General features: G+C 41.3%; 7 protein-coding genes and 1 long non-coding RNA gene across 13 annotated transcripts; 3 read left to right on the top strand and 5 right to left on the bottom strand.

Moving 5' to 3' along the window:
• Window positions 1–7,326: 7,326 nt before the first annotated feature.
• gnrhr4 (gonadotropin releasing hormone receptor 4) lies at window positions 7,327–14,960 on the bottom strand. The gene is made up of 3 exons (XM_006628982.3): window positions 14,382–14,960; window positions 10,787–10,991; window positions 7,327–10,477 (listed from the first exon to the last, which is right to left on the bottom strand). Exons 1-3 carry the CDS (start codon window positions 14,958–14,960, stop codon window positions 9,960–9,962), a joined length of 1,302 nt encoding a protein of 433 aa, XP_006629045.3. The 3' UTR covers window positions 7,327–9,959.
• Window positions 10,265–15,159, top strand: LOC138239238 (uncharacterized). Its single transcript, XR_011189717.1, has 2 exons — window positions 10,265–10,355; window positions 14,466–15,159. It is a non-coding gene; the product is annotated as an uncharacterized lncRNA (long non-coding RNA).
• A 40,789-nt stretch (window positions 15,160–55,948) lies between these two features.
• On the bottom strand, window positions 55,949–106,647 carry LOC102687623 (RNA polymerase II elongation factor ELL2). Its single transcript, XM_006628981.3, has 12 exons — window positions 106,392–106,647; window positions 99,305–99,352; window positions 80,074–80,201; window positions 77,359–77,522; window positions 71,761–72,017; window positions 69,121–69,245; window positions 66,788–66,902; window positions 65,547–66,012; window positions 63,826–63,880; window positions 62,198–62,369; window positions 61,766–61,810; window positions 55,949–61,088 (listed from the first exon to the last, which is right to left on the bottom strand). The coding sequence occupies exons 1-12, from the start codon at window positions 106,527–106,529 to the stop codon at window positions 60,978–60,980; spliced, it is 1,824 nt and encodes a 607-aa protein (XP_006629044.2). The 5' UTR covers window positions 106,530–106,647; the 3' UTR covers window positions 55,949–60,977.
• Window positions 106,648–112,573: 5,926 nt separating this feature from the next.
• On the top strand, window positions 112,574–165,984 carry fkbp16 (FKBP prolyl isomerase 16). The gene is made up of 8 exons (XM_006628980.3): window positions 112,574–113,462; window positions 114,494–114,663; window positions 115,688–115,776; window positions 151,743–151,954; window positions 154,584–154,759; window positions 155,320–155,397; window positions 163,525–163,662; window positions 164,260–165,984. Exons 1-8 carry the CDS (start codon window positions 113,060–113,062, stop codon window positions 164,344–164,346), a joined length of 1,353 nt encoding a protein of 450 aa, XP_006629043.2. The 5' UTR covers window positions 112,574–113,059; the 3' UTR covers window positions 164,347–165,984.
• A 2,448-nt stretch (window positions 165,985–168,432) lies between these two features.
• serf2a (small EDRK-rich factor 2a) lies at window positions 168,433–172,192 on the top strand. The gene is made up of 3 exons (XM_006628862.2): window positions 168,433–168,534; window positions 170,308–170,416; window positions 171,729–172,192. Exons 1-3 carry the CDS (start codon window positions 168,528–168,530, stop codon window positions 171,793–171,795), a joined length of 183 nt encoding a protein of 60 aa, XP_006628925.1. The 5' UTR covers window positions 168,433–168,527; the 3' UTR covers window positions 171,796–172,192.
• A 975-nt stretch (window positions 172,193–173,167) lies between these two features.
• rasef2 (RAS and EF-hand domain containing 2) lies at window positions 173,168–187,736 on the bottom strand. 2 transcript variants are annotated; one of them, XM_015343775.2, is made up of 17 exons: window positions 187,073–187,736; window positions 183,984–184,136; window positions 181,681–181,771; window positions 181,258–181,353; window positions 180,490–180,567; window positions 180,022–180,137; window positions 179,404–179,472; window positions 179,036–179,117; window positions 178,495–178,568; window positions 177,908–178,127; window positions 177,514–177,615; window positions 176,914–177,052; window positions 175,899–175,980; window positions 175,448–175,562; window positions 175,045–175,158; window positions 174,459–174,535; window positions 173,168–174,291 (listed from the first exon to the last, which is right to left on the bottom strand). In XM_015343775.2, the coding sequence occupies exons 1-17, from the start codon at window positions 187,414–187,416 to the stop codon at window positions 174,189–174,191; spliced, it is 2,055 nt and encodes a 684-aa protein (XP_015199261.1). In that variant the 5' UTR covers window positions 187,417–187,736; the 3' UTR covers window positions 173,168–174,188. The 2 variants fall into 2 exon arrangements, with proteins under 2 accessions (XP_015199261.1, XP_015199262.1); XM_015343776.2 differs by having other exon boundaries at window positions 180,490–180,564.
• Window positions 187,737–192,895: 5,159 nt separating this feature from the next.
• On the bottom strand, window positions 192,896–208,209 carry LOC102687009 (endoplasmic reticulum aminopeptidase 1-like). Its single transcript, XM_015343430.2, has 18 exons — window positions 208,126–208,209; window positions 206,579–207,182; window positions 206,245–206,383; window positions 205,409–205,543; window positions 204,693–204,813; window positions 204,373–204,527; window positions 203,667–203,780; window positions 203,073–203,207; window positions 202,314–202,445; window positions 201,653–201,807; window positions 201,190–201,269; window positions 198,753–198,936; window positions 198,167–198,323; window positions 197,381–197,565; window positions 196,497–196,664; window positions 195,942–196,082; window positions 194,074–194,155; window positions 192,896–193,600 (listed from the first exon to the last, which is right to left on the bottom strand). The coding sequence occupies exons 2-18, from the start codon at window positions 207,076–207,078 to the stop codon at window positions 193,376–193,378; spliced, it is 2,808 nt and encodes a 935-aa protein (XP_015198916.2). The 5' UTR covers window positions 207,079–207,182; window positions 208,126–208,209; the 3' UTR covers window positions 192,896–193,375.
• Window positions 208,210–208,920: 711 nt separating this feature from the next.
• Window positions 208,921–285,319, bottom strand: sema4ba (sema domain, immunoglobulin domain (Ig), transmembrane domain (TM) and short cytoplasmic domain, (semaphorin) 4Ba). Of its 5 annotated transcripts, none has more exons than XM_015343691.2 (15): window positions 285,129–285,319; window positions 248,316–248,634; window positions 230,852–231,012; window positions 229,588–229,650; window positions 228,290–228,388; window positions 227,298–227,409; window positions 227,027–227,143; window positions 226,151–226,308; window positions 220,033–220,214; window positions 217,666–217,816; window positions 216,660–216,870; window positions 216,072–216,187; window positions 215,288–215,445; window positions 214,400–214,491; window positions 208,921–214,267 (listed from the first exon to the last, which is right to left on the bottom strand). In XM_015343691.2, exons 2-15 carry the CDS (start codon window positions 248,428–248,430, stop codon window positions 213,486–213,488), a joined length of 2,517 nt encoding a protein of 838 aa, XP_015199177.2. In that variant the 5' UTR covers window positions 248,431–248,634; window positions 285,129–285,319; the 3' UTR covers window positions 208,921–213,485. The 5 variants fall into 5 exon arrangements, with proteins under 5 accessions (XP_015199177.2, XP_015199176.2, XP_015199180.2 ...); XM_015343690.2 differs by lacking the exon at window positions 285,129–285,319 and adding an exon at window positions 272,297–272,498; XM_015343694.2 differs by lacking the exon at window positions 285,129–285,319 and adding an exon at window positions 272,297–272,498 and having other exon boundaries at window positions 208,921–214,264.
• Window positions 285,320–288,358: the final 3,039 nt, after the last annotated feature.

The following is a 288,358-nucleotide window of genomic DNA, read 5'->3' as shown; positions in this document are numbered from 1 at the left end:
TTATTAAGTTTAGTAGCAGGGTGAATCTTAAATTTCATCAAGTCATTTCTTAAAGGAACCCAGCCAGCAATTGGGGAGCCTGTTTCAGACACTCACAGCTGTATATGGAAGAAGTGTTTCATATCCTCTGTTCTAAATGAAATACACTTTTCGTTTCTAGTTGTGGCCCCATGTCCCTGTTTCCACACTGAGTTTGAAGTACTCTCCTGGGTTGACCTAGTCGATACACTTTGAATTTTATACACATTTCCTTTTAAACTCCCTTGTGCTTGACGAAGTGATATACTGTCTTTAACTAATCTCTAAATGATCTTGCTCTTCTTTGAACTCTTTCTAAGGATACAATATTTTTTTTGTGGAAGGGTGACTACAATTGAACACACTGACTGCGTTCATGCTGCTATTTTCCCAGCTAGATTGCAGACTTCAGTCTGTGCATGAGGTCATGCTTTGTGCAGAAGCAGCGTGGACATGTTCATAGAGGTGCTCTCATTCACTGCCAAACCAAACATGAAGGCAGAGTTGATAGAGATGCAAAGGAACAGGTAACGGGTTTATTCCAGGCTGAAAAGAAAAGAAAAGAAACACAACATTTCGGCTGTGAAGCCTTCTTCAGGTGTGTTGATAGAGATTATGATCACAGAAGATGTGAACAGAATTTAACACTTTTTATTTTTAAAAAAATATATACAATATCATGACTAGGCATAGTGAGAATAGTACATAGTCTTTGCTGCAAATAAATTAGTTTATTAGGGTCTTTAACTTCGCATTCCACGGGAGTCAGAATCAGCTCTCGTGACATTATGTGTACAATGTAACAAATGTCACACAAAGTATCTTAAACGAAATGGAAGGGAAAAATAATTCCAAAGAAGGAGAGATGTGTGTTTTTATGAACAATGCATACATCCCTGGAGATGCAAAAAATTTGTTCAGTCCTGGTCCTGCGGGCCCAATGCGTCTGCAGGTTTTCACCTGCATTTGAAAAGCTGGGATAAGCTGTTAAAGTAGTTCTATGAAGATGGTAACCTTCTGGTTTAGCTTGTTGAGAACTGAGCTGGAAAGAAAACCAGAAGACATACAGTACTGGCCTTGCAGGAGCAGGACTGGACATCCCAGCTGTATTTGCTGCATTGCTTTATAAACCTCTGGATTAAAAAAAAAAAATGTTGTATCAGTTCAGCCTGAAGAGCCTTAGTGTAATGTCTTAAGGATTCTCTCAGTGCTTTATATTAAAGAGAATGTAGTTTAAACTAGATTTAACACATTTCACGTCTGTAACATTAACAGAAAAAATGCAACGATCCTAAATTCATACCTTAAGGGATGATTTCTTAATAAAACGTATTCATTTTAATTACACTAATTGTTTTTACTAGACTGCTTTAATTTTTTTATCAGTCAAAACTGTATTTTTCCCCTAATTTCCCCCCAAATACCCCCAATTTTTCATGTTCTGTAATTTAAATTCCTTAGAGCTTCTGAGCTAAAATTCTTTCAGTCAAAACAACCACAATAAATTCTGTGTTCTATGTTTTTGTTTCTCATTTCCAACTCGGAATAGAATAAATTATCACTGACTTCTGTCATAAACTCTGTCAGTGATGGACATTCCCTTCTTCGCTTAGATAGTCTGAAAGAGTCACTGGACTTGACACTAGAACCAGTAAAATCATCTGACCTGTGTTCAAGTCATTTAGCTTGAGAAATCAAGAGTGATGGAATGCAAATGAGGTTCACAAGATCATAGAATCAATCCTTCCAAGAGACATCATATGCTGGAAAAGATATTTCACATTTCTTGAAAATATGTTGGTAGTATTTGAAGAAAAGTTGCACACAGACAACACCTGTGGTGGATTAAAATACAGAAATGTGTACAGATTGAGTAAGGACAGTTTACTTCCCTGCAGAGATTTGGCTTATATTTATTTCTGCAGATGGTGTCTCTATACATTTGGCATCTACTGTGCTGTTTCAGATGTTTTATTTTAAATTTCAGTTACAGATTTCTAAAAGTAATATATTTGTCTTCACCAGGCTTACTGAAAGAAGAGGAGGTCATTGTTGACATACAAAAACTTACCCAAGCAAATCAGAATGTATTCAAGTATTCCTGACCTTAATATTGACTATACATTTATATATAATTGTTCCCAAGTATAAGAAGAAGAGAAGAGCTTCTAGTGCTTCTGCCATCACTGACACTTTTCTTCCCCTTCAATTTCATGTTTGCAATATTCCATTTTTCACTTTCAATGATTTATTTTGTAAGACGCTCTGTCTGATAAATGAAGCAAGCAGTATCTTATTCATGCTGCAAAATGGGTTACTGAATTATGAAGAATGTCACTGCCTCTGAACCCTTATGTTAGAGTAATAGTTATAATAAATTGCACTTATATAACACTTCTTATCCCAAAGGATCCCAAAGCGTTTTATACACAGGAGGAGAGCCAACTCATTCACAGCTGGAGCACCAGCAGTCCCACCACACATTGGATTACGTACTGAAGTGAGAAATTGTTCTTTCGTATATTTAAAATCTCATCTAGAGGCTGGCACCTCCTATGATCAGGAGGTGATAACATTAGTATATCTTTTTTCTGTTGTGAAAGTTCTGATGTATGTTTCATTTTTTTAGCTTTGTTGTCTTTATTCATTAGTAAACCGTTACCAGCCATGGAAAACAGTGGGTATGTAGAACATGGGTCATGTAAACTGAATTCCGTGAGTCACACAGCCCTACTTTCTTTTCCTATCTCTGAAACACATGAATGAATGCGTGAATCTGAGGAAACCTTTAGTCATTTAATCGAATCTTATTGCATGAATTTGCATCGAAAACAATTGAAAACATTAATAAGCGCATAAAGTAGACAACAAATCGTAAATGGGTTTTCTTCGACCATACCACTGCAACGGTCAGATATGCAAAGTGTGTTTGTTAAGCCTATTGAATGAATGGGGAATTTTATTAATTTCCTTGGTTTGTTTTAGGTGTCTCATCGGGGGGAAAGCAATTTACAGCCAGCCACTCTTGTACAAAAGGACTAAAAAGATCTGTTTTTTTAATATGGGTTTCATATCTGTATACTGAGTCTTGTAGATTGGCAAAATACAACTAATTGCGGTCATTGAGTACTGGGAGATGTTATGCATTCTGCTCCACACAGACCTTAACACAGCCTGGAGGGTCCCTGTCTAGCTTCCAGCCCTGTGTCAGCTCCAAACCCTTCATGCCCATCAGTACTGCCTGTGATGTAGTAATCATGAGTTATGGAAGATGTATATCTGGATTCTTAGATGGTGAAGTCAATGTAAGAAGTCAGTGGGAGGAAGGAGCTGTTTTAGCTCCATATATGAAAGAAGCAACAGAGCCTTTAGTGGGTATCTCTCAGTGCAGCCTGTTACAGTACTGGTTCTAATTCTTATGCATGTATATTCAATGTGGAACAGAACCTGTTTTTACATGCTGACACTGTTTTGACATCTTGACTCTATGTGTGAACCAGTACCTAATACATTGCATTCAAAATGAAGCTCCAGTAAAAATACCACCGACTCCTGTATGAAGTCAGTGCTTTCCCATAATGTATCATTGAAGTGGGTTTCTGACCTGGAAGGGAGCAGACAGCAGCTCTGAGGTGGGCTTGGAGGGGTGGGATAGTGTAACGAACAGTTCTTTCCGGACCCTATGCGGATGACACAACCCGACGAAGTGGGGAAACGTCATGCAGGAATACGGGGCAGAAGACAGGGGGACGTGTCCAAGGTGCGCTGGTGCACGGGGGAGGCGTGGCCGAGGCGAACAACCCGAGAGAGTAGTCCTTTGGGAATATCCAAAACACAAGGGTAAGTCCAAAACCAGAAGATCCATCAGAGCAAGAATTAAAAAACCACGAAGGCCGGGTCGGAACCGGCGGACGGGGAACAGGAACGGGAACAGAGGTTAAAACCTTAACGGGACCAGGCGCTTCCAGGTCCCGGACTCGCACGATATGGAAATCAGAGCAGAGCCCGGATGAGCGTCAGCGCCTGGCTTTTAAGGTGGGCTGGGAATAGGGAGCAGGTGCATAGAATATAGTCTTGAGTGAAAGGCTGGAGCACCCTTAAGGAGGGGGAACTAATATCGTGACAGATAGGGCAGCTGCATTGGAATCTTTTCATGGGAGATTTTATATTCATGCATTCTTTTCTTGTGTGAGAGATTTATTACATGTGCTTCTGTTTATTCTTCATACTGTAACGCAACGGGGGCTCAGGCGGGCGCCCTTGCCGCATCTGGTCGGCCCCATCCCGACTGGAGACTCGAACCCGGGACTTCCGCGTCTCTCTGCAGCGACCTAGCCCCGTGAGCTAAAGAGAGATCTCTCCACAGCCCAGTAGCTGTGGTCCTGCTATCACAGGGAAGGGCGGTGACGTCACCCGCTCTGGTACTCCGGCTCTTACACACAGTGCTTGTCGGCCATAAGCGTTACAATACTGTCACGAAGCAGTTCTTTCTGGGCCCTATGCAGACGACACGATCAGGAATTGTGAAGATACACTAGGGAGAAAGTCATGCAGGAAAGTGTCTGGATACATGGGGGCGTGTCCGAGGTGAGCAGGTGTCCTGGGGAAGTGAGTCCGGGCGAACAAACTAAGTCCAAACGGGGAATCCAAACGGAAGAGTGGAGTCCAAGGCCAGGAGATCCATCCAAGGGTTAAAAGCATGAGCCGGGTCGGGACCGGCGGGGCAGGGAATCAGGAACAGAAGGTTAAAACCATAACGGAGCCAGACGCAGCAGGACCCCGAGCTCTCACGAAGCAGAGTTCAATGAGGAACCAGGAGTGAGGTCTGCGTCTGGCTTTTAAGGGGGAGCGGGAATAGGGAACAGGTGCAGGCAATGGGAGAAAACAAGGAAGGGCTGGACCGCCCTTAAGAGAAGGGTTAGCGATTGTGACACATAAAAATCTGTTTAAACAGTAAAATGACTTACAGTAAGTATTTTGAGGAACTGAACTTTTTCCTTGAATCAGTTAGACTCATTTGGAAAATACTGTGTGGTGATGCAGTAAAATTTTGCAAGTGTGAAATTATAAAAAAGATCCTTAACCTTTCATCTGTGCTATCGCATTGATTTTATACAGCCACCTAAAATAAGCATTGTGAAGGGCAAATGTCATAACACACAGGTGGGATCCAGCTTGGTTTTTTAAATTTCTTCCTAAATCCACTGTAGTGAATTCTGTCTGAACTGGCTATCTTTCATCTACTGTTTTAAATGCAGCAGACTGTTAAACAAAGCTGTTTCTTGTTGGTATTGCCTTCTTGCATAGACATCTTTTTAAAGAAATAGGTGATATTTTGTGCGCTCTGTCATTTTTTCTTTTATGCCTGATAAAAAAACCTCACTTCCATTTCCATCACGCAGAGAGAGTTTAAAACATTTGCCTAGTCCTTGACATCGTCTAAAGATTTTGTTTTGATGGTAAGTGGTGGATAGAGTTATAGCTGAGGACTTTGTGGGAATACAATGTTTTATTGGACCTGTGATGCGAAGGTCACAGACAGAAAACATGGATGCAAGAGCTAAAGAGTAAAGGAAAAAACCTGCCTTCGTGGATTATGCTCTCATGGCTTCTACCCCAAATCCCCTTTCTCTAAAGGCACAATCTCTATTCCTGGTGCATGAGAGCCCCAGTTCAGTTCTTCTGATCAGTCACCACTTAATTCAGGGAATTCCGGCCCTTGAGGAGAGACTGGAATTCAGATCATTGTTATAAATGATTTTTCAACATGACTAAATTAAACAAGTCAAACAGTTTAATTTGGATTCATTAAGCAGGTGAAGTGCTGAGAAAACTGATTTAACAGTTGCCTTCAGAACCTTCTGGTCTGGGGCCGGTCTGATTGACCCTGATCCAAGCTACTGTAGAGGTGCCAAGGAGGAGCTGTTGCAGGTGCAGGTGCACCCCAAGGAATCTTCTTTCCCATGTCTTATCGGAATTCTCAGTAAGTGGGATAATATTGAAGGGCTAAAGTCTCTCTCTGTACACTATGTTCAGCAAAACACCAGCTGCAACATTAAATGTAACTGCTGTTGATAAGACTAGGGGCCTGCAGACACAAAGAATGCTTGTTTAAGAATCCCAAAGAATTGGTTTTGTGTAGAAGGCCAATCACAGCTACAGTACCTGCTTTTAGAAAACACTGATATACAGGTAGCTCAGTTATGTAGACATCTTATGATTGAGGTAGAAGCCAGCAAACTTCCAACCACAGGTGCAAATCCTTAGCCACACACAGAGCCACCACACCGTCCCAGTTGGGTGGAGGTGGAGGTTTAGTACCGCAAATCTGTGTCGGTACAAGTTTCTCACAGTAAGCACTGTTGCCTGATCCATGCCTGCTAACAGGATTGATACAAATTGTCCAGATACATTTTCAGTTAAGGCAGTTGTACATTTTCATGTAGATTTCCAATACATTTGTATGCCACACTTAACCGGATTATAGCATTGGATTGTTGAAGATGTGGTGTAGAAATAAATGTTTTGATTTTCCTTGGTCTCACATTGTTGCTAAGAGACCCTTCTACGAAATTTCCGCAGGTGTGAGAACTTGAACATTTTAGTCTTATAAAGAGACATAAATACAACACAGGCGCAAATGATTATGGAGATCAATGGCATTGCTTTTCTATGTGGACATTTCCTTTCAACTTTGTGTGTGTTTATTCATGAGAAAGCTGAAAAGAGAATACAAAGTAATGAAATAAAATCAGGGTAGAAACCTTTCCTGTCAGCACTCATTTGCAGCTGACAGGTCACATTGCCATATCAATCTGTCACGTAGAACAAAATGACACAGCCTTGTGAAGATGTGAAAAGATTAATGAGGTTGAAGCAAACTACATGGCTTGTATCAGCTGGGAATGAATGAATGACAGCGAGAGATGTATTTGGGGCTCTTCATGTAACCAAAAGCATGTCTGCATTTCTTTAATGGTGACGTACATCAGTAAGTCATTTCACTTGGGTAAAATAAAAAAAAGGATTCTGCCACCCCACAGCTCTCAAAGGAAACATATCTGTTAATATGATTCTAGATTGTGTGTGGGTTGAAATTGTTTTATTTTCAAGAATTCCAAAACTTAATGTTAATGTATTACCTCTGAAAAGTTGCATGAATGAAATGTGCTTGTACTGTGTATTGTAAATTGACTACAGGCAGTCTTTTGTAGTATTTCAAAAGAGCTTTCATTCTTGGACATAAGTAACAGCATGTAAAATATTCTCAGGACTTTACAATATCCTGACTTTTAAATCCATCACTTTCACTATTATATTAAAGACATACACATTGCATACAAATCAAAAGGAATACATTTGTTTTTAAAAGATACAAGTTTAATTTTCTCTATAGATTTTAATATTAATTCAGACAGAGATTGAGTTCTCTAAGAAAAAAAATACAATTGTCAATTCTTTTGAGTATTGACGGTAGTTTCTTTATCACAGATTTGACTGTTACAGCACATGACACACCAACAACCATGCAAAACATCGAAGATAATCCTCTCCCAGTTGAGAAGTGTGTAGAAACAATGCCTGGGTCGTGTAGTATAGTACAAGTCTGCTTTTTGATATATTCAAAACCACAAAATACTTGATCACGGTACATTTATCCATTTATCACAACACCAATACTTGTTGATTTTGATGTTAAATACATTTAGTAATATGGTTTTAAATCTCTCACATAATGATTGCATTGTTAACAGTGTACATGTACATGTTACTTACATCCATCTCTGTCCCTTGATATGATTGCCTCAAATGACAGGAGACCAGTTGGCCTATCTAGTCCGTTTGGTACTGTATGTACTGTAGTAGCTAATTGATCTGAGGATCTCATCCAGCTATTTCTTAAAAGAAGCTAACAGCTTCAACAACATGGCTGGTGAACTTGTTCCACTCTCCCAGAACCCTTATCATGATCAGTTTTGAATGCACTTTGCTTCTGCATGGAGCACCTATTAATATTCGGTATACAGAATAAAATAAAAAAAACTGCTTTTCAATCTTCTTTAGAAACATACAAGCTCAGACTGCATTAGAGAGTCTATTCAAGTCATCAGCGCATAAGAGGACCGAGGCAATTGTATTTCATCTACTTGAACAATGAACAATGACTGTAATTGTAATTTCACATGCCATAACCTGAAAGGTAGTCTAATTTTTTTCAGGTTTCAGATTCTGATTCAGAAATGTACAAGTTTAAACACGGGACAGATTGAGCATGAGATTTTTATATACATCTGAACCCATCCAACATTTCACTTCATGAGGCACTTCACATACCCTGGTCTTTTCCACTCAGTAAGCTGTTGTCCATTCGCACATTGTCAAACTCTACATCCCCTGTGGTCAGTCACAGAGAGGGTGAATGTACAGTTTGAAAAAGTTCTCATAACAGAAGCTTTTGTAAAATGAAAAGTGTGCTATCTGAGACAGTTTTGTTTTTTGATGCAAATGTTTTTGAGCTATACTGCTTTATGTTCCAAGTCACTAACAATTTATAATTGTCAATTACAATTGATCTAATTGCATTCATTTTCAGGTGGAAATCGTTTTAAAAATGTAGCAAAAGTTTTTGTTCGGTGTTGTTTCTCTTTACATTTAAGACGATGAACTTCACATGAGAATACAGATCCCAATGGATTACATGTTAATAACAATTTACAGTTGTGTTGTCTCCAGCCAGATTACAAAAAGGTGCCTGATCACCTGTATTTGAGCTACGTACAGTAGTTTCCCTGAGACGTTAGTTGTAATTGCAGCATAGAACTTCAGAACGTCCCACAAATCAGTTCAAATAATATTGAACACTTGTACGACACTACAAAAAAGGTATTTCTTTAAGCATTTTGATTAAATAGACCCTAATTTAATAGTCAAGAACTTGCAAAAAATAAGTTGATAAATATCTCAGGCATATGACATTTTTTACAGTTCTCACTAAGTAATTTTTAATTTAGAAAACCATTGACTGGCATGCATTTCTGTACAAGGCCCTGTGAATCAATTTGAAAGTTCTGAGGAAAGAGTGATATTAAATAAGGATGAACAAATGAGATTAGCAAAATGCCCTGAATTCCAGTGAAAAGTGAAGGAATTCTTGTTCCATTGACACAGATTCAGAAGAACCACTTACAGTACACCTTATTCATTTAAGCACCATCACAGTGCACAAAAAAAACCCTTACACTCTGCAGAACAAGACTGCTGAACTGAAATGACAAGTACCTGAAGGCATGAGCCAGTCTAAAAAATACACTATGAAAAGCTATTCATGGATTAAGCCCCTGACATTTTTTTTTTATAGGCAGTCACCTTTTTAGTTATGATTTTCATGTACATGGGAATACACTAGCATATACAGAAATCATCTGCAACACACTTTTAATTTTCCCTTAATTTCTCCTTTGTTTTTATTTGGATTTGAAGAATAGTTCAACATACAGTTCATACAGCTGTAAGAACATCGTATTTTGCCTAACATCAGCCGAAACGTTGTTTCTTTTCTTCTCTTTTCAGCATGGAATAAACCTTTACTTGTTCCTTTCCTGTTAGTTTCCTTGCCTTTTCAAAAGCAAAACATCAAAAGCAATCTCTGGTTATTACTTTGCCTTCCTTTTCAGCATTTGTAACTACATTTCCACACATAAATATATCAGAACAACGAATTCCAGGTTTCGTGATGAGTTTAAATTGCACCCTGGCAGAAATACAGTATCTGGGACATATTTTTTCTGGCTCTACAGAAAATACAGCCTCACAAAAAAAAAAGGTTCTGCGGGTTATTCTGTATAACACCAAAAGGAAAATTAAGATTGCACAGATGGTTGACGGCAAACGTCTCTTCTTAAAGCTTTCTCTACCCGTCGTTGTCTGACAGATTTTTATTATTATATCATATTTACTGGTTCGATTTGGTTTCTGTCGCTTTTGCTGTCGTGGTAAACCGTGAGGTAATTATTAAAGGGGGAGGAGGTCTTGCTCTCCGGCTCCTTGTTGGCTGAGGGCGCATCTTGCCCGAGAGGGGTCCGTCTCTTCATGCGGAAGGAGGACAAGGAGCACCTGAAGGAGGCGGTCAGGGTGGTGTTGTTTTCCGACTCGACCAGCACGGTGGCGCTGCGGCAGTAACGCTTCAGTCCTTTCCGAAAGTGAATGGTGAAAAGCCCGTAGGTAATAGGGTCCAGGCACGCATTGAAGAGCCCGAAAATGAAGAGTATGTGCGTTAAGGAATGAGAGATGGTCTCCTCTAGTACGTCTGGGGAGAACCAATACCACAACCCCAACAGGTAATAAGGTGTCCAGCAGACGATGAAGGAAGAAACGATTACTATGCTCATTTTCAAAGTTTTCATGCGTGCCTTCGGTATGTTGTTTTTGGAGCGACGCAGGTGCACTTCCTTGGAAGATACTGCAGACAAAAATGTAGAGGAGATGTAATGTTTATAAAACTGCGTAGTAAATAAACCAAAGGATTGGAAATTTGCTGGTTTACCGAAAGACAATACAAAATTTAAAACTAGTAAAATAGGCGGAGTTTATTTTCTCCAAACTTTTTTTTTAATAGACGTCTTAATTTCTACACCGTTTAAGGTAAATGTTTTGTGTTAATGATGTTAACACTCATGCGGATCTTATCAAACATAATTATTGCTTTTAGTCACTTCACCAGCTGTCGGTGTTTAAATGAGTTTAAGAAGGGTGCTTCTACGTTACTCACTGTTGCCCTTCGTCATTCGTTTGGAGATTTCCATGAGAATTCTGGTGTAGCAGAATATCATAATTGCCAGAGGCAAGAGGAACAGACACACGAACGTGAACATGTTGTAGACCGTCTCCTGCCAGTGCTTGCTAAAGCTCCCCCTGGTGGTGCACTGGGTGAAGTTTTGAGGAACGGTGATGGTAACGTTGTGGAATATGAACATCTGCAGGTAAGAAGGGCAACACAACAACCACACGGTGAATCGCAGTAGGGGACCCCCGTCTGCTCCTGGCATCCCCTGAGACTGACTCGTGTAGCTAGAAACTCGCTGTTTTTCTCTTAAATAAATGGGGGTAAATCAGTAAACAAGGTAAAATTGTGCCATGCTGATGAAAAGGTTAGATGATGTTTACAGAGGTCACTCTTTGGCCCCAGTGTATTTAAATGAATACACTGTGTACTTTATAGCAGATGAGATTCTAATTTAGCTGGGTTTGTTTAGGGCTGTAACAACATCAGGGCAGAACAGGCCATTGAAAGTAGTTATATTTTTTTGGACTACAACAATTCCAACATTATCCCAGTATTATTAATAGATTCTTGTAGTTTGATTAAGTTGCTTGGTGGTGAACCTGTTATAAATAGACATTGTAAAGGGAGTGAGTGTTTACCTACCCTACCTAGAAAATGAGTTACATTTATGTGCTTCAGCCTCAGTGCCTTTTCATGAAAGAAAACAGGTAATAATCATTGTAACTTTTCACTTGCATGCTGCCTTAATATTTATAGCTTGACATTAACTACATACTGTATTTTCTCTTGGGGTTCTGCACAATATGACTCATGAGCTATGCTAATGGTAGGAACATTTGTGTTTTCAAACTCTTTCTGCTACTGTCCATAATTAAACATAAAATGTTTAATGTGAAAATGTGTCTGTGAATTACATGTGCTTTAGACTCCATATTGTACAGTTCCTTCTGAAATAGAGTTGCTATACACATGCATTTAAGGATTTTTATAAAAAAGATTTTATGTATCTGAAATGTGTGCTGAGGTACAGAGAGAACAGGAGAAAAAAAAACTGAATTTAATCTTTTCCATTTTAAATTATGAGGACCTACATTATTATTGATTATTTTTAACCCTTTGCCAGTGTTTTACATTCCATCTACTGTAGGTCTGTCGATTGCGAACATAAATAACTTAAATACAGGAGTAGCAAGGCAGCTCTCGCTCAATGATGTCAACGTAAGGTACTAGTATATTCATGAATACACCTGTGATTATTTTTAAATGATTGTTCAGTCTTGTTGGAGAATCCTTTCTCTGGAGCAATTAACTGATTTTTCATTCATGGCGATTTTAAAACTTCTGTTCGCTGTCAAAGTCAATCTGGTTTCCCCGGCCAGCGCGTATAAGATTTTCTTCTGGTTAAAGCAACTTGGTTCAAACAGCAGGTGGACCCGAGACTTGTTCTTTTTTACCTGCTTTGAAGCATTTCACACTTGACAGCACAGGGAGTCTGAACGAGGCCTGTGACGCACTCTTCAGCACACTGATGGAATACATTCCTGTTTGACTGGGGGGGAAGGGATTGCTAGCAACTTGAAATGAAAGTCAAAGAGATACTCCTGATGGTTTAAACTTAAAATAAGATTTCACTTAAAATATTTAGATTCGTTGTATTTCCCCTAAAACAAAAATAACCCCAGTTTCCATCTTGCATACTAACTTGTGTATGATACCGCAGAATGTGCATTGTCCACATCGCTATCCATTCTCTGTAAGTGAGGTTACAAAACCATCCGCTATACAGTGTCTGACTTTGGGGAATTAGGAGAATGCAAGTGAATAATTAACACACCTGCTAATCAGAATGAAAGTGACTGGCAGACTTTACCTACTAAGATGATATCTGAGCTGACAGCCAAGCAAGATTCTTGTATTTTGAATCCTGTGCTCTGCGAATGATTTTGAATGCATCCTCAATGTCATGTTGATGATAGCTTGCCACTCTGGAGTTCTGTACTGAGTTCTATAATAAGGTATAGGATGGTTTCAAGGACACTGCAATGTTTTCATATACGTTTTCTGAGGGTTTGACAATAAATTGGATTCATTGATGTAAAGCCCCTGGCCACCATATGTGTGCCACTGTCTGGCAATAACCACAAATCCACAGATCAGCTCGAAGAATACCCAACTGAAGCTGCTCTTAGCCTTTATTGCGAACTACCATATATGAGCTGCAAGGCATCCTGGGCTCTCCAGATTTGTTCACCCTATACAGTTACAGACTAAATTAGTCTCAGATTTCATTTTAGAACACCCTTCAGGATTTTAAAAAATACTTTTTATTTTGTTTTTTTCTTATTGGTGCCTGTGCAGTACAATGGTGCCACAGCAATTGCAGCCTTCATGTTAAACCTTCACAGAACTGTGAAGGTGAGCTAAACTTAAATGCTGAAAAAAATCAAACGTATTTTTTTTTTACCTTCTGCAGTGGCTCTTACTGTGTTTACACCCTTTAAACTTCTACAGAAACTAAGCAGATTTTACTTTGAAAACCCTTTTATATTTCTCCTTCTCCTTGACATTTACTGAAAGTCATATACAGTAGATAACAAGGGACAGTGACCACACACTGGTTTCAACCCAAGTTACAATATCACTTGCATAGTTATACATCTAATTCCAATGCTAGGCTTATTTCTATGGGAATTTGCCGTAAGAGGATTAAAATTGTATTATTCAAACAATATATTTTTGCTGCTTCCTGTAATTGTCAGTTAGGTCAAAAAAAGGACAATCGCGGTCTAAATTAATGCTGTTCAATTTTTGGTTATCATCTGCTGCAGATGTAGGCTGTCACGCTGCAGTGAAGCAGCTTATTTAAACTTAAATTGTCAGTGACTTCAAGGAATCATAGAGATCAACAAATACAGGCATTTGAATTACCTATTGGTGTAGTGCAGTTGTTCTGAATTTCTAGAAACGCAGAAATGTCTGATTGAGAAATCATTTTTATGAGTATTGTTTCAGAAGCTCCTAGCTACATTTCTTAATATTATAAATGACATTATTTTCCACTAAGTACATGTGCCATGGGATGCACCCTAGGTACAGCTTTACCTACTGTAGATAATTTTTTCTGAAACTTAAGCGAAACAGTAGGACACAGTATTATTTTAGTGCCATTAGTTCTAATATGGAAACACAAAGCTTAATAACATTTGAATACTTGAGGGCAAGATAAACTCCCAGTGTTATCTTTTACTTAAGATTTAAAAGCACTATTTTCCTACCCCTTTCAAGACATTATTACATTATTATTATTATCGGTTTCTGTTGCATTTTATGTGTCTGTCATCACCAGAGGCTGTTTGTTGTTGCATTAATCTCATAAGCAGATGTTATTTCCTACTTATCCTTAAGTACTTTAACATAATTATTTGCTTTTGTTCTAGGATTCTATCAAGTTTATCATGCTGGGCTGCATTCTTGGGGAGAATATTTTTATATTTTATATTTTTATTTGTACAAAGCACAGACATGGCGACAACGACGGGTAATGCAATACAAAGCCATCACTGGGGGGTCTGTTCCTCACCTGCGGGACGGATAGGAATGCGCTCATGGCCCAGGCCACGGAGAGCATGATCTTGTTTTTCTTCTTCGCCTTGTTGATTGCCAGAGGGTTCAGGATGGCGGACTGCCGATCCAGGCTGATGACCACGGTCACGAAAGCACACGAGTACATGGCCAGAAGCTTCAGAAACATCAGCAGCCTGCAAGACACGTCCCCCGCCAGCCACTGGACGGTGATATTCCAGACGGCGTCCACAGGCATGACGATGAAGGTGACCAGGAGGTCAGCGACAGTCAGGTTGATGATGAGGATCCGCACGTGAGATTTTCTCTTGGTGTTGGTGCTGGCGGTCCACAGCACGGCCAGATTGCAGATGGCAGACACGATGCACAGGATGAACGTGATGATAACTCTGGCTTTGGCTGCAGTGGAGAACGTTGGCAGCTGGAGCACCTCCCCAGTGCCGTTCCTGGTGCAAAGGGGCATGGAGCTTGTGTCACAGCTGGAATTTGCTTGGTAACCCGGGGAATAGAGGAACATCATGAGCTCGTGTCCACGAAGGGTCTCATTCATTTCTGGCGCGTACATCGGGGACAACATTTCTGTCTTCCCCCATCAGTTTGACCCCCCCAGGACTAGTCCAGTTGCCAAGGAAAGCTGCAAGGCATAGTTTGGATAATAAATTGGCCACGTGGGATGGTGCTAATTAGGACCTGCAGGTGCAAGCAAGATGAAAGGAGAGATCAGATAGCCATTTTGTAGCCCTGAGCTCTAGTGTGCATTAAATCTTTTAAATGTGCTTTTGTTACATTTTTTAAATATGCAGTGTGTTTTCACCCACGTGCATTGAAATGTCAGAAAAACACATTACCCTAAAGGATAAAATCACAGTCCATATTTACAAATACCATAATGATCTCTATAAAAGAATATATAATAATGCAACTATACACTGTGACTCTAATGGAAAAGAGTTTTTTTTAACAAAACTATATTTCAGATCCTGATATCATGTATGGTCAGAAAGCATTGACACAGTTACAAAGTTGATCACACAGTGTCACAGAATTTTCCACCTTGTCTTTGCTCCTCAACCCCTCCCCCCCCTTCAACACTTTATCACTTTGCTCACCCATGACCTCACAAACTCAGCATACTCACCCCTCTCCTTTTCCTCATTCGCTTCCCTCTGTGACTCAGATCTCCTCCTTGCTCCTGGAGCATGAAACTACCACTTGCACTTACCCTCTCTCCACTCATCTCTTCTAGGCTCCTGTCCCTGACCTCCTTCTCAGCATTGTTCTCAGGCTGTTTTCAATCTGCTTTTAAACAAGCTGCCATTACGCCGCTCTTCAATAACCTGCATGTGTTTCATTGTCCCTTCCCATCTCCCTTCTTCCCTTCCTCTCCAAAACCCTTGAGCACATGGTGCACAGTCCTTAACCCTCTCCAGTCTATATTGCAACACACCCAGCTGAGGCTGCCCTCTTCTTTATTACAGATACTCTTCTTTCTGCTCAAGCTGCCTCCTCTTCTGTCTTACTGCTTTTTGATATCTGCTGCCTTTGACACTGAGCACTCGGTTTTCTTGTCCACACTTGTTGACTTTAGAATTTCTGGTGCTCCTCTCGCCTGGACCTCCTCTTACCCCCACTGATAACACCTACAGAATCTCCTGGTGAGACGCAGTCTCTGCCTGTTACTAACTGTGCTGGTGTCCCTCTGGGCTCAGTCCTGGGTCCTGCTCTCCAGTCTCCACACACACCCTGAGTCCTCTCATCTCATCACCCATGGCTTTTAATATCCCTTTTGTACTGCCAGTGCTCGAATCTTCCCCTCTCTTCCACCCTTTGATAGTCGCATCTCCTCTTGTTCAGTATCTCTGCCTGGATGCTCTCTCACCATATTAAGCTTAGCCTCTGGAACCCTGACCTCTGTTTCCTCCCTTCCCCTATGCCCCCCTTTTTCTCTTAATTCCACCACCCTCTCCCCCTTTGCCCCTGCCAGAAACCCAGGCCTCACTCTTGACCCTTACCTTTTCTTTTTCTGAAACATGACTTCTCTTGCTCGCTCAGTCTCTTCCTCTTATGAACGAGCAGTGTTTGTAGGTTTCTCCCCTTCCTGACCAAGTGTTCCATACTGCAGCTACTCCAAGCCTCACCTAGACAATTGGAACCTCCTCTAGCATGGACAAAACCCAACTCATCCATAGTGTCATGACCACCAACCTGCCAAGACCAGCCCCCAATAGAACTAATCAGTACCAGCAGCAGGGCGATAATTACAAGCTCCGCCACACGTGTTAACTCAACATCAGACGCCCTACCGTGCAGCAGGCTGTAGTATTTAAGCCTCTCCAACCCGGGTCTTGCTGCTCAGTATTGAGTAAACTCCTTGAAAGCTCTACCTAGCGATTTCTATACCCTGTGACTTGCTGGATTATCGACTACCCTTTTTGCCTTTGGGCTTCGGATTTCGCCTTGCTACTCGGATTGTTTGCCACCGGTGTCTTTGCCAGATTTCTACCTACCTTCCTCCCTTCGACCACGATATCGCCTCATGACTTGGATTGCTTGCCACCTGTGTTTGACCTGGTTTTCGACCTTCCTTTCTCCCTCTGACTACGAACTCGTTCCTTGTTTCGGATTGTTTGTTGCCGTGCCTCCCACCTACTCCTGTGTCTGGACAGGATCCATATCTCTTCTTCGGAGTATCCTTACAGAATACCGAGCCTGAAAAATGGATCCCGCGGACATGCAAGCTCTTCGCTCCCTTCTCCAGCAGCACTCCCAAGCTCTCTTCCAGCTACAGCTGTCCGTTCAGCATCTCACTAATCAGGTCGCCTGGCTTTCATCTCCTCCGGGGCACCTATGCCCCACACCGTCTCCTGCAGTGTCTTCCTCACAATCCTCTGCCCCGCCCCCCATGACCCCGCCCACCACTCCCCCAACCTTACCGTTTGTTCTCCCCGAGAAATATGACGGTAATCCTACTGGTTGCAGAGGCTTTATTGCTCAGTGCTTTCTCTCCTTTCATTTGTATCCTGAGCGTTTTCCTACATCGCAGGAGCAGATTGGTTCTCCTTCGGCTCTCAGTGCTTCAACAGGGCGACAGACCACTACAGGACTACGTGGAGGAATTTCAATCCCTCGCCACGGAGTCTGCCTGGAACCCGGAGGCTCTTGTTTGTCTCTTCTTTAAGGGACTGTCAGAGGAGTTGAAGGATCACCTGGTGCTCACACGAATCCACTCCCAGTCCCTTGATGCGGCAATTCTCTCAGGTTCTCGAATTAGACACCCGTATTAGAATTCGGAGAGCAGAGAGACACCCTAGAAGCAGACATGGCCCTCCGGAGGGATCGCTCGCTGCACTGCAAGCTCTGCCGCATGCTCCTCTTTCCTCTCAAGAAAAGGAAAGGCGCCGCCGAGAGGGACGATGCCTGTACTGCGCTTCATCAAACCATTTGCTGGCTACTTCTCCTTCGAGACCACTGTTTGCACCACAAGCTCTCCCGCCGCCTACAGCTAAGGTCAGTAGCGCTGTCTTTTCTCCAGCCTCTTCTGGCTCTCTGTTTCCGGCTGAGCTTTCATGGTCTGATACTCACCTTCCCCTGTTGGTTTTCATTGACTCAGGTGCGGAAGGAACATTCATAGACGCCTCTTTTGCCAAACGTTGGAATATCCCTGTGGTTTCCGTGTCACCCCCGCTTAACATTCAAGCACTAGATGGTTCTCTGCTCACCCCTGCTCAGATTACCCTGCAAACCATCCCCCTCTCTCTCAGGGTTGGAGCCATGCACACAGAGGATATTTAATTTCTACTCCTGGACTCGCCTTCCTACCCACTAATCCTGGGCCTTCCCTGGCTCAAAAAACATGACCCAAACATCTCCTGGCCAAGAATGAGATCATTGCTTGAAGCCATGCCTGCCGTACCGGTTGTTGTCACCTCCCAGTTAAGGTCTCTGCTGCTATACTCCCCGTGGAAGCTCTATCTTCCATCCCACCACAATATGTTCACCTGAAGCAGGCCTTTGATAAACAGCAGGCTCTCTCACTCCCCCCTCAATGGAGTTGTGACTGCGTGATAGATTTATTGCCAGGAACACTCCCCCACAAGGGTCGCATTTACCCTCTAACCCAAACGGAGAATCAGGCCTTGCAGGACTACATTAAGGAAGCTCTAGACTCAGGCTTTATTCGCCCCTCCTCTTCTCCAGCCTGTGCCGGTTTCTTTTTCATTGGAAAGAAGGATGGCTTATTGCGCCCATGTATCAACTACAGGGGGTTGAACTCCATCAAGGTTAAACATCGCTACCCCCTGCCACTAATTCCAAGAACCTACCTCTATGCCTGTCCTCCAAGAAGCTCGGCCCTAAATATATAGGTCCTTTCCGGATCCTCTCACGGATCACCCCGGTCACCTGTCGACTAGCACTTCCCCCCACTTTCAGAATCCTCCCATCCTTCCACGTCTATCCTTTGGAACCGTTCCACTGCTCGCCCCTTGTGGCCCCTCAAGCTCGCCCACCACCTCCGCGTACTATTCAGGGGCGTCCGGCGTATACAGTCCACAAGCTCCTTGATTCAAGATGGCACCATAATACCCTCCAGTATCTTGTGGATTGGGAGGGGTATGGCTTGGAAGAGAGATCCTGGGTCCCGGAGAGAGATATTCTGGACCTGGTACTCATCAACGCCTTTCACCATGACTTCCCCCAGTGACCGTCTCGGGCGTCGGGAGCCACCCGTGAAGGGGGGGTACTGTCACGACCACCAACCTGTCCAGACCAGCCCCCGAGAGAACTAATCAGTACCGGCAGCAGGGCGATAATTACAAGCGCCGCCGCACGTGTTAACTCAACATCAGACGCCCTACCGTGCGGCAGGCTGCAGTATTTAAGCCGCATACTGCTGCTCGGTATTGAGCAAATTCCTTGAGAGCTCTACCTAGTGATTTCTATACCCTGTGACTACCTGGATTATCCACTACCCTTTTCGCCTTCGGTCTTCGGATTTCGCCTTGCTACTCGGATTGTTTGCCACCGGTGTCTTTGCCGGATTTCTACCTAGCTTCCTCCCTTCAACCACGATATCGCCTCATGACTTGGATTGTTTGCCACCTGTGTTTGACCTGGTTTTCGACCTTCCTTTCTCCCTCTGACTACGAACTCGCTCCTTGTTTCGGATTGTTTGTTGCCGTGCCTCCCACCTACTCCTGTGTCTGCATAGGATCCATATCTCCTCTTCAGAGTATCCTTACATGTAGTTCTAGGCCACTTCTTGTTGGGGTTTTTTTCAATTTATGTGCTTTTCTAAGGCTAATCCAGTCCTTTCACTGGCTCCTGCAACCACATGCATTGAAAACTAGTGCTAGCCTGCTGGTCCCCCAACAACTCTTCTCTTACTGCTCCCACCTCCTGCCTCTTCTCACTACACTACTACTAGAATAACATGTCCAGAGCATGTTCCTGGGTCTGATTTCAACTCTTCCTGTAATCCTTTACATGACTAAATGAAATTTAACAGCTGCAAATCATGGAGACTTTATATAGTTTAAAATTTCAGAACACCACTGACCTGCGGCACATATGTCACAACTGAGCATCTAAGCAGGAAAATTTTGTTTTCCAATACCCCAAAACTAATGTTTATTATTTATTTTAGTAGCAGATGCCTTTATTCGTGGGTGCTGAAAAGTTAAGCAAATTGTACATAATAAGCACGAGGAAAATAATTCTGCAAGTAGGCTGAAATAATAAAATTATTTGAATTTTAAAAAAACGACGAAGAGCCTTGTATACAACAGGAAGTAGAACTAAAACAGTGTAGATTGTGTGGATGCAAAGTAATATTTAGGCGTGTATTTTGTTTTTACAGTGGGTGCAATTAGCGAAAATGTGTAACTATCTTGAGAAAAACTAAGAACTGAAACTGATGAATCGGGAAGCGATTAATGCAAATTCCATTTATGGTACGTGGACCAATTTAACATTATATATATACTTAATCAAAACGGATAACATAGTAGAAATGTTACCTGTGAGTGTGTTAACACTTGGCATTTATACAGTGTACTATTATTTGTTTCAAAGTATTTTGTTTCAGACTGTAGCATATTGTATAATACAATCGTATATGTAATGCCACATGTTATTGTTACATTTCTATTTTTCTTTGCATTTAAAGGTGATTTCACACACTTGCGCTGTGTTGTGCAATACTCTTATTCTTAACGTGACTGTTCGTGCATATCAGTGCACGAAACCCAGAGACAATGCATTTACAGCCATGAAGAATGCCACATATTTACGATTTGGATTAGACGAAAAAAATATACAATCCTGAATGGATTACTTAAATGTTATATAGAAAGAGAAGTTTATCTCATAGTAAATTATAATTCATTCTAAAAAGGTATGAACAGCATACCCTTAAAGACGACTGCAATCATCAGATCCATTTCTGTACACTTTGTTCTTACCTGGTTTGCGTCTTGGAAAGTTTTTTTCGCACAAATTTAACAACATTGCAAGTGAGGGGAATCGCTTACCATGAGCTAAAATGCGTTTCTGTGAGATAAAAGAAAAGCAGACGGTTTACAAAAAGCAGTTCTGTGAAACTTTCTTGATCGAGGATGAGAAACCGCCAGCTCGATTTCCACGCAGAGAAAACGGTGAAGATCCCATCAAAACCAAAGCAAAACGATTGTTGGCTGTTCGTCCTTCCCTTTCCCTGTTAAAAAACACCAGTTATATCCGTCCCTGTAGCCGCAATAACAATTAGGAAACCAGGATAACGTGACCGACTTCAGCACGCAGAGAAAGACTTCATCTTCGACCTGAAACCTTCACGCAGTCGTTATTTTTCTTTCTGCGCCTTTTCATACACCTGTTAATGTTTTTGTGTCATTCCCGGGGTCATATGGCCCGCCTTGCTTATGTGCCAGTGAAGCCGTTGCTTGGATTGGAGAGAATACATCTGACAGTTGTGGAATCAGGAATAATCAGCTATATCATTAAAAGCGCCTCAGGGAAAAGGAGCCACGTCTTCTACAGCAGTCTTAGCGGCTGAACTGAGTGCACGCTCGATATTACTGAACTGAACCAAGTGCGCTCTTTTCCGCTGTGAAGCCTTCTGCAAGCGCCAGTTCCTTCCTAGCGTGGAATAGCCGATTTAATGCAGCGCTGTATAGATGATACGGTTACTTAGTTTAGAATACAACAGATGGTTTGTGCCAGATGCACTAAAAGCAGTTGAATTCTTGGAGCGCGCTATGCGGTTTGCCGAGGGCTCCGTCCGTTTGTTGATGGAACAGTTCGTGTTAAGGCTATATTGGAGCGCAGAAAGGCTTTTCCTGTGTTATACGTTCAGCACTAATTGCAGTTATCCCCTTTGTTCCGATTACATTGTGAGGAAGCTACAAATGGAGTTTATAGAATCCTATTCGTTTTTTTTTCCCCTGAGAAAACCCCAAAGACATTTAAAATAGCATAGGATCAGAAGCGCGTTTTAAACGATGGCCATAAGTTATACAGTAAATGGCCATAAAATGATTAAACCAAAACGCATAAAGAATAAGAAGAATATAAGAACTGTTGGTAGAAGATGCACAAACTCTCTAAAGCGCGGTTTTCCTCTTTAGTATCGGATCGCGGTTCTTGCGCTCGTCTGAGGCGCTCCAGTGCTGCCCGCTGGGAGGCTCCTGCAGCTGCAAGAGTGCTGAATACAGCAGCACACTGCGCGCAAACACGGGAGAGTACACAAGCCATCCTGAAAAGGCTTGTATTATCCCTCATATAACATTAATAAATACGTCGTGTAAACGGTGACTGCAAGATTTCCAGGGGCGTTTATTATATTGACCTGTTCATGTAAGTTGATGATGTGGTCACCGATGTTCCCACATGATCTAAAACCCTTGTGTCAAAGGTACAGTATTTTACTTTCACTGTCACGATTGTAGCTTCCTCACATAAACATGTCGATTCCACACCTCGACATTTCACGAAGGCCCTTCCTAAACGTATTTTTCATGTACTCGCTGCTAACAAAGAGTGAGTGCTCTGCGGAATACGTTGAAGTACCAGCCATAACAGGATTCTTCGTGCATTCTTCCCTACGTCTGTTCTGAAGAACCCATCATACTTAAAACACTGTAAATGCCAAGCAGTATCGGTGATGATAATTTTCGTTCTCACCAAGGCTCTGTGCGTCACCTGCGTTCAGATGTTACAATGATTATTTCATTACATGTTAGGCGTGGAATTTATGTTATAAAACATTTGACACGCCGTCAGCAGCTCTCATCTCCATGCCGCCGCAGTCACCATACAGCACGAACGTAATGTATTAGCAATTTATCATGTCACTATGGCGCAAAACCGTTTTGTTTTAAGGCGGAACAATTTACAGTTCCGTCAGATACCTGTGTTCATCCTTCACCAAGGCCAAGTAGAGCACGCTATGCAAAATGGGAAGACGTGAAAAGGAAATGACACGTGTTTCAAATGTATATCAGTTATATAGACATCAGTTATGAAAATGCCGTTCCATCTGCGATAATGAGCTTTTGATTGCGGAAAACAATTTCAAGGGAATGTAACAGGCTGGCAAACAAAGGCACTGCAACAGCAGCCCCACTGGCACCTGCGATCTTTATGTTCAGTGAATGCTACATTTTGCTTCGATGGGTGTTTTTAGTTGGTGGCACATTGGTAAGCATTGCTGCCTCGCATAGCTGGAGCCCTGGAGTCAGTTCCTCGGGTGCTCTGGGTGTGGACCCCCTACATTCTCCCTGCCTTTGCGTGTGTTTCTTCTGGGTGCTTTTTCCTCCCACACACCAAAGACATACTGGTAGGTTAATTGGCTTCTGGGAAAACTGGCCTTGGTGTGAGAATGTGTTTGTCTGTGTGTGTGCCCTGTCCAGGGTGGACCCAGCCTTGCGCCCGTTGCTTGCTGGGATAGGATCTGGCTCCCCCGGGGGCCCTGTATCGGACAGGAAATGGATGGATGGGAGTTTTTTTAAGATGCAGTGGATAGCCACAAGATTGGGCACGGCATAGGGATGAAGGGGTCAGTTGGGTTTGGATCAAGGTTCGGTTACAGACAGTCTTAAGAAGATATGAACTGTGAAATGAAAAGTACTGTTCTTCATGTACAGTAGCTGTTGTTTTATTGTACTTTTTTGTTGTTGTTATTGTTGCAAGAAGTAAAAAAACCTGGATGAAGTGAAAACTTAATCAAAACAACCAATTTCAAAAATGCTAGAATAGGGGTGCCCAACCAGTCAATCGCAGAGTGCTTGGCAGTCAATCGATTGCAAGAAATAAATACGAAATAAATGGGCTATTTGACTATTTACTTTTTTTGACAGCCTAAACATTTATTCAGATCTGTGCATGTAATGTCATGCATTTTACTGCCTTTGTGTGTGTACTTTCACATTCAAATCTGCAATGCTAGTGTTTACACGAAATACGGAAATAAAGAACAACATTTCAAAACTGCACACAAAACGTATGATGTAGACTTTCCTGCTAAAAGAGAGTTATGGAAAAGTGAAAAAATTAAAATCTGAACTAGCAGCATTCGGTTTTCACGAGGCCTAATACAAGAGGGAAAGCAGCAATCATCGCATCGTTCCGCATGAGCCACGTCCTGGCTCAACACAGAAAGTCATTCAGGGATCGAGAAGTGATTTTTTTTTAAAAAGCATTTGCTGACGCTGCTGACTTGCTGTTTGGAGATTTCAAAAACAACCATTTTTTGGCGAGGTTCAGACAGCTGTTGCCTGAAATCAAAGAGTTTCTCAAGTCGTCTAATCATGGTGAATATGCCCAATTAGAGGATGACCAGTGGCTTCTGGATTTAGCAGTCCTCACAGACCTGGCTGAACTGCTGAATGAGCTGAATGTCGAGCTGCAGGGACACAAAATGTCATCGACATGATCAGCAGTGTCACACGTTAAAAAAAAAAGTGTTCTCATGAAAGCTTCTCAGTGCCAATGCTCACATGAAGGTATGATATTCTTTTTTCTAAACTAGGGAACACTACTGGTTCACTGTAGCATGAGTCTCTTGCTTTTATTTGCTGTCATTTTAGTGATGGCTATCGTTATTGTACATACAGTCTGTTTTTCCTATATCAGAGCTTCCAATTCACACGGGTAGATCACAGTGGGCTGGCAAATGAAAAAGTAGATCTTGTATTAAAAAAGTTTGGGCACGCCTGTGCTAGAACATATTGGTTGCTTTATTTGGACAATGTATAGACGTGCCATTGGGTGATGTTGTTGTTCACCATACAGTGTGATTCCCCTGGTAAGTTCAAGGTTGAGTTGATCTGTTCCATATCTTTCTGACTAAGACTGGAGGTTTTTACTTTCTTGAGATAAAAGTGTGCTCAGAAGATAAGTGGATCACAATACCCATGTAGCTCTTTGATGTTCATGCGAACCTGTATTTGGAACCTTTAAAAGCATACAGTTACTAAATTCGCTTATTCCTTAACCACCTGAAGCAGAGACAAAGGACATTTAAACAAAAGCAACCTTCAAAATGGAATTAATCCACCTAACTGAACTAATGCAACATTTTAGAATACAGGAGGAATAACCTGCTTTAAAGTTTCATATCAAAATTTTAGATGTGAAAAATAACCCAGCATATCCACTTCAAAGCACACTGAAATCTAAGTGCTTGGAATGTGGTTTCAATCAAATGCATTTTTCCCCTCAGAGAAAAGTTTCACATTGCATTCCATTTTTATTTTTAAGGTTTTCATCACTTTATTACTTGTAGGGCTTAGACATAAAGTATGAGAAGACCTGAAACACCCAAAAATGGTTCCCACATGTACAGTGTACACAGTGTAGCTGTGGACAGATAATTGTTCGACTCAAAGCCTTGCTTAACATTCCCTTTTTTGGGGGTAAATGAATGAAAGCCAATCATCCCTGGTCTTCTTTTTAATGCCAGGTGACTTTCCAGTTTTTATCTGTAACGGGAGCCGGTCCAGGCTCCCGTGAAGCGCAGTTCAGGATCCCGTGCAGATGGTATCATCCGGAAGTAAGTGGAGAAGGACAACAGGGAAGAGATGTAGAGGATCAGGACGGGTTGACAGACAGGGGGGCATGGCGATGGCAAACTAGTTCAGGCAGTCCAGAAAGGGGGAATCCAGGGTGCAGTCCAGAGTCCAGGAACTGGGGAATCCATCCAAGACGAGACAAAGAAGGTTAAAATCTGGAATGGGATCCGGAACAGGGACAGGGAATAAAACCAGGATAATGAGGCCAGGTGCTCCGAACCCTGGTCTCGGATAGTCAGGGCGCCGTGATGAAGCCTGTGCCATCGTGTCTCTCCTGGACACGCTGGTACAGTAGGTGTGCTTCCCGGCATCCAACTTCCAATGCTGAGCCAGGAATAGCGGGAGCGCCGGGCTTAAATAAGGAGATGGAACAGGGGGCAGGTGCAAGTAATTAACTAAAATACAAAAGTGCCGGAGCGCTCTTAAGAGGAGGTATGATGATTGTGACATTATAGAACTGGGCATGTTATTGATGGTGAGGTGTCCAATTCAGGAGAGGTGCTTTGCTTTAGTTCGAGTGTCTGCACTGTTTCCAAACCAAGAAGTAATAAAAACTGAAACACTTGGAGTGACATTCAGATCAGGGTATGGTATTTCCATTGTCTGTGTTTCTCTAGTGTCTGAGAGGAAATTAGCAGATGTTCAGTGTCCCTGCTCTGCTGTGCTAGAGTTGGAAGGGAAGGATTCACTGTACTTGACATCCCTATGTCATTGTGAACTTTGGATAATGATAACCCTTGGGTTTTTGGTTTGCAAGTGCTTTAGGGCTACTGTTTTCAATGAGAAATTCACAGTGTTAAGTTATTTCAATGGAATAATAACTAGTTGGAAAATTATGAAAACTAGTTGGAAAATTATTATTTTTGGTAACCTATAAAAACATCCATCCCTTTTTTTACTTACAGTATGCATATAATTTGCATAAAAAGGGGAATGCATGTGACTTATAAGTTTAGCAATTAGAATGGTACATCCTGAATTCAAATAATAACTATCCAATAAAGTGAATAAGACTTCCCCCAGTTCCTGTTTTATAGTTATAGTTATATACAATAGTTATAGTTTATAGAGTTAGAATGTGATCATTTGAATTTGAATTTGTTTTAACAGCGATGTCAGAATCTCTATTATTCTGAAATGGTGAAACATGTTCTTCACTGAATCCTTGAAAACTACCTTCAAGCGCTTAGAAAAATGTGCAGGTAGTTAGAGAATCTTAAAGCTTTGAACTACAGGATGTAACCACTGTTTGGATGAGCATAACTGCAGAGGAAGAAAGCCAGCTGGCTGAGGAAGAAAGCCAGCCATGCTTTATGATATATCTGTAATTAAAATGCCAGCTAGTGTTTTCTGTCATTGCTTTGGTGAGATTACCTTTAGTCTCTTAAGTTTTGGGATCATTTGTTTTGAGAGTGAAGGTGTGTGCAATTTTCTTAGACACAGGAAAACATCACAATTTCAGTGGAGCTTAATTGTTGCAGTAGTAAAGAATGTTTGTTTTTGATAAAATCTAAAGTCACAACTCGAGAGCTGCATTTTAATGTTAAGTGTTACAAGGACAAGGTGGTCTCTTTGATGAAATGATTGGAAACATTTTTAATCAGAAATGTATGAGAAGTGTTGTACAGTACATATTACCCACAGTCTTTGGTTTTGGGATGGCTGGCTATGGAGAGTAACGGAGAGTTACATACAGCTACGGAGAGAATTCCCCTTACAGATTTTTTTTCTATCCATTATCAGAAAATGGATGGAAAACAGCAATTTCCTTCTGATCTTATTCTGGCAATCCAAGGATTCAGTATGTGAAGTTAGCTCGGCAAAGCTGCGAAAGCCAAAACTGAACTTAGCCAGGAGTTTGGGCTTTGCACCTTATCTCTGCCTTAATATCTTCAACACCACAAGAAGTGAAAACCCTGATTTAACATGTAACTTGAAAGGCAGCATTCTCTATCACCATGCTCAAGCACAGCTTTACAAATTCTAGGCCAGATAAAGAGCGCCACCTACTGGTCCAACAATATCACTTCTAACTGATGTTCATAAGATATCTGAGATCCCCACCATAATCCAGGCATTCTTAGTTTCTAAGATCAGATTTCAATTTATGTCTAGTAGCATAATAAAAGGTGAATACATCCCATATAATTTATGTGTGTAAAGTGTTCCTTCTTATCTGAAGTTTTAGATTATAAAGTGGTTACCTAGAATACATATTGAACACATTTCTGTGAAATATGAAAGTTGAATCTTGCTTTGCGTTGACAGAATTTTTAAGAACTGCTGAGAAGTGTACAATATGTATCAGTTAGTATATCATGTGTCTGATCTGAGATTGAAGAATGCAGGTTGAAGTATGTACAGTATGTGTGATGATGATGTCCTGCAGTTGTAATACAAAGGAAAGGAATAAGGAAAAAAAATCAGACCCTTTTGTGTTTGGTATAATAAGACTGGAAAAAGCAGTAGCAATTTGTTGAGGGGAGGGGGATTTGTAGATATTATTCTTTACTATTTTTTTTAATCGGCTTCATTACTCTGTTCTCCTCCTCACTGAGAGCTGGTGTGTGGTGAATGTACTGGCGCACTATGGCTGCTGTCACATCATCCAGGTGGGGGTGCACACTGGTGGTGGTGGAGGGGATCCCCATTACCTGTAAAGCACTTTGAGCGGAGTGTCGAGAAGAGCACTATATAAGTGTAAGGAATTATTATTATTATTATTAGTAGTAGTAGTAGAATTAGAAGTAGTAAGCTTTTCACCTTTAAAGACATGTCAAGGACCAATACAGAGTAAGATTTTAATATTTTATGCAGCAATATGTGATTTGCCCATTTAGGATCTTATAATGCTTAATTTGATTTCTGTGTATAGTTTGTCAGTACATCAGCATCACTAATCTGCAACAATAAGAAGACAATTGAGTATATTCAAGAAATTAGTTAACAAAGAGTAACAAAACACAAGAAAAAAGCCACAGTCAGCTCTTATTCTCTTGGTGTACATAATACTCCCAGTGCCTTCATTTCAGGTTGCCTTAAGCCCGACAGCTTTTCTACCTGTCTCACTATGTGAATCACTACTTGACAATTCACCGGACCTGTCTTCCACAATCACATCTTCCAAGGCAGATGTTGTCTTTTGGATTCCAGTGATTGGGCTGAGGGGAATATGCAATGCTGTGCTTAATAGGTGGAAACTCTAGCATCTGGCAGTTCTCTGTCCAATAGACTTCATCTAATCTGCAAATTTCCCATTGCAAAAACACTGTGGGCTTTGATAGCCATATTATGGTCTGAGTTTATGGGCACTGCTTGGCAGCATGTGCACTGTAAATAGATTCTGTTCAGTTTGTGTTTAGCAGACCTTCAGCTGATGCTCAGCAGAACAAAGCAACCTTAGCCAAGGTTAGGGTGAGCTTTCCTGGTGCCTTGGAGACATGTGCTTGTGTTTCCTTGAAAGACAGCTGTTACACAGCATGTTCTGTGTGGGGTAAGGAGAAGGACAGCACACGGTGATCTTGCCCAGCTTTTAGCAAATGCAGTGATTACGTGCTCATGGGAAAAAGCCAAGTGTGGAAAACCTGAGTTGTCATATTATCATCCTTTTAACAGTGTCTTCAGCAGTTAAAACATTTCTAGGACCTCACCAATTGCTTCAAAATTGTACAAAGCAAGTTTTGGCATTTGCTTTTAGAAAAGCGACCATCTACAACATTTTGGCTTTAAGAAATTCAAATGTATTATAAGTTAGAATTTATTTTACTCAATATCTGTACAATGTCTTGCATCACTCCTTTGCTATTGCTCATCAGCTGTGTGAAACTTTGTTTCTGATCCAGCAGGGTGTTAAAAGCTGTAAGCAAGTGTTGGTTATCAGCTGTTCTGTGTTGTTTACAGTAAATCAAGGGGTATTATATATTTTTTTTCCCTTTCACATTTTCACAAGCACAATCTTATGAAATCCAGAGACTGATTTCAGGTTTATTCATTGAAATTAATTTTCTGTTGGCCTTTGCTGACATGCGCCCATCTGCCTAATTCCAAATGCAGTGAAGAAGATGGCTTTTCTAACATCTGACAAGCCTTCCTCGATCTGTAAGCCGGATGCAGCGTGGATGATAAATACAAGCTCAGTAATACTCAGTATTGTCTTACTGGTAGCTTGAATTTGGCTTTGCCGGCTCAATCCTCTTCTGTTCGTCCAAGAAGGCTTGTCTGCCAGACAGGACACCTGTCCTGTTGTCTGCAAAAAGGGTCAGTCTGCATGAATTACCTTCAGACACAACCTGGAAATTCATTGTATTTCAGAGTAGAAGAGATGTTGTAATGTAAGAAATGTACGTTTCTTTGGATAAAAGTGTCAGTCAAGTAATTATAAAATAATAAACACCTCAAAATAAGTGTTTAATAAAAACTAAGCTTGTTTAACTCCAAGAAAATAACTGCTCTGTGGGTGGTCTCAAATGCATTGTAATGACCATTCACAGGGTAGCTTCACTAACTATGGTAGTGGTACCAAAATCACAGAACATAAGTAAAGCAAAAGCTTAACTTTTTTGTCATCAGATTTTTGGGGTTAAAGAAAAGAACATTTGTTACAAAGACCATCTGCATAGACATGATGGATTACCTCTAAAAGAGGTACTAGTCATATTGGCAATAAGATCTACAGAGAAATTCAGACACATTTAAACTAGGAGAGAAAGGGAAAAAACAAACATCAAAAGAACCAGGTAATTAAATCATTGTACCTACTATAAGTGCTGGGACTATTAGAAACAAAGTGCATGAGATATAAACTACTGCATTAGCAGGTAATCATGAATACTGTAACTCGATTTCAGAAACATGACTAAGGTAGTGAAAAATACAACATTAATGAATACACAGCATTCTGGAGAGGCAGCGAATATTGAAGAAGGGGCGTTGTAGCACTGCATGTCTAAAAGACATCTCAGGCACAGGGACTTAGATGAATTAAGGGTCTCGGAGGCTATATGGTTCAGGCTTATAAAAAACATTAAACAAGCATTGTGTTAGGAGCATGCTACAGACCTCCAAGTTCTGACATAAATTATAATTCAACATTGTATAAGTGTGACATGGGAGGGAAGACAGTATAGACATGTCATCTGTATATTTATTTCAAATAAATGTGTTTGGAAAAATCTGCTTGCTGGCAGCTTTAAAATGAAAAAGAAACAACAGATCTACGGGGTCAGATTCTATTGACATTTGGTTTGCTCCTCTGTTCTGTTAATGTCTGCTTGTGTTTTCAGAGGAAACTAATACACTTCATCATAACCTTTGCTGGATCTTGGGTGTCCACAAAAGAAAGGATTTATAAGGCAAACATATCTAGTATTAAATATCTTTGCTTGAGGAATATTGCTCTGATATTAAGCTTAAATACCTTTGTTGCACAGCAGTGATTAAGGCAATTTCAGATACCAGACTTTGGCCTGTTGTGAAATTGTCAGGTCTCTGCACAGACAGGCAGCTTACTTGAATCTTTAACTGATCTTGGCAGACCTTGTGAAGAAGCAGAGTGGTTTGTGAAAGAAGAGACAAGGTTCAATCAAGCATAATTGTTTGGTTGGTTAATGTCTTTATTATGAAATTATTGAAAGATGTTCTGGCGTTTGATTTTTTACACCTTCACTTTCAGATGGGAGGAACTGTACATCCATTCTTGGGTTACCCTTGGGTTACACAACAGCATTACAGTGAAGAGCAAATTCAACAATATGTCGACCGCCAATTTAAATTATAATGATAACATCCAGCAAATCAAGCCTTTATGCTCAGGTCCTGAAACAGCATTACATAATGATTGGGTTTTGTTTATATTAGTATCTCACTGTAAGCCCAAAAAAAGAATCATTTTTTACATTTTTATTATTATTGTCAAAACAAATAGTCACACAATTACCCTAGTGTCCGTAGGGGACCATCCTCATTAGCTGACTTTCATTGTCATGTAGCCCTGGTGAGTTTCCACCTTCCTTGCTGACATCTATTGAGAAAGTTGCCTGAGTTTTCTGATCAGTTTGGAATTTAAAATTTTCCAGGTGGGAAGTCATTATGCAGGAAGCCCACTGTTGCTCTTCCTGAAGATGTCACAACATCTCACATTTGTCGCTTATGCACTCCTGGATTAAAAGCTGTATAAAACCGAGTGTGTGACTTACAGGCTGGCAGGGCTGCGGCTTTCGCTGTGACTGTGTTTGTTGCCGGTGAGAGCTGATGACAGGCAGAGCGGTTCCACAGCAGCTCTGTCTAACAGCCTAGCCGTGAGTGAACCTCCAATAACAGGGAGTAACGACCCTGCTGCACGGTCTTCACGCAAAGATGCAAAGCTCTTTCTGTGGCGAGCAGTTTTACAATATCCCTAGAATCTACAGGCTTCAGTGAAAGGCAGGCTTTTGTCCATTTTCCTGTTCGTCCTGTGTGCTCAACCCTTTCTTTATTGTGTGTGAAGCAGGGCACGCAGAATCTCCACAAAACAAAGCACGAGCCCTTCGGATTTTAAGAGCTGTGCAACCCCAGTACACAGTCATTTTGCTGACGCCATGTCGGTAAAAGGCTTTTAAAGCCGAGCAAGCGTGAGCAAAGCCCAGTGAGTGGGCTGAGGGGTAAAAAACGCACTTCTGTGTGTCTGGAGAGCTATCCCAGGGCCAGGCGGTGGAACGTGTGCGTCACAGTCTTATACTTCCTGCAGCACAGGGCCTTTGTGTCTTCCTTGCTGGGTTTTTCGCACAACATGTTGTAGATGTTGTTCTTGACATTGCGCTGTCTGCTTGCAATTCTAATCTTCTACACTCGTTATCTCCACGTCAGCTGTAAGTTGACTTGTGCAATCCTGTGATTTACGGCCAGCGGTAACCTCAACCGGCTGAGTACACCCAAGGCTGTGGAGCCTTTACTTAGTTTTATGTTACTATTCCTCTGTATCTGATCCGTCCCTTTTGTGTTAAAATCCTGACAGGGAAAAACGTACCTCTCTGTTACATCTCACCATCTATCATAGAGAGAGCTGAGCCCCTGTCTGAGGTCTGTGATTGTCTGCCATTCACAGTCTGTGGCAAATCCTTTCTCAGGCAGCTGTAGCTGTGATTCTACCGTCAGACACAATATAGGACAGAGTTTGGCGGCGTTTCTGAGATGGAAGAATGATGTTTCTACAACATTTTGCACATCTTCAAACATCAAGCCTTGATTAAATTTCACCCCCAAGTTCTTCAGTTTCAATGTTCTCCTCTAAAAATAAATTACAGCCTGTAGACCACAGAATATATAACAATTATATATTAGATATTAGACAAGATTAGAAGTGTTCAGTGTTTTTTCAATTGTTTTAATTCTTTATTTTTCTTTTAATAAGCTTTACTTTTATCTAGTATGGAAGACAGTCCAAACGTGTTTACCAGCTGTAGTAATAAAACCATAAAAAATGTCCTGTCAGAAGACACAGAACAAGAACAAAAGCAGATAGCTCTCTTAGCTAGGGGGTTTAAAATCTGATGTTGTCTCAATAGAAGTGTTTTCTTTTCTCCTCATTCTGAAGAGAGGCTGTGCAACAAGTTCTGAAAAGCGATGAAGAGAAAACAGCAGGACGATAAGAGGATTTTTAATAGTATCAAAGAGGATACTGGTCGATGGAGGGAATCAGATTTCAAGTAAAGGGCTTGACAATTATTCTGTTTTGTTTTTTATATCTTCTACATATTGTTTGATATTGTTTCCAAGATATCAATCAAAATTTGTAAAACATCTTCAAAAAATTACATGTGAGATAACAGCCTGGTCAGCCATATCTGTTTTGATACTGATGCTACTGTGCCTTTGTTCTTGACTTGACAGAGGCTGTTTAAGCACGTAGTCGCAGGTCGAGCAGCGCCTCCCGCTGGCCTAACAACATCACTTCATGCTGCCGCCTGATTTTCCCTGGGTGTCTTGCGCTCTCTGCTTAGCTCCTGAGATAAGATAAGATCAGGCTTTACGATAGCACATCTGCTGGGGATGACATTAGTGTCATTATGACATTTAACTTTCAGGGCCCAACGTTCGTTTATAATCATCTTTTATCTTTTAATTGGATATGTGTCCATTTCAGACTTGACTGGGGTATGGCTAATTGCATTACAGACCTCTGTTGCTGAGTTAAAAAGAAAAAAAAATCAAAAGACCTTAGTCACAAAGTGCATTGGAATAAATATAGCACAAAGTGAAATGTCATTCAACAAACATCTATTTACTATCTTCCAAGTTACAGTACGCTATTTAGTATCACTATGAAATCAAATATGGTGATACACTTTAATAAAGTAGAATGAAATATTCAGGCTCACCAGTAGATGAATACGAATCTCTTGCATTGGTATAGTGCTTTTTATTCCAAAAGATCTCCAAATGGTTAAATGTAGCAGGAGGCTTATTTCACCTGCTGCTGAGATGAAGCACCAACATGGGAGACAGTAGGCAGCAATTATGCACCAGCAGCCCATCTACACAGAAGATGAGATGCGGAAATGAGAAAGCACTTTACCAATTGAATTCAGGCCAGATCATAGAGTATGTGCCCACAGAAGAATTTAGCCAGGACACCATCGTTAATACCCTTATGAACAGTACCATGACCAAGGAAGGAGGCAGGACCACGGTTTATCACATCTGAAGGGTGACATTGTCCAACAGCAACGTCCTTGATCACCATAAACAGTTTAAGAAAGGAGTTTTAGAAACTCCAGTCCAGAGGAAGAGCGCCACCTACTGTCCCAGCTGATCCATTTACTGTAGCAACCTAGTTTTCCTTAGATGCCTCCTGCCTACATACTTTCCTTAGCTTCTGAGACCTGGCGATATCTGGCAACAAGATGATTATATTGTTAACAGCTAAATGTTACTGTGCACTGCACATTTATTTTGGGTTATCTGGGATGCAACCGAGTGAATTGTACCAGAAAGACACAGTGACAGTGAAACACACTTGGTCAGTGAAACAATGAAATAACAAATCTATAATAACTAAATCATCAGTGTTGTACATACATTGCCTGTAGACATACGTCATGCAAAAAGTCAGTGATTTGGCTTAAAATCCACATAGGAATGGGAATTTCTTTGATGATGTAACTTATTTTATTGTATCTGTTTGTTTACATTTTTCTGTGTATTTTTGAAACACTTGCCTCCGCATATGTCTGGGTGAAACCTTTTCACCGATGTTCATACACAAACTAGCCCTCCTCGTACATTTCCTTCCCAGTTCACTCTAGATTGGGAATAACAGGGCTGCAGTCTACATGCACCTGTATATGAAGGTGGAACACAGTCGCAAGTCGCTATGTGCAGGTGCTAGACCTACTTAGTCACATCTGACACTCTTTGGAGGCAGAGCTGTTGCAATAACCAGGTATGGCACACGAGGAACTGAGACAATAAAAACCTAGGTAGGAAAACAAATGTGAATAAGGAGAAGAAGCGTCTTTTCCATTAAATTGCAAAGATGTAGGCATAATCTTGGCCTTTTGTGTTGTGCGTGATTTCCCAATGGCCTCTTCTAAACCTCTATACTTCTATCAGTCTGTGTTGCCTTGCTAAATGCAAAGCAATTCACTCAAGTTTGATAAATAGCAAAGATTACCCACACATAAAGAGACATAAAGCTAAGCATACTGTACAGTATGTCAAAACTGGAGTAATCAATGACAATTACATCAGGTAAGTAACAGCAATTTTCTAGGTGCCACGCCAAGCACTCAGACTATCTATTCATCATCACAACAGTATAATTTCTATCATTGGTACACTCTTCTTGTGCTCCAGAGGTGACTGCCAATAAATGTGCTGAAATTGCCACTAACCCTTGAGATTTAATGATGTATTTCTTGGAAGGGAAGAGTGAATCAAAATTACCTGTTCGTGCATTGTCTTCTTTTGAGTTAAAACATCTGAATACAAGTTGCAAAATCTGAACACTAGCAAACATGAAATTGGAGTTATTTTTAGACTGATGGTTTTCACCTCATTTTATTAACAGATTTCATATTAAAGGACTTCAGTATATGCTTCTGTGTTTCTCTATTCCATCATTTTTTGGCTTGTACAAATTGCTTTAGTATTTATCAATGAGGTGGTATTACTACCATTATAATAGTTTGACATGTGCCATTTTCAAGTTAATTTGCAGTTTTCCTGTGCTTTTGCTGTATATTTTTGTCTTTCAATGTTTTCATTTGGTTTCTGTACACTTTGTAAAGGTTTATGCGGGCCGACACAGAGCAGTCTTAATGAAATGAGGAATAATAATAAAAATAAACTTTATTTTATATAGCGCCTTTAAAGGTGGCTTCTCAAAGCGCTTTACAGGATGACAATAACAATAAATAAGAAGAATACAATAATAAATAAGAAGAATGTCTTTTGCACAAACCTGCCAAGCTGTGTTTTTTTTCTGATGAGGATTAAAGGTAGTATTTCATCTAATAGTGGCCTCTTACTCTTACAAGCGTTCTCATCACCTCCTTTATGAAAGTACACTAATGGAAACTTTAGTATAACAATTTTGCACGGTACTGTATATTTTTACTTGCAGCACTTTTTTTGTCTGCTCTAAAGTACCTTAATTCACTCTGATTTCCAATGGTTTTATCCTACCTTTCCTGTTTACTGCAGTAGTTTAATAATGTTTTTATTTAACATAAACTACTACTGCTTGAGAGAACACTTATGAACATTAGAAAATGTGTATTCAAGCTATACCCTAGACAAATGTTTTACCTAACATAGTGATAAAACGTATTATGTTTAAAATGCTGATGGATTATTTAGGCAGCTTTCCCTGACTCATCAGAGCATCTTTTCTCTGTACCTCCCAGCACTACACATTTCCATCTTTATTTCTGAGCTCTGGGGTGCTGACAGAATTTAGAGCTATGCAGATTTTCAGGGGATTTTTATTGAGCAAGTTAAATGGATGTTGTAGACTAGAGTATGGACCTGTTGCCTGACCTTCCAACAGCACAGTGTGAGCTCCTGACTGTTGAAAGAACTAAATTTCGATACAGTGCATAACATCCGGTAAACAGCAAGTAACATAACACCGGGATTATGTAGAATTTGTGATTTCAGAGATTGTTTTACATTTCTTTATAGACTTTCACTGTTTAATGGTTTGTCTTCTTTGCCACCAGGTTACTCAGTGTTTCTTGTGCATTATGACAGTTGAAGTCAAGAAGATGCCTGAGTATTAAAATGTGATTCTGATCATTGATGGTGTTCATTTTTTGCTTTTTTCTGCCCATTGTTCGATATTTGTCACTTTATCACTGTTTCATCTACAAACACCATACATGTTAGCTGTGTAAAGTTAATTCTAAATCCTGGTTGTTAACAGTTGCCTTTGTTAGCTGGCTCTTCAAGGCCACTTATAGGATCCAGTAGGAAAGTGTCATAGGAACATGTTTCCTTCAGTATAATGGGAATGCAGTCCTGCTGCAGTGGGCTGATCTCCCTGACTTCTTCATTTGCACTCTGGAACATAATTTGTTTCTCATTTTCCTGATTTGCCTAAATCTAGCAGGAGACAATGTAGACATGGCATGGAAAAGAGGAATTAATTGAGATTCTCCATTGAAGAAGTTCTGGAGCATTTATTTGGAGTTAAAAAGAATGGAGCCGTTGGAAAAACCTTCAAAAGCCATTCTGTCAGTGTTTGTGTGAATTTCTGGGCATACACAAATGGATTCTCTCAGGACCCCTGGACTTCATAATTTAAATGACTGCCAGAAACTGTATGGAAAATGTGAAATCACATTTGACAGCTTGTGTGTACCCTGACCCCAAAACGGGACTCGTAGAGTGAACTCAGTCTGACTAATGATTAAATGGGCATCAGAATGTTTCAGGGCCAGATTTCATTGGTCTCCAAATTGGTTGCCTTTATTAGAACAAAATAAGACTTTTTGTAACAGTCTTTATTCAAAGAATGCTCGTGAGTAGCTTCCTATTCAGTTATTAAATTTTTGTTATGTTTACAGTGGGCCTTGGTGCATAATTTAATTTGAAATGCATCTGAGTAAATTAAAGAATATTTAATATTTGAATGAAACCTTATCTCCACCTCCTTCTGGATCTATCTTATTCACAGCACACATATGCACCTACCTTCAGGACACACAGAAATTATATGCATATTCATTGTCAGATAAAAAGCCAATCTACATGCCCAGAGAGGGACTAACAAAAAATATGTTTCATATATTATCTGAGTGTGTGAGTGTAGAAAGAAATCACAGAGGAAGGGTATGTACTGTAATTAAAAAGCAAGTTTTTTTTCTGAGCAAGAAAAAAAGAAAACACACACACTCACAATGGTTCACAATCCAAAACAATTGTTTAAATAAGAGCTTTTTAATGACATAGAGCTACAAATGTCTTCAGGGGTCGTTTTTGAAATTCAGTACAAAAAAATTAAACCATATGTTACAACATGAATACTTAGAAAATACATCCACAAATCATTTCAAAGTAATAAATAAAAGTATACAGATCTACAATATATAAAGCCTTTTCTGTCCAAGATTAAAGGCCTGGTATAGAAGCAATGGCAATATCTTTCTTATACAAGATGGCATGCAAAAACTAGAGAAATTCTGTAATGAAATTAAAAAATGACACAAACACCATTGACACTCTTTAGAGTACAGTGGTCGAAAACTATTATATGCAGGAAGAAACGTAGTAACACTTAACATTTTGTCTACAGCTCTCACATTGGTATAATAAGGGAGTTTATTACCATTCTGTTTATCAGACAGATTTTTCAGATTTATGAACATTACAGAATGGACTACAGAACTTTGTCTTCTTACAGGAATATCCTTTTTACATCTCACACCCATTTAATTCAATCTGACTGTCCTTTGGCTAACAGAATAAGAGGAGTTGGACTCAGACATTGGCATATTTTCCAATGAAGGCCATTAGTTTCATTCAGACTCAATAGAAACAGTAGAGACTGTCTTACACATTCAGTTCATATACAGTAAACAAAGAAGCAAGACTGTTAACAATAGCTGAGTCCACAGCATTTAAAGGTCGATTTTCATGTACTCACTGTACTCACGTGTCATAAAATATGATGCTATATATGCTACTGAATGTCCTATTATTGTTGTACACAGTTAAGACAAGATGTTTTTTACACACAGATTAGAGAATTTCCCAGTGTATTAAGAGAGAAGATCTCATTCTTCATACCTTTAAGCTGTTCAGTTTAAAAAACATTCAGCTCTGGGCAACTAAAAAAACATGATGAACCATTGGTACAAAAACGTTTAATTAGAGGCATTAGAAAGTGACAAACGAGAGGAGGCATCTGGTACAACTGGCTGGTTTGGACTTTGGCAGCTAATTCATTCAGGGTCCTCATCCAGCTGTTGCTTTAAAGAAGCAGGTATAAGCTTCTGCAACACAGCTCCCATTTCTATTTTACACAGGACTGGACCTGTCTTGCTTTCTGTAGCTGGGTTGTGACAATTTCCCAGTCTTGACATAGTTACTGTACGTTGTATTATACACCAAATATGACAACATGTAGCAAAGCTAAAAACAGAAGTCAATATATTCTTTAAATCCTTGCAGCTTGACATGCAAAGGCATTTTAATTATTTTTATCCATGTTGTTTGCTGTGTATTTTTAAAAAATTGTGTCTGATGCTACATAATAATAATAATAATAATAATAATAATAATAATAATAATTGCTTACACTTATATAGCGCTTTTTGGACACTGCACTCAAAGCGCTTTAGAGGTAATGGGGACTCCCCTCCACCACCACCAATGCACAGCCCCACCTGGATGATGCACTTGGATAATCGTTCTTCCATGAAACCTCCAGGTACAAGAGCACAATATTTGATCCAAGGACAATATCCTCAATACGGACAGTAAAAGCTGGATATTTAAACACTTGCAAATGTGGGTCTCCCAGTCTGTGCTTCTGTAGCTCTAATTCACTTACTGTTGTTAGGCATATTAGGATAATAGGATTCAATGGCAGTTAGAAGAATGTCTTCCATTTTCTCTCAGCTGGAGCACAGCTCTCTCCCAAAAGCCATTAGTGACAGTGTGCCCTCTATATGCTGTGAATTTAAATGGAGGACATTCACGGTCTTTTTTTAGCTCACAGAGCTTGTTTACTTTTTTATTTTTTTTATTTTAGAGAACAAAACAAAACAATTTTACATATAAACCACCATTATGCAAAAAATTATTGTTTGTTCCCCTAGTATTTTACAATTATATAACTTTTTAACAAAACTATATATTTGTAATTTTAGTAAAAATGTTATTTTTTCCATTATCTATATTTCCTTTATTAATTCAGTCCAATCAGTCATTGTTGGTAAATCTGGAAGAAGTCACTTTCTTGTTATATCTTTCTTCCCTAATGATAAGGATTCCAAAAGAATATTCGTCAGTTCCCCTCCAATCAAAATCCATCTTACCAAAATATAAAGCCTCAAATGTAAAGGGTACATTCTTTTCAAATATAGTTTCCAGGGCCTCATGTAACTCCTTCCAGAAAAGCCTTATTTTAGGGCAATTCCAGAATATATGCCAATGATTACCTTGGTTTCTGCACTGTCTCCAATATTCAGTTTTTCCCAGTATGGTGCGCCTTCTGACCTGGAGTAATGAAAAATCAAACAATGTTTTTCCAGCAAAACTCTCTCCATAAATGCGAGTTAGTACATCTCCATTGAAATTCACAAATTTTAAGCCACCCTTCATTCGAAATTCTAGCTTCACTTTCTTTCACCCATTTATGTTTTATATACTCTGTATAATATGATTTATTTTCCATAAAACTTATATATACTCTAGATATAATACTTTTACCTACAGTAACTCTGATTTGTAGGCTTCTGTAACTATTTCAATACTCCACCATTAACAATATCTAAGTCTCCCCTTATAATCTTCTTATTAAAATAGTAGCGCATTTGAAGATATCTATAAAAATCTGAATTCTCCAAATTGTGTTTCTCCTTCATGGGTTTTTTCAATCTTGAATAAACCCTGTTTGATCATAGTGTATCAAATGAGGGAGAATCTTTTCAATTCTTTTAGCCAGAATTGCTGTATACATTTTATAATCCACATTAAGGACTGAGATTGGTCTGAACGATCAACAATCTAATCTATCTTTCCCCTCCTTAGGGATAACTGAGATGATAGCCTCTCTCCATGATGGGGGCATTTTTCCATCAATTAATGCCGAGTTACAAGCAGAAAGAAGATTTGGTATTAATTCTGCTTGGAAGGTTTTATACCATTCCGAATTAAAACCATCAGTTCCAGGTGATTTATTACCTCTGAAGCTCGTAATCACTGAATTCAATTCTTTTGGTGTCACCGTCGCTTTTAATATATTATTTTGATGTTCTGTAAAAGTTGGTAAACAGAGATTCTAAAAAAGTATCCATCTTTTCTTCGCTTTCTGAATGGGGTTGTGTATATGGTTTTCTGTAATAATTTGTAAAAGTGTTTTGGATTTCTTCCCATTTATATAATACACCATTACAGTTCTGGTCCCTTATTTTATATATTGTATTATTGGTCTGTTGTTTTTTTAATTTTCTTGCCAACAGCTTTAGTGATTTTGACCCTGACTCCAGACTAATATTTTTGTCTAGTAAATATATATATTTTTCAATTTCCTGTGTATATAAGATCTATTTTGTTTCTAAGCTTCTTTATTTCTTGCATGATTTTTGAATCCTGTTTTTTCTCCAACTCTTTAACTTTATATTCAGATTAGATAATTGTAATTGCTTTACCTTCTTCTTATGACTGCTCAGAGCAATAATTTTCCCCCTTATAACTGCCTTTAATGTGTCCCATATCATCTCTGGTCCCACTTCCCCATTATCATTCTCCTCCACAAATATTTTTATTTCTTGTTTTATCTGTGCTTTACATTGTGGATCGTTTAACAGACTGGAGTTCATCCTTCATGTTGTATTTCCATGATTATTACTTAAACGTACTGTATGGACAATGACATAGGAGTGTGGTCTGAAAAATCAATTCTACCAATATCGCAATGTTGAATCCTATGTCTATCTCTCCTGTGTATAAAAAATAATCAATCCTGGAATATACTGAATAAGGGAAGGAATAGTGAGTGTAATCCCACCCACTTGGATAGAAATCTCTCCAAAGATCTATTATTCCCATTTCCCCCATCAGTACATTAATCTTTTTATGCAATGACTTATCTCTCTGAGAAGATATATTTGTAGAATCAAGCCTGGGGTTACGACGCACATTCCAATCACTTAGACAAATCAGTATCCCTTGTGCATTAACCATCAAATTGAACATTTTTTAATTAAAATTAAAATCACTACCAGGTGGGGCATATACAGTACATTAAGTAACGTTAGTAATACACCTTTCATTTTTCCCAGTACTAATACATATTTCCCTCCTTATCTTTAACTTCTGTAAGCAACTCAAATTGAACCTTTTGAGATATCAGTATAGCCTCTCCTCTCCTATGGCCAGATTTCTCATGTTCCAATACACTCAAATGTGTTTCTTGTAAAAAAGCAATATGAGCCCCTTCTTTCTTCATTTTAGACAAAATCTTACTTCTCTTAATAGAGTTAAGTACTCCATTAACATTAAATGTAACTATTTTAAGGTCTTGCTTGGACATATTTTATGTAAATGGTAGAACTTTCAAACTCTCTTCCATAAGACATATGTTTCAAATTGTTAAACATCCTCTGCCCATCATTTGTTTCTAATAATGCATCACAAACAAAAAACACAGTAAACAAAAACATTAACCAAACAATCTTAAACAAAACTGTATCCATCTCATCTCGTTCACAGTACTTTCTTCCAACTGTGGGGTTCTTTTCAAATGAACCCTGTGTGGGCTTCTCTTTTTTTTTAAAAAAAAAAGGAAAGTCCATTAGGGAAGTCCTCCTTCTTCTCTGGTGGAGGGCCCTTGAGCAGGCGGCGCGATGGCAAATCCAAACTTATAAAAAGAAAAAAGAGGGTAACCGGAAAAATAAAAAGTCACTCTAGTCGTAATCATCAGATATCTATCCTGACATTTACAAATTCTCTTAAACATCGCAGGAAACATATGAAAAAAAACCTAAACAATTAAATCCTGACCGACTTTTAACAACTCACTGTATCCATTTTCTTCAATCTTAGGAGGGGGATCTCCGCCTGAAACTCTGTAGTTTCTCCTTATATTGCGGTTTCGAGGACTGGGCTTTCCCAGGGCCAACCCGTCTGCCAGCCTTCTGCCAAGTAAACAGTCGCTCGATTTCTTCTTCCAGTGTAGGCGCTGGCGGTATAACTTGTACTTTAAGACTGTGATTCTAAGATCTTTGACAATACTGGTTAGCAAAATCAAGGCATGGAAGTGATTGGAATTTTTTTGTACAACTTTAATTCAACCCTTTTTTTAACTCATGGCTGAGTAGCACAAAATCAACAAAAAAACTTTGCAAATTAGAACACTCACAATTTCACCACTGAGGATGACAGGAGCTAAGGGAAACTAGAAGATTCATGGTCTCCCTTAAGAGTTATTATAAATGGATTGTGCATGTTTTTATACCCTTTATAGACCCTGGTGAGATAATATGGCAATGAATGAAGTGAACCAAATGTTTCTACAATTTGACTGAACTTCCAGACAAAAAAGGACCTTTTGAAACTGTGAGGTGACTCATGCGTGAGATATCCATCAATGAAAGTACTGGGGCAGAAGAGGAACTAATTTTAGATTAGATTATTTCTTTTTTAACTTTTTAACATCATATCCCCTTTGCCCTCTAGCTGGAATTTCTCAATTACAACACTGATTGAACTGATAATAAATATATATATATATCTTCTGCAAGACCACCATTGGGCACATGGGCACATTCACACAATTAGATATCGCTGTCACACAGGCAAAACGTATCTCATGTGTCTGACAGGAGAAAGAATTTTTGCTATAAATGAACATGAGAATCAAATAACTTTGATGTTGTTGTGATGGCTGTTTCTATTATTGCCATTATAATTTCTCCCATACATTCTTTCATTTTTGTCAGTGAATAAAAGGGATATGCAGATCTATGTGCAAGTTATTTGTTGAAAGCACATATCAAATACTGTAGGTCTTCCAGCAAATATTCCTTATTGTTCATCTGAAAGCAGCCACTGTTCACATATTCACACAGAACACTTTTCTGCCTTTTCCTGTATTTTCCACTGAAAATCTACCGAGCAGTTTGAATATACTTTGTCACCTGTTGTCAACAATTGTGCAATCATGGTAAGGAAATTGGATACTGTGGTTGCTACAGCACAAATGAGCTCAATGCATATGTTGGAATACAATGGCTCTGTAAGGGAGGTGGATGCTTGCTGACTCTAGGTGCTGGGTTATTGTTTCTCTAATTAAATATATATAACAACCCATGGTTAGATCATGTGGTAATAAATAGGATCAACTGAATTTCCATTTTTCATAGCAGAAATGCTATATCTAAATCCATGTACCTCGATTGTGCTGTACAGTATGAAGCAATCAGCAAGTTCTTATATTTTGAACATAGTGGGTAATCTTGTATATGTGTCTTTCCTAGTTGGCTAAGACAATCTTCAAAATGAGTGGAGGCCAAACCCATGTACAAAACCCATGTACAACAGCATGGGTTTATATGAGAGTTACAGATCAAAATGCAAAAGACAGCATTCATGCTAGATCTGACTCTTTGAACAGCCATAGGATCTTTCATTGTTAATATTGCTTTCAACAGTATAGTACGGATTATGATGAACCGATTTTTCTGTTTCAACTATCTAATGTTGTTTTTTTATCTCAAGCTTTGAAATTTGCTGAACCTTCTGCACAAAACAGTTCATGTATTGCAGAATGTAGTTGTTTTTTTTTTTATTTAGTTGAGAATCCAAATCTAAATGAAACTCACACACCTGAAGAAGGCTCCACGGCCGAAACGTTGTGTTCTCTTTCTTCTTTTTTTCAGCATGGAATAAACCTATTACTTGTTCCTTTGCAGCCTACGCATGCTGACGCAGCTACCCACCTAAATGAAACTAAGTTGCTTGTAGTTGACAATCAATAATGTGCACATTTTGAACAGTTTCCATTATCCTCAGCTGCAGTGGTTGGTTATTCAAGTATGAATTGAACCTACTGATAAAGTGGGCAGTGTAATATATTTGCATGGAACAGTAAAATTGTATCTTAAAATAACTGTAGTTGATTATCAATTGGTGATGGGTAATTATTCCTCCAGTGGAGAGACTGTACAGTACTAGCAGAATAAAGAGTCTATGCTCTTTATAAGAACAATGTATTCTGATCAGGAATACCTGCATCTGTAAGTGAGAGTGCACCTAACAAATAAACAATCATATATTTTCTTGAGTCACAGCCGATACGTGCGTGTTGCCACAAATATTCACTGTTAAGCAAGTGAACCAGGGGTGTTGGAGTACACTCCTCAAGTGTGATTGAATCAACACATTTCCCCTGGAACCTAGATTGTAACGCAAGGCAGAATTTGCAAAATAATCTCCTAAACCTCACGGGAGTCCTGCTTGTGACGGGTGTTGCAATGGCCCAGAGGCAAATAGCCAGAGATTTAAAATCCTTACATACTGTATATGAACTGGATTGCTAATTCCATTTACACTACTGCTGTCAGAAATACTTTGGATGTCCATCTGCCTGCACATTTTAGGCTTTAAATGGGGGCCTTTACTACCTTTATTAAGCATTAGGAGGTATCAGCACATAACACACAAGTATAGTCTTTAGTAAGTTCTTAGAGTTACCATTTGATTGACTGTTTTGTATAAATGTATTTGTGTATTATCTAGGATCTCTTTCTCTGCATTTTTTAGCTTTTGTGAGCACCAAGAAAATACATGGTAAAATAGCCTTTTCACGTGGAATGCCATTCTGAATATATTTTTTGTTCTTGAGCTCAATTTTTGTGACAGTATTGAATACCTAACCACTATTCATACTGAAAACGTTGCAAACCCCTATTCCATTTGATATTTTTCTAAATGTCTTTTCTAAACCACCTTTTCATTTAGTGTTAGGCTCAATCAGCGGGATTGCTAAAATGCTCCAGATCGCTCAACAGTGTGTATTAGTCCCCAGCTGGGGTTCCTGCACTAGTCATTAGTCACTTTCTGACATTATTTTAAAGTTCAGGTGGGGGGCTTCGTCAGCATGCGTAGGCTGCAAAGGAACAAGTAATAGGTTTATTTAGGAAAAAAGAAGAAAGAAAACACAACGTTTCGGCCGTGAAGCCTTCTTCAGTTGTTTTCTTCTTTTTTCAGCATGGAAGTAACCTATTACTTATTATTTTAAAGTGGTTGCAATGGCAAGTAAGGCTTCACGGACCAACGCCAGTCGATCGGTCGCAATAATGTTTGGCAAAAAATAAATGGGCAATTTGACTATTTACCTCTTACAGTAGCCTAAAAATTCATTCACATCTTTGCATGTAATGCCATACGTTTTACTGCCCTTATGTGTGTTTAACCCCTTTGTCGAATGGGTTGTAAAAGTCTCTTCCCTGAGTGCTGGCTGACACTGGAAAAAAGGCTACAGGAGCTCCGTAAATAGTGTTGTGTGTGCTCCCCAAGACGGTCTCTTGGTTGTTGCCGCACAAACCCCACATTCGCATCAACGCATCCAGGAGCGAAACAAACTGGCCGTAACAAATTAGCCAACAGTTTGATAAGTTTGATTGCTTATTTGATAGTTGTAGTGTTTTAGCAATGAGACCGAAAACGTACCTGCATCTGCAATGCTAGCGTCTACATGAAAAAAGGGAACTATAGAACAACATTTCAAAACTGCACACAAAACGTATGATGTGGACTCTCCCGATAAAAGTGAGTTACGGAAAAGAAAAGTGGAAAAATTAAAATCTGAACTAGCAGCATTCGGTTTTCACGAGGCCTAATACAAGAGGGAAAGCGGCAATCATCGCATCGTTCCGCATGAGCCACGTCCTGGCTCAACACAGAAAGTCATTCAGGGATCGAGAAGTGATTTTTTTTAAAAAAAAACGTTTGCTGACGCTGCTGACTTGCTGTTTGGAGATTTCAAAAACAACCATTTTTGGCGAGGTTCAGACAGCTGTTGCCTGAAATCAAAGAGTTTCTCAAGTCGTCTAATCATGGTGAATATGCCCAATTAGAGGATGACCAGTGGCTTCTGGATTTAGCAGTCCTCACAGTCCTGGCTGAACTGCTGAATGAGCTGAATGTCGAGCTGCAGGGACACAAAATGTCATCGACATGATCAGCAGTGTCACACGTTAAAAAAAAAGTGTTCTCATGAAAGCTTCTCAGTGCCAATGCTCACATGAAGGTATGATATTCTTTTTTCTAAAATAGGGAACATTACTGGTTCACTGTAGCATGAGTCTCTTGCTTTTATTTGCTGTCATTTTAGTGATGGCTATCGTTATTGTACATACTGAATGTGCCCACAGTCTGTTTTTCCTATATCAGAGCTTCCAATTCAAACGGGTAGATTGCGCTTGGCTGGCAAATGAAAAAGTAGATTTGCATTAACAAAGGTCGGGCACCCCTGTTGTAGAGCATTAATAGAATTCGACAATGTACATTTAACATATAACAGAAATCACAACTGAATACTTACAAGGTTCACACTATTTGGTCTATCCTATCCGAGTCTGTTCTAAATATTTTTCTCTAGACCATAAAACATCAAAGCTGAAGGACTAAAATCATGAATGACCACTGTTTACTTCTGGTGAGAAGCTCCTGCTCTGAGGTAGTTCCCATTATTTGCCTAAACATCTACATTATAATAAAATCATGTTCCTAAGAGTAGAGACGGAGATTCTGATATTTTTCAAGTTTTATATTGTAAAACCAGTTTCAATATAGGTTATGTAGAAATTTTGAAATTGTAGAGTTTAAATCAACTGACAAGTAACACAGAGCTTTAACAAAACCATACATTGTTCCCAATCAATAATTTCAGCTCCTTGAATCCTAATCCAAAAAAAATATTCTTTCTGGCAGCTCTTACGGAAAATGTAGATGTGTTCCAAATGGAGATGAAGGTGTATGCGGCACACAAACATCTCTTTACTGACAGGGTAGGAAAAATAAATTAAAGTTGCAATAAGATGCTTTCAGGTTGTATTCAAAGAACAAACATTGTTAAAGCAAGAATCGAAGTGTGTGAAGAGATTTTATGCAAAATGGGAATTAGGTCTCCGGCATTCATTTTCAACCAGATCTTCAGCTATTTAATAATCAAAAGATCAGGAGTTTCTTCCATTGAACTAAAGCTCTAAGTAGGATTTGTATTTGTAAAATGATATGCATGGGTTTCCTCCCTAGATCAGAGAGAAATAGGAAATCATTGAAAATTCATGTTTTCTAAGTACTTAAGCTCTTTGTGCTTGAAGGTAAAAACGAATAAAGATTCAGATGAAATGATGTTGAATTTTAGATGATGCTCGGAAAACAAAGTAGATTTCAGGCTGTTGTGTTATGTGGGCAGTTCGTTGAATTTCTTGGATACCTCTATATCAGGAGACTCTAGAACGGTTAAAGATGGCTGATTCTTCCCAGTTTCAGCTAAATTACATTACCTCTGGACAGGGACCTGGAAACGATTGAAATTCATGACACTCTGTTGAGTGTGAAGACAGAGGGTTTTTGCTGCCTGAAGAAGAGAACAAATTACTTCCAGAAGTGAGGTCTGCCCCTGACAAGCCAGTCACCCCGTTCTTCTGTGTGACCCCATAGTTTTTATCCCTGGTTTGCTGAATTGATTTGGCAAATGATAGAGTGATGTAGTGCAGTTTGTCCACTGTGAGTCTTTGTGTTCTGCCTCACATTGTGTTTTCTTATTTTCATCAGAAGTGAGGATGTGAGGATGTTATTTTAAATTGCATACAAGATCTAGGGATTCTAAATCTTCTAAATATTTTTTTCCAATTCATGATCATCAAAAGGGATAAAAGTGCAGAGTATAGGATTTTTTACTACTAGATATGCAATTGTCTTTCCCTTTGTTGGCCTGCAGCTTATTTTTTTATAATGTGAGCCACTGGTTGTCCAGCTAGTGCCAAGAATAGTCTTATCCATTCAAAACCCTTTCACATTTTTTTCGTACCTTTATGAAAGCGGTCCACTGCAAGTTTTTAGTTTTCTGCTATGACACATTACATAGTTTTGGAATTGTGTCCGGCATTAACTTGGATGACTGAAAAAGTGGGACACTTTTCTTTCTGGAGCAAATGGAAACTCAGAAACTATTCCATCAATGTGTCCTGCTGCGTGTAGTGAATGAGCCCAATACTTAGCTGTCCCTGTATCCAGCTGCATCCAAGCCTCAGCTGAATGCAGTTTGCTGGAAGTGCCCTGGGAGTCCTCATATCCCCCCTGCAGGCAGAAGTTAATTTCTCTGGCGGAGAGCCATACTGTTGCTGCACTAGGTGAAGGTCTGACAAGCTGAACCCTGTACTTCGAGGCTCAAAGCTTTTTTAATGGAAGCGGTTTGGACAGCAGTGATTACGCCCATCACCAGATTCCTCAGTTCAGGCCTTAATGCACCTTTGATTAACAGTCCAGTGTTCTCTAAAATCTGCAAATGGGGTGGCAGTGCATCAGAAACAGAGAGTTGAGCTTTGAGCTACAGCTCTTGCAGTAGGTTTTCCCGGCGACTTAAGATTTCATATCGCATTCCACCGCTGAATGAAGGACGGAGCGGGAGCAGGTCGGCTGCAGAAAAGTTTGGTTCTGCTGTAACCCAGGAAAAATGACTTGAAAATAACCTAGCTGAGAATAGAAGCTGCAAATAATAACACCAGGTTGTCAGAGACATTGTGATTGCCCTTCCAACAGTGCCTTGAGGTCAGAGTGTGTGGGAAGAGGCTGTATCTAATTTTCCAGTATTGAATTACAAAATGAATGTAAAAAAGGAAAAGCGTGCTCAGGACATGGAAACTATGTTCCTTGCACTTTTGGATACAGCTGGTGGCATTTACATTTTCATGGCAGTGTAATTTAAAGAAACTGACCTATAAGCATTTTGAAATGTCTAGAGCACTCAAGAAAGCTCCTAATTGATATTTAGAGCTCCTCCTCTACCTTAATTGGTTGTACATTGCAAGGCTACTAAATAGCCACCTTGCGGCTGTTTTGCATAACATTTCTTAGCATATGTTTTGGGAGCTTTGTATTATTTTGTGCAATCTGCTGAGTTGGATAGTGCTTATATTTGTGATAACCACTGTGGATCATTTATGAAGCAATTATGTGCCCAGTGAAAAGAATGTTTGACAAACCTCTTGAAAACTGCACTGGAAATCAAATGAAAAGCTTGGCCCTAACTGCTTTCAAGAGCAGATTTAGGAGCTGCACTCAGAATGTTCTATTTTCTGCTGCTTCTGAGTGCCTTATCGCATCGGAGCAATGCTTTCTGGCTTGCTGTGGCTCTGATTAGTCTAGATTTTCTGAAAGCAGGTGATGTGATGATGGTGAAAGAATGAAGAACAGTTCAATCCCTATTAATCCCTGGTGTTCATGTTAATCAAATCAGCAAGAAGTGGAAAAAAAAAACAGTCCTATAAAAAATGTAACTTCAAAATTCTTCCATAAAGTGTTCTATTATAGCAAGCTTTTCAATGGCCATAATGTGCAGTTTGTCCAAGGTATGTGTTTTCTTGGGGTGCCCAGGCATGGGCTTTCTGCTAATAAAGATAATAAGTCAATCTTTTCTCTTGGGAAAGGACAAACTGCCACCCTCAACTCCCAGCTGACATTAGAGAGTGGCGGGATACTGCCTCTACATTTACAACACCAATGTAGCTAAAAATCATTAACAAAGCACAAGATTATTATCTAGTTTTCTTTCTAAGTTAAAGCCCCTTGGATTTTTCCTTCCATTTGCCTAATTTTAAGTATTTTATCTACTCAAGTGATGCTTTCAAAACACTTTCATCCCTGAAATATAAATACCAGGCATCTGAAGTACTGTCTGCATCAGTTATCTGAACTTGCCAGAGAAGATTTTCTAGTACATGCGGAATATGAAAACTTGCTGCCTCCATGCAAACACACCTCGACTCCACATAAGTAAATCAACCATTTGAGCCTTGAAATAAGACATTTGTTTGAAGTTCTATAAACATAGCAAAGTGACCTTGAAAGTAGTGAAATGTAACTGATGTCTACAGCTTGCATTTCAAAATAAATAAGGTTGAAATAATTTAATGTTTTTTTTTAAATTAGGATTAGAATTCAGAATGACTAGTGTTAATCCTTGTATCTGCATCGTTTAGGTGCTTATTGCAGCATTACAAAAATGTAGTCGTTTTTGTAAAATGATAAATGCCAAAAACTGGAAACCCTTTCAATTGCTTCTTGTCATTGTCATTTTTACCAGCTCTGAACATCATTTCTGGGAAAAATGTATGTTTCCCAAGAACTACATTAAATATAATTCGTTGTCAACATGCAATCTTGTCCGCTTAAAGAGAAAGTAATTGTGTGAAGGATGAGTCATTTTGAGACATGCACAGAATACAAATGCTGACTCCAGTGGACCCTAGTTGTCCCAGGATTCGTACAGTCGTATCATGATGTTTGCTGTGGGAAAGGCTGCGTTCCGAAGAGTTCTTATCTGATGTTGGGCATTTGAATCCTTAACGAATGTATATGAAACCATTAGAGTAACATACTGTAATACTGGTGTAGATTCACTCAAGCTTTTGTAGTGTGTAAGGGCAAACTGTTCTGATGCCAAGTCACTAGCTTTTCTTGTACTCTCACATAAACAGCCCTAAGGGCAGCTATGTGGTTGGCAGTTATAGTAATGGGTAGTTGTTGATGGTTGCTAAAGAAAGAACGCAGCAGGATCTGTCGGGAACTGGCTCCTTTAAATGACAGGGAGTCGGGCAGTGCTGTAATGTAATCTGCTCCCTCTTGAGTTTCAGTTAGATTGAACATTCAATGTGTGATACCTACCCAGCCCCTAACAAGAGAGATCCCACCATGCAATTCAATTTGCTGAGCAGCCCTTGTTATATGAATTATATATGTACTGTATTACATTAACTTATGTAATGTAGCTTTATTGTTTATGAGAAATATGAACGTTATTATAGGGAACCTGTGAGGCTCTGGATTGAACTGCATTGCTTAAATAAAGTAAATGGGTAACATTAATGCACTGCAGTTACCCCACTAATTGAATTAAATCACTTCAAAGGGGAATTATTTTGCCAAAACCTGTTCACAGTGAACATAATTATTTTCTTTTTATTCCCCGGTGAAGAAAGATATGGGTTGTGAAGAAAGGAATCAGTTAAGGATGTTAATTAATTCCTTTCTGCACAAGGACTGGACTTCGTGTGACACAAGACATTCCAGGCTCTAAGTTATGGCAGGGAAGGGGGATAACTGATAAGGATTACAGATGCCAACTAGAAACCCCCCCCAAGGGTGGAAACCTAAAACTGACCATTAAGGGTGACCAAAGCCTGGGGGACTGTCCGAACACCATGACCTTCCCCCATTACCATGGTAATGAGCTACGTCAGAAGCGGCAGAAAAGGGCTATATAAACTGGAAGTTTTGTACCGGTACTTCGAACAATACTTCGGTTATTTGTTCTTTGCATGCAATAAAACCCATCTGTTTAAACTTCATCTCTGGATCCAGAACTTATTTGTTACAACACCGGGAATTCGCTCTACAGATGTTGAAAATAGTGTTTAATAGTTTTCGTGAACTTCGGTTTATTGATGTAATTTATTGAAAATCTACAGTTTTCTCATTTTGTTTTAAATGGTAAGTTATGCTTTCCAGATGGCTGTTCAGTGCCCAGCAGTAAATAGCTGATATTCATGAATACCGAGAACTAATTATGGTATTTGAGTTTGCATTTGTAATGCTTACATTGACACACGTCAAGCTTGTTGAAAACACTTCACGTTTTCCTTCATTCATGTTGGATTTTCCACTGCCTGTGGCCTTTTTTTAAAAAGCTATGAAACTGGCAAAGCACAAAATATTCATTGATTTGTCAGAATAAATCCAAGCTTTAAAATTTTGGTGAAGTTAAAAATCGAGTGCAGCAAATTTCCCGCCAGAATGTTTGTGGGACCTGTTGCTCTTGTCTTGTTCAGCAGCTTCTTCTGTGAGCTCATGCTGCCCCATCCTGCTGGTAGGGCTCTCATTATTCTTGAGCTGCTCTGTTTAATGGACTGTTTGACCTGAACGCTTTCATCTGTAGGCTTATTATATTACCTTATGCAAAAGTGACAAATGTCAACGTTAGGCTGATTGTTCTGTTCTTAGATTAATAAACTGTTTGTTTTTTTTAACTTGTGTTTTTCAGGTTTGAAGGGACTTTGTCGGCATTTGTTAGATGGAGAGACCTTCTGAAAGGCCATCACTGCCAAAGATGTTGTCCAGATGAGTGGGAGGGTTGACTGGCTGCGATTTCATCTGTCACTAAAAACAACATTCCTGGAGTGTCGGACTCTTCGTGTTAGGCAGAGCTCCTGGCTGTGTTCGCTGGTGATTGTGGTCAATGTGGCCCACCGCCATCTTCCTGTTAGACATGCCAGCTACAGTCTCAAACCAACTGGCAGGCACATCGTTTTTATAAGGTGACAGAAGTGAGACCAAGCACATCACGTGTGTTTCCTTGTGAGACTAATGCTTTTCTGTGCCTGTCTTAATTAGGAAGATCATTGCAGATTGGTGATGAATGTAGTCAACAGGATCAAAAGCAATTGTGTCTAGTTTGGCAGTGTTTCTGGAGGTTGAATTCACAGAGTAGCCTCTCCACTTGTATTCTGGGAACTTGTCTGATTTTAACTGAGTTCTGTAAACTGTAGCCATGCACAGCTTTTTAACAGGAAAGTCTGGAGACCCTTGAAAAAGGGGAAGTGACTTCAGTTTTCAAGGAACGGTGCAATAGGAGTAGTGCAAAGGAAAAAAGTCCAAATTAGTTTCTTAGAAACAGGTGATAGCTGGATGTAAGATTCAGACAAAAACGTCAAGGGCCTAAAGCACAACCAATACTAGAGGTGACTATAGAGAGAAGGAAAATGTACCATTTTCAAAGCTTTATTTTTAAAATCAGGGATTACAGGCTGAATTGGCACCTGCAAATAAAGCTATGTACTGTGCATAAACATGAGAACTCTGGAGGTGTTAAACAACATGTAGCAGCATGAAAATGATTTAGTGCAAGAAGAAATCTCCAAAGAAAATATGCCTTTGAAACTGAGTACGGAAATACCAAAAATATCCTCAGGCTCCTGCCGCATAATCTGCTGAAAAGGGGGGTGGCTTCACGATTGGTCTTTATGGTGAAAAGGGAGGGAAGGTTATAGAAGAGGGCTCATCATCACGTTATTAGCTTGCTACTTGAGGATGACCGTAAAAACTGATCTTATAAGGTAGGTTAAAAGTTCACAGAACACATTAGCAGATAGAAAAAGATAGAAGAAATAGTTCTTAGTGTTAAAGGTGAATTCACACCTTTAATTTCAGAAATTTATTGTGGTTCCCATTCTTTTGATAATCTGTAAAAAGAAACTTGCTGTCAAGTGCTCTAAAGCATCATGTCACTTAGTGATCTCATATACTTCAGTAGGCTATGCTATATAACTATGTAGCAGGACCGATTAAGAATGCTACTCAAGAGAACATTTAAAATCAGCCATCACAAAAACAAGGTGCAGGTCACCAAGACTGGCAACTGGACCAATGATGAATCAAACAAGTCATCTTTTTCAATGAAGAGACCTCTGTTCATTGTAGGCTGAAGAATACTAAGATTTTAGTTCTTTACTTATTTACAAAAAAACATGTATAATTGATTGATTGATTTCCAGGTCTTTACTCACTGAGGACTTTACTTAACCTACATAATCTGTTAGACAGCAGCCTTCCCTACTCCTTGAGTGATCGTGATTGTGGTATGTTTGAATTATCTTGCCCAATTCAGACCCATCAGTTGGGTCTACAGTTTCTTCAGCCAGCACCATGACAGAACAGATCATGTGATTATCCGCTAGAAAAGAGCTGGTTTCTCTTGGGGCTCATCTGAAGGCAAATGAAGGTAATATTGGTGAAAGCAATGCGACTGAGTGTGATAGCCAATCAAGTTTCTAAGACAGCCTTTGACACTTGGTGCGTGTTCGAAAAAAGACGCCAGCATCATTCACTGAGTAACAGGCTTAAAAGATACAATGTGACGTATCCTCAGGATGCACAGGCCAAACAGTACTTTGACAGCAATGCGACACCCTTATCAAACGTTCAGGCTCTACGACCAGGCTGATCCTAATAGCCGGGAGCAGTTGAATGTGGACTTTGCTTTGGAAATTCTCTTTACTAAATACCAAAATAATTCTCCCATCTAACATCGTAGAAATGTTTGCTAAGGATCTGCACCTGTGGCTGGAAGGTTGCTGGTTCGTATCCCGTGGCTGGCAGAGGAATCCTACTCCATTGGGCCCCTGAGCAAGGCCCTGTACCCCAACTGCTACAGGGGTGCTGTATAAATGGCTGACCCTGCGCTCTGACCCCAAGCTTCTCCCCCTGTCTGCGTGTCTCATGGAGAGTAAGTTGGGGTATGTGAAAAGACAAATTCTTAATACAAGAAATTGCATATGGCTAATAAAGAGATCTTATCTTATGTTTATGCAAACCTACCATTAATGATTACAGGGGATAATATAACATTCTATTCAATAGGCCTCGGCTGTTTTAACCTGCCTGTGGTTCAACTTTCTTTCCTAAAGGTGGATATGAAACTTTTCACAGCAGAACAGATCAAGATTTTTGAAAACGTTATTTTCAGAGGATTTCAGGCACAGCACTGAATACTGAAGTGGCGTCAGCAGTGTTCAAGCCTACCTGAAGTGAGGTTAGACCGCCCTCTGCTGGACAGATCTTGCAACGTCAAGCTTTTAAACTGAAAGAGCCTGATAAATTGATAACTTCCAAGCGCTCCATTGCAGCCCGTCGATCAGTTCTAAATATTAAGTATGATCTAGAAATTCAGTGTTGTGGAATTACTATTGATTGTATTGTATTTTGCTGGGTTTGGGTTGATTTATTTTTCTATTTTAAATTAAGTTTCCTGCTTTCCAGTGATATAAATTAAACGCTTTGCAACAGTAGATCTCCTGAGCAGCACTGTATTATGAATGATCACGTTTCACGCAGAGTTCAGATTTTCGTTGAGAGTAGAGGTAGTAAACGGACCATTTACTAGTAAAACAGTAGTAAGTGCAGTTTAACTCCACTTAAGGAACACAAAGTAGCTATTCTGCACAAGCAGCTCCTGCGCAACACGTCAGGCTGTGGAGTGATAATCACAAAGGTGAAATAAACTGAAAAATTTGCATGAAAAGAACTTTATTTTACAGATACATTTAAAATACATTTTCTTTTCTCAAAGGAAGAGTAAAAGTTGGTACATACCCTTTAAAATGAGATTTGCAAAAATATATATCCCATTACCCTCTGACAAGGGATATGTTGCCTTCTGTCTACCTTAAAGAGGACAGTAATTTTGTGCAAAGGATAAAAACCAAACCAAGAGAAGACACACACAAAAAAGTGAAAAGCAATAAATTATTTCTTACACAGATTTTTCTTACAGGTAGACAAAAATGCAGAGATGTTGTACAGGACAATTGAAATAAAATGTTCACATTTCTATAAAGACATTTAGTATTCCAACAACAACAAATAAAATTAAACACATAATGCACGAGCCAAAGAGATGAAGATAATTTCGAAAACACCCCCCCACCCCTAAAGAATACTAGATTTTTTTGTGTTTTTATATTTTGCACTCAATATTAAAACTTTTAAATACATATTATGGTAGCTTGTAACAAGGATTCATTTCCTCAGCTAGCTACTCCAAACTGTAGAAGAGAAGAGATGCATTTTTAAAATGCAATTTAAAGACAATGCATTTGAGCCGGTATTAAATTTGTTTCACTTTGCCATGCTTGGAAATCCATTCTAAAGATTACAAATCCCATGTAGAGCTCATGTGGTACGAAATCTCTCATGATAGGCACCTAAATACTGACACCTGCATGGCTGACAAAATAAATGTCTCCCTCCACGCTGGATTAAAGGTACATAACTACATATCAGTTTTATAGTACAGTTTGAAAGTGTTACAACAAAAATAAAGATTATGATCCAGAAACTTCTTCGGAAATACCTACTCCTTTTTCCATGTGCCATTACCATCTTGTTAGTATGAGAACATACCCTCCCATACTGTACGTTTGCATATGGCTAACAGATTGAAACACTGACATCTTTGTTTCAGAGACTCCTAAGAGTTTAAGACTATCTAGTGTTAATTCAGGGACGGCAGTCTAAGACAAGTGGCTGTGAAACCAGCCCAATACAATTATGTAACCTACATTCTTTATGCCCGACTCTGTATAAGCCAGGACCAAAAGATCTGCAGATTTCTCCCATTAATGCAGGGAATCCAATAAAAACACTTCCCCAATCACCCCCCACATGTAGTTTAGCACTCTAAAGCTGGATTGGAAAAGCTCATGTTTGGACTCGCATAGTGGCACAGACCTACAAACTGCACCCGTGGCCACATGCCCACATATCAGAACAGTACAGAGAGACCAAGAGGTTTAAGTCATGACCAACACAGCAGTGTCACCACTCAGATGAATAAAACTTCCTCTTGAGTGAGGAGAGGAAGATAAGAGATCTGAACTGAAATAGGGCATCATTGAGATGCATCCTTCTTAAAGCTAGAGTCAGCATTACAAAACTTGCTTGCCAAGGATCCAACAGTTGTGGGACATGCCTGTTCTGTTACAAAATGAACATATAGGAGGAGTCCTACAGCATGTTATCGGTCCTGTTATGATGTCAATTTAGACCATTCTGGCTCTTGATCACACATGTAAAACCAGTTCAAAGCAGGATTACTTTTAAGACTTCAATCCACATACCAAACAAACTTAAAGAAAAAAAATACTTTTTAAAATCCTTTGAAAGCAGGAATGTAAGTAGCAGAGAAGGAATTCTTTATTCATTTCCTCTAGGTTGTGTCCTAGAAGCAATGGGATACATACTATGTGCTGATTCTGAATAGTAAGTTAAAAGTCTGAAATGTCACTTTTTGATTAATTAGGGTGATGTTGAAGTCGTTTTTAGTGTGTTCTTTGTTGCAAAACAAGGTTCTCAAGTAACACTTAGGTGCTAAGCCCTTGATAAGCTGAAACTGGACGAGCAAAATCTGGTTATTTTCCAGTTGAAGAAACCAGAATCAATTTTACATTTAACAGGTAATACAGGCTAACGCTTACTGGCACACTCTATAGTGATCCTCAGACTGAGACCTAAGGCAGAAGCAAAACTCAGCCTTTTGGATTTAGAGTGACTGTCAGCTTAAGGCAAAAAAACAAAACAACATACGATTGTGACATTTCTGAATTTCCAAACAAAGATTTGGAAATGGGGAAAAAGCTGCAAGCAATTTGTTTTTCTGGAAGAGATGTTCATGCTAACTGACCTGTTGCCTATAAAAGAGGCCACTACATTTCCAAGTCAAGAGACGGAAAGGAACACATTATGGTGTACTGTATGGGATTTCATATGCTGGCTGTCTCATTTTGTTTGTGTGGTTTGGATTAATAAGGCATCTCTAAACCTGGCTTATAAAACATGAACAATAAGAACATTATAAAAAATAAACTACTATCCCATTTTACCAAATCTATGCAGTCTGTTTTCTTCCTTACAGTCAGAATTGAATAAGAAGCCACATTATCTCAAGATAGCTGGATTTAAAATTCAAGTAGGGCTGATGAAGTGCATTTGAAAACCAGCATACTCCTCCAGGGCAGTCACTCCCCCAATGGCTGTTTGGAAAACGTGGAGTCTGGCAGGAATGTGTTTCTACAGATCTCTTTGATAGAGGAACTGGCCCTAATAAGGCCTCGTGGAAAGGGTTCACACAGTGAACCAAAGCAGGAAAGAGCACCAGCGTAGCTACAGTAGTGGACTGGGACTGTTGGATTGCTGGATCTCCAGAAAGAGCATGGCTACCTCTACCATTTCACTCCAGAACGAGCGGAATCTCCGTGGGCCTGAAAACGATCGCACCTCACCCAGCTCTAGATGAAATAGTTCATTTGTTGCCACGTCGGACGGAGATGGGGTTTCGAGCACAGACAAAAACAAAAACCAGTGCGTTTCTATGAGCAGATGCAGGAAGAGGCAGGGCGAAAAGCAAACGCCCGGCTCACGGAGGGGATGGCAGCCGTAACCAGACTGCCTCCGCCCGTGGGCACACGCTGCCCTCTGTTGAGAGCCCCGAGACCCCAGTGCGTTACAGAGGACACTTCTTCAGCTAGGAGTCTGGTCATCTCATTTCACTAAGCCTCTTCTACCAGAGTTCCAGCCCAGCAAAAGTTTAATCAGACCGCAACTTTGGACACTCCAGTGGAACAACCTGCTCAGTCATCAACGAGCCTGGTATCGAATGTCTGGATTATTCCTTCTTCATTTCGATAGTGTTGGAGAATGAAGGAATTCTTTCATCATTGAATGGCGATATAAATATAAATCTTCCTGGGAAAGGAGTTCAAATAGACTCACTCCTGTGAGTTGAAGGGACACTGCACAATACATCGTGCTTTTATATTATAGCACCAATTACAGAAAACGTGGTGTTTATTTGTGCACCCCCATAGCCTGGCCTGGAATTTTGATGGTTAAAAGGGCTTTTATTCATGAGTTTGGACTTTGTTTCTGCAAACCTTTGTGACCATGAGATTGATCAATCCTTTCTTTTTTCATTACACCCTGTCCGGCTTTGTTTTCAACGATTTTTGAGGAGAAGGCAGGACCGATGAAACAAGAACTCGGCTCTTTTCGTGCCTTCTGTTGTGTAACAATGAAGGTCATGTCTTATCGTGCAGACCGCCAGTCTACCCAAGTCTTTCAATACACCTGCTCTTAATTATGTTTTGGGAAATTGGTAAGCAGACACCCGTTTTAGAAATCAAAAGATTTAAGGGAATGCCAAAAAGGTATAGTGTTGTCTGAAAACAAAAGTTAATCATTTGGTTCTTTTGAAATGAGAATGGGGAAAACTGTAGTACAGTTAGTTTTTTTACAACTTTATAACAGTAATGTTATGGGATTTAGATATATAGCCAATGTATTGCCATACTGCCAATATGCGGAGCAATACGTCGGTTGTTGTTACAAGCAGGCAATGTTCATAGATTGGGTCAAAGTGGCTTATCAGACTCCACAGAGCCAATCAGGTACCTGCCGGGATGACAGGAGAAACATTGAAAAGGAAGAAAAAACGTTCCGTCAAAAAAACCGAGAGTATATCGAAATGCATGGTGCAATAAGCCACCAAACATTAATACATTTTAGTTAATGATGGGGAATGGCAGCTTGTGATTTCACTCGTACATCATCCCAGGCAACCCACTCTGCAAACCACCGCTGTTTCTCCACTTCCACAATATTTAGCCTACTAATGTCATGCTTAATTTCTCCTTGGAGAAAGATTCCAATAGCATAAGCTACCCTGATCCAAATCCTGGTTCCAAATGAAGCATTATATTGTCAAGATAATTTAATGTTGTTTCTGGAACACCACAAGACTGCACATTGCTTGGCTAAGGCGGGGATGCTTGCCCCTAGGGATGCTTGGGAGTGAGAGAGGCCTGTGTAGAGTGATGGAAATGACTATTCATGTGACTGTATTTCAATATCATCCTTGCACCTGATTACAGGGATCAGATCTTGGACTTTTTAGTGGCCTTGGGGGGTTGAGATTTGTTCTAGATGAATGAATGTCAATTTTTAATCATTCGCTCTTGTATCAATTTTGTTTGGAAATTTTACAGGAAATCCAAGAAAGTCTTCCTGGCAAAAGCCACATTATGACTTGAATATTTTATAAGGTGCTTTGTGGGGTCTATAAAAGAGTGGACCGTCAATACAGTCGTTCACTTGAAACGTGCTCTCCTGCGGACGAAATACAGTTTAACACCTGGGCTAAAGAGCGGAGGAGGATGCAGATCTCATCTACGTGAAGGAACCTGAAGGCAAAGAAGGGCATTTTGGCTTTTTTTCTCTTTGTCCTTTCACTCCTTTACTGCACCAGAGAGAGCTGGAGTTCAAGTCTACCTTCCACTCTCAAAAAGACCAATCTCATCAAATAAAAGGTTTGAATCTGACTGCAAACCAGTGAGTCCTGCCCATCCCACATGAGCAACCATCTCGCTGACGTTACTTGACACAGAGCTGTTCTGCGTCTTCCTATTCGTTCTGGTACACGGTCAGAGCTGGGAGTGTTCCCCGGGCAGGTTTTGGTCGATGAGAGCGACAGAGGCGTGCCGGCTCTAGGAAGGCATGTGGTTTTGGTCATAGTCCAGAATGAGGCGCTTGATGTGAGACAGCTTCTGGTGCAGATACTCACAGCGCTTCTTCTCTTCCCGATATCCAGGGAACTTCTGCAGGGGGACAGGAGAGACAGGGTGAACACCTTCACGTAATGCCACCAACACATGCCTGCAGCCATATCACCCTGCAACTCCCAGCTGGCAGCCCACTGAAGCTCAGCAGCTGTGAGTCTGGTCAGTACCTGGATGGAAGACCTCCTGGGGAAAGCTAAGGTTGCTAATGTTAGTGGGGTCAGTAGGAGGTTCTGACTCTCTGTGGTCATTAAAAATGTCTCTCGAAAAAGAGTAGGGGTGTTACCCCCGCATCCTGGCCAAATTTCCCATTGGACTTTACCAGTCATGGCCTCAATAATAATAGCTGGTGTGTGGTGAGCGTACTGGCACACTGTTGCTACTGTCGCACCATCCAAGTGGGGGCTACAAATTGGTGGTGGTAGTGGGATTCCCCATTACCTGTAAAACTCTTTGACTGGAATGTCCAGAAAAGTTCTATATAAATATAAAGGATTAATTTTATTATTATTAACACACAACTGCAACGGCTCAGCGCAAGTGCAGGCAGAAAGGAAAAACAATTTACATCTGTGCTCAACCACATCTTAAGCAAGGAACCATCACTAAGGTCACCTGAATGAAGATTTGTGGATTTATTTTTTTCTACCTATTTACCATGCATCTATTATACTGACTACCAGGAAAGGAAATTATATTTATCTGAATTTCCTTACCTTTTTGTACTTCCTATATTCCTCAAATATTTGGTCCTCCATGTCCTGCAATAAAACATGCAAACAAAAAAAAAACTTCAGATGATCAAGCATATGCAAAGTCTGATGTAAAAAAAAAACAGTTTGCAAGACTAGGATGGGCCTTTGTAGTTTTTATACAAATTCCATCTGACAACTTTTTTTAAGTTCTCAAAAGGCATTATTAGATTTTTCTTTTGCAAATGGATTATGCAGAACATGAATAATTCCTACACCCGCTGTATTTTCAGGATATGCAATTATTTGAAATACATTCGAAGCAGAGAAGGTTCTCAACTCAGACACATGGGTACAGAGTTGGGTCGAAATCCTAGCATCTCCTTACAGTTGGGAAAAGCTGAGTTTTCACCAAGTGGAAAGTGACAAGAGAAGGAAGAAGTTACACGCCCATACCTTGTACTCCTGGCTTCCCGGAGAGAGAGTCTTTATCTTGGATCCCAGCTCAACAAACCTCTCAGTGACATTCCCTATTCTGGAGTGCAGGTCTCTGTACTCATCGTATTCAGCACAGAAATCTTCCTTGTACTTCTGTCGTTGCTCGGGGGTTGTAATAGTGTTGTACTTTCTGAGGGGAGGGAGCAAAATTAAAAATCCTTTAGGATTCTTCATGGTGGTCATAGGATACCATAGGAATTCTGCAGTCTCTGGATTACTGGGGTTTGCCCAAACCCACAGCAATTTCTTTTGAATCAGACATTCAGTAATTTCACACTGGGTGATAATTCAGCATTTCTAACACCCAGGAATTCTGAGAGACTCCAAAAACTTGAGTTCTGAAACTACACTTCCTTGTCTTGCCAGTGGGTGGCACTATTCACTGCCTTTTTTAAATGTCATTCTGTTTTCCTTTTGTCTCCCTATCCAAACACCCCAGTTTGAGCAGGGGATGTTTCTGCTTTCCTGTACAGAGCCTTTCCACTCCCAACTGGCAGGGAGCATCACCACTCCGAGGCAAGCTTTCCATGTCATTTATATTTTGGCATCTCGCGAAGAGTAAACCCACCAGCAATCCCCTCTAGAGTCCTTAATCCCGATCCCACATATGAAAGAAAATCACGAGGAGCCATTAAAAGCTTTGGATGGATGGGTTTGTTCTCCATATTAATTTGGAAATCTACAGTGAATACTTCAGTAAAAAATCAGCATCCTTGACATGTTCATATGAAGCTAATTATTAAATATTTAGTTTGATTGATGTATTCCTGATGGGGCATAGAGATAATGCCCAGCTGGTAGTCAACACATTTCAAAATGCCCTGCCTTTCTAAGTGATGCACAGAAACAGATGCTGCATACCACATAATTACCTTTACAAACCTATTAAATCTCCTGTACTGTTGCTGTGTTTTCAGCTGCTCAGATTAGTGAACACGCTGCAGTAGTTTCTGTACTTAATGCAAATTAACTACCAGCAGGACTGATTATGCAGCCGAGCTGAAATTTCTAAAATTGATTAATATTATAAAGTACAGCAGAGGGGAAAAAAAGTGCAAATCTGTAAAACTGCCACAAAGATAATTGTGTTCGTCATTCACAGCACATCAGAAATGTTATGTTCTCCTGCTTAAGTCTACTCTACCCATCCATATTGTTGAAATAGACATGGGATCTTTCAAGATAAGGCTATATGACATTCTTGGATTAATAGTCTACTAGAAATCCCATGAGAAAGATGGAATCTCCTCCTTCTGCAGTTTTAATATGCAAGATTTATAGAACAGTGGCTGATAATGAGGTATTCAGCAACTTCAGCATTTCTGTGTATTTGCATTAAATGACTCTCTATGATTTTTTTCCCTTATAGTTCTGTGAATGTCCTGCACATGATCTAACTATTTATAAACCTTATCTTCATTAGACTGAAGGATTGGTCCTTGTTCAAATCTCAAACTATAACTCACTGCTGCCCTTGTAAAGGTGCAGAGAAATGAAGCATCGCTAATTTTAAAAACAGGGGTACAGAACATCCCGTTTGAGAAGAACTGAAATTTCATATGGACATCTGCGTTTTCAATACTCACAGCAAATAGTCACACAATTCTGCAGGGGAGGCAGGTGTGTTTGCACGGTCGTGGTCTGCAGATAAGGAGAGAGGAAATGGGTAAGTGCAGCACTGCACTCGAGCCACAGCCTGGAACTACCCCGGTTTATCTCTCATCAGGAACAATCGCCAATCTGTTTTCAGGCAAGCTGCAGTGGCAACAGACTCTGGATCTGTGTGGCCATCAGAAGGTGTCTTAATTCACCTCCACAGATGTTAGGCAACTGTCTACAGAGTGAGGAGGTGGGGGGCAGGCTTACACAGACTTTACTGAAAAATACACACTCATTTGAATTTCTGTTCTCGTGAGGACCTTGCTGTCACTAATGGCACTCAGTCGATTTACTATTCTTGACTCCACACAAATGAAACTCGGCATGGGGCGACAGTAGACCCCTGAAACGGAGCATTTCGATTTGAAAGACTGCTGGGTTTTTAAAGAAAGGCAGCTTGCCTTGGTCACGCTCAGGTACAGTAACAAATCTTAAAGCCAAGTTCAGACAAGAGAAACTTTAACATGGCACTGAGGAATATGAAAGGAACAACTCCTTTTTTAACCAATAATTGACAGTAGTTCACATGTTGCCTTTCGTAAAAATGATTCATACCTTCATGTTGGCCATCAGAATCATTATACAATGGGTTTAGAAAAGTACTCACAATGCAAGTTGCCACCACCTTTTACATAGTGCCTAGAACGTAGTCAAAATCTCCTCCTTTTCAATGAAAGCTTAAAGTAAAAGGAGCCACAGCAGAAAACTGATCCACAATTCCATCTGTGTCTTGGCAACCTGTACTGTGAGTTACGATGAAAATGAAAACCAATATGAATATCGCTACAGCCAACAGAGTAAGACTAATGCCTAAAACAACAAAAGAAATCCTGCTAGATTCTTCTCAGATTGCTGGTAGTGGACAAATAGATTTTCCGGTCACTGAAGTGGGAATGCAGGCCAAATCACTTGAACCTTAAACCTATCCAATGATCTAATCTCATATCACCAAAGACCAGTGCCTCAGCAAGACAATAGTTCCAAAATTCCACAGTATGGTATTTCCGTCATGAAAATATTTGATTACATAGTAGAAATCATTTAAACATTCAATACAATTGCTGTTGAATATCCTTATGGAAGCACCGTGATATGATGGCATAATAGAAAACAATAAACCCTTGGTTAAACCAACTTCTCTTTAGCAGGCTTCAGATTTAACGGACAAAATTAGCTTAAGGGAATTTTGTCTGTAAAATCAGAAATCAAGGACTTTTCCCATGAATACAAACTGCTTATGATGTGTGTTGTTTCAGATGCTTTAGCAAACTTTATACAAAATATCTATGATACATAATCTACAGAGCTTGTCTATTTGTGATCCAAAAGGCACAGGAGCATTTTTAATTGATGTAGTTAAAAATACGTAATTCAAAAGATCCAGAGAGTAAATAAACATTATATATATATATTTTCCCATACAATGTTGTGTTTTCAGGATGAAAACATCATTTGTGGTTTACCAGACATTCATCAATAATGGGCACTCCTTTCCCTCTGATAAATCTGTTGACCTGGGGGTTTACTGAATTATGTTTGAGCCATCTATTACAGTACCCTCTATGGGACTTGCCAATCGGTGCATGGAGGAAAAGCATACAGGCGCCCAGCAGATTTGGGTATCTGCCCCTGCACGTATACTGCTGACCTTTTAGATTCTCCACATTGTTCTTCAGATCAGGACTCCGTTCAGGCCACTCGTCCTTCTCAGCATCTTTTAATCGCTCTCGCTCCTTCTCTTTATGCTTTTTGGACTTCTTCTTCTTGTGCTGGCTGCTGGCAAGGCTCAGCTCCGTGCGGTTGGAGAACTGGGTCTGGGCCGGGTTCAGAATGGTGGAGAGGGGGCCTGGCCCCTCCCTCTCTGGTCTGTGTGTGCCTGCAGAGTCGCTGACCGAGTGCCGAGCTAAGAAGCCATTTTGACTCTCTGAGAGGTGCCTGCTTGTCTTCTGAAATTCAGTCTTGGTGTGCAAACTGGAGCTGACTGGGGTGGAAGTGTTAGAACTAGCTGAGGGGACAAGTTCGTTGGAGAGAGGCTGCTGGTGCAGGTTCTGATCCGATACTTTCGGTTTCTTGTTAGCCTGACTTTCCAAGGACTCGCAAGGCACTGGACGTTTCTGAATGGAAAAGAAAGCAGAAGAAATCTAAATAAAGCGCTCGGTTTACCTTCTGCCTTCATTTAGAAGGAAGTAGGATTTGATTTCCATATTTTTGCCTTTGACATTTCTCAACCCCATATAAAAGTCCGTCATTATCACCGACTGATACTTAACAAGTGTACGGACTGGAAACAAAGGTTAGGAAAAGTTTATGTAACAATGGGACTGGGACCTTTTTTAATAGGAAAAAAAAGATCCTGTTTTTAAAATGGGTGAAAGGACAAACTTGGAAATAAAGCCAACTGAAGAAATGGAGAAGGTTTAGATCTGTACCAGCCCCCTCTGGTAATCTGAGCTCTGAATATATACATTGTCAGCTGGCTCTTGAGCAAAGTTGCGACAGAGAGAACTACAGCACACTAGATGTGAATAACAAATAGAAGCTGGCTTCAAACCAAGTGTTGGTGGGAGAATGAGTTACTAATCCCACAGTTATTTCTTTATTCTCTTTAAGAAGTCATGTGAGCATTGCTCTCTGTACTGGTTATGTAGTGAGGCTGAGGGGTCAGAGACACTATTACTTTGTGGCTTCTGTACATTATAACTTATGAAAAAGCAAGTAATTCACTTTTTTTACTTCAATGAGGATTGTGAGACTAGTTTACTTTCATGCCTGCTAGCCACTGTTTCTGGAAAAAAAAAATGTTCCACAGTTTAAATGAATGAGGAGTTTTACATGAATACACTATATTTTACTTTATACACAGTGTATTTATTTATGCATGTATTTTACCACTGCAAGATTCTTAACAGGGCTCAGATGTGAAGGAGAATCCCCTGAGGCTTTGTGGAATGAAGGGTTTGACTGGAAACTCTTCTGTTGGCTATTGTTGAGTGGATGCAACTTCCTGGAATGAAAAAAAAAGGTGGAAAATGAATAAGCCGTTCCGAGCTGGCCTGGCAGCTTGGCTGAGCTCTCGGATATTATACATAATAAACCTGTTAACAGGAGAACACAAAACCTTTCTCAATAGAAGAGACCAAACAAAGTGTGGGGCGAAAAGAAAGAAAAAAAGGGGGAGGAGATCTTTCTTGTCACTTTCGTTAACTTTAGGGGCAAAGGTTCAGGCCGTTCTGACTCTCGGTTATCTGAGTGACCCCTGGGAGGTCTGGCACTTGACCAGCTCTGAGGATCGAGGTCAGCTGACTCATCGTGTGTAAATGGGGAGCACACCTGTGCTGGCCAGGGATGGGGGGGGTGTGGGCTTGTCCGCAGCCTCCTCGCGAGGACTCAGTGAACAAGCACGAACAGGCCACAGGCCTGCCTGCACAGACGCAGACGCAGGCAGCACAGCGCCGCCCCAGGCCCGACAGAGATAACATCTGTGAGTGTGAAATGCTGGCCTGAGCAAGTCGGAGGCAGCAGGCAAACAATGGTGCCCGACTTCTTTCCTCTCGCAGACAAAACTCTCCATCAGGCAATCTGCTTCCTACAGACCCTTCCTTAGATATAACACAATGTAATTAAAAACGGGAAATATTTCATCCCTTATGACCCATATTTGTCATTTCAATCTTGAACTGGGGGGTGGGGGGGTGGGGGATGTGGTTTTGTTTGAGAGGAAGTGCCTAACACGGAGAAAAACGACTAGGAACCTTTTTTGCCTTTTTGTGAAAACAAAAGCTCTCCCACTTGGACAATCGTATCACCACATTAATCAATAGGGACGATTGCAAATGCACGTTTAGTCCATCTGCCCAGCACTGAACAGGGAGGCTGTGAAAAAGCCAGCAGAGTTGCTTCAGACGTGTGAGCAGCATGTAACAGCAAGGAGGATAAAGTAACAAACTACAGTGGGGAACTGCAGGACGGTAGCTTTGAATTGCTTATTGTTTTTTGTCTTGTTTGCAAGCCACACTTTTACTGCATTACTTGTTAAGAAGTTATTAAAGCTTACAGAGAAGGCCATTCATACTGACTACCATCGAGCCTGTCCTGTAGTCAGCATCAGATCGATCCAAGGATTTCATTCTGCCACTGCTTAAAAGACGTTCGTTATCGGCTCCAACAGTATTGCTAGGCAGCTTGTCCAGGGCTCCCAACGCCTTTAAAGTTAACTCACTACTCATGTCAGCCCACACAGGGATCTAGCACACATTATCAGCAAAACTCTTTTTCGTTTCAGAAAGGCTTAGTTTAAGTGTAGTAGTAGTAATTAATTAATTATTATCATCATAAAAGGTGAATAACATCCTATGAGACATGTTGCAGGTTCACACGCTACAATCCTGTACGCTAACAAGCAGGAAAGACTTTGCACAAATAGCACAACTCAGTTAGTGGGCAAGAACTGGCAAGCATTTAAAAATGCAGATAAAGCCAAAGTCTTATTTGGCACAAGCAGGCATTTACGTCAAGTGTATCATTTCCCTCTCCTCATCTCCCAGGTCTGCCTGACTACCGGAAAATCCAATAAGTAAATGTTTTGTAATTAAGTTGGCTGATTCATAGTTTTTTAAATGTTATTCCTGAAATTGGTTTTAAGAAAGTCCATCTTTGCATACCTTTCTTTACAACACATGTAAGAAAAAACTGGATTTATCAATCCATGATAAACAGTCCTGGATTCTGCTCACTTGTTAATCTCTCATATAAACCTCTCGCCAAAATAAGGAAAAAAGCACTCATCTTAATGATCGAAAAGTCTGACAAAACAAGGTGTGGAAATGTATTCGTTGCTAATAGTGAAAGATGGTACTCATCCCATTGCAAAGAAGAGACAAACGGGATTTAAGCCACAGGCAGTGGGATTCATAAGTGCAAATGGTTCACTGTCTCTTTCCCTAGTGGACCAGATGGAAAGGAGATGAGAAAAACATAACAATGCAAACATAACAATGCAATGACACTCAAGAAACTGAACTGCAGGTTCCTTCTTTCTCCGTGATGGCAAAAGGAAAGCAGAGAACTGCAGTTTTACACAAAGTCCAATAATGACGTTTGTTTCAAATTTGCAAGCAAGCTTTTTCTTTAATCCCATTATAGAGAGATGCCAGTGTAACCTAAGGGTGGCCCCTGCCTCTGATGAGCCAAAAGATCAACGCAAAGGGAAAGAAAATCTCCACCTCGCCAAGAGCCGATGGATGTGCTGCCTCTCATCTTCCGTGTATCCGGGCCAGTCCCGATGAACGTGCCGGTAGAACTCATCCTTTAACGTGAAACTGTGGTTTTTGGGATTGAGTTTCGCCACCTGCAGCAACAAAAACATCAACAATGCGGTTTAGCCATCAGAAGCCGTGTCTTGGAAGGATGATCGTGCAGAAACTGGATATCTGGCTGATCAGTTTGAAAACGCTCTCTGTGACAGTTCCTGGCACGGCTACCTGACTTAATGACAAGAACAGATGAGTTAATGCATTACCATAACTGGATGTGCAAGTAATTTAACCTGCCACTAATGTCAAAGCTTGCAAGAACATTCCCAGCAGGGCCTGAGCATTGCATTATGTACTGCTTTACATTAAAATAACAAATACAAACCACAGATACTTTTTCACCTTAAATGGAGAGAGAATCGTTCTGTCTGTAAAAATTCTGAATTTCATCTGCTCAGGCTATGATTATAAAAACATGTTAGTGTAATGTGGATTAATACTTCTGCTGAATAATTCAATCACACCTGCCTGTACAGAATTACTTCAGTGCAACAAGCACTGCGATTACTATGTTCATAGTTTATGATTATCTTGCTGAATAACAAAAATAGATGGTGTCCTGAAAAAGAAATCAGGAATTGTAGAGTGAAATCTAAAAAAAAACTCATTTCATCTGTTTGCTTTCAGATTTTTTTCCAAATCATCTCCATTTTCAAAATAAGAAACTCTCTCGCAGGAGGAAGCTAACAGATGATGTCGTTTATTGTTGCCTCTTTTGTCAAGCTCTCTCCACAGATATGATTTGCTCCTTGCCTTTAAGTTAGGGAAACAATGCCACCCCTCCACTCCCAGGTTTACAGGATAACCAGACAGCCCGAACACGGTCTCCCAGAAGATTAAGAGACTGAAGCAGTGAACATCAATCTCTACAAACTCCCAGTGTCACAGTGCACACAAGGCAAACAAGTCTGGTGGCTAGAGAGATACTGTTTTCAGTAGAGCACCCCCCCTCCTCTGTCAAAACACAATCTCCCCTCTAGAGATAATTAAAGCACAGCCTTAATTAAGGGAGATGAGTCCTCCCCTTAATCAGTACAGAAGCAGGCTCACTAAAAGTAACCAGGAAAAATAAATAAGGAAAATGCACATCCCAGATGAGTTTAGTAACAACACTAATACATCTCCTCCTTTAAGCAAATAGTTATTTTTCAGAGCTCAAAATCTAATTATAGTTTAATATGGACTGCTGTTAAAAATGTATATGCAAAAAGAATACACATACTATATTTTTGTATCAAAATGAAAATGTGCCTACAGATATTGGGTGTTAAGTGCATGATTTGATTCTTGTATTACAACATACAAATTTAAAACTATGTGTTTTAAGCCTTACTTGTAACACAGGGAAGATCAATTATTAAACCCGTAGCAAACAACCGAGCATCATTATATTGGTATTAAACTCAGTTTAGCTGTGTTAGAGTCAGACAGCTTAGCAGATTTGTTTCTGGAAAAAAAAAATATTTTCTAGAAAAAAAATCAAAGAATTCCAACCATTGTTCAGGTATTCAGACATCATCTTTCTGAAAATGTTCCCAATTACTTAAGACAAAAGAGCACATGCTCCAATGTTGTTCTTGTTGACAGGAGATACTGGTGAAAAATCAATTCCAATACGCCTGCCCCAGTGAAAGGCCTGTGTTTTGTACAGAGCTATACCACAAAGACTAATAAACAGAACGATATGCTCCAGATATGACTAGGCAAGTGTTTCGTTTACTGCCTAGCGGTGAAGGGAGAATGTGTTGCTTTAAGTACACAAGATAACATGGAGGTGACAATACTCATTGCCTTCTAAAGAAAAAACCTAAACCACTAAATCTGGCTGCAAGGTGCAGCTAAAACCAGGATTTGCGGTTTTCACACACTTGACAGGAGGGCATTGAGGCGGCGCTCTGAGGACTATCTGGACCCAGCAATGTGCTTGTCATCTGAGTGCCGAAAATATGAAAATGGACACCGTGACAAATATGCACGGTCCTGTTCATTGTGGTGGACACTCGTTTCAGTGGTCATTATTAAGATTAAAAGACATTAGATATGTAATCCATCAATTTCCATCCGTCTATTTTTCTAATTGATTTATACAATTCAGGGTTGTGGGGGAACCGGGGGTCTATCCCAGCACACAAGGCAGGGCACACCCTGGACAGGACGCCAGTCCATCGCAGGGAACACACAGACGGACACACTCACACTGGGGCCAATTTTCCCCAGAAGCCAACTAGCCTGCCAGCATGCCTGTGGACTGTGAAAAGAACCAGGGACACCTGGAGGAACCTCACGAGAACACAGGGAGAAAATACAGCTCCACACAGACAGCACCCCAGGGCCCCAGCGCTCCAAGGTAGCAATGCTCACCACGGCTTCAGTGTCTACAAGTTGAACTGGGCATTAGCTGTTGGCACTGCAGCAGGAACCCTCTGAACTGCTTTCGCCGGGATTGCACACCTGCCGCGCAACAGAGTGCAGCTCTTAAGAGGGCCTTGTGTGTTTGTCGGGGCCCTTGCGCAACAGCCAGCCGCTGGGGCGAACTAGGCCGGGCCTTACCTCGTCCAGCACGGAGCCCAGGTCGGCTTTGTCCTTGGGCGAGGCTCTGTCCCGCTCCAGCCACAGGATGAGCTCAGGCTTCCTGTAGGGCTTCAGGGCCAGCAGGTGAATGATGCGATCGCGCAGCGGCCTGTGAGCCACAGGGCTGGGGGTGCTGCTCCTCTTCGGCCCCGCGCCAGTCGGGGAGTGCTTGTGGGAAGGGAAGCTGTCCCCCGGCATGGGCGCGCCGTGCTTCTTCTGAATTTTGACACATTTACCTGAAAAGGGGGAGGGCAAATTAAAACCTGTTCCTCTTAATGCAAAAAGGTCTTCCATTTGCCTACAGAACGGGGCATCAAGATGCATCAGATAAGGTCCAAGGGAAAGCACCTTTTCAACCAAAGAAGTCCATGAAATGCAGGGTTATACTTTTGTGTTGCAACCTTCAAAAAATCCAGCACAGAAAAGCTTTCTGAAAAGAGAAAGCTAAATGTTACGGCGTGTCCGTAAGGAGAACTCCTGAGGTTCTTTTCCGTGCAGGGCACAGAACAGACCAGCTTGCTCTCAATAAACAAAGCTATATATTGCATGACAAAGGAACCCAAGATCCAGCTACTGTTATTCAAACCAAAAGAATGAACCCGAGACAGAACAAGATTCACAGTAACCAGGGGCTTCTAGACTTTTACCTTGACAAGACAGGGTCTTTTATATTGCAGTACAGTATGCAAACACGGCAAGACAAAGAAAACACTGCTGAACAAACACATTTAGAAAGCAGTTGAATAACTGTGAAACAGGGGTGTAATGTACCATGTGGGACTATAGACCTGAGGGTGAGAATGGGTCTACAGTGCCATTTACCTTTCATTCCAGTGCAAACAGTACACCAAATAAAGCAACTAAATCACTGGTCTTTTTTCCTTCCATCAAAACCATTTATTTCATTCATCTGAACTCAAGGCAGCTGCTCACTGTAACGAGACAAGGCAGTTCTTACAGATATCTCGCAGTCATAATCTCATTAAAGATTAAGCTCTGCTCTGAAGGTCACCATAGGACACAGAGGCCCAGCAGAACCTTCTCGGACTGTTGGGCAGAATGTTGCTTTGGCTCAGAACTCGGGGCCCACCACAGTCTTCGCGTTTCAGAGCAGCTCCATTTTATTCTGTCCCTACAAAGGCATTCCTTTAAAACAACACACAACTAAAAAAACATGCAAAGTTGGTTTTGGACTATTGTATATGTCCTAATTAATATATAATATATAGCCAGCAGCCATATCACCCTGCAACTCACAACTGGCAACCCACTGAAGATAAGCAGGTGTGAGCCTGGTCAGTACCTGGATGGGAGACCTCCTGGGAAAAACTAAGGTTGCTGCTGGAAGAGGTGTTAGTGGGGCCAGCGGGGGGCGCTCACCCTGCGGTCCATGTGGGTCCTAATGCCCCAGTATAGTGACGGGGACACTATACTGTAAACAAGTGCCGTCCTTCGGATGAGACGTAAAACCGAGGTCCTGACTCTCTGTGGTCATTAAAAATCCCAGGGCGCTTCTCGAAAAGAGTAGGGGTATAACCCCGGTGTCCTGGCCAAATTTCCAATTGGCCCTTACTAATCATGGCCTCCTAATAATCCCCCTCTATGAATTGGCTACATTACTCTGCTCTCCTCCCCACTGATAGCTGATGTGTGGTGAGCGTTCTGGCGCACAATGGCTGCCGTCGCATCATCCAGGTGGATGCTGCACATTGGTGGTGGTGGAGGGGGGTCACCATTACCTGTAAAGCGCTTTGAGTGGAGTGTCCAGAAAAGCGCTATATAAGTGTAAGCAATTATTATTATTATTATTAAATAGTTATACACTTTAATGGTACACAAATACAGGGAGTTAAAGACCTTTTATCATCATTGCTGGCAGGTCAATGGGTTACTTAGGCACTTAAAATGTGCTGCTAAATTACCAGTGTTCAATAGCAGGTTTTGAATGCAGATGCTTTAAGCCTTTATTATAAACTTTATTATATTTTAATTTAAATTGAATGTCTTATGCGAATTCATTCTAACATTAAGAAACCAGACAGTGTGTTTTCTGCCTTCCTGACTAGCTACGGTGATTCTGCTACAGTGAATCATTCATTTAGTTCATGCAATCACTGCAACATTGTCAGGGACTCAGGTGACATTAAATTGATGCTCATGGGCACATTTGCCTCATGCAGTGGAGACAAGATGGGACAGTGTCACTGCAGGCATGAGATTAAGCTACATCCTAGACCCCACATTTTCAAATCCTGTTCTAAAACATGTCAAGCCAATAGCTTGGTGCCAAGGCATTAACTTAACTGTATTTACAGTACAAAATAAATAAACTATTCTATCAAGTGTAGAAAAATGCATTCTTTCGTTGAATGATGGACATGACTGTTCATGCCCCAAGCTCCTTCCAAAGTGATTTCTGTAACCATAGAGTCCCATTTTATTGAAGTACACAGATTAAACTTGCCCTCACAAGAAGAGTTTGAATTCTGAATGATAATAGATACTAAAAGCATGCGTACATATTCTCTAAGATTAAAGCACAGAATCACAGAGCTGAGGGCATCCTGAATGAACATATACTATTACAAAAAGCTGGTTTCAGGTGTACAGTAGCTGGGGATGATCCACTGCAGGTCTACAGCATCTAATTACTATTTCTATGGATATAAGCATACAAATGAAGTGGAAAACTACTCACTAAAAGAGCAACAACATTAATATTAAAGCAGGACTTTTTTCCCCAAATAAGAGTACAAAAGCCTGACAGCACATCTCATTAAAATGATTCAAAACCCACCGAGGACGTGAGCATTATCAGGGTGATCTCAAAACATTTTTTGCTCTATTTACTCTACGTTTTCTGAAAGCTGAACATTGTCAAATCCACCAAAAGGTGTCATACATTTGGAAAGAGGATGTTAGAGTGCTAACATTCATACTAAAAAAAGCTGTTCTGAAATAGCAGATTAGTTATTACAAACCATCAAGAATTTTTAGCTTTCATAAACAGCTGTGCTCCTGAAGCAAAGTTAGGTTTTATTTGCACCCTGAAACCATTAGGCCAAACCACAGCTTCCTCTACTGTTTCCCGTCAACACCTAGGTACCTGAACAGAACTATGAACAGAACCTCTCACACAGCAGGACAGGTTAGTACAGCAACTCAATTCAAAACCAAATGCCAATGTCAGGTTAAGGCCTCATTTGTTTAAGTAAAAGCTCTTTAAAACCTGTAATGTCATAAATTACACCAGAGTGAAAGTTACTTGACACTGAGTTTATTAACAGTGTATAAATTCATTTTTTTAGCATATTTTAGTACACATATGTGCACACGGGTTTCTGCAAAATCTTGTGCTTTCCATATTGACAATCTTTTAAGAATGTCACAAGCTGACTTGCGAAGTTGACTTGAAACACATGTCTATTCCTACTTTATTTCGGAACACTTTCTCAGGAAAGGTGAGGATAAGAAGGGGGCATTGAGCATTCAATTGCTAAACACTAATCAGGTCGCCTTTTTCATCCTGATCAGAATGACTGGAAATAGACCAGAAGCCCAAGTGCAATAAAGACATAGTGGCTGGAGAGAACTGAATGAGTCGCAGACAACCATGAATTCAGTATGGTTAGAGCTAACCTAACTTCAGTGACTAATTATACATCTTGTGTAACAGAACCGACCAAAGATATTCAGCACTGCGCAGTGGAAAACAAGATGTACGTCACATCACACTGCTCACTGGGTTAAGATGATGTGAGCTATCTCAGACTGTGTAATGACCTTTACACTGGGGAGGATTCTCAAGCTAGCACTGACCTCAAAATTCCCATGATTGCACACAAGTTTCTTTTTCTTCCCTCCTTCAAAAGGTTCACGCCGTCTTAAATTACTGTGATGCATTTTGTTTAATTCATGGGTGGGAGTTTTTGAAAAATGAGGTGGTATTTTGAGCCACTGCAGGAATTCAGCATATTATTACAGTGTCACAGAAACAGGGCTCAGAATAAAAGTTCTGTAATTTATGTTTAGCAGAAGACTGAATGTGCAAATGAAAATGAGAAGAATTAGATTGTGTTTGAAAGGGAAGTAGAGCCATGTGTTTTTTTTTACTGAACTCAAGAGTCCTATGAACACCAAAGCTCAGCAGCTGAGCTTGTCCTGTGTATTGGCTTGTTTTTTTGAGGCAAAGGAGCTCCACAATACTTGGAACTCTGCGCATAAACAAAACATTTCCAGTCACTCAAGATCAGATTAATGAGAAAGGTACACAAATCTAAGAGCCTTCGAAAAGATAAACTGAAATAAAATGAAGACAAACATTTAGTAAAGGGAACTTGATTTTCCAGTTTCCTCTAAGGAGTCATCTTATGAAATACCCTGTTAGTATTTTCACAGTAGTTTCCCCATATAACATGTGTCGGTTTTTCCCTAGCAGAAAAGCTTCAATTTCACAGAAAACGGTTCTTTTTAGAGAAAAGTCTGGTCACCTTCTCTTATCAATATCAGAGAGAGACTTCCCTAAATATGGTGCTTAGGACAGTCCCAGAGCTCTGTCTTAATGAATTCATATGAATTACTGACTCTGCATCAGATTAACCCATTTATAATCCATTAGTTTACAGATAAAAACTAATTGAATACCAAGCACATTAAATTCAGGCAAACTCCATCTATTCTATGATCCTTGTTAGTGCATACTTCTGGCAATCTCAATCACATTAATCAAACTAGGACACTGCCAAAGTGACCAAGCAATCTAGCAGAAGAAGAACAAATATACAGTCAGACATTGTCTGAGATCTGGGGCTGAAAATGGTATGTATGACTCAAAATGGTATGTAAGCAAAATAAAGAATAGAGATGTGATATGATCTGTGATAAAGGTGCTAAACTTCTGAAACAGATTTACTGCAGGTTAATAATAAAACCCTAATCCTGCCCAAAGCATGAACCACACTTCAAGCAATCTTTTATAACTGTCTATAATACAATAGATTGTTCCTAGATGGCGAATAACAGATGTCTACACTTCAGAGTTGCCGCGCAGGTACCCTGAGAACAAAAAAAGCCAACTGAAAAAAACTTTTCACTTTCAATCAAGGCCAGAAGTTCACCGAAGATCAGCTGAAGTCCGCCCTTCACAAATATTCACCCCCTTCCAATGATGTCCCATTTAGTCAAATTACAAGTGTCAGAAACACTCAAATTGTAATCAAATCTCAAAGGCTTAAACACTTGAACACTGGGTGAAATTTTAATGTAAGAAAAAACTGCAAAGGAAAATCCAAAACTACAATATTACAAACATGCAAATATGTGGGCCCTTTGATAAGGCACTCCTAAATGACTTGGACAAGTCACTCAGTTGAACGGCCCTGTTCCGAGTGCAATATCAGTGAAAAGAGAGATAATATATAATGATCAGTCTTTTTGCGAGGAACTGTACATATTGTTGGATCTGACATCCCTTGACCTCCCTCCTTCTGGGAATCTGCACAATTACCATCCTGGGGTATGCTATTAGTGAAAAGCTTCTAAGACGACCAGAATGGAAAGATCATCTCTAACACTTACTCGGATGTGTCGTCCCTGGCTTGATTTCTATCGCCGCCCGACTCCAGGTCTCTTTCTCCACCTGGGACACGCGTTCCCTGGTCATCTGGTAGGAGTCGTCGGTGGCGCAGACGGTGATCTTGTCCTGAATACTGCCTTGGCACTCCAGCTGCTCGCGGCCATCGCTGCCGGGGTGGGGGGAGAGCCGGTCAGGGAAAGGACGCCTGAAACAAGCTGCTCTCGTCCGAGCCCAGCGGGGACACAGCCCGCACCAGGCGCTTGATCACAGTGCAGCGAGCCCCCGAGAGAGAAAACGACCCCGAGATCCTGCACCACACCCTTGTTCCAGGGAAACAGCAAGAGTCTGTGGCAGGCCCTGCAGTTTTCTGAGGCTGTGCTACCCGATATCGCTCTGATAGCGCTCCATTTTGGTGACTGTTCCCAACCAGACCTCAGAAATCTAATTAAACAGATGTAAGAGTGCTACAACCATTTTTCTCGGTTTTTAAACTAATCACATATACATCATGAATTCTGAGAATGGCATCGAGAACATCAGACAGCGTTAGCATTCCATTGCCCTTTGGGCAGCTGGGTAGCAAAACTGTGCTTTGCTGCCCTCTGACCTGACCTTTGACACCAAGCACCACCATCATAATACCGTGATGGCACTGCAGGGCAAAGGTCAGCAGCTGCTGGTCTTTCCCATTGGCCTGGACAGAGTGCCCCTTACTCTTCCAGAACACCACTTACAAGCTCCTTTCTCAGGGGGTACAAAGGAATTCAAAGAGTAAAGTGTTAGGAAGGCCTTCGGGAATTCTTCAGGCTCGGTGCAGCTAGCACCATGGCACAGGTTAATCAACACCGTCTGCCCTTTATCTGAGAGAGCATTCTGGGAAAATATTCCCAACCGGGCGGTTAAAAATAGGCAAAAGTGGAATCTGTATCAAATCCATTTCATGTTCAGACATGTTATTCCCCCTCACTGCAACTTAAGTCTTTAATCTCAAAACAGAACTTTGCTGATGTTTTGTTTCCATTAGCAAGAGCCACTCGGGCAGCTGCTGCACGTCCACAGACAGGAGACTCCGCCAGGAGCTCCTCTCTGCCGCTGCTCTGTCTGAAGGGCACTAAGGGGTGATTTGTGGATGGAACACCTTAAACCAAATGGAAAAGCAAAAGACGAAAAAAAAAAACAAAGCAAAACAGGAGCTGGTAGCCAAAGTGCACAAGAAATGTGCCAACATCCTGCCTAACCAGAGCAGCAATTAATGAGTGAGGTCTTCCTTTATAGTGTGTTCAATGATTAACTGACACTGTGAATGTCAAGACCAGAGCGAGAACAGCACTGATCTGTATCTTTAGAAATGGTCTCCAGACTGCGTCAGCAGGGTGCTCAGTAAACCATTTACAAACCTATTAACTGCATCAAGTCTTGAATTTAAAGAATAAAAACTGCCATGTGATGTTGAAGTTAAGAAAAAGATCAACACGCTCGAGCTGCGCTTGTGAAATGTGCCCTTTCGGCTGCTGGCTTCCTGTAGGCATGGCAAAAATGTTTTATCAGTGTGGATAATGTGAGGACAGTTCAGCCTTTTTTATCACTCTGCTGCTGCATTCAGATCAACAGCCAGCGCAAAGCAAACATCTGGAACGATTAAACAGCAGAGCCCTGCCAAACTGTTCTCCTCATGGCAAAGTGCTGACAAATCCAAAATGACCTGTTCTGAATTAAAAGAGGTTAAACAGTCCTCTTGAATTTGTTCCAAACAAATTATCAAAGAATGCAAAGCTGATTTAGAAAAATGTTTTAAGGTTGAGTCTTTGTTTGAATGTTGTTTTTACAATTAAAGATGCTGCAATCTTCTGAACAGTAGTTTATCAAAAAACAAATATATTCATTTACTTGTGTCTCTGAAAAGCAGGTAAGCATAACCATCAATCCTAACCTGCAAAATTCAGCATTTGATGAAGCTTTTACAATCCTCGAAACCTTTAAAACCTCTCTCTCTCTAGGCACCAACTCTGTTGACAGGACCCTGGTGAACTCGGATCTGATTAGGAACTCGGATCATTCCTAATATTACACTTGGCGTGCTCTCCCAGCTGTACAGCACAGCAAAGTTCAGGCTGCAGCTGTAGCTTCTGTCGCCAAGACGGCTGTCACACAGACAGCTCACTCTGGCCGCTTCGGGAACACCTTACTGCTCATTAAGTGATGAGATATTTGCGCTCTAATACAGGAGGAAACATCGTGCGATAGGAGACACAATGAAAGCACTAAATTTGCACTTTGTTTCAGCCGAAGTCTCACAATTAACTAGGCCCATCAAGACATGTCCGCTTCTGACCTGCCAGTGGCATTGAAACTCGGATTCTTGACTTTGCGTGTACAAAGTCATAATAAATGATCAGTTCCAAACATGTTACTTAATGCTTCCCATAACTTGGTAATTCCCAAATGGCCTTATTCGTAAACATAAATGAAGACTTCAGAATAGCTGCCAGCATTTTATTTTTCCTCTCAGAGCAAAAAGATTCCATGTTTTGCATTTGCTAAAATCTACAAAATGAAAGGTGTGCTCTCTGTGAACCTGCTGCAGAGATGTGACCCCAGTGACTTGAGCATAGAGTGGAGAATGCACAAGTGCGGGACTCTCTCTGTTCACACATCTCAGGGATCTCAAATTAACTACCCGCCTGAGTGTGCAGCAAACTGCTGTGCACAAGACATACCTGGAGACATACTGGTGAATACAGTCAAAGCTGGCCTGAGGTTTGTCTTTGCTGTCGCTGGACAGGTAGAAAGAGAAAACACGGAGAGCTCCCGAGGAGTCAGCAGAAGGGACTGGAATCTTGATGTACTGTAAATGAGAGAAAAAAGGCTCAATGTCAGAGAACGATCTGGTTTCAATAAAGCCTTAAACAGCTTTCCAAAGCACTGTCTCCAAGCAGGCATGAAGGGCTATAATTCTTAAATGACAGATATCAGTAATCAATCCAATATGCAATTCTGTACCTCAATCTTGAGAGTACAACTAGGTGTCAGCTCTGCCAAAATTTCAGCCTCGACAGGATTTAACATCCCTTTTAAGTGTTTTATGTGTAACCCTGAGGCTCTGAAAAGCTGCCAAAATGCCAACTAAAGTTTTTTAATACAGTATAAAATGACGGAATGTTTTGCCTAATACACAAATCCAGATACTGCATTTTTACAAACCCTTGAAATCTTTGGGATATTTAAAACTTGTATTCCCTTCCAAATAATTCCAGTTCCAACAGACTTGAATTAAGCCAACAACATGTAGTCAGAAAACCACATTCATAATTAAAAATGTGCATTGCTTTAGTAATATAAGCCATGGACGTCCAAGCATAGTCAGGAGATGTTAAGATTATTTTGGCAATGTCACATCAGAAAGGTAAGATTCTGTTAAACGTGGACAATTGTAACAAAATGCAGAGCTTTGGTTTGGAAAAGGTTTTCAAAGATGGGAAATTGAAGGGGCAGAAAACTGAAGAAAAATCCAAGTCTGGAAATCCTTACGTATCTCTAAATCTCACGCTATTTGCTAGTGAACATCTTGTCCTTAGACAATGAAATGAATGACTTTGAAAATTAGCATTGTGCAAGTACAGAACTTGCTGTTCCCAAGCCCAGCCACAAACAGTAACACAGTACATTGTGTGATGAGAGGAGGCTCCGGCCCATCCAGCCTGTTGGGCAGTGAGTGCTGAATGAACCGAGGATCTCCTCCAGCTGTTTCTTGAAAGAAGCCGGAGTATCAGAGTGTCCACAGCACCGCTGATTAGCTTGTTCCAGAATTCGTACAACCCTTTGGGTAAAGAAGTGTCTTGTTCTCAGTTTTAAAAGTTTGTCGCCCCCCCCCCCAACTGCACCTTCCAATTGTATCCTTGGGGTTTATGTCTAAAGAAGTCAATTTTAAAGCACAGAGTGGATTAGACTTCATCAGGAGTACTGCATAGAGTTCTGTTCTTTGCCTTACATGTGGGGATAAAAATAACTGGAGAGCAACAAAGGACTAAACAGATGAGTTATGAGGAAAGGCCGAAGGTGCTTCATCTCTTCAGTCCCAGTTTTCAAATAATCTAAACTTAGGAAGCCCCAATTAAGGTCACCTGATTTTAAAGGGAATCAGTAAGTTAGAAATGAACAGAAAAGAAAGAAGGACAACTGCCCTGGTTAAATCAAATCTTACACTAATATTATCAAATACTTTTTTTTTTAAAAGCAGAGTTTTCAATGCATGAAGTGAAATATCAGGACACGCCGTACAGATGGAGACTCAAGTCTAGGCTCAAGTGATGCTGTGATCGATTCAGTCAGTGGATAGGGTAATAATGAGCACTGCTCACATCATTATCTTGTATACTGTTCTGTAGTCTCATCTTCTGTATTTTAGATTCCACAGGCAATTGGATCTTTACCCAAGAGAGCTCACATCCTTGCACAGCTAAATAACATTGGAAAATCAGAATTGATTCCCCCCCCTGCAGTGGCGTGGGTCCCACACAGGGATAAACATAGCGCCTCCCTCACCTGTTTTGGAATGGACCCTGCAGGAACACACATGGTGTCAGGGGTGGGGTTGAGCATTTACCCAGCACTTCACCTACGCCGCGCTGAATAAATATCCGAGCGTAAACATGCTGTCAGGCGCTCACACCAAAGGCTTGGCCAGCAGTCCCCTGGCAGACAGAGGAGAGCGAGCCGGCATCTAGGACTGCCACGGGTAAAGCTCCTTTCTTTTCATTAGGCACACCAGCACAAGCTCCCCATTTAATCCATTAGCTAAACAACACTTGGAGCTCTCCACTATAATCAGAGCCTGTCTCCCTCCACTCACACGCTGCAACACACAGCCAGGCACCACGTCGCCGGAGACCAGCGCGCTGCAAGGGGCCAGCCCTCCTCGCTCGGTTTCAAGAGAGAAGCTCTGTGCGATCAACATTTCTCCAGGAAACAGGTAGCAGGGCTCAGCAACGACCACCGGGGAGGAAGAGGGAACTTCTCCAAGGCAAACCCGTCCTGCTGATGCGTGTGGAGGGTTGAAGCCGCTGGAGCATTTGTTGGATCATTTTCTGGAATAAGCAACAGCTTATGTTGCCCGTTATTGAAAACGCGCACCACGCAGGAATAAACACAAACTAATTACCCTGGCTGGTCAAATGCCAGAAAACCAAACCAGTTTTAATGGATTGCACGCTCAGTGAAAAAGAAGGCTTTCTGGAGTCAGGTTATAAGTTTAAAAACAAATGCACACACAAAAGCAATTAAACAGCTCAATTGCAAATCGTGTATAGGCGACAGCACTTAATGTCACGTGAAGATGAGGTTACAGAAGGCATTTAGAAAGGATTCCTAAAACATCTATCCTCGGGTCAAGTATACGGACATCCCTCAGTTTTGTTTCATTATGTGACAAATTTGTGATTGCAGAGTCAATCTGAAAGTTCCTCAAGCATTATTATAACATTTGTCAGTGTAAAAAGACTGTTATCTGAATACAGTCAAAAGGTCCATTTCCATTTTTTTTAATAGACAACACTGAAAGGAAAATATCAGAAGTGCGAACACAGTGTTCATTATTTTTCCATTCAGTTTGTGAGGATGCATATTTTTCCTGGAGTAGCGGTTCCCAAATGTTTTAAGCACAAGGAACCCTTTTCAATTTCCAAATGTTTCAAGGGGCACTGTTGTTTTTTTACATTCCGTTACATAGAGGTTATATTATCTATAATAATATATCATACAGGATACATCATACATCATAAAGAAATAAGCCACACTCAATCCAGTAAACATATGTAATGCATACACCTTAAATTATGTGAAACTCCTTTTCATTACCTCAACAAACATACTTGCAAATCACAGCAGTGTGTAAATGTGTATATGCTGAGTAACTTAATGAGATGACGGTTTTGTTTGACTTTGACTTCAAAGACAGGTTGTCGGGTTGAAGCAATAACACTTTTAGTCTTAAATCGGATTCCACGTCACATCAGTTCTTGTCTGTGGACTCTCTGTAGTAATTTCAGGACCATGAGGTTTCCATGGACCAAAGTTTAGGAACTGCTGTACTAGAGGATTTTATGGAGATGAAGGCAAACACCATATTTTCCTCCTGAAAACCAATTTCCACCTGAGAATAGACCCCTAATTTATGGAGAAGAAATCATTAGCACTTCCTCTTCATTAACGCTTTGTGCAGAAAGTGGGAACCGGTAATGTCTTTTTAGAGAGCTGCATTCACAACGGTGCTTTAAGCCAACACCACACAACAACAGTTCAAACTGGCTTGAGGGAAGTCACATGCAGTGAGATGCTGAAAAATACCATAGTGAAAATCCTTACGGCGTAGGAGCTACAACCTCCATTTCCAGTTAAACAGCACATTATCTCTCAATGTAGAACACAAACTCTTAAACTCTTCAGCTTCCCAAACAATGCCTCGTTAAACTGTAATATACTCCATTATGACAAGAAACCAAAAGGTGTTGTTCCCTGCAGCTGTAATTTGAAAATTCACACAATGAGGACCAACTATCACCTGGCCAGCAGCTCTTCTGCATTTTTCAAAAAGTTGCTAATTAAAATGTGCTCAGTAATTACGTGTTAAACTGGCTTCTTTTCTTCAGTTTCTCCAGTCACCCATGAATACACAAGATTTTTTGGTTTCAGCTGAGTTGTTTTTTAGTTTGGAAGAAGCAGTGCATGGTTCCTATTAAACTGCACAAACAGACACCCTACACTTCACAGGCAGCTCTTTGGTCCTCTAGCTGTTATGCAGCACTTAATTCTCTCAATTTCTCTTCACCTGACTTGCCATGTGGCCGAGGGATACAGCGACTGCAAAACCAAGGTCCAAACATTTGGTTCAAGCCATCATACAAGTCTGCATTCAAAATGGCTTTAACATATGTAACCAAATGATCTCTTCACAATGCCAAACATTTTGAACCGTTGCATGAAGGCATACATGACATTGTGCATGTATGGAGCACATATAGGCTATTTGATTCTCATTTTTTTCTTAGGAGGTTCCAAACTATTCAGGTGTACTACAGCATGGTGGAGCTAAAGTAGACAAGAAAAGACATTGTAACTGTACAACCTAGAAAAGGTGGACAATAGTGAGAGGCAATAGTTATTGTGGATTTATAATGTCCATAGAAGGTTATGGGTTCAAATTACAAATGAGTCGCTGCTGTTGTACCACTGAACTCAAACAGCTCCAGTAAAATACCCAGCTGTATAAATGAGAGCAAGTGTAAGTTAATTTGGATAAGAGTTGCAGCCAAACAGACACACTGGTCTAAAGCAACATCTTATTTAATGATAACTGCAACTGCAGCATTGAAAAAGCGTGAAAACACTGGCGTTTGAACCAGTGTCCTACCCAGAAAATGTGCAAAGAAAACTGCCAGAAATGTTTCTAGTCCTACAGTATAACGTGAACACACATGCTGTCCACATGTTCAGGGGACACAGCCCTTCATGCCTAACCTCAGTACAGAGAAGCAGAGGATAGAAGATCCCCACAGTGAAAGCTAATGGGCCTGTGTGGCCTGCTGTGCATGTCACCAATGCCAGGTCTTAATGCCAGGCTTGCCTGCAGAACAGGCGTTAGCATCATTTAAGCCTGAGGCCAGTGGGGTGGGCCAGAGACAGGGCCTTGTCCAGAGAGGAGACTGCACGCTGCCCAGCCCTTCGCAGCAGCACGGAGCTCCACAGATGTCCAGCGAGCCGCTGTGCATGTCTGGTGTACAGTATGACAAGGCAAACACTAACGCATGAACTAATACAATTAGCGCTCATTTTCAATCTCTCCGCCAGAGGAATCAAGGAGGAGTCCACGATGTTCCCTTTTCTTGCATTTGTTAGGGGGGGAAACAGCTAGGTGGCTCTCTGTGGGATCTTTAAACCACCACGAGCAACTCCTTCAATTAGCGTTCCGAGTCTTACAGGTGTAAGCTGCAAGATCCGAGTAAGAACTCTGGAACTTAGTAACAGCCCTCCAAAACAAATGGTGTGCCTCACCTTCACCTGACAGCCTGCCTTCGAAGGGTGCAGCGCGTAGATGGAGAGCACTTGGCTGTACACTTAGCTTCCTCCAAACTGCAAGAGGTTTACCTGGAAACTCCTCATGCATAAAAAACTGGTCAGTAGGCTTGTGAAGAAACCTCTCCCCTCATTAAGGCGAAACTTCCTGGAGCTCCGTGACACGGGGGCAGTCTTCCGTGACACAGAACATCCCCACCTTCCAACAACTGAATCCTGCCAACTTTTCCCTTCCTGTAATTGGCAACGCATTTGACTACAGCTAGCTGATTCTCAACAACTCTCACTGCCTTGACTTCTACAGGTAGAAGGAAGCCTAGAAAGATTTTTTTTCTTTTCACTTTCTATTGCATTCTGATTATTAAACTCAATTCGCACTTTGGCTGGTGTTCTGAGCAGGTAGGCCACTATGCTAATAACAGACTGAAGCTGGTGGTTTTGCTACAGGCAAGCAAAGAACAAGAGGTGTGACCTGTTTTGCTTGTAAGCCTTCAATCTGGAAAGGTTTCACATGCAATGCCACTGAAGGGAGGTGTCAGCAAATTGTACAGAGACAAGGAGAGCAGAATGACTGCTGTGAGTTCCATGTGAATATAAAAATGACATCTCTATAAATAAAAATTAAAATTATATGCCCACTAACAGTGTCGCATTAAATATACAGTGAAAGAGCAAATCCTGGAAAATGTTTTTTTTCAGAGAAACTCTCCACAGATTATCTTGGCATCAAAGTTGGAACGTGACGTTTTAAAGTCAAGTTTAGGGAAAAAAAAAACAGCTGTTCTGAATATTCTTTTGGTCTATTCCAGCAATAAAATCAGATTATAGCACGTTTATTTTTTAAAAAAACTGTACTAATAAACTGTGTTACATAATAACTTAAACATCCTATTACTACCTTCCAAGAACTAAGATGCAAACTAATTCGACATCGATGTGTTGTTCATTAATGAAACCCAGGCAAGGACCCCTTGCTGTCCGGCCTGCTCAAAGCCCATGTGTGTGTCAGACAACCACATTAACTCTCCAGTGTTCTGGTGCCACCGCAGAGCTTGGAGCCAGACGCAGCTGAGGGGGACCAATAACCTGAACTATGGGGGGGATCCCGGTCAATTGCCTGACAATTACAGCCGGCCACGTCAACATCAAGCTTTTTGGGAAGTTTTTTGGGAGCAAAAAAACAACAAAGCTACAGGATCTACTGGATAGTACAAGCCTGCAAGGCACCATCTCACCGCTAACTATGTGGTTTCAAACACAAGCACATTGACATGTTTTCTGGTACTAAATGAATAAAGAACCTTAAAACTAATCAGGGAAGCAGCCTTGAAAGGGTATCAATAAAAGTTACACATTTCAAGAGAAATCATTAATGGGGCTTCGTAAGGCCGAGATCTTGAATCTGTGCCCTTTTCGACTGCAAAAACCGTGTTTTTTTAGCATAGGCTCTCGGTATCTCCGGATCAAAGAACACGAGACTTCCTAAGAGACTCAAGTTAGCACTTGTGCCTGTTTTCTGCCTCCCCACAGACGGTCAGGCAAAGCCCGGGAACAAAACAAGTCTTCTGAAATGAAAGTTCGTGTATTACTTAGAACATCAGCACGGTAAAGGAAATGAAACATTTAAACCAGCCTCACGTGAGCAAAGACGAAAATCAAGAACTTCACTCTACAACACAGTTTCCGGAAGGTCTCTTGGAAAGGTTTAAGGAACAAATTCCTTCTCAACATTTGAGCCACAGTGGGCTAATTAGTAATTGACTTGGAATACATCCCGACACTCTAAATTCATGAAAAAGGAGTACTTTTTTTTTCATTATACACAAAGTATATGCTACGAATAAATCGATTCAATGATGCATAATAAATAAAAAAATACGCAGAGAGCAAGAATGTGAGTGTGTTTTGAGGGGGGGCACAGTACCACACAGCCTTTCATTCAAGACTGCTCGGCTCACAACACGGGCCCGTTCGCTCTCAAGACTGACAGATGAAAACATTCCCAGGGCTGGGCATAAAGTCAAAGGCATGTCGCTTACCACAGGAGACGTTAATTAATACCGGTTATTACCGAGTCATCCACCCGACTTCCGCAGATAAGACATTCGCAACACGGGTGCCCTTTAAACCTCACTTAGTCAACAGTCTCCCTGATTCTATCTCACAGGGCTGGGGGACGGAGCAACGCGCCTGAATATTTTACGTCCGACGTGAGGTGCAAGAAAACATAAAACATAAGAGACTATCGTCTCTTATATCGTCATATTCTTAAGACTAACACTCTTTCTGCACTTACACAGAGCATGACCGGGCACACCGTTTACACATGACAACCTGGACTCAAGATGCATCTGTATCAGGTTTAAACCTACAGTGGTATGCAAAGTTATTATAATATTAATATCTATAATTTAAAGTAAAGGAAATTTAAGAGATGTAAGCAAAAAAAAAAGTATCAACTTTCTCCAGAACTGAATAATTCATTTTTGTAATATAAACATATACGACTACACTAAGATCAGTGTTGGATGTTGCTTAGATGCAGGTTTCATGAAATACGAAATTCCACCTTACTGATATTCGGGATGAACAACACCAGGTGCTCTCGCTTATTAATATTCCAGACTACTTGCATTTTGGCTATTGTGCAAATTCATTGCATACGATATAAATTCACCGTCTCGTAAAGTCATCAATAATACCTAGACACTGAACTACGCTGTCAAGTTTCCATGTTTCTTTTTTAGTTAGCGGTTCGATTTTATAAGCACGCAGACCCCCGCCGCACGGCGACACGGCATGAAAAGTTCCGCTTTGCTTATCTTCGTGCTCAGCAGCTTTGTGATTTGCATAGCTTTCCCCCGGTTATCTGAGGTAAATTATTGATTGTGGCCTGGCCCAGAGAAGGTTATACTATAAGCAGATGTAGCAGGCAGGCTTCTTCCTGTCTCAAATGCCCAGTCATGCAGTGCAATCAAAAGCTACTTCGCTGGCATTCAGCCAATAACTGCTCTTCCAACAACACCCCTGCAACCCCCAAGAAAAGCACCCCACCCCCCTTTTCCGGCTATTCTGCTTTTAAGCACAACCTCCCAGCCGGGACCACCTCATCAGGGCATTAGATGCTCTGGAGAAACCACAGCCAACTTATCAGTCTCGCAAACAAAAAAAACCTCCCGTTATCAACAGCCATTTTCCCAAACCACCGGATTTCTTCTCTTCTTCTTGAACTTCAGGATCTGGGCCAGAATCCAGAAAGGCCTAGCTGTCCTTAAAGTGGGGCGCTTCAGAACGGAAAACAAAAAACAAATCTGAAAATCAGAGACGGCAAAAAAAAATTCTTAAAAAGTCACCGGGGTAGGACTGCTCATTGCGAAGACTACATACTCCAGCCTGACGTCAGGAGGCAGACCAGCGCCCTTGTCCGTCCAGGCCCGGCCACCTCATGGCAACGCGTGGGCCCCCTGTCGTGCTGGTGCTCATTCCCGGACCCCAGCGTGCCCCCGGGTAGAAGGACAGCTCGGAATTTACAGTGTGACCCAGCCCCCCCCAGCCTGCCCCGGAACGCGGTGGCCCCCAGCCCCCCTCCTCCTTGCCCCCGCGTGCACACTCCCCATTCTCATTCACATCCCTGTCGCCCGGCTTCCTCCTTCATCTTCGTCACCAGATGTCACTTAACTCATTCGTCCCCAGCTCCTCTTCCAGGGGACTTTCCATCTCTCCCGCTCCCCGTCTCTCAGACGCCAGACCTCTGGGCCAGCGTGGGCCAGGCGGCTGGCAAAACAATGCGGGCCCGACTTTGGGAACCCCCGCCCCCCCTCCAGTCGCTTGGCTCCTGGAACAGGTGGGCTCGCGCGCCCCTGAACCCCGAACACCTGTGAGGGCGCTGTTTAATACGAGAACTGGTGAGCCCTTTCAACGGATGAGGTCTGTTTTTTTCCCCCTCCCTCACAGCCACAGACACCCGCAGTCAGTGCAAGAACATGGCGGCGAAGTCAAGACGGTGTAGGAGCCAGAGGGCAAAAACAGCCTTCGACTTGCGTCTGCATTAAACCGCAACTTTTGAGCCGAAGACGAATTAGAAACCTGGCACACTGACGGCAGATTTTCTTTTCCCCCTAAAAGTAACCAAGGTATCTAAAGAAAAAAAAACTGTCTTCAAGATTTAGATGCGTATTTTGCTAATTGGGGCGAGACAGACGTCCCCGTTTAATCCAGGCCTTGATGACATCACATATATAGGAAAGCTTTTTCTGCAGCTCTTTCCAATGCTTTATCATACCAGAAAGCCAGCAGCTCTGACGTGCGTGTTTAAGCTGTGGGCCCAGTATTGTGGCTGTGCTTTACTGCTTCCTCTCGCAGGGCCTGTTTAAACCCAAGCGCAGCGTGACTGGGTCCGTGCCCGTGCCCAACAGCCAACAAGGTCAGCGGACACAACACGGGCCGGGCCTGCGAGTCACCTGAGCTGGGATCTGAACCCCGAACGCCTGTGTGTCATCTCAAATGGCTCTAATGGCTGCGCCTGAACTGCCTCCCACGGCTTATCCCGAGATTCCTACATTTTAATGACAGCCTGGAAAATGGAAGGGACCGAAGATCTGCAAAATCTCATTATTGAAGTTCACTTCACCTCAGGAATTTTCAACTGGAATCAAGTGAAAATGAGGGAGGTGTGTGTGTGTGTGTGTGTGTGTGTCGGGGGGGGGGGGGGTTCTCACTGTGCAATTTTCACCAATTTGTTTTTGAGTGTCTCAGCAAAATACCACGAGCATACAAGACAGTGTAACAGTGCAAGTGTGATGTAGCTTGTTCACTAAAGACTTTGCATGGTTTTTCTAGAGAAAAGACTGTGTCAGAATACAGCTGAATATTTACTGAGTAGGCATGCTGTCAGGGAGGGGCACAAAATATTGATGTTTCTTCACATTAGACGATATTCAATTATCTGAGCGGCATGCTTTTAAAAATCATGGTATTGATATCCATTATAAATGTTGTTCAACATCACCCAGTCCTCCCAGCGAGGAACAGCCAGAAGAGACACTCTTAAATCAGTCTTTCAAGGCCCTGCTAGCACTTGGCAGGCTGGTAATTCACAAGAATATCTCAGCTGGATATACTTTTTGGGAAAAAAAACTTTCCAAATAGAATGACAAAGCACCTACTTAACAGGACTCGGACTTCCCACCAAGAAGTACGTGATGAAACCGGACCCCAATCTACATGGCTCCAAAGGGTTCTCATCGAGAACAAACGGGACTATTTCCTTTATTTTAAAATGGAAAGTTTAAAAGCTGGGTGTCAGTGCAGCCCTACCAAACCTGCAGGGCCACCGAGAGGCCGAGTATAAATCAGTGCATTCAGAGTTAAGAGTGGCCTCACTGCTGCCTGTGTCATCAGAGCCAAATGGCAAAAGATTCACAATCCTCAGCACGATGTCAAGCCCCCACCCTCCTGCTGGGCGCAAAGTCAGATACAATAACTCTTTCTGTGGCAGCAGCGCAACTACATCTGCTGGGTTCTAGTGTGTGTTTGGAAATGTCAGATACGTTCAGGCTGGAATACGGCGTGAACTGCGGTGCAGCAGAGCAGCTCAGCTTGGTTCTACGCCTTCACCGCCGCAGACAGCCAAAGAGAAAAACCGACAGGGAGCAGAAGAGTTCATTTTAACCTCTCGTTCTTCCTTCGCCAGAAAACGAAACGTGCACCTCTGCGCAACTTTTGTTCCTCAGAAACCCTGAACATTTTTACATTTGGGCAACAAAACTACCAGCTCTGTGACATACAGAGTAGAGTGCTCTTAACCGCAAAGGGAGGATTTCAAGGTTGACTACTGACATAGGAGTAGTATCCCCAACACCGCTGTTCCAGTCTCTGCCAAAGAAAGGAAAACTCACAGGACAGCTCAGCGATGGAGGTTAATTGTCTCCCTCAGAGAAGCAGCCTGTTACCACAAAAGACATCTGCGTCTGGTAGTGACATTGCTGACTTCGGCTAATTAAACAAATTTGCATTTTGTCACAGAGAAATGATAGCTGTGACTGAGTTCAAAATAACAAAATTAGAGGAAGCAAAATCTGCTCGGTGAAATCAATGTATAGCCTCGTATCTGCACATTAAAATGAACAGCACAGCAAGATCTTTATACTTGTAAAATAATCGCTGGCCCCAGGAACAGCATTAACTTTTTTTAAATAATCAACCAACAATAACAATAATAAACAATAATACATTTTTACAGCATGATGGAACATGCCCTGAAGTCTTAAGCAAAAGGACTGTTTATAGAAAACCCCTGTTCCCTCTACTTTTAACACATTAAATGAATGTGGATTAAATACTGCAGAGTAACAGTGTCTCACTGTGTTAAACCCCTCACCTGATCAGTTAAAACTGCTGAGCTAAGCAAAGCTCCATAGGTTCTCCAGACACCTCTTCGTGCCCAGAAGCGGCAGACCCTACTGCAGAGGGTACCAAGGTTAAACATTTTGATCTGCATTTCTTGATTATGATGCCAATTTAAATCTTTGTACCTCTAGCAAGACTAAAGACATTGAAGTGTCTGTTTCTGACTATTTGTTCCTTATGAGTGGAGCTTCAGTTCCATGCATTGGGTCACTATATCTCCACATCTAGAGTTGAGTCCTGGAACAGGGCCTGTGTTGAGCGACTCAAAACAATCAGCCTGAAAAAAAAACAACACAAAAAAACACAAAAGCCTACTAATCAGCCAAGAGGTGGAGTATCTATGGATGTCAATGACTGAGAAGGAGCCTAGCTTCAGAGCTGTAGTCTCTCGACCACACTGCACTGCGATAAGATGTCCAAGATGAGCCACAAGGTCACATTCAAGGCACTGCTACACAACTGGCTGCCCGCGGCTACAAAAAGGAAACCAAATTCAAAACGCATCGCATTTGTAACAGAAACTGCACCCTTCTTCTCCATTCTCCAAGGTCTTAAAATTGAATAGAACAAAACAATGTTTATTTGACGGTGGATCAAGAACGATAATGTTAATGAATGCACAAACCTTCATGAGCCTCACTGCCTTGACAGAAACACTGAATTTCTCGCACTGGTACTGGGTGATTAATGGTGCTGCCATTAGCTGCAGACAGTGCATGGAATCAAGCACGTATGTAATCACATTCCATTTGTTTCCATTTACAATTATTTAGGATGGGTTTTCTTGCTGCTGTTCATATGGAGGACACAGTTAAGGGGAAAACTAAATAGTCTTATATTCCCACATGTGCCACTTCAATGGCCAACTGAAATGTGCCTTTTGCTCAAGTGCCTCGAGGCTAATCTATCAACTACAACAGATAATGGGTCACTTTGAGCAGCACCTTTCTCTGTGCACAAGAGAGTTATATTCCAACATAAGGGAGGACGATGGTTGCCTCTTCCTAAACAATCCATTAGAAAATGAGACTGTCTTCTGTTTGAGATAAGATGGTAAGAACCTAAACAAATGTTCAACATCCAGCAGTGTAAAAGGTTCTTCAATGTATCTTTAATACAGCAGAAAAAATATCTTTTAAAAGGCTTAGTGGAGCCACATTTTACTTCAAGCATTCAGTAATCACTCTGATCTTACACAAGACTTTCTTTTAACAGCCAGCGCTTTCAGACCTCAGTGCAGCATAGTAACAAAACTTTTAACCCTTACATGTAAGGTTTATAATCCCTCAACAATAAAGCTTTTGTGCTTGTCAAACCAAGTTTGAACCAATATGCTTAAAGTAAGCTCCACTGAAGCAGAAAAAATAACATTAAAAAGAAGAGCAATTTGCAATTATTAAATCAGCAAAGAGAAAACCTGAAGAATCTTACAACTTTTTTAGATTAGCCACTAACAACACAAAAATTCACACTGCAATAATCTAATGAAGAATAGCCTTAAGATGGTGTATTTTAAAGCAATACAAATGTACATTTATAAGCTACAGTTCACTCATACTCAAAATAATACTGCTGTAGTTTCTTCTTTTATCAAAGCATAACTCTTAATTAGTATGAGCATGCAATAACTTGAAAATATCTTATTTGAGTGTGAAAAGTAAAACTTCAGAAATTATTCAGCGTTAAATCCAGACCCCCGCTGTGCTGTAAACTTCCTGAAAATCCTTGTTTCTTCTCAGGAAAGTGTTTAGTACTCCTTTTAGAAACACTTAAAGGAGGATTTTTCACAAACGTTTTTTTCTCCCATGCTACAAATGTTCTTCCCAATGAATCAAATCAAATAAGAGATGACAATACAGTAGTATAGCCAAAAATGAATAAGCATTTTGTTTTGCTTTTACCATTTTAGATAATTAGCATGACCGTTTTTACAGTTCAGGAAGGCAAAGTAAAAATGAATGTTTATTAATGTAACCTTTCCATAAGTGGCACTTTTATGCTTTGAAATCCTTTGGGGTGAAAATTACTTGCTTAAGCAAATGCCAGCACCTATTATGAATAAAACTGAAACAGTAGAATTTCCATGTGAGGTGACCATGTTCACCTCCAGCCAGCCACCCAGTGTGCACTCTTTTCAGGCTGGGGCATTGATTCTACAGTACCTGCAGCTCCTCATTGTAGATTTGAAAGGCTGAGAACAATACATGTGTGAGAAGACTTCAGCGAGCCTGGGAGACTGTTGACACTCGCGCAATTAAAAGCTTTAAACAGAAAAACTTTAAAAGATGATTGCCTGAACACTGACTAAGAGTAGCATTGCTGCTTAAAAAAAGGTTACAACATACCCTGCAAAAACTCTTAACTGTCCACGTAAGATACTGGACCTCAATAAGGATAATCTTTTGTATTTCAGTAAATCCTTCACAGACACCAATCTTCTCTGGTTCCTCATCAAGTTCCTCACAGGGGAAAGACCAAAGTGGGAATTATTTCTGAAGAAATGGTGGCTTTCCTAGAGTTACAAGTATCAAATAAAAGCGGAGTGGATGTGTTCGCCCCAGCAAGTTCCTCTGTATTACCGGCAATCAGGACGAGGAGCAACCAATTAACGTGAGGAATGCGTGTGTGGGGAGCAGCTGTAAGCTTTGGAGGAAACTATTCCATGAAGAGGAACCCCACTGCTGCCTTATGAAGAACTAAAGAACTCTGCGCACACACATCCTTATCCCTGCCAGGCCAGAGGAAGAACAGATACTGTACCAGTCATGCAGGCTGCAGTTGTTTAGTTTCCTCTGAACCAAAAACCGAAAGTCGTTTCAGAGCTGCACTCACTCCAGTGTCCACCTTCAATAACCATCAGAGGTGCCAGCACCTCAAAATAAAGGAAGATAAAGATCTACAGCCGACTGAAAACTAAAAACTCCCACAGGGGTCTCTCTCATCCACCTGCCACTCCATCTACTTGTGAGTATCTTACAGGAATACACTTTAATGAAATATACTGCTGATTCCAGATATGACATCGTACAGCACCAATAAAGGGTTAAAATGCACGTGTTAAAAATCTGCTCTTAAATGCATTAATCCCACTGGGGGGCCCTCAAGCATGCAAAAAAAAAAAACAACAACTCCGTTTGATAAAGATAATGGCAGCCATGCGATGACCTAAAACTGCTTCACACCTAAGATTCAAATGGACTGCACAGTGCAACAAGAGCACAACATAACATGTGTTGATGAAAGGAAAGGAATTCTGGCCCAACCCTGTCTTGTTATTGTTTTTATCCTGCTCTGAAGGATGGCTCAAGGCACGCATTATGAAACCATGCTCGCTTTAAAAATCAAAGCTGTACCGCTTGAAGATGAAGCCAGCGTCAAATTCTGCAATTAATCGCAATCTGTTGCACCGTCAGACTCCCAGAGTGAACCTTTCCTGTTAAAGAGAGCCCTGTATTAAGGCCACCGCAGTGCCGCTCGCCCACACACTGCAAACCAAGAGGGGTTCTTCTATTGTGCCTCACTGTGTTTTGGAACCCCACTCGCCTTGGAGGTGATGAAAACCTTTCCTGTGCCCAGTGTCGGCTCACACTTGTCGGGTCACACTTGTGCAAACAGGGTGGCCAGAGCGCGCAGGATCCTGCACAGCTGCACCGAGGAGCTCAGGCCCCAGTCAACAGGAGGGCCACGCACCTCCTCTCACACACGTGGGGCAGCGCCTCACCCCCATTTCCCTCCTCACTGGAGTGGATTTCTGGCTCTTTCTTTTTTTCTCCCAAAGCCTGCGTGGCGCTCGGAGCTCAGATGGGGTGGCGCGCCGGGGCCCTGCAGGGAACTGCAAGAGAAGGCCAGTTCTCCACAGTTGCAATGAGTGCCCGAGGACCACTCCGTCTGCCTCCGTAAAACACAAGACCCCTCATCCTTCTTTCCGGTAAATATATATCCCAGTAAACACGCAGCTCCACGATGGAAAGACTCATCAAAATCTAAAATACTTTAATTCTTGGCCTTCACAGCAATCAACATTTAACCACTGGTTCAGTGGTTAAACATTATGCTAATTTAGTAATTAAATAATTTAATGATCATAGCAATAGGAGTGTACAATTACGTAGCACAGTATTTGATTTTCTTAGCATATTCAAAGCTGTATCCTGTCAATGTTCCTCAGCTCCTGACCGAACAAATTCACTCACGAGAGTGGAAGCAGATGAAAGAATACTACTGAAATCAAACTACAGCAGCAGTCTTATTGTCCACCCCCTTTTTCAGCTTACAAAGCACAAAACAAGCATGCTTGCTTTTTAATAAATGTGAAGCGCCCAGAAAATACCAACTGGAAACATTAAAGAAGACGCTGTGGTCATTTTTTTACTTCCAATAAATACTGTTTAGTGTAGTTTGTCAAGTAAGCAGACCTCGAACATATTATGACATTTCCTAAAATAACATACTAGTTTTTAAAGATTCAAATCTGTAACCATAACTTCCTTCTCTTTTCCATGGAGAGGAACTAGGGATGCTTTGTGATGCCAGCGTTTCTCTGAACATTAAAAAAAAACTTAGAGAGCATGATGAAATCTTCAGAGTCTAAAGTTTCATTCTCTCATCTGTGCCGATGGGAACACTTTCCTGGATAGAAAACACTGCCCTAACCATCAAGTGCAGGTGACCGTCCTGCCCTTCGTGGTAAACTGTAAAATACTGGTGACTAGGCTGCAAAGCCTTTGATCATGTCCTTTGTCCCACTGTTGATAATCTGGTGGGCAAAACAGGAATTCCATAATTTACAGGAACATTTTCAGGAGTGAACAGGAAGCCCTGGCCTGTTATCAGAGCCGGATGATATAATATAAAAATATCTCGCCATTAAAACACTGTTCTTGGTGCAGTCAGCCAGTCAGATCTGTCTTAGCCTGAAACATACTGGCTGTATTAATAAGGGGCTTCCAACAAGTGCTCTGAATTAGAGGGCTACAATCAAAGTAAAAAAACATTCGTTACCATCCTGTCACTGAGTTCTACTGTCAACACAAAAAATATTCAAAACACTTCAGCCCCCCTTAAAAACGTCTGTATCTTTAGCATCAGTGGTTTACAAAAATTACTATTTTTAGACTCTAGCGAGTGGTAAATTATATAATCTGCAGGGGTGCATGTTGTATTTTGTCACAGTTTAGATGGTAAACCTTGAATTTTTGGTCTATTTTGCCGAAGATTGTTTTTAAGATGTACCTCTTCCAGTAACTAAGAAACTAACTTCCTGTAACTTTTCTTCAATAAAATGCAAAGACTACACCCAAGAAACCCGTATTACCGAGCAACTGCATGAGTTAATTTCTTATTACGAAACAGTATAATCTTGTTAATGTTATCAAACATCCACAGCAATCAGCCAATTATGGAGAAAGGTATTAAAGACCTATAAACCATTTCTAATCCCACTGGAAGCACATGACCTTAAAGCAAACTCCAGCACACACTATAGCAGCATGAAAGAACTGGGCACTAAGATGTGAAATTCCTGAATGCCCATGTGCTGCCCCAGAGAACTCCCAAAAACGAAACTGAATAATCGCTTCAAGCCCCTTGTGGGCATCTCCATGTAATCAACAGTTATTAAATTCACCACAGCTTGAACTTTTCATCACGTCAATGGCATTTTTATTGAGTCTTTTTTTTATTATTAATGCTACATCTCAAAAATCTCCCAGAATTGCTAAGTATTATATTCCTTTGAAGTGCTTTTCCTGTTGTACAAGGGTCATTTTGTTCCATAATAAGTTTTAGAACCGATATAATCCAACTTTTTTTTAATGTTTTTTTCAGTTATAAAGAACCACGCAGCCCTTTGAAAAACATACACTAGCTCTGCTTAGCACAGGTTGCTTCTCCTCATTCAGGATCACCACAAGAGCCTTGGATCATAGGGACCTGGTCTTGGAGCAGAAGATCAAGACAGCAGCAGAAAATGGAAGCTGCCAGCCCACAGCAGGAAACAGCTTCAGAAATGGACTGTCCCCTTCACCGTGAAAGTCTGGCCAGCAGCCAGGAAAATGTTTATGGGAATTTCCTCACCCTGTGCATCTGCGGCCTGTTTTTAAACTTTGCTGCATTCCTCCATTGAACCCTTTTTATCTGGCTTTGCACTGGAGGGTGCATGAAAAAAAGAAATTCAAGAGAGACGCAGGTATTGCATTATTTAGTGCACAGTCAAATGCTGCCGATCACCAACAGCAATAGAGAGCGCCCTGATGTTGACGCAGAAATAATTTCTTTAGCTACTGTAGGTTACATTGCTTAATTCGACGGCTGGCTCAGCTGCCAGGACAGCCGCTGTTAGGATGCAGGAGCAGTGGGGCTGTCTGTCACCCTTGCTGGTAACACTTCAGGGCTCAGTCACACGTGCCCAAGTCTGCCACATTCATCAATTTCCCCCGCAACAACCACTTAATCAAATTTCTCTTACGGCTTTGCCGTCCTCATTAATATCCACTTGGCCCAGCGGAGCAGCTTATTGTCGGCTGTAGAAGGAGCTGCGGCGTGCATTCAAGTTATGCAATTTGAATATTTAATGCGTTAATATTTTAGATAAGAGTGTGGGGATTTCAGACTCAAAGGTGAAGGAGATACACTGACGGTCATATTTGCTAGTGTGAGTATTTAGTGCCATTTATTCTGCTTTACATATTTAAAGCGACATTTATAAATATGCAGTATCTCTCTTAGAAATAAAAATTTAGTTACTGGTTATTGGGTATATCAGAAATCATCAGATGCCTCTGGCTAGGTGACACTGGGAAGACCCAGTTTTCCTGGCTTGTGAGCCATCTCCCAGAAAGGCATTTTTACTGAACTGCCACTAGCAGAGAACAGCAAACTCTCCACACTGATCTAACAGCAGCTTGGCCACCTCTGTTAAAAGAGAGACTACAGGGACTCTCAGTGACTTGGTTCCCGTCTTGTTAAGAAAGACCCTTGGAAACTGAGCTTTCCCAGTGGCCAGTTTGACCCCTGATCCCACCTCCAAGCCCAGAGGAATCAAGTTTTCATTCTAAGGTTTCCAGCACTGTGCTCATACACAAGGTCTCATTTGTGCAGGTCCAAAAAAATTGTTTTCAGCGTGTTGGCGTTTTCTCTGGAACGTCCTTGTGCTTGTGGCTTGTTTGTGCATTGTATATACCCACCACAGTCTCCTTCTGGATGCAGTGGGTGAATTCAACATACAGTATGATCACAAACACCATTTCAAAGTTTAGTACATTTCTTCAATGATTTAGAAATATTAGCTGCTGTAAAAAAAAAACACTGCCTCTCTAAACACTTCTGTGTTTAACATTGGAATCTTATAACAAAAAACTACAAGAACAAGCTAAATGCTGGGGAATAATTAAATGCTTCTGTTAAGTGAAAGAATTGATTGAGACACTAAAAATGTCAGCAAAATCTAAAACAAACCAAAAAAAAAAATCTCACCCCTTGGCTCCCCTTGAAGCAAATAACCGGCTGATGTGGTATCGAGGCCTGTGGAAGAGAAAGAAGAGAGATGAGGGTAGGATTTTCAAGTATAATCATCTGACATCATCCGAAAGGAATCATTGTGAGTATGGACTGAAAAACCCAGAGATTTTCACATCTAAAACAATCCAAATCAAAATCAAGTCCCCTGTTCATCCGTTCCAAATGCAGTCATAGTGACATAACGTATTGGTTAAACCTCCAAACGATGCCAATAACAAGCAGGGCTGCGATTATTATCTTTGGATTAAGTTTGGATATACTTAAGCAATACATGTATTATTTCTTCAAGAATTAATAATGCGTTCTAATTATTCTCCTCCCCTGTTTATGAGAAGGGCAGACACTAGGCAGACATTCGATCAGATCCACAGTTTGAATCTAGCTACTGCAGCTGGCAATCTGGCACTTTGATCCTTTTCTCCGCAGTGATTATGTGTTCACCATCCACTTGTGCCTAGCGTCATTCTTAAAAGAACAGCCGTTTATGACAAAGCCAGGTTCAATCAGTGCTGTGTTCTGGGACTTGACTTCAGTCATGCGAAGGTTTCTGTCCATGCTGGACAGTAGATACAATTAGCTTAGATGTTTCAGGCCTCATATTTTCACTTCCATATGAACTTCGGCTTCTGCTTTTGAAATAAATAGATTTTCCACCCCTTAACGGGAAGGTGTGAAGACATTACCCAACTGGTTTATATTTCACAGAAGCACACACATTCTTCAGAAACATCCTGGACTCGGATCCCTACCTCTACTGCTGCCCTGTTTGTTCTAGTGATACAGGTCTCTTGTGATAAGATGTTCTGAACTCGCAACGCCACACTGTGCTGCACCTCCTTAGTCGCTACCCTGAGGCTGAAATAAACAAGTCTGTCTTCCTGCTTTAATCTCATTTGCTCTCCTGGATCTGGATATAGTTCTGATTTTGCCTATTTTCCTGTAACATTTAATATCTGACATGGCAATTTAACATGAATACTGAATGCCACTAGATTCCTGTATCTTTTCCCTTCTTTGTGCAACTTTAGAACTTGATTTGTGATAATGGGCAGGACAAAAGAATACAAAGTAAAACTATTATGCTTACTGTTAACAGTCTCCTTGAGTTGATGATTAACTTCCTATATTTGCTTATATAAGCAAAAACTGGTGATATAAACACCAGAATCCCTCTAATCACACAAGTAGTTTAACTGATACAATATATGGAAATAAATAATTGTAAGTTTTTTAAAAAGTAATTGAAAATGTGATATTGGCCTTTTAACTCTCATTAGTCAACTTTGAAAGTATTCGCATTCCTTTATAAACTTATTATGTGCACTGAAGTAGGCAAAGCAGCATTTCTTACAGCAATTCAAAAGATTCTCTACCACAACAGCTCTCCAAAAATGATGAGTATGTGTCTATAACAACAGGAAGCAGTAATTCAGTATGCAAATATAACTTTCATAAGTCAAACGAAAGGTTTGTAGAAATATCAGCTGAAAGTTAAGTAGTCTCAGGGCAATGATGTATGTAATAAGAAAACTCTGAATTTCAGCAGCACAATCAATCAAATGCTAATCATTAAACGCTAATCTGATTAACTGTATACATGCACATCTCATCCTGTCATTTAAAAGAAGCAAATCTATAGACAGAATTGGGTTATTGTGTTAATATTAAATAGAACCACTTTACATGAAAGTCCTGGAAAAAAAGACAAATAGGAAAATTACAATCTCTGTAAATTCACTGATGACTTTAGCATGCCACACACCCAACTAATTAAACAAGATGCAGCACGAGAAAAAGAACACAAGCATTTATTATACAATACACAGACATCTTCAAGTGTTTTTCAGTTCATGCTATTTTTATTTATGAGCATGCTTGATGCTAGGGTGAAGACACTATAAATCTACTAAACTCTTTAGTAAGTAAATGCATGTCATGTGCAAATCTCACTGAAAATTCCTGAAGGCCTGTCAACAGATTTGCACAAATATATGTGAGCATTTTCACCTTACTGCTGGAAACAGCAGGGTGGAATTTAGACTTTTACTTCCTTTCACATGCAGAAACTGAAACAATAAATTAAAGCACTCTCTTTTTGGTCTTTTGCAGGAGAGCAGGGAGTTGAAAGACATCTGCCTGCTATGGAAGTTGCATAGACTAAGGAATACCCATAACAATTACAGCTTTGTACAGCCTGCATGGTTGTTTTTACCCCATGAGGCAATTATGCCAGGACTGTAAAACTGATACAGTGTCACCCAGTGTCCGCCACACTGTCAGCTCTCCAATGTTGAAGACAGAGGAGCAGTTTCAAGTTTCTTAAACTTTTTGTCCTACATTTCAGGCAGTTATTGTAAAATTCACATTAACCTTAAAGACGCTACCTTGAAAATAATCATCTGACCTACAGTGCTTTTAAACAGTCATTTTATTTCAAAACAGCAACCTGTCCTGTTCAAGATTGCATTGCCTTCTGAAGTGCTTCTTGGCTAAAATGTTTTCCACAAATGGCCTACCAAGGCGTTTTTAACATTCTAACTTAACAGTGGTCCAGCAATCTAAGATACTGTAGTAAACTGCACTGGAATGTCTATGATTAATCAATCTGGATTTCAACAAGACTGTCCATGCTGATCAGCAGGGTTCTTGAGAGGAGATACAGGGAGAGGGGGAGGGAGAGACAATTCAGGAGACGAACAATTTATTTGCAAGCAGCCCTTAAATCTCATCCAAAGCCAGAGGGTATTTACATTTGTTACCTAACCATCGCACTTTGTTTCTCACTGTAGTTTAAGAACAACAAATACAAAAACAGACTTAAGTTGAGCTTAAAAAGGAGCACCTACTGTAGAATTGAACAATAACTACTATGCACTCCCACCCAAAGTTTAACCAGGCTCAGAATGTGAAAACAATGACTGCCAGCATTCAAAAGACTGGAGATAACTCATATTCTTCTACAATATCAGTTTCTGCACATGACAGAGAATAATATAAACAGGACCCATGCTAGAGTTGAGAGGTATTATATTTTAACATTCAATAAAAATCACCTTTATTCTGGTCCACAAAATTAGCATTGTACCAAAAACTTAAGTTATTTTTTAAGAAATAAATAAGGATGTGGATTTTCAAACCCCTATACTAGTCTTAGCTTACAAATCTTTTCAAGGTTTAATTATACAAGAACTGGGGTTGATACCAAAATACTGTATATTGTATCTGTCTAAAGAGGTTGAAACACTCATGGAAAAAGTGTGCATCTTCTTTTAAGAACTGCTGATTATAAGGGCTCTTCCAAATGCTGTGAACAGGGGGATTTTTAATAGAGAAGATCAAATGCCATTTGTTCCTAATAACATCTGCAGCTGTGGTTTCTGCTGTAATTAGTTATATATTCTAGTCACTTTTGTACCTCAAAAGCCTACATTTCCTGAGTAAACGGGAGAAGCAGTTTGCTTTAGCCTGAACGCCTAATACCTGCTGATACCTGCAAACAGCTCCTATCTACACCCTCCATTAGCAGAGCAAAGAATTAATTTGCCCTCCTGAGCAAGATCAAACATTTTCCACATCTTACTAGGATACGATTTGCTGGCAGACAGACTCCCACATTTTGTCTTTAGTTAAAAAAAAAACTTATCAGGGTCCAAAGAAAATCCAAGAACCAAATGTGCACTTCAATTTTGGTAATTGAAGGTTCATGCAAACACCACAATCATCTACAAATCTGCACTGATAGCAAAGCCTAGGTTTTGCACGATGATCTTTGGGTATAATCCGATGCCCCAGTTTAAATGTTCTTTTACAGAAATCAGCCTTGTTGATCGGACAGTTTGTTGACTTGCTCTGAAAAAGACAAGTCTAAATCTCTTAAGAGCAGAGACAGGCTCCACCTAACCTACTGTACATGTTTTCTCATGTTACTCAACTTGATAAATGGGCAGCACTCAAGGTAGAAAATGGAGGCTCCGTTTGTATTTTAGGAGCAGGTTTAGACACCATCACACTTGAAATGATTTTCTTATCCAGACTGGATTTTACAGCTGATTTTCAAAGGGACACGCCAGCTCCATTTTAACTCCCTCCCCGCTCTTAAAACAGCTACAGACTGACAAACTGTATAAGATCACTTTATTGGCTATATACAATTTCTTGTATTATGAATTTGTCTTTTCCATACCCCAACTTGCTCTCCATGAGACACACAGACAGGGAGAGAAGCTTGGGGTCAGAGTGCAGGGTCAGCCATTTATACGGCGCCCCCGGAGCAGCTGGGGTTAAGGGCCTTGCTCAGGGGCCCAAAATTCCTCTGCCGGCCTTAGGATACAAACCGGCAACTTTCCAGTCAAGGGCGCAGATATAATTAACCTTCTTTGTTTTCATTGAAAGGGAATTAATGAACAAACTAAAGAATTAGAAGTCAAAACTGGATGTGGTGGGACCCAGAGCAAGTCATTTGCAAACCTTAGACAAAGATCTCACACAAAAAGAAGAAATGCCAGAATGACCTGACGTGGGACTCTGGTCAGAGAGCTTGAGGACATGATTAGAAAGAGCGTTCACCTCCTGCGGTGAATCACTGCTCTCAGGCGGGTGGAGACAACATACTGTTCAAACAGCATGTACACACCTGACAGGTAAATCAGCCTCATAAATCTTGGGGAAGGAAAATGGATTATACTCAGTGCTTTGCTGAAAAAGGCTCTATTATAACCTCCTGGATGGTTGTCTGTTGCTCAAGATCAGCAATGTCACCTGGTTTGGTTAGAGGGGTAACCAGGAGCACATAAGGAGAAGATTCTTCCTTGGGCTACTTCCCCATGTAATGTAGGAAGAATGTACCACCTATAAGGGGGACAATTGCCTCATCTCCTTAAACCAAGGTGTTTCCCCTAAAAGGTACGAGATTATGGCGCAGCTATCTTCATCTACACCAGCTATCGAAACCCTGTTTTCTGATTCGTTTAAAACAATGTGGCAGAATGTGTCTTGCTACTTGCTGAAGACCCTCAGTCTGCATTTAGTACAACGCGTACATGACGACAGAATGTCATCGTTCAGGAGCGAGAAAAACGAACTGAACGACGAAAAAAATTAGAACCCATTCCTGCAGAACATTGCCCTGCACGGAAATATTAAATACTAAACAATAACGGCTTTTAGAAGATCAGTATTAGTTAAGGGCACGCACAAATGCATCACATTTCTACTTGAGAGTGTTGACATTCGACTCTGTTTTTCGGCATTGTTCATTGAAGCAGGCTGCTCCAGTTGAAAGGTCTTACAGCATGTCAGGATAAATTATCTCTGGAGATTAAGGAAGTGCTCCGCTGCTTCTGATTGGGCGATGGACCCAGACAGAGCGCTTCGATCCGCACCTCTGCGCCAATGAGCGCCGAGGGGGGCGTGGCACAAAGCGTTTAAAGGGCAGAACAGTACAAAGGGAGCACGGCAACACAAAAAACACAGCGCCAGCAGCCAATCAGCGAAGAGGAGTGCCGAGGGGGACGACTAGGGGAGACTGACCAGGCGCACGGTCCAGCTGGCGTCCAGAGCTCCCATTGAGCCATTAATTGCATGGGAATTCAAGCTATGGCTACTGTTAAAGACTCCTGTTGCACAAAAGCTTTTCACTTACTATCTCATTTTACGTCGCTATCTGCCCTCCAGTAAATTAAGAAAGACGGGTTACAGAAATTGTTCGAATGCATACTGCACGTTCCCTTGTGCTAATGGTCTTTATTGCGGTTATGCCATTTCATTTCAGTTGTAACAAAGCGATTTTCTTAACAAAAATGCATCATTTTTTTGCGATTTACATCCGAATCTTGCATTTCCTTTGATTTGAATCATCTCCCTAACCGTTCTACATAATAAATATATGTAACTGACTTGCCTTAGTTTGGATACAATAGTAGCATAATATAGAAACGACCAGCCCGTAAATTCTGGTTATCTTCCACTTGTTTCGAGATAAGATTACAGGACACTTTCTACCCTAGATTTCTGAAGCAGAAAGGAGATTAGCGGCGTGAGATGTTTGGAAGTCTTTTATCTAGTAGACCATTACGCTTAATATACACATTTTAAACACCACAAGAGCTGGGCAACACCGACTGGACCACGATGAAGACCGACTTGTCGACTTTACATAGAATTAAAAGAAAGCACTAGTATCTTAGTTCAAACACGATTATTCTTGAAGCACGACTAAAATCAAAATCTACAGTTGTATACAGCTGTCTAAAGAGTAACCAATATCACAGAATCTAACCCTGTGCGCCACACTCACCGTACGATCCCTTTCATCGTATATTTATACAGAAAAGCACTCAAGATTATTTCCCTAAAGGCTTGCTTGCTTGCTTGCTACACGATTGACAGAAAAGACACGGCGTGACTAAAAACGGCAATTTTAACTGTTCAATTAAAAAAAAAAGCTCTTTTTGTGTACAAACTATATACCTTTAACCCATACCTCTAATTTTCAGTAGGCTTTCCATAATCTTTGAAAGGAGATTTAAGGCTTCTACATATGATAATGATTTCAAAACAGAACTGAAATATTGTTGACAGCGCAAAACAGATCTGAAAGATATGGTATACCAAGTATCTAAAGCTCAGCTGGCTAAAATCATTCTACTCCGACAAAAAAAAAAAAATAGTTCCTAATCTATACCAGCGAAACATTACCAGTTTATTCCCTAAAATTTTCATGGTGTTGAATAAAATTGCACGGGGTTACAGTGTTTATTTTTGCGCAGGTATTCAAACCATAATTACAGACACCGTAAGTTTCTTTTTTTTTTCATTAATACGATGCACTTTTTAGCAAAGCGCTACAGTTTCCTCCCACAGCCCCCAGTTCACATTCTACAGATTCTGTCACTTCTCGAAGTTACCGGCAACTTTCCCCCTTTTCTATCCAAGCCTACTTGCGCATAAAACCTGCTCCAGAAGAGCCCTTTAAAGCTTAGCCTAAGAAAACAATAAATATATCAAAAAAAGTAAATGGGCAAAAACGTGATTTTCTCGTTACCTTGAAGTTCTGATATGCCTCCAAAGCTCTGATGGCGGTGTCGGTGAGCTTGACGTGATAAAGCGTTTTATTCGGGATATTTTTGTTAATTTTACCACAGGACAGCCCGTATCGCTCCTCCTGTCTCAGTGCTGCCATGTCTGGAACTGAGCAGCATCGGGGACATTCTCGGTGAAACGTCACGGTACCTGGGCGGGGCGTAGAACGGCTGCGTTGTTCCAAGCACGTCACACACTACTCACACACTCGCTGCCCGAGACCCGAGCGTGAACAAATAAATAATCGAGACAAGAGCGCACATCGACGTCACAATGCAATGTATATCTATTGAATTTCCCTGTATGGCGTCACAGAGAGGGGGTGGATAAACACCAGGCCTCCACAACTGACCTTTTTAGAAACTCTTAATCCTGAACGTTTCGCTGCACGGACGGACTTAAAAACACTATTTCTGGGATATTGTCACATTGATTGAAAAGTCCATTTTTAAAAACAAATCGAAACGTTTGCAGCATTTCCGAATTTAAATGTTCTAGTTTATTGTAAAACAGAACTGCAGTTTCCTCCCAGTTTAAATTCCTTAATTGTAAACTATACTTAAACTATACCCACTGTAGAACCGATGTTCAGTGGAATGAGAGGGGGCCGACTGAATTGGTTTATAAGCAATTCTGAGCAGGGTGACAAGCTTGCCTGAAACAGATGTGCTTCAAACAAGATGCCTGTACAGAAGTCCCTCACACCGGTAACGTGGAAAAAAAAAACCAAATTGTTGCAGTTGTGTGACACTGTTAAACATTCGAGGACGAGAGTTTAAATGATCTTATCTTGAGAGTAAGATTGACAGTGATCTTTTGTGTAGCCCTTCTGCTCCCTAACACACTGTTTTCCCGGCTGTTCCCAGTGGTTCGTCATACTGTGACACTACAAGAGAAGAGAGTTAACCCCAAAGACTCCTCAACGTCCCCCCATTTCATTCTCGATGGACTGTGCCCAAGAAACATGCGTTCTGCAATACCCCCCACTTAATGAATACTGCGTTCTACACTTGTCTTTTGAGTTGATCTGTTTTCATTTTAGAAGGTATTGTTAAAAGATCCTAAGTGAGAAATAAGCTCTGTCACTGATCATTAGAGATCAATACTGTTAAGGATGTTTTGCAATATTTTTGTAAATATTTAGAAGTATGTTTCTGGAAGTACAGTGCATAATTCAGGAACACAATGTACACTATGTGTACATGCTTGTATCTGGCAAAATATGAGGTCTCTTACAAGAAATATAGCAGATTGTCAATTGTTCAAGCCATTTATATGACCACATTGATATGTAGCTCAGCGATTACTTCATACCACAAATTCTTCTTTTCCAAGAGAATTCACCCTTGAGACTCACTTTCTTGTTTCACTAAGAAAAACAAAAGTGGAAGCTTTAACATCATAACTATTGAAATTTCTCTTTTAAGTGCATGTTTAAAAGTGACATTTTACACATTAAATACTTTAGTCAAACGTGAGCAGCAAGCACCACTTTGATAAAAGTTTTCAAGGCCCCCAAAATTGGTACCTAAGCTTTCTTATGGAAGGACTGAGATTATTATTTGACTGTACAGTATTCTATTTCAATCATGTTGATTTTTTTAGAGTTCTCCAGGTCTTGTGAAATAGTGAATGTCTCTTGGAAAAGAAAAAGATTAGTGAAATTAGAAAAGATGAAAAAAATGTCTGTCAGTTGACATCTGAACGCAAATGTGCCAGCAGGCAGAATTAATTTTACTTCAATGTAAAAGTATATGAAGCAAAATATTAATTCCTGGATGAAGAGGAATTTTCACAATACTTTTTTGAATTCTCTAAATTGTCTACAGGGGAGGCTTCAGAAAATAGCAAAATTAGCAGCTGGGTGATTTATTTTATCTGATGCCTGAGCACAGTATTTCCTGCTACTATTTTTAATACTCAAGGTCTGAAAGAAACCATTCAAACTCCTGTAAGCATAAAGCTGAAATAAAATCTGGGCTCAAGAGTAGAGGTTGGAACATACTGTACTTCTGAACTCATACTCATAAAAAGTTAAGCAATCCCCATTTTAATAAAAACGTTTTGGAAAATAAACAGTTTACACTTGGAAGATGGCTCCAGAGTAGTATAAGAAAAATAATCTTCAGATGAACCATTGGTGTCATCTGAAACAGCAGTATCTCAAGTGAAAGGACTTTACTTTCTCAAGACGAGAAACCGGATTTTGGCTTCCAGCACTAGAAAGGAGCGATTTGTGCCTGCAGCAATTGTTTGATTTTTTTAAAATCTCAAAAGCCAATATCACAAAAAACATAACATTAGAAGCAAATATGTGAAGATTATGGAAATAAAAGGACTAATTTCTTTCTAAATGCAGATAAGAAAAGTGGTTTGAATATATGTTTTACACAACTGAACAGAATCATTATATAATTGTGATAATTATTTCTCAAAGGCCTGTTTGGTTAAAGGCCTGTAAAATATTAAACAAGTCACATGGACAAAAGGGGGCTGAAATGCCATCCCATGTTAATAGAAGGGCTTCCCTTTAATCATTAAAGTGTAAAAATGCAGATCTGATGCCTGTAATAACATTACATGCATTAGATAAAACCAGTGTACAGATGTTTAAAACAGTATTCTTATAATAAATGATCAATGAATTACAGTTAGTAAAAGTGAATTACAGACAAACAGCATTTATTTAAAAACTCTAGTAATGATCCTTTTGTGGTATTACAAAATGTTATACAACAAAAGGTACTGTAAGTAGATAGCTAAGAGTAAAAATTGTTAGGATACATCACTGATATATATATATAAATTCTTATATATATTAGCTGCTAAAAGTACTTGAGTGTATGAGGAAAAAACAAGAAATGAGCAAAAGAGTCCTGAAATCTTATGCGTCTCTGTGAACTGAGGAAAAAGTCTTAATGAAACACACAGCAGAGCAGCTCATTGTATTCAACAGTGTCTGGCCTTCCAGAGCTGTATGTTATTAATGTTAATATTGTTATTAACATTATATATTAATGTTTGTCTATTTATAGCCTACTGATGCTCTGAGGTAATATTGCTAATGAGCATTATTGCTAACCCAAGCCTACTTTTATCTGAAATACCGACATTTAATGTCAGATGCAATTTTCTGTCACTGGACCTGGAGATTGTTTTATTATTTAAAACATATTGCAGTGTAAATAAACAAAGATGCATTAAAATGATTCTGATCTCTTCTTGGTTGGAACTATTGATTATTCTGTATCATTCCGACCATATGTTTGAAACACTTAAGACAGTGGAGTACGTCAAATTGGATCAACTATTATTTGCAGAATTTATTTAAAAATCATTTACATGCCACAGATTGTCTTTCTGGGGTGTACTATAAAGTTCATTGAAAGAATTTGTTTTTTGTGCATCCCCATGGCTAATTCGGTCATTCCTCTTTGATGGTCTTTTCCCCTTATCCTTGAGTTTTTGGTAAGGTCAGTGTCACAAGAAAGCTCTGCAGTGTACAAAGAGAGCATGATCCAGCTATAAGCAAAGCAAAGTATTTTTAAGAGCAGCAGACCAAGCAGACATCAATTTTTGGTTACAGGCATTTATCTTCAGTTCGCTTCTTATCTGTTGAATCAATTAAAATGCTACTTTTACTTCTTGAAAAGGAGAGCAGCAATATTAGCAGCACCAAAACTAATTCTGTGTGAGAAATCCAAAATTTGATGATGGTTATCCAAAGGGTAAATGCTCTCTCTTTACTAATTTTGTAAAATAACAGATGACACAAATTAGAGATATGGAAAGGAGGGAGGATTCCAAATTATTCAAAAAGGATTAGGCCAGTGAATGTTGTTTTTCAAACTGAGTTAGTATTCCTCCATCCCTTTAAACCCTCAAATGGATAAGGTGAAATGGAAAAAAAATTGCGAATTTAGGTTAATTAGTGGGTCATAATCCTTCCAAGGAAAGATGCTTGGACAGGGGATTAAGAAGCTTGTTTATAGTCATTAATAGAGTCCTTACTTGCCATATGGTCTGCTCAGAAGAAGCCACTGGCAGAAAAACAGAGCTAAATTTGCAGGACACGTTGCTGAGGAGAAAGGTATTAACATCCCACTGTAATAGCATTAGCCTGCCTGGGATCCACAATAACAAGAGAATGAAATCAAAGCTCCGGGGCTGTGTAGTGTATTCTGGTGTGGTGCAACACTAAGGTCGCCCTCCTCCTTATAGAGTGCATGCCACTGTCTCTCCAAAGAAGCGTGTGTCCATCCTCCAATTGGCACTTAATTAGAGATGAGACTAATCAACCTGGGCAAGTTCAGATATCTCACCCATGCTGATTCTGACTGGTAGGGCAAAACAGACTTGTTTCAAACCATTAAGTTATCTTCTTCACACTTACTGTGTGCCAGAATGAGCAAGAAAGACCCAGGTCCCTTTTGGCTGGGCCCCTTTTGCACAGACATTGCAAGCAGAGGTCTCGGCCACTTCAACTGCTTCCCCAAGCAGTGCTAGTCAGGCAGGGTCCACTCGGCTGCTTATAACAGCGACTCCTGTGACTTGATGGATGCTTGAAGACTCACAGTGAGAACTTTCAAATGAAAAAAACACAGGACATCAAACACAGGGAGTGCTCAGGTCACATCTGATAGATTGGACCTGTGGGGATTCTGGTCAAAAGGTTTTTGAGTGTTCTTCTACTCAAGGTGGACATTGTTGCTGTCTCAGAAAACCAAGGAAAATAAAAGGAGGCTACAACATTTTGGGATGTTAGGGCTTTGGAATTTCAACCAGATCTCTTGCAAACAACTTCTTTGTTAATAGTCAGAGATCGAAAAGCATTTTGCTCTTTTTCAGCATCAGACTCATGGATGATGATTTCTCACCAGTTTCAGTGAACACATCCCCTGCTGGAGCAGCCAAACAATTAATCTATTAGGCATTCTGAATGAAGCACCATACTAGTGTTTCCTAATTGGGATGCGCATGTTGTGAGTTGCAGTAGCTTGTCTGGTCTTGCTGCTTAGTGTTATTCAGTGGGATTCTGTCCACCGCTCTGAGGCATGTAGCTTGCCTAGATAAACCTGTTCTGTTGTCTTCAGAGAAAAGCAAACTGCTCTGTTCTTGCTCCTATCAGATAGCCATGTCTGGGCTATTTCTGGGGTGTTTTTGTTCCACCAGCACCGTCTTTCACTAATCAACGAGACCAATAGAATAGGCCATCTGAGGAAAATATGCTAACGTGTGGTAAGAAAGAAAAATTAAAATTCCCTCGTCAGGCTGCCGGGAGTGGTTGAACTCACAATGGATTGCCATTATCTGAATTTCAGTCAATGTGCTGTATCTTGTAATCACACAGGGCTTTTGTCAGAGAAAGTATCCGAGACTAGGGGAGCAACAGGCTAAACTGTCAGACGGAGTTAAAAAAAGAAAAAAAAATCACAGTGAAATCATTTTATAAGCAACCCTTCCACAGTAGCAAAGAGCTTAGATCAAAAGTTAGAATGCACAATCCAATTGTGGGTGCCCTGAGCCATTAATGAGTCACTTTTGTGGCCTCGACAGATTGACCGTGGAGACACAAAAGAAGTTATTTTTAATTTCTTTTGAAGGTCATTTCAGTCACTGGTTGACGTACATTTCGAGCAGTGTCGACCGTTAGCAGTTTGAGCCCTTTCAAGCAGCCAGGGCTGAATTTGATCACTTGGCAACAAAAATAAAAGCAACCCAGTCTCGAGAACATGTACCCACATCACACATTCATCTGAAACTCTGGAGACAGGCATGCCCGGCAGTCATACTTCAAACCCTTCCTTTCAACAAGGCATACTCTGGCGGGGGATTAGGGATTAGGAAAACAGAATGGGTTGGCTCATAGCTCTGCCATCTCATTTCACCTGACATAGAAATAGTAAAACTGAATTCTTTGAAAACAAGGGGGGATCTCTTTTAGAGGACAGTGCAAGAATACAGAAAGCAAGCACAGGCACTACACAGTGATAAAAGACTCCACTGAAAGAGCTCATTGGTAGATGGCTGTTGGGAGCAATGCTTCATGGGAATGGCTGATGAGTCATTAAGAAGCTTACAGACATTCTGGCAGATGAGATTTTGCTCTTCTAATCCAGCAGATTATCATCACACTGTCCTACTGACCAGGACTGCTTCGATGTGCAATACTGTTATTTTTTCATTAAAGTCTTTTTTTGTTCTCACATGGAGGTGGAGCCCAGAAAAAAACCCCTGAAAAAAGCGCGATGGGCTGCAGCAGAGAACCTGAGTGAACCCCAGTAGCTCCCAGACGAGTCCCCATCCAACGCCTTCCTTGGCTCTGAGGGGCTCTCTTTCGGCACAGGCAGGGATTTGCAGTGTCTTGGTTGTGATGTAGCTTGGGTTTAATTCAATTAGCATCCATGTGGGCATCTGCTTTAAAAAATACTTCAGGCTGTCAGTCTCATTAGCAGGCGCTGTGCAGCAGGAGCAATTTGTGGATCTGAGGCCACACCGACATTCAAACTTACGTTCATAGCTGAAAAGAAAATCCTTGGGATTTCTGTTGTGCTGCCACGCTTTCAACAGATGGTGTGCCGTGGCAGCTTTCTGAAGTGAGACACAAGGACATCCTCAACCTGTGGGGACATGGAGAGGCCTGAGCTCGGTACAGAGACGGTGGAGACATGTCCTTATGTGGAAGCCTGGAATGGTCTTGAGGAGGGCGACCCACTTCATGAGCCCCCCCAGGCTCACAAGAGCAGGGAGGAAGAGCAAGTTAACAGCGGTGGCAGTGCATTCGGAAGCCTTTGCGTCCCTGGGACAGAGAGTGCAGAGGCTGCTGGCGAGGGGGGCCCAGATGGCAAGAGGAAACTAGAGAAGACGCCCAGTTTCGGGAAGACAGTGCGGTTCCAGTTGCCCCCTAACAGGGAGGTAGATATGACGAGTGTCCCCACTGAAGAAAGCTTCTTCCCCAGGTACGAGCTGCATGAGTGGACCGCTGCTGGATTTGAAGAGTTATTTCTGGATGAGGAGTGGCTGGACATAACAGGTAGGCCTATCCAAATGAAACATACATGCCATAACTTTATAGCTAGATTAGCCGTGCTGCTTCTTTCACTGCACTGCCTATGAAAAACACAGAATTATACCAAAGCAAACCAAAAAATGTATCCTGAAGGATCTGTCAGTTATGCTGGTTTCCAGGCACATTGGTCACTGGAGAGTTGATCTGGGGGTGGGGATGGCCTGCCACTGTTTTTCTAAGGATGCTCCTCCTTCCACAAATTTAGAGTAGAGAGCATTCCATGAAGAGATGGGATACGACTGTTACACTTAAGCCGGCATCACACTACAGGACTCTACACGACTTCTAGTTGGAGAGCATGTCAAATTTAACGACTGCAGTTGCTGAATCTCGCTGGCTTTTCTGTCCTAGCGGGTGTCAAATTATACGACTAGGAATCGCAGGGGGTGACTAATCACACGATTCCCTCACGACCTTTCATCACGGTTCCAAATCTCGTATTGCACTGCGAAAGTACCGCGAGGTTGCCTCATTTTGGCAGCCAATCAACGTGGAGGACGCTGGAATAAGAGGAGGAGCACCACACACAAGGAAACTAACATGGAGAACAAGCAGGTAGTTGTCACCTGCGCTGTAGCCTGCGCTCTCCTTTGTGACGAGAAAAAAAAGAAGAGGACAGGCCGAAAAACTTGGAGTAGACCACATTTGTTTGGTCGTGGTACTTCCGGTTGTTGACTGTCGCAGACACAAGAACTTGCAACTCTCTACGAGAAAATCAAACCAGTTGGATTGTGTCGTAGCGAGTCCCAGCCCTGGGACTACAGTCGTAGGGGCTGTTAAGAGTGCTATGACTGTGTCACACTACACAACTGACGGTAACAGACTCTCTACAACTCGCTGTGATTTTTTTTACGATCATGTAAATGAAGGCCACATCTGAAAATCCTAGGAAAAGTCATGTTGTGTGACGCCGGCATTAGTGAGCAACAGCTACTCTCTGTATAGTAGTTTAAGAAGCGTGGGCGGCCTGACACCCCACCCTGCTCTCTGTGCAGAAGAGGGGTTCCTGAGGAAGAGAGTGCTACAGCCTGGGCAGGAGCAGGCTGCCAGCCCAAGCTGGGGTCAGGAGGTCACTGTGAAGCTTCAAGGGGTGCTGGAAGATGGCACGGTGGTGGAGAAGGACCCCAGGCTGACCTTTGTTATAGGGGAGGGCGATGTCAACCAGGTGGGCTGCTCCATCCACAACACACCCGCATGTGTGCAACACTTTTCCTCTGTACATTTTCTCCTTTGTTTCTCAAAGATCACAGTAACTAGAGCAATCTGCGCCGTGACATTGTTAAGTGACAAATAAAAGCCCTTGGTCCCTTCTAGGCTGCAAATGCTTTTTTTTGCCTAAAATGGCACCTTTGTACTTACTTTCAGTTCATGTGAGGCAAACTTTGCTCTTGTGCAAAACAAACTTGAGTGAATGCTGTGGAATTGGCCAGCTAGAGAAACAATTATCAATGCCAGAGAAAAACAAATAATTGTTAGGGTGAATGTTTTCCAATTAATGTTTGAAATGCGATAAAGAGAAACAATTATATTCTCTTGTTTTTGATAAAGTCGTAGAATTTCAATGGGCCTTGCAAGTCCTTGATCTGAGATTAGTTTATGCAGAAGCAGCATCTGCTCTTGTCTGAAAGAAATATAAGGGTTACACTAACACAGATAACCACTTACGATTTTACTTCATTTGTTTCAAATTAGATTTGTGAGATTTGTTTCAATGTTTTTTCTCTGCAAACAGGAAAATGATTTTTCGAAAGATTTTGAAAAAGAAAAATGATATTTTGAACAGCAGACAATGAAACAAGATGTTAACTAGAAATGGAGAAGGGAAAAGTATTTTTTTGTCACAGTTATGATTTGTACAATCAAACTTCATTACAAATAATTCCAAGAGTGTTTCACCAAAGGATGATTGTTTCCACTTCAAAAAGCGAATTAAAGAATCCCATTACTGTGACAAAGACCGTCTGCACTGACACTCTGCTGGAAAAAAATGAAGGTCACGCCAGTATCATTGTGAATGACCCAGGGCTTTATTACTGTACAATTTGTAAGACAAATACTACACTGGTTAAAAGATTTACAGAATTGTATATAGATCTACAGTCTCTTTTAAAATGATTTGCCAGTTATTTAAATTATTTAGTAATTGTGAACAGCTGTGTTATAAAGAATTCTTTTCTCTTTGCTAATAGGCTCTGGAACTCTGTGCCCCTTCAATGCAGTTGGATGAGATTGCATTACTGATCACCGACTCACAGTATGCTTATGGCCAACGAGGAAGGTATGAGATCTGTCGTGGGTGCAACACATATGCTGTACATTTTGGGCTCTGTGAGGGAAGTGCTGAAGGACAATACATAAGCCGATAAAATCCTATTTTGTTATCTCACAGACTGCAAAGCTGGGTAGATGGCTGGCAAAGATGTTGTTAGTTCTTTTTCCTATAGCAATCTATGTAGTACAGTCTCTGCATTTATGTGGCTCTTAGGCAGTGGGTGGTCTTCTAGATTGCTTCCCATTTTATGTCATCTTAACCACAGACTAGACAAATTAGGACAAGTTAAAAAAAACAGGAGTAAAATATAATATATTCCTCACGATTATCATGTTTATGGTCCTTGCTGAATTGAAGGAAGCCGTGCTCATAATAAATGTTCAACCAAATCACTCCACTTCAAGTGGACAGAATGGAAAGTATAATCTTTCCACAGAGGCCAGTTTTGAATTTGCTGTGAGAGATATTAGTATATCTTGGGTTATCGCACTTGGAGTGATTCAGCAGTTTGAGTCTGTTTAAAAACACAAAACTAATAAGAAGATAGAAAAACGCAAAGCAATCTCAAAAAGAGAAGATGGGTTGCTTACAACTGTAAAAAAACCTGAATCCTCATGTCTGGTGGCACCACAACTGTTTAGTGCACAGCTTCTGTTTGCTCCTCTGTGCAATCATGAATCAAGGAAGGCCTGATATGATGGCAGTACAAAAGAGCTTGGGCTGTTCATCAGCCCCATTTTAAAAAAGTAATCTGACATCTTCTCACTGGGGAACAAAGTCCTTTTGTACCTGTTGGTCACTGGGAGCACTCCCATCGTCAGCATTGCAGTTAATGAAGCATGAACATGTGGCAGATGGCAGCTTTAAAACTTATTCAGGGATTCCAAATCCTGAAACACTAATCAGACACTTTAATTATAGTTAATGAGTTTTGTTTTACAAACCAGAATCAATTAAAAGGCCACTGGCTTCACATGTATAAATAATTCCATCCTCAGATTGTTATTAACAGCCGGTCTTCAGGATAAGATTGCGCTGCTTGAAATTACACACTTTTTTAATATATAGCAAAAACATCAAAACAGGTTAACACTTTATTGTAAGAGAATTGATGAGGGGACATGATATAATTAAACAGAGAACAGTTTAGGATTTGAATATACACCGATTTTACATTAATTCTGTAAAGCACAAAGTGTTACTTCAAGCATAATGAGCTTGGAATCAAATACTTTTTTTCAAAGAAGATAAATTATTAATGGGATCACCATTGTTATGTGTTTTGAGACATCTAAACTTCAAAGCTCTGCAGAGCAGTTGTTGCACAGGGTTATTTCCTTCACAGCTTTAAAGAGAGTTCTCCTGAGGACAATCTTCACATTACTGGATTGCAAGTTGAGAATGTCATTGCCTGCAAGTTGCTGATAAATTCCCAGCAATGCATTAGGGTTAGAGGTTAGCTTGTATTGTGCATGGACGGATGTTTTAAGAAGAGTGCTGTAATTTGGTTCTTTCAGTCAGTTTGTTTCCAGCAAAGTGAAGCAAGAGTGAAGCATCGTAGAGTGTGCTCCAAACTCGACACTCTGAATCTCTTTCATTATTACAACAGATAGATCGTCTTTCTCCTGACTATTTAGAAGGTGAACAAAATAGCACACTCTGATGGTCTGTGGTCGGTCTGTTGGGTGTTCACAGTGTGCTCTGTCTGCACACACTGATCCAAATTTCATAAACCTCTGTGTCACTGTGCTGTGCAAAGCTCTGCATGTTGCAACACGCATGCCGGTATGCTTATGCCTTTGGTTTTTTAGGAGAGCAAACCAGAATAAGCTACTTCCAAGAATAAGTATTTTCTTTGGAGCCGTATTGTTCAGTCAGGGCCAATACATTAGGAGGAAGGAGCAATCAGCTCAACATCTGTCCGGTACTGGCTGAGCACGTTCAGAGCTTGGAGACGATCAAGCAGTGGCTGGCAGCATGGGGGAAACAGGAACTGGTGTCGAAACACCTCGTGTTGCTTAACAGAAACCTTCAAAGTGATCCAAAAATGTCTTCAGTCTTAAATTATAGCAAATGCATCCTCCAGATACATGGCCACTCTTACAAAATTTGCTCCAGTTACTGTCACATACTGTACGTTGCTACGTTTACCATGTTAATACCACTTGCACCACAGCAAGCCAAAACTCCTTATGCTATCCCATGTTGCACCTCTAATGAATTATAAATCAGTGCCCCTTACTCTGTGCGAAAGCAGACTTTTGTAAGAGTGTCCTGGTGTATTTGAGCAGGTTTCCCATATTCCCCCGTTGATTGCTCTGCGTGCGGGGCTGTAGAGGTGTTTATGTGGTGCGAGCGAGTGCTGTGTTGCTGTAGCCTCTCATGTGAATGGGCACCCGGCAGGAAGGCAGGGAGGATGCTGAGCTAATGGCAGCCAAGTCGGTGATCATTAGGACTGTGTATTGTTGGGCTGAATATAGATTTCCTCTTGAGAGAGTCCCCCACAGCTCTGCAGTGGGGTTTTATAAAGGTGGCAGACTACGCTGCTGTATGACTTACTGCTCTGATTGTAACTAGAGGTGGATTAAAAACTTTACTTTCTTCAAACAGTACTAATATCCACCATTATGTCCATTAATGTAATTCCATTGCTCGTTTGTACACAGGTGATACACATTCATGCATATAGCTTAATGAAAAAAACACATCCGCCTCACAGGGTCTTCCGAACAGGACAAGAGCAATAGACCTGCATATTCTGTTCATCATCTTCTGCAGCCACTGAAGGGAGCAAAGATCCAGAATAATCCACAGTCACAGCGCGTTGCAAGATACAACAAACCTCTGGTTTGAATGATAAAACTCTGCAAACAATGCAGCACATAGACTAAGAAAACTTTGCAGGCTTAGTTTATATGTGCTGTATGTTTATGGAAATCTTACTAGGTTACTAATACATAAATATGTTTAAACGACTGCAACAAAACACACATTTTTTTAATGGAACCAGACAGTGATGGCCTAGCTCAGCAGTGAAATGACAGAGAAAGAAAGTAATTTTGTCTCTCGGCGGTAGCTTGTTGAGGTATAAATTGAGCTCTGCTGGTTGCTGAATTTGATGGCTGCTCTGCGCAGTGCCCATCTGAGCCGCCAGCACTGTGCCCAAGTCATCTTTCTGATGGGAGGGAGCACCTACTGTAGGTTGTTGCTCATCTCTTTGGCAATGAAAAAGTAATATCCAGACATGTTCTGAGATATATTTCCAATATTGACATTTGACTGAGAGCCACAAACAAAAACATTGCTATGAATAAATTCAAGTTCACTATAAATTGAATTAGAATTTTTCCTCTTTTTTGTATAGAAATAAGGAAGAGAGGAGTTCTAAAAGACAACTCTCCATTGTTTCGCGCAAAGATTTCCAATAATCCTAAAAACCATAGCAATTACTGGAAAAGCAAAATCAGGATCCCTTAACTGTGACTTAATTATAAATCACTGCCATCCAGAGCATTTGAAACTCCTGGAATTTTCTGGCCTGAGTTCTCTAACACCACCAAGTCTCTCTCTCTCTAGTCTGTACAATCGTATACGGCTAGGGCAGGTAATTTCAGCGTCATTTTGCTTAATTTTCCAAGTGTCATTTTAAACATTTGATGGTGCATATCACACAAATCACATTGCAGGCATGCAGATGGTGAACTATTTTTTTGGAATATTAGAGGCAAAACCTTGAAAGACTTTATTCTGCTGAAGTGTGACCTAAACCTTCTAAAGCAACATTACATATAGCAACATAATATATTATTCAAGACAGTAAAAACACAGGAAAGCATGCCAAAGCAATATGCCAGAAAAAGAGACTTAAATCATATACTGCCTATGGCAGGGGTGGGAGGCTAAATTCTTAGAAGGCCTCAAGGCTTTATTAGTTTCTGTTCCAACTTAAGCTCTCAATTAACCAATCTGCTTATTAGCCAAACAAGGACTATTTCATCTTGTTGTTTTTCAAGGTCCTCTGAAGCTCCTGATTTATTTAATGATGTATTTGTCTGTCAATAACTATAACAAATTTCAGGCCTCGACAGAAGAATTGATTTTTACTTTCATTTACTCAAGTATTTCCCATTAATTATTGACACAAAAGCCAACAACTCTGACATCTCTCTAGCACCTGGGATTGAGAACAGCAGGATTTTCATTTGCTTTTTGCTCAGGATTGTCTCCGATTTCCTAAAGCAGCTGTAGAGGTTTAATGGTGTAAATCTAGCAAGGGACAGCAGAAATAAGAAAGACAATCTGAGTGGATTTGTTTTACCACTTAAACATAATTAAAGAGAATTATCAATACATTACCTGACATGTGTAAAATAGAGCACATTTTAAGCTTTGGAAGTCAACCATTAGGCCTTCAGCTTCCTGAATAAATGACTAGAAATTATGTTTACCACGAAAATAAAACTGAACAGCGTCATTTATGATTATTAATCACATCTGCTAACTGAAATGTGAGGATTTATCTACTGTATGAGCAAGGTCTTCCATTATGAGAGCTTGACCAACTTTATGGTAATAACATTAATCTTCTTTATTTTTAATATTTGTGCCTGTGTATTTATACACCATGGTGTGCACTATACTGCACCATATTGTGGTCTCATGGTATCATGTTTCACCACATTTTGTATGCTTAACGTGTATTTACAATGCATTCTCTGTGTTTTATTGCCTTCCACTCTGCTTTTACTGTGGTATTCCATGGTACTTCTACAGTGGACATAAAGGTACTGATACACCTTCATCATACAGACTGGAAAAGGCAATATTATGATGCAGAGGTGCCCAAGTGAACTGTTACACCGCAAAATAGTAAAGTGAGAAAAACAAATAACACCCAAGCTCTGCATTCCGCATTTCAAAGAGCAAACCATTCCACCCTCTCGATGATTTAGCTGATATAACTTGTAAAAAGAGGCCCCTTGTCAAGAGGGACACTTGGGCAATGGCGTATGACTGCAGCAGGCACAGCTCTGTCAAGAAGACCATGGAAAGGCTCAGGAAAGAGAGCGTTCAGTTGTGGGAGAACAATCCAAATCCCCTTGCTCGGATCTGGTCAGAGAATTCCGAGAATCAAGTGTATCTCTCTTGGTAGTTTTCATGCTGTCTCTTGTGGTCTTAAATAATCATAAAATATCCCCACTACTCTGCTGTGTTTCAAATGTTGCAATTCTCTGCCCTGCTGTAGCAAATGTTATCAATGAATTATTAGAGTCTGGTTCCCTCAACCCCTACAAGCAGACTTCAGACCCTGCTCCCTCTCCTTACTCCTACTCAGTAATTGGCATGCAATCTAACTTTGCATTGTTGGCAAAGTTCCTAGAATGGGCTGGTGCCGTTCATGTGCATGCTCACTTATCTGCAAATAAGCACATATAATAAATCTTTTTCAGATCAGGACCTTAGTGTTGCCTTTGATATGTTTTTATTCCATACTGCTGAATAGATTTGAGTGGGTTGTTATGATTACTGATCTGCTTGGTTATGATTAAAATCGGATACAAAAAACTGTTCCAATCATCTGCTGTTCCTTGGTTACATATGGTGTCCTACAAGACTTCGGTCTTTGCCTATTTCTTTTTCATATCTATATGTTATATGGGTCATTTTTTGGAAGGTATGTCATCACATATAATTTCTATTCTGATAACACCTTAACATACAAAAATGGATGCAACTAAACCTTTTACATCTGAATTCTAACAAGACCACTTATACTAACGGTCTCTCCTTATCAATTGGTCCTCACTTTCACTGTTGATGGTTCTGGAAAAAGTCCAAGCAGTCTGGTCAGGCATTGTGGGCTTGATTTTGACTCACGTCCTGTATTATAAGTTCAGTTTTGTGAGGAAGTCCTTTGTTCATCTGTGTAACACTGAGAGTAACTGCTTGCATCTCTCCCAGTCTGCTACCGAAAAGAAACTGTGTGTTGTTGTTTTTTCCACATATGTTCTTAACAAGTTGTAGCATGTTCAGTACACAGAATCTGGGATTTCAGGCCAAATGTGTATGAGCATATATCACCTGTTTAAGATTGCTTACACTGGTTTCTTCTGGATTTCAGAATTAAAAAAAAGCAGAGCAGCTCCTGGCAATACCACGTGCACTGTTAATGCCCTATTCACCTACCTGTCTGTGATGAAGTGACGTCACACATCTTCATCGCATGATCTCATATCAGATCTCTGATAAGATCTCTCATAATCTCTCTCACATAGTCATCACTCATGTGCCCGTTCTTTATTACCGTCATTCCAGAAAATATGCAATGGATGCATATTATATTATGTTGTACTTATATTTTACTTATTATTGTTTGAAAAAATGTATAAGTAGTTTCATTTGTGTAATGCCTGTTGTGGCTACACAGCGCTGTCCTTGTCTCCAGTCTAGTCCTCCATTTCAGGTCAGGTCACAGACCCTGACTCACCTGTGGTTTAAATGGAGAATCACCTGTCTCTCATGATCTGTGGAATCTGGCACACACAGCGCAACGGTCAGTTAGTCTTTGTGTCTTATTGGCAATCCGGTCTGTGTGCTATTTTCAGTGTACTCTGCTAATTTGTGTAATCTTGTCTCTTTTGTCTGATTGCTTTATTGTCCAGTGCCTTGAAACTCATGCACTCTGAAAAGAGCTACAGTATATAAGACAGGGTATTATCATAAACAGACGTGAACTTGAAACATTTCAAGTCTACCTGAAACATGATAGAAATAGTATCCACAAGGGCTAGAATAAGAGATACAAACTCCCCGAGAGTCTTGCTTCGCGTCCTGAAATGAAGATGGAAACACAATGACAGGGATCCTGACAGGTTGACATCTTGGGGCATCTCCACTCAAAGGCCTCCCTAGAGCTCATACATATGAATGCCTGCCGCTGAATAGAACAAATACTGTACAGTAGTTATAATACTCTGGCTGTCACTGCAGATTGGGAGCCTGACACTGGAGTTATAAAGTCTGAAAAGAGTCAATAAAGTTGTCTTGTGTCTTTCAAAGGCCAACTTTGATATTCCTGAATCAGCTTCTTCAAACACACAGAAAAGGGGTTGCATTAAGGTAACGTAGGAGAGGTTATAAAGGAGAGGAGACCATTTGGCCTCACTAACTTGTTCGGTTGCTAATAGCTAATTATCTAATATGTTTTGGAGGGTGGGCACGACTCTTTTTGAAGATCTACAATTGGCAAACCTCCCGTCTTGGGCTAAAAAGTAAAGCATCGCCACCATCAGAAATACTTTTTTCTAAAAACAGAAAACATACTTTACAGATTTATGTACTGAAAGGGAAAAATCAGTTTTAATGTGTTAGTCAAGAGAAGACCTTAATATCTGTAATGCAATGTTTCATGAACTGTTGGTGAACTTGTGACAACAAAAGATGACAAGTGGATTTTTTTAAACTGGTTATCTTGTAGGATGAACCTTAAGAAGCTAAATTAACAAAAACATCTAAAACTCTGTTTTAAAGATTTTTTAGAGGTTATAGTTTGTCTGTTTGCTTCAACTGCGATTACACACTTTGGGATCACTCAAAGACTTTCAAGCACAGTCATTTCACTTTTTCAAGATTTAGGGTCTTGATTTTAAAAACGTTGCATGGAAATCATCCTCCAAGAAGTGAACGAGCTCTTCTGTAGGCTCAGGCATTAATCTTTCCTCAAGACTTTCTGAAAATGAAGACTATCACATCAAAAACTGAAGAGTTTCTATCCAAATTATAACCATTTTTCTAAATAAAGGCATGTTCTTGCAGAACACTCAACTCTTTTCTGAATCTGTCACATTGCTCATGAACATGCATTTTTCTCCTGCTAATCCCATTGCAAAATATGTATTCACTGCAAAAAGCAAAAGAGAGAAAAGAAATTGCATGCAGCTGCTCTTAGTAGAAGATAAGTGTTGAGGTTGGAAAAGATTTTTAAGAAAGATTGCCTCTTGTCTGCTTGATGTGGCACATTCATATTTAGAGAAACAAACTTAACAAAACTGATACACAGCTCAGGCCAAATATTTAAAAGCAGAGTTCTAAATGAATAAAAATACAACAGCACAATGATCCAAAGCACACTTATAATTGTGGAGAGAATTTAGGGAAAGAGGGTTTCTTACAACTTGCTTGACTACCCCAGTCTCAGCACCTGTCGCCTATTGATCTGTTCTGAGAGGAGTGAGATAGAAAAGCTAAATAGCTAGAGCCCAGGAATACACAGGTAAAATCAGAGCACCTTTAAAACATTATTACTTGAACGGTTTGAATATACAAAGTAGTTATTAGAGGAAAAGAATGTTCAGACTGGTAGTTTGGAGACTAAATCAAGTCACTTTTTTATATTTTCTTGCTCATTTAAAATGTTTGTTCAACCACTAAATACCACATGCTGGGCTTGGAAATCAATCTTTGTTATTTTAAATTTTGATTCATAACTGCCTTTAAACCTCTGGCCAGTTTTGCACAGCAGATTGGCAATCGCAGTTTCTGCGTTAGATAAATAACCAGCATGTGCCCAGAACCTTCCCAATTCCTGGATAGAAACTTTATTCAACAATGTGACCTGTAACAAACCCCAGGCAGAAAGATAAAGCCACATGAAGTAAGCCTCCGTGTTTAAGAAACAACTATTTTAAAGCAAAATAACACTGTAAAAGTATTGCAGAAACAGAATACAGAAAGTGTAGTGAATCGAGCCAAAATAAAACTGGAAAAATAAGAAGAACAAAAAGTGCCAAAACCAGGGCATTGTTAAAGTGCTTTGAACTGCTTATTTGGTTAAACAAAAAACCCAACAGGGGAAATATTTTACTGTGGCAGGTCTGGTTAGCATACTACTGGGCACAGGACATTGCTTAAAGTACACACGGATATAGGCAGCCATTCAAATGTTTAGCATTTGCACAGGCTAAACAGCCTTATCGGCCATCAGCCAGTGGCCAGCTTGCTAGGCGATGAGAAGATTGCACCACTCTTTGCACCACTCTTTGCAAAGGCAGGTATGGAGGTGGAAACAAGATCATGTTGCTGCCAAACCTTCTGACAGCAGCACAGCTTGCACTCATCCCAAGGCTTTGTGCCTTCTGCACATGCTTAATGCCACGTTTTTCACGAGGGAACTTAGTGGACATGAATTGGAAGTATATCCAATAGATCAAAAAACAATACAGGAATCTTCGATTAATATGCTTCAGGAGAGGAGTCTTGTATTACAAATAAGGACAGAAAAGTGTAGAAAATACAGTATTGTGCTATAGGTCGTTGTGAACGACCACATTTTCAAATTCTCTGACTTTTGCTAAATTGGTTTAACAGGCTGTATTGTGTTGTACTGGGACTAACCCATCTCATTTTAGTAACATTAGATAAAACCTGTAGCTGTAAGAGTCCACACACCTGTAACCTATGAAATGTCTGTAACACACCAACCTGCACAGAACAAAAATGAACTGGCTGACATGGAAGAGTGTGTAAACATGCCATGTGGTGACTTTAATAGAATCATCTGCCATGGTGTGGTCTCTGACACTCCGTACTGCGTGTGAAACAGACGTGTGAAATGAGACATGGAAACATGTGGGCGTCATCACCATTGATAGAAATCCTGGCTCATCAAGCCCAACAATTAGGAGAACAAGTCTTTCATGCAGAAAGATGAGTCTACGTGCTGCGTGATCAGTGTTCTCTTGGCTTGAGCTGGGACGCTGGAGTGAGTCACTTCTCTACTTGGGTTTTGGACTAACCCATAATTAAATGCAGGATTCAATTAAGTCATTAAGGTTGAATTAAATAAGGGTTTTACCAAAGTTCTGCAATGAATGTGCAACATGATTGATGTCTCAAGGTTGCCTGTTTGGGCACTACAGTATATCATCTTGGAATGAACATCAGGCTCAGTGCAACATCTGGCCATCAGCTTGCTTTCTGCTAACAAGAGCATCACAACTAGGCAAGTTTTTCCTTCTCCAGCAAGTATTTACGTCAACTGGTATCACTAGAATCATTTTCTGTGATGTGAGTCATTTTTCCCACACTGATCGTATTTGTGTTTCTCAAGCTGGTCTTAGGATCATGTCCTAAACAAACATACACTTGGAGAGGTTGCGCAAAACACCTCAACAGGCAAGCTTGGTACTCTCCATCATTTTCAATTAGAAGAAAATCGAACAGGTAGAAGAAAAATGCTCACTTAAGGGTCGGTCAATGTGTGTTCACTTTAAAAACTACAACTGCCTTTGCAGACTAGGGAATATCCAGGGAAAGTAATAAACAGTGTGTGCTTAGTTAAGTATCCTGACTCCAGGGAACAGGGGGTGCGTGCAGAATACCTCAGAAGTGCTTTTATGAGCTTCTGCTCTTCACTCCGATTATGCCCAACACATAAAAAATGAGCAGCAGTAAAATATGGCTGATAATAATGGCAGTGACAGACTGGTGATATGTTGTTTTGCCCTGAAGCCAACTTCAATTCAGTCACGGGAGAGTTGGTGTGGTGGTGTTGTGTTTTTCCATTATAAGCAACAAAATTGTGCTTGCTGGTCTGAAACATTGCACATTTCAAAAGCCAAGAACCTAGTATTACTGAAGCTGGTGCCTAAGGTGAGGTGACAGACGACTCTCCCAAATTAAATTTTTTGATGCACAGTAGCTGAGAATCTGCTTAGAATAGGCAGAGTGGCACATAAGTTAGTTTAAAAACAGAGGCAACTTTGTTCCCATGTGTTGCAGTAAATGGTTCCAGGCAAAACAACGTCCACAAAGAACTAGAGAAGGATATACTGTAGTTCCTGCTTGTGTCCACTCCTTCAGCACACTGACATTGACAGTATAGGTTATCCAAGAGATAACACTACGCGTAGACGGTAAGTAGTGTATCTTCCGCTGTCACGATATTAGTTCCCCCTTCTTAAGGGTGCTCCAGCCCTATCACTCAAGACTTTATTCTATGCACCTGCTCCCTATTCCCAGCCCACCTTAAAAGCCAGGCGCTGACGCTCATCCGGGCTCTGCATCTGATTTCCATATCGTGCGAGTACGGGACCTGGAAGCGCCTGGTCCCGTTAAGGTTTTAACCTCCGTTCCCCGTCCGCCGGTTCCGACCCGGCCTTCGTGGTTTTAATTCCGAGTTCTGATGGATCTGCTGGTTTTGGACTTACCCTTGTGTTTTGGATATTCCCTAAGGACTACTCTCGGATTGTTCGCCTCGGCCACACCTCCCCCGTGCACCAGCGCACCTTGGACACGCCCCCCTGTCTTCAGCCCCGTTTTCCTGCATGACGTTTCCCCAGTGTTTCCCCACTCCGTCGGACTGTGTCGTCCGCATAGGGTCCGGAAAGAACTGTTCGTTACATCCGCAGAATGTGAGTCGAGTTCCGTGTAGGTCATGGACTATTTAAGATGAACCACTTATATCTTGATTGAAGAGCCATGTGACTGTGCATCTCTCCATCATTTTCCCCATTCTTTATACGCAAACAACATTCTTACTCTGTCAATAGAGGCAAATCCAGCAGCTTCACTTTCGACAATATAAGCATGCAATAATACAATACAAATACAGCAAGCAGATGGAAAAATCCAACTCAATCTTCAAAATTCTCAACAGTTGGTGTTCTATTCTCAACAGTTGGTGAAATGCATTTTTACTGCTAGTGTTTTTTTAAGGCCTTCTTCGTGGCCTCATTACATTCCCATAGCTATCTCTGTGCCCCCTGCCAAAAGCCGGCTGTGTGAGGGAGAAGCGTGTGTCACCCCGATGAGACACAGCTTGTGTGGGCAACATCCCGAGACACTGCCAGCGGCTCCTCCTGTCATGGCCATGGCTCTGAACCTAAGCAGAGAAGTCGTTAGAAAAAGTAGTGTAATCGAGGTGCAGAAATGTACCCTTTGCTATAATTAAATCTGCTTTCACTAGGAATGACAATGCCCGATCTCAAAGCTTGACGAACTATTGTGGAGCGAATGTTTGGCTTAACCCACTTGGCTGAGGGCCGTCCTCCTGGCCATAGGACGAGGAGGCCAGGACCCCTCCGCAAGGTAACCAAGGGGTCGCAGAGGTGGAGTTGGGTTGGAGGTGGGATGCAAAAGTAGCACACGAGAGAGAGAGAGATCACATTTGGTATTTATAGCATTTGGTGGAGGAAGGATGTAGGGACTGATTGCTAATCACTGACGGCTGGGAATGATTGAGCGTGGTTGTTGTCATCCCTCCTGAACTTTCGTTAAACAAACTCCATTCATGAGTTAGAAATTGACTGAAGGACTGCAACTCAAAGCAGGAATCCACCAAGGGAGGCTTTGCTTTTGTACCACACCTAGTTTCAAGACACAAGTGCTCCCTATGACTCCGGATTCGTTCATGGACAGGAATGTAGGAAGTGGACAGGCAGTGGCTTAGTGAGGCATCCACGGCCTCTTTCCATGATTCAGGCCACTCCCTTCCATGTCAGACATCGTAAAGAATGTGTGCGCAGATGACATCACTATCACCGGACATGTGCAGGCAGAAAGCAGATACTGGGTACTGGGAACTTCGTGTTAAGAAGTTAATGAAACTTGTAATAATGGTAAATAAAACGAGACAATGAAAATCTGCAAATGCATTTTATATTGATACATTAACATGATAAGAAAAAAACTAGTCTAAATAATACATCCACTTCATCCTGTATTGAGTAGAACACAAATCATAGCAATGGGGCTCACAATCAGAGCACTACTACAATATGAGTTACATTGGATATTCATAAACGATAGCATCAGTAAAGAGAGACAGTTCTTTAAATTCTATAGTTTGACATTAAAATGAAATGAATGATGTTTCGGGTCAGACTCTACATGAATTTAAGTATATTTGAAATTGTGAACAGGAGGCATTACTTTGCTCTTAGGGTGGAGAGACACCAGAACAATTACGCAACTATGTTGTTCAAGCTGATAACCCTGATTTCCTTGAAGAAACAACTGGAGGAGATCTGAATCCCCCTCATTTGTAAGCTTTTTTTAGTATTCAGGAATCTGTAACTCACAATGTGATACACACACTAAAATCAAATTCTGCTTAACAGCGGAACACAGTGTTCCCAGTACTTCCAATTTGACTTTTTACAAGAATATCAGTCTTAAATAAACCCTCTTGAGTCACTAAAAATAAACAATAAGTTATTTCCCTTGAGTGTCTCCAAGTCACAGATGAGCTTTTTAATCAATAATACCTCCCAGAAAGTTTTACCTTGGTTTACTGTGGTAAAAGCAACGCAGAATTCAGATGAAGCTGAGACCTTATGGTAAAGTCATAGAAAGAAAAGAGACAGGTGTGGTAAAAAGCAAGAAATCACAAAGCAAAACCAGTAAAATCTGAACTTACTGAAGGGAAAGTTGGCTGAAGGCTGCTGTCCAGATCTGAAAGGCCAGAAAAAAGGCCTTCCTGTCTCAGTCTAAACAAACAGAAATGCAAGACTTAACTGACTATACTTTGCTTCTGTTTTCATGTTGGCATTTAGCTTAAGCTTTAATCTATCAATGATGTCTGTAAGAAATAATAAACCTGGTCTTCCTTCACCTTTGTTTTCACCTGACTCAGCCTTGTACAGGCGCTTATTTAATCTGCAGCCACCTGACTGAGAGTCATTTCCCCTTTTTCACTTATCTCTGCTAAACTAGAGCCTTTATCAGATCCACAGATCTTATCAGATCTGTGGAGGCAGAAGTTCACTTGTAATGTGATGTGGCTTTGAAAGTCCTGAACTTCTGCTTTTCAGTGTAAGAAATCTTCCAGGACAATTTAGAAAGGTTTTCATGGGAACAAATAAATCATGTCTCCAGCAGTTGCAAATAGACAATTCCCTCAGTCATAAATGTACACCATATTCCTGTTAACTGTTGTGTTGTACAGCTATCGCAGTTCTTTGTTGTGGTTAAATTCAATGAGTTTACAGCTACAGTAGATGGCAATCTCACTTTGTGTACAGACGTGCCTCTTGTCACTCTTGACATATGTCCTTCCCCTTAATTTCAACCTGTTTCTGACAACCCTTAACAAGACCCCATCATGGAATCTGTTTAGTTTCATTTATTCTTTCTGTAAAATAGTTCTACTGTGCCATTCACTGCCTACATATTTTTTTTAGTTAAAAGAAAGTTTACATTCTGCAATTTGCAGATCCAAGTGAGAAACATTGTGTGTCATCACTTTTCACTACCAGTCCTGACTGATTTCCTACCTACTGTCTACCTGTTTCTGTCACAACTGAGAGTTCCCCTCTCCCTTTCTGCAGGGACTAGGACAGATGTTGAGTCTTTTTTAACACCGGCATATACCTATTATCATACCATACATTATATACTGTACTTGTGTGTCAGTGAATAATTCAGGTGGGGAGCTGCGTCAGCATGCATAGGCTGCAAAGGAACAAGTAATAGGTTTATTCCATGCTGAAAAGAGAAGAAAGAAAACACAACGTTTCGGCCGTGGAGCCTTCATCAGGTGTTTTCTTTCTTCTCTTTTCAGCATGGAATAAACCTTAACGTGTCATTGAACAATGTCAATTGTGTGAAAAGACTAGAAAAAATAATAATGCCAAAGCTATTCCATTCTGTCAAATTGCTGAATTTTTTAAGCACCCTGTCATTCTTCTCCCTGGTTAAAGGCTCTTAAAAAAGGATTTGTCTCTCCATGGCCAGAGAAGTCTTGTTCCAAGAAGGGCTCACATGACAATACATGTGGCGCTCTGTTCAGCCCTGTTTTTAGTACTTACTATCTCTTCACTCCACTCAGTTTGCTGACAAGTCGACACCTGCCGAATGAGGCACTAGAGGAATATTTCCAAGAGTTTAATAAAGCATGTCATAGAAAGACAAATCTCTCAACTCCCCCAGAGTAAAAAATACAAGCAGCTTCTGCTTTAAAGGACGTAGGGTAGATGCAGAAACACAGACATGTTGTAATCAGTGCAGCAGCCACACTTTACTGTACGAACTACAGTTCCAAGCCAGCTCTGTCTTGGCTCTGGCAGTTTGAGAGTAGGTGAGTTAGCAAGGGGGATATTGCTTGGAATTAAGATACGATCATGCTGATGCGTGATCAGGTGCTTTATTAGAAAGTTGTTTTTTTTCCTGGCAAGCACAGGGCACACGCAACACAGAGCCTTTCTGGGAAGCACAGGGTATAAACAATACAGAACCAATCCGGAAAGTACAGGGCACACACAACACAAAGCCTATCTGGGAAGCACAGGGCACAAGGTGAGCTGGATCCTAAGTGGGATGCCAGTCCATCACTGGGCAGACATAGACATCAAAACACAGATGCAATTTGGGGAAGCCTATTAACATAGCCAGCATATATTTGGAAGGTGAAAGGAAAACTGGAGGAAAACACCCAGAGAAAACCCACATGGACATGTGGAAAACATGCAAGCTCCGAGCAGAAGGTGCCCCAGGCTTGAATCAAACTCAGGAGGCAGGAGCTGTGAGGCCGCACACACCATACTGCCCCCTGGGGTCATTAATCAATTTAAAATTCAACAGCTTCTTATTTCCTGTCAAGTCTGCAGTGTGAAGGTGCTGCAGAAACAGTCGTGATTAATCCTCTCTCTCTTTAAGATGCAATGGCATTGTACCTCTCTAATAGCTTCAAGAAGTAATCAGGCTGGATTTCCATACGACAAGCAGGAGTAGCGTGCCGCAGCATTAGAAGTTGCAATTAACTTGTACTATTTATGGCACAAGTTAAGACATTTGTTGGTACTATTTTTCATTTCATTAAAAAAAATATTTTTTCACATGCAGGTGTGTGAGAAGGAATTAGTCTTAAGGTAGTTTTGTCGCATATTTTAACTGGAATCAAAATTTTCCTCTGCTAGTTTTATTGTCAGGAGATTTCAATTCTCTCGAGACAGTTACAGGGGAAACAAGAGAGCCCTTGCATGGGAATACACAAAGAATATAAAAATTACCTGAGCAGCTGAGTTTTGTTGGTCAAACAGAAACAAGTATCGTATGTTGTCTTCTTTTCTTTTTTGTATTTGACTCATGCTTCAGTTATTTGTCAGAAAACCAAGGCTTAGTGAAACAAATGCTATCTCACACCAGATTCAGGGTATTAACCTTCAAATGTTATTTTCAGAAAATGGGGAGAAATTTGCTATTGCAGCAGAAAGCCCTTAATACACAAATACATGCACATATAGAAAAACAGGTGCATATATATTCTTAATTAACTCAGCCTTTTTGGTGGGCAAAAAAGAAATATCCCAACTTACTTCAAGGGGAAACGGTAAACAATTCCTGAAATAGCAAGAAGAAACCACTAAGGAGTTTGGTTCCATTTAACCTGCAGTGTTTTTCAAGGTGTCTGAAGGAATCATGATGGACTGTTTGTTGCAGGCAGTGTGCATGTGTAAATTCTATTCAATTTTCTTTTTTCTGCCTTTCATGACAAAAATTAACAACCGGGCAGTCAAAAATCAAAAAGGCTTAAACATTTTTTTTTTGTGGAAGTGCATTTGAAAGTACAAACAGGAGACACTTCTTTACCCGAAGAGTTCTGGGAGTCTGGAACAAGCTACCAAGCCGTGTTGTTGTTTCTTTGAAGAAACAGCTGGATGAGATTAGGGTTGATGGGTCAAATTATGCCAATCATCCCATTCATAACCTTTCTTATGGTCTTATTTTGTAGACAGCAGGTGGGAGAGCAGGAGTCTACCCTAATAATAATACATTTCAGCTGGTTAACTGATAACCAATCACCAATACAGAATGATTTGTTTTTCTGAAGGTCAATGGCATACTGCTAGCCAGAAACACAATGAAGGAAGAAGAGCAGCTGATTTCTTTTTTCCCTGCTGAAGTGAACTGCCAGCTTGTGACAAATTTGCAGGCCATGTGGTGCTCCTGCTCTTTATGAATCTACAGAAGTGAGTCATAGAAGGGAATCTGAAATGTCAGCATGCTGTCACAAGCTGTTGCCATGTGAACCTATTGATCACACACCGGTGTACAAATCTCACCATCATGGCACACTTGCCTTTGCACGTCTTGAACGTAAAGACAGCATTTATTCGCCTGGCGTGTCCCTGTCTCATAAAATCCAGATAACAATGTGCACTATTCATGAACAAAATCATCCATTTTTTTTTCTGCATATCAATAACAATGCATCTAAATGAATTATTAATGCTGTTTTCTTGTAATACCTAAGTGTCTTGTGAGAAAACTGAACAATGTAGTAGTTTATTTATTCATATACGACTTCCTAGTCATTTTGACCCATAGTTCCTCTGAACAAATACTGAATGTTTTAGAATTTTACAAGCACTGTTGTACAGAGCTGCTATTTTGTCTTTTATCTCAGAGTATATTTGGGTTATTTGAAACCCAGACACAGATATAACTTCAGGAGCACCAGCTGGAAATGGATCTGTCAACACCTCAGGGCAAACAGTGCACACACTGCTCTCGAGATTCTGGAAACCTCTCCAGGATGTATACAGTACATGTTGGCAGTGGTCATCTGCAGCCACTAGCCAGTCCAGTCCACCCTCCTGAATTGTACACATGCCTGTTAAAGTGTGTGGAAGTTTTCGCTGACCCCCTAGTTCACTGTGGTATATAAAGAGCACAATAACTAGTTATGACAATAATGCTGCTATAATTAGTGCCCCAGATGTGAGGAGCTCTGCCATGGCAACCTCAGAGACAGCCCCTTAATTAGTAACCCAGGGCAGGAGGCACAGTGCAGAGACCAACAGGCCCAGCGCCCGCAGGGAAGCCAGACTCCGGGGCTTGAGAGAGAAACGGAGAGAGAGTAAAACTCTCTACTCCCGGGCTGATAATTGCTGGGTTAAGCATGACAAGTATACACAGGATAATTCCAAGGGCTGCTTGTTTGTGATAAATATTTTGAAGGATATGAACTTAAATAAAAAAAAGTTATTCTCGTTAGGCCTTGTTTTTTCTCCCTCCCAGTGGGGCTGGAACTGAAAGGCGTGGCTCGGTTCACATGCACTTTCCTGGCTTGTGTCTCACTTGATTTTTATATTATTCTGTTGTATTTGTTTTCTGTGGGATTTCTGGAGCTGCCCTTCCTTTACCGCTGCCCAGACGCTTTAACTCCCCTTAAACCGAGCCTGTTCTGCGTTTACAACGCCGTGCGACGTATGGGCAAGGTCTAGGAAACAGCTGCTTTGAGCTTTTAAACAGGAAAGGGAGACTGAATAAGAAAGTGTGTAGTCAAACTGGATGATTGGTCAGAGATTAGTGGGCGTTTGAACCCTCTATGCAGTGTAGAAGCTGATCTGCTGGAAGTCTTCAAGAAAAGGGGACTGATAAGCTTTAGTTAAATTGATTTGGATCAGTATCATAGCTACAAACCAAGATGGATCTGATTGTGAATGGACTCCTCTTGTCTGCTTGGTAATTTACCAGTAGCATGTGTGAGAATGACATGAGGAGCCGTTTCAATGTTTCAGTCTTAGTATATAAAGGGCACATCAATGGGCTAGACAGCACTTTACTTGGTTTTCCTATGTTTGGACAATAACATACTACTTCTTTTGATAATCCCTTAACACTGTGATCATTCTGAAACATAGTTCCTCTGTTCGGAGTTCGGAGTTTGGATTTAACACTGCAGGCTTCTGGCAAGAATTAAAGTATAGAAACATATTACTGTGGTAACATCAGGAATATATTTAACATAAAGCTGTGACATCTGAGATCAAGATATCATAGCTCAGATAAAGGATGGGTCTGGCCATACAGATGCAGAAGAAGGGTGTGATAACCCAATTACGTTGTAACAAAATGAGTTTACAACTTCGTGGGAAAGCTGATCTCAGCTGAGTCACTCCTTCTTTTTAGATACAGTACATTTAGGCTCCGCTTCCTACTCAGACCTGTTTGGTTATTCTACTTGTAATTCTACAGTATATACAAAAGAAGGGATAAAATGTAAATGAAATTAGTCCTTACGTTTAATGTAACTGTTGCTCATATTATTCAGAGTTGATCATTAAAGTAGAAGTTATATAGATTTTATAATTTTGCTTAATGATGACTTAAAAAGTATGCCACATAAATGTTTGTATATATGTTTTCTAAGCTTCCCAATGTTCTCATTCTTTGCTGAATATGTTAAAAAGCAAAACAAAAGCTTTTCTTATGGTGCGATGCTCAGATGCAGAAAAAAAATATTGAATTTTAATTCTAAAATTTTGAATCTTTCATCCCCAGCCAAGTACTTGTTACAGTAAAGTTTTGCATTACCTGTACTGTTAAAATAAAAGTGGGTGATTTTCAATAGCGATGGCCAAAGCCCACGTTTCACGAATAATAACTTTAATGTGTTAAGCTTCAATCTTAACTATCCGGTCTGTAAAAAAAGGAGCTTGCATTCAATTAGTTTAAGCCTCCCTGCCTCTGACAAAGCACTTTTTACTTAGGAACAATAGAAAAGTAACGTGTGTCTCAAGTATTTCACTTTGTATCTCTGCCCCTTGGCTTCTGATGTGATTTAAAAAGCACAAAATTCAAAACAGATATGAGTCCATATCTGCATTCCCTAATGGTCTGTTCACATCAGCTCACATGTGAATTATAGGCAAAGAAAGCGAGAAGCTGTCATTATTACTTAACTGTGTTTTTGCTATTTGCCTCACTAAGGGGATTCTCGGAGCCAGGGTTCAGTCTCCAGGGCAGAACTGTACCATTGGCTCTTCCTTAACGGCACGTAAACTGGTTTAAAGTGGATCTGATTTCTGGGGACCCATTATCAGCTGATTCAAATAGCACTTTTTACGGAGACAGAAAAAAATACATGACAGAGAAAGCAGATTTGAAAACGGATTCTGCATTGATGGTCGATTTATTTAAACACAGAAGTATGAGGGATCAGAGTATGTTTCCAGGCTACAATGCACAGACTGTTACAGAGAAATCTTTCAGAAGCCGCTGTGACACTGTTAAAGAATTACTCAGTGTAAAAGGCAAGGGTGAGCTCAGACAGACTGAATGGGCTGTTCATGTCATAGTATGTATTGTGTTCTTATACTAAAACACTGAATTGCTGTCTCCAGTGTAAACTTTAGTTTTTAAATTACTATAGGCAGCATTATATCTTGCAGTCAAGTACACATAAGTTTTTAACATTTCATAACTAGCAAATGTCTTTCACAGAAAAGTGGCCAACTGTGGCCAAGGAGTGGATAAAAGATAATAAACATTTTAATTACAATATTTAGCCATTAGTAATGCTGTTAAGTTCAGACTTTACAGTATTATATACTTTGTCTTTTCATCATAACACAGACACAGGCTTTCTAATTAATCACATAGGAGTTTCTATGTACTACTAAAAATGGTAAAAATCTCTTAGTTATATCAAAGCTATTCTTATCCTGCTATCTTCTGCACCACAGACAAAAAGAGTTTCTTTCTCATAGCTCAGTTTTGACAGTGCAGTCGAGTGTAGGAAATGACAGGCTCATCCACAGCAATATTCAACCTGAAAATCCAACCACATCAAGTGCGTCAATTCTAATGTGCAAGAGAATCGTCGCCTGGATGAGTGGTTTGACAACGTAAGGGTCCCGAAGGACGTCGGCGTCCACAGATCCTTCATGAACATGAACGCCAATGGAGCTCAGCTCCTGAAAATGCCATCTCTGCCATCACAAGCCCTGATGTCCTACACCTTCCATCTGCGATTGCTTTCCAATGGCCTCTGTAGGATTCCCCGTGCCTGGCAAGAGCAAACAGTGACAGGATGCTGTTGTTGTTAAAATGAGGTGCTACAGTTGAGCTCCTGCTCCACACTATTTGTAGCGGATGGTGTAACAGACTTATGACAACAAGTGTCAGCCTTGAAAACCCATCTTTGGTTACCCATGCATGCTCTTGTAAGTGGGAGCTATTCTAGCCATTGAAGATAGCCTAGGGGTGAAGATGCAATTAATGTGAATGACCAAGAAGGCCAGCTACAGACTTTGCAAGCCCTCTGCCCAAGGCAATACAGACATCCTTGCCTTGATTACTGTCGCTTCCCTTCTTATTCAATGGCAAGGGCTACGAAACTAACAACAGCCGCAAACCAATGGAGTAAAAGGCTACAGTTTCTTTCAGTGATGTCCTGAATGAATATCAGGCGCTTTGGAAAACTTGACTTCCATGAATATCAGGCGCCAGTACCAGAATACTAGCACCAGTAACCTTAAACTTGACTCCAACGCTGGTTTCTGAGACACGTCAACAATGTTCAGTATTCATTTGAAGGAAAATACTGAGCTTTCCTTTAAACAATGTTTCCTTTTATCTTTAAAGCCTATGAACTGAAGTAAAAGAAAGAACATTTTTAGAACACTCCCCACTGACAATTAAGCCATATGAACAGCATGTATCACTGTTGTTAACGAGGGCATCACTCGCCTTACTCTTCCTTACTCTTCCATGTGTACAAGCACACAGCTACACTTGGAATTTGTTACTAGAGTGGAGTGCAATCAGTAATCTCCATGACAACGATTTCCAGGTACACTCTTCTCGTCACTCTCATTGTTCAGTTTTATTACTATAGGCAGCACAGCAGAAATTCTGTCAAAAGACTGGGAATGTTGTTTATCCCGCGGTAGTTTTTTTTTTGTTCTTAATAGAAAGATTTCTGCTAAAAAGATAATGGAGTGAGTCAGCTGTGGAAAGAACAATAAACTCGCAGGCGCAGGAGGAAATTAAAAATCAGAGTGGCTTTGCTGTTTGTGAGGTAAATGGACACAGTCAGTTGGCAGGGGCTGAGGCACAGAGTCTGCTGCTAAAGTGACAGAGAGGGAGTGATTTTCCTGCACATCAGTGTAGCCAGGTGCCAGTGAATGTATCTGGTGTCCATTATGTACGAACCTAATGCACTGTGAAAACAAATTCACTACGTCTGAGAACGAAATACAAGCACATTCCACTTGATTAACTGTTACAGAGTTACAGGAATTCAGAAGCAGAAATTAGAAAAACAACGAGAGATTTTTCAAATAAGACCAAGGTGGTTTAAAAAGTAATGTCCCTGAAACGAAACCTTTTATTTTCAGCCTCAATGACAATTGGGACTAAACTCACTGCAAAGGAGTTGAAGAAAGCAGAAGGGTTTCTCTGACTTCCAGTTTTGGAAAGATCTTATATTTATTTCTGATTGATATATAAATCATAAGGGTTCTCACGCTGTGCAAACAATGTTTTAAATAAATGTATTTTCTTTAGAGTGGCATGGTGGCTTGACAGTTTTCACTGCTCTTTGCTTTAGTATTCAATTACAAGCTGGTGGGACTGTCTGTGTAGAGTTTGCATGTTCACTCTGTGTTTGTATAGATTTTTTCTGGTTTACTCTAACCTCTCAAAGGCCTGTGTGATGGATAGGTATCCCACATAGTATGTGGTCCTGCAGTTCTGGGATCATCTCCAGGATGATGTCGTAACCTTTATCAAGAACAATTCCCTGATAAGAGATGGATGTTTGTTGTTTTTTTTAGGTTGCAAACATGTCTATGAAATACCTCTGAAATATTGTCTTTATAATGCCACTTTGGTAACGAAAATAAAAAAAATACTATTTAAAAAAAATTGGAAGACCCATCTTTATGGGTGACACCTAAATAAATGCATTCAGGAAGCACAGTACTGCATGTCTTCTAGGTCAGTCCAAGTGGTCACGGAAAAGGTGCATCCAAAGACTCACTGTGCCCTGTCTTTGAGCAGTAACCTCCTTATCTGTGTCAACTCACTGTCCTCCTGTTTGAGCAGGAGGGAAACAAGAAGAAGTGGCCCATGTGCCCACGGCAGTTACCCTTGATACCCGATCACAGCCACTGAAGTACGACTCAGCAGGTGGTGTGTGGGTGAGAGATCCCATCACTGTAACTAAATACTCTGGGACGCAGCCTCTGCAAACTGCCCTGATGTTTCTGGCCTGCGGGGCCTACCAGATATGTTTATTCAGAAATCCCCCACAAGACCTGCAATGATATTATCAATGTTATCCGAGCAGACGCCACGAGTCAGTTCAGCTCTCTCACTGCACAAGTACTGTCATGTTTCACACTTCTCAGGTCCGGTCATTTTCCAGTTAGGGGACTTGAATTCAAACACGTACAGGTTTTCCATCCTTGAACGAGAAACAAAGCACTGATTTACTGGACAAATAAGAAGCATTCTTCCACCCATTTTGCCATGGTTCTCAGAAAACAAAACCCTTTGATACGATATGCAACCTCCCAAAGCCAATTGCAGATCTTTGTGTTTTTCTAAAAAAATAGAAATACAAAATGTAACAGTGCTTTTATCTTTTTTATCCTTTTTGGTTTTGACCTGTATCACTTTCTAAAGGATGTGATCCTGCTGGTAAGGTATATTTGTGCTGAACTACCAAACCAGGTCAAAAGGAGCCAAAGCTTTAAAAAGCAGATTGCTTTAAAGGCACGTCATCGTAGATAACGGCATCAGCTAAAAAATAATAAGCAGGTTCAGACGATGATAACATTCAATAAAGGGGAAGAGCAGAAAGAACAAGTTAAAGCAACACCTTGCTGAGATTTATGCTTCCAAGTGTCCGCTCTCCTGCCCCCCCCCCAGCTCAAGTTGTTGCTCAGCTCTGCCGGACCGCGCCGGAGTGACACCTGGCCAGCGAGAACTCGCAGCTCTGCTCGCCGGCCTGGCAGGGCCGCCCATCCATGGCGAGAATCCGAGACTAGGCGTACTGTAACTCTTTCAGCATTGCCCTCAGGTGTGCCTGTCATCACTCCGACAGGACGGGCAGATGTTGCAATAGAAACACCTGCCGACGCCCCAGCTGCGCCGAGAGAGCGGCGTGTGCCAGGGCTCTTTGTTCGGCCGCGCCGCGCGAGCCTCTGTGAACGACCACAGCCCAGCTGCCAGCGAGCCCCACCCAGTGCCAAAGGGCCAGTCGCACACACCCAGCAGAGCGGCATCTCTCGCCATATCAGATCTACCCCCCTGCAAACCAGCCACAGATGCCCCACTTTCTCACTTCCTAAACCCACGAGATCGCAAGCAGGTGATGTGGAGTCGTGGGAGGAAAAGATTGCTCTTTGCCTAAAATGCACATCTTTCGTATTGGGACTTTTTAAACGAAATCAAGTTTTGACATCAGATATTGAAAGTCAGTCATGCAACCTATGCTATTCGGATGATTCTTGTTTTCCTACATAATGTTAACACAAAGTCCTGCACTTTATCAAAATCTTCAGTTCGCTTTTTTCGAAAACGCAGACATGATGGAATAAATTATCGGCAAAGAAAAAAAGCAGATCCAAGAAAAATGGACAACGTTAAAAGAAAATCTGAGGATATGATCCCTGATGATCAAGTACAGTATTTGACAAGAAAGGCAACTCAGGATCTTTAAAGATATACACTACCTATAATGGTCTGGTTGAGGACTTTGTTTAAAGCCCACTTTGTTTTAATACTGTACATTACTGTACAGAAAGCAAAAGGCACAGAGAATGTTTGAGTCTGTTGGGTAGAGAAGAATCAATTAAACCCTGTCTCAACATGCCTTGAAAACAGTCAGATAAAAAATTAGAAAGACCCAAGAGGGAAAGGAAGCTTAGCATGTCTGCCTAGTCAGTTTAAGTGTATTTTTCACGTGACCACTGAACATGTGGCTTAAAACATAATTCACAGATCCCAAACAGGGCTTTGCTGCTAATACGCAAGATGTTCCAAATGAGTACCCCATAAAAATGATCTGATAGAGGTTTCTTGCACTGGATATACATTAGGAGATTATTCTGTTCATGTTGCTCTCCAAATAATTTCAAATAATCATACTATCAAGGGGAATTAATGCAATTTTAAAGTTATGTGTTCTGAATCTGTGATAATAATACAGAATGAAAAAAAAAACAATTCCATAAATCTGACCGAATCTGCCATGTTCAAATATTTATAACCCCCACTCTATTATGAAAGTAATTGGTGAAACAAGGCGCAATCCCAGCAGGAAACAATGACACAACTGGAAATCAGGAAGGAGTCCATTTGTGACTGAAATAAGGAAGTGCTTCTTTAAACCAAGAGTTGTGGGAGTCTGGACCGAACAGATGTTATTGAAGAGGATTACCTGGTATCCTTTCAGAAATGACTGGACATGATCCTTGGATTGATAAAATACTAGCAACCACATGAACAAAATGAGCTTAGTGGCCTCCTCTCATTTGTAACATTTCTCAAATTAATGGATTATCACAAAAGTTAAAGTTAAAAAATAAACTTTTCCTTTTATAAGACATGACCTGAGCTGTGTGTCCTCTCAATGACAGTCTCGCTGCTAGCTGCCTTTTGTCTGTTTTTGGCAGAAAACATAACAGAAGCAGGTGTTTGTTTTGTTCGTGAGGCATTGCCCTGTCTCTCAGACTCAGGGGTCAGATTTCACCGGAAAAGCTTCTTCTTTTTAATCCAAAGCCAGGAGCCAAGCGAGCCACCCCAAGCTTAAAGTTCCTATTTCTATTCTGAACATGCCCTGCAGGGGCTTTGCTTGTCAAGGCGCGCGCTGTGTTGTAGTGGTGACGTTGATGTCTTCAGTGAAGCCAGCTTTCTGCACAGTCCCTTAAATATGTGTCACATCCTTCATCATCTTAAAAAACAATTTGCATGCACTGTTTTCCGTAGAAGTATAGAAAGGGTCATATTTGTTTACAAATGGAAGAGATGGAAGTGTACATGTTCAACATACAGTGGTTCTGAGAACGCAAGGTCGATGTAACCTGATAAGTGGCTCCTGTGTGGTGCCAATAGCTGAGACTCTGTAAGGTGTCTTGTACTCACTAGTAACTCAGACTGTAACCCCTAATGCTTTGTAAGAGCTTGGCATAGCATTGCTGTGACTTGTCACGCAACAAAGCCAGGGAGAGCTCTCAGACGGCTTGCTTGTTTACGCAAATTGACAGGAGCAGTGGGCAGATTGACATACTCACTCCCAACTCCTGGAGAGTTAGCTTAACCACCATTGGCTAAGACTGGTCATTGAGACCAATTGTAATCGATGACAGATTCAATCAAGTCATTGAAATTCAAAACCAAAACCCCCTGCCACTCTCCAAGCCCCGGATTGGAGATCACTAGACATTTATAAAGTTTTTAAATGAGACAGGGCATTGCAGGGGGAGATCCCCCATCTTAGAGCAAATCTTCAAGACCTTTTGCTTAGAGGGCCACACGAGAGCTCAAAGAAAAAGGTTAACAGTGTTCAAAAAGGAAGGAGAAACTTTAATAGCTGCTACCAGCTCTATCACTGCTCTTTCAGGTTCTCCAATTACCCTTCATACCTTTTTAAATTGAATTATAACTGACATTCACTCCTTGCTGTGGATGGCCACCAAGTTTTATAGGTCATGAAGTTTTATGAATCGTCAATGAGCGAGTGAAACAGTGGATTCCTCCTAATGTAACATCTGGAAAAAGCCCTAATGATGATTAATTCAACAATTGATTCAAAGTCATTTTATTTACTTGTCTCAGTACACCTGAATCTGAAATAGGACCCACTGCCAACGGGCTTCTGCTGTGTTAAAAGTCTCTGTTCAATGAAATGCAGTTTTAAAGGAATTTTTTTAGCACTTCAACCGGGCCTCTCAGTGTCCCTGCGCAGGCGTCACTAGGTGTGTGGGTCTGTCGATGTTCAGTACTGCAGCCCTCATTTATTCTACACATGTAACAGCGCACCAAGTCTGACAAGGAGCAGCGACCTGCTATAATTTGGAACTTAGTCATCTTTTCATCAGAGAGAGGGCATTAGTATCTATAACATAACATCACTTTATTGGCCACATACAGTTTCTTGCATTAGGAATTTGTCTTTTCACATACCCCAGCTTGCTCTCCATGACACACAGACAGGGAGAGAAGCTTGGGGTCAGAGCGCAGGGTCAGCCATTGTACAGCACACCTGGAGCAGTTGGGGTTAAGGGCCTTGCTCAGGGGCCCAAGGGAGTAGGATTCCTCTGCCGGCCGCGGGATACAAACCGGCAACCTTCCAGGCACAGATTCACAGATCCACCGCACCGCCCATATCTGTTCAATACCATATTAGTGCACCTGTTCCTAAAACGATCAGTAGGAGCCGTGTGACGTTATTGCGGTTCTAGGCGGTGAGGTTCTGTTGATGCTCAGCAATCATGACAAAAGGGCACAGCGTTATTTCAGATTTACACATGGCTTCACCCTCCTGCATGACGAAACCCGTTTATACAGCGCCCCTGGAGCAGTTGGAGTAAAGGGCCTTGCTCAGGGGCCAAACAGAGTAGATTTCCTCTGCCAGCCACGGGATTTGAGCCGGCAACCTTCCAGCCACTGGCCACAGTGCTACTGCTCCGCCAATGCTCCTACTACGTGGAGAGAGAAAAAACATGTATCTGGAAATTAGCTGTTGCATAAGAAGGCTGTCAGTGATTCATGGGCCAAAGTCAATTAATTTCAGTCACTGCGAGACTCTCTGAGAAAATTTAAAGTTCTTTCATCCTAAAATTCAAAACTGTCAGTCTGTTAATGTTCAGGGATGAGAGAGGAAATTAATCTTTTGATGAGAAAGAGTCTGGAAGATTCTAAAGCGTCTGTGTGGCCAGACTCATAAAGTGCTGCAAGGGTAGAAATTTATATTTGTGTCAGAATGCATCAGCCTTGTTCACCATAATACACAGATTTTATTTTAAGGAGAGGTTGTGTCCATTTTTTATACAAAGTGTTTTGGTATAAAGGCAATTTCCAACCAGCATGTAACTTCTTGGAAAAGGAAATCATTAGAACAGTATTTTAATGACCAGATTTCGCCTCTAATAATGGTTAATGGGCTTAACATCAATTCATAGAAGACCTTTAAATAATGCACTACAATGCTGAGAGTGGGAAAATGGTATGATTCAATAATACATCATAGGTCTCTGTCATTTCCTGTGCTTATGTCTTACCCTTGAATGACAGGTTCTATATTTGGCTATAAATGGAGAGTCTTTGTCCACACAGAGACAGCCCTTAGATGAGCACAGTGTGTGCTGTGCAGTTTCAGAGCAAACCGGTTTAAGTGTAAAAAGAGCAGAATACATCTAAAGTGTGGCACAGAATTATTGGTGGATTCTCTGCACCTTGGGAAGGCAAAGAGACAATTTTAGAAAGTACCGTTTTTGTTTTTTAAAAAACAAGGCAGTGGATAAGCTCAGAAGTTTTAATCACTAGAGTGCTCAACAGAGAACCCACTTTTTCAGGACTGGTGCACATCCTGACAAGCATGATCATTTCATTTCAGATGGGATGGGATTGCTAACACATTGCAACTTTGAAAAACAAGACCTTCAGAGCATGTGAGCTGGTGGAGGTTGCAGGTAGCTTGTTCCCTTTTTGTCTCCTTGGAAAGTCTGTCTAAAAGCACAGGACAATCACATCAAGAGCAGAAAGGCTTTGTACACAATTTAATCAGCAATGAAAAAGTCCATATCACTAAAATCATTCTGTACATTTTTAAAACCTGAGCAATACAACAGGAATCCTGATGGACTTGAAGTAGGAACTTTAAAAGCCACAATTAGAGAGGAAAATACTCAGAGCTCTGTGCTCCGTGAGACAAAATAGAACTAATAATCATCAATAAAAAGTAGATTACTTCAATGTTGGCCTACAGCTCACAGAGACAGCTTTTAATATTGCATTATTAGTGTCAAAGGAAAGACATGCCAGTATACACAATGCATCCCTGCTGTATAAATTTTGAGCTTTTATTATTCTTTATTGCATTTCCGCTGTGATAATAAAAATATCATTTCACCAAAGCCCTGCTGAGAAACAAATCCAGAGCAGGCATTAGAGAAACACACAACATAAACAAAAAATCACAGTTCTTTTTTGTGAAAGTTTCCCAGTATATGTTACTTAAATGTCATGCCAGCATCCTTAAAACAGATAAAAGTTCTGTGAACAAAGCAAAGCATTAAATAATATTACACCATGGAGTCTAAAACTTAATCCCACATTCTGGGCAACAATACCCTCATTAAAATTGGTCTTTAAAATTGATTTTTTAAAGTTGTGCCTACAGTAATTGCCAAATGGTCAGTTTTAATTTTGCTTACTGTGTGTGCCCCAACACACAATAAACAGGAAAAAAGATCTGGCCCTCCTTTTCCACCATGGACAAGTCAAAAGTGAATGACCTGTACCACACACACAGCACAAATCCTGTAAAAAACGTCCACAGGATGCTTGCAGAAATTCCACAGGATTGTGGTGCTTATATAGGAAATCCTTTATTTTTGGGATGAAAGCGACAATGCCGGATCTTCCCTGGTGGATTTTGAAAAGAGCTCCGCAAGGTGCTTGGTACATGGTGCAGAAATCTGTAAAAATCTAGAAAATCCTGTAGGATTCACTTCTTTCCTGTAGGATCTTGTTGCAGTAAATGCTATAGAAAATGAATTACTTTGGCACCTTGCCCACAGCAGTGAATCAGACCCATCGTGTTCAATAATGGATGATACAAACCCCACAGGATACTCACGCTGAGCAAGGGTGGGGTTTGCGACAGTACTCCTGGCAGCTCCACCAGGCCTTTCTGCTGCTGCTGTTGCCAGATCAACAGGCATGGACTTCGTCGCATCAGCCAACCGGATAATTAGAAACGTTCCCTAAAAGATATTGTAATATCTTGATGGAGTGCACAGAAATTCAAAGAAAGATTTTAGTCAAACTTTTATAATTCTCTGTATTGACAGCTGTAATCAGTCTGGCAAAGACTGAACGAGCAAAAAAAAACGTTTTACGTCAGTAAAAAAATTATGTTTCCATTAATGAAAATGTGAGGTGAGGTTCCCCTCATGTTTGAAAAGCCAGCCATGAACCCAGAGCAACAGTGAAGCAGAAGCCAATATAAGAACAAGCAATCGGGATGTAGATTGTTCCTCCTTTCCCCGAGAAATTCGAATGGACAGATTAATACATTTATTTTGATTAATTAAATACTTTTTCATTCATCAGTTTGTTCAAAGAAACCTAAGATATGTACACATGGAATGCATTGTGTCATATCTAAATGTTTATTTTGATGATATTGAAAGAGAGTGCAGAGATATAGAATACAAAGAAATTAAATAAGAGACTGAGGGAATCTAACTACAAAGATGACCACAAAGAGAAAATGAGCACATAGCTGAACACTGCAGATAAAATGACGTCTTGCTAATCTTTTGGGAACTATAAACCCAAAGAACTGATAAACCTACCAACACTTCCTGGAGCTCCTTGATCATTTCCATGGTTATTGACCTCATGGTCAGACCTTTGGCAGGGATTCTGACATTTAATTCAACTGGAGGTCACTTGCTAGCCAGTTCTACGCATATTTTAAAGTGTTATATCCCTTAGGGAAGGAAAGGTGAATGGGTGGCTTGATTTTATCAACCGCCAGGTGCACAGAGACAAATCACCCTCATTTTACACCAAGCATGATATCAAGAATGCAGTTTTAATATCTCAAACAGTTGGAGACCAGGCTGATGATAACCCACATCACTTTATGTACAACATGCTGCACCAAAATGTTTTGACCTTTGCACCTTTCTGGTGTATAAAGTCAAATAAAATCATGACTGTTTTAGTTTCAACAGTTTTATTGGACTTAATGAGGAAAAAAGGCCTGCAGCTATAACAAAAATAGATACAAACCATCAAAATATGTAACATCACTTGAATGGAATAGACATTCTGATCAACTTGCCTTGCTTTACAATTTAAATGAAGGGGAAAGACCTACTGTGCATATGATTTAGGTCTTGGAAAAGAGTCAATATAACTGTCTGACATCCTATTTATTTTATTGGGGCAGAAAATTCTGCTTGGGGCCTTTCAATTTAGAGTGACCCTGGTGACTGAGGAAGCTCATGTAGAGACAGCCCCCACACTTTCTGTTCGACAATGAGGTTACACAACTCTGACATAACACCCAGCTCAAAATGGAACACACTAACACAAAAGGATCCAGTAGTCTGGGCTGTGCGCAAAACCCAGCTGAGTGTCATGCAGGACATTTGCATTGATGACACAGGAAGGTCAGTAATGTGGAGAAAACTGGTGAACTTAGCTCCTCCTGTTTTGCTACAGCCAACGTCTTCGAAAAAATGATAAATTGCTCTGGGAAATGCCCATCCCCCCCAATAAAAAGAATACAGATAGTTTTATTATTACTCACATCTAATGATTCCCATAAGGACCAGGTAGAAAAATACGGGGAAAACAACTTGAATGCATTTTCCTGACACTGCAGTACAGCAGGCTCTTAACATGCACAAGACTTTGGTGCAGAGAACCATGGCGAACAGCCAGATTCACACATAACCACCCCCATACTGGTGCTTAATGTACTACAGTATATAGTACATTTGGTTAAAGGACATAAGAAATCTTGCCCTGTATGATAATTAATTTCAAATGTATTGGCTTTAAGTTAATTTAAAGGGGAAGTGTAATATTATTTTTAAATTCCAGGTTAGAAAGAATCAGCATTGATGACTGCCTTTCAGACCACAGTGAAAGTAAAATGTACACAGTAACATGTAAAACCTCCAATCTACATCACAAAGACAGTTTGTGGACTCTTTTTAATATACTGATCTGAATGGTGACAGAAAATGAAGATCCTCTATACATGAGGCAAGAGGAGCTGTTTTTTTTTTATTTCACAGATGTGGTTCAACAGTGGTGGTGGCCGCAGAGACTGAGTAAGTTTTCCCCTAGACAGCTGTCCAGGATAAAATCAAACTCTTCTTGTCCTGCACAGCCATCTTAATATGTCAAAGATTCAAAAAACATTTCGGGAGGCCCAGTTTACTGCTTGGCTGTGTCACAAAGTTCAGACCGGTGCATTCTGGGATTGGAATTAGAGGCTCTTTACTGTAACGGTTCACATTTCCATTGTCTACAGTGCAATCACTAGGACCAATTGATTGGGAGCTAAATTAGGTTCTCTGCTGGCAGTTCCTTGAGTCAGCTAAACCCACCGCTGCCAAGCAGCTGAACAATATCCAATTTCTTGACTGCTCTACAGATTAAACCTTTTTAATGACTGCAAGCATCTGGCCTCTGTTGAAGTAGACCTCGTATGTTTATTGGACTTTACCATTTGGAAAACAGCTGCTGAAGCAAGCTTCAGAGGTGGAGCAGCACTGGCTCGGGCATTACAGAATTACAACCTATCCTTGTACCTAGAAAAGGATAAAGAGAGGCTTGGTGGAGAAATAAACCTTTTTTGCTTTTTTAAAACATTTTCCTTGTTAGGTATCACAAATAGAAAAATCAATTTGACTGGAGGTACTTACCACATCAAAGAAATCTACTGTTTTTAAAAGTAGAGATTTTTTTCCCCACAGAGCAGGTCCATTCTCATCCAGACCCAACTGTTACGCTCAATCTATGTTAGAGAAACTACAACTTCTCCGTCAAGTACCTCTATATCTGTACCCAGTCAAGGCAACTGGAAAGTTTTTTGAAGATAAAATGCTACATTAAAATGTTTGATGGCAAATGATTGACAGTTTTTTTTTCCATTCTTGGGGACCCCCAGAACTGCTAGTTTTTTTTCCTCCTACTCATTTAAATAATTGGCCCCTAATTCATGCCATTAAAAGACCTAATCATGAGTTTCATTTTTTTAACCTTTTATTTTTAGTTTCTGAACCTGCAGGAGGTTTCCTTTAAATGCCTGCACTTCTAAAGTAATGCAAAATCTCCAACCCCCCTGGGGGGAAAAAAACGTGTAAAAGCTCTAACCAAGCAACTAGTTGGGGCTGTTGCTTTGAGATAACAATAAATTGTCTTCAAAACTGAGTACATAGAGTAAAGGTCCTCTTGTAAACTCAAAGTAAATGACAAGTAAAAGATAATATACAGCCAATTGTCAAATCAAAACACAGAAGGGAGTTGTTTAGATTCTGCCTTTCCTTCCGGATAGTGCAAGCTGAATATAAAAATAGCATTTCTCAGAAGTGAACTTGCTGGGGTGTGTTGAGACTACGCGTCTGACACACGGAATGGTCATGCTTTCCAGCTACAAGATGTGACCATGAAACCTCTTCAGTTTACATTCTAGGAGTCCTGTGGCTTGCATGCGTCATAATTCCGGTAAACCAATTTGGTTCTTCAAGCATTTATTGATTAAAGAGCAGGGTGATGGACAATAAAATGGTTTTACAGCAGGATAAGTACACTGTGGGGTCAAATGTTATGCGGCCATAGACATCCCCCTCCTGTTTCATCCAGTCACGAACAGCACAGCCTTTAGACGCAGAGCAGTGCTGCTGACATCACACAGATTCGCTTGCTTCCTTCCAGCAGAGCAGCCTGTGAGAAGGTCCTGCTCTAAACCGCGCCATTTCCAGAGAGGATTTGACCAACCTTACAAACAGCTCTTGCCTGCAGATACTTCTTTTGCGTATTGGAATTTGCGACAGGAGACAGGAGATGGAGAGAATCAATCCTCTTGATTTTCTTTCTATTAAAAAAAAGCAAAAGACACGATGTTAAGATAAAGGCAAAAAGAATGAAGGTTTAAACTGATTCAGTGCAGCAGTCTTGTGAAGAGTAACTTGCACAGATCGCTGCTGGAATAATACTTTGACGATGCCTGCTGATTCATCTCCATGTGTCGTGCTCTGTGAAAGCACTATGGATGCTGCTGCCCCTTATCTAGATGATGAAGTGGCGTTTTATATTGTCACAACGGCCGAGGAAATAGCTGGTTTCTAACTGGCAGTTTACCACTTTTTACTATTTACATTTTTTTAAGCTTTTTACTATCAAATACACAACAAAAATAAGACCACATCTGTTTACTTTTCATAGTACACAGATAAACCAAGTTCATCAAACACGACATCACTTACATATTCTAAGTCCTTTACAAAACCTGATACGGCGTGTTAGTTAGTCAACACTAAAAACAATCCTTTTTGTAGAAAAAAACCCCACATAAGACTCACCCTACTTACCCTGTGTTTGCAATCAATGCTGCAAGATAAAATAAGCACACAGTTCTAAAGCATCTACCAGCTAGTCTGTGGGTAGCTCTATTTTGATGAGGCACTTTCTGATGTAAGATAGCTTTAATATTATTATTACAGGCTCCACTGATGGGGATGTAGTACTATCAGATTTTATACACTTGCTTCACGATACCTATGACAGTGATTAAGGAAATAAACTTGGCACGCACATTACCTAAGGCCAGGCCTTGTTTATCTCTCTCAAAAAGGAACCTAAGCCAATAAGCAGTGCAGAGATGGCTTCGGGATGCACAGGGAGTGCAATGAATAACATCAGGGACAGACGGTTAGTCTAGGACATTCAGTTATTATTAGACGTTCAGTTTCTGTTTACAGCATTTGTACTTACTTCTGACTAAATTGTAAATGCTTGGAGTTGATTAGTTTTTCAGGAAGGAAAATAAGGCAAGTCTAACGAGGTGCTACCACTTAACAGCTGCTGTGGTCAAACACCATACGAGTCCCAGACAGGCTGGGCTGTCTGGTGCTGTTGCCACCCTAACAAACTGCCCACAATGTGTATGATGTAGCCCTTAACATTTCTCACTTCATAATCAGACAAACAAGCAAGGTTTCAGTTAGTGCTACAGTCCTGCTTCATTACGCACTCTGTGCTGGCTCTTGAGTCCTTCCTCAAGATACTCACTCCTGGAGGTCTGTGTCCTGCAGAATCTTCCTGCATCTTGCAGAGCTGGGAAGTAATAATTAGTTCAATTAATTAAGAAGTCTGTGTGAAACAAAAACCAGAACCACTAGCGCACTCAAGCATTTAATTTTCTGAAGCCATGCTCAAAATCTGAAAAAACAGAAAAGCTGCTGTTATCCGAAAAGGCTGTGCAGGCTCAGAAAAGACAGGGGATTGCTTTGTAATTGGCAGATGCACAAACCACAATTCTTGATAAACCACACCACACCAGAGCCCTTTCTGACTGGGGTGCCAGCTGGAGCCCCAACTTAAACACAAAAGTCAAAGTGGAGACTAGAATATTCGTTAATAAATCAAGGGACCTGCTGTAATTCCAGTTAGAGTACATTAACTGTGGAAGAGGGATTTAAGTCTGCTCCTGGCTCAGAGTGAGAAGTTGTTCAATGTATCTGGAAATCTCCCCCCCCCCAGGAGAAGGCTCTGAGGATCCCCCAGTGAAAACCCTGCTCTGGGAGACAAACAAGGATGGCCATGCTCAATTTGTTCTTCCTAAAGTTCCCTTTTAAATCAATTAATGAAGGATTTTTTCAATTCTCTTCTGTAAAGTACTTTAGAAAGTTATGGAATTATCAAAATCCTAATGTATTTCTTCAGATCCACTGCAGAACTCTTTTCTTAGGAAAAGATACTTCATTATTAGATTTTTGCAGACCACCGATCGGACATTTTCGCACAGCAGAAGATCAGGAATCTGTTCAGACCCCTGCTGTAAAAAATCACTAGGTGGTCCAGAGACAAAACTGGTGTCTTGGTGGGGGCTGGGCAGGTGATATTCTTAAACAGTTAGAACTTTGCTGAAGGCAAAAATGCCCTAGAGGCTGATCTGTCTCGGAGACAAAAACAATTTACAAAGAAACAGCCTACGTTACAATGCTTCTCAAGGTATTGAGCAAACCATAGAAGGCAGAACTGCTTTTCATGAAAAAAATCTCTCCTCACACCTCTTCCACCAGATTTCCTGTAGCTCCTCTCCCTTCTTTTACATTTTATTTTGTTTGCATGGCAGTCCCTCTTCCAGTCAGTGCTAGCTGTAATGCCATTTTAGTCATTTATTTATGTCTCATTATAACTGTTCCTGTCCCTGTACTGACACTCAGTGTAAGTAATGACCACTTTTCTGTGTTTGCGGGTGACAGAGAGCCCGATATTCCACCAGGCGCCGCTCTCCTGTACCAGCTCCACCTCCTCCACATCCGGGACAAGCCTGACCCCCGGACCCTGCCGGCCTCAGACTGCATTCGGGTCGGCAACCAGAAAAGAGAGCTGGGCAACTTCTACTTCCAGAGAGAAGAGTACAGCAAGGCTGCAAGGTCTTACCGCATGGCTCTGGAAGCCCTCAGAGAGCCAGGTACCTTTCTTTCCAGGACGTCCTCCCACTAATGCCGAAAGCTAGTCGCTGCCTGCAGTGCGGGCAGCCGTGGTCAGGGCGAGCGACATGCCCGAGTTCTGGTCCTCACCCGGGGGACGCACAAAATTTAAACGAACACATAATGCCAATGACCACACGTACACTTGCCCATGGCAGGATCGTTTTAAGCCCCTGATCCTAATATGCAACTACCTATTTTTACTTAGAAAAAGGGTTTTGCATGTGCTCATATAATATTCACACACACGGGTCTTTAGCATCGTTCAGCCACGTTAAAATATTTAGCAATTTGTCTTTCAGCTGTAAGGGTGATGAAAGCCACACGGCCTTCGACACAGAATTAAGTTTCACCACAATTTATGATCTATGTCACATCATCACTCTGCTAATGGTTTTATTATAATGCACTGCCACAGCAAGAAGATGTGACAGTAATGTATAATGCAATTCGATATTGAACAAAGTATGCTAAACGAATGGAGCATGACACATCAATAAATTATCTCTCAACTCCTCATCTCCTTATAGAAAACTCATAATTCACAAAAATAATAACAATCAGCGATGACTCACTGACACAGGTGGGTGAAAATATTTTTTTGAATCAGGGGCTGCAATGAGAGAACCAGGGTGACAGCAGAATTGCAGGGTCTTCGCAACTCAAGCAACACCAGAAACTGGGGTACAACAGGAGCCACATTCCCTCCACCTGCCACCTTTCCAATCTCTGCTCCCCCTCTCTTAGTTAGCTCCAAATTGATACAGTGATACAATTTCCCACACATGACAAAACCCTAAAATCATAATTTCTTTGAAACCTCATTTTTTCAGACTGTTTTTCTAAAGATTTTTGAATATAAAATGTACTCCCAATACTATAAATGGACACCAGTAGAAATATTTTTGTTTCTAATTTCTCATTTATTGGCACTTGGGGTAATTATTCAACAAACTGACCAACCCTGAAACTGGAAGCAAAATGCTCCTGTTTCTGGATGTGTATCCCGGCTATCACCACAACACCCCCAAAGCCTGGACACATTCTGTACAAGTGTTTTTACACACAACTCTGTCTTCATAAGAACATCTGTGCTTGCTTAGCCTGTAACTTACTGCGCATTAGTGTTCCAAGTGTTCACAGCTCTTATATTTAATTTAATTTGAGAAGGGAACATAAAATAATGTAACAAGAACATTAATTTCTTATATGTCTGCACCCAAATAACCCGGACAGGATGTTAAGATGTTCTAGAACACAATTGCAGTGCAAGTTTAAACTGAGTATAAAATAAGGTACACAGTGAATAAAAGCAATGCAGATCATGCCTCTGTTGAACTGAATTTTTGCAGACAGCCATCAAAGAACGAAACTGCAACAGTACTACACTCGCCACACAAAAGGATGGTGTGGTAAATGAGAGGAAAACAAATTCACAGTCCCTTTAATCTAACGTACCTACTAACAGCAACCTGTGAGAACCGTTTCCAGAGCACTAGTCAAGTCATATTGTCCCTGGATTATAACAAAGAATCACAGAACTGCAAAACAGTAGTCTGCAGCAAATAGTTTTATAGCTCATTTTTTTAACTTAAAACAAATAGCTGGAAAGTTGCATTTCAAACGTGAGCTGTCCCACTTCCTTTGGCCTCCAGGTGCTACCTCCTTTGTTGTGAATATGAAGTTCACACCCTTTGGGCCTTCGACACATACAGTAACAGCAATGAAGCCCAGGGCCATGTCTCCTTCAAGCTGAAGGCTTATCTGTTACTCAGGAGACGCCAGACTGGGCCACATCTTAGTCCTCTACTTCTTGTCTGAGCCCATAACAGGATTTTCTAGTGTTTAGACCCCAGACCCAAAACAATTAACCCCCTTTCCTATTTTATCAAGGAACACCCTTTCTTCTTTTGAAATTAAAGTTACTGTATGAAGAACTATTATTGTACAGTACATTTGTCTCCTAAGAAAAAAAACTTAGGGTAGGTTTCGCACAAACCAGAAGTGTCCTAGAAAAAAAAGCCAGTAATCTTTCAAATGGGCTTGATTAGAGCAGTAGATAATTAAACGCCTAGAAATTCTCTTATGAAGGTTCGCTATTGCACAGTAACATCACAGTTTGGTCATGAAGCTCCACTAAATTCTATGCTGATTCCTCTTAGTTTCATCATGCAAATCCTAGGTCACCTTCACCAAGTGTCTCAGAGCCCTTAGAAAAACCTCTCGAGGTAAATCACAGCACTACTGAAACTGTGGTGCACAGACTGCCAACAAAATCAAGGCTAAACCCACAGGAAGACACAATGAGAGAAAAACTCGAGAGGGGACACCTGGGAAAATACAATACGCAAACTACCACGTACATCTAACTGTTCTAGCAGTGCTGACACCTGGGCAACAGCGTGGAGCAGTGTGTGGAGTTCTGACCTGGTAGAAGGTGGTGGGTTCTAATCCCTGGCGAGACAGTGCTGCTGCACCCTTGAGCGAAGTACTTAAGCTGAACTGCTCCAGTCCAATACTCAGCTGTATGAATGGATAGGTATATAAATAAAACCGGCCAAGAGCGTCAGTTAGCGAACTTGTGCTCTCACGCCCTCTGTTCCCATGCAGCCCCTGCCCTGGAGCCGGAGGAGGCGGAGGAAGTGCGAGAATGCTGGGTAAAGTGCCTCAATAACCTGGCGGCCACGCAGCTGAAGCTAGAGCAGTGTGAAGACGCGCTTGGCACCAGCGAAGAAGTGCTTCTCCTCGACCCCAACAACGTCAAGGCCCTCTTCAGGAAAGGAAAGGTGACAACCTCAACCTACCAGCAAGGCAGCCAGTGGCATGTGTGATTTCATGCTGCATTTTAAAGTAAAGATTTAAGCTTGACCAGTTAACAGCATCGATCCTTCCCAGTGTTTTTCCCATGGAATTGTGGGTTATAGTCTATAACAGATGGCAAGAATCAGTATCAACTTGTTATCAGATCTTGGAAGCTAGAGAACCATGAATAAAACAGAATTGTCTGGGGACTGTTCTCAGGTAGAAAAAACAATGATGAAAAATGTTCTTCTTTTGTTCTTCGTCTTTGGTTATATTCTACCTGCAAAGGACAAAGCCTGTGTAAAAAACAAGACAATTGAAAATGTTGGATTTTGTACACGCTTAGCACAGAAAAGTGGAAATGTGTTTTGGCTAGAACAATTCTAAGAGAAAATATATAAAAATATTCATCTTGTAGCTTGTGGGTTGCTATTTACTCCCCAAGTACTACCCATGGTTGAAAGGGACCTTTCTCGTAACGATGTGCACAGTATAATTATGCAGTGGAACAGGACCATGCTCTCAGGCTGCTCTCTGTCTGCAGTTACTGTCGGACAAGGGGGAGTATCAAGAGGCCATGGAGGTCCTGAAGAAAGCTCTGAAACTCGAGCCGTCCACCAAGGTGAGCAAAACCTACACCCCCTTGATGTCTCTCTCTTCCTGTGTCAGCCCCCTCACTTCCTGACTCTCTCCCCCCCTCACTGCTCACAGCACAACACCAGATACAGGGCACTCGTCCAGCCCTGTTCAGTGCTGTCTCTTTAACTCTCTTCTAGACAAGGCACAGGAAATGGCTGATGTACGAAATGAGTATTTCACTTGGGTGTCCACCAGAGGAGATAGCAGCAGCACGTCTCAGGTAGCAGAAGGACTGTATTGGATACAAGTAGCATAGAAGAGGCACTCAGTGTTAATATATCCCCAGGGTCCAATAATATCTTACCAAACAGTACTCAAAGAAAGACGTTACACACAAGCCATTGACACAGCTCCTCCAACAGTCACTCAAGACTGGGGTAGTACCTGGACTGGAGCATTGCTAGTGTAGTGCCCATCTATAAGAATGACAAAAGTGAACCAAGCAATCCTAGACTAATAAGTCTGAGATCTATGACAGGTGAGGTTGGAGACAATTATTTGAACTAACTTTGAGGAATGTATAGAAATAAGATCCTAGGAAATACTCAATGTGGATTTACAAAAGGTAGGAATGTGTCCGATTTCTTCAAACAAGCAAGAACAGTAATAATGCGCACAGAGCATACATGGTGCATGTTAGATTTTATGGTGTACTTAGATTTTCAGAAAGCGTTCGATAAAATTCCTCATAAAAGATTAATTTTGCTTTTACATATACAGGGATTGAGAAATGGTTAATAGAAAACAGTACAGGTAAGTGGTGAATGTGCAAATTGGGGTGATGTAATTAGTACCAGTGATTAATGCTACGTCCACTCATCTTCTAAATTTGTATCCATGGTGTAGATTCTAGATTCTAGAGCAAAGCACATTTACTTCCCTTACACGTCTCAAAATAAAAACTTTTATTCACTTTTTAGTGGAATTCAGCATGATGGGTATTAGCTGTCTTTTAACAGCAAATTGTTTCTAACTTGACATGGTTTAAGGATGAAGTTGAAATTAGACAGACTAACGGTTAAGTCCTGGGTCTGATTACATTAACAGTAACCAAATATGAATTATGTCAAGCGTGTTTAATTTGATTGGTCAGCTTTAGAAAAATGCGCAAAACACATTTTTGTTCTTCACAACAGAAAAACAAATATATCCAGTGTAAAATCAGAACTTTTATGTAAGCTTCCTAATCCTACAAATCTCTTTAATACAAGTCTGAAGGTTAATGGATAGGTTAATCATTATTTTAAACGAAAAAAAAAACACACAGTGAATGCCCAGCATGTCTGTGTTACTCAAATTAGGCTGGATTCCAGCCCTATTCTTATACAGGGTGTGTCACTTTCAAAATTGTATTACTTTTCAGAGCAGTTTAGCTCCTCGTGTTTGCTCCAAACTTATGATGTTTGTTAAAAAGGAGGTTTTGAAATATAACCTGTGTGTGCTTTAGAATGTAGGGGTAATCAAAGAGGATGTCATTAGATTTTCTTAGTATGGAGTTCATTCACCTAGAAATGGGGTATTAAACATCTCTACAACATTTATACAAGACTTTACCCTATGGAAAAATGAAAATAGGACATAGAATACACAGATACGCACATGTCATTTAAAAGATAATTTTTTTTATTTCTCTTTTAAAAGAGAAAAAAAGAGGAAAGGGTCAATATTTTCTTGTGTGAAACTCAGCACAGACTGTGGCTACATGCCAATTCCAAAGCAGACCAAGGATTCTGGACTGAATGAAAAGTCACATCTCTTTCCCTTTAAGAATAGGAACACCACCCCAGCTGTGGTGGACAGTGGGGGACCTCAGTCACGCTCACATCATAGGAAAATCGCAATCAAAGCTTTCATTATGAAGACCGAGCCTCTGGCTGTGAGTCACCCCAGGTGTTCAGTTATACTGCGAGACACCTTAAAACAAACAGAAAAAATGGGGGAAAAAATCCATACATAAAGTCTGCAGTTCATCTACTGAAATGCTAATTCACTCCTACTGAAACCAGTAACCGCCTCATGGTCGGCTTCCTTATTTACTGTTCATAGCTCCTCAACTGGCCAGCAAACACAGCACTGAAATCCGAGACCCACTTATGGTTGCCGTTTAAATAAAGCATTAGAATATAATGCCCTTTTAATACTTGTGGGTGTACTTTAGACATGGGGTGAGGGAACAAAAACAAAGCTGCTCTGAGTTTTCCACGAGTGCTTGGCGAAACATTTTGGCTGGCGTGACAGCCACAGTTCGTGGATGGGCTAGGAAAAACAGGCCGTCGAGCAACGCAGCAAAGCAAACACAGTGAGCCATCGAGGAGGGCCCACGCTCTCTGCACTGACTGAACTCTGTTTACATTGGTTCACCTGTTCCGTTCACGGTGCCTCTGACCTCATCTGTACCTGCTCTGTCTTGTTCTTCTGGGGTTACGCTGCTTTGCCTAAAAAACAGATCCAAAGCCCGCAGAGATTAGAGCAGCCAGGGAGCCAGCTGCAATGACAGGGTTGCAAGTGTTTTAGGAAAAAACGCCTCCAGAATGAGGCTCTTTGTAATCCAGAGGTCTGAGAAAAACAAATAAACCCTGGTGCTATTTAAAAACCAGGAGATGAGCTTTAGACAGCAGACTAATATGCCAGGGTCTCCATCAATGGAGCGTTTTCCTGCCGGTGGTTGTGAAGCAGCTTCTGACACTGACAACACGTCTCTGTCTGAGTTCTGGAATTAGAATCATCACCTCACCGTCAGTCCTGAGCCAGCACAGCTTCAGGGTCCTCTGCTCCACCCCTTATATATTAAGGGGGCCCCAGTTTGTAACCGAATTGGCTGAAACAGCCAATCGCTAGGATGTCCGTGTGAGGCGAGGGATGGCCAAGAGACTTCTGCTGTAAAGCCTGCAAGTTTAGGGGTGTCCAAGAGCCAGGCGTCCCACTCTGACAGGATCAGTGACCCTTTAGCCCACAAAATTGAAAACGCTACCTGACATCCTACTCCCCTCCCCCCCCATGGATGTTGGATAGCATCGTGAATCAGAGGCTGCTGTTCAAGTATGTAGTTCAAGTGCATGTATTGATCATTTGAATCCTAAAGGACTGAGAGCCTTTTTGTTGCTATACAGTCCTTTGCTTGCAGTTGGATCACAATCGCCCAATGTGTGTGTGTGCATACAAACATAAACCTCACAAACAAAATTAAACTTTATAGCGAGGAGTAAATCTAATCTTCTGCTCACATGTCAAGAAAAAATAAAGAATTGAAACGGAAGGTGTAAATTAGATAATAACAGACTGTGGGGTCTTCTAAACACTGTTTAGTTTTCTTTTTTGGTAAATGTGGACATGAACACAGGCTTTTATCTCCTCCTCCAGGACAACACAGAGGTTGACTCAGTTTAGAAAACTCAACCCCCCTGTACTCTTATCTGCTTAGATAAAAAAGAAGAGTGAAAAAACAGTAGTTACAGCAAAATATACAAACAAAACAAACCCTTTTTCTAAACAAGGTGTCATCAGTTTAAAGATCACATGATCAGGAGATTGAACCAAAATCGTTTTTTTTTTAATCCTGGAATGGTATTTTTCCAAAAAGCCCCTTTCATGGAACACCCTGCCTATTTCAATGAAGAGTGGCTCTCGTTTACAACAGAAGATTCAAACAGGGGAAACAAGTTATTAAAAGATGATCAACACAGACCTGAACCATTTTTAATTCTGGCTTTGTAGCATTTTATAAGATATTCTTTTCGTAGTCGTCCTAGAATAATGGAATCCAAATTAGAGCTTTTAAAAGTGGTTTCATCTTCCACCCTCAGAATCATGTGAAAGCGTTATTCCCATCCGATATATACAGTATATATGAAAATTTTCCAGGTCTTCTTAACTCTACACCCCAGGGTTTGTTATCCCTGTCAGCTTGTTCTGGGTTCCTGGAAGAGGATTTTTACAGTCTCAACTGCACTCAGTGCAGATCCTCATCCTTCGTTTCCAGCAACAGCAGCAACTCTGGCATGCAAGACACTTCGTCTAGACAACACTTAAATATCTGTTGGCTCTTTAATGACAATGTTGTTGAAATGGCTGCAGTAGCACCCTCCCTGGAAAAGAAATTAAGCATGCAGTGGCAACATGCAATTGCGATGCCATTATTAATACTTCCATTTCCATTCCATTTATATTTAAGGGGCAGGGATCCCAGCTGGTCGAAAACAAGCTGTGAAAACTTCATCAAATTCGAGTGCTGTGATTTGTTAAAAAAAAAAAACAAAGTGTCAAGAACCACAGCATTCAGAAAATGTAAAAACAAATATGCAGGATGGATGTAAACATTCTGTGCAGTGTCTCCATTGTTGGAGACGTCTTTTCTGCTTTGCGGAGATTAATCTTGGAGCCAGCAGTCTGACGAGAACACGTTGACGACACTTCATCTTACACCGCAGACATGCCAGTGTACACCAGGCTTAGATTCTTTCAGTTTTGCCCCTCCAAACACCAAGCTTTGCAAAAGAAATGTTCTAGTTGGGGCACACAAGACTGCTCTGTTTTGCAAGGTCTGTACTTAACTCACCATCTAATTTACTGCTACTTTCACAAAGTACTGCTAGTTTAGAATAACTTGACCTCGAAGAGTTATAATTATTGTGTTTTTACTTATTGTGCAATTATACCATTTACAGTCTACTCTACAATTAAATAAGGTATATAATTATTGGAACACATCCATCTTAACATCCTTTGCAGTAAGGAAATCAGAGATTCCAACAGCGCTGAACACTGTTTTTAGCATGTGAGGATTTTTGGTGCAACAGTTTTAATGTCTATCCTTCAAAAGGATCCAAAACTGATCTGAAATAATATCTCTGCGAAAACAATTTTAGCTACACATGTGCGCACATATAATACTTGTACATGGTGCATGTATAATAACACACACAGATATGTATAAAGCGCAAACGTCCAGTTCATCAAAGAATTTGCCTTGCAACAGATCTGAAACATCTTTGACATTTTGTTCTGAAACTTAAAAATGAATAATAAATAATTTTAATGCTCTTCAAATCACACTTTAAAATATGATTCTTAATCCACTAATAACCAACAGTTGGAAACTCTTAACACAACAGAGGTAAGAATTGGCTGACTTGTTAAGTCCTTCAATTTCAAGCTTGTTCTTTCTGTATTACAGTTCTGACAAATGACAGTGATAAAACTCGATAAAGAGTTCAGTTTTAAAAAGATTTTCTCAAAAGGGGATGAAATAGGAGCTAGATTATTAACACACAGTTCTGAGAACACATGCTGACTAAATGTGGTTAAGAATTGGTCAATCAAGTTATCAGTAAAAAAAAACCTGTTTGAAAAAAAATTACTGGACCACAGAATATGCAAATTGTAAAGTGCTATGTATTTGTTTGAAAAACAAATAGAAAGCAGTTTCTGACTAACAGTCATTCTGCACCAGGAATTAAGCTTCTATTATTCAAAAGAAGTGATATTTCGACCTACTGTATGTTGAAGCCCATCCATATCAGAGCTCCTGAACACATATCACAGCCACATTAAGATGATGTTTCAAATGTGTCTTTTAATGAGATCACTTGAATAGAATGGATTAAGAAAAACACATTACAGAAAACATTTCCTCTATTGCAAAGACTTTATTATTAGGAGTCAAATATTTTCTTTCTTCCCTTAAACTGAGCTTCAGAAACATGATTTGAAAATCAAAATCACTCTGAATCACATCAGAAAGTCTAACAAATGTATTTCTCAACATTAATGATGCACTCCCTAAAGAAGTCATTTTCAGTCAACATCCTGTAATTCCAGGAAGTCAAAACTCCAAACCAATGGAAAAGCCTTCTCTGGCCAGGATGTTTTAAAACCCAGGGTAATTTTTGGTTTAAAAGCTTTTTATTTTTAATACAAATGTTTTTTTTGTCATGTATTGGTAATGTTGTGAGCCATCATTAAGAGTTCTGTGCATTTCATGTCCCGTTCAATTCCACTAAAATACACATGACAGATTACAGAGGACAAAACCAAACAAAAACAATTGAGGCCCTGTAATGCAAAAACCAGTTCAAGCTCAAACAACAAAGCACTAAAGTCAAAAGGACGAAAAGTTGTGCAGAAAGGGGAAGATGAATTCTAAGGCAGTGGTTCCCAGCCCTGGTCCTGGAGGAAGGGCTGAGTTCTTACTCACAGGCACATTGGTTTCAATTTTCTATTTGGGACAGATTTCTAAATGTGCTTTCAACACTAAAAAGGTCAAATGGGATTTGAAGGTGGCATTAACCCTGTACTGATTACAGAACTGCCTTCATTCTGGTGTGCCACCGAAAAACAAGTGGACCTCTGCAAAAAAGATTTGTCCAATCAATTAGTAAAAGTAAACAGCAAACATGTTGAGCAGAAAAGCAGCAAGCAAGCTGCGCAGAGTCTGTGCAAAGTTCTGTGTGCTGAAGCTGTTGGGAACAGTACCCTTTGAAGTTGGGTATTTTTGACACTGTAGACTAATTGAAGAAACGAGTTGGATAAAAGTCTAACCAAGCAAGCAGGTGAGTCATCAATTAGCACTGAAGATGCAGAGCCCAGCTGGACTCAAAACCAGCTCTGTCGGGTTCCTCCAGGAACAGGGCTGGTCTCTCTGCTGTAAGGGGTAGCCGACCTTAACCTGGGCAATAAAGTTTGAAGAATGTAGATTCAAAACAGAAGTGCATGGTAAAGACAGTAAAGAATGATTGTCCAGATGCTCTCAGGGAATTATTACACCTTTTAAAGCTCATCTTTCACTTCTTGAAAAACATTTGCAGATTGGAAGGGGCAGAGTGGTGGCACTGTGGCTAAGGATCTGCACCTGTGGCTGGAAGGTTGCTGGTTCAAATCCCATAGCTGGTAGCCCCTGAACAAGGCCCTTAACCCCAACTGCTCCAGGGGTGCTGTACAATGGCAGATCCTGCGCTCTGACCCCCAGCTTCTCTCCCTGTCTGTGTGTCTGTGTTTCATGGAGAGCATGCTGGGGTATGTGAAAAGACAAATTCCTGATGCAAGAAGTTGTATATGGCTAAGTGATCTCTTTCTGTTAGTATCTTCAACAACAGAAGAATTTCACCAAAGCAGCTTAATACATGCTGCCACCTGCTGGACGCTTCAAATAGGACGCCAAGTCAAGGTTTTCGGACACCCACACAAAAAGTTCCTAAGGATTTTTTTCTTGGTAGTTCATTAGTGGTTAAATAATTGCTTTGTTTTTCACGAATTACAAATGATCTTAAAAACGATCGAGAGAAGATCGGAGACCTGAAAATGAGTCACAGACACGAGAAAGACCACAGTGAAATATGCCAGGAGAGTTTTGGTTATATTGACAGACTCATTGCATAATGTTTGTTAATAACCCATAACCCTTACTGATGAAAAGACACATGCACGGTTTACTCCAGTTTCAGTGCATTAATCCTGGGCAGTCACAAATGCTCAATAACAGGCCACTAAAAAACATAAACCTTTGAGCAACATTCCTTCAGTATTTTTACTTTCAGAACACGCCTTTGATATTCTGATTTCAGAATTCTTTTTAAACCTTCTACCCAATAAGTGATTAAAAGGTTTACCGTAATTTCAACATGAGCTCCTGATTAAAAAAGAACAGCTGGAAGCTGAACTCAGATGGACGGCGTGTGACAGCACATCATCTCCACAGCACACCCTCAGAACAGCGTTATCCCAATGATTACACTTGATAGTTATCGAACTTCTGAGAGTATCCAGACTTCCCCTGGTCTGCATGGGCACTATGCATGCCATTTCACAGGAGACAGTGGTGCAGTCAAACACTCTTCCTGACCTTTATTCGCCTTCCTGACTTGCATTGTATTTTCTCGTTAAGAAAGTCTACATGGCCCATCCAGAAAGTGCACCATTTACACCCCAAGTCATTTACATATATTTCTAGATGTGCCAATTATATTTAATGATAAGAAATCAAACCAAAGAATTCAACTAAAAGCTGAAATTTCCCTCCATGAGTTTCCTCAATTTGAATGTTATGTGTCTTGTGTTAATAGCACGTGACTTAATTGCACAGAAACTCAATCATCTGCCCTACTGTTATTCTTAGGCTATTCACGTGGAGCTGTCTAAGCTGGTGAAACGGCAAGCAGGTGGCAGTGAGGTCCTGAATTGGAAAGCCAAGCCAGCCCAGATGTTGGGGGAAAATATAACACCATTCCTGAAAGCCGCCGAAGGAAAGCCATCTGTAAGTACCCTGACTCCCATGGACACAGAATACCATGAAGGTTTTAATGTGTGCAGCGGTAGACACTTCCTCCTGGACTCCTCTTCCACATCATACTTGTGCTGCTACTATCCTGTCAGATCTCAGATGTCAAGATGAAGCTGGCTCAGGTCAGACATGGGATGGGAGACCCCTGAGAAAGACCTGCTTGTTGCATTAAGCAGTGAACCAGTAGGTGGCACTGTTCCTGCTGCTACTGCATTTCCCAAATCCTGCGCCCACTATGGGACAGGGGACACTGTGCAGTGCTGTCCTTAACTGACCTAATCATTAGCTTGATTGGACCAATCTGACCCATTTGGAGATTGAAAGAACCCTAGACAAGCTCCTGGCTCTTGACGGCAAGGACTGGAGGATTAACCGAAGTCTGGAAAGTTCCCAGTGCAAGTAATAATGGGGCTGATAACCCCAGTGTGCTGGCTAAATCCCACCCCAGGCTGTACAGCCTGCCCTCCCTAAAGTTCCCCCTTAATTCAACAGGCGGATTTTGCACTTCAATCATGGATGAACTGGGTTTCTTCATGGATGTACTAAATGATCGTGTTTCTATCTTTTCAGGGAATTCCTTGGAAGTGGCTGCTTGGGGCTCTGGTAGTAGCCATCGGTTGTTTACTGACAGCAATGTTCCTGCCAGGGAGGAACTAACAGCACCTGTTTCTGAGGCACCACAGCACCAGCAGATCTGCCTAAAGAAGTGTCCAACACAGATTTGCAAGGCTTAGGAGCTCACTGTAGCAGTTAAATGAATGTTCTTCTTCACATTCTTCCAATGTGTAAAAGGACAGCACTGGAGTCTGATCATATGAAAGCAAAGTAGATGTAAGAAGTCATTTTATAGATACATTTAAAAAACTGGTAGTATGTCAGCTTATACACAAACAATAGTCATGCAGTTTTGCAAGCAGATGTAATATACAGTATGGAAGTGATGGAGAACCTCACAACATCTGACTGGCTCATGAGCAGCTCTCACACACCCACATTACAGGTTGAATTATAATAGAGGTGGCAGTGTCTGGATTAGCTGCTGACAAAAGAAAACGACAGATTGATAGAATATCACACATATGCAAAATACATCGGTCTAGGGGAATAAATAACGATGACAGAAAAACTGAGTAACCCAGCGCACAGATCCCAGATATTCTGTCAGATGAGATGTACTGTACAATGACTGGACATCTTTTTTAAACGCACATTTAAAAACGTGACAAAGAAATGTTGGGAATTTATTATCATGCCACCAAAACGTAATATCCTGCCTGCTAGTTTTTTCTTCTGTGGCACCTGGATGAACAGACTGCACTGATGAATAGCACAGAAGAAGCATGCCATTCCAGGCCAAACTGGACTTGATGATCCTGGGACTGGAAACGGCCTTTCCAAAGGACCTCTGCTGCGAAGGGAATTTAATGGAATAGTGTAGCTACTGCCTTTGGGATGGAGGGGGTGTTCCCATCCCTTTCCTCACCGTGAACTCAGTGAAGGACTTCCAGATCCCTCCTGTGTCCCAGGCCAGGACAGCTGAGGAACAAAGGCACATCCGTTCCAATTCATTCAATTAGAGTACACCGAAGACTGACAGGCTGACTAATACCCTCCAGCAATGTTCCCTCTAAACTGTGCGCAAAATCAGTGCACATAGGAAATTGAACTGCGCACAAAACATTAAATTAAAACGGAATTGTAATCATTAAACACGGTCGTCAATTGAACAAAACTCAATTGACCACATGAGACTGGCTGCGAGAGGCGCAACGTGGCTGTGTGCATTACTATCGCTACTCGATCACCGATATCAATGGTCTCGTACCTCACTGCTCATGCTTGCTCCGAACTCTCTCTCTATGACTGGGCTCGTTGAATCGCTGTCCCGGTCGTTTGGATCTCTATGCTTCTATATCAACAACAAAAATAATTTCTGGTTTACAATTTTACATGTACCCAATTTAGTGCGCAAAAGCTTAAGTCACTGGGGAAAAATTTGCACAACTTTTTGATTTTTTTGCACACACAAGCCATTACAAATTAGAGGGAACGTTGCCCTCTGGGCTCCAAATTCTGACTTTCTATTGGTCCCCATTGAGCTTCGTAGTTCGTAGTGCTCTTGCAAACTACAGAAACTGTTGTGACAAGATATGCAGCTATTTGTTTAATTATAGAGAGCATTTCCTTCATATGATATTAATACAGAGATTAATTAAAGCATTGTAGTTTTCTATTGTTTTGATACTTCATCCTGTCTGTTTTTTTGAATATATAAATTATAGCTATTTGAAGCTGCTCTTGCCTCTGATTATTTTCTTCACAACATTTTTACATTTAGAATCAAAGCACGTCGATCACTGACTATTTCTTACGGTTTCCGTTTCACGTTATTAGTCTCACGGGTGCTTTTTGATGGCACCCGACGAGAGGTACAGTACGTCTTACTTCTATCAAGTCGGTCAAAGTAATTTTTAGGATTACGTAAAATTATAACTAAAATTTCGCTATAGAGTTAAGGAACTAAGAAGTTTTATTTCGACCACTGGGTGGCACTCGTGTGCCAAGATCTTACTCTACTCCGTTTACTCTGTGAGATACTCTGTGAGCCTTATGGAGATAATATTGATGGTCTTACCCACTGTATCACTGACTACATAAACTTCTGTGTTGACAGTGCAATGCCCACCAGGAAAGTGCGCTGCTTATCCAATAATAAACCCTGGGTCACCAGTGATCTGAAGGCCGTCCTAAATAGGAAAAAGAGGGCTTTCCAGGCAGGTGACGAGGAGCTGAGGCGAGCACAGAAAGAGCTGAAGGTGAGAGTTAGGGAGAGCAAGGTGGCTTATGGGAGGAAAATGGAGGACAGGTTGAGGGAGAGCAATGTGAGAGAAGTGTGGAATGGCATGAGGAAGATCTCTGGATACAAGTTGTTTGGCGCCCAGCAGAGTGAGGGATGCCTGGACAGGGCCAATGAGCTGAATCTTTTCTTTAACAGATTCTATACAGGGTTCCATACAGTGGTCCATTCACCTCACAGGCCTTCATCTCAGACACCCTCTTCATGTCCTCAGTCACCCCATCATGTGATCCCTCCTACTCCTCCTACTCCATCTTCCCCTGCCCTCCTCGGCCTATCCATCACAGCTGACCAGGTCAGAAGGGAGTTGAGGAGACTCCATGCAGGGAAGGCAGCGGGTCCTGACGGTGTCAGCTCTAGGGTGCTAAAGATCTGCGCAGACCAACTGGGTTCAGTGCTGCAGTACATCTTCAACCTGAGCCTGAGATTAAAAAGTCCGGTGCTCTGGAAGACATCTTGCCTGGTGCCAGTACCCAAAAAGGGGCACCCTAAAGTCTTGAATGACTACAGACCAGTGGCACTGACATATGCATATTGTTATTTTATTGTTTTTACAGTGACTATGAGCATATTTTGCACATACCTATGTATTTATTTGTATTTATTTTATATTTATATTGTATTACTGTACATATTCTAATTTTTCATATTTAATCAATTTACCCTCGGGATCAATGAAGTCTTATCTATCTTACCGCACCAATTTAGCACATACTGTAGGTGGATTTGTCCATCGGACAGACTGACAGTGATGCCTAAAATTAATAATCGGTTTTTGACGTGGTTGGCGTTGTTCGCTAAAACTGAATCTGTCGCAATTAACAGAATACAAGTTCAATACAGTATCACTTATGAAGGATTGGGTTCTTTAACGCAGAGTTGTAGCAAATAAACTAAATTAAACTGACAATGGTCAATTGAACGAGTTATTAAAACGAAAAAAATCAAATTTAAATACTATGCAAGACAGCATCATCCTGAAGCTCTCTCAGGTTCACATGGGTATGTGCCCTCACTGCTGCCAGCTCAAGCCAGCCCCCCACCGTTAGGGACTCAAACCCAGGCCTCCGGCATCACTCAACATGGACCCAGCCAATTAAGCTAACGGGAAAACTCCCGTCAGTTTAGCGGCTGCGGTCCCTGCTATCCACGTCATCGCGCTAGTAAGCCAGCTCGAACAACCTGCAATGCTGGCAGTATGCGTTTCAATATTCAAACAAGGCAAAAGCCGAGTAATTCAGACGCCCCTTCCTAATTTGACTGTTTTTGTCCGTAAAAAAAGGGAGCCCAGTTGACCCTCAATAAACTCTCAGTGCATAAAATGATGAATTTCTGTTCCACATGATTAAATTCATTAATCTAACGCCAATGATCGAAGACTTCAGCCTTAAACGGTGGTTTTGGAGGGAGTCCCCACCACCTGTAAAACGCTTTGAGTGGAGTGTCCAGAAAAGCGCTATATAAGTGTAAGCAATTATTATTATTATTATTATTATTATTATTATTATTATTATTATTATTATTATTATTATTATTATTATTAAACACTATGCTTTGAAGTGAAATAAGAAAGGATAAGTACAAGCGTTACAATAAGCACATCAATCCAATCCAGCCTTCAACACGATATAAAACGTAACAAAAAACTGTATTTTAGTGTAAATTACATTTTTTTATTTATTATAGTGTAAATTACATTTTACATACTATCGTACCAGAACAACACAGCCAGTTTAAAAAACACGTCCTTTGACACTTGTCGAAAGTGGCCAATCAGGAGATCGGTGAATATTCAGGAATGCCAAAAGCTCGACCAATCAGAATTCAACATTTAGTGCCAAGGGGTGGGAGGGTGTGCTGAGTGAAATCTCGCGTTGAAGTGACGTCATTTAGAGGCTATCAGTACAGAGGAGGGAGGCAGGTAGGAGAGAGAGCAGCCCGGAGGGTTCGCTACTTGGAGCGTGGAAAAGACCATCTAAAAATGACAAGTAGGTTTCTAAACGTCTGTTCCTTCACGTCTCTGCTTGAGATACACGCTTCGCGTGTCTGTGTTTAGGAAGATGTGATCCGGTGGCGATTCAGCGGCGCTACAGTGTGACCGACAGCTCAGGGAGGCAGGCGCTAGGCCGGAATGCTGTTTTGCGCTATATATGTTTTGTTACGTTTAACTGTGTCGCTGAATTAATTAAGGCCATAAAATAACCTTTTATGTGGGGTTCAGTAATACGAGATGCGGGAAAATAGTTCAGAGGAGGGCAGGGAGGTATGTGGTGTGAACTTGTAGAAGGGGTTTGGTGTGTAACTTGTATCGTTTTCGCTTTAGATAGTTAGGCAGAAGTGTTAACAGCCAACGACTTTACTTTAAGCGGTACTGAAGGAGCTTAAAATTGTGTTTTGTATGTCCTGACATTGAAAAAGAGCACGGGTTATGGCTGGAAATCGGTTTTCTTTGTCATTACTGCATGTAGCTCATTGCCATCAAGTGGGTGGGCTGGGGATAAGTTGCTCGTTTTGTGACCCAAGGACGGTCGTTACAGCTGTTGTAGTTTTAACTCCTCCACCGAATGGGGTCGTTAAGAAAGCGCCGTGTTCGGGAGCAAAGGAAGGGTGTTTTGTTATTGTTTTCAATGCGCTGTCAGCCATGTGAGCTCTAGAGCGCCCCCTTGCCACGTCGCCGGGCTGGTGAAGCTGGTGAAGCTGTCCCGCTGTCGCCCGGCGGCCCAAGGACCGTCAGACTGCTATGTGGATGTGGACTTGTGTTGTATAAATAGACTCCACGTCCTTAAAGTGTGTGCTTTGTGAATAACCCTTTGAGGAGGATAGAAAGGGCAATGTTACTAAATCCTGTTAATGCAGCATGGGTTGCCAGGAATGTTTGTATGTCCCACAGTGAGGACGTCTTGCGCTGGAATGGTCGATTCTGTACTTTCACATGCGGGGAAGACTCATGAGTACAGCTAGTACAGAAGTATAGTAGCGTGGCGTGTTGTGAGCTTAACATAGTTTCTGCCGTTTCTCTGCAGACTTGTTCCCAGGTTTGAAAGGGTGACTCTTGTGTGTGACCCCTTTCTGGGTTCACGACCCAGCAGTTAAGTGTGTGGTAGTTCAGAAACTGGACTTTTAATTCGGTCATTCGTGTACATTATGCTGTCATTGATGGCGGGTATGAGTTGTCATGTATGGTGAAATACAGAACCATACATGAGTGGGTATACAACGTCAAATGTGGGAAAGCTAATTATTGCTACTGTATGTGCTCCCCCAGTTTGGCATGGTCAGGTTTCAGCTTCACATTTCAGCTTACAGTGTGAACCCCCAAGACTGCTCACGGGGGAGACTGGGGTAGTGGAGGCAGGCGCCGCTGAAGCTGAACTTCTCCACCACCTGGGGCGGAGCGTTGGCTCTGTGTCTAAAGATCTGCGCCTGTGGCTGGAAGGCTGCCGGTTTAAAATCCCGCGGCCGGCAGAGGAATCCTACTCTGTTGGGCCCCTGAGCAAGGCCCTTAACCCCAACTGCTCCAGGGACGCTGTATAAATGGCTGACCCTGGGCTCTGACCCCCAGCTTCTCTCCCTGTCTGTGTGTCTCTTGGAGAGCAAGCTGGGGTCTGCGAAAAGACAAATTCCTGATACAAGAAACTGTATATGGCCAATCGGATGATGTTATACCCTGTGCTGGGGAAGGTCTTTGCCTGCGGAGCCCCTCGTGGAGCCCTCGCTCACCGGCGGTTGTGTTTCTTCCTCATGCTGCCCACAACCTGCAGGGGGAAATCAGCGGGAACTTGCCCGCCAGAAGAACGCCAAGAAGCAGAATGAGCAGAGCAGGGGCAAGAGGAACGAAGACGGCCTCTCAGCCGCTGCCAGGAAGCAGAGGTATGCAGCTGTTGGCCTGCCCCACGCTCGAGGGCAGTACATGCGTCCTCTTATCCTCGGGCTTAATCTTTTCGGACTACAGTGCAGTAGGCTTTTGAGTACTGGTTCCCAGCCTGGTCCTGGAGATGCAAACCACCGTGTCTGCCCATCTTCATTCCAGCTGAGCTCTTCTTGCATCACCACTGCAACATGTCTTGCGTGGCGAGTTTTGGTTTGCGTGTTTCAGCATGCGGTCCCGAGTTTCAGAAATAACCTACTGCAAGCGTATTGCTGCCACTAGCTTTATCTGTACAGTCAAGTCATCTCTCCTCAAGTTTCATTGTTTATTACTGAACAGCTGCCACTCAGCTGATGATATATTTGTCATTTCTGTTTTGTCAACTGTAGCCCTTGTGAGCATTTTAAAAGTCCTTTATTGAGTTATATTTTGGGAATATACCCGAGTTTTATAGAATTTGTGTCATTCAGAAATTTAGTACCAAGTTGAAACCAGTTACAAATCCAGTTTGGTTCTAAAGAAGGTTAATATTCCATAAGCAGAATATTGACATCGGTTCTCCTGCAGTTTAAAAAAATAATCTGGGACAAATCACGTGACTACAGGCCCTACTGGAACAAAGTGAGGAACCACTGCTTTAAATTACCAGAACTTTGTGAATAGCTGTTAAAATGTCCAATTAAGCCAATAATGAGCTGATTTAAGAGAACAGCACAACTGGAAAGAAACCTTGATGATAAACTGTCCCTTAGGGCATAGGAAAGGAATTGCCTGTTTTCAGAGGGTTTTTGAATCATTGCCTGCTTTTAAATCTGAGAAAAGTATTAACTTGGTTCAGTGTATTGAGTCAGCAATTTCTACCTGATGCTTAATAGAAAACATCTACACTGTCATGTAGAATAGAGATCTGAGTTCAGCAGAGATGGGGCCACAATTCCCTGGACGCATTTTTCTCCCATTGGCCTTGATTACTTAATTGAACCACAAATTCATCTTTACCCATGTGACCTCCTTGAACTGTGGAAACTGTCTGATGTAGATAACTGGGTGAACAGACCTATATAAGAGAAGCTAAAAGGAATCACATTTACTTAATGAACCAAATTTAGCTGTAAAATGCATACGTTTGGAGAATGTTAGGCAACATTTTTTTTGCTTTTGGATCCAGAGCTTTGGTTTTAGATAATGGAAACTTCTGTTTTGTCAGTAAGCAAATTATGTTTTTATGCAACTATTTAACATGGGTGTCATCATTATCTAGACCTGTTCAACCTTTCATTTAAAACTTAATGCATACCTCTTTTTCTTTTCCAGGGATGCAGAGATCATGCAGCAGAAGCAAAAAAAGGCTAATGAGAAACCGAAAGAACAATCTAAATAACCCAATGAAAACATTGCTTCAGACAAAACTTCATTTTTACAAGATTCAGTCTCTGGCACAGTGTTCTTGGAATTAAAAGATGAGATAATGTTTTGTTTAAGTACCATTGTATAGATCACTTACATTCTTGTAATCTTTCTTATAGGGGGATTATGTGGTTTGTAGTTTCAGATGGCTGCCTTCTGGCTTGAGATTGAGCTGCAAGGGTTATGAAAGACACCCAGCTACAGTGTGCGCACATGTGAGCATGCATAGGTTTCACCTGTTATGAACAGAATTTAAACCATAAAAGCAAAAGGAGCAGACTGCCTTGCTTGGAGCTACATAACCTTGTATTTTTGTATCAAACTTTGCCCCCAACATGTAATTATTTAATAAACTGTAGCTTTTTAGGTCATTTTGTCTCGTGATTGTGAAAACACAGAAGCTGCATGGAGATCACTGTTGTTTTTCTGTTAATAAACAGGGATTTTATTTTCATTTGGTGAGACCTGGGATCAAAAGTTAGGCTGATCTGGACAGAAGTGTTATGGACTGGACACAAGGCAGTTGCTGTTCCATCCAGTCTTTGTATTTCTTACATCTGTTGTAATGGGTTAACTTTTTTTTGTCTTGTAAAGTTACTTTAGTGCTCCATATTCTGTATATTTCAAATTAGAGAACACGCTCATGTGTAACAGTCGATAAAACATTATCTTGTAACATTTTCAAGTGAGGTGGTGCAGACATTGCATTCCATTGAGCAGGATTTTACTTACACATGGGACACTTTGCGTAAGCTCAGTGACCTAATTGGAATGAAGTTCAAGCTTTAATTTGTCATAGGTCAGTTAATTGTTAATTGTGCATAAGGGTTTTAAGGAGTTTTAAGGAGTCAAGCTGAAAGCAAACAGTAAAACTTAAACACATTGTCAGTTAGGTGAAAAATCTGTGAAGTCACAAGTAGTTGTACAATGGCTATAGTTCAAATTCAGCAACTACTGAAGATTATTGGAATAGGTTATAAGCTGCATTTAAGAAGGATGTATTTACACATGCTTGCATCATGTATATAAGAGGGAGGGGGGTTTAAAAGTTGTATTAAAAATACCTGTTCACGCTCCAGAGTTTAACAACCAATAACATGAAAAGAATTGGATTATAGTCACAAAACAGATTGCTTCTGCAACTGTAGCAGCTAGCATTTTTGGATTTCAGTCATTTCAATTAATCTAGCATACATGAGCATCTTTTAGAATCATTTTTAAATCAACTACAATCAACACCAGTCTTCAATGAAACTTTAGTGAGGAAAAATGTCAGTAACACCTTTTTCCAAGTTGTATTCCAAAACAAGTAGTTTCATTTAAAAAAAATACTACTTTGCAAATCATTGTTAAATGTTTGAATATTTATTTCCTTTTATACACGTAGCCAAGTTCAAAACACTAAATGTTTTTCATTTATAGACATCTATGCTAAGAATTGTACAATCGGTCCTTCATTGTTTTGAGGTATTCAAATGCAAAAGTTGTCTTATTAAAAATATAAAACATTTTAATATAAAATACATTCATAGCAAATAGTTATACAAAACATTTAAAATACTTATCCCACTACAGTAGCTTAAGAATGTGTAAACCATATTTGAACAGTTGCTCTGATTTTGCATTAGAAAACCATCTCGGGAAAGAGTGCATGGTTCTGTGCCTAACAGTTAAACATTGTGCCATCCCCCAAACACTGTCAGCACTCATTAACATCAGTGTACTTGAACTGAACCTTTCATTAAAAGTGCATAAAAGAAACTCCCCTGTAAGCATGCATGTTACCCAAGACAGTTCCTCTGCATTTTGTATTACATTTTGAATATTGGGAGAGAGTGACAGATTGGAAAGCTGCAGAATAAACACTCCCCTCCCATCAACACTGAAGAAGAAACATGGGAAAGGTTCTATCTTTCAAACGCTTCAAGCTTATATGAAATGGGTTATCTAAGAAAACAATACAATTGTAGGTTATAAAATTAGTTAAGCAGTGCTATATGAATCTAGTTTCTAGTGTTGACCTGTATGGCAAAAATCTTAAAAAAATGGGAAGGTATCCTTCAGTGTCCCAAGACAAGATTCTTTGCGAGAGTCCAGATGGCTTTTGAAGTAATACACATTGAAAAAAATCCAAGCAGTTACTTCTCGGGAGGAAAATGTTTCTGAAATGCTTTTTTGTCTGATCATCATGAGTCTATGTCTTACTGGTTTGAAACTGGTCAAAACTTTAAGACAAAGCTAGAGTTGCACAAAATGTCAGTCTTCTTTAATGCGAGTTCATTCTGCATTCTGGAGCCAGCCAAAATGTGCAGGATGTCTCTCACTGGTGTCAGCCCTGTTGTTTCGTTGTGGAAAACATTCAAATTCTTACATCTTACAGCAGCTGCTCAGGGCTTTTTTACCGTCCACAATAGTCACGTTCATCTGTGGCTCCGACTTCCTTCTCAGAACTGTGCTCTTTTTAACTTCCCTGAGTTGAAAAAAAAAACCGAGTTGAGTATACAGAACCAACCCTAACAACCCTGGTTCTGGCTAGCAAGTGAAAGTTGATAATATTATGAATGTAGTAATAGAGCATGATTTTACAGTCAAGTCCCCCAGCCTTTCCCAAGGAAGTGAACCGAAAGTCTGTACTACCGTGCAAGATGAAGGACAGCTTCCACAACGTTAGTCCCTTCCTTAGCGCTGGTCTCACAGAACAGGGCATTGTAGGCCTGCAAAATCAAGAATCATGTCAAGTCTCTGAAGAAAGCCTGACAGAAACACACCATGCAAGGCAAGACATTTGCAAACTGTACAACTGAATCATCACGGCTTTACTGGGCCAAAACTCAATGATTTTGAAATGGTCATGAGAATCAGGGGTTGTGGTTGTAGCCCAGGGGCCACTGGTCACAGGAGGGCCACTGTGCTTCTGCAGGTTTTCTATGGCTACTGAAAACACCAGCAAAGTCCAGGGAAAAGTTATTAAAGTTATCCAAGCCCATAAGACCTGGTTTATGAAGAACGGAGCAGGAATAAAAAACTCCAGTTGTAGCTTCGAAGAGTTCTGCGCCTCAGGAGCCAGACTCTGGATACTGCACCCTGCACCCATTCCCATAAACTGGGCGTCCATAGCCAATCCACACCTTATTTATTTTAGATATTACTCTCAAAGCTTTCAAATGTGTATAAACAAGACTTTTATATTCCATCTGACATGACAAAAACAAGAGCATTTTACCATGGCTAATTTCTCCCCATGTGCCGTGTGGACGCAGCTGGACTCCGTCTCCTCTGTCCTCAGGTCGGTCTTGTTCCCAATCAGACACATGGGGATGTGGTCGACTGTGGAATCCTGGGAAGATTTTTTAAAGCTGTTCAAATTGCCCGATAAGCCTGCCAAACCACACCCTTCAGTTCTTCTCCACCTTCCAAATGAGAATGTAGCCTTCTGAATCATCACACAGGAGTGACTCGATTTAGTTGTTCTTCCCAGTACACATTTAGGATGGCTTTATTCATGATATTAGGCAAGCAGCTTGGTTAGTATTCTTTTTTTCCCCAAAAAAAGAACTTTACAATGTTAAAATTACTTTGTGTACAAACAGGAAACGGGACCCAGCTGCCCGCGTGCGTTGCTGTACCTGAACCTGGTCAATCCACTCTCTGACGTGGAGGAAGCTCCTCTCCGAGGTGACGTCGTACAGCAGCAGTATCCCATGAGCCTTCCGGAAGTACGACCTGGCAATGCTGCGGAACCTGATGACGGGGTCAGCAAGGTCTTTTTAAACAAGCTGTAAATCAGCTTTCCACGGCGAGAAGTTGCAAATCTTTCAGCAGGGGCGCAGAAAGCCAGAAAACTTTCACACAGAATGAACTCAAACGTGGTGTGAATAGGGCGATCTTCTCCACAGCTTGCCATTTTTCCGGAATTAAACCACGCTGGAGTTCGTATTCCAAATTAATGTGCACTTTAGGATCAGGCACAACAGTTTGTCAGTTATTAAAAATGCACACTTTAAGTGGTTCCATTTTGGTCACAAACTAACCTCTTCTCTTCTATAAAGGAGAACAGGCAGGGATGAACACCTTTACCTCTCCTGTCCTGCAGTGTCCCAGATCTGCAAAGTCGTCTGTTCCCCATCAACCAGCATCTTTTTCATTTGGAAATCGACTCCTACAGAAAAGAGAAAGATGTTCAATGGGACTCCCTAAGATTAAGTCTATATACAGTATACACTGTACATTCATGCGTCCTTTAAAGGAGCAGAGAGGAAGAGCAGCAGCTACAAGTCTTTTGGACAATTCTTTCCTACTTACCAATTCACAAACTCCAATCAAAAGCCTTTCAACAGAACAAAGCTGAGAGAGCGACATACACTGGGATTCCTATTCACGCTGCTCTCTTGGGACATGTACAGCACAACAGACAGCACTTCCATACAATATGCACAGTACATTACTTACAGTAATTAATAATGACCACACAACAAAGCACAGTAACATGCAGCAGGCAATACATTAAGAAGCTATTTTATTTAAACCACAGCATGTATCCAATTGGCCAGCACCAATGATAAGGCTTCAAGACAAACTACAGCTTGAGAGGAGAAAGAGCTTACATTTGTCCATCAAACTAAAATGCTTTCTATTTAAAATTCCAAAAGCAGTCCAATTAAGGCCACAGGTAGCAATGCCTCTGCTTTGTATGAAAAAGAGACTTCAACCTTGCAAAAGGGCAGACTGGAGTCGGGTTCAAACTATGAACTGTCAAAGTTTATAGTTTTTAGTATATGTTTTAATATACATTTTTAATAATGTTATCTGGCCACATGAGGTGATCAAAGAGCAAATGGCAGCTCCCCCATCTGAACTGGGTTAGTGCAAGACACACAACCTATCTTCAGAATTGTTGGAAAATCTACTGCATAGCATTCATTGCTCATGTTCTGTAAAAATGTCCCCTTTGGGCTGATTACATTTCCCAGTTCATGGTTATGAAAACCACAATAATTATGACTAATAAAAATAAAAATACCATCCGGTACCTAGAGGGCAATGATTCAAGTTTTCAATTGGGTAATTAAGAGAGCACCCTGTTATTTCTTACCTAATGTAGTCTGAATGTCTCCTCTGAACTCGTTTGTGCTCAGCCGAAGTAGAAAGCTGGACTTCCCTGCTCCTGCATCCCCAGCCAAGACCAGTCTGTACATCGGCCCAGGGGCTTCAGCATCAACAGTGTCCATTGGCTGTGCAGACAGGTGAACTCTCAGCCCAGATCTTTTTTTTTTTATTCAGTACCTCTAACCCCCGATGAAGATGTTCGTCCCTCGTCTCAATGCCATAAAGAGACTGGAATCACCCACTTGTGCACCTAGGGTATTAAAACCCACTACTGCCCGAGCTTCAGTCAGGGCCTGCTTGATACACGAGCCTGGGTACTGCTGTGGCTGTGCTCACTCCTCTGGGTGCTTCGTGCTGAGGCACGTTCATATAATGGTCTGTCGAGGCTGCAAAGCTGCTCTTCTTGAGAGCACAGATCCCTAATGAAACTCGTACACATGCTTTCCACCCCACTTTGCGGGTTCCCAGGAAGTCTCGCTCAGCCAGGCTGCTGTCTGGCTTTTAAACCTATTCTTCTTTGCTAAAAACGTTGATTCCCTCCTGCACTGAGCAGCCCTGAGTAGCCCCGAGTACTGTGGGCCCCTACCTTGGGGGTGAACGCTGGGAGACGCCTCCGGATGGAAGAGGCAATGGAACTTCGCCGGCTGGGGGCGACGGAGGCCGTCCCCTCCGACTTCAAATCCGACATCTGAGACAATGAAGAGCACTATGCATTGTTATATTTTTTTACTTAGTTTCCCGACCTCACGTTTCGTCATCTGCGATATGGGGAAAAAAATGTGTCTTTCCATAGGGGAAGAACAAATGTACTGAAGCGTCATCACTGAATGATCCGCTCGACGAAAACGAGGGGCTAAGCCCACTCTGGCTTAGAAAAGACATGCATTTCATGAAAAGTAAACGAGCACCTGGTACCGTGTAATGAGGATCACTTCTACATAGCACCCCGACGGTTTTAGCTGGGAGACGGCTGTGTTTACCTCTACGTCCGACTGCACGTAGGAGTAGCTGTAGTGCACGGTCTCCACGGAGTTGGGACTGTCGTCGCTTTCGTACTCGCTGCCAGACTCATCGCCTGGCTCCAGAGACACAGACACACCGCTGTCCAGGTACCTGTCCGCCCAGCTGGCCACCTGGGAGTATCTGGTGTCTGTGGGCTCGTAAGAATCCACCGTCATGGCATCGTCCTCGCTGGCAAAGCTTGACGAACGAAAAGCCGCAGCTGTAAAGTTTGACTACACTGCGCCAGGCAGAGGAACGCAAGGTGAAGCATTTATTTCCCCCTCTGCCCCTGTACACATTCGCAATGAGGGATGTGCGCTCACTGAAGAAAAGCATTTAGATGTAAAGAAAGAGATGGTGATGGTAACTGACAACACCACCAATGAGACAAAAATCTATGGCAAACAAGGAATGGAGTGTCGGATTTAAACTATCAGATGACAGACGGCACTGGGCTGTATTGGGCCACCTCACAAAGCCATCACTCTCTCAAGAAAGTGAAAGACTTAAGCCTCACGGGATACCTGTCCTCTTAGCACTTCCTGTCCACATCCTGGGTCTTTACCTGCTGTAATTGAGCATGCGCTGGTCACCAGGCTTTAAACTCAATAGCGGACTCTCATCCCTGATCGACAGATGCTAGAGAAGAGAACACCAAAAATTAAAAAAAAAACAGATCTTGGAAATATTCAGACTGACCCAAAGACACAGAAGTCACAGCGCAGTTCCATATGGAGTGGAAGCAAGTTTAATAAGATGCCAAGGTCCTCTCATTCACTCGTCTAAAGCACAGAGATTCTCCCGAGAGCTTTCATACCTTAGTCATAAACACCCTCTACTTTACGTTACATGCGGCATTAAGAAAAACTCAATATATATTCGTACCAACAGTGTCCTCTAGCACTGTCCCACACATTGTTCAGGCGATCAGAAAATGTCACACATCCCACAGAGACCGTAACCAGCTAAATCAAGATTTCCAACTGCCACAGATTTACAGCAGCTGGCCTGCCTCCTTCCTTAAAATGGAGGGGAAAAAAAGTTTAAAGAACAATAAGTACAAGCAAACTAAGTAAAGTGCCGGTTCTCCCGAGAGAGGCACTCACCCTCTTCTTCCCCAGCCCCACGCTGGTCACCAAGGCTGAGCGCAGCCCGTCATTGCTGTCGTACAGCTTCTTGTTCATCGTCCTGGTGAACATGCAGCAGAGGGACATTGGACACGCGTGGAGGCAAGAGGTACAGAAGACAACTCACTGTGGACAAACGCTGAAAACTTCTAAACTGGACAAAGCTCTGTACAGGGACTCCAGTGTTAAAAAAAATATTAAACTTGCAATAAAGCGGAGGAGGCATTTTAGACTTTAAGTCCTTTTTTGCGTTTTACCATTCAACTCCTTTGTTGAATCAGAAACCATATTCTTGAACCATATGGGACCTGGAAATAGATTTGACATTTCTGACATCTGGGACTTACTGGAGGATTTCAATCTGATTGCAGTAGGACTGACGTTCAGCCAGCATCTTCCGCAGGACCTCTTTCTCCCTGCAACACCAGAAAACAAAAGGCAGCTTGACATGACCCCCGGACAGGGCGCAAGAACATTCCCACCATACCACACTAGCCTAGCAGTGGAGCAAGCTTATGCACCCAGATTTGCAAGAAAAAAACATTTAAAATCCCCAAATCTCCCACAATTTATCCAAACATTGCAGTTCTGTCTAGAAAGCCTCATATTCCAGGGGTAGCCAACCTGAGCCCATTAATTCTCTGCAAGTCTGTACCTTCAACTAATCCTTAATTACCAAAGTGATCTTCAGCATTTAGGTTTATGAGGCCATTAAGAACCAATTCAGTAATTACAGTTACTGGACGGTTCCTCTAATGGCATCGAATAAAAGCACCAAGGCTGACTAACCCTGCTCCGTTCCAACCAACTGGATCTATACAGGCCTGTCAGAGTGCATTCCACAAGCGATTAAGCAAGTTCTCCATGAGACACTGTAAATGCTGGGAAGTGCTGGTATTGCCAGAGACAGATCCTTCACAGATTGTTCCCGAGTACACTGGCCCCACAAGATCGCCTCCCCTCACCGCTCGTGCTGCAGCTTCTGGTCTGCATACTCGTTCTTCAGCTTATCCATTTCTACCTGCAGAATGGAAACGCTCATCTGGGCTTTCACAAGCGAGCTCCTCAGCTGCTCATTTTCCTGGGGAAATCAGAGAATGCTGTAGAGAATTGGGACATGTAATGCTTTTCCCTCCCTCTTTAGACATTGAGGCTCGTGGAGGTTGCATGGGAAGAAGACAATTATTTAGGGTTTATTTATCAGTGCACCTTATCCATCACACACAGTATGGCGAAATGGAGGATAAACAACTGAACTCAGGGTCTGTTAAATGAAGAAGAGAAAACTAAGATGTGTCCAATGAATATGTGGAATTCTTTGGACATGAACTACAAATTTCAATAAACAACCTCTCTTCCATATAATTAAGCAGTCCTATTAACATGGATTCTCTACGTGCCATTAACATTCTTCTTATAATTTTGCAACATACCTGAGTCATCTCAGTGATCTGATCTTTTAGCTGATGAATGTCTTCCCTGGAGCTGCTGTGCCAGAATTCCTCTTGCTGCTATAAAAAAAAAACATATTACAACAGAGCATAATTCAATGCACAACTAAACAGTGTTAAATTGGGACATATTATTGCTGTCATCTTTGCTTGAACATTAGAGAAAAAAATCTCAAAGTAATTTAAGGGTAATCCACAGCCCTGGTAATTACGTCCTGTGAACATTAATAACATGGCCTCCTGGGACTATTAAATAAGGATATTATGCTGTTCTGTATGATATAAAGGAGGAGATGCAGTGAACAGGTGCTCACGTTTGCAGGGAGCTTTTGTTCATTCAAACATTACTGTCCTGAAAGACATGGATAGTGGTACCAGCTTTAGCCTTGTGGCCACACCAGGTGGACTAATATTAGTCTGGTGTTTTCTAGAAATATGCAATTACCTGATACATTTGTATCATCACTATTCAGGAATAAGCTAAGCTATACAAGAGGTACTGGTTGCCCAGCTTCTATGTGTACAAGTAATGACACATTGGAAAGAGTTTTCCCGTCTTTCCCTGCTGGAAGCAACTTTAGTGATCTCCCTATAACTGACAGAGGTTGAAAAGCACTATCTAAGCTATCAAAAGGCAAGCTGCTCTTCCCAGCCTCTGCTGCAAACACCAGGAGGAAGCCGCGTCAGCTTCCTGCAAATCCCCTGGCAAGACCCACCAAGAGCTCCCCTGTGCCCCCCGTGTGCCCGCACCTTCCGCAGCCTCTCCACGGCCACCTGCAGATCAGCCACTTCGCTCTCGTGTCTCCTCTGGATCTCCGCCACGGCGGCTTCCAGCCTCTGCCGCTCCTGAAAGCATGAAAGTCAAGCAGCGGAGCCCAGACAGGGGAGCACGTCTCCCAGCGCAAGCCCCACGCGGCGGGCCTTTCTGCATAATTCGAAATATTGCAATTCAGCACCCATCATATCATACATCTTTATTAAAGTGGTCTAATGAAATTGCTTTAATATAGTAACAATGCCCTTTCCCTTTAACAATTTCCCTGGATCCATCGCCTGGTTCGGTACCTCACCAGGATTCTCCTCTTGCCCTCGCTCAGCAAGTGCACACGCCAGCCCCTCTCATTATAGGCTGGTGCTCTCTCACCCCCAGGCAGGCTCCCCGGCCCCCCTCACCTCCTCTCGGACCCTCTTCTCCACACTGGCCAGCTGCTGCTGCAAGTCCTCCTCCAGCTCGGTCAGCTGCTGTGCTGTCATTTCCTCTGCCCTGCAGGACAAGGGCACACTGCTCAGGCAAGTCACTCGCCTGGGTCATCTGGAGCTCAAGAGCAGAGTGGGCATGGGAACCTGCAGCCCAGAAGAGCCTTTCATTTACCACATGGGAACCACAGTACTGCTGCATCACGGACAGTCAGGCCTTTAAGTCAGCATCCTCTGGGACCCTCTGCCTGCTTTGCAGAGGGGTTAAAGTACCCTACCCCTCCAAACCCTCCTCATCGTCTTCTGTCATCAGCAGTTGGACACCTGGCACACTGCACAGACAGAGACACGTGCACAGAGGAAGATGCCACATGCCTCACCTTCAGCTGTACCTTGCGGTGCATTTTCTTATCCAGAATTTCAAAAGAGATCTACATTTGGTCAGAAATGTATAAAATCCAATATGTGCTCCCAGCATGTCATATAATTAAGCATGGTTAAAAACGCCTTGTGGTTTTTCTTAGTAAGATAATACTACAATGAAAATGCCCATAGGAGAACTTCTGTTCTTTTGTCACATAAAATGTTTTCTGAAAACTATTGGAAACATTGCCAGCAAATGATGAGTGATGGTCTTCTGTCATGTGTAAATGGCAGGTGGTGCATCATGCCTTAAGCAGTTGTCTAAGGGGCACAAACCACAGGGGTGTGATCTCGAACAGCCAAGCAGACCTAACCTGCATGTATTTGGGAAGGTCGAGGAAGCCAGACTACCAAGCAGAAATCCACGTGGACAAGGGGAGAACGTGCACACTCCACACAGAGGGTGTCCCAGACCAGCGCAAAACCCAGGTCCCCAGAGCTGTGAGGCAGCAGTACGAACCACCATGTTACTATGCCTCCAAGTTTAGAAGGACTTTTTTCAGCCGGGCGAATCTTTCGATATCAAGACACAAACTCTGGGTACTAAGAGCAAAAAGCTGGGGTATGCAAAAAGACGAATTCCTAATGCCAGAAATTGTATAGGGCTAATAAAGAAACATTATACATTACATCAGTGTGATTTTTAAGAGCAAAACCCCAGATATCTCATAGCTGGATAAATGTCTCTCCGGAGTCATAAGGAGTGGAGAATGTGCAGATGAAAAATATTTTTCAATGACTTCTCCCTGTCCCTTTGTTATCTGAGGGAGGGGAGCAGTTTGAATAGCGTGTCAGTGAGCCATGTAGGTGGAACACGAAACCTTAATCACCTAGAGGGAGCCTCAGTGAGGAATGGAAGTCTTAGGATGAGGTACAGTTTAATAGAACAGCCTACACGAATCACAGACTTTGAAATAAATTATTTCCAACTAGTACGGATTTACATTTTCAGAAAAGCGATACCCACTTTCCTCACTACACTACACTTTTTAACTGCAGCACATGTTGCAGGAGGGCCAAAATGAAAAACAAAATGCCCCCCATGCAGGAATGTATCCTTGAGGCATTACAAACAATTCACCAGCTTTCAAAAGCTCGTAAGAAAAAAAATTGATACGGGTGTTCCTCAGGGCACAAGCAGCTCTTGAAGAGAAAACAATGCGAAGATAAGCATTACTATCCTTCCACCACAGGAAATCTGAATCCATAATGCAGGAACAGTCAAGCAAAATGGGTTATTTCCTCACTGTTAAAGTGTACTTTGCAAAAAAAAACTTTGCAATCCTTTCCCAGATGCGTTTTATTCTTGTAAAGGAATAGCAGTGTTGCACATGAAGAAAGAGGTATTTGGTAGCTCAGGTATGCTGTTCTTGATTTATAAAACACAGACATACTACAGTAGGTTGGTCCATCTCCCTCCTCATCAAACCCTCTCCAAACCTACTGCAAGGTAAACATCACTGATAACACTCAACTCTAGAGGGTTTTTAATCTCTTACTGTCTCTGGGTATCTCAATAAGGTTATTGAAATTAAGGCGTAATCTCACTAACAACCTAAAATCAAACCCATTGTAAGTTTAACTGCACCAATTTCATGTCATGGACACCTGCAGGCACACAGGTGACCAGGACTGCACACCTCTGCTTTGTCTCTCCTGGCCGCTGCCCTCTCCCCAGAGCCCAGCCCAGCCCAGCCCAGAGTGTCCACGTACCGCCTGAGTGTGCTCTCCTGCCTGCTGCCCTCTCCCCACAGCCCAGCCCAGCCCAGGGTGTCCACGTACCGCCTGAGTGTGCTCTCCTGCCTGCTGCCCTCTCCCCAGAGCCCAGCCCAGCCCAGCCCAGAGTGTCCACGTACCGCCTGAGTGCGCTCTCCAGCTGCTCGGTCTCCAGGCTGTGGCCCCGGTGCTCCGTCACCAGCGTGTCGATCAGGGACTCGTACTGCTGCAGCAGAGCGTCGTCGGAGAAGGCGTGGATCTGCTGGTACAGCCGTGCCACCTGTTCCTGCCCCCTGGGACAGACACACAGACGCCTACTGGCACCTCTTACACCAAACACTACCTGCTTTGGCGTCCCTTATTGGAATCTTTCATTTTGAGCCATGTGATTCATCTCAGAATCAGCAGAATTGTTCTCACTTAAACTGCATTTCTGCTCTGATTGCCATTTCATTGCATTTGTCTTGAATTTAGGTCGCCTTGCTTAAAAGTGTCAGCAAAACAACAACAACAACACTGTAATACAAAAGTCATGGTACTGAGTTGCCACTTTTTTGCTTGCAGCACACATAATGCAATATTAATTCAACTCATAATTTTAGACTAACAATGCGAGGACGTTCATGATAAAAAAAATGGTTGAACTGTTCCTAGGCAATCAAATTACATGAAATACTTTTACTTTGAAATTCAACATCCATGGGATCCTTCTCAGTTAGTCTCTGATGTTTTCCAACACACAGCTTAAGCGCTCCATCAACACTTAAAACATATGTTGGCTATTTACAACTAAATACACTCAAGTATTACGAATCTAGGGTAGGTAAGAGTTCTAATCTGCACCGATCGTTGTTTAAATCGCAATTTATAAAAGCTCCAAAACATTTTCTGAATGCATTCATACAGAACTTTAAAATAATTACACAATCAAGTGATAAAATTAAAATTATTTTTAATAAAAACTCTGCCCCTGCTGAAGAAGGTCAACTCCGTGCTTCCGCCCTGTTGCGTCATCCAAACAATAGGGTTGTATTGCTTAGAACAATAAAACATGGCACCACTGCGGTTTGCCACATTTGTACATAACACCTTTTTAAATGTTTAATTGTTTTAAATTTTAATTTTTTTAAATTATTTTTCAGCACGAAGGCTTTGACGACCATTTTACTCGTTGTTTACAAGTCTTACCACGGTGTCTTCACAGCGCTGGTCAGCAATAAATAGGGTGCGATTATTCTTCACAAGGCGTTGTTGAAAAATTGAAAAGCAAGGCGCCTATTTTTTTTTTTAAGACAGGGAAACTACAACCATTTAACCGTTGTTGTGGTGATGCCTTTATCTGTGAAGAAGACTGCGTCTCCGCAGAAACAAACTAAATACAGCAGCAGCAACAGGTAGCATCATCCAATCAGGATGCGGGGACAATTCCTAATTAGAGAGGCGTCAACAAATCGTGCCGCACAAGACCCAGCCGCCGCATTCACGGCAGCTGAAGGGAGCCAGCCGCAGTGGTCTCGGTGAGACCCCCGATCCGATGGCCACCTTCAACTCTGTGTACTTTATAAAATAACCTGGGATTTAATGTAAACGTCCCCCCGACCCCGTTTCTATTGCTTTTATCCCTAATATTAACAAATTAACAATAACTAAATTCTGGAGATGAATTTACGTAGAATTCTGAATAAATACAACTACAAAGTATGAAGTGTTTAATTACCGTTTTATCAGTGAGTGATACGAATTAAGAGGATTAAACCGTTGTAGTATGCCACAATACAAAATTAAAATCAAACTGGGGGCAGACACCAGCAAGGAAGATGTAGATGCGTGAATTCGACTTGTTCCACAGGACGTGATCTGCGCCTGTTTTTATGCCTGGGATGAGTTTGTCTCGAACTGGGTGACTCCTAAATTTCCAAGGACGCCAAACTATAGTAAGGGCTACAACATAATAAACAGAAACTTGTTTTTGAGATTTTCTCTTATGTTTCAAGTTGGAAACTATTTTAGAACGGGGAGATATTTTGCACGGCACTGATGCGGTACAGAAATAGGTATATAAATGTTTGAAGGAGTATATGAAATAGTATTCTTCTATATTTTCAACAGGACTAAATGCACGGAAAGGTTAAAAACAAAAGGAGTGCGTAACTTTGTCAGTCGGTGTCATTAAAATTCAGAAGACAAGGGGTAGCCTAAAGTATTATTAAAATGCATTGATTGGCTTTAAATTACTCGTATTTGTCAAAAGTGCGGTAAAATGATATGGTAATTCAAAAAGCTTCTGTTTCGTACTGTTGAAGGCGTGGTGGGGTATTACATTCGACATTACTTTTGAATAAAAATGTTTGAAATGCTAGACTGTTTTAAAAAAATCATCTGTGCTCTAGTGACGGTTCTCCTGGAGCAACTGAAAGAGTTTCTCGTCGCCCTGGGAGCGAACTGGCCGATTTGCGTGCATTTGGCTGCATCACTTTCTGAACGCGCCTCCGAGCAGCTCGACTTTCGCCGCGGATCCGGTCAAACAAATGCGTCACCAAAGTAGATTCCCGTGTAACTGATGTCCGGTTGGTTGGCCGACTTGAGAGATTACAAAAAAAAAAAGAAGACGCATTTTAAATTAATGATCCGCTATAAAAGCCTCAATCAACACCTTTCAGTGCTCTAAAGTTTACACTGTCAAGCGCTTTGCTCGGTGTCAGTGTCCCCACTATACACTGAACACTAAACGGCCGATACCCAATGTCCTGGGTACTTCTGTTTTTAGACTGGGAAGCCTTCTACTTTAAAAAAGTATATTTAAGACTGACTATGTTAAAATTTAGCCTCCTGTCGCGAGGGGAATATAGACTTCTGTCGTGGCTCAATGTACCCTAAACGTTTGATTGCGTCGGGACAGTGTGTGCAGTGTCCGACTTGTTTCAAATCCTTGAGCACAGCAGAAGCTAACAAAAAAACAAAAATACGCAACATTTTCCACAACCAGAAAACGGTAAATGATTACTGAGATAACTTCTTCTTTTCCATGAGGTTCTCTTCCCCTCTCAGCGCGTTTCCTAACTGGCTTGGTGCCGGAGTCGCAGGGAAGAGAACAGTCGCCCCTTTGTCAACTGTCTCTGCCAGCTGGCCGTATCGATCCACTTCACTGGCAAAGCATCGGCTGGAGACAGGGCTAGAGCTGCAAGATCCGAGCAAAACACCCCACCCGGGCGCATGCCGGCACCCTTACCTCCCCAGGTAACCGATCTCGTCCCCCATCCTGTCCTCAAAGTCCTCCCAGGGGCTGCTGGGCTCGTGCGGGGCTCCCCCGAGCGCAGCCAGGTCCAGAGTCTCCGACACCTCGTGGAACCGGGCCGAGAAATCACTGTAATCGATACAGCCGTCTTGGTCCACATCGAACTTGTTGAACAGGAAGGCCACTTCGGAGCTGCGGACGTTCAGCTCCCGGCACACCGCCGCAAAGTCCTCATACTCGATCCTGCCCGACTTGTTCAGGTCGCAGGCAGAAAACAGTCTCTGCAGGTCGGGCTGGCTGTCTGTGTCAGCTAATGGGGAATCCATCAGAATATACATGTAGTTCACGGCTTGGTTCCGCAAAGGCGAGAAGGACAAACCTAACACTCAGCTCAACTCTCGGATGGCGACAGAACGAAGCCACGCTTGTAAAAAAAAAAAAATCTCCGCTTCGCTGAGCTTGCAGGTGCTTGTAAAAAAGCACTTTGTTTTAAAATTTGGGTCAGTGCACCTTCAGCTCCCCTGACGTCACGCACCTGTGGATCCCCTAGCCGTGGCCGCGCGCGGAGCGTTCCTCGCGACTAGTCCGCCTGCTACGCAAATGGCAGCCTCGCGCCTCCGAGCGGAGCTACCTGGAGGGCGCCGTGAGGAACAGGTTGACGGCGATTAATACCCGTGTCAGGGGTGTGTCTGGCATTTCTTCCTGCACAGGTCGCCGAATGTACCGGCTGGGAGGTGAAAGCCGCGGAATTCATGTACCTGGTTTATTATTAATACTCCATAATACTGGTTTGTCAATTCTACTCCATGAATTAGTGTTCAGATTCCCGGGGTTCTACGACCAGGTATTTACATTTAGAAAAACAAAAAGCCACAAAGCCTGACGTTTACGCTGTATATATGACTAAACACAGCATCTCCTTATTGTAAAAATTCTAGCAACGCGCAGAACGGCAGCCAGTAATTTTAGTCTTTATTTAGCATTAAGGATTGGGTTTTTTTTCTCGAGGAAAACAATATTCGTTTACCGCGTTATGCAACGCTTTTGGTATGTGTGAAATTCCCGGGAAGAAAAAAAATCCCAGCGGACAAGAGTATCGACTTTACAGACCCTTTCCAGACTGAACACAGAAACTCCCTTTTGTACACACGCTCCACCCACCTGGTAATCCAGAAGAGCAGAGCTGATGCTGAGGCTGAGTTTGAGTCAGAACAGTTCCCAACCGGTTCTGCCATTAACAATTATTCAAATCAGATTTAAAACAAGAGCTTTGCTCGTCACCCCTACACCCCTTATAATTCCATTGCGATCAATATGTTTAATTATGAATACAGGGCCAATCTTTCAAAATAAGGCAAGTGACCAAGTACCTTCCTACACTGATTATGCAGCCAACCTCTGAGTACTGTACTTTCAAAAACAACTATTAATTTAAAAATATAGGGTCTAGGTACCTTTCTTAAAGATTGTCATTATTTTAGTTGTTGCCATGCTTCCCTCAAGATTTCACTGTGTTTTACTGCTCTTTTCTACGGTGTATCAGAATAGCAAAAGCAATTTTAAAGAATTGCGCTCCATGACAAAATAAATTCAACCCCCACCCCCTCCCCCAACACACACACACTCTCTTGGAGTAGCATCCATTTTAAATTCCCTCATTATGTTTTAAAGTGAAACGTGTTCATTTTATTTTTGTTTTCCTACAGCCGTCTTACCTCTGACTTTATCAGTGTCTTCACGTTTCCAAAAACATTCAACAAACGTTTCCCATTGGCCCTTACCCATCCCCATCTCTGAACTGGCTCCATCACTCTGCTCTCCTCCCCCCTGAGAGATGATGTGTGGGGAGTGTACTGGCGCACTTTGGCTGCCAGGGGGTCGTCCAGGTGGGGGCTACACACTGGTGGTGGTGGAGGGGAGTCTCCATTTCCTGTCAAGCGTTTTAAATGTGTCCAGAAAAGGTGCTTTATAAATGTAAGGAATGATTATTATTAAATTGAGAAAAAAATGGGCTCTGGCACAAACAGCTGTACCTGAGGGCAGTATGTGAACGTACCCCTGAGGCTCGTGTTTAAGAGTATACTCAGTGGCATCAGCTGCAGCCCCTCCAGTAGCTGACGAGCACAGAGCCGTTCAATCCTTATAGCACCGATGGTCACAGCTGTGACTGAGCTGCCCCGTTCAGCACAGATGCCTCCCCATGGTAACCGTAGTAACAGATTCCTCTCTGCAGGGATCCGGTCCTTCTGGCTGCTCTCCTTGTCTCCATGGCTGCTTTTATCAACCCAGCACATCGTTGGTTTCCCAGTTCGAGGAATGACTGCCAGCTGCTTGGAAGAGGATCTCTACCAGGATGTGGGGAAAAACCATTCCCAGCTGAGATGGCCGACATCTCTGTAAATATTGAGTTTGTATTTCACTTAAAGGTGTGGATTTATCACTTACCACCAATTCCTAACACCGTTAGTTGTGCTCCTAAGGCGATTTTCATATTGTGGTTGTACAGTCGATCTGTAACTGTATGAAATATGATTAATTACCTCTGCCAATTCTAATTGTGTTTTCTTTTTAAGCAACTGTGCTGTAGACATCTGGTTTTCAACAACGAAGGAAAAATAGTCAGAATTTGGTGAATTTGTCCTTGGGTCTATAAGGATTGAACTGCAAAAGTGGTCACAGAGATTGGAACTCAGAGACAGTGGAGGCAGTGGGGATTATGAAACTAACCAGTGAGTTTCACTACTTCTTGTGTACAATAATCAAGAAAGAGGGGGCTAGAGGCACTACAAAAGGGACAGTATGTTTTTCTTTCTGATCATTTAGTATGTTCAGTATTCCAGTATTGCATAGTCTTTACTATGAAGAAGCACGAACATCTTCTGAAGTTTGTTTCTCTGCAGTCCCCTAATTCAAAGGCATGACTAGGCTGTACACACCACCTGTTCTCCATATGTACACAAGGTGGTTAGCATGATAAACCTGTGTGTATCTTGCCAAAGTTCACCCTGCACACAAAGGTACTTTATTATTTGTACATATTACTTCTAAAACAGCTCACTCTTTGATTTTACATTAGAATTCCTTAGGTTTAACTATTCTCCCATTATGAGTCACTGCAAAAAAATGTGCTCCTGGAAGCACTACATTCATAAAAAGTACATAAGTTAAGCCTACTGATAAGCCATCTTATGTATGAGATGATAGCTGGAAAGACTATTTTTTAATTGAGAGTGAGTATCTTTGTGTTGTATACAAACCATGTATACACTGGGTTTTTTTGTACTTTGTACTTGTTGGAGCACATCACATTAACTTTTAACACAATCATTTTGTATCCTCATCTGCTTCCTCTTCATTAAGGCTATGGATGCCCTTGTAACAAAGTGATACTGTATAGGTTTATCTCTGACCCATTCGGACTTGCTTGTCACCACAAAGGTTCTGGTCCTGGAGAGCTTGCTGCTTCAGGCCAAACAGAAAAAAATCCCCAGACCATTACTGATTCTAAAAATGTTATGAGCAAAAACCCCGCATGTATTGATGATAATGTTCTGAACAAGTCGGCTGGTTGTGATGTAATTCCGGCTTTGCAAATTGGTTTTGCAAAAGAAAAATATGTCTTTTTAAATATTCTATGGAGTTCTTAATCTCCAGAAATAAATGATTAATTTATCGATTGCAATGTGAAACACAAAACAAGAACATCTGCAATGTGACCGCCTGTTACTGCACAGGGAGTGCTATGGCGTGGTGCACAGAGGAACCTGATTTCAAACTGCTGCCCCACTCACCTGGCAGTGCCGGTCTTTGGTGAAGGAACTAGGGCACTATGGCCATGGCTGGCCAGTCCTGGTCCTGGACAGTGTGTCTGCAGGTCTTCTAGGTCTCTTCAGGTCCCAGCACCTGAAGAGCTGGGAGAAGCTGTGAAATTGTCAGTAATGAGCTGATTGCCATTATGAGCTGTGTTGGAATGAAACCCTGCAGACTCAGAAGCCCTCCAGGACCACCCTTGCCCACCTCTGAGATAGGGGTACTGGCACATGTATTTCATTCTTTTTGACTAGTGTTATAATGTGAAATATTAAGTTACAGTACGTTTAAGATGGACACACAGGTGAGGACAATGACATCCCAGAGCTGGGGCAGGAATGACTCAGGGACCCCAAAATTGTCATTGTTTTAATGGGGTATGCCCTTGTGAAGCGGGGGGGGGGGGGGGGCAGATGTGTGGATGTGTTATGGCAACTGTGGTGAGAAATAAACCATCTCTCCCTTCCCCTCTTGTAAGGTTATGCGAACTGTCACCCCATCCACATTTTTGTTCTTTTTTCTGCTTCTTTGACCAATGGCTAACTATGATGAAACCCTTCCAATCGTCCTGCTTTCTCTGTCCACCCCAGTCTGTTCTTGTTCGGGTCAGTGTTGCCCAAACTGCATGGATGTACTCATCATAGAGCTCTAAACCCTGGAAGGTGTCATTTTCTTTCTGTGCGTGGTTATACGGTAGTTATAGAATGGTCATCGGCTGTTCTGATTTTTACAGAAGTGAGGATATTTAACCTGGGGTCTTTCAGATTTTTCTGAATATTGTAAAATATTTCTCTCCTCTCACTCTCGTCAGGCTGAGGTTCTGTGTTCTTCTAACCTGAAGCTGTCAGGTGTCATGCCCTTATTTGTGTGAATTACAGGCTGCTGTACATTGTTTTGAATTCCTAAAGAAATCTAACAGGCTCTGCTGGTTTATGGAAGCATGTTGTTTGTTTCCATTATGCAGTTTATGAAGCACCACAAGGAGTCCTTAGTAACTATTCTGCTTGACAGATTGAAAGAACATATGACGGACATTCATCTGTCTTTAAAGTGCAGTATATTCATTCACAATTTAGAAGGGGCTTGGAATAAAGAAATGTTTTTTTTTTGTATGTAGGACCCAAGAGATCCCCGCATTTCCCTATAATATACTGAAAAGTGCAGAGGTTCCATCAAAGTAAGGTTACACAGTGCACTAATGAGTCCACTTCTGATTATTGACATTGCTGCCCTAGAAAACATTCAAAGAGCAGCCAGAATAAATTCAGGGCTAAAGGGAATACACAGGTATGTTAAAGGAGAGGGGATTTCATATAAGTAAAAAATAAAAAAAATCTTTAACATATTGACAGTCATCCTAATGGTTTATTTTATGCTCAACAGCCAAAAACAAAAAGAACAGAAGGTTCACTGGAAATTGTGAGGAAGTAAATTTAGGACTGAGAACAGGTACTTTTTAGAACTGAAAGTTAGTGTCTGGAGCAAGATTCCCAGTCATTTTCTTGAAACCGACGTCCTGGGAACTTTTCAGGAAAATAATATGCTCTTTAGGTCTGTATACTACTAACGGTCAAAGAAGGACAACAGAGAGAAGGCCCCCTCTGCTCTGTTATTATCATCTGCTGTAATGTCCTTGCAGGGAACTAGGAGTGTGTATTCCAAGAGTTGTGATGTATCAGTGAGCTCCATGCTGCTTTGCATGTACACCATTTACCAAGCCCGATAAGGAAAGAAGAGCTCTTGTAAAGAACTCATCTCCTGTTCTGTGCACAACAGTTAATGTCTGACCTCCTGCAACTGAACTCTTCACTGAACCGGGAAGACAGTCTGCTAAAACACTGGCCCTTTGTTATTTAGCTCATTGTCTGCAGCTCAGGTGCTGCACAAGATTTAACGTCTCTAATGATGTATAATTTAAACCCTGTTAGTGCACCACTTACAGGTATCAGAAAAAGTGTAAAGCACTCTTTGATTAAGTATATCAATTGTTTTCAACAAGTCCAGAAGAAAAGAGTAGTAATTATTTTATTCTGAATGCAACACTTATACATCCAAACACATTGATACACCTGTATTATAAATAATATACTTCACTCTTATTTTTGCTGGCTCAATCCATTTGATACCTTTATTGCAGTTAAAGTAAACATTGGGAGTTTTCATGTTTCTGAAATTTTCCAAAAGCATGCTCTATAGAACTCATATTCTAAATAAACTGTCCTTTTCAACCAGTTTTAAAACCCTGGTAAATTAATATCTCCCTATAAACCCATTTTACCCTTATCTTTAATCTACAACAAATATGTATCAAGCTGCCCTCAGAACAGCAGTATGCGATTTTATTGTTATATCTTTACATATTTTTTCAATTATCAATTTCACATACTGTTGATTAATTATAAATAGAATGTATAGAATGAATTTTTAAAACCATGATTAATTTCATACAGTATGTACTTCTAAACCATTATCTCCTTTCCCTGTGAGTTAGTAATGAATCTGTATCATTCCTCCCCAGACATAGCGATAGGTGGTCCTGTTTCTGCAGTACCTGTAAGTCACATAGCTATGGGAATACTTTTTTTGCAGCCAAGCCTTGATTGGGCCTGTGTTCCTCTTCAGCCACATCATGTTCAATCTGATGATTTCTAGGCTTTGTTCGACAAAGGCAAGATGTCCAAGTTTCTTCTGAGACACAAAAAAGTTATACACCTATAACAAAAAAAAATGTATAGTTTCTGAAGGAACAAAGAGTTAGCAGACATTTAGTCTACTGCAATTAAAAATAATGACACTAAGAATCTGTATATGTCATATGTCCAATGCATTTCATCAAAGAGAGAAACCGTTCCCCTGACATACACACACTCTTCGCCACAGTTTTTTTACTGGGTTGTGATTTTCAACACCTAACCTAAATCAGATTTAAGTAGTGAGAGTGTTTTTAAATTATGTGAGTTATTATAAAATAGTCAATAGTACAATGCCTTACATTTTAAAATGTAATTGTCAGTCAAAAAAAGAGTTAAATTAAACATGTTTAGACATGTTCAATTAAACACAAATGTTTAATTGAACTCTTTTTGTGTTTAATTAGGAAACACAAAGGCAAAAAATCAGATTAGCTTGAAGGGACAAGTGGTAAAGGAAGTCCTGCCTGAAAATAATAACTTGACTGTACTTACCTCATTGTACTTCTCTGTAGAGCTGAATCTTGATATAACAGAATTGACGATGTGGGACAAATATGAGGAGCCTAAAGAAAACCTGAGAGGGAGAACAGAGCAAATAAGATCAAACCACCACTCTGTAATCTTTACATGGGAATTTGTGTGTCAAATTAATGGACACAGGAACGGTGGCCCACAAGTGCAAAGCACAAAACCAAAAATGAGTGCATAAACAAAAAAACAACAAAAGCAAAAAAGAGTGTACACACAAAAAACAACACTGCACAAACAAAAATGTGTTCAAAAGGGAAATAGATTTTTACAACGGACAAGACATCTCTTGTTAGGTGACAGGGCAGCACTGAGTGGAGTGGGACGTTTTTGAATTTTTGTAAAATCTTAAGAAACACCACAAGAGTAGGATGTTCTGTCGGGTTTGCGGAGGGCAGCTTGCTGTAAACTATTCGTTTTGCCCACATTGCAGCAGATCTATAGGATTTTTACAAAACTGTAAAATGTTTATAGAAAATCTATGATCAATCACTGTATATATATAGCCCTCGCTGAACTGCTCCTTTACTGAGTCAAAGCTGCCAAGGCTGTCTCCATTAACAACACTTGAAGCAAAACATGTAAGCTGACATTAGAGAAAAATATGTAGCTATAGCTTTGCAATATGTATTTTTACAGCGAAACTAATGCAAAATGTGGAGCAGTCTTATCTGATGTCTCCTTGATTTGCAAAAATCCTACAGATTTGCCACAATGTGGGCAAAATGAAGTTCTCACCAAGCTACCCTCCACAAAACGAACAGAACTGTCACTGTTGTCATCCCTCCTCTAGAGAGCGCCCCTACCTTTTTTCGTTGTGTTCCCAGGTTTATTTGTCCCAGTTGCGTCTTATTCCCTTTTCCCTATTCAAGCGCGGCGTCTCCGTAGTTCTGGGCTCAGCTTTGGAAGACGGACGTCTGAAGGCCTGCCTATCCACCGGGCTCAGGAGCAGTCTGAGGGCAGGGCCTTTTCCCCAGACGTCCTGACCTACTGAGTCCGGGGCTCGGAGCGCCTTGTCCTGTCAAGGTTTTAACTATCCCTATTCCTAGTTCCCTGTGTTCGTCTCGGATGGATCTCCCGGCACCTGGACCTTGGACCGCTCCCTGATTCCCCCCACTGGACTTCCTGTTGGACTCGTTGGCCTGCGCTCCCCCCATGCACCAGATCACCGTCGTCACCACCCCCTGTGTTTCTACCCAGCCAGATCCTGCTGTGTCTTCCCTGATGTCCTCCTCCAGTCACTTCCGGATTATACCATCTCGGATAGGGTCTTTAACAACGCATTTCACGGGAGTCTGACCCGGCTCCCATGACATGAACATCCTACTGTCGTGGTGCTTTGAGATTTGAGAAAATTCACAAAAACATCTCTTTGTGCGCTCTTTTTTGTTTTTGTTTTGCACCTTTGGGCCACTGTACAAATGATACGAGGTCCTTTGTGATCAAATAGTCAGTTTAATGTTTTGTCCAAATGACAGTAGCTCCTGCAGCAGTGTCCCTAGTCACCATACTGGGGGCATTGGTGAGGATCACCAATTGGAGACCGCCACCTACTGGTCCACCAACACCAACTGCAGCAGCAAGGTGGATAGTTAACTGTAGGAATACAATCTAATGAATAGCACAGTAGTCCACTTTAAATGGGATGGGTTTGTTCATAGAATGTCATACTGATTCTTGATTGTAGAAGAAAAACAAAGGAAACAGTTCTTTTTAAATTCAGTAACATTTTACAGGCGTGGCATGCTGTTAAGCCTGGTGCAACTGTCTACCTCCAGCCCCTGAGAGTGTGTGACCACCTGTCTTCAATGAGAAATAAGTAGGGAACGTACTTCTCCACCAGCTCCTCCCAGTGACTCCGCACAAACCTCCACACCAGCTCATTGCTCCAAAGACTGCCCGCCATCCGGCTGACTAAGATGATAAAGTCCTGCGTCTTTATGGCTTGGTTCTGCAGCGCAGCATTCAACAGCCTGAAACAAGTGAGGGTTTGCAGTCACTCTGAGGGGTTTGCATGGAATACATGGAGACACAGCTTAGTAATTATGCACAACAGAGGAACAGCTCCAGTACAAGATATACAAAGTACCATATATATCCATTTAAACTGTGTGAAAACAAATACACTGCATGACAATTAAGGTGTGAATAATTTAAATCATCTTGTGTTCTCTGAGAATATTCTTTACATACCCATCCCTTCATGTACAAAATGAAACAGAGAAGCTATTTTAGGATTAATGACCTCGTTCAATCAAGTGTAAGAATGCTACATATCTGTTAATCAGTATAGATTTTTTTAAACAAATCTTTCAAATCTTGTAGAATTAAATCAACCTTAGCTAACATTATTGTGAATTGTGATTGTGAAAAGCACGGGCACTTGCCAGATTTTCTTCTTCAGATTCCTGGTACTGGAGAGAGCCGCCAGGAGGAGCGCTTTCTCCGTGCTGGAGACGCTGCGCAGGTACTTCTGCAGCACGAACATCCACTCCCTGTGCCCGCCTCTCCGGACACCCTCACGGAAAATCAGACCTCGCAGGGTCCTGGGCAGCCTGCGACAGCACCCACAGCATCACAGACGAGTCCCACAGCAGGACAGCGCAGCACGCAGGTCCACGGAACATTAAAAGGCAGCAGATGACCACTGGAGATTTGCATAATCTAATTTGCCGCCACAAAACCGTGCACGGTTCCTATACACTTGAAACACGTCCTCACCCCTGGACTACCTGGTTCACTGCAGTAGCCTTCTGTACCGTCTTATTTCTGATGTCTCATTCAGTCATTTGGGGCGGGTTTCACGATTCTTTCTAATGGTTTTGAAAAGGTACAGTAGGGGACTTGTCAGCTTTGCAATTCAGTTTGACGTATAAACTTCTCCTTGAGAAGCGTGGGTGTTCTTAGCACTAACTCGAGAACTGAACTTGCATCGCACACGAGCAAGGTAAAAATACTTTAATAAAGAGTGACCGAAATAAATAATGTTTTTTAGATTAAAAAATCTGTGATAGTTGATATCATTTTCTATTCTCAGGCTACCGCCTTGAGCCTTATTCTTCACGTTAATCAAGAAGCTATAAAATGCAACTTCTATGGACACACGCAGTACATGCAGTATCCGCCAATGGAGTAAAACACACGTGAGAGGTGGGAATGCTACACGCGTCGTGTGCAGCCCAAGCAGGGGTCCCTCCAGGCCCTCTCCAAACCCCAAGCGCTACGTGTCCCGCGACCCCCGCTTTCCGCCCCACTCTCCCAGCCCCCTTACGGGATCTTCCCGTCGTTTGCCATCCAGCTGTGGAAGATGTTCTGTGCCCGCTGCCTCACGGGCAGCGAGGGCATCCCGCTGGCGAGGGACAGCAGCAGCACCCGCAGGTCCTGCTGCGGCAGGGAGCCGCTGTCGTCGAAGCTCCGCGCCCGGATCTGCCTCTCCAGCACGTCCCACAGGTGAGTCTGCCAGACAGGAGCACAGAGACAGACAGCTCCGCACAGTGAGACCGCAGCACCGCGGCCCGGCCAGCTCACTCCGCTAACACTCCCCGAAAGCGGAAATGTGCTGAAATCTAGTGAGAGGTTTTATATTTCTCTCTATATATACTGTCTGAAATTCCAGTGCCTTTTTAAATGCAGTCATTTTTTATTTGCCGTTGTTACCCTTAATTCAAAATGTTTCGCAAATGATTTAGTCATTAAAAATTGAATTATTCACTTGTGCTTTTCTTTCGTATTTTGATCACTTTATTGGCCATATACAATTTATTATATGAGGGATCTGTCTTTTCGCGTACCCCAACTTGCTCTCCATGAGATACATGGAGAAGCTTGGGGTCAGAGCGCAGGGTTATTTTTGACGGGGAAAATGGGCCATATTAAATCACACTGGATAACCCGTTCTACTGCACAAGATGAGTGTATCCGACAAACTTGCATATATTTCTGCGCATTTAGAATTTCAATTCCATGTGTGTTGTTGTGGAGAATATTATTTTTTGGCGTATAATCAATGTTTTTTAAATTGTATGTGAAAATAAAGGTAAAAAACCGTGCTTTTCACCTTGATCAAGTGGAAAACACATCTCTGTCTGCCGAAAGATAATTTACTCATAATCTTTCCCATGTGAGAGACGAACATCCGTATGGGCAAGTACTCCTCTTCATGCTTGAGGTATAGGCTGAGGGCGAATGATTCGCTGTACTGCAGCGACCCCTGGCTGTAAGAGGCAGAAATGTCATTTTACAAGCCGACCGAACCGTCAGGCACAGCTGAGAGGTCTGCCATGTCGGTCTTTGGAAAAAAAAAACTTTGTAAGACCTTTTAAATTAGCAATCAAAAAATGCTTGCAACTCTCCATAACTTGAATGTGTTCTTTTTGTATTCAATAAAAGCATGAACTGTTTTAACCATATTCTATCCCAAATTGCATGGGTAACTTTCCCAATACAGTGCGAGATTTGTGTGTGATATATCATACATAAGAGAGGAATGCAATCCGTTTATGTCATTCAGGTCAGACTCAAACAACAATAATGCTTAAAACGATATGTGAGTGGTGACCATGCTCGTAAAGCACTCTGTCGATGTGAGAGCACAACAGCCTGTCTCCCAGAGCCAAGCCAGGCCCTGTCTCCCAGCTCGGTACCTGGCAAGGTGAAAGGCATCATCAATCAGACTGGCTCTGTCGATCCGGCTGAACACTGTGTGACGCTCCTGCAGCTGTCTGACGAGGGCGTGCAGGGTGGGCAGGTCGTAGGACACCCTGTAGAAGCCGGTGGAATTGACATTGGCTTTGATCCAGGCCACTTCGTGAGGGAGACTGATGAGCTCTGTGAGGCAGAGGACAACGTGAGTGAGTCTGAAATTCATCTGGAGTGTTGTGACCCAGTGGGGGGTTTAATAGGGAGCCAAAATATACCATTGTGTATCTGTCTATCAATATACCTAACTAGAAAGGAAAATCACTGATATACAGTATACTGTATAGATCTCTATTATAAATCAGACTCAAGTTTGTATAAAGAGAGGAAAGCCAAAATCAAAATGATGCCCAGGGAGCCAATGACTTAAAGGGGTTACTTGTAAAACCTCCTATTTACACCACAAAATAAATAAAGTTGCCAGGTGTGCACAGCGCCTTGTTCTGCGATTCAGAATGAGGCAACAAAACTTCCAGTGACTTGTGCATTGCAAACAAGTCGGCTTGTGAACACATCTCTTTTAATCTGATAGAAAAATTGCTTTCGGTTTTGAGATGGTTTTGCCGACAAATACTACTTACTTGTTAACTCTGCATGCAGATCATATTGGAACATGTCTGCTGCACAACCTGTATTTATACACTCGTACATCACATGCCATTATTCACTGCAATGACTAGTGGGCAGGAAGGGCTGCTTCACATGGCAATTCGTGGGAACTTGAATGTGAATATGGCGACTTACAGTACTTTCACAAAGTTCACAATTTTGCGCTTAATTCGCAATTTGTAATTTTTTTTCTATGGCATCAATGAATTGATTTTGTTACCGAGATTTATTAACTGGTCTGAGAAATTGGGGATGCAGTTGGCCTTTAACTATTCTGGAATCAGCAGACTCTGTCTGGCCCTGCTTTGTATGCTAATGGGCTGTTGAAAGGAATCACTGGATTTGGGGCATTTCCTGGGGCAGGAGCCTGGGACACAGCATTGCAAACTAGGCTGTCCTGTTGCTTTCTGTGCTGGAGGGCCCTGCTCAGTGTAACTCCCCCTTACTGGCTAATCTCAGCCATTTTAAACTTACTGCATGTGTGGATGTTTAATTCATAAAGAGCACGAAGTCTACTGCATTGGGTGTTTCTTCTCTTTAGAAAACACAGAGTTCATGTTTATTCCCATATTTGTGATTGGGGAGAGAGGCACTGGATCCATTCTCCTCTTAGGGCACTGAAGTAATAAGAATGGGATACAAATGGGTGACTTCTCAATAATAGTGCCATATGAAACATAATCCATTGTCAGTCTGCAAGGTATGTTTTCGGTTGCTTTGTTTTTGTCACAAGTCCTTCCTTTGCTTTGCGATGGATTGGTTAATCTCACACTTCACTCTTCCTCCCAGTGTCTCACAATGCATGGATTGTGATTTCACTGTGCTTTACTACACTTCACTGTGCCTTTAACAAGGTACCTTTGGTGCTTCTCTACCACCCCAACACACTTTCTATCCCCAGGACTATTAACAACAACTTTTTCATCCTAAAGGATGATCCCTCCATTGGGCCCCTCTTTTCTGATCACCCCATCATCTCATATCGCCAACCCCCTAATCTGTGTAACCTTCTTGTTCACAGCTCCCTTGACCACCCTCAACCATCATCCACACCAGGTACTTTCCCTTGCAACAGAGCTCGCTGCATCACCTGCAAGTACACATCTAACACCACATCATTTTCAAGGCCCCTCAGGACAATCCCAGATAACCCAGATGGCATCTTGTACCTCCAGCAACCTTATTTACTGTAGCTCTTGCAGGAAATGCCCAGCCATCTACATTGGAGAAACAGGAAGGAGACTCGGGAGACCGCTTCAGAGAACATGTTAGGGCTGTGAAGATTAAAGATTTCTCCAAGCCTGTTGTTTCTCATTTCACCTCTGGTGGCCATGACCACTCTAATCTCCCCATCTGTGTTCTCAAAAACGGTTTTCTGAACTCATACATCAGAAAGACTACAGAAACCACAATTATCCTGCAGCTAGGATCACACCTTCCCCCTTCTCTTAACGACAGACTACTTTTCTTCTAAATTCTCTCTATTCATTGTAGGTTTCATTTCACACCTCTCTTCACCTATCCTGACTTCACACCTCCTGATTGGCCTCTCTTTCTGTCCCCTGTTATCGCCTCTCGCTCCTCCTCTCTCCAAGCTTTTGTTCTCCCGCTGCATTACCTTTGCCTACTGCCCTGTCTTTCTCACACCTGAAGAAGGCTCCATGGCCGAAACGTTGTGTTTTCATTCTTCTCTTTTAAGCATGAAATAAACCTATTACTTGTTCCTTTGCAACTTATTGAGTAGTAATTTCCTTACAAAGAATAAGAAATTACCTTCTTTCTTCTTCATTAGGTAGGTGGTGGCAGATGATGAGGTGCTTGAATAAAACGTAAATGGAATCTGCCACAGGAACCTCAAAGCAAAGGTGAAAAATAAATAACGATTTAGGAGGAAAATAAAGAATCCGAGTGTGGTCTCTGACCGAAGCAGACTGTAGAGGAGATTCTTCAGGTAGAAATGCCCAGCAGGATGAGCACGGCTGGGACCGGGTGAGTTTGTGTTGATCACAGTGAATGAGGACTGCAGCAGCACCTCAGAGATGACTAACAAGTAGTGACTATAAACAGGGGACTTCCACGCACAGTAATCAGTGATTACTGAATCAAATAATCAAAGAAATTAAAATCATAGTGGAGAGGAGAAGGGGAGGAGACATGGACAGTTCAGACAGGGGCATACACAACATGGAAAGGAGAAGAAGGTGAAATGGAGACACAGAGTTTTTTTCACCCTTACCCTGTTCCATTCTGGGGATATAGAGTGAAAATATCCTGCTGCAGTTTCACTTTCTGTCCGGAGACTTGCACGGACACCACAGGGTAGCCTTTTTGTTTCGTCCAGGTATCCATTATAGCTTTTACATTCACTCTCCTGTTGTGCTCCAGAGCGCTCTGAAAAGAAGACTTCCCTGCGTTTGACTGCTGTTCTAGACACAATCTGCTAGCCCTGGTGTGTGAATACCTGCCCAGGACTTGTTTCAACTATAGTATAGCAGATCTGACCAAAGTGAACAGAAATGTGTTCCACCAAAATGAACATATTAACAGAATGATCTAATAATTACTACTTATGATCTATGACAGGTAACGGCCTATACTAAGTATATGTTTTTTTTCATTGCATTTTCGGAAAAAAGATCCTACTGCAATATTCCACAAAGACAGAGGGAAAAGTGAGAGTGAAAAGATGCAACCATGAAGGCATCTACTGTATGTCAGTGAACATTTGCTGAACTGGTACCCGGTACACTACTGGATGAGTAGTCTGTAATTTACGGGTAGAGTTATTGTGCCATTAAGAGTGCTAGAGCTGGAGCACGCCTGCAGTGAAGGATTACCAGAATGATTAGAAAGTACCAGGTTTCGCCTCCCCAGCCCTTGAAGAGGGCTGTCTATACCTTTGTCAGTGCGCTCCAGAGGTCATCCTGCTGTGCATTGCTGTAACTGTGCTGCTTCAAATAGGCTCGAATCCCAGCAGTAAATACCGTCTCATTCAGATAGCTCTGGATCATTCTCAAAATACTGGCACCCTGCAGAGACAGTAGAGAGGGTGTTTACTCTAGTGAGATATACACAATGCAGGAAATACAAGAAGATGCACTGTATCACACTGGGCAGGTGGCCCTGTACAGTATGTAGTAGGCTAGATGATGCAGTGGTCAGAGATAAGGACTGTTACCGGGACATTCCCAATTTAAAATGGGCTCCAACATTGATTCACACAGTATCACTACCATGTATGAGTTATTTAACTCTCTTGTGCTCTGGATGTTAAAGTTTTGCAGATATTGTTTGTGATTCTACAGTAGAACCGATGAGGTATAAGTCTCTGTAGGTTAGTCTGGATAATTAAATATATGTTGCATAATTTTCACAAAGATATGATTATTGCCAGTTTTAGACTGCATATTTAAGTGTTAGCTGTGCTATATTCATTGTCAGTAAATGTACTATGAATAAATACAATTAGAGGAATTACATTAATATCAGATTTCAGAGAACCCAAGATCAACAAAGAACAACAAGAATATACTGCAGGAATCCTGGGACCCTTCTTTCATGTAACCACAGCAGTGATTAGTATACACATGTAAGAAATGTTTCTAGAAATGTTCCATTTTTTTATCACATCAAATTTGTTCTCATTTCTTTCTAACCTTGCAGTAGGAGACAATATCAAACATCTGCCTAATCTGCTGGGAGTTCTTCACTGGCAGAGAGATGGGGTGAGAGGAGCTAAAGGAGTCCCTCTCCAGAGCTCTGTAGACGTTCACAATGAGCAGCTGGTCTTCCTGAAACACACAGCACACATTTGGATCTGGCAAATATCACAGAACTAGATTTTCATCTCAGTGTTACCACCATTAAGTGGAGATATGCTCAGATTAAAGAGCACGACAACATCCCATCTAAAATAAATAGGATTCTGTCTTAACCCAAATGTATAGGTAGTTTAACCAATACTGTCACGTGATATCAAACATAATAATGTACTGTAGGTTAAGAAATAGTTTGCTTAGAAACATGAACACAGCTGGAAGTAAAGGGGTTATGTTGTGTATGTACAAGGCATGTATCTATTTCATAGTCCTTTGTAAAAAATCAACAGGATGCAAAAAAATGATTACTGTAGTATTTATTTATTGGAAGTATTCAATATTGCAAACTCCATGCATGGATTCTTTTTCAGGGAAAGCAGAAACAGAAGAATACTTTTTGAGCCACCAATTCTCAAGATGTTCCTCACTCACCACACACCAGCTTGGCTCCAGTTTGTCTGCAGCGATGAACTGCATATAATTTCCAAAACCTTCATTCAGCCACAAGTCATTCCACCACTGCATGGTGACCAGATTTCCAAACCACTGGAAACAAGTGTTTTAACAAGATCAGCTCTCAGTTAATAGCAGGAGCCACGATGCATCTGCATTGTTTTCTACTGAAACAGTTTCTCAAAAGTGATTGACACATCCAGACAAAACAGAACCAATGGCGTCTTATTTTTCTTTTGCAGTGGTACTTAAGTAAATTTCGTGCATTCCAGTTCTTTCAAGATCCACCATAAATTCCAGACAATTGCTGAGATCCAACACATAATGGCAATATTACCAAATTAATCTGGTGTTCTCAGTTCATCATGCTAGAGATGACTACTGATGCTTCGTCTGAGGACTACTCAAGATGACTGCTAGAGATGACTACTGATGCTTCGTCTGAGGACTACTCAAGATGACTGCTAGAGATGACTACTGATGGTAGGCAGCTGCGTCAGCATGCATAGGCTGCAAAGGAGACCAGGTAAAGGATCATTCCATGCTGTGGTAAAGAAAAGAAACACTAGGTTTCGGCACTGTGACACTTCAAGAAGGCTTCACAGCCGAAACAGCATGGAGTGAGGCTTTACTTGCTGCTTTTCACTTCGTGTCGTGTGTGGAAAGAGAGACGTGAGACACCTGCCTGGTGAGCGAACTCGTGGGCCGTGACCAGCATGATCCACAGCCTGTTCTTCTCGCTGGAGGTCATGGGGTCATACAGCAGGCTGGTCTCGCGGAAGGTGACCAGACCCCAGTTCTCCATGGCTCCAGATTCAAATTCAGGAATGGCCACCAAGTCTGAACACAGGGAAGAGCAAGGAACAGAGTAAAACATCTTTCCATGTAACATGACAGAGACAGATTTCCACAGGGGTGAGAGAAGCAATCCACAAATTAATCTGAACAGATCAGGTATTCCTTTGTGTATCTCTTTTTTTTTGAGAATGCTAAGTAACTCCATACCAATTTTGGGAAGAGGGTATCGAATCTGGAAGTATTCTTCAAAAAATTCCAGGATCTTCACCGCAACATCGAGAGCATAGGAGGTCTGGTCGATCTGATTGGGGGGGGCGTAGACGGACACCTGGCAAACACAGCACAGCTAAACATCGGCCCTGAGCATCATCGGTTAACATCAACACTCTGCAGCAAGCACAGCATGTGGTATCCAAACTTGATTGTACATGATTTTACATGAGTAAAAACTTCCATGCTTGCCAGTTTTCGACAAAACGATGTCACATTTTGAAACATGGTAAAATTATAGAATTACCATCAGATTTATGGGACACAAGGAATTAGTGTTACAAATATTTGTGAGGTTCGGATCAGGTATGAAGCCAAGACCACGTCATTCTCCACCTTTCCCCATCACCGAAGGTCTGTTTTTCTCCACTATCTTATAAGTGGATGTCCTAAGCACCAGTTTAAGGTGGCTCCTGGTTTTACAGGGCATCTTAAGCACTGGTACTGGTTTTCCAATGACATCGATTCAATATGTTAAAATGAATTGTAACACCTCCAAATTCATAGAGCACTTAAAGAAAAGAAAGAAAAAGTTCAGCTTCAGTTGCTTTGTGCAGCTGGTTACAGACAACCACTGCCCATGTTACACATCTGGAAATATTTGATTAGACGCATTTTTATATGTTAAATAGTAATTTGATTGAAGAATTTACCCTAGTGCCATATTTTGATTTTGTGCCGTTGGATGTAAAGTCACTGATGACGAAGGCGACCAAATAGCTGCTCATCCTCACACTGTGGAGGAAATGATCTTCAAGCAGTCCATCAGCCCTCGGCTTTGTCTTCACCTGAATAAACATAAACCATATATAAAAATAAATTGAATTGAATTGAAGCTAAAATGGTTTAGTTAGCTATTTTTTCTCATATAAATTGTTTAAATCTGCTATCGCGTCTCACAGATATAGTACGTGCTTTCACAACTGGCACTTTCCCTTTTCATCTGCCAGTTTGAGCGACCGGAGAAAGGCCCTGGCTTCTCCTGTATGGGTCTGTCATCTAGAGTTCATGAGAAAGGGGTACAAATATGACATTTGTTTTAGAAATCAAGTTTTTTGTTTTTGCATGCCCTCCTCACTTGCCATTGCCAGCTGCTGATGAGCTGGGCTTACCTGCAACTCACGGGCAGAAGGAGGCCCTGTGTGGTGTCCTTCTTTCAGTGCCATCCATCACTAGAACACCACTTGGAGATGAAGTGCGTCTTTTACTGTGTCTCTCAAGTGCAAGCTGCCTGGCAACTTTGAGGATGGCTCAGAACCAGCCAATCCTGGTGGAACTCAGAGTCCAAGCTGGCTAAGGGCGTTACCTTGCCACGGACGGACTATGGAACTCTGAGCACGGAGCCAGCACTTTTACTGGGACCAAAAAAGTGTATTTTACCAAACGCAAACCAAATAATTTCAGGGAAGGCAGGAGAACCCATGAAATGGAACCACTAAAGTCTCATAATCACAGATATGTGGACAATGAATCAGGAGGCCTTCCTTACCTTGGGCATGTTGGAGATGGCCTTGTTATTATAGTCCCGCACAACGACAATCGAAAACACAGCCTTCATGCTGGGGTCATCAAAGCAGGGGAAAGCCTTCCGGGCAGAGGTGGGCTCAAATTGAGTGGCAGCTAAAATCCTAACGATAAAACACACAACTGCAGTACTTCACTAGGCTTCTCTGTGATGGATATTCCTTTAGGCTCCTTTTCCAGGAACTGCAGAATTGTTCATATCTACCACTGCTGCTACTGTTGTAACCGAACTGATACTACACACATGCAAATAAAGAAAAAACGATGCATTGTTAATCCCACGCCTAAGGAGCACCTACCTTGGGATTGTGTTGTCTGTCCAGTAGGAGGCTTTGTAGAGCCCAGAGAAGCCGGTGGAGATTGTGGTGTTGTATGCGATAGACAGCTGGTATTTCCTCCCTGCTGCCAGGGGTATCTCGGAGATGAACGCCAGCTGCTCATTGGGGACAGACTCCAGCACGCGGACTGAGATGCTTTCCTGGCCGTGGTGTGGGGTCAGCTCTTTCAGAAAGGCCTCCGTTATGGACAGATTCTTGCCATTCAGCACAACAGAGGTCGTGCTATTCAAAGCCGTCATCAGGATATGCACCCGACCAGTGACGGTGTTCGTATTGAGGTCTGGGTGGATGTAGATGTAGTACTGCTCAGGTACCAGGGTGCGTGGAAGACGGTACTGATGCCATGGAAATGAGGCCCCCTGCTCTTGACTGCTGCCGACAGCTGTAGCAGCATCGCTCATCTCCAGAGCTTCCCAAATTCCAGCCACCCACAAGACCAAGACAACACAAGCTGAAGCCATGGATGTTGTCTGCCTTCAGCGGGTTTATTCTATATTATAGTCTTTCCTATATTGCTGAAAATAAGCTCTTCTCAACCCCTGCTTTTACTAATCTCAGAGGAATCCTAAAATACAAAAGAAAGGAGTGATGTAAAAAAATTGTGTAAGCCACATCATTGATCTGTCCATATTCAGATTACCAAGATATTAGTCTCTTTTTGTGTTTACCCATGTTCAATATTTCAGGAACAATATCTATGTAACGCCAGAGAGAGACAGATGGCGTTCAATGCGGTTTCTGTTTTGAGATTTTACAGATGTTTTCCTTCCTATTTAACTGGAATACCTGCTATCAAGAGTCCAGGTCCCATAAAAAAACTCTCAATATGTACATTGACACAGTGTCTTCAGTACAATTTCTGTTAACACTAAAGAAGAAAAGTTGATTTTTAGATTCAAAGGATCATAAAGCATCCAGTCTTTTTATAAAAAGAGCTAGAAATTGCTAGAAATGCTACAAGAAGTAACTCATTATTAAATATATCATTTTTATAATCACATCAAATATCTCAATGGATGATCAGCTTTAATACTACACTGGAGTTTCTGTTCAATATTTTTTTAAAGCTTTGAAATCAGAAAGGTGGAAAATAATTGTCAACAACCTCTTGCCAATCAAGAATTCAAATAATAATAGTGGACATGGAAAAGGAGAATATCTTACCAATGGAAATTTACATGAAAAAATATTTTGCAGACTTTCAATTACAAAATGTATCCAACACTTTCAAGAATGGGAAAATAGGTTTTAGCAAACTGTCCCAGAAATCCAAGCAAGAGAGTTATGCCAGTAGGCTTGTAGCTTTTCTAAAGAGACTTAAAAGAAAGTGGATCCAAGACAGAAATGAACTGAACACTTCTGTGCAACTCATTGTAAAATCTAGTGTCAAACTAGGCTTTAACAACAACACTGACAAAAAGGTTGCACACATTATACTAGAACCAGTTTATGTTGATAATTAATAAAAGTCACTTTGTGTAAAGCATTTCTTAAACTGTTTAAATTACCTGCAGTTTCCAGTAATGTCCTTCTGAGGTGTGTCCACTGCCTACTGTTCTGAGGTCCACAGACACGAATGCTGTCAGCTCACTGTTTGCATATCTATTGATATCACACACCCAATCAATAACGATGTAGAACAGCCTTCCAGTTCTCTTGAATAAGGAGATATGCATCATATGCATCATAGATACCAGGGAGAGTAAGAGCTTGTATGCTGCGAGTTTGTATGCTGTCTGCTGGTTTGGAACTCTGCTAATTGCTTTTTCTGTTTGGACCCCTTTCTCAATCAATCAAGTTAGCTTGTTTTACTAGAGGGGAGTGAGACAGACTTGACTGACTGCAGAATACAATATAAAAGTGAGCCTTATAGACCATTATTAAAATCACCCCAGAGACCTTTAAGGTTTGCTTTAAAATTATACTGTATAGCTAGATGTGTCTATTCACTCGGGGTTTATAATCCTTTTCTCTTTTTTAAATTAGAATTCAAAAACACTGGCCACTTTATTCCTTTACTGTTCCAGGCAAATGAGTGATTTGCATAGCAAATGTGGATCAATTCAATTTCATCATGACTTTCTGGAGATAGCGGCCTCTGGCATTCTGGGATATTCTAGCAGACCGAGTTCAGGAATATTCCCGGTTCAGAGTGTATGATTACACAGTCATGCCTTTGTCGAAAATTACATTCCAAATCCTACTCAACAGGTATCACCACTTTAAAATTTAGTTTTCTTACCACTACCGGTAGGGAAAATAAATATTGTGACAAATGAACAGAACTAACATAACAGCTTCCAAACAGTTTCTTTCATTTTTTATTACAAAAATTAAAATAAAGTGCATTTATCTATTTACAATATGCCAATAACTTTAACAATAATAGTTAGCAACGGTAATATAAAAAAACATACATAATTCACAATGTGTTTGTACAGCACAGGCCACTTTACAAAAACAGCTGGACATACTGGCTTTGTGGCAAGACAGCTGAAGTTCTCAACAGTGGATCCAGTAAGCGTGCTGCATTGGGGTGATGAGGCGGCTCTGCTGGAGTGCTTTCCTGTTAAAAACCCCCATTGGTTTGTAACTGGAGTCCTGCCTGCAGACCCACTTCATTCTGATACTCCAGACCCCTTTGCCCACCAGGACCAACTGGTCAGGGGACAGAGAACAGCAGGTCACTCCCCATTACCTTTGAGGAACGCAGGTCAGGCAAGAGTCTGAAGGTGCTGCCCTTTCACGCACTGTAAAAGTATAACCGTGGGTATTTCTTTGCTTGAAAGCCAGACCCTGGTCCTGCTTGGGTGGACCACTCTATGTAGCATCAAAAAAGCCTGATGCCGTCTTCTGAATTTCCTCTTCTTTAATGAGGTTTTTTGAAAAATAAAATAGAAATGTTGTGTGTTTTTTTTTTAATCATGTGCCCATCCCACTTTGAATGACCAATTGTGTTATTACAATAAACTGGTCATTACCCTGTGAAGGCCGCTGTTCCTACTAGGCGAGTCCCCCCTTAGACATGCTACAAGCTACATACAGCAGGGTCTGCAGGAACTGAAGGAGAGGCCTCCGTAAGTCCGCAGTCACCTGAGAAGTCACAGGTTGCCTGTTTACCAAGGGAGCCCTGGCTTACAATTCCCATGAATACCCTGATGGTGCTGAACCAGCTGTGAGCTGCTGCTTGGCGAATGAAGGTCACAGCTGGCTATGAAACACTCATGAAGCAGGACTATAGAGCTCAGCCTGCACACCGAGTCAGTGCCTCTACTGTCCGAGCCATGTGGGGGTCCCCGCTGTTAAGTTTCAACTGCTGCCTCCTCAGAGCCAGTATTCTGGAAGGCTTTCAGCAGATACCAATGCATCAGGTCTTGGCTGACCTAACAGTCAACCAATTCATAATCTGCACACATATATATAAAATCTTTCATTTATTTTGTGCTCAGTGGTTCAAAGGTTTTACAAAGAAGGACATTGAGAATTCTAATTTTTACAAATAAATGCAGTCCTTTTTTGGTATGTCATAATGCAACTCCATTTGTCTGGTATTTAGGTTCAGGGTATTACATGCAGAGCTCCAGCTGTGTTCATGTTTGTTCATTTCTTAGATCAACCAGTAGCACTTTTGCAGTAATAAGTTAATAAAAAGTCACAAGTTAAGTTACAGAGATAAGGAGGTGAACAACTATAGAGCCAATTACAACAAGACCTCTATTTTACTTCTTTATTTCTGGGACGGAGTATGAAGTCAGTGACAAAGCTGGGAGTTAAACTAGGAACCAGATGCTAACAGTCCTTTTCTTAACTGGACCATCTTGTCTCTGGGTTATATATTACAAGATTACCACCACCTCAGTACACAAGAATATCACTTGATCTTTACCCCTTCTTATGGAACTATAAAACTTAGAAAGAAAAAACAATTCAGTTTCCCACTATGGGCCCCCACTGTTGTCCCTTGGAGGACAGCAGGGATTGAAATGCCAAAGTGCTATTTAACTTCCTGGTTAGAGAGTTCGTGACAAGTGCTACTGGTTGCTTCTGACTTGTTCCAGCTTTGCTGATGTGCCTGTGAATTTCACTCTTCTCTGAAGCTCCAGATGATTTAAGAAAGACTTTAGGCTGGAAGCAAATAATTGACTTTCTCAGCAACATGACACTGATTAACAACATATTTCTTACAGGCATTTCACAAAGTATTGTCCAGAACATCTTACAGAATCTACAACAAACACCCCCACTCCAAACTAAGGCTTGTACAGTATATTGTGCAAAAATAAAGTGTTGTGAAAAAAAGCAGCAATGTGTAGTTTCTAGTTCCACAAGTTTCTACAACAACACATTTTGCATCGGTTCTCTCAAATACAATACAAATGTACATATATACATGTGACCGCTCTTAATTGTTAGTAATGCAGTACGCTCATTGCTCAGCTACTGTACTTTGTCATCGTTCTTGAAATTAACACCCTTCAGTAAATTTCTAGATGGAAAGGCATTACGTACAATACGAATAGTATTGGTGTACTTTGGAGTAATTACATTTCACAACATATGCTTGTCTCAAAATCTGTGAGATGTAGTGGAGGAGCCTCACACTGCATTACACACGAAAGACAAATTGGTGGGAAACACGTTTCAAATTGCAATAACAATACGATGTCAGGGATTAGTGGTTCTGCAACATACCCAAGTCATTTACTGATCAAAAATGCATTGTCATGACCATAGTCAAAAACCAGCAATCTATCAAATATATCATAGCAGTCCCACGTCTTTTAATTTCTCTGCTCTTCGTGTTGTTTTCTTCTGCTTTCAATTTCCAGGAATGTGTAACAAGCACCTACCATATGCTGAAAACACCTAGCTTTTTATTGAGTAGGTCTAAAGGACTGTTTAGTTGAAAATTTTAAGTGTCCTAATTATTTCAATGGTTTCCTTTGAACCCATCTCTCACCAAGTTAGTGCTCTAAAGAGAGTTTTGTAACTCTGGCTGTTTGAAAGTCAATTACATGAGCTCTTTTGTTGTCACATCTTCACAAATCTAGTCCAAGGCAGTGTAGAACATCTCTGAGACAACTCCAAAGCAAATGGAGAGAGAGATGAGGGCTTTCACATTCTTAAAAGCAGCTACATTGTGAACTTGAAATACCTGTTGCGTATAAAGTACATTTCATAGTTGTCATTCAATGATAGTTAAGTTACACAAAAGAAAGGCAGATCAGATCAGCTGCGCTGATGGTGAGAAATGTCAGAATTCACAAAAACAACAAAATGTAAAAAAAACAAAACAACACGCAAGTCATTTTTTGGCACAGCGTACAATAATTTTGGTTGTGTTACAAACATTAAGATGATGTTATTTTCCATTTTGCTGGCTGGGTTTGTCACAATCCAAGTGAACACTGCCACCGTGCTGAGACTTCCCTTCCCACCCCTAAGTCCTTTTCCATTGTGATGGGAGAGAACACTCCCATTAGGGTCACTTGGCATTTCTGCTAGGAATCCTGTGCTTTTTCCAAGCTCACTTAACGCTCAAGCTGGACATCGGTGTGCAATAATGTGGTCCAAAGATATTAAGTAAGATTATTATCTGTGCTTCTTTAATTCCAAAATGACTAAAGCTTAATTGCATACATTGTTTTGTTTCTCATGAATGTCTCTGGGGATTAATACTTAGAGAGCATAATGAAGCCCACTAAGGTAGCCCATTCAACACCTGGATCCTATGCTAGATGCTCTTTCAATTCCATAGATATAACCCTTGTATTTCCTCACAGGTAAGAAACCGCTTTTTTGCATAGTGTGCATTTAATGCTCTGTTGGTTCTGTCTTTTGAGAAGAGGGTGGCAGGCTTCTGTGTTTGGTCTGGGTTTGTGGTCAAAACACGCTGCACACCCTCCCGTCCTTGGCTGTTCTACTCTCACTCCTCCCTCTTGTGTTTGTGCTGGATAACGTCAGCAGGCTTCGAGAGAGAAGGTGTTAGCACCTCCGCTGAGAATACTGAGTTTCTCGGAAAAAACACTCTTCGTTTTTCTCCTTTTGCAAGTAGGCACAACTTTTGTTTTTTCCCCAGCTTGCCACAATCTCACCTTCACCCTCCCCGAGCTCAGAGGGATGCAGGAGAGTCTTAAGCGGAGATGGACTCCCTTTTTGTTGGTTGGTAAAAGGATGAAAGACATGCTAATTCTGCTGTGAAATTCTATATCATTTGGAAGTTTAGAAACCACTGAAGTTGAACTTGTTCTCAGTTTTGCAGTATCCTACCAGAATGGGGTGATCTGTTCAATCAAAAGGTGTAGTTCAAGTGTGGCTCATTGCGGCCAGGTCTGGAAGTGATTTTCTGTTGTGGTGATATGTTGAGAACATGGGGACGGACCAATTAGTCTAAAAAGACCTTAATGCTTACAGAGCAGTCAGAGACTGATTGATTCTGCAGTGGGTGGAGCAAAATAGCTGCTGCAGGTACAGTCTCTGTTTGCCTAACAACTTCGCACCACACTGTCACAAAGATAAAAAGTAAAGGAATTTGCTCCCCTTTGTCGCTTCACTTGGAAGATTGCTTTCTGTAAAAGTTCTTGAGGAGATTTTACCTTTTCTTCTGTCGGCCAAGCCAGACATGCTCTCGCTTCTTGCAAAACAAGTCATTGTCATCTGGGTGACGTTTAGTTCAGAAAAAGAAATGAGCCTCAGACTTCACCCCCCATGGAAACCAAGATGGAATCAGTGAAAATAAAAGGCCGGGGCAAGAGGACTGACAAATGAAAGGCCCCGTTTGTGATGTGGTGCCAGCGCTCCCCTTGTTGGACTGTGGATTGGAAGGAGGACAATGCTAAGCACAAGTCCTGTCCCATTCACAGATGCCTCACACGATGGAGTCTTTGATTTCAGACCCCAGCCGGACTCTGGGGCGGGGGCAGGTGGGCGAGATCTCCACGTGGCTCTCCTTGAAGTCCAGCGGCCGTTTCTCCGACTCCGTGAAGCCCTTGCCGTGGTCGGGGGACTCGTGTGTGGGCGTGCTGCAGATGTAGTTGTCATTGAGGGTCTGGTAGCCCTTGTGGTCAGACGTGGACGCCGGCACGGCGCTCCCGTTGAGCGGGAGGCTCTCCGCCGGCTTCCCCCCCATCCTGGGCTTCTTCTGCTGCATGTTGGGACACTCGCCCTGCTTCAGCACGGACTTCATGTGATCCCGGTTGCGGTAGACCACGAACAGGGAGAAGACGAGGAAGGAGAAGCCCAGGAGGGCGCAGACGATGAGCAGCTCATTCCAGTAGGTCTTGGGGCTGAGCTGGGGAGACCGGCTCTCCCCGGGGAGGATAAGGGACCCATCCACCTGGACCCGGGGCGTCCTGGACCGGGCAGTAGAGGCGGTGGTGGTGGTGGTTGTGTCCGGGAGCTTCTCTGCTCTCATGCAATAGTTAGCCACCAGCTGCCGGAAGCCCTCCTCCACCGACCAGCACTCGTACGTCTCCGGCATGTCTGCCTGCGCCACCACCACCAGGCCCCCGTCCGGACTGGCGTACACGAACTGGCTGGCACTGTCACTGTACACCCAGCGCCGCTGGGCCAGGTTCGAATGCAGCTTGCAGGAGAGGACTTTGAAGGTGTTGGCCGGTAAAACGAAAGCCTGGCACTCAAACCCACCTGCTAGCCAGAGTGAAAGGAAAAATTAGTTCATGATTCTTACATTGTTTTAGTTAATGCGTAGATTGGTGCTTTCATTTTGTTTAACATCATGTGAAACGCGTGTGTGCTGTAAGGGCGATAGGAGGCTCTTACTCTTGCCTGATGGATTGAAAGACCGCGGGCCAGGCAGTGCAATGCTACAGGCGGCCGAAGTGTTGGCTTCCTCAACGTCCTGCTTCCACGATCTGAAAACGCAACAGGGTGGCAAAGGTTGGTCTCTCAGAGAACCGAGCAGAAGCCACAGCACTGACTCCTCACTTATGTTGTGCTGCTCAGTGTGGAGGGGTAGTTAGGGTTCTGGGCTCTGGACTACAAGGTCCATTGTTCTTGTGACTTATGTTTGCCACTTTCTACTCAGCGCTGGTCCTCACGAGCCCAAAAGGAAAATGCCCCCTGCCCCCTGCCTCCATATACCCCCCTATATAGAAAAGGTTTGTCTTCTTTGGGCAGATTTTAAATCTACTGTATGTCATGTGTCAATACAAGGTGAAGATGTAGAAGTGAAATACGTGATAAGGCACAGCAAAGAACAACTATATTCTGCTATCTGTGAAGTTTGGTGGACACTTCATGAAGATCAACCACAATTACAGTGCCTGATGCAGCACAATGTTTCCTCACCAAGCAGATGTTTCCTCACCAACGGTCCTATTTTCATCGGCGCTTGGTACAAAACCCTGGCATAGTGAAATAAGCTCTGCAACTTGCTGTGGTGCACTTGCCCATGGCTGATCACTGCCCAACTGGGACGGGCAGCACCACTCATCAGGTGTCTTGCAGGTTTTAGTGTCTTAGATTACTAACTCTTTAAACACCTGAAAAGGGGCGGAAGTGACTTCTGACCCACATAACTGTTTCAATTAAATACTTTAGAGGTTTGAGGAAAACCAGCACTGACAGCAAGTCTTGAAGTTGCCTCTCTGTGGCTCAGTACGCTCAGAGAGTTTGACTGCAGTGCTGGACCCAGCTGATTTGACTCACCGGTCTGGTGAAGCCTGCCTGACATCTCGGCAATGCCTCCCGCTCCAGGCACAGTACGGATCTCTGGACAGGATGCACTCTCCACAGCTCTGGTAGTTACTGCAGTTCGCTACAGGGACCTCCACCAGCCCCGAGTGAGAGGACACAAACAGGACGCCCTGAGGGGACAACAGGCCCAGGCAACCTTAGACTCTACTGTTCAGACCGCAGTAACTCCAGCACAGATCTCCCCTCACATGTGTAGTACATGGTACTTCTTTTTTTCCCATACTTATCTTACATATCTATTATGCCTTGAAATGTCTTATAAAGCATTCTGTCTTGCTGCATATCTGTAGGCTTATCTACTATTTACTGTTGCTTCTCTTGACCATAAGCAAACTACAGGAAACTAGAATTGCCTGTATAATAACCATGGTGGGATGCATATGTAAAGTATAGATTCTGAGTAACTTTATGGTTCCTAATCATCTAATTGAGACTATTCTCAAATTAAAGTTCAACATTATATAAAATGATCAATGTTATAGTGGAACAAAGTTTGGATTCTGTGCAGAACAAAATAGAATATAAAGAGGTATTTAAGTTCTACCTGAGGGAAAATCTGGAAAGTAGATAATCTAGAATATTACAACAATCTAGGGTCCAAATAATCCCATAGCTGGAAAAACTTTCCTTCTGGTTCCCTCTCAAAGGGATTTGTCTCAACTGATTTGAATTCCAAGTGTCACAATCTGCACTACAAATATCTTGCTTTAAGCTATGAATTTAAAAGCTCCCCTACCTTTTCTAAGTCCAGAATGATGTTTTGCACAGGCTGGGGCTCAGCAAAGAGAGAGATCTCTTCAATGATGTACATCCTGTGGTCAGTGTTAATTGCTTTGTGAAGTTTTCCATCATCTGTCAAGGACAAAGGAAATTACAGTCATTTATTTGATTTTGGGGTCTCTTTTTTACTTTTTCTAAATGTTTGAAATCGCCAATTTCTGTTCGGTGCATTTCCATCCAACTTTCAACTGATTATTGTTTAAGACTCTGCTTTATTTTTGTCACACCATTTGCTTTGCCCGGGGACAACAGATAAGGAACCAGCTGCCAATACAAAGCACATTCCACAGCTCCTTACAGGAGAGAAAGCGCTGATTGGACGAGCAGCACTGATGTCACCGCAAGCTTACAGGCACCGAAACCAATCATTGGCATCTAATCTTCTTTGAAATCTGTGAAGACCTTGACTGACTAATGATGACCTTACTGCAGTGACCACTTGTACACCACCGGTCACAGCTGGATAGTGACAAGGTGAAAGTCTTTAACTGAAATAACGGATCTTTTACTTGGATGTTATTTGTGTTTAACGACAAGCACATACCTGTACCGATGAAGAGGACATCGTAGGTTCTGGAAATGGCCTGAACTCTGTGCACGGCAATCTGAGTGTATCTCACATTGCGCTTCAGGAGAATAGGCTGACTGCGGATCACACTGTCCATCAGGAAATGATCCTTCACAAAGTTCAGAACCTTGTCAGGCATGTGAAGTGAGGAATGTATGTTCATCTGCCTCGCTGCATTCGTGATGCACTGTTGAAGACAGACAGGATGTGTTTAAAAACACAGTGTACTACATAAAAAGCTGGGCAATGTATTGCATTAATCTGTTTTGAATTTTTTAGAACACAGTGATAAGACTTTGTTTTCTTAGACGTTCCTGATAATCATCACTTCTTCTGGGAAATAGATTGAATAATCATTAAGCCAATGGTGTTGAGTGCAATCTGCTAGTACAGGTATCTACAGACATTGGGAGGGATGTTCATACGTGACGGGGAAAGTTGTGGTCAATCCTTGTGAAAAAAACAGTAATACTGTCGATTCAGCAGGACTTAGTACAAATATTTTAAGATTATCTTCTCTGTTCATTTTTGCAGTTAAATGAATTAGATCAACTACTTTTTATTTTTTAGCTCAATTCTTCCACTACTAAGTAAAACATTTTAACAGGTTGCTTCTATGAAAAAGATGGAAAATAATGAAATATAGCCTTTTTTAGGAACTAAATGTAAGCAGTGCTTCGTTGTTTAGGTTTCAGCTGACCTGCCAGTAGGGGGCGTTATATTTTGTGCACAGGTTCACACGTAGTGAATTAACGGATTAATAAGTGAGCTGAGAGCCCCATTCTGACAGGACGGTAATTTAGACTAGCAGGTGTATAAAGGGACACAGTGGTGCTGGGGTTGAGTTGTTTCAGATTAGGTCTGTGTGTTGGATATAAAGTACAATCTCCCCGTGTGGGATCTCCGCGTCCATCATGATTTCCCATGTGCTGGGTAATAAATGCGTTTGGCCAAGCCCTGGCGGGACCGGTACAGCACTCACCGCTCCGGGCCGCGGCTCGGGCACAGGGTGGTTGTAGGTGTACCACTGCTGGGTCTCCCGGTTCACCTCGCGGTAGCGCCCGTTGAAGGCGCGCTCCACCTGTTCCATGGAGAAGGCGCACACCGCCGAGCTCCCCGACGCACCTCTGTACCTGCGGGAGCAGCACATACGGGGCTCATGCCACAGCCCTGAGCACACCGGGCCCCGGGGGAGTCCTGCGGCCGACCGCATCCAGACGGCGCGGCCACAGTCTGCACACACCAGTACCACATCTGTGGCAAGACTGGTTTCACACAGGTCACTCCATATGCTTGTGATTCTACTTGCTCTTTAGTTAGGATGGTATCGGTTATACCCTGAGGAGTTGTGACGGAATTACCAGTATGCACACTGTAAACAAAAATCATGTCGAATGGGAGAAGCTGGACAACATGCTCTTTGGAAAGATATGGGGGTCAGTGTTACAGACAACTCATCAGGGTGCAAGCAGGCTCAAATCAGTTGGCAAAGCATCCAAAAACTAGAGCACAGCACATCAAGGTTGCTAATAGCTTTGGGATTGCATTCAGAATAGTCTAATCTAAACATTTTACTATGCAAATTATTGAGGTGTTTTCCCCCCAAAATTTTAAGATGTTCAGTAATAATTGTGTACCACATTAACATCAAGCATACAAGACTAATACTCAACTTTCAGTGTGCATTTTTTGGTTCAGAGATAAAGGTAGCCGAATACATCCAGGATGCACAGTACATCGTTCAGAAATAATGTGAATAATGTAAACGAATAATCTTACTAATTTTTAATTAGTTTACGTTATTTAAATGCTTCAAATTTTAGAAAGATTTATATGAAAAAATCTGTCCTGTTTCTTTTCCATCCACTTTGGTTTCCTTGTCTTCTTAAGAGCAGCGAACTGGAGATCACAGCGAGCAAAATGGCTGGCTGCCACTGCTCCTGTCCAAACCCTACCCCGTGTGGCTGAGAATTCCTGTGCACTCGGAGCTGGTAAATAACACTGCCCCCATTCTGAGAATGCATGCAAGATGAATGACAGGTATCGACTTGCTATCCCTCACCACCGAACGACAAGATGCAAATCACCTGCGGCTTTCATGGAAAAGTGCACAGGCAAATCCTTTCAGCCGCCAGCCCCTGAAACCACACTTCAGCGCGCTGCTTGCACAAACACTCCTTCATTCAAGGTGATGAGAATGATAAGTTACCTCCTGTGTGGCGTTTTCATGCATCTTAATGTGATTCACTGCAACAGCACCTTATTAAGGCAGAACCGCACACAGTGGGGACTTGGCAGGATGGGGTAGCGTTAATGTTCTGTTATGGACTGGCAGCAAAGCGTTCAGTCTGAAATGCCTGTGTTTGTGTGCAGCCCTGCAGGCTAGTTATGTAGGAGGTCCTCACAAGGTGGGCTTCTGCTTCAAGGAATGGCTGGATGAGATCCAGGGTTCAACGGCTTCCTGTCTGTCTTGCCATCTCTCGGATGTTAACTAATGGTGCTTTTGTTTCTAAAACAAATTATTGAACTCTAGATGTTCCAAAGCTGCATTTTAGGTCTGCTCTCACCCCGTGTCCAGTCAGCACAGAAGACATCAACAGTATGAGAGCGAGAGGGGAGTCCTCACAGGCGCAGTGAGCAATTATTACTATCTACGTGAGAACACGATCTGAACACACAGTAACTCCCGATCAGTGATGTACAGTAGTTAGGTCAGCATGACGTAAACAACTGCCTTTTTTTTAATAAAGCAAATGGCACCTTTTCTTTAAATCAAAGAGTTCAATAACCTCCCCGCCAAGTGGATTTTTGAACAGTAAATAAAAATTTCAATGTAAAGATCCCCCAGACACGGAAAAACAAAGAAGTGCGTGTCTGCTTCAAGGCAGGCAGGAAAGCCCATCAATAAACAATTTCCTCGTCTGTGGCTGCATATATGCCTTTCAGCATTTTGGTTGCAGTTGGTGATTTTAGTCCTTTTAGAGTGAATCCTTTGGTTTCCTGAGATGAATGACAAAAGCTCTGATAGTAACACCAGAAAGGTAGTTATCAAGAAGAGGACACTCAGCCCTTCCAGGCTGTTTGGTAGTTAGTAGCTAACGGAGCGAGGATCTCCTCCAGCTGCTTCTTGAAAGAAACCAGGGCATCACCTTCAACCATATGGCAGGGTAGTTTGTTCCAGACCTCCATAAAGAAGTGCCTCCTGTTCTCAGTTTTAAATGTATTTCCCTTTGGGTCGTGGATCAACACTTATTGCAGTCAAGTGACTTCACTGAATAAAGTGGCGCCTCTGTCTACAGAAATCTACAGAAAGCTCTACAGAAACCCACCCTCCGACGGCCCTGCTCACCACTGCGAGGTGAAGAGGCCGTAGAAGGTGGTGTTCTTCCAGTGCTGCCGGCCCGGCGTCAGGACAAACATGTCCTGGATGACGTTGAAAGGGAAGCCATCGTCCGGGAGGGAGCACAGGAGGTGCGCCTTGAGGAACGTGGTCCATTTCTTCTGCAGCACGCGCTCCCCTCCCATGTCCCCCTGAGGAGAGACCGAGAGCGAAAGTGTCTGAGTAACAGACTGAGGAGGTCAGGAACACACAGTTATGGCACACAAATAACAGCAGGGGGCGCTGTCGTGCCACAGAAAAACCAGGAGTGATGCCCTTGAGCTACATTTACATTTGATTAATTGCTTTTTTTTGCCCTTTTTACCCCAAAGGTTACAAAGGTGCTTTGCATTATTGGAGGGGACCCACTTCAAGTGCCACTGCAGTGCAGTCCCATGTGGGTGACAAACCGCAGTGATTCTGTGCCAGCTGCCTCAGTGCATGAAGAAGTGCTTCAGTAGCTCATTTATGGTGGACCTTAGGTGAGACTGTGCAAGCTATGAGTGGACCAGAACACTGTGGTCAGCACCCCTGCTACTACTAACATACTTATGGGATTTTTAATGATTAAAAAAAATCAGGACCTTGGTTTAACATCTCCTCAAACAGATGGCACCTCCCACAGCATAATGTCCCCAGTCGTGGGGCACTGGTTTACAAATTCTAGTCCAGAGGGAAGAACATCACTCGTCCGCCAACACCTCTTACAACAGCCACCTACCTAGCTGGCTTTAAGGTCTCATCCCTGTACTGACCAGACCCAGCTTGCTTAGCTTTTGAGATCTGATAAGATCAGGCTACAAGATGGAAATGTTACTTAACAAAGGGAAAATAAAAAGAGAGAGTAGCAAAAGCTAATCTAATGTCTAATGTCTAATGTCTAATGTCTAATGTCTAATGTCTAATGTCTAATGTCTAATGTCTAATGTCTAATGTCTAATGTCTAATGTCTAATGTCTAATGTCTAAAGTCTAAAGTCTAAAGTCTGAAGTCTGAAGTCTGAAGTCTGAAGTCTGAAGTCTGAAGTCTAAAGTCTAAAGTCTAAAGTCTAAAGTCTAATGTCTAATGTCTAATGTCTAATGTCTAATGTCTAATGTCTAATGTCTAATGTCTAATCTGTAAAGCCCAGACCTGCTCAATAACCCCCCTCCATAAAGTAATAAGCAAACCCTAACATGTATTAGTCATCCTCACCCTGTCTCCAGGCCGAAAAATTCAATGCACCAGAAATCTAAGTACGAACTTTGCAGTGTAAATCTAACTCTTAAGAGAACTCTGAAGGGAGTTAGGACCGGTGTAGAAACACAAACTTCAAAAAACAGTGAGGAGGCACAGCAATAATAGATAAAAAGGAAAGGTTCAGCATTTCTTTTTCTGTTTATGTCAAAGGGAAAATGAATTCTAGATTGACATGACCTATGCAGACATCAAAAGTATATGCGCTCTCCTAAATCCAAAACCCTCCCAGAATAAAAATAATAAAAAAACACCAACAGTAAAGCAAAAAGGAACAAAGAACACTTTTTTTTCTCTTTGCTATCGTAATACAAAAAAAGGAAAACAAGAGCCTAAGAAAAGTTACAAAAAAGAAGGCCACTTGACACATCTAGACCGTTTGGTAAGAAGTAGCTAATTGATCCTAGGATCTCGTTCAGCGTTATTTTTTCCAGAGAAGTCAGGGTTCTGAAACATAGTTGGTAGCTTGTTCCAGACTCCTGTAACCTGTTGGAGGGTAAATTAGTGCCTCCATCACAGTACCGAAAGACTTGTGTGCACCTGTGTTAACTGCTTCTTTCCTCTGAGAAGAAACGCGTACCTGTGTCTGAAAACCCCCGCTTTGTGTGTAATACATTTAAGTCACAACCACAACAAATGGTATGAAAGCGAAATAAAACATTGTATTAAAAAAGACTCCGTTCACTATTTCAATGATCAAACTCACATGGTGACCTACTATGAGTCTGGAAAGGCCTCTCTCTCAGATAATGGAGCACTTATGATTAGACCCATAACGCAGAGGCTCCAGGTCCGCTTTGATGCACTCTCCAGTGCAATTACTTAAATTCCTCATCCAGGCACTGATCACCCTCAACAGCCTACAATATTTCATATGTCATCTTCCTCCAAGAGCCAAACGATGCAAAAGAAACCACAAACAACATCTTCTCCTGAAAAATAGCATCTGCAGCCCACAGCTATTAAACCTGTCGCTTCATCAGCAGGCAAGGAGGTTACCCATTAATCATACACAACAAGCTGGAATGAAAAGTGAAGTGACACATGATGAATGCAGAAACTCTGAAGCAATTATTTACTGCAGTTGCCCATTGGCTAACAAACCACATTTGTTCCAGCCTCCACATTTTCACTTTTCTTCTGATGCCCATGCCTGTCTCTGCATGGTATCGGAAAGGCCAGCAGTCACATGGAAGGCACTGCCGAAATCTACCCCTTCAGATCTGGTGTGGTTTCTGGCTTGTATGTTCAGACAGGTCTGGCCTAGGAAGGGACAGACCCTGAGGGAGACTACTTTGCAACTGCAGCTGGGCCTGAAAAACTTTCTTCTTTTGAAATCCATCATACACCCAGTTTTGTTAAAAAAAAGTCTATTTTTGCTGAATTTCAAAGGCATTTCTAAAAACAGATGTAAGTAGGAGGAAGCACTTGAAAGCAGGTGAGAGAATCTTTATCCTCTCATCTCCTCTGGGCTGTTGTAGGAGCTGGTTCCGTATCATCCTGAATTCACAAAGGCCATTTCTTTACCAAAGTAAGACTAATGGTTATTAAAAAAAAAGACTATGAAGTTGAAATTAAAAACTCTTCTGTTTCTGAGAACCTCACCCTCCAACCACTCTTTTCTGTTATGCAAATTCTATAAGCAAAACATTTTTTTTTTCAGAAATCAAACAATTCCAACCTGAATAACATGTCTCCATCACCCTCTCTCTCTATACAGACACAGAAAGTCAAATTTGCTTCATTATAGCCACAGAGAAAAACAGGAACTAAGCTTGGCCGAAAATCAGTTGTTTCTTGTTTACAGAGCCCTGGATATTCTTTTATAACAGGACTAGTGGCTGTGGACCAAACCTTAAACTGGGCACCTGAATAAACAGTGACTAAAGAGATAGCAGGAGAAAGACATTAATAACACTGATGGGTGTACTGTATGTAGGAGGAATATGGGTGTGTTATTAAAGCACCATGCAAGTGAAGCAATATTTTGCTAACTGGGTACATTTTGTGACTCTGTGTTTGTAATGTTCTAATGTATTTTAACCCCGCCTAGACAGGTTACAACATTAAACTTCTGAAAGCCAGTATGAATTATTTGATGAGTAGAAATGGTCTGTTTTGCAGTTTTTGCAATACAAATGCACCTCTGAAACACTAAGAATGTGTGTTTTGAAGTAATCAGCTTGCCTGATACACTCATTGTGCACTGCAGTCTCAATGGACAGCAAGACATGAAGAAGTCATCAGTGGTCTTGCAGTCCAATTCAGATCGGTGCCCTGGAGTGATTCCCAACCCTGGTCCTGGTGGAACACTGCATCTTCACGTTTTTGCTCCAGCCAAGTTCTTAATTACAGACTCATTGACTTCAGCTTTCTATTTGGGACAGCTTTGTTCATTTGCTTTCAGCTCTTAAAAGATAAAATGGTATTTGTTGGTGGTATCAGCCCTTCAGAAATACATTCATTCAGGTGAGCAGCCTGAAATGCAACCAAGTGGACCTCGGCTGAAGGAAAGTTCTTGTGATGGGCGGGTCCTGTACAGTACCACCCCTGTTGTGTGCGTGTCCTTTACAGTACCACCCCCCACTGTGGGCGTGTCCTGCACAGTGTCATTCTCCCCTGCATCTGTCCATCAACTGCACCAACTGATCAGTAATTAGTAAGAGTTGTCTGAACAGAATGGAGGAGAGCCTGTGAACAATTCTGTGTGCTGGAGTTGCCGGGAACAGTACTCAGGACTGACCGAAGAAATGAGCTGGTGGGTTAAGCCATTGATCGGCACTGGAGCTGTAGAGCCCAGCTGGAATTATAACCAGCAGATAGTGTTTCTGCAGGACCAGGGCTGGATCCACTGCCTTAGGGCAGAGTTTCCCACTATCTATCCTGGAGTAACTCTGGCCCTTCTAGTGTTCATTCCAGATGGACTGTGTTGGTTTGGCTCATCAAGCAATGTTTCAGCTATTGAAACTTATTCAGGTGTATTAAGTCTCAATATTTCTGTTCTATTTTCCTGCGTGGAATTCATATTCACATGTTCCTTTGCAACCAACGCACTCAAATCTCTTGGATTTGACTTGCAACCAAAAGAATTACCCATGTACTTTTTGTATTTATATTGCAAACATTATTCAATTGCAACAAAACCAGAGCAGCAAAAAAATAAATAACAGCCAGCAAACTCCATTCTTCCAGTGACCAAAATCAATTGGCCTTGGTTTGCAAAACATATTATAACACAAAGTCTAGCATTATAAGTTGCACGAAAGCAGGTTTTTGTGCAAACTATGCTGAGCTGAGGTACATTTTAGGTTAGCATTGTACACTGTGTTGGTGTAGGAACTGTATACTATAGTGTGATTGAGTACCTTGTTTTGTTTCTTTATATTCTACACACCTTTATGTCTTGATTGACAAGTTAAATGTCTATTAGTGTATGAAGGAAAAAAGGAATGTGATCCCTACACAACATACTGGCACTACTCTGTATCTTTAGGATCGATTTTTGTGTATTTACATGTTCATACTAATCTGTGCCAACCATGAACATCAAACAGCAGCAGGGTACTCCAAGGATCTGCAACAAACAATTGAAAAGGATTTGGGGTGCCTAGAAGCTGCATTGCCTGCAAACATGGTGATCCAAAGCTCTTAACACTATATACTTTGCAAAGCTGTGATGCAATTCCTAAGAGCAAAATACAGCTAAACTAGAATTCAATCAAGCAGAACAAGCACCTCGGACTGAAGAATTGTAGCTAATAAAAGATCTCATATGCATGCATTTACTGCTATTCATGAACACCCCACTCACCTTGATTACTGAATGAAGCCTAATGAGACAATTGAAAATGGCTTTTAAGCTTGTGCCATGAATAGATCTATTTCAAGTCCCATTGATGCTAATATTTTTTAATTAGCCAAATAATGGGCTTTGGGGGAGTTATTACATTTGTTTGCTCACTGCAGTAGATATGAAATCTGCAGCAGCCTCATTTTTGTGCTGTAAGTATTTTTCTTCCGCTTTCATTTTTCCCCCTGCATTGCTATTCCCCCTTCAAGTCTGGCATGGCTGCGGAGAATTATTTCCATATATAGCATAAAAAGCAGCCAATTTACTGGGAAGTGTCACTGCTCAGTGTGCCAAGATAAAAACTCCGAGGTAGTCTGTATTAAGCTGTCACTCAACATTACATGCTGTCCTAAAGATTATTCTCATTGCCAGCACTGTAAACAAGAGACTGTCTCATTTTGAGCAGCCTTTGCATTTCTGAGACTTCATCTTATTGCCTTTCCTTAAATCTGCATGACGCTTGTGAGAAAGGCAGCCAAACGCAGCTTAAAATGAGACAACTGTTTTGGCAGCGTTTCTCTGAACCCTGTGTAACAGCACCATGTACTGTAACTGCATGGGGGTGTGGATGATGGGATGGAAAAGGCGTCAGCGAAGCCAGACAGCTCAAAGCTCTGCACCACCTAAGCGTTTGAACATCCTTTCTTTATCAAAACACTCTGCGGTTCCACTGCCACGTATAGTTTTTTTGTAGGCCTTCTTCCTTATCCAGCTAAGGTACTGCCTGCCTGGAAAAAAAACTTCACCAAACGGGAACAAACCGCCCCATGTGACAGGGAAGATGGGTTGAAATGGGGTGGCTGTCAGAGAGAGCAGGAGAGCTAGAAAGGAAGACAGGGGAAAGTCTATAATGTGAGCACTGCTCTGAGGCCCTCAACTTCTTTCAAGCTCAAGCACCCCCATCACTGCCCCCGTTGTCGGCTTTGAGAGCTCAACATGCACAATGAGTTCAGCCCTGTGCTCGGAGAGCACGGCTTCCCTTTCCTCTGCCCGCGTTCTCACCTTACAAACACGGGCGATCCTCGACACAATGGTGTTGTCAAAGAAATCAAACTCCTTTCCCGCTTCACTGAAGAAGAAGTAGATTTTATCGTCGTCGCCGACTGAATTGCCTCTTGGTAGACTCTCTTGGATATAGGCTGACCCCACGAATGCTGGGTCTAATGGAAAAAAGAATTGAGAGAAAAAAAAAGACTGCAAGTGAGAATGGATATGCAAAGGATCTTCAGATACTTCTTTTAAAATGTGGTCTTTGCTATAAGACCAGAACAGGTTTAATTGTATTTATTAATGAGGATAAACTCATTGGGGAGAATTTGCTATAAAGTCCGGAAATCTTTTCATTCAATTTCAAAATCTTTTTAGACTCATATCCAGATCCGAGTTTACCAATATTAAACATGTATCTATGTTGATGAGGATTACGGTAAATGTCCAAAACTCCCATCTGTTTGCTTAAAAGCCCTGAGTGAAGATACAGCCTGTGTTTCCCTGACAGAAAAAAATGGGTTACGTGTAAATTCAGGGACAGATTATCCTAATGAGTCTTGCAATAACAGCAAAAAAGCCCAGAAGAGCCTCCAGTAGAAGTTTATTTTTGTAGTCGTGTTCAGTTATTAGCACAGGCATATTACATACATCAGGCAGGCTCTAATGGGATCAAAAAACAGGAGTTTTTCATTTAATTGTATGCGAAATGCAGCATGTTTTTACAAAACTGCAGAGAGTGGCTTGTCTGTTTGATCTACATGTGTTATAACTGATAGCCCTGGCCATTCCAGTTTTCTTTTATCCCTTTGGGCTTCTCTCTCCCCTCCCTCTCCTGGGATATTGAGAGTTAAACAGAACATTTTGCAAAGACCAGAGTGTTGTGTTTACCTTGAAGCCAGTTCAGGGAGTTCTCGGTTTTTAAGGGGGTCCCCTGACCGAGGCTCTTGTAAATGATCGGTTCATTTCCCTGGAAGTTACTGACCGTGCCAGCATACAGTTCACCATCTAATGCAGAAGAGGAGAAAGAAAACAAGTGAAACAGATCTCAATTAAGAAAAAGAAAGACAAATCAGCCAGTATCAAACAGACCAACACTGAAGTATCAAAAAACAAAAAACAAAAAACAAAAGTTCATGAGATGTTCATGAACAGGACGCACCAACCATGATGGCAGTGGATTTATATTCTGGATCAAACGGGCATCGGCTTCGACCGTCCTCAGTAACAATGTCCCCCTTTTCACTCTTCACCAACGAAAAGTCTGAGATGCGCTGGAAAACAAAGTACATGCCCGCCCTGAGAAAGCCGCTAAAATGTTAAAGAAGGAGGAACACGTACACGTCCAGGTCCGACTCAGCATGACACTTGTGGCCTCTGTTAAAAGACCTCTGTTATTTGTATCTACAGACTCCAAACCATAAATGTTCAATTCATTTTGTAGCATTTGTGGTTAATAGAGAAATAATTAATGATTAACTGAAGAAACAATGGACAGCCTACAGAATTAAACATCTGCTTGACATTAAGAATGGACTCATTTTATGTTATTCTGTATAAATCGGGAGGGCTAGGTCAATTGAAGTGATGAGAAACAAAAACACCAATTATACATTTGGGGGCCTGCTGAGCTGTTGAATATAACCCAAGGGGGCAGTTTCGAAATGTTCCTAAGTACTGAGATCGTCTTAAGTCTGAAATCGGTGCTGCTGGATACAGAAAGAAACCTCAATACCACAATATCCTAAATTGAATAAAGACAACAAGGTTTACAAGGATGTATTTCAGTGCCCAAGCACTAACAGGGGCTCTTAACAGGGTAAAACAAAACAAAAAAATAACATTGAAGAGACAAAGAAATAAAGATAGTGGTAAAAATGCCAAAAAAGGAGAAAAGGAAAACACTTATTAAAAGCCTGACTAAACAAACACGTTTTTGTGCTCTTCTTTTAAGGTAGTTTAGACAAAATCTCTGCTCATGCAGAAACACTGCCTTACAAAATTAAATAAAATCTTATAAGTCTAGAATGAATGCAGGGATAGGAGGGAAAATATTTATTTGTTAACATTAAATGGATAAGTACAGTAGGCTCCCCAAAACAAAGAAGGGTTGGATTCTTAACCTAAGCACTGAAGGAATTAAATGAAACTTACTATATATGCACAGATGGGGCTGAAGGCATATGTTCCACATACATAGAGATGTGTGCTGTTCAGCCGGAGCAAGATCTTGATGTAATTGAAGCAATCAGTCTAAACCAAAAGAGAACACAACTGAAAACAAAACAGTAATGTATTTCAATGTCAGATACAATCTTCCACATTTCATTAGTGTCTTTTCTCTGCCACATCTAGACGCTAATCGAACTGACACGCAAAACACAGGCTCAGGCTGAAACTGGCTCAAAAAGCTCATTTCCACTGAGTTATGCCCGCTTTAAGTTTGAAAGAGATATTCCGTTTGCCAGGGATGCTGTTTCAGCTCTCGTCCCAGCAGTCTCCATATGCAGATCTGGTTGAAAACGTCATAAATTTCAAAGCGGAGCCGTGCTGTCAAGTCAATGAATATCAGGCCATGTCAGACCAAATGGAATTGATGATGTTAGCAGAAACATTTGTAATTGAAAAATATGCTTCAGGATCAGTCTATTTCAGCTTAAGCCTCTGTGGAAAAGCACCATGCACACACTGGTACGTAGTACTTCTGCCAAACCAATATCTGTGGTGTCTCCACAGAAGAGCCGCCCACGAAGAGGTCCAATGTCTGGAATTGTCATGTCAGGGTGTCCCTTTTCAAAAGCACACTATCCCAGCCCTGGTGCTGGAGGTGTCTACACATTTTCACTCCCACTGCGATCTGCATCTCTACTGATAATACATGACTTAATTGATCTGATTGCTCGTTTAGACTTTTATTTAACGCGTTTCCTCAGTCAGTCCTGATTTTCAAAAATACCCGATTTCAAAGGGCACTGTTCCCAACATCTTCAGCGAAAAGAACTTTGCGCAGACTCTGCTCAATGTGCTTGCCATTACTTCTGATTAAACAGCTCTCACTAATTGATCAGCTGAAGAGTTGAAACCAATTACAAATGCCATTTGAACTAATTTTGGTGAAAGCAAATTTACAGACATGCTTCAAATGGAAAACTGAAATCAATGAGCCTGTGATTAAGAACTCAGTTGGAGAAAAATAAAATTAGTGGTGGGAAGCACTGCACCAAACTATAAGAAATCTTTCAATTGCCAAATAAAATGGAAAGGTGTGGGTATCCTGTGCTGAAGTGGGAATACCTCAGTTGCTTTCAGTAATCGGTAGTTATTTTCAAAAAATGTAACACTGCCATTAGCCGAACCAGACAGCCTCTCACTGTTTGACTTTCACGTTGGGCACCCAAATTTAATTTCTGAGAAGATCTGTAAAATAAAAGGTAGGCAGAGACATTTCTTACTTGCAGGTTCTTCCCTTTAAAACTGCATTCGTGTCTCTTCTTTTCCGGAGTGCTCCACGTCAGCTGCAAAGCGGGAGTCAAAATCTGATTAACAAAAACTCTCAATACGTGCGCTATACTAAAAAAGGATTGCAAAACACATCTACCCTGAAGGCCATGGGCAACTTATTGAAAATAGCACACCTTGTTACTAGCTTGCCTGCATAAAAAATGTTAATAGGAAAATTACAAGAAGAGCATGGAGGAGTGTCATGTGTCCTCGGGAGGGGATGGTGGTTTGCCAGAAACATAAGGGGAAAAATGTTTGTTTCTCTCACTGCTGTACTTATCCCACAGCAATGAATATCTTAAAACAGATTAAGAGCTCATATGACTCATGAGACTTATGAGCCCCTCTTATAAGCCCCTAGTGCTCATAAGATACATTCATAAGATTCACACCTGATGAAGGCTCCAAAACCTAAATGTTGTGTCTCTTTTCTTTTCCTTTCAGCATGGAAAGGAAACCAGGCCAAATAGCGGAAAAAGGATGCAATGTACAATCAAACTGGATAATTTGGTTCCCAACATTAAGTGCTCAGTTCTCACGCCAGAGTTCCTGAAATGTCACTGACATGATAAAAGGAGGGTGACCGGGTCCTGCCTCTGTGTTTAATCAGCTCAGTGACAATCACTGCTGTACAACTAGCAAGCGCAATACTGGGCGGTTAAACAACACTGAGAACTAACAGAAAATGGGTCAGTCTGTAGCCATTAAATCCCTTCTAATTGTACTGCAGGGAAGAGTATATTGGAAGACCAGTAGGTGGTGCTCTTTCTCTTTCAATCACAATGGCCCAGTGTCATGACCGGGCTACGCATGTGCTTTAAAAATATAACAAAGCTCTCTGCATTCCCCTTCCCTCTGAAAGGAAGACTAATCTGAACACCTATTCCACTATCTTCTGAATGAAGAATAGACAGGCACTGATTCCTGTACAGTACCCCTAAAAAAGAAATGTATATATACATACAAGACCTATTATTTTGTTTAAAATGAGTTCAAGTTCCTGTAAGTTTGAGAATTCAGTAGTAGTTTGAAAAAGAGGAAAGGTTGAAAAAGACTTGTTGTATGTCCTTCAACCAGCATGTGAAAGGTACTGTATGTGTGGATAAGAGTGCTGGGCAGTGACAGAGATCTGTGAGGCCAGCGTCACTCAGGTGATGGGCGGCCTGACTGCGCGCCAACCACAGATAAATCCCAAGCAGATCCGGGAGCCCTCACGTTCTTGTGGAGCTTTCCGTTGCTGATGTCGGAGAGGTTGAGGGCGAAGAGCGCCTCCCTGCCGCCCACGAAGAGAACGTCCTCCTCGCTGCTCAAGAGGAGGGAGCTATAATTGAACACCCCTTCGGCCGAGAACCTCCTGGCTGGCCTTTCCTTCGCATCTGGAAGAAATAAACCAAGAGAAAAATCCTGATTAGAGGCGGAAAGCTCATCCTGTGCAACCTTCTGCTGCAAAACCACCTTTCGCCATGCTTTCAGCACAAACACAACCATGTTTTAAAGAGCCAGGAATCTCATGTTCATCTTTATTTCTTTCAAACAGTATGCCTGATCCTACATTTATTTCCTATACCGTTCATGCAAAATACTATCCTGTATAGGGTGCTTAATACTCTTTCACATTTTGTGAAACTGCAGTGAAAAATGCTGAGCGTGTGAAAGATTCCTGATCCTGAGAAATCACATCGGACCTCAGCCCACACTGCCTGTGCCCCACTATAAGGGCAGAGCTGCTACACATCCAGGTACTCTGTACGTCATTATCCCTTCAGCAGTTTCCAAAACCATCCATGTTTTCTCCACCCATTGCACCAGAGGAGATGATTCATCATGCTAACTTATTTGTTGTCTAAACCCTGCTTTAGTTGACAAGTTAAACTGATAGGATGAACCTATCTTATTACACAGTTTAATGCGGCTTAACCAGGAGAGCTGTATTCACTGTAAATATGAGCAGTGGAACCAGAATATTCCATTCAAACACATGGGTGTATATTTTTAACTATGGTTCACATCAAATTTGCCCATCAAAGGCTGGGCTAAATGGAGTGGAATGCATAGAGAATTTAAACATATTTTTTCTGCACAACATAAGGCCCAGGAAGACCTATACCAGAAACGTTAAAACAAGTACAGGCTGGACACAGCTGGTCCGACCTGCAAGGAATATCTTTGGCTCTTAGTCCGTACAGACAGCTAGCACAGCTGACATTCTCAGATGTTGGCACTCCAAAAAACAAAAGTCAAAAACAAGAACCTACAAGTAATGTAAGACATGCATACCTTTTTCATACCATTAGATCAAAAACCGCAAGAGATTTGGCTTACACTGATAGTATGTTTATCAGTGCATTGACCCTCTTGTGGTGTTAGAAAGTCATAAAGATTCAGAAACCATGCCAACATGTACCATTATACCAGAGGTACTCTAAACAAACAAGGGTGAGTGAAGAGACTAGGGAGTCCTGACATCTCCTATCATCACTTTGGGGGTGAGGTCAAAGGCTGCAGTAATGCCAAGTCAGCCCTTAATCTCTGGTTCCACTTTGCTGCCTTTTCCACGTGCTAAAGCAGTGAGGTTTCTTAGCCCTGTCCTCTGTGTTCACTCCCAGACTCGGAAAGTCACCAGTGTAGCTAGAGGAGTGGAGGCAATGCCCTGTGTCTCATCATTGCTGAGCTATGAGCAGAGCCCATCTAGATAGATCCACCAATAAGCCACCAGTGGAAGGAGAGCATGTACCATACAGACATATTTTGAGAGAAGTCAATGACAGGGCTTGGAACAAAACAGTGGGTGTTTTTGCCTCAATAATACCCATGAAAGCTGACTGCCCATTTACTGCTTCTGTTTACCATGCTTTCCTATGGTTGTAATAGACCCTCATTTTGCTTGACTACACTTGGCCATGGGAATATTGATTATTTCGCTCAGGGCCCAGTGTTGTAAAACCCAGTGCAGGCATATTATAAGCACAGCAAAAGTGATGCAATGCTATGGCAAAACATCAAAAATTGAACTATGTATGACAAGTACCACATACAAACAACCTCTCATAACACATATTCAGTGATGAATTCTGTGAAATATAGCTGAGCAGATCATCCTTTTTTTGCACATAGTACATCAGGCACATACTGTATATATTTCGGATATGAGTGCAGGATGGATAGAAAAAACAAATTATTTACACGAATTGACCCCTTTAAACAGGTATGTCTATTTAACAAAGACAAAACAAAAACTAAAGTGGGATAAAAAAAAAACATTAAATAAATCTTCAGAACAGCAATCACAGTGTTTTTTGTTTTAAAAGAAATGATCAGGCACTGTCCTGCAGCTCCTGTAGATACCACAGGTCTGGCACCAGTGGGAGCTGTACAAATGTGATTTAGTGATGAAGGGCACAGAGAAATCTCCAAGCCGGCAATCTCACATCTAAAAGATCAAGGGGCAGTAGGTTTGTGGAACAAGTTTCTAGCCATAGGGGAGGCCGCAATAATAATAACAGGGAATCATCTGAGCAGCTGGAGACTTTATTACTATGAAATCTGCTCCCAAAACTGGAAGACTGTACTTTAACTCACAACGCACAGCTGAGCTGAATCTATGGTTTAAGTAACAATGAAAAGACACATATGATAAAAGGAATCTTTTCCAGATAAAACCATGAGGTAAAGGAAGATGCTGCTAGCTTACATTTGGAGTTGCTGGGAAACCATGCTTTTCCATACAGAACAAGAACAGTGATGACTGCTCTGATGACCTTTTCCCCTGCTCTTCCCCACATGTGAGCCTCCAGCTTCTCTGGCATTTTTGAAACTAAAAAAAGTTTGACAGCACAGACATCTAGAACAACAAGGCATATGATAGAGTCATAAGCGCGAACTATGGCAGGAGACATGAAACCATTGTTTCAAGAATCAAGTGTGATCCACGTACCAGGTTTTGCTCCAATACTGACATGAGAAACACTTGCAGGGGCTAATTCACCACGACCGCCAAATTAACACACTCAGGCTGTTTGCTCAGCTGCCCTCAAAGAAATTTCTCTGGCTCATATCTGCAGTTATTAACAAGAGCGTGTGCCTCAGCAGAAAATGTTCATCAGCCTTGACATAAAAACACATAATAATGCTTGGAGCTTCTAGTCATGTTGCTACAAACGGTTTTGAAGATGCCCACCCACTTCAAACACAATTCTTTCTACTTTACTGCTTGGGTTGAATAGCACTCATAAACTTCTATTATTGTTTATCATCACACATTTAAGTTCATCAGTGCGTCTTGAGGGAAAAAAAAAAGAACTTGTGGCTTTTGGCAGCTGGGGTATTTTACTGAGAAAACTGAGCGCAGCTGTGTGGCAAGCTGCATCTTGTCCAGCATCTCCCGAAACGTTACAGAACACGGTGCTCCCTCTAAAGAACCACTCTTCCATGTGGAGTCAATGACAGAAACAGAGGAAGAAAAAAAGAGACGCGCACAAATTCCAAACGTGTCTCAGAGTAATAATTACTGGATTATTTTGAATAAACGTGGATCTTTAAGCAGAGAAAGGGAGTACATTTTATAGCACCCGAAAACGGATTCTAACCCCTAATCTTAAAGAGTCAGTCAGTCTGTGATACAAAGGCACCGGATTACATGTAACGCTTTGTGAATGTTTTTATGTAAAGAAAAGAACATGGCCCAGAGGAAACCCAGAAGGTCCCAGCAGTGAGTTTCCCATCATTAAGAAACAAATGAGTCTACTTTTCTTAATGTATCAAACAAAAAAACCAACAACAACAGTAAATGAATTTCTTTGTTTATTTCAAGAAATTAAGCAATGCCATTCACACCCCCTCCCACTGCCATCACAGCATAGCAACCTTAGTAAAAACATATGGATTTATTGGGAAGGAATCAGTTTAACTCTGCAATAACAGAATTTATTGACAGTGGATTCTTGTCCCATGGACACAACTGCGAATCTTATTTTAGATTCTGTGGTGTGCTGGGTCTCGGGTCAGCTCCCTGGAGCAATCCTGAGATGTCTGCAGCTGTCCTAGCCCTAAAAAAGGTGTGACCTGTTGTGGGAAGGCTCTGTGTGAAAGCCTGTAAAGGGCCAAAGAAGGAGGGGAGTTCACTGAAAAGCCTGGTGAATTCCTCCCTGGAATCTCTCACTCCCAGGCCACACCGCAGAGAACCTGCTTCCCAGATTCTGTTGCTATCAGCGCAGAGAACGGAAGTGAGGGCACTTTCAAATACGTGATCTTACACACGCAGTGCAACACGCAACTCTATAGCCTGCGGCAGGCCTGTGAAAGTACGAGCTCCTTCTAGAAAGGCAATTGCCCCCTATCACAATTGGGAGGAAAAAGCTATTTCATTTTAGTACACAGAATTCAGGCTCGGTCCTGAGAAGAGTTGGAACCTTCAGAACTGGTCTGTCCCTTTAAGGCAACACACATTGAAACACACGCACCAGCAGCGCCAACTCTAACTTGGCTTTTGCACCACAGCATGACACAGCACAGGCACCTTTTTGAAATGGATTCATTGTTTTAATATTGGCATAAGACAGCAGAACCTCTATCGAAGTGCTTTTAAGATGTCGTAGGTGCATGACCCAATTTAAATGGCGTGTGAACTCTGTTCTGGAATCCTGGCAGGACTTTTTCCCTTTTTGAATTAGTATCTTGCTCTACAAAATCACAGCAATGTGAAATAATCGCACGCCTTCAAGTGTTGCCTCAATGTACAGTGAAATATCAGTGGCTTTTTTTCTTCATAGGTACGACAGAGAAATTAACTAAATTCATGTGAATACTGTACTAAGAAATTATCGGTGAGCTTTCCTATTCCTTTTCCCCAGACTGTGCAGTTTAGAAGAGTACCTGTGGTTCAGTGCAAGACAATCAATGAGGCTTTTAACCATTACAGCGGAGGGCTTTCACTTTGCACCGAGGCCATCAGCTACAGCGTCTAGCAGTCGTGCTCCTGTATAATCAGGCGGCTGTCCTCAAGTAGAACAGTGAACTGCTGCTGGCTCTTGTCTCACCTATGCTTTTGGTCCTGGGCAGCTTTCACGGCCAGGATACAGGACACCCCCATCTCGATTCGGGATAAACAGAGAGGCGCCCCATAGGCTTCAGTGTTTCCTGCACAAGACCCCTGCCTTTATGGCCATACAGTGTGGATGAGTGCTGGCCACACAAAGCATGTAATTCACATAACATGCACTGAAACATGATTCTTATGGTGAAGTTAGTAAGTAAACCGTTGTATCTGCGCTGCACTGCTCACTAATCCATTTGGGGAAAATTAATTTTCTTGCCTCAGGGGAAAAGTGTTGATTTTGCTGCTCTGCTGTTCCACTAAGAGCTGAGTCTAATTTTACAGCAGGATGGGATCAAAGACCCTTCTGTAGAGCACTCTTCAGCAATCTGGGCTTTAAAGCAGATCACAGAAGCAATGCACAGTCTGTGCCAGGTCTGTAGATACCAACACACACCTTGTTTGAGTAAGTAGCTTTTCTTCCCCCATCAAAAACTGTGCAATAGCTTGTTTGTCAATGAAACCTGCGTGTTCACATGGGATTAATGAAATGTATTGGAAACCTGAGAATGCAAGAGTTTGAGAGTTACTTCTCTTCTCCTACACACGCATTCCCATTGTAAACTTACATCATATAGACCCTGGATTAAAGAGAGAGGGTAATAAATTATACAGAGCTTTCTGATCACATTCCTCTTGGTTGCTTCTGAATAGTACTCTTCTGGAGAGTGGAAAAACAGCTTTCATGGTTGCATGTTAATTTTGCAATCTTTAAGATCTTGGGCGGGTTTCCTTAAGCCCCCACGCTAAAACCGATATCACACGCTACAGAACGTCAAATAAACTTCTGTTCTTTTTCTTTGCTGGGGAATAAAATTTAGCTGTGTCTGTTAATGCAGCTCTTAATCCAATTTCTTTTTGCAGAAAGAGAAGAAACCTAATGGTGAGCCTGGGTCCTCAGCAGGCTGTTTTCAGAGAAGGAGGCCACGATCCCTCCACCCCCCCTGATTACATCTGAGAAGTCGAGGTTTTCAGACAGCAAGAGGCCGCCATTCACCAACAGCCTGGCAGGAGAAGGGGGAGGAACTGGCTAACTGTCTTAAAAACAGCAGCAGTGTAGGAGTTCAAGTGAGCTGAGTACAGCCTTGTACAGCAATGCCTCATTTCTCACTGGACTCTGTGCTTATCTGCCAACACAACCAACTCACATTTATCTTTAAAACTAACAGCGTACATTCACACACCCCTTACCTCAAAACCAGGTGGGGCCAGGTCATTAAACATAATCTCTTTACACTATCCCACCCCCTTTTCAATTGATTACTCCCGGTCTTATGGTTTCTCTTTTATTTGCAGAGGTCAAAGGTCTGAATGCAGTGTTGCTGTCAGTTTGGGTGGCAGTTCTTTAGTTTATTAACTCTGCTAGCAGTTCTGGAAGCCCCCAAGGCAGCAGTTGCCAATCCAGGAGGCCCTGCTTGTTTTTGTTCCAGCTGAGCCTTCACTTACCCAGTCGAATCCTTAACTGACCGAATAACAGAATTCATTTAAACTACTTAATTCTCTTAAACATGTTGGAAACTGCTCGCCTAAGTGACTTCAAGTCTCTGAAGTTTGAGTGGAAACAAACCTGCACAGGACTGAATCAAGAACAGTCAGTGCAGTTAGGGAAGTTTCCAGACAATCAGGCATCAGGTTTAAGGGTTCCCAGGATCATGCCAGGGCAGGTCAAGCCCTTCAGACCCTGTCACGTTACAATGAACCCCTCACCAACATTGAGGAGTCTAGACTGCAGATTGTCCACACCACTGTTTTTTTTTTGTCTAAGCGTCTGCATCAGGCCACTCATTCCCCACAAGGCCAAGCTAACAGCTGCTCTGCTTGTGTTGCATATTTAAGTGGCGAATGTCATCTCAAACCCATGTTGGCGACTTGGCAGAAATGTCTGTTTTAATGTGGCAGTGCCACGCTCTCATTGCTAAACACACACGAAGCTAGGGAGAAAAATCCGGAAAAAAAATCAGCAAAACTGAATACTGCTGCATAAGACTGCAACTGGAGTCCATGAAGTGCTCAGCGCCAGCCAAGATCAGCAGCTTTTTGTCCATGCAGTCTTTCACACTGACCGTGGCTCAGGGAAATGAGCAAAGCAGATACAGCTCAGCAGCACTGAACAGTTCTAAGTCCATTTAAAAGACATTTAAAAGCCAAGTGCATCAAGAAATGCCTACACTTCAATTCCACATGAAACTAGAATTGCAGCTACAAGTACGGAACATACAGTGGTGTGAAAAAGTGTTTCCGTATTTCTTTTATTTTGCATGTTTGTCACACTGAAATGTTTCAGATCAAACAAATTGAAATATTAGACAAAGATAATACAAGTAAACACAAAATGCAGTTTTTAAATGAAGGTTTTTATTATTAAGGTAAAAAAAAAATCCAAACCTACATGGCCCTGTGTGAAAAAGTGATTGCCCCCTAAACCTAATAACTGGTTGGGCCACCCTTAGCAGCAACAACTGCAATCAAGCGGTTGCGATAACTGGCAATGAGTCTTTTACAGAGCTGTGGAGGAATTTTGGCCCACTCATCTTTGCAGAATTCTTGTAATTCAGCCACATTGGCGGGTTTTCGAACCTTAACCGTTTTTCTAAGGTCATGCCACAACATCTCAATCGGATTCAGGTTAGGACTTTGACTAGGCCACTCCAAAGTATTAATTTTGTTTTTCTTAAGCCATTCAGAGGTGGACCTGCTGGTGTGTTTTGGATCATTGTCCTGCTGCAGAACCCAAGTGCGCTTCAGCTTGAGGTCACGAACAGATGGCCAGACATTCTCCTTCAGGATTTTTTGGTAGACAGCAGAATTCATGGTTCCATTTACCACAGCAAGTCTTCCAGGTCCTCAAGCAGCAAAACAGCCCCAGACCATCACACTACCACCACCATATTTTACTGTTGGTATGATGTTCCTTTTCTGAAATGCTGTGTTACTTTTACGCCAGATGTAATGGGACATACACCTTCCAAAAAGTTCAACTTTTGTCTCTTCAGTCCCCAGAGTATTTTCCCAAAAGTCTTGGGGATCATCAAGATCCCCAAGAAGTGGCGGAGCGGTGGCTCTGTGGCTCAGGATCTGCGCCTGTGACTGGAAGGTTGCCGGTTCAAATCCCGCAGCCGGCAGAGGAATCCTACTCTGTTGGGCCCCTGAGCAAGGCCCTTAACCCTAACTGCTCCAGGGGCGCCGTACAATGGCAGACCCTGCGCTCTGACCCCAAGCTTCTCTCCCTGTCTCTGTGTCTGTGTCTCCATGGAGAAAAGCTGGGGTATGCGAAAAGGCGCATTCCTAATGCAAGAAATTGTATAGGGCTAATAAAGAAATATTAAAGATATTTTCTGGCAAAATTGAGACGAGCCTTTATGTTCTTTTTGCTCAGCAGTGGTTTTCGTCTAGGAACTCTGCCATGCAGGCCATTTTTGCCCAGTCTCTTTCTTATGGTGGAGTCATGAACACTGACCTTAACTTAGGCAAGTGAAGCTTGCAGTTCTTTGGATGTTGTTGTGGGATTTTTTGTGACCTCTTGGATGAGTCGTCGCTGCGCTCTTGGGGTAATTTTGGTTGGCCGGCGACCCCTGGGAAGGTTCACCACTGTTCCATGTTTTCGCCATTTGTGGATAATGGCTCTCACTGTGGTTCGCTGGAGTCCCAAAGCTTTAGAAATGGCTTTATAACCTTTTCCAGACTGATAAATCTCAATTACTCTGTTTCTCATTTGTTCCTGAATTTCTATGGATCGCAGCATGATGTGTAGCTTTTGAGGATCTTTTGGTCTACTTCACTTTGTCAGGCAGGTCCTATTTAAGTGATTTCTTGATTGAGAACAGGTGTGGCAGTAATAAGGCCTGGGTGTGGCTAGTTAAATTGAACTCAGCTTTCCAAAGATGCGATAAACCACAGTTGATTTATGATTTATATTGATTTATCACTTTTTCACACAGGGCCATGTAGGTTTGGATTTTTTTTCCCTTAATAATAAAAACCTTCATTTAAAAACTGCATTTTGCATTTACTTGTGTTATCTTTGTCTAATATTTCAATTTGTTTGATGATCTGAAACATTTCAGTGTGACAAACATGCAAAAAAATAAGAAATCAGGAAGGGGACAAACACTTTTTCACACCACTGTACATTACTATAGAAAATGAATGAGTCAAGGTGGTGGTGGAGGGGAGTCCCCATTACCTGTAAAGCGCTTTGAGTGGAGTGTCCAGAAAAGCGCTATATAAGTGTAAGCAATTATTATTATTATTATTATAAGGTGGATTAAGTCAGTAACTGTAATTCTTTTAGCTAGAAAAGGTAGTTACTAATTTAGTAATTCAACACATTTCCCAAAAGAGGAGTTGAATTTCTGAACACTGTGTGCATGAGCAGCACACTGACTTTAAACATTGGCACGCGTTACATCCATTAGGAATAGCAGTGATGTTAACCATAACTTATGAGATTTGGGACGACACCCAAAGCTTCTCTCCCTGTCTCTGTGTCTGTGTCTCCATGGAGAAAAGCTGGGGTATGCGAAAAGGCGCATTCCTAATGCAAGAAATTGTATAGGGCTAATAAAGAAATATTAAAGATATTTTCTGGCAAAATTGAGACGAGCCTTTATGTTCTTTTTGCTCAGCAGTGGTTTTCGTCTAGGAACTCTGCCATGCAGGCCATTTTTGCCCAGTCTCTTTCTTATGGTGGAGTCATGAACACTGACCTTAACTTAGGCAAGTGAAGCTTGCAGTTCTTTGGATGTTGTTGTGGGATTTTTTGTGACCTCTTGGATGAGTCGTCGCTGCGCTCTTGGGGTAATTTTGGTTGGCCGGCGACCCCTGGGAAGGTTCACCACTGTTCCATGTTTTCGCCATTTGTGGATAATGGCTCTCACTGTGGTTCGCTGGAGTCCCAAAACTTTAGAAATGGCTTTATAACCTTTTCCAGACTGATAAATCTCAATTACTCTGTTTCTCATTTGTTCCTGAATTTCTATGGATCGCAGCATGATGTGTAGCTTTTGAGGATCTTTTGGTCTACTTCACTTTGTCAGGCAGGTCCTATTTAAGTGATTTCTTGATTGAGAACAGGTGTGGCAGTAATAAGGCCTGGGTGTGGCTAGTTAAATTGAACTCAGCTTTCCAAAGATGCGATAAACCACAGTTGATTTATGATTTATATTGATTTATCACTTTTTCACACAGGGCCATGTAGGTTTGGATTTTTTTTCCCTTAATAATAAAAACCTTCATTTAAAAACTGCATTTTGCATTTACTTGTGTTATCTTTGTCTAATATTTCAATTTGTTTGATGATCTGAAACATTTCAGTGTGACAAACATGCAAAAAAATAAGAAATCAGGAAGGGGACAAACACTTTTTCACACCACTGTACATTACTATAGAAAATGAATGAGTCAAGGTGGTGGTGGAGGGGAGTCCCCATTACCTGTAAAGCGCTTTGAGTGGAGTGTCCAGAAAAGCGCTATATAAGTGTAAGCAATTATTATTATTATTATTATAAGGTGGATTAAGTCAGTAACTGTAATTCTTTTAGCTAGAAAAGGTAGTTACTAATTTAGTAATTCAACACATTTCCCAAAAGAGGAGTTGAATTTCTGAACACTGTGTGCATGAGCAGCACACTGACTTTAAACATTGGCACGCGTTACATCCATTAGGAATAGCAGTGATGTTAACCATAACTTATGAGATTTGGGACGACACCCTGATAAGTGCTTTCGATCAGCTGCCATCAAATGACAGAAGCACAGATATATCCCTAAATGCCCACCGGGATAGAGGAAACAAAAGAAATTAAGGACTGTTGGGTCATTAGTGAGGCTGCCAGCCCGCAAGTGCAAGAGCAGGCAGGCTGGTTGTGTGGGAGGTAGAGGAAGCTTAAAACCAGAGAGGAGAGAGGCGAGGAAAGAGTGACTATCATTACAGATCAGGTGCTGTTTGATGCTGGAATATCATGGTCTTTCCACCTGCGCTGTGAGGTCAGTCCCAGATGGGTTCTCTCTTCTCTCCCCTCAGGGAGGCCGCATGGTGCACATCTGCAACCAGATGTTAGTTGGAAACAAGGTTATTGCCCAGATACAAGCAGATAGGAGTGATGAATATACACACAATTCCCAAATGTTTTTTTCTTCAAAAAATAAACATTTGCCAAGTTCCCCATTGTGTCCTGGAAGTGGATAAAACAAAAAGAAAATTGCCTTTGACCTTTTTATTGGCCATTCTGCGGTTTGATGTCTTTCAGGCTCCATCCATGTTCCGTACAGAAGCTAACCCTGAGCTGCGCAGCACCCTCCCTTATTCAGAAATGCAGAGCCAAACCTGGGCGGTGGCAGCACAGCGATGAGAAGACATACCAAACAGCAGCAGCAGAGAAGCAACTGCTTTGCTTGTCGGGGACCTGCAGTAGCTCAACTGCCTTATCTTTATAGAGTCAACTCCCAAACAACAGGGGCGAGATGTCAGCCAGGTCAGATCACTGCCCATCCATAGCGTAATGGAAAAGGGAGAAGGGAAGCAAAAGCAATTATCAGATGAGCCGTTTGCACATGCTCCCATACACCCTCCAGAAAAATGAATTATACAGACGGTTATTATCCTCCTACGGACCGGTTCTGTGACTGCTGTAGCCCTCAAGATGTAAAATGATTGAGTGCTGGATAACAAACGCGCCCTGCAAAAGGAGGGCTGGGCTCAGGCAGCCCAGCCCAGGAGAAAGCAGACTGGGCATCTGGGTTGTGTTATGGCATCAAGGCTAGAGGACTGAAAAAGGACTTGAAGGGATTCTTTAGACTGTTAGGGCTTCTTCTAGATTGCCAGATGCACGAGACTCTGCTTGGAGGTCTCCTGCTGGAATGTAATGGAATACAGATGACCACGTGCAGTTTCACTTAACATATGGCCGCAGAGTCAGTAAAACCAACTCTGTCTCTGGCAGCACTGGAGAGTGGGAGAATGAATATCAAAAAGTTATAAAAAAGGTACTCAGAGTTAGAACCACAAAAGGTATAAGAGCATTCATTACTCTAGCATTGCTATCAGAAGGATTATAGTTAATATGGAGCCACGACAATCAGCTAAGCCAAGAGCTTTTGAAAAAATTAATTAAAAATGAGAACAATGAACTCCAAGGCGAAAGCGTTTCCAAATATTTCAGGTTCGGAAAAACTGAAAATTGCAGCTGTAATTATATTACATAATTTCCATCTAAGACAAATTTGACAGTGGCATGATCGGTTCTTGGCAGAGGTTCTTTAATCATTGGAAATACATTTAAAACCTAGAGTAGGAGGCGCTTCCTGATGCAAAGGATTGTGTAAGTCTGAAACTAGCTACCCAGACACGTTGCTGAAATCGATACCCTGGCTGCTGTCATGAAACAGCTGTATGAGATCAACTTTAGCAAGTACCAAAGATGGCTGAACAGCCTCTTCTCGTTTGTGACATTCGATATGAAGCTTTGTATTAGCCATCTAAAGATGCCTGTACATTAAAAGCCAGATAAACTCACTTACTTCAGTAATTTTATTTCCCATCTTCTGCTCTCAAGTGTTGGGCTGTCTTCCCTGATGTCCACTTCTTACAACATTAAAAAGCTGCAGTTTAACAAAACAGAACCCATTCCACAAATTTCAGCATGAACTCATCCAAATGAAAAGGCTTTTTTTATAAGCATTGGTTCAATGATGGAACCTGTATATGATGAAGGTCAGTAAATAAGGCCTATCATAAATGACCATTTGTTTGGGCAGCGGGAAGTGGGTCACTTCTCAGACAGTTGCAGGTCACATGAAAACCAGGATATGCGCAACTTAAGCCGTGCTTTCATCACACAAGAAAAAACGTGCAGCCACAAATAAAAACAACATACAACTCCTGCTGTCCTACTGCCAAGTGGTGTGTCACTCTTATAAACTCTGTCTGAACATGAACTACTACTGAGAAGCTGCTGCGTGAGTGCAAGGGAATAAACAGGTTCATTTCATGCCGGAAAGCACAAAGAAAGAAGAAAAAACAGAACAGCTGAAGGCTCCACAGGCAAAGTATCTTCTTCTTTTAGTGGTCTTATTTTAGCCTCTGCTTGTTTCTTTACTGCTAAGAAAACTGAACAAATATATAATTACTATTATGGAAACTGCATAACTACAGAATATGAGAACTATACTAAATTCTATAACAGTTTATACTTCTGAAAAACACTGAAATACATATTACTCTATATTAAAGTCAGTCTATAGAATACTTTGTGGCTCTTTTAGTGTCTTTTTAGAGAAATTAGAAATAGAAAACCTAACAAATTAATACAAAAGAAGAGCTTAATTCAGTGTGAAGCAGTCCGTTTCCTTTCTTGGTGTCTCTGGCTTGTCTTATACACCTTTTTTCATGCAAGTTTCCTTACGATACATGTAATATTGAATGCAATACCCTTGTTTTAAAGGGTCTACAATTTCTTAGACTTTGCGCAGGTTCAGCACAATTGGAAAGAAAAGTTTCCAAAGCTTTTTAGGAAGTATATTCTACTCTATGATACTTTTCTACACTTTGTCTAAGGGGGCCTGGCAGGTTTTCAAAGGCAGCACGCGTGCTGTCCCAAGTTCTTTGACAGGCAACAGTGCATGTCTAAACCTCTGTCATGACCCAGTGCTCCATGCCGACAGGAGTGTTAGAGGGTCAGTGCATAGAGAATACACACTGACACTTCATTTAAGACTATTGTTTTCCATTAACTTCCATTTATGATTATACGATCTACTGTTACACAGATCATGATTCTATATGTTAAGCATAAAATTGAAATTCATTGATAGCAGGTGCATTATGAGTGAAATAATCACTTCATTTCTTTAGGGTTTCAAACCATAGGACCCCAAGTACGCCCCATACAGGAGGGGACTCCCTTCTTTCCCCACTGAGGTGCAGCAACAGCCTGGGTGACACACAGCAGCTGCTCTGCACCAGTAGCCTCACTGCACAGACGATCAATGAGACGTGCTCCACCAATTGAATTTAGGGGAAACATTAGAGTAGGCTTCAGGTGCACAAGCACATAGTAAATTAAGGCAGGATAATGGGCTTAACACCCCTACTCTTTTGAAAAATGCCTTTGGATCTTTAATAATCATGTAGCCATGACTTAAATGTCATGAGTTAAATATCTGAGGATCTGAAAGACAATACTTCCTACAGCCCGGTGTTCCCTGGTACCATACTGGAGCACTGATGTGGACATTCTGGTCCAAAGCGGAAAGGGATGCCTACTGGTCCACCGGTACCATTAGCAATAGGAACCTGTTTTTTCTTGGAGGGCTCTAGCCCCAGTACTGACATGGCCCAACCTTGCTTAACTCCTGATGTCTGATTTTATCCGATACCTCTGTCTAAATAATAATAGCAAAAAGCACAATGTAGAAAGAAGAAAAAGAATTGGTGGTATTGACTATAGAATCAGTAGCATTGTCATTTGAACTGCAATTGAAATTAAAGTATTTGTTTTCATCTATTAAAAACCCTTTAAATGGCCCATTAAAAGGTTAAATACACAGACAGGTCAAAGGGCAGAAGGATAAAAATGGATCAGCCCCACTCCCATCAGTGTGTGGACAGTGTGAAGTCCCTGGAGTCTTGTCTGATAGGCACATCAATATAACCCCTCTAAATCTCCATTAATTATACAAGAAAGATTAGCTCTTTCATTGGGAGCGGGAGTCCTCACAAGGAAGGTGATATTGCTTCCTATAGAGGCTCACCAATACTGCTCTTTCAGGTGATCAGGAGCAGCAGGACACGCGAACTGATAACACAGTGTCTTCCTCACTTCCACACGTGGCCTGTCCATAGTCCTGGTGCTGGGGTAAATCAGAGAGGGTGGGAGACACGTTTTAGTTGTTTCATAGCACAAAAGTGATCTGCTGAATTACTGGGGTCCTGGGGTCCTGTCCCCCAGGACCAGCAAGTGATTGGCTGCATGTTGTACCTTCAGAATAAAGGGCATGCTCACTGAAAAGTCTAGGCTGTGCTACAATAAACACTGTGTTAGCAAGTCACATTTTTGTCATTCACCCTGTAAAACCTTCTGCCCATCTTGTCGTTCTGACAGCCTCATCACATCCCCTGCCATGTCCTGCTGTGCAGCATATCCGCAGTGCCACAGTGAGATTCACGCTGCAGTTGAGGATTACAGAACTAATCTCAGGCTGGTTAGAATAAATATGTTTTCTGAAGAAACATCACAAAAATAAACAGAGTTGACATCTTATCTCTGATTGATCCTATTTAAAGGTACCTGCCGATATGTATTTCTGTATTGATGTTAGCAGTTCCATTCTGCTTTGCATTAATTTCATGTAGAAGAAGATGTACTATAGGCCCCAGCCTAATGCAAATATTTATGTCAGCCATTTAATGTAGATACAAAGTTCGGGCTTATGGGTCTTCTTGTAATGGACGGCTTGTATTTTCTCTGAAGTGCTTAATCAAGACGGTGTTGTAGGCTCCTTGTGTAGGCTGGCAGGTGAGTGAGATTGCGATTAATAAACATCTTCAAGGAGGACGCAATCATGCTCAGATAGGCTGTGCTACCTGAAATGCGGTGATGGGTTTAAAAACTTGCAGGCTCAGAAAGAAAGAAATGATCACCACACATTGAGCTCACTCCACTTCAAAGCTCCTTTAGCAGGTCAGACACAGCACATGTGGTTCTATATTTGCTGAGCTTTGAGATTTACATGGTTACTGCAAATCTACAAGCAAAATCAGCAACAGTCCTGAAGAATGGACAACCTTTTTCATGAAGAAGAATTACCTTGATGACGTACACACACACTTGCTGAATGATTTAATTATCGCAAATTAGCAGTAATTTACAGCCATACGTCACTACCTGTCTCCAATTACATGAGTATCAAGTCCCACAGTGCATCTACAGTATCAATTAACAGGACTTTCAAATGCTGTAACTGTGCTTCCATATAATGAAAAATGCTATGTTGACACCTCTGTGAACTTTCTACATATGATAATGCTGATGATAATAAGTCACATGTGTTTCAGAATGACAGTCAAAGTGAACTATAGATGGTGGTGGAGGGAGATATCAGGCCTTTTTTAGTCTTTTTTAAACGATGACATTAGTCGATCTAGAGAGAAGAGATTCCACATAATTTAAAACCCTGTAAACACAACGCCGGCAGTCAGAGACATAACATGGTGTTCTTGTGCAAGACCGACCGATGTTTACAATTACTGCTCCCCATTGTTTTCAATTACTCAGAAAACAATTCTCCTAATACCTTTGGCATTAACAACCACCCGTTAAAACCTGAAAACAAACCACATCTGTCAGCCAGCCAAGAAAAACAGAGGTTCTCTTGGCTCAGCACCAAGTGTTGTTCTACACCAAGGTAACACACTTAAATGGAAAGAGTGAGTTATAAATAAATAAAACAAGATTTTTCACTTTAGTCAAGCTGGCATGAACCCGGTCTTGGGAATCTATTTGACAGTGCTGGGAGGTGATTTAATAGAGCATATGTGCCAGTATCCCAACATAGCACTGCTGTTTTTAAATGGTTGCTGCACATCCCAAAACACCTGCCTGGCTGCGCCCATTTGCGTGGGTGAAACCAGTGACACAAGCAACCTGTTCACACATGGTGACACGCCGTCACGCACATGGAAAACCCAAAGAGATTAAAAAAAGAGCACCAACTACACTGGTGACACCGACTGAGAGGGTTATAAATAACTTACTCAAGACAAAACTGGATGTGTCTTAATGCAGCACTAGTTTCTACTTGTAGCAGCTTTCACTTATTTCCTGATGATCAACTGAAAAGGAAGCCATAGGACCCTGAGCTGTGACTGGGACCTGTGGTGTTTTTAGAAGGTCAAATTTAATTCAATTTATTTCCAGTTTAATTAGCATAGCAGATTAATCACTGGATAAAAGAATCTAGGACTTCAAGTTAAGACACAGCCACGAGTCCAGCTACTGAAAAACCCAAAACAACTTTCTCCCGGGGCTTTCCTGCTACAGCCCAAGGATCGTTTTACCGTTTATCAACAAGCGGTAGGGCTTTGGAAAATCACTGAGCCTTGTATAAGCCTCAGGCAAGACGAGAGCTTCCATCACCTCAGACAACTAGGGTCAACTCAAGCTGCTTTTATTTGTAGATCAAAAAACAAAAGAAAACAGCCAAACCAAGTGGCATTATGGAGCGTCCTGTAAATTGATAACCAGCACGCCAAGGTCAGCAGCAACTGCAGACTCTAAAAGACAACAAAGATGTTCTTGTGGTTTCTTGTGTACATTTCTAAAGTTATTTCTCCCTTTCCTGCACACACGCGATTGCAGGCGACTGCTGTGTTTCTGATTTATATTATAACATTCACCCCAGCTGGCAGGCCTCTGGGGCTATTAAGAGTCTTTCCATGTAAACAAAGTTGCAGAAAGTGGCATCAAAAAAATAAAAAAATGGTAGAGTAGAGGTTCCAACTCATGGAATCCTTACAGCACGTGGTGTGCTCTGATCAGGAAAGCAGGGCTCTCTCCGCCTCGTTAGGGTACAAGTGGGACTTTTACTTACTGTACAGAAAGCTGATGCGAGGGGTGATGTCCAGATCTGTTGCAGCAGCTGCATGGATGACTGCAAATAGAGCTGTGGCACACAGAAAGAACGGATGGGCACCGATAATCCACATGGCTACCCAAGAGCAGAGCTGCAGATGTGTCAATCTCCCCAGATATGGGAGCTCGTTCCCAGAAATAATTGAATCTCGGTACTGCTCAGCACTGGGCTTGGATCCCCAAGCGGCACTTTGTTCTGAGGCAAAAGGGTCTTCACGGGCTTCTTTTAACACAAACACGCATGGCAGGCTTCTGGGCTTCCTCTCCTTCAATCACATCTGTGGAGACAAGACAGAAATCACGATCATTCACTTTGTGGCCCAAACGGCGTAGCTAAAAATGAACCAAAAGGAAAACTAATTTACTAAGAAAGTTTTGCTTTGTCTGACTGATTGTGCTTTCATTGCTGTTGCCTGATTCCACCCCCCAGGCAATGACAATAAAAGCGACTATAGCAAAGCAAAAATTTAAAAGGTTAAATTCAAACCCATGAGATCCACAACACAAGCCAGACTAAATTCTAAATGATCAATAGATCCTGCCTGCATTTACAATCATGTGGCAAAGTCTCTTGCAGGCACATTGTTTCACAGGATCTGCTTTCTGAAGAAAGACATCAGATCTACCTGACAGCACAGGAAGAAGAAAGAGTTATTGGCATCACAATCCATATTTCTGTTTTGTTTGCCATTCGCTGTCCTTCACTAGCCTTCTCAGGAGAAGTTAAACCACACCACTGCTTCGTGCCAGCAATATGCAATGATCAGAGAGTTTTCCGATGAGATTATGCTGATTACAATGGAAACCACTGAGAATTCCACAGAAACAATAAATGAGAACTGTTTCAGTGGAGTGCAAAGTGTGATCAATACCTTGAGCAGTGTTAAAGTCTGTGCTGTTTTCACAGCAGTATTAACCTACTCAAAGCCCCAAAGACACACAATTTATCATTTTGTTCTCTTATTTTGTTACAATATATAATAATGTAGCAGATATAAACAATCTTGATGTAAATCACATATGTTTGGTTCATACAAAAACCATTATTTTGCATTGTAAAAAACACGCATTGCTGAGCCTGAGCAGAAATGAAGATCAGACACTGAAGGGGGAATGTTGATTCCCAAATTAGTGGGCACTGTTTAATGTTTAGGAGGAACATCAGGAGAACTCATGCAAACAAAAGGTAACTTGGAGGTCAAGCATACTAATAGTGTTCTTTTACCAAAAACCTCATGTCTGTCTTCAATTACTATCCTATTCCTTTCCCTTTATCGTAAGTACCAGGAATTGCCAGAAACAAAAGCAAAAGACAGCAGCCCACACTTTCAAGGATGAAAAATAATTAACTCCTAACTTCCTGTGCAGATATACTAACAAACTTGTGACTCAAAAAGAAACTGAGACAACAAAGAACTTTCGTTCTCTCTCCTGCTAGCTCTTAATGCTGATGCCAAAATGAACCTGCAGGGCTTTTCAGTGAACAACACAAACAAGCCTGCCATTCCTTTTAGTCCTGGTGAGAAGCTGCTCTACCCATTTTGTGGGTTGCCTGTATTTGAAGGAAGGAAGACAAGGGAGTCTTTTCTGGGAAACCCTAAATGTCAGTTGCTTATGCTCACTCCTATCCTCAGACAAGACACATTAAATTAGGGCAGCAGATGCATCAGGTGCATCTGACATTGGCATGATCACTGTCCCAAGCTCAAACTTCTTCACTAACACTTTGGCTCAGCCTGCACGCAAATTGGATGATACATGAAAGACAAGGTGACTGTTTTACATGACCAAGGATCGCAGGTCCGTGTGAATGGATAGGCAATATATACCGACTACAGCAGTTATTGTACACATTTATTCAGGTAACAGGTTTATTCCATGCTGAAAAGAAAAGAAGGGAAACACAACGTTTCGGCTGTGGAGCCTTCTTTTTAATGCTTGTACCATGTGCTGCGATTTGCATTGCATTTGCTCACTGATCTACCACTTTCCTAACATCCGTAACAGACCAGAGACACTTATCTTAATTTGTCATGCATGTCCTGAGGTTTAATGGCTTTCTGGTAAAAGACTTCATTTTCAACACCCAGAACCTGTTTTGAATTAGACTCTTAATAAGCCACACGCTACTTTGGAGGTAGCCAAAATTATCCGATGACAGGAAGGAGCCGTGCTTTCGTTTTGTGGCAATGTACAAAGAAAACTGACAGAGCCAAATACACATTGGACAATCCAAGGTAATGAAATCTACAGAAGAAACATTGCTGCTTAATATCTTTATAATATGGTATTTTAGTAAATTACCCCAATATAACAAAATAAATGCAGAAAATGCTTTCCATACTTGCAGACTGTTTACAGTAGATCTGCACACAGAAACTCTTTATCTGCTTTAATTTTCCTTGTAAGTAAACATACAGAATCACTGGTAATCTGTGGGATCCAAAGCTCATAGGTTTGACAGACTGATAATCTTTTTAAAGTCTCTTCGGAGACTAATTCTAAGGGAGCAGAATCACACCACCACAAATTAACCAAATACCCGATTCACCTGCTGTAGATAAAAATCACTCAGATAAACTTAAAACAAAGTCAAGCCACCTCATGCTGAGGAGTCACACTTCTCAGAGTAAATGGAAAATGGTTTGACCCTCACATTCCACGGGTACAGTAATCTGGCCAGATGAAAACCTACTGACTAAAACACTGGATTTATGTACCCTGCATGCATCAAGACATTTTTTCTAACCGGATTCCCAAGATTATCCTCAATAGGAGTTTCCCTTTGCTCAGTTGAAAAACACAAAATTTCTTTGAAACCACAAATAAATATGCGATGAGTCTGGTGAGCAACTGGAAAAATGTGAAAATCCAACACAATATCAGGCCAAAGTAGATCTGGGTTAACTGAAAGGAATCTGACTAGCATGTCCATCAGTTCATATCTTCTGTACATAGTACACATAAGTGGTTTTCCATTGAATTGGATTTACAAAGTGAGATTTAAATACACTCATTAGGGAATCTGTTCCCTTAATGGTTTTTAAATCACTATTAAAAAGTCAATGATGTAATTGTGTATTCTTATACCCAGGTATCAGACAAAGCCTCCCTGTCTCTCACAGATCAATCACATTATTTATTCTGAAAACAGCAATTTCCAACTTAGTTTGCTGTATCAAGCAAATTGGAAAAGAGAAAACATAATTGTAAAAACATCTGTAACATGTAAACACTACACGCTTTTCAAGGACATTTTTAAATTCTACATTTTTAATCGAATCCACGCTTTAAGATATTGGATGAGAGCTTCTGCAACAGAAACCAAAAATCGACATTAGGACCAAGAAAAAAAAGTAGGGCCATCAAGACTGACCTTACAAATCTGAAGTGAAGCAGAGCATTAACAAAGATAATATTTCCCCTTTTTTATAGTCTATAAAACATAACAAATAACAAGATTGATTTTTTGTCCTCTCTAATTCAACAGAGGAAGCCTCATTGTACCTTGTAACATCCAAAAACTTCGGTGTTATTAGTGGGATTGGAGATTTGTCACTCATACAGTGTTTCACTGCTCAACTTCTGCCCTGTAATCATTCTGCCACATGCAAAACCCTTCTCTCAGACTTTCAACAGCATTACTGCACAAGTCATTGACCTGGCTTCCTGTATCAAGAGCGACAGAAGTGCAAATGTATTGATGCATTTGATAGTTTTAACATTTTTCTTAAGCACATTCTACATCAGTGTCTGAGAGATATGTTCAGGTAACCTACATGACCCCTGAGACTGGAATAATGAAAAGCAGGAAAGGTCTCTAATTAGTACAGCATCCTGATCTTTCCGAGGTCATCTTGCATGTATCTTAAAAAGGACTCCATACAGCTTTCCCTCACCAACCACAGAACTCATTCTTACATGGTTTATATGTCCAGTCATCGCGGTCTTGAACAAACCCTCTCTCACACATGGTTTCCATATTAAGGTCTTCCAGATCATGGGACAACCCTTGCTCATGCATTGTTTCCTTATTGAGGTCCAGTCTTCCCAACCATGGGAAAGCCTTTGCACATACATGGTTCTGCCCACTGAAACGTCTGAAAAGCATGTGTCTCCACCCTCTCACGACCCTGTGTTACTGTCTTGCCTTACTCATGCACCGGCGACCCTCCACCCAGCTAGGGGCTCACCTGTGCACCTCTCTGTGTTCTCTTAAGCATGTTTATTCCCTTTGCTATTTTCAATCATTTGTCCTTAAATAATTCAATTACAACATATTACTTTCATAATAATGTATCTGTCATTTTCTCTTGAGAAATCTGTGTGTTACGTTAGTCCTTGATGCAAGTAACGTGGACTGTGGGAACCTAACCCTTATTTCCCATATACTCAAGTATTTACCAGCTGAGGTTTTGCCAACTGCATGGGAGATGTGGTTGACGATGGACAGCTGTACTTTATTATAAATTCTATAACCCTTCTATCTGCAGTCAGTAGTTTATTCTGTACTTTTGTGTAAGCCACCCTCAGGAACTAGATCACCTTGACAGACTGAGCTCATTCAATAATGACAAGAAATAAGGAAGTAAGCTTCTCCATCTGCCCCATGACAGATTTTCAGACGAATTATAGTTAATTCTTTAACTATAAAACTTCCCAAAGTGCAAAGTCTAGTCCTTCGGAAAATAGCACTTGCCAAGGGATATTGAGTTAACTAATGCCTTCAGAAATAAAAGTGATCTCCAGAATGTCTGTTGAAATTGGTACGTGTTTTCCTGCATATTTGGATTCTCTGCGTCAAAAACCTCTTGTCGTTTTATGAGACACGGAAAGGGAAAATGACTCATTATAATGATAGATTTAGTATTAAGCAATAGCATCTGCAATGCTTTGAAACGTTATACAGAGAACTGATGATTAACACTGAAAATGTGATGAATGGGAAATGATACAATATAAAAAAAGCTGAGTCATAAAGCACAAGACTTAAAATCCAGTATGGGGTAACACAACCCATGTGTTAATAAAGCACAGTGAGAAGATCAGAAAAAGGGCCATCTATATCATTTGTTTGCTAGTGGCTATTTTCACAAAGAAGGCAGGGTTTCAGCTTTGATGACAAGACTGCGTTGCCTTCCCGAGACAACTATAACTGTCTGTGTAAAATACGTGTCGCCTGTTCTTAAGGCTTATATGAGGCATAACAGTCCTATACATCCATGCTAGTGCTGTACAAATCATGGGTTCTGTGCATTTCGCTTGCACTTATGACACAAGAAAGCAAGGATGCTACACTCTCACTTAAAGATATTGCTGGCAGAACATATACTGTAGTAAATGGCATTAGTCAGCTTCTCCATTTACCATTGCTTGTTATTGAATTATTTATTGGAATAGGTCGCACATTCACGGCAAGCTCTTTTTTGTGTGACAAAATTCCTAGGATGGAAAAAAAAAAATAATTCTGCTGCTTTTGGACAGGCTCTCCTCCTGATGCCCATCTGTTCAATACAGAATTTGTCATGCTCTGCCAAAGGTCCTACACCGCGCCACACTGCCTCAGGGAAGAACGATAAGCATCATTAGTCAGTTTTGCCATGAGCAAATTGGAGTCTTCTCCCTCAGCTCCAGATGTAATCAGCTGATAAACTACTTTGCTGGAACGTTTTCTCCTGCTGCTACAGGACAACAAGGCAGAGAGATGGACAGGTTAAAACAAACTTTCAATTGCAAGCAGTTCATTTGATTAATGAGACATCATTGCCTGACAATGACAAAGAGATTTATTTGCTAATAAGGCTCTTCATATACCTCATATTGCAGGAAATTAATAGTATGGCTATGAGTCAACCTGTTAAGAGTATTGCTCCACTTCAGCATCTATGAGGACAACACATACTGCACCCCTTCTAAAATTTCGTAACGCCCTTTTTACTGAAAAAAACAGAAAATTAAAGATTTCATAACAGATTGAATTACGTTGTCAGAGTCCTGTTTTCTTTGCTTTTTGAGCAGGGAGGTTTGGATCTTTGGATCTGTCCAGATGTTTGAGTTCCTTTGCAGCCTGCGTTTCAGAACAATGTGCGTGCTTTTGGCCGCCAACGTCAGGCTTATCTCTGAATCTGTTGAGTGTTTGCTTTCTTTTCGGTGTTGCGTTACATCTCTGGAGGGCCTCCCTGGGGACTTTTGCCGTAGTCAAAATTATAAGATCAAGTGTAAAAAAAAAAGATCAGTTTTATGTTCTGATTAGACAGGACATAAAGGAAGTAAGGAAGACGGTACTTACTCGAGAATCTTCTCAGGCTGAAGCCAAAACAACCAGCTCTGACGTCTGTCTGCTTTAATAAAGCATGGTTCCATTAACTAAGTTAAGTTTTTATCTTGATTTTTAGATTAAGTGCTATGACATATGGATGAAAGCCAAGCAATATTTTTTTGACCAAAGAACAGTGTCCTCAGAAACTCAACCCCCTGAAGGAAGCAGAGCTCTAAGTTTATTTTGTCATGATGCGATTTCACGGAAAGGCATTTCTTAGAAGCCGGTGCTCCAGAGTTTATCCCAAACGCATGAGAGGCTCTCTAAAACTAACAAATCATGTTCAGGAGTCAGCCCTGACAGAACCGATTTCCACCGAGCCAGCATAGCTCAGCCACTCGCTCACACAGTCATCTGAAGAATCGCGCTCCACAGCCCAGCCAGGAGAAGAGAACGGCAGGCATGTAAAGCTTGCTGAATGATTCAACCCTGGGACAAAAATAAACTGGGTACCACAATATGTTCGCAGGAGCCTAGGCGCAGAGCTGAAACAGCTGAAACACGGCTAATGTGTTTCTGAGGGTCATGATTTTCATTTCAGGCTCATCAGTGCAAGGCCATTAAATGATCGCCTGGAAAAGCACACTGTAAATCAGCCAAGAAACTAAGAGTTTGGAATTAATGCGTTTCTGTCCTGCAAAGCAAAGAAACACTAACAGCCTGTAAATGGTTTTACGAGATCAGAAGAAAACCAAAGAAACAGAACAAGCGAGAGGGGAGGGCCAGCCACAGCAATTCTGCAAAGGACTGAAATTCTTCGGGAGCTCTGAGGTACGCTGTAGTGAATCCACCTTCAGAAACACATTTACCATTCTACAGGCTGCAGTGTAAGCAGTCACATGCCCCAGTGAGCCGTCAATGCTTTACGGTTATTAAATTTTAACTGTATGAGCATTTGCATCTTTTCAGTGTATTTGACCACGTTATGGAGCATCAAAGTGGTATGATCGCCCTTTAATAGTAGGAAGAAGCTGTTTTAAACGTATAATGAAAATGGAGTACATTTAGAAAATGCCTTTCTGTACACACTGACCTACAGTTTACATTGGATTATGTCTCTTGAGGAGGCTTACCTCCTTCATTTTTCACAGCAAGTGCTGGAAATGGCCGTTTTCAAAAATGCACCTTGGCTTTTGCTTCTTTATCATGTTTTCTGCACCCTCGTAGGAGGGGAAGTATTACAGTGTACCCTGGGTTTTAGTTAGCACACAAATAAATTCCCTCCCTTTATTAGATTACAATGGCAAAATACCCTTGGGAAGAAAGGAACAAATACGATTCTTAATAGCACATTCCTAATACATGGCTCAGTTGTGTGTTCTTATATCACAGTAAGTCTTCCACACCCTAATTGCTGCAAAGGCCATACTATATTTTATGTAAATAAATACACTCTGGCTCCTGTATTCTAAGAGTTTGTACGTCATCCACCCCCTATAAAATCTCTTCCCATCTTCTCATAATAATTCCTGGGATTTGTACTCTAACCTCTTTGTTCTAACCTAGTATTAAGAGAACAGTTCCTCAGCTGTTGGACATGACACGACAAACATGCTATTAAATTCCTTGTAAAACACAGATGAGAGTGTGGGGAGACACACTGCGAGTCCTTATCACTGTTGTGTTAATACCAGCCTGATGTGCTCTGAGTCACCAGATTTCTCACACCACACTGGCACAGGTTTTTAATGGCCACAAAAATCCTCGAAATTTAAATCCTACTAACGAAGGGGGGAAATGTGCACTCCAGTCCCACGTACAACCATCTTCATTACAAACTCCTCCAGTGATCCAGAACAACGGGCTAAGATTGGGATGCAGATATCCCAGAGCCCTTGGCAATACAAACATGCCCTATTCAAGCGGTTCTTTCAGCCTTCAAAGGTCCAGCAGGTGATTTGTGGGGGATTCAAATATATGGGCTAGTGAGAGATTGCGCTTGTTTCCTGGGACTCAACGCCTCGGCCTCTTACTGCTCAAACACAGTCAGGTGACCAAGGTATCTTTCATACAAGAGAGCCTTCTAAAGAATTCCTTTCTTTGGACGCCATTAGATGAAACTCAAAACAAGTGGCATGAAAACAGCAGTGATAACCTTGTACAAAACATATCTCGGTAATCAGCACTTGAACCACCTGAGAATTGCGCCATAAAGGTAATCAGTACCATCCCATATACAATACTTAAGCGAGAAGACAATTCATAGTTAGTCAGAAATCTGAAGGAGATAAGATATCATTCGTGTTTTATTCCCCTACTCTGTGTGCTTCCTCAACAAAATAACCAGTTAACCCAGCAATGTTTCCTAAAAAAAAAAGAGCAAAGGGCACACTTTTATCGAGTTTCTTTCCTAGCAATGCAGCATTTCACAGCACACATATCAAACGATCCGTTTCCTTATGTGAAAGTCCAGTTGGCCATACTACTTCACAAAGTCACACACTTTTTCTCTGTTCATTTAATTAGTTAATGGGACACTGGAAAACAACAAAATATCTCAGGACCCCCCCACCCCACACCCCCACCCACAACAGCTCCATGAGAAACTCCAAAATGACAGAGTGTACTGGTTTACTATAATTAATGACGTTTCTTTTCAAGCAAATTCCTTGGTGAGCAGTTTTGCTGTGATTGCTTCCATATGCCACTTCAGAGATCATTTGCTTTACAAATTAAAGCTGGGGATCTCAAGTGACAGCGCTGAGTGTTGCTGTTTTTAAACTACAGCATCTTATTCAGGACAAGAAGATTTATTCAGCCAATGAAGCTGTATCATAAGAGGTGTAATGAGATGCCCTGTTTACTGAAATCACTGCTTCCTGTTTGACAGAAAAGGGTTTTGGTATGACACATACAGTACCAGTCTTTGAGATCTAAATTCCAGGTTCTGTTTACAAGTGCCTTACTATCAAAGACTACTTGTAGTATGGAAGCTATGTCCACATGCGAGCTGAAAAAGAGTAAGCAGAGGTTCATTCACACTGAAAAGTAGAAAAAGATAAAGCCACAGCACAATGTGTAGACAAATGAAGAAAGCTACAGAGTCATAATGTACACACAAGAATGTTTTTCACTTTTCAGCGTGGAATTAACCTCTTCTTACTCCTTATTACCATCAACGCTTTCAACTTCAAAGTATACACCTTCAGATCACAGCTGGAATCAAAGCGTTCTGTGAATGGTACCAAAAATCCCGACTGAGTGGGAATCTCAGTTATTAGGAGCTGCATGTGTCCACAGCAGAACTTTTATCGATGAAATTAACCTCCAAACCTTTCCCACAAAGTAGTATAAAAATACTTTGCTGTATAAGCTGTGCACAGAGAAAAGGAGAATACGAGAATAGTATCCTTGGGCCAAAAGCCACATTCTAGTTTCATTCAGACAACAGTCTAGTAAAGAATGAGACAACAGAGTGCAATGCAGGACATTAAGAGGAGTCAAATCATGCACTGCACGACATACTTCGTGGTCAGTAAGATGCACCAGAAACCTTCACTTTTCCCAATGCTCTGAGTATGCCAAGCCCTGGAGAATTATGGCTACAAGTACGCACAGGTATAATACAGTTAATATTCTTATTGTTATCCACCAACACATTCTCACCAGCTACCTGGCCACCTTTCAGATAGGAAAACCAATATTTAAAGTCACATTAAATAAGGTGTGGGACATGGAACAGAGCAGTTAACCGCACTGTTTATCAGCTTCACCTTGGTAACACTGTTTAGAAAACCTTGCATCTCTGTGACACTATCAAGAAAAGAAATCAGACCTATGTTTCAGACAAAAGCTACTAATAGTACAGCAGACAGTGTCTTACATATCTATACATTCAAAATAAAAGTTGAAGGTACTCAGGACTTTTTAACATTTAAGCACGGTTTTCCCAGGCAAGCAGTAAATTACTTTTTATGACATTAAGCTTGGTCCCACTGAGAAAGCACCACATTCTGTGTGTGAAACAGCCACACGTGGGCGTTAATGTTGTTTGGAGGCCATGGGTACTGAAAAATGAGGTTGTATCACATGGCAGGTGTACAGTGACAAGCCCAAGTGATTCATCACACGTGTCGGTCAGGATCCAGAAGCCACATCACCGGAGTGGTGACACCAGGATGATGCCAGAAGCAATGACACCAGGATCACGTAATCTGGTCTTGTGATCTACATGGTTTCACCCTGCTGGCTGCAATTACACATTATGACTTTTTTCAGGAACATAACTTCATAATAAAGTGCAACAAAGCAAAAAAAAGAGCATATGTTCCTTGGAAGAGATGAGTGCTTCTGCCACTTATTCTAACTTTTTGCTACCTGATCCAACTTGGAGAGGCTTTCAACTGTTTTGCAGTAAGCAAACAGATTTCCCTTGCTTTACAGCCGGTATTGACTCCAAACCTGCTGTCTACGGATAAAGACCAGGAAAGATTTAAATCTATGCAAATTGTGATTTCCACAACAGATGTAATTTTTGAAAGAGAGTCTAGATGACAGTTATCACGAATGACTTCTATTTAAATTTCACACTCCACAAAATAGTGCATTCCTGAGATTAAAACTAGTTGTCTGGTCTTATAGAAGGACAGGTTTTCTCATTTCCAGGCACTGAATTTAAACAGAAAAGTATTTATAATAAAACATTCACAGCTGAAAAATATACTGTATAGCTTGTATATATATAAATTTACACTGATATTGGCATTTAAGCAGGTAATGTAAGTCAAGAAGTCTTATTTTTTGCAAAAATCCCAAGGGGCTGGTAAATACGGCCAACATTTTGACATTTTGGAACATACACAGAAGAACTTCAATACACAAGATTTACGAATAAGAAATCTGCACCTTAACAATGTTTCAGCAAATCTTTTTTTAAAACTTGCATAACAACCCTGCATACAGCTTCTCTTACCATTAAGCAATTGTGTAATTCATGCTGGCATCCACTTTGATATCTCATACTGTAAGAACTGAATTCAGTTATACTTTATAACACAATGTGAGTAGCTCCTGGAAGAGGGAATACGAAAAGAGTCACACGCTGAAAGTTCTGGCACAGCTAGCAATACTACTGACAAACTCAGATGTCTTTCAGCTCTGCTGTTAATACAATGGATCTCCCACTGGCCAAACATTCCGGCTGTGCTACTGGCAAATTCACATCAGTGCAAGACCTTAGCCTTTCACCTGTTATATAACACTAAAGGACTATTATATGATAGAGGTGATACAACAATTCTGGGTTAAACTGCAGCCATACACTAAACATCTTAAATACAGAGCTAAATTCTCAATAGAGTGTTTCTTTACTGAATGAAATACTTTCCTACTAGAAGCTACTGCATTTTATTTTTAATAACGTCCTATGACACCCATCTAGTATTGAGCAAGACAATGGAGTGGAAGCTCATTCTCACATTTAACCAGGAACAAAAGAAACCCTCCTTCGACACATGACATTTTTCTAGGAAATGAAGTCTAACTAGATATCCTTAACCGATAACCTGTGTTTTTTAAAACGTCATAAACCAACGAGAACCAAACCACTGTTCCTGTTGTCTGACAGCTTCCTCATTCTCTTCATCACAAAACAGGACTGATGCCAGAAACGACATGGATAGAAAAGCCTGCCTGAGTACGAGGGATAACAATAATAATTGTAAATGGATGATATTTTTAAAAACAGCTTTTTAAGAGTTACAATCGCCTAGGAAACATAGATACAACAACGCACAGCCTGCAAAAATAAGGTGTGGAAGAATAAATAATATACAGTAGCCCAACAGCCAACACAAAATTTTCAAGTGCATGCGTAAGACCTCCTGTAAATCAAGTTACAAGTCAAGCACAACTCCAGTTTAGAATTCCAAGCCACTGCCTTCCTGAGCATCATTCAGGAGTCCTCCGTTTCCAGGACACTTCTGCTGTCAGTATTGATTCTGTGCTCAAGAGAATGAGGATACTGTCAGAGAACAGGTATAGCCGGTGGGTTCTTGTCGTCTTCGATATCCGAGACATAATCAGATGGACTTTTGCTCATGAAGCTTTCGAAAACGTGGATAAGCAGTCAAGGCTCACTGCAAAGACTGGGATGTAAATGAAAACAGTACTTCTCTTCTAATATATGGAGTATGACAAGCAGCAGAGAAGCAGGTCTGACACGATGCGAAGAAAACTGAAGCCCCATGTATAATTGATGAATGTGTACTTTTTTGTTCTGGAGATTTAAAATTAAATCGAGATTAAATAGTGATCATGACATGCTGTAGTACCTCAGCAAATTGCACGCGAGTTAAATTCATCTCTGCCTCTGTTTTCATCAGGATTTGCAGGAATCAGCCTCTGTAAATATTCATCGCAAGTCTTGTTGCCCTTTGTTAAATAGACTGGTGATCTCCTTTTATTGTGAATCACCTCATTCTCAATGAACATTTAAATGTATGCTGCGTCATCATTGACCGAACAGATTAGTGACCTCCCTGACTTCAGCTTGCACAAGACTTCTTTAATATGAGGTCTGGGCAATGTTATCTAAACCTTCAATGCAGCGTTGACATTAAGAGGTAAGTGCCTCTTGAAAAATGTGCTATCCAAGAAAAAATTTCAAGCCTAATTATGTACACTGGGAGACCGTGTCTAAGCAATTATGAATTGGCTGGCCAATGGAACAATGTATGGCATCTTCTGTTTAACTCCAGGGTTGTATCTTTTGTGCCACCTAACTCAAGAAATCTTAAATAAAGGTGAAGTAATAAACTCTGATGAGGTAGGATAAGCAAAAACTAAAGAAAAATTAAATAAAACACCAATTTAATTGATTTGCTTCTGTTCAATATCTGAACAAATCGTGAAGCTGGTAATTCATTTTATTCTAAAAAAATACTGAAAAAAATTGGCATGAAGTCTAGTTGTCTTACAAAAAAAAAACCCATGAGATCAGCATCCCAGTTAAAAAAATAAAATAATTAATTGAATTAATTTCCAGAATTCTCTAGCTCAAGTTCCTTGCAACACTTGGCATGTGTCAGCTATCTACAGGGCCAGCTTACCACCTGACAAATCCAGGGAATTCAGCTTTCAGAGTTATTATAACATTACTCTTTAAGATATACATTAAGTTTACAAAGTTTTTTTAGTATTTCATGATCTTGTTTGAGAATATGACACTTCTCCATTGAGAAGCGCTTTGTCTGTCTGTTCATGAAAATACTGCCTGAAGAGATTTTTGAGTCCTGGTTGCTGTAATTGAGCATTTTCAATTGTTGGAAAATGAGCTGCCACACTTGCACGTTTACAGCAGTGATCTGATTAGTCCTTACATGGTAACAAAGCTGGATATGTTCTGTGAAAGCCAAGAGTGTTTTCGGGTTGCAGCTGTACTTATTAGTTTAAGTGCAGGATGTGCTGTTCCGCACTAAATTGCTCATCTGCCAAAGGCAAGTCCCCCATTTCTGAAGGCCTGCCTCCTCATTCAACCTATGCTGCTACAGGATGCCCACTTCAGTTAATTAAGATTTCAGGTCCCCTGGAATGGCAGGAGAGCTAAGTCACACACTGGAGCGGACAGGCCCTGAGCTCTCAGACAGTCCTACTCTCTCAAAGATGAGCCGACAGTTTGTTTATAAAAGCAGAGACTTTTTGCTTATCTTGTTTTCTTCCTCTCTGTCATTGCTGCTCACAGACAGGCAGCCAGTGCTGGACACATCCGTCGACAGAATCCAGGCATCCGCGCGGAGGCCTTCTCCGGCGGATATTGGAAATAGAATTTCATTAACCCTGGAGGCATTGTTCAGTCATCCCCAGACTCATAGATCTACAGCCCAAATCAAACACAAGCTCCTATTAGAAAACTGGAGAGAATGGAGTGTGCTTTCAGAATAGGATAAAACCATGAAACCACCGCTCCCCAAGAGAAACACATTTGTGAAGAAGAAAATACATGTTTACATGGGCTGGGAGTTCTTTTCTTAAGCTCTTAAAATAAAAAGCTCTTAAAATAAAAGGAATAAGTACAAGAGGCTGAATGGTCTCTGAGCATTACTATCCCCTTCTTATGACAGCAGATTTTGAATTTGATTGTTTTCCAGTGACTAAGAATGCAAAATTGCATTCCTTAATACGAGACCCACAAGACAAATGCAGGGAGTACCTTGGAGCCTGCTGAGGACATCCATCACTGCTGCAGGCTGAAGATAGGGGAGTACAACAGGGCTGTTTGTCTTTCTCAACCAAAAGAACTAAGGTTCAGATGTACTGCGCCAGAAGCAAAGACATTATCTTCTCTTCTTCCAAGATTTTACCCGATGGCGTAAAAATAAATACGTTTGTAGAAAAAAAAGTATGTCCCTGAATCAAATGGAAAACTTGCAGAAAAGCCTTAAAACCTAAAAACTAATAAAGCACTGGGATGAAAAGAAATAGGCTCAGCTAAGTAACGCTGCTTATAATTAAGACTATTGTTGCAATTAAGAAATGTGTCTAAATGTAACCAAAGTTTTAATATACACATTGATCATGGAGGGAACATTCATATGCTATTTCATCTCCTTCTTTGGCTAGAACTTTAATTGACCTTAATGTATATAACCTTTCTGTACTGTGCCTGCAGCTCAGAAATCCCACCACCTACACAAAGTACAATGCTTTGGATCCAATTTGAAACAAGTTCTATTACAGTGTCACGCTTAAGGAAATGAAATACTCAACCATCTAAGTTCAAAGTTCTCCAATCACTTTTATGAAGTAATAAAAACAGCAACAAAGGTGGATTCTTTTAGACCGATAACATTCACAAACCTTACTTTGAAACATTAGAAACATGCACACAAAGGGTTGAGATTAAAGCTTTAAAAAGAGAACAAACACAATGACAGCTTTGTAAGGATAATCACTCTTTAACTAAGATTTCATGCGATTATGTTATTTTCAATTAACAACCTTAATTGGTTACGGCAGCATCAGCATTTACAGCTTACCATGTAATTTAGGACTAAATCACAATTGCTTTCAAAACAGGCTGCTTCTCACAGAGATTAATCTGTACTTTGGTTTTTTTATACAAGTACAGTACACAGCAAAGCAGAGATAGTAAGTTTTCAAAAGGCCTTAACACACCAGATGCCTTTATTACAAGAGACATGGCTTTTCAAGTTACTCATCTGCTTTGCGTCCAATCTCTTACAATGGGAGAAAAACACTGATGATTTCTGGAGCCAATGTTGGAGCAGACTGAAGAATTAACTCTGCTTCCCCAGCTCAGCAGCATGGTGACAGGCCTCTATCGCAGGGCTAAAGATATACTGCAACGTTTGGCAAGCATTTAAAAGATAAAATAAAATTACACTTCATCATCAGCTTGTAGCCATGGGATCATTTCATATTACTAACAAAGCAATTTTTATATGCAATGTTATGCAAAATGCAGTTCTCTGAACTGAAACATCAACAAATGCTTTTTTTCTCTCTAATCTAGCCTAAAAAAAAAAACATCTGATTACGTCAATGTTTTCCCTTGCAAAGCTTAAACAGAACCATCTCTGGACTCTCTTCCAACAGTTGCTCATCTCTTTTCAAAACAGGAAGAAATAAACGAGATGTCATTATCGTTAGCAACGCACACTGTATTGTATCATCCTGGCACTACAGCACATGATAGGAGACTGGCCATGTGGCAGGCTAGATCAAACAAGAGAGATGGATGCATAATCAGATGAAGATGCCAAAACCTTGGCATTATGACTACAAAAACCACTGATCACCATGATCTCTTTGATGCTTTTTAACCAATGGCTTTGTTCCCATGAAGATGTACAGAAATGGTGTTTATTACTCTCTGCTAAATCTCAGCAGTCAATAATTTGCCATTTAAGTAAGTCACAGAATGATTTTTTAGAAATTGTAAGTGACAGTAAGTGACAGCACTGCCAAACATACTCCATTGCCTGAACTCCACTGAGGGTTTTAGGCCAAAAATTCAACAATGAAAGTCCTGAAAGTCTATCCATGCAGTCCATGCCACACTGAGTCTTTTATGAAAGTTAGTCTACACCTTTCAACCCAGTGCAAGCGATGTCACGTATAAATCACTGTTCAAGGCTGTGAATAAAAGCAGGGATCAAATTTTGCCATAAAGTAAAAAGGTTTGGACTTCCAATGGCTTGATTTCAATAGCTTAAATACAATGTCTACGATATCAGATGACAATTTTGCCGAGCAAGCGTAGAAGAAAAATGCAGGCTTGTTTCTATCTTGTTAGAAACGTTCAGTTAACAAGTTGCTTTGTTAAGAGTATTTGTGGTGCTTGCTGTTCAAAAGATCAGCTTTAATCGCTGAAAACCATTTCTCTCTCAAAACTGACAACTGGGCCTATGAGCCTGACTGAGCGAAATGACTTGGTCTAGAATGAAATCCACTTTAGCAAAAGTGGCATAGGTTTGTTTTCTGCCTTACTTTACCTCCACCGCACAGCCCGCCGGTCACAGCGGTGTCGTCACACGGTAAGGCACGCACACTTCAAAGGGCGCCTGACATGCCTGAACCCTCTGTTTACTTTTGAGAGTGCCGTGCGTCTTGTCGGCGGAGGCCATCAGTACAGCCGAACAAGCCGAAACAAGACTTCTTAAAGAGCCGTGAGCTCTACATGCAGGTAAGTGCTGACGTGAACGCGAGACAATGTGAAATTATCTGTTGCAGGAGTGCTCAGCTTTCCAGCGTGACAGTATGGCCGATATTAATTTGCAGCGTCCTTCAGTTGCCCCCGATTTCACAACCGTGTGTTATCTGTAATCAGATCCGATCCTCAGCCCTCACCTTCTCACGAACAGGACGCGCCACGCTGAGGCCAGCTCTCTTGAAAACAAATCGCCAATCCAGAGGAAAGGGTGGAATTTTTTTTTAACAATCCCACTGTGGCGTTTCATCCATAATCAAGAAATAGTTGTAACACGGCTCATACCGCCAACACCTGCAAAGATTGATGTAATCAAAGTGTTCTTCACTGTCCCCCGAAACTTATACGTGCTTACTAGAGCCCATCCTTCCTTTGTGCGAGAGTAGAGAATAGTCATGCAAGCTGGCCATGTCTGAGGAGATGTTTCATCCTGTTTTGTGGCAGTAGGCCTTCATGTTATTCTGCTCGTTTTGTATCTGGAAGGTTAAAACGTCAAGTGGATTAGGCTACTGGTTCACCTGGTGATGATTACATGGTGGCAAGGCCATTATCAGGTTTTACAAGGGCTCAGAGGCGCTGCTAGACTGAAGACACGCCTGAGGTGAGTTTTGACATTATTGTTAGGCCCTTTCTTTCAGAGATCCAAGCGGATACAACAGTACTTAGCTGTGAAAACGGCAGCGCCCTTCTGCAGTAGGATGACAAAGGTTTCCAATTTAATATAAACCATGAACCTGGATATCTAGATTTTCCATCTACCGCACCCTCATCCTCAAGCTCCCCGTGGTTAGGTCAGTGATAAAGCACCCTAAAGACATGTAGCAGAAAGTACAGTTGTAAGTGCTGCAGTCTTGCCTCATAAAGCGTTTTCACAAATCTATTATTTTCTTGCTGAAAGGCATTTTTCTTCCCTGCTCTCTGCCCCTAACATAAATCAACACCAGACATTCAGGACCTTATACACAACATGACAACAGAGATGCGTTTGTGCAAAAACACGGTCACTCTCAAGCGTTCCTGTGTGCTAAAGGAACAGGAGCTGCAAAGTTCTAGTTGCGCGACTAAAGATTGTCTCTCTTGCACAACAAATTTCACACTTAATCATTCAGAGAATAAATCACACCAGTTAATTACATGGCTTTTGAAATCCCTCAATGTGGTTTTGGGTCTTGTTCATTCATCCTGTCTAAAAGCTCAAGTGATGCACTCAGTCTGTGTCTCACATGCTGTAGTTACGCAAAAGTGGCCAGAGCTCATTTCATGTGTCAGTTTTGTGGGACACTTTATTTCACACTTCCTTAAAATTCTGGAAAGTTCCCACAGCTTGCAGACATATTTTGCAATATAGGTGAACCAATTTATTTTTCATTTAACCTAAAGCTTTTGGATGCCTGAAAGATTAAAAGAACTGGGGTTCAGACCTGAAGAAATTCTTGGACATGTATCGAAAAAGTGTTTTATTAACTCTGATCTTTTCGTCTTGATATATGACAACTGTCAATGCTTATAAAAGAAGTGTTTTTCTGAGCACAACAGATGAGATGTACTTCAGCCCTACCAAAAAAACCATTAAATGTCAGCCTGCACTTTCAACAAGAGTCTTTCATTGACGTAAGAAATTAAAACATAAAGAACTGTGTGAGTGCAGCTTCCACTATGAAATAATGGTACACAGATGGTAATGGCTCGTTTCCAGACGGATCTGAGGAACCTTCTTTTACATTTTCATGAAAAAACTCAGAAGCCAGCAGAGAGCATTCCAACAGAGTATCACCACCGTTAGTCACAAGCACCTCATGATGGGGAGACACTGCTTACATGCAAAACAACGGTCCTAGTCTTCACGTGTCAAACCAAAGTTAACCAAAGCTAACCGTTGTCGTCACTCCCTCTGTAAAAGAATCCCAAACTAGCTCTCTTCTCCAGCTGAATCACCCAAATTGCAAGGCATCAAACTCTATCTACTATACATTTGTTCAGTAAGATGGACTTTGTAGAACTGTAACTTTGTCAAACGCTAATTAAATGGGATAACACTACTTTTAACCATTTTCCTATATATATATACCTAAATACACCTCAGCTCATCTCTCCTGATATCATACTCATTTTCATGCCCTGAAATGAATATTTACTTCAAAAGGTTTCATGTGGCATTTTCAGCAAACTTAGCCGATCTCGCCAAGTTCTGGTTCAATGAAAATTATTTTAAAATGGGAACCACACATTGCTCGTTAAGAAAAAATAACAAACCACTGAGTGGAGCAAGCTAAAGGCAAGAATGTTTAAAAGATTTGGATGGTGTCAGAAGATTTAAGAGGGTGAAAGCAAACTTGCATTTAGTAGTTTTAAGTTGGGAGCCCGTATTTTTAAAGTTGTATTAAATGTATACATGAAGAATAGCATGAAAACAAATCTTTCCCATGCTAAAGAAAACTCTGGGCGAGCAAAGGTTTGGGGAAGTGTAAGAATTTGCCTTCCCAGCTGCGGAAACTGCCTATGGGATAAGCAAGGCAAGGAATTCATGTGGAGCAATCTCAGCTCAGGCTCTGTCTGAAGAGAAGCCATGCTGAGGCCAGAGAGTGAACATGCTCATATTTTGGGAATTCCAGTCCTGTGGGAAGAAAACAGTTTGTCCTCCCAACACAATCCAGCCCTCCCTGTCTTCATCTCCACAGCATGTCTCCCCATCTCTGTTAGACAGAAGCAGGGGCCGTAAAAAACAAGTTGTTCTTTCCTGGCCACAAATCACACCGAGGCTTGACATTCAAACACTGGCCAGAAAAACTCAAGGGTTCGCAGTCCAGGAACACGTATTGCATGAGATAAGGACCCAACAGGCTGTTAATTAACATTGCGAATATATTATGTACAGTATCTTCTAAGATCTGGGTTGCATTCATCCTCATCTACAGATAGATGCAAAAAAAAATGTATTCTTTTCGCCTAGAGTTTTCTTTTGCATAGCCTTTACAGCGATATTAAATTCAGACTTGTGAAGAAGCATCTTATTTTCAAAGGTACTGTGTAATGACCTGAGTGATTTGAGAAAAAAATAAATTAAAAAAAGAGAACACAAACAGGTCTGTCACCTATGGCTTTCTAAGGAATGCCTAGGAGGGTCAATAGTGCTCCATTAGCTCAGCAAAGGGCGAAAACTGGAATGTCCTCACGTGTTAGGACTCAATGGCCACATGAGGGAGGTTCAAAGTGTGCCTGGACATCCTAATCCCTCAGCAAAAGTATTTTCAAATTAATATCAGTGCAGCATAAGGATGTGCTACAGTTTTCAGAAATCTCACATGCAATGTAAAATACCAAAAGCAACTAACTGGAGCTGATAAAAAAAAATTATAACTGTGTTTGACAACACTCTCTTTAAAGCGCTGGCAGTTGAATGCTGGACTTTGCTGCACATTCCTGTGCGCCATTTTGTACAAACAACTCTGGGTGTGATAATAATCTTATAAAGTAGAAAGTCAGATTAACCAAGAGTTAATCATACAGTTAAGCTGTTGTTCAAGCCAGAATTGCGTTATGGTATAGACTGGAATGAGCAGCAACTGCCACCACTTACTTTAGCAAATCATCTTTAAAAAAACCAACACAAGTCATAAGACAAGATAAGATCACTTTTTTGGCCATATTTCTTGCATTAGGGATTTGTCTTTTCACATACCCCAGCTTGCTCTCCATGAGACACACAGACAGGGAGAGAAGCTGGGGGTCAGAGCGCAGGGTCAGCCATTTATACAGCACCCCTGGAGCAGCTGGGGTTAAGGGCCTCGCTCGGGGGCCAACAAAGTAGGATTCCTCTGCTGGCGGAGGATTTGAAGCAGCAACCTTCCAGCCACAGGCACAGATCCTTAGCTCATTGGGACAAGAGCACTCATATTACTTATCATAATATGCTACGTCATATTACTATAGATTTATTATACTAGACACTTATTTAAACAATATAATATTACAGATTTCAGAAATATAGAGCTGAAAATATATAGTAAATACACACAACAAAGCATGCAATGTGAGCTGCAATGGTCGAAATATCTGTGTCAATCCAGATTTGTACAGGGTTTCGATGTCAGAGCCGAAGGTCCCTTTCAAACTGTTACCAGTCAAAGACAAAAAAAAATCTGGCCAGCATCCAGGGCAAAAGCCATTTCCCACACCATGGCATTGCGTTGGACTGGGAATATGAAGGAGGCTGCACTTTTTACAAAAGGATGTGCTTGCAAAGTTCCCATCAGCGAGTATACAGTAAGTTTCTCCCCCAGGGTCCCTACTTAACCTTTGAGGTTACAAGTGACACACTGTGTCAGTGCATGTGTGTAGGGGGTCTTTCTCATCAACCCCCTTTCCATCGCCCCATCGTAACATGAGTCTTCTCGTGAAGAACTGCACGATTGCCGTGTCCCAGCGAGGACGACACGACACTGTAACAGTATGCCAATCTCATCTCTTTTCAGAAGGGAAAAAATAAGTTTGCAGCTCCCCCAGGTCAGAGGGCCAGGATCAGATAGCAGAGGTAAAGTCTTCAAAGAAAACAAAACCCTGGATCTGTTGAATCTCAGGAGCTGATAAGCTACACCTGGCTTGTGCTGGAGAAGCACAGATAGGGATCTAACTTACAGCCCGGGGTCTAGTCTGCATGTGTGCCGTGATCTGGGCAACTGTGCGATCAAATCTTAGGTTCTTCACGCATTTCGTACTTTACCAGCAGACAGACACCCCATTGACATGTCTTTTTTGGTGCAAATGCAATGCTTAAATTGAGGAATGGCAAAAACATTAAAAAAATCCCCTGAGGAACGCTTGAATAACACCTCAAGGACCAGATGATTGTGATAGAAAACATGTGGTTGTAAAAAAAAAAAGATAAAAGCACCTGATGCCATGTGAGATATCACCCAGCAATGTTCTTTATTTTCTCTAAATCAGGAACAGATTGCACAATTAATTTGCTTTTCAAACCTGGACTCCACAGTAGCCCTGTTTTCTTACTGCACTCCAGAAGAACAGCTGTATAGCACGCACGGTTTTACTTAGCACCTCCAAGCTCCGTAAATCACAAAGTGGCAGTAAAAGTACAAGCATAGAGGTAAACCATTTCCCACAAACACAAACCATCACCTGAAACACTGTGGCAGCTACGCTGTCTTACAAGGGATGATCCCTCTCACAGACACTTTTGGAACAACAAGCCAAGCATTTTCAGACTGTGTCAACAGCTCACTGTCAAGGCTGCTGTACACAGGCGTCTGCAGCCAGCTGTTGCCTTAAAGGGACCAGACTGAAAGAAACACAAAGCAAGTCTATCAGCCGGCTTTTCTCCAACCACAACCTTGACATCAGCCAAGGCACATGCATGTAATCTGTTACGTGTTCCTGCTACAGAATGAACTGTTACAGATTATTAAGATTACGGCTGCTGTGTGCAAGTGATTTACAATGCAATGGATATATTCGGTCCATCTGTTTGTTAATTGTGTACTTTACAGTTGTAAAATTGTTATACAACTTACAGTGTATCCTCAGCCAGCTGCCCTGTTCAAGATTACTACACCGGTATGCCCGAGCTGCCTGTTGACTTTGATGCTGACTAACAAACAAAGCAGAAAACCTTTCACTTCTCACAAAAATCCAAGTCAAAACCACCCTTAAGAAAATTCACCGCGGCAAATGTGTATGATGTTCTACATGCCACACGACTTTACCGTATTTACCCAAATCTGAGAACCCAAACACATCTTCGCCCTCGCACTCGATCTTATCACCGTTCTACAGCCTTCAGTGTGCAAAGCAGCGACACTGCTGTTTCCTACGCCTGGAGCCGAGCACAAGCGCTTTTTTCCCCCAACAGCGCTCTCCAGTCTCTCCTGCTCCCGCACGGCGCGGCAATCCACACTCCGCAGGCTGGCGGTTCGTGACCTCGCCTCGCCACAGCGTGAGACCTGGACTGCTGACCCGCTTGTAAACACGGCTGCACCTGCTTCGCTCAGGGAAGCCCCGGGTCGTTCAGAAACCGCCCACAAATTCGTGGTGAAGCCCGCTAGTGCGCAAGGGGAGGAGGTAGACTAAATTTAAAGAGCTAACTTAAGACTTTATTCAGCACTGTTAAACTAGATATAACCTCCCTGGGCTGTATTACTAACACTGTACAGTACTTCGCAAGTCTAACCACTCTCCAGTCACCCGGACTCTCGCCCAGGGACAGAGCTAAGGTGTGAGGAATTATTTTGATACTGCACTACGTGCATTTCAGTTCCACGTTTAAATACAAATACAGTTGCAGCAAAATAACCCAACACCCTAACTCTAATTCAGGAAAGTGGCCAAAGTGTGCCAAAGTTCACAATTGTGCAAGGTTGCACAGCTTAGAATGAGGCTCTCTAAATCCTTTAAAAACACGCACACACCACAAGAGTTGAAGGTCGTAAATAATTGCCAAGCACACATCATAACTCAGTACATTATGTATACTAGGCTCATTCACTCTTATCTCGCTATCGGGGCCACGGTTAAGAGTTAAGAGGTTCAGGTCGTTGCTCAGTCCGGCTCAACACAAAGTCTGCAACTGTCCAGTCAGAAAGCTGCTAACGTGCTCCTGGCTTTCCAATGATCCCCTCTTTCCCTAGCTACCACTGACAGATAAGACTGGGGAACTGCCGAGTGTCAGCATACACGTTCACTCCCTTTTCCACACGACGACAACAACATAGCCAAAAGCACCGAGGACACGCTATAAATAAGAAGCAGGACGAGGCAGGCAGTGAATGGAGAGAGCCAGGGCTGCAGAAACGGACTCCAAAAACGCTCAAAGTGTCGTCGCTAAGCTCAGGCAAGCAAAACCCCCCAGAGGCTCACAGCAATGGTTAACCGAGGCAGCGTGCACTTACACACAGTTAATGGACACATGCAGAATCGCCTTCTCCAGCTCCGCACTTACGTTCAAACAGCAGACCACCTCCTTAAGGACGAGACCGCGTCCCCGGCCCGACACACAACAGAGGAAAACGTCCTTAACGAACGAGGAATATCCAGAGATCAACACCGCCTGAGACACCCCGGCGATACAAGTTGCGATCGGTGCAGTTGGGATCCGCCAGCTGCGCTTCGCCTCTTACTCTGTGCTCCGTCCTCCTCGCCACGCCTCCGAGCGAGTGATCACTCGGATTGCTGATACACGCACTCCCGATATAAGCAGCTTCTCTTTAAATATCGCGTAAAGGAATTGCGGGTGAAATCGCTTCCATTTTGTACCTTTTTCACAGGGTTCAGTCTTCAGACCCACAGCAATTTGTTTTCTCACGGGGTACGCTGTGGGGTTTTGCCACGCAGTTTGTGGTTTTCAGATAAATTAAAACGCGAATTTTATGGAGAAGGGTTTTACTCAGTACTTCATTTTTTTAGCTAAATCAGCTACCCAAATGATATATACTTTTCAAAAGCAGGTTCTAATTAAAACGTTTTTTTCTTCGTATTGATCTTTGATTTGTATTTAGGATTATACAAAAATTATTTTAAACATTTCAATTCAATACTGAATTGGAGTATGGAGCCATTTAATTTTTTTTTCGAATCCTTGTCACTCGGGATTTGTTTACAAATGTCTTTCCTTTAATCAGTTTGTTCTATAAGAAAGACTTTAGGGAATTCATTAAATAAATAGCTACTGTATAAAATGTTATTTTAATATAGGTTTCTGATATACACAATAGACAATCATGTCTAATATTCATTAAACAAAAAGTTTAATGTTTGTTAATAATGACAAATCACTCTTCATCACTCTTCAGTCAGCATGCCCTTGTCTGTATATCTGTCTTGACATCAATGCAACACTTCCTCCTGTATTCTTAAAGGAAGCCGTCTTTCAAATCGCCCGAAAACGAAAATGAAGTTGCCAAACTTAAGAATAAGTGCTCTTTCATTGCACCTTGGTCTCTCCTGTTCTTCAGGTTGCTCCAGACAGTGTAATTGAGTAAAAACAAACTAGAACAAAACGACTAGAACAAGCTTGTCAACCTGAAAATGCAAGTGCTATAGAAGAAGCATGAATAACAATAAATGCCTTCAGTAGCTGAATGAGTGTAAAGTCCAGTTACCACTTCCAACAGCACACAATCACTGGCCACACTATTCTCCTTCAACAGGCAGCATTTGAATTGTTTTAGGAATTTTTTTCACTCAGTCCTTTTAATAGATTTGTTGTATATTTGTGAATACCAGACTATCTCTTTGTGTTTCTATACGATAAACTGGTGTCCTATCCAGAGTGTGCCCTGCCTTGCACCTGTTGCTTGCTGTGATAGGCTCTGGCTCCCCCACAACCCTGTAATGGATAAATGGATCTCTCTTTGGGTATTATTCCAAACGTCAAATTTCCATACGTGCACTCTCATGTACAAGAACCTGCCAAAGCCATTTAATCTTTGGAAAGGGTCATAGAAGTGGAAATAGGTGAGATACATAAAGCAGATATTCTCTCAGGCAGGCAGTAACCACAGTGATGTATAGTAACTGAAAATGATCAAGCAGAATTAATTACAGAATAAATAATGGAATCATTTTAATAGACAATTTAAATTATGTTAAAAGCGCTAGTTTGGTGATTGACCATACAAGACTTTGACTCTAACCTGCACATACAATAAGAACACAGAGATTATTATCATTTAGTTTTAGATTTTTTGCATTCTTTAGCCATTTTATCTGGTAATTCTGTGTTCTTGGCCAGAATCCCAAATATTGACAAATCTATATTAATGATAGACTTTACCAGAGCACTCTTGTGTGCAGGTTCGTTTAAAAAAAATCAGGCACACTTTTCCAGTATACAGATTTCCTGTCAAATCTGATTTCCCTTTAAAATAAATTATTTCTGTTGAAAGAGCAGAAAATCTGGTTTGAAAGAAACAAAAAGCACAACAGCCAATGCATTTCAGAGATGATAATTGCTTCTTCCACGATTCTTCCTTGTCAGAAAACAAAATCAGCAATCAATAACAACAGAAACGCATATCGGAAACTTTAATCACTTCTTTTACATACAGGTTTAATCTTATTTCAGAACCTTGAGGTGTGTCAAATTGTTTCAGTTCATTCACCACTCTTTCATAAATACAGTGGTGCTTTGTACTATATACTGTATCTCCTTGCCATTTAATAGTTAATTTACAGAACAAAACCGTTTAGTTAGCACAGTGTGTATAATCCACATTCATTCATATTTCAGTTAATCAGATTCACTTTTAAGCCTGTTTTTATAGCTGTTTGCAACTAAAAAGAGCAGGGAAATCTATATACTGTATTCAGATACAATAGGTCATACCTTTTATAACAACCTCTAAATTTCTTGCATTAGGTTAATGTTGGAAGGCTTGTACCAAATATTTTGATTGGATTGGAATGACCTCATACTAAAGAAAGAGTAGTTCAGGTGGGTAGCTGCATCAGCATGCGTAGGCTGCAAAGGAACAAGTAATAGATTTATTCCATGCTGAAAAAAAGAAGAAAGAGAACACAACGTTTCGGCCGTGGAGCCTTCTTCAGGTGTGAAGAAGGCTGAAGAAGGCTCCACGGCCGAAACGTTGTGTTCTCTTTCTTCTTTTTTTCAGCATGGAATAAATCTATTACTTGTTCCTAAAGAAAAGTTACTCTCTCATGCTTCACAGACCTCTGGTTCGATCTTTCCACCCGAGACTTAAAAGTGTAAAAAAGAAGCTGAAAAAATTCATTGCATTTAAGGGACACATGTTGGAAAAGTATGTTGGACATCCTTTGGAAAAAAAACATCTGAATATAGAAAGGACAGTTTTAGGCAAGCAGAAGGAAGGCTAGGTTAAGGAATGTCAGTAATAAGGATGCCATTCTGATTGTTCACATTGCTTTGGGTCAGGACTCACACAGGTCAGAGCAGGGACAGCCAGCACACATCTCACTTCCTGACCCCCGTGACATGGCGCCCTGCAGCCCATCACAGGCCTGTATCTGCAGGTTACAGTGATACACCCATCTCGTCCTGTGGGCTGAGCTCAGTCGTTAACCAGCCAAAGAACTGCGAACAAAGGAAAGCTCAAGCACAAAGGGTGTCACGCAGGATTACAAGCCACGCAGTAGTTAATTGAGACACTGAACGTTCAAGTCTCATGTAATCTTCTTTTAAACTTTCAGCTCATTGTACCCTAAAATAGACAGACTTGCGAAGCTGCTGCAGAGACTGGGCAGGAATGGAATAACCAAAAACTGGACATTAACAAGCAATAAGTTTATTCCATGCTGAAAAGAGAAGAGAGAAAACACAAACACCCGTTTCAGTTGTGAGGCCTTCTTCAGCCTTCTTCAACCAAAAACTGAATTACACCAACAAGACCAGTTGCAATACTGTAAATGCCTGACAAAGATCCTTGCAAGAAGCATTAGAAAATGAATCTGGGGATATCTCAGGACAAATGTTCATAATTCCTTTCATTGGAACCTGGAAGAAAGAAGTTTGCTAAAAGAAGTGGAATCCCACCATAAAAGAAGATATTCTAAAGTTTATAATCTTGCAGTTCAAAGCGTTTGAATGTATACTTTTGACCTATACTTGTATTTTATGTCACTTTCTCCAGCAACAACGCCAGTACAACCTGGTAATTGAGGACTGCGGTCCTGCTTCAGACATCTGAATCTCCAGATTCTGGACAGTCAAACATCAGCTGATACAATCTAGACACTCTCCTTGTGCCAATGGGAATCCTCACCTTTAAAAACACATTCTTATGTTGTCAGATAATCAGTGTTAAAAAGAATGCTAATGTTAAAATAGAATCTTTTCAGGAGAAACCCAGCCTTATGAAGCAATTCTTTTCACCTGGCCAAGCTCTATGTGTCTTTTATCATCCTAGGAAAGTGATTTAATAATGTCTTGAGAATAAGGTCTCTTTTTCTCTGGTGAACACCATACAGGAGCAGAAAAAGTGAATAACTGCAAAATATTCAGAAGGGATTCTGAAAGATTCTGAGTCTCAAACCATTTTAAACAAAAGGCTCAGTCCTGTTCTTCTATACTGAAACACGAAAATTGCTGGTCCTTAGAAAGCTATCGCAAATATTGTGGGAAAGTAACTTTTCAAGGCTAATGTATTCCAGTTACAAATGACTTGTGCTAGAGGATGTTTTAAATGAAAAAAAAGGTTTCAGGTGAAGATTAAAAAGCAAGCCTTTATATTCATCTCTACAGTGTGTATAAAGTGACAAAAAGACAAATGCAATTTAAATAACCTATTAGTAACAACCTCATACCTAATTTAATATCATGATGCACTGCTTTACCCAACATTATCACAATCCTTCTTTCATCCTCAGACCTATTCCACTGAACTTCATCTGAAACCCAAAAGTATGCTATACTATTTTTACCTTCCACTCTCCTGGCTTTATGATGATGTACAGTAGAATCACTCTTTTATAGATGGGTTGACAGAAGACATTATACTTTTTCGGTGTCGATCTGTTATTTGGAAGGGTTAAACAAGGGGGAGATTTAATGCACACAGACTTCTCTAGAGGACACCTCAGATAAAAGCTTTTATCTGCTAGTGCCCATAATCCCTTAAACTTCAGAAATGTATTAATTCTGCCCAGATTAGATTCAAATCCACCTCTCAAAAGTTAGACCTGCATACAGTACCTGACAGGCTCGTGATAGGTTTTCTATAACAAGGCAATTTCACAGGAATAAATGAAGGTCAAAATCATGGAAACACCTCAGTTTTCTGTACTTTCTTCCTTGCCTTATTCTTTTGAACTTTACTCTGTTTCAGCTATTTACAAAACACAGATAATACCAATTACGTAAAAACTCTGAAAACGTACTACTTATTATCTGCGGCATCAAAGATGAAAGATATGATGTCTTAACTGGATTAAAGGGATGGTCTGTAAAGTTTAGACTCTCTCAGATCTCACTGAAAGAGTTAAGTATCACCTTATAAATGTTTGCCGTTACTAATGTTACTAAATATGCATCATTCTTTCAAAAATCCTCATCTTACACCAAATATATTGTGTACACTTTACATTATAATTTATATGTCATTTTGGAATAAAGTGGGCATATCAAAATTTGGTTCACAGCTGTGGAGCTTTTAGAGCACTACAGTAATTTTTACTGTAGAACATTAGGCTGTTATTGTGCCATTCTGTTGTTCCTACAGCTGCTACTCAAGGGTATTTAAATCAATTAACTCTAACAGCTTTCTAAAAGATCGACATCTTTCACCAAGCCATCTAAAGACTTAGTCCAGTGGATTATTTATTCATAATCTATTAAAATGCAAATTGAGTCGCAACAGAAACAATTCTCCAATGAGTTGTTAATTAGCTACATGGTGTTAATGGGGGATACTTTTTGAATACATTTTTTTCTTTTCTCTTTTGTTTTAATTGAGATGGATTGCAAATTGAAAACATGTATAAATTTAAAAGGGAAGCATACTTGTAAACGAGAAATTCCTAAAACGTTGCCATTCATTAGAACTTTGGATATGGACATGTTAAAGGTTCTTTCCTTGGGCCTAAGAAACTGGAGAGTTAAAAAGATGTAAAAAAACCTTCTGGAATGACCCCCTTAAGGACTGGATCTCTACTCCCTTGGTATACAAAAAGCTGATTTATAATAAGCTTTATGGTTTTACTGTATCTTGAAGAGCAGAAGGATGCCTTGTTGGTGTGTGTAATGGATTTAGTGGCATCTGCAGGAAAACGTAATCTGATAGAATAACGCAGTGCACATTTTTGAAAATAAGGATTCGTTAATCACCTTGTCCAAGCATAGATCTGATTTCCAGAGCAAAGACATTACAGCTGTCAGATTGCCGGTTTTATTATTCATACCAGATAAACATAAATCCACAGTATCAGTCCGCATGCCGAATTATGAGTGAAAGCACTCACTTGTATTTTACAATACTTGTATTACAGGTTTTGTCTCAGGGGAAAAAAAATTGCACATCAAACAGTATACAGTACAGCCAAGAACATGACACAAAAAGAGAAAAGAACACAAAGGCAACACCCCTTTGTAGTTTTGTTATATAGAACACATACTGATTTTTGTATTCACTGAATTATATTTCAAGGTCAGGAAGTGAAATTCATGTCTCCCTACAATGTTATAGCACTTTATGGCAATTGGCAATAAGTTTAGAAGAAAGTACATTGAAATACAAACTGCTAAAACTGCTGCTTTATATAAAAGAGCACAGGCAGCACCAGTGTATATAATGTCTTCTACCTATTCTTCTTATATACCTTGAATGCCATGGGATCTGATTTTTTCTTTTCTGATTTGTTTGTGTAGTGTGATTTCCTACGGCCATAGCAGAACTGCAGGAATAAGCTAGGAGGAGTTGCCATGTTCTAATTAATTTGCGATTTTCTCCAAAGACCCCGTGGCTCTGAGGGGTATAAACTAAAATAAATTTTAGTCTATATGTGGAATTATCTTGTGCATGGAAACCTTACTACGCATTATTGATTGATGCTCTGTTTTTCTTAGATTAGTATTTCATATAGACAAATAAGGTACTGCATCTCTATTACTGAATCTGTATCACATCCTCCTGTCCATTATAGATGGCGGGCAGAGTGACTAACTGCATTCAAAAGGCCAGGCAGATGCTGTGCCTCTCTTACTGTATGTGCAAGAATGATGAAATAATCCCAGAGAGCAAGACCAAAGCAGTAACCCTCCAGCCACTACAGCACTTATCATATAATTGTTTTCATTTGAGCACAATATCCTTTGACAGGTATGAACCTGAAGTATCCCACCCTATAACTTCAGTGGAAGGATTTGTTCCTTAAAATGCTTGTGACTCATTTCCCAACCTAGGAACATGTAACGGTTAATTTCACACCGAAAAGTGGAAACAAGAAACACACCAAAAAATATTAAACATGAAATTAGCCTTTACTTGTTCCTTTGCAGCCAACGCATGCTGACGCAGCTTGAACTTCATTCCCACTCTATGCCTCTCTGGCTTTATTACATAGTTACAAAAGCGCCAGCTTCCCCATCAACCCTTGTCTCTACAGAATCACCCTAGGTGGCTTTTAAGACAAAGCAGAAGTTGCTATGCATTATGGGTTACATGAATATGAGTTAGACATGACCATTTCACGACATTGTAAAGCAGAGCCATTCAAATTGACTTCTAATTCTCCAAGGAATATTTCTTCAAACAGCCACTCCTTACGAGAGCTCATAAGAAAGGTGTGGCTGTACTTTGGCCAGTGATACAGTCTTGATATACAAATTGTAAGAAACACCCTCAAGATTTATATCTTTTTAAGAGCAAGCAGATGTTACTATGAATTGTGGAATAAATTAACATAAATTAGCTGTGAACCCTTTCAAAGTGTTCATACACCAACTCTGTACAGTACTGTGTGCATTCTATAGAACTGTATATATAATTTACTGATATTTACTTTTGTCTTTTGATGGTTTACTTGTTTATTTCTTTAAAGGGGAAACATTTAAAAAGAACTGCAAAGAGTAATCTTAACTACACACTAGTACAGTAGAATTATTTCACTTCCAACCGACATTTGAAAAGACTCAAGCCCAGCAATTCTGATGAACCTTTAACCAGCTGTGGTTGGAACAGGCTTGTTCAGCAGGAAGTCAGGGTAGTAGAAAAGAAGGCACAGACAGTAGACACAGTGCTAACAAACCACATACAGTACCACACAGTCCTATTCACCAGAAAGGTGACTAAAAATGACTGTGGGGGTCTATGGATTTTGTGCTGCATGTGTTTAAATATTTATGAGTGCATTTCATACTTACACAGCATGCTGAGAGGTAGATAATTAGGCTTCTGCTCCACGGATGACACTTAATGTCCATCTCAAAGCTAACGGATGCTGCTTTTTGTATCTCTCCTTTCACACTCCCCAGACGGCATGCAACAGATTGCTCGTTTCTTGCTACAGCGAAAATAATTAAGCAGACAATACAGTTGTCAACCCAAATTTTCTTTTTCAGAGCAGAGGATGACAAACATCACAGGATTTAGTGTAATTAATGTTCCCTGTCTCCAGTCATAAAGCAAACACAGTAAATCCTTTACACTTTTGTTCATTGCTGGAATTAACTGCAATTATAAGTAGTATTGCTTTTAAAATATATATATATATGATGTGGAGGCACATGTTAATTTCTTTCTCTCATTAAAGTTTATGGTGCGATGCAGAATCACAACAGAACACAATTCTGGGTCCAATGATCCTTTTTCTTTCTTCTTTTATGAAGTACTTAAACTGTTGAGTTTAACAAACAAGAAATGCATTAAACTACTGAAATGAGAAGGGTCAGTAAAGGAAAGCCCATGTGTATTTGCAGTTGTACACAGAGCAACAGAGCAATCTGACATTATTTAATACAAGAAAGCCCTCCCAGAAATAAATTACTATTCACTTCCTTTTTACTACACTGAGCTCTTTTGAATTATTTAGAAGGTCAAAGGCAGCATAATGGATAACCAAACTTTCAAAACAAATATGGGAAGATCTGCAGACAATAACTTCTCATAGGAAAACATGGTGAATCACAAAATGAACTGCAATGGTGGGAGATTATTGTTGTGAAGCTCCTCTTTTTAACTTATCTATTTCTCCTTTTTCTCCTTTTGAAAGACTGAGAAATGCTGAGCTTTCTGTATGCAATCACCCACAAATAGTAAATTCACACCAACCACTAATCCAGCCACAGTAAAAAAGCACACGCAAGCATGCATAAACATAGATAATGCAAGAAATTGCCAGAGATAGGCACGAATACAGGACTGTGTCTGAGTTTTTAGGAACAATTTAAAGATCTGGGGATTTAAACATTGTGCGTTTGCTCGTTTTAAAGAAGAAAATTTTAATAAGAAGAAATCAGGGATCTTGGACTGGCACTAGAACTTTCATGTTCCCAGAGAGAGGTGGACAATCACCACCACCTTGATGCCCATGGATGCCAGGGAATTTGCGCTGACACAGACAGAGAAATCTGTGAGATGCTCTGACACAAAATGCTGGTCCTTCAACATTTTAACCACTGAGAGTAAAAAGGTAAATCATTTAAGATGTCAAGTAGTCTTAAGGCCAGAAGCCTCCTCCAGGCTTGGCTCATGCAAAATCAAGTCTCAGACCTCTTTCACTTCCTTATTCCACAGAAAACTGTGTGTTATAAAAGTGACCGATTGTTCACGGAAAACGTCTTCATATCAGCTTTCTTCATATTACCAGTCTTCAGTAATTCCAATTCCAAACTCACACAGATACACTGACTCCTAATTTTCTCTTGCAAGAAGCTGTTACCCTAGATCACTATGACTGCACTGCAGTGATTCTGAATGTGGCCGCTTGTGCTGGGTGCTGTCTCTGCAGTCACATATAGCACGTACAGCACTGAGGTGGAGCCCCACATGGGTGACATGTGGCAGCTATTCTGCACCTGCAGCCCCACTATACAGCAGGTCAGGTGAAGTAAGAAATTCACCAGCTCAGTTAAAGGGTGTCACGATTAGAATGAAAGATGTTAGAACCACTTTTTAGCATTTCATCTAAAAGAACTGCACCTCCTGTAGCCGGGTCACTGGTCACTACACTATGGCCACTATGGCATTAATTCTGGTCCAGAGGGAAGACGGCCACCTACTGGTCCACCAAATTCTGTTTACAACAGTACCAGAATTTCCGAACCCTATTCCGACTAAGGCCAGCCTTGTTAAACTTCTTAGATCTGATAAGATCAGACTCTAATCAGACTGCTACTACATTCAAAATCTTGATGATCCTTTATACAGGCAGTGTCAGTAGCATTTATTCTCAATTGGATTTTGGTGACAAAGCACTTTCATAATAAGGGTAGCATCTACAGTATAGCTGCTAACTCCTACCATGTGCTACAAGAGGGAAAAGTCCTTCACTCTTTCTCTCTCAGAGGCAAAGCCTGGCAGGAGCCTGGCTTGCTCTCTGCCACAGCCCAGCAAGCTCAGATCTTAGCTCTTAAAAGAAGTTTTTATTCGGGATCAAACCAGCTGCCTGCTTAGTAAGTGTTATACGAACGTGCAAATCATACAAGATGCCCGCGCAGGCTTCTCGATATTGATCTACGCAGTTAGGGGTTCCCTTGGCGAGTATAACATCTCTGATAAGTCTGGATAAACAAAGAGTGATTTAACTAACAACAGGGGCGACAGTTCTGATTCCACACTGCTCCATTCCACAGATCTGAAGAATTTTACATTTACCTTTAGAAGAATTACAGTAGGAAGTGTCTGCAACAGTGAGTTTAACAAAGAAAGAGGTGGGAAGGGTAGGGGGGATAGAGAGAATCACATCATTTGGCCCAGTGCTTTCATTTTTCTCTTTTCCTGTTTTCCAGGTATAATCTATTGATTTGATCTGAGATCCAGGGACAACCTGGATTTAATTCCCCACGGCTGCTCTTGCAGTCGGGGTGCTGTTTGGGAGAGCAAGGTCATGCCTTTGATTGGTCACTCAACATCAAGTGGCACAGCAAAGGTCACCGTGGGGTCATTGTGAGCTAACAGCACCAGGGCTTTGTCTGGGGGAGAGAAATCACCATTTATTTTTTTTGGTCTGGCTTCTCTCTGAACCAGTTACATTAAATCATTTCGGTGCAAACCACTGTCAATAAACACTACCAAAAAAGATATAAAAATCTAAGGCGAGAGCTGTTTTGTTGCCCCTGATCACTGAGAGAAATGAATGTCATCTCTTTCGCCGTATTGCAGTCGCCCCTGGAGATGGTACAGTGCAATTTCTCATTCCACACCTTCATGAACAACAGCAAAGTGTTAAACATACGTGTCGTAACAGCAAGGTTTTTATGCAAGGCTCTTCTTGGAAATGAGTAACACTGAATTCAAATGTCTTTTGAAAAAAAAAACAAGTGTCATACCAGAGCTTGATTCCAATTAAAAATATAACAAGGCAAGACTTGCTTGCCTGTCATAGTGGAATTCCCAGCTTAAAGTGTAAAAGAAGGATGGATGTAAAGAGAAAACAGGCTAAACTAGCTGGTTAAGCTAGTTCAGTCTCAAATGATGTCAGACAGATGTTGCACAATTATTACAAGCACAGTACTACTGGTATAGCCAAATGAGTTCCAGAATAGATATTATCTTACAAATTGAGTGTGTAGTCAAGGTTTTATGGCATTAAGGAATAAGTAAATCATGCATACATTTCCCTTTTAACCTACTGTTTTACTTGATAAGTGTTTAAAATGAATAAATTCCTAAAAAAAGCAAATAATTCCTATGTCCATACATAGTATAATAAGTATGCTGATGTTGGGCTCCAGGCATAGAAAAAAAATCTTTAAATCCCCTAAAATAAATTATCGGAATTTTAAAAATCATGTTAAAAATACATCACAGATATTGAGATTTCTTATAATATTCCCATCATTAAAAGATATGTGTAATTGTTCACTGGTACTATATTACTATGTACTGAAATATTTTTAAATGTATATATTGCTATTTCAATTTTTATATAACACTGATACATCTTTTAGACAGGCTTGCTATAAATTATAACATAAAGACAGAAAGTACTGACTTACCACAACTAACCACACAGACTCTCTCTTGTTGCAAAATATCCAAATGGTAATCAATATTATTAGCAATTGCATAAATCATTGAGGATTAAATACTCTAGTCTCAGTATTTTTTTCCTACTACATAAAAAAAGAAAATGTTACTAAATAAATTAGTCATGACATCCACATGTGGAGTAGACAAGACATTTACAATATTTAATATTTACAGTTTAACAGACTAACTAAAAAAAGAGGTTAGGCAGAGATACAGCTAGAAATTCACATAAATCTTTCAATTAAGCAACCTTGTAAGGAAATATTCATCAGTAATAAAATAAACATGTTGGAAGTGCATAAAAAAATGACGCTTGCTTTACAGTAAACCTGTGAAAACAGCTGCCTAAACAAATCTGCCTAAAATGTTAGAAGGTTAAACACTGTGAAATATCATGAAGAACAAATTCAATAGGTCAGTGGCATTCAAGCATAAAACACACAAAGCCCACTGCTGCCTCTCCCCCCATTCACACACCCTGTTCCTATAAATCAGAACAATACCTGTGCCAAAAACTCACAAAGAAATTTGCTGCCTGTCTAACTAGGTTTCAATTAGCAACACCACTATTAAAAACACCAACTGAAAAAAAAATGACCCATGCTTTGAACTTCATTTCCAGGAGATGAATGTTTTTTTTATTAGCATAAATTAATCGAACCTCCTTACAGCAGTCTCTTTTTACTGAATCAATAAAACTTTAAAAATGAATTACGAATATTGTCAAAAAGAGAATTATGAATATATTGTAAAAAATCTATTTGCTCTGGGCAGGGGGATCACCTCATGAAAAGACAGCAGTCCAAGTGTGACACCCCAATCAATCAGGGAGCCAGTGCAGGAATCCATCCCTGCCTCACCATGGTTACCGACACCTTACTACAAGCAGAGGGATAGAGAGACAGTGGCCGCCACGGCAACAGAATTCAATCTATTGCCATGGCACCCAGCGCTGGAGCAAGAAGAATCCCAACCTGAGAAAGCCCTCAGGCAAGCAGACCTTTTCATCTCCTCAGATCGGAGCCGCAACCCCAGATCCTTTTGTTTTACCTTTAGATTTGTTTTTTACTGGTGAATAATTCCAGTTATATGAAGAGAAAGAGATCTTACCGGAGCGTTCCAGCAGTTCCAAGTACAGTAAGTACCGAGCTGAAGCAGCACACAGCAGCACTGGAGGAATCCCCAGAGGAAGCCCGGCTTTCGCTCAAGAAACACCTGCAGCAGACAGCGCAAGGAAGGCAAAAGAAAATCCAAAAGCAGCAGAAGGCTGGTCTTCTGAGGCAGGGCACATTACATCATGGGCTGCTCCTGCTAAATGGCTGATGAGTGGTGGGCTGGGGAGAGGAGGGGGTCTTCAGAGTGAAGCCTGCGATTGCACGCTTTGACACAAGTGGGCTCTCCCATGCGTGCTGCTGGAGTTGTAATAGCAGGCAGCCTGTATAGCCTCTCCGGCACGTTAGCCAAGAGCTATGTGTGCCCGCGCTGTCCATTCATTTACATGTGTACGTGCGCCTGCAAAGTCATTGAGTCGTGCAGTTCTATGGATGTATGCTAATTAGTACAGCGCACTGTTAGCGGTTACTAGGAGCAGCTACCAAATCATGTGTCAGTCTTCGTTCCTAAGAAAAAAGGAGCCCGTTTAGAAAACCAAGCCTCTGAGTCCGAAAAGGTTTCTGGAAGAAAGTCCAATTTGCCCATCTGATTGCTGACTCACTTCCACTACAGCTAAGACTCTGCCCTGCTCCAGCGTCTCACTCTCGGAGCAGACACATGGTAGCTGCTGACCCAGAAGGCCAGAGTCAGCTACGGGGTAGAGTATATCCAGCACTTGATAGCTCACATCTCTCTTATACAAGCCACCGTATCGGGGAAGCCATGCTCCTTAAAAACACTCTGGGTCTCTTCACACAGCGCGGGCTCGACAGCTCTGACATCACCACTGTTAGCGCCAGACACTTAGACATGCCCCTGAGACAGCGGTAATGGTTTTTGCTTGGAGGGTGGGGGAGCCATTGTTTTCTTAAAAAATGGCAAAAAAAAAACCCACAAAATGCCATGAGAAGGGAATGACGCAAAAACCCAGCGGATAACAGCCTGCACCCCTGTCCTGCTCGCGGCGAGCTCAGTTCTTCTAGAGAGCAGCCCATCAAGCTCTAACCACATCTGCTTCTTGAGATTTTTTTTTTTAACTCAGCACCCTTGTGGAAAGGTGTGATCCTGACTGCAGATTGCCCCAAAGACTGAGCCACGGGTTTTATGAGAATGAGCGTTTCTGTCTCGTCCCTGAGCGCAGGAACATTCAAGTGGCACTGTCTGCATGGACATCTTCATCCTTTTCCCCCCTCAGAGGTGCAGGGGACGGAGGCCAGTGCTCAAAACAGGCCACAACAGTGTCCTTCTTTCCAAACGGCAGAAAGTCTTAGTATTTCTTTCACATCTCAAAAGGCCTGTGTTCTATTACAAGAACACACTGGTGCTCCAAACACCCCTGTTATTATCGGTAAAATTGCAGAAGAACATCTGACACGACATATCTTTCTCAGTTTTTCTTCTATACCGTATCGATTGGGACCTACCGCTATGTTTTCAGATTAAATCAATAGCGTTTTTTTAAAAAAGGGAAGGAAGAATGGGAACAGATCCCTTTCTCTTCCTCATTAATTTTCAACCGGGAGAAGTAAGTAGCTTTCTGCCTCCCAGCAGGACCACTTTTATCAGGTCGGCGTATTAGCTCTTATCACACGGCTTAGTGCTAAAATCAGGCATTGTCGGTTCAGAAGGAGATTTCTAATGAGAATGTGACTCTCTTGCAACGCCAAAGAAAAGCAGGTGCCTTCTGAATGGGCTCTAGCGGGTTTAAAGTATACGCATGATTACGATACATTATCTGCCTCATTTTTAATTATCTTTCTAATACAATTACAGCAAGAAGCATGGAGCGGTGAATAACAGTGAATTACTGTGCTAACCTATTAATGGCCATGCTTCACTGCTGTTGGAAGACTTTAACCCTTTGGGTTCTGCTACTGTTCTCATGTCTACATATGCAAGCATTTCCACAGAGGGCAAATTCTTACTGAGTCAACGGCCTTTTTTAAGAACTGTACTTCTAACAGTGCTCACTGTCTTAGACAATGCAACATTCAGGTCCTTTAGTCTTCCATTCGGGAGCCTAAACCAAATATCAGTCTTTGTCTAGAATATGCTGACCTCATCAGAGATCATTCCAGCATTCCTTATCCATCTTCCCCTTGGGCTGGGGCTGTGGGATCTTCCTTCTGTGAGTGACGGCACAACTCTGTATGGCGGCTGTCAGCACAGCTCCTCGGTATGTGATAATGATCATGGGAGAGCAGAGGAAGAACAATGAGGCTCACAGCCTAGGTACAGTAGTCCACATTCGGCTTCCAGACGTCTGTCCTTCTTGACAATCCCTCTTTCATGGCAAACTCTGGGCTGATTGAACTCCCAGCACCTCTTCAGAAACCAAGAGTGACGGACTGCCGGGCCGCCCATCATTGCAGATCAGCAGTAAAGCTCGTAAAGTAAAGCATTTGAAAGCATCTGTATTCACACTCAAAGTAAACAAGACTTGCACTTAAAGACTCTCAAAGTGTGTCTTAATTACATAGCAAGAAAAGAATGATAAGATGAGCTTGAAGCGAGGTTATTTATATGTATGCCGTTACTATAGGATACTCCTAACTATTGGGAAAAAAATAACTTAGCTTGGATTTTGAAAAAAAAGTTAATGAAAAGGTTATAAATTATTAAAGAAAAATTGCTGTTTAAGGTATGTTATCTTGCAAATGTATCATGGTTTTCCTACTGTAGCTGCTCGTGTAATAAAATGTGTCACTTTCTCGAACCATCCCCATATAAAACGGTACAAAACAAAAGGTCCTTGTGCAGTATGTATGAGATATCACGAAATATGACAGAAAAGGGGTTGAAAAATCATGATCAGTTTCTGGATTGAAAAATATTCTGAGTGAAGAGCACTTATGGCCCACTTTACCTCCTGTGTACTGAAGGACATGCTGATACAGAACTGGTGACGTTGAAAGCTGCTCTTAATAAAATAGCTTGAGATATGAAGAAGGGGAATAAGGAAAGAGTAAAGCATAAAAGAAGGGGCGGCAAAGCACTGAGAAAGCTGGACTCTTGAGCGTCAAGTGACTTTGCCACTGCACTGACATCAGCTCGTGGCTTGGTATTTATCATTTCCCTGTGCTGATATTTTCCTAAAAGGCATGGGTGATAGTGATGTCATATAGGGACTCTATTGTCAAAAGGAGAGGGGAAAACTTTAGTGACAGAAAAGTGCGTGGGCAGTTAAT

Source organism: Lepisosteus oculatus, chromosome 5, assembly GCF_040954835.1.
Source record: "Lepisosteus oculatus isolate fLepOcu1 chromosome 5, fLepOcu1.hap2, whole genome shotgun sequence".
Lineage (NCBI taxonomy): Eukaryota > Metazoa > Chordata > Actinopteri > Semionotiformes > Lepisosteidae > Lepisosteus > Lepisosteus oculatus.
This window is presented reverse-complemented; position numbering and strand designations above follow the sequence as displayed.

Bases quoted from the DNA above. Each gene is read 5' to 3' on its own strand.
- rasef2 (XM_015343775.2), bottom strand. From the start codon at position 187,416: ATGTATATTCTGATGGATTCCCCATTAGCTGACACAGACAGCCAGCCC. The intron at 179,118-179,403 runs GTAAGTCCCAGA...CATGTTCACCAG, and splicing joins AATCAGATTGAAATCCTCCA to GACGATGAACAAGAAGCTGT. The intron at 178,128-178,494 runs GTAAAGACCCAG...TCGTTCGTCAAG, and splicing joins CGCATGCTCAATTACAGCAG to CTTTGCCAGCGAGGACGATG.
- gnrhr4 (XM_006628982.3), bottom strand. From the start codon at position 14,960: ATGTTGTCCCCGATGTACGCGCCAGAAATGAATGAGACCCTTCGTGGA. The intron at 10,992-14,381 runs GTGAGGAACAGA...TCTTACCTGCAG, and splicing joins CATTCCTATCCGTCCCGCAG to ATGTTCATATTCCACAACGT. The intron at 10,478-10,786 runs GTGAGTAACGTA...TTTTGTCTGCAG, and splicing joins ACGAATGACGAAGGGCAACA to TATCTTCCAAGGAAGTGCAC.
- LOC102687623 (XM_006628981.3), bottom strand. From the start codon at position 106,529: ATGGCAGCACTGAGACAGGAGGAGCGATACGGGCTGTCCTGTGGTAAA. The intron at 99,353-106,391 runs GTAACGAGAAAA...TCTCTTCCACAG, and splicing joins AGGCATATCAGAACTTCAAG to GCCTCGATACCACATCAGCC. The intron at 69,246-71,760 runs GTAAGGCCCGGC...TTGTTGCTGCAG, and splicing joins TGGGCTCCGTGCTGGACGAG to GTGGCGAAACTCAATCCCAA.
- sema4ba (XM_015343691.2), bottom strand. From the start codon at position 248,430: ATGTGGATTATCGGTGCCCATCCGTTCTTTCTGTGTGCCACAGCTCTA. The intron at 227,144-227,297 runs GTGCGTCCTGTT...CTTCTGCATTAG, and splicing joins ATCCACTGCCATCATGGTTG to ATGGTGAACTGTATGCTGGC. The intron at 217,817-220,032 runs GTGAGCAGGGCC...CTGCTCCCGCAG, and splicing joins GGCCTCTTCACCTCGCAGTG to GTACAGAGGTGCGTCGGGGA.
- serf2a (XM_006628862.2), top strand. The intron at 170,417-171,728 runs GTATGCAGCTGT...TTTCTTTTCCAG, and splicing joins GCCGCTGCCAGGAAGCAGAG to GGATGCAGAGATCATGCAGC.
- fkbp16 (XM_006628980.3), top strand. From the start codon at position 113,060: ATGGAGAGGCCTGAGCTCGGTACAGAGACGGTGGAGACATGTCCTTAT. The intron at 151,955-154,583 runs GTACCTTTCTTT...GTTCCCATGCAG, and splicing joins GGAAGCCCTCAGAGAGCCAG to CCCCTGCCCTGGAGCCGGAG. The intron at 163,663-164,259 runs GTAAGTACCCTG...CTATCTTTTCAG, and splicing joins CCGCCGAAGGAAAGCCATCT to GGAATTCCTTGGAAGTGGCT.
- LOC102687009 (XM_015343430.2), bottom strand. From the start codon at position 207,078: ATGGCTTCAGCTTGTGTTGTCTTGGTCTTGTGGGTGGCTGGAATTTGG. The intron at 206,384-206,578 runs GTAGGTGCTCCT...TTTTATCGTTAG, and splicing joins ACAGACAACACAATCCCAAG to GATTTTAGCTGCCACTCAAT. The intron at 203,208-203,666 runs GTGAGTGAGGAA...TGTGTGTTTCAG, and splicing joins TGGAGCCAAGCTGGTGTGTG to GAAGACCAGCTGCTCATTGT.